Below are 223,466 nucleotides of genomic sequence, written 5' to 3'. Positions count from 1 at the left end.
CTCTGGAGGTAGGTGCCTCAGTCTTTCTCGCAGCAAGTGTTCAAGGGCTGCGCATAAATGAATAACTAGACAAAAAATATAAATTTGGGAGGCATGGGGGAGCCAGAGGAGGCTCCACTTTCTAGTGAAGTGGGCTCCCTGAATGTCCGCACCCACTGCTTTTTATTCACACATTTTGCCCTTTAGTAAAGCAGATATACATATCAAAGGTAAGGCGTGCTAAATAACAAAGGACCATCAGGTTGGGGAATTGCCCTCACCTGTTTGGCAGCAGGTAATAATATGCAGATCTTCAGCCCTGCTGAAGCCCCAAGATCCATCAGCCTTCTGATGAACTTCCTGCATAATTATGAATTTGCTTCCAGCAGGTAGGCCTGATGCTGGCTGGAGGGATCCCTCCCATTCCCTACAACCTCCTCCACCAGCACCCCACCCCATCTCACCTGGGCTCATTTCTTTGGAAGCTTCTCCTCTAGCCTCCCCAGGGTGCCTTTCCCTCCCGTGGTTGCAGCTTGACCTTGAGCAGCCCTTCCACTCTCCATCCTCATTGAGGCAACAGTAGAACTTTCTTTACTGGGGCCTTTAGTCTCTGGCAGGAAATACCCATCAGCTGAAGGGTTTCCCCTTCTGGGCCTGTCCCAGGATGCTGCGGACACATTACCATCCATAAGTCTAGAAAACGATAAAACACTCCCCAAACTGCCACATTCTAGGCAATGGGTAAAGAGAGGATGGAGTCCTCAGCTGGCGTGGCTCAGTGGTTGAGCATTGACCTATGAGCCAGAAAGTCACAGTTTGATTCCAGGTCAGGGCACATGCCCAGGTTGCAGGCTGGATCCCCAGTGTGTGGTGTGCAGGAGGCAGCTGATCAATGATTCTCTCTCATTGTTGATGTTTCTATCTCTCTCCTTCTCCTTTCCTCTCTGAATTCAATAAAAATATATATTTTTTAAAAAGAGAGAGAATGGCATAAATTCTGGGACAGTTCAGGCCTTGGCAAAATTTCTGGGGTGAAAGAAGGGGAGGGGGAACAACATATCAGGATGTAAAGAAAAAGAAAAAGAATGCAGGCATTCTGGGGGTCTGGGCACCTGAGTGTCTGTGACCCACTGTGGGTTCTTGGCTTTGCACAGGAAAGAATTCAAATAAGAGCCAGCATCGAGTTTAAAGTGAAAGAGAGTTTACTAGTGAAGCAGTGGGACAGAGAAGGCTCCTCCACAGGCAGAGCAGCCCCTCCCTAATGGGATTTACTTTTTTTATTGAAGCTCATTGATTCGAGGGGGAGTGAGAGGGCATTCGATAAGAGGGAGGAATATTCAAGATTTTTCTAGGAGCCAAACCGGTTTGGCTCAGTGGATGGAGCGTTGGCCTGCGGACTGAGGGGTCCCAGGTTCGATTCCGGTCAGGGGCATGTACCTTGGTTGCGAGCACATCCCCAGTCGGAGGTGTGCAGGAGGCAGCTGGTCGCTGTTTCTCTCTCATCGATGTTTCTAGCTCTCTATCCCTCTCCCTTCCTCTCTGGAAAATCAATAAAATATATTTTTTTAAAAAAAGATTTTTCTGGGGAAGGGGTGGAGATTTCTCAGAAGGGCCATTTTGTGACCTTTTGTGGGCTTTCTCTTTAGGGTCTTGGTGGACTCTGGGTGTGTCATTTTGTATGCTAATGTATTACAATGAGCATATAATGAGGCTCAGGGTTACCTTTAGGTGCAATTAGTCACCCTGTTGGATTCTGCTGGTTCTAAGACATAAATCCATTGGAGGTTGGTTTTACTATCTCCTTGATAGTCCCTGTAGTCCTTATTGGTTATAGCAGTTTTGTTTAGCCACACACCCTATCTCACTCCAACTCAAGTACGCATCACTTTCTTTATATACTGTAAATCAAGTTCATTTCTATGCTAAGGTCCCCACTTGGCAGGAAAGTCCACATCAGTCATTGCTGAAGCCTTATTTCCTGTCTCCACCCGTGACCCCCTGAACCCAAATGCCTGAAAAGTTAGGGTAGTATATAGTCTTCTATCCATGCAGATATGTCATTTTTCCAAAGCCCAGTGGAAGAAAGAGTAGCTGGGCTCTGTTTTCATCTTAAATATGGGGAGCAGAAATCTTTGCCACGGCTGGAGGAGTCATTGACCTCGGGCTCTCTCTGCTTTGCACCAAGCCCAAATTTCTGAGACAAGAAATTACCAACCGGGCAGCCCACTTGAAATAGAAGAGTGGGCAAAATACTATGAGAAACATACAAATCAATATGTCAAACTATGATTCTGCCACTTATTCATTCTCTAGCACTTTATGAACACCTACTTTGGAGCCAAGCATGCCAGCACTGGGAACACAGATGGAACTAGAGGAAGTTCTTCCACACTTACACTAGTCTGTCCTAGTGGGAAAGACAGATAAGAGGTCATCTAATATTAGGACTATATGACAACATAATGGAAATATGTGCCCAGAGTCATAGGAGCTGAGACAAGGAAGCTGCAAACTTGGCCTGTGCCCCAGGGAGTACTCACCTAGGAGGAGACGTCTGAGCCAAGACCTTGAGAATGAAGAGAATTTTGCAGTAAAGAGAAGACAAGGAAAGGCATTCTAGGCAGACGTCATAGTAGAATCAAAGAGCGAAGCCATTCTCCAGGGAACAGGTGGACTTGGAGGAAGACAGCTCATTTGGGAGTGGTGAGGGCAATAGTAAGAAAGAAGTTTAGGAAAAAAGAACAAAATCCCCAAACCTTCCTTTTCCTTTTTTCTTGCTGGGGTGGGAGTGGAAATGCAATAAATAGCCCTCTCTCTTCCTCTCCTCAAGGTTGGAAACAATTGAGAAATAAGACATAGGAAATAGGTGAACATTTAAATGTCACCTTTGTGGTAGATAAAAGCTAGATTAGAGGACATGATGCAAACATGTCCCCATGAACATGGTGCAGTCCCCATGGACGTCCTAATATGTCATGGGCATTGCAGAGATATTCAGCCAGCTTCAGGTAGACTGGGACAACCTCAGCCCTTCCCCCCCAAAAGCAGGTTTGCTACATTATGAACAGCCCAGAATATCCGCCCCCCCCCCCCAACTACCCCCAGTAGGTAGGCAAATCCTAAAAAGAGTATTGTATTAGTTCTCAAGTCCTGGAGAGTATTGCAGTAGTTTGCTAGGGCTTCCATAACAAAGTACCACAGATTGGATAGTTTAAACAACAGAAATGTATTCTCACATTTCTGGAGGCTAGAAATCCAAGATCCATGTGTCAGCAGGTTTGATTTCTTCTATGGCCTCTCTTCTTGGGCTCACAGATGGCCTCCTTCCCTCTGTGTCTTCATGTGGTCGCCCATCAGTCTGTGTCCTCATCTGCTCTTAAAAGGATACCAGTCATTGTGGATTAGGGTCCACCCCAACAACCCTAGTTTAATGCTATTGCCTCTTTAAAGGCCTTATCTCCAAATAAAGTCGCATTCTGAGATATTGAGGAGAGAGGGGTTCAATCTATACATTTTGGGGAAATACAATTCAGCCCATAGCAAGTACCCAGCAGGTGTTAGCAGAGCACGCTCAGTTCCTTCCCTCAGACTTTCCAATCAGAGAGGTCTTTCTTCCCAGGAGAGAAGACAGAGACTCTAGGACAGTGGTCGGCAAACTCATTGGTCAACAGAGCCAAATATCAACAGTACAACGATTGAAATTTCTTTTGAGAGCCAAATTTTTAAAACTCTATAGGTAGGTACATTGTTATTAACTTAATTAGGGTACTCCTAAGCTGGCCTTTGCTAAAAACGTCCTCAATCTGATTGAGATATGTTCGCTGAGGTCGACCCCTTCCAACTCTCCCATCCACACTCGTCTTGTATACTTGTTTCGTCTATCTCCTTTCGTTCATCCTCTCTATATGTCCACCCCCCACTTCTAACGCCACTTCTTCAAAATAGACTTGACCAGGCCAAAAACCGACTTCTGAGCATGGGCCACGAAGTTTCAATCGCACTGTACGTGCGCGCCCGCGTGGTATTTTGTGGAAGAGCCACACTCAAGGGACCAAAGAGCCGCATGTGGCTCACAAGCCGCGGTTTGCCGACCACTGCTCTAGGAGCATGGCTCAATGGAGCCCCCTCCACATGGAAACACAGGAGTACAATTGGAGGTTCCATGGCACCCCACATCCACTCTGTGTGTACTCACAGTAGTTATTACTGTTTTCGGAAATACAGGGCTATCTTGCACTTATGCACAAATCAAACTTTTCAAAGCACTTTCACATCCATAAAACAAAGCATAGAAAGGAAGATATAAGAGTTTTCAAAAATCACCCAACCTTCCTCCCTCCTCTTACAGATGGGAGAATCCAGTCCTAGAAGTTTAAGAGAGCTGCCGAGGGCCACCTAATTGGTTAGTGGTCACCTGTCTTCCAGAATTACCAAAGGTCACAAGTTCATTTAACTTAAGTTCCCCAACACAAAACTGTCTTCCATCTTTATATCTTCTCTGTAGTGCCTGTCCTAAAGCTCAGCACAACTGTTTGAAAGGTAATTTAAGTAACAGAACTTCTGAGAGCAGCTAACTGCTCTGAATGGATTCAAGTCCCTTGGCCTAAGAAGGGTATTTTTAAGGTCCTGACCAGTTGGTTAGAGTGTCGTCCAGATATACCAAGGTTGTGGGTTCAATCCCCAGTCAGGGCACATACAAGAATCAACCAATGAATGCATAAATAAGTGGAACAATAAATTGATGTTTCTCTCTCTTTCTCCTTTCCTCTCTCTCCCTCTCTAAAATCAATCAATAAAAGATATTTTAAAATTAAAAAAAAGAAATGTCTTTGTTTATATTTGCAGTCCCCAGTGTTCAGCATAGGGTCTGATCCACAGTGGCTACTCAATTCATGTTAGCTGCACGCATATATGCATACACCCATGAATGAATGAATGATTGAAGCATCAGAAGACTGGAGACAAGAAATGCCATGTTTTCAGAAGCGGATGAAGAGGGATTCTTCAAAGGAGCTGTGAACTTGGCATTAATCCTAGGCCACTGCTGGGCTTGTACTCTGGCACCTCTCCACTTTCTCCAGGGATCTTTTAAGGTCATCTTGGGATCTTTCCTCTCCTCCATCTCTATATCAAATTTGTTTCCAAGTTCTTTCCTATCTCCTTCTTTTCCATCTCTATTGCCACGTCCTGGCCTAGGCCCTTAATCATGTCATGCTGGTCTGGACTCATGTGTCTGGGCAGGGCTGGGAGGCAGCTAGGAGGCTAGCTCAGCAGATCAGGCTGCAGTGGATGCTTGTTCTGTCTCCCCTCCCCCTCCACGGCCTGTGTCTCCCTCCTTTATCGGTTCTCCTCATATGGACCCTCTAGCTCCTCCTTTCAACTAGCTCCCAGCTCCTTACTCAGCCAGTCCCACTCCCCACCCTTTCAGGCTTTCTCTACCATCCCACCCAAGCCTCCCCCTCCCCCTAACCCTTACTTCAGGTTTCAGTTAACTCGGTACCCATAGAAAGAGTCTCACAAATTTATTCTCCCTGAAATAGAAGTGACCCATAACAAGACTTAATGAGATCATTCCCCCTAGGAGTTGCATAAAGGACAATCCCTCCAGCCAGTAGATTGTCCTCTGTGTCTTAGGGAGCATTTGAGGGAGGAAGACAGCCATTTGATGCTCCCCCTTTGGGACCCGCTGGTGGTCTGGGACCCCTGCGACAGGCAGAGGGATGTGGAAAGCAGATCCACCAGGTGGGAGACTAAAGAAGCACAACCTTACCTTCTGCAGAAGTTTACCAAGAGCTCACAGGAAACCTGATGCCCTCCCTGACTCAGCTTCCTGCAAATTCCCCAGATCAGTTCTTGTGGTCACCAGCTTTAGGTGTCTCAAGATAAAGACTGCTTAGAATGGGCCCTGCGCCCCCTCCTAAACTGGCAGACATGGGGGCGGGTGCTGAGTGTGATGGAGCTTCTCTTACAGTTTCCCTTACAGAGCAGGGAAAAGAGGACACTTGTTTTTCCTGCTTTGGGAAGCTGATTGTCTCTGCAGCCAGGAGCGGTGCCAGTTGTGGTCAGCATCCAGCCTGGCCGATGGGTCAGTGGGAACGCAGGGTGAGTCCCCAGTGTCTGCACTTTTCTCTGACTGTGCACCATCTGCCTCAATAGCACACCGTCTTGGCACCCCTAACCCCCAGCCCCACCTCTATCCACTCCCTACAGGACCATTCTCCCTTCTCCCAACACCAGAACGCCCAGCATCTGCATCATCCAGTCTCCAAAAGTTAGACTCCTTGGTGCGACCTAGTTCAGCCTTCTCCCCAATTTACAGATGAGCAACTGGAGCCCAGGGAGGGTGAGGAGTGTCTGTAATGTACTAGTTCTCTATACTGTATAACCGATGACCCTAGTCTAGTGGGTTAAAACAACACACACTTATTAGCTCAGTTTCTATGGGTCAGGAGTCTGAGCCTGGCTTAGCTGGGTCCCCATCTCCAGGGTTTTGCCAGGCTGAAGTCAGGGTATCTGCAGGGGCTGCCACCTCATCAGAGGCTCAAGTGGGGAAAGGTCTTCTTCTAATCTTCCTCACGTATTGGCAGAATTCATCTTCTCACAGTTGCAGGACTGAGAGCTCCATTTCCTTGCTGGTGGTTAGCTGGATGCCCTCAGCAACTTGAGGCTACCCACAGTTCCTTGCCAAATAGCTCCCTCCACAGCCCTCTCACAGCATGGCACTTATTCAGTGCCAACAACTGGGAGTCCCTGATCTTAGGGAGGGCCTATTCCCCCCTTTAAAAGCTTTTCCTTGGTGTGTCTACCCAGGACAATCCCCCCATTAAGTAAATAAAATAAAATAAAAATTGAGTTGAGATCTTACATCTTCAATATCTCTTCACCTCTGTCATATTCTGTTAGTTAGAAGCAAGTCACAGGTCCCACTCACATTCCAAGGGATGAATAATGCATGAATCCTAGGGCCATCAAAGGGTCTGTCCATCACATTAATGTCATACAGCTAGGTAGTAGCAGAGATAAGATATGGAACCTAGATTCACATAGAAATAGGTCCCAGGGACCAATTAAGTTTCAGAATTCAGAATGTTCCTGATTTTTGTTGTTGTTAATCCCTACCCAAGGATATTTTTCCATTAATTTTTAGAGCGAATAGAAGGGAGGGAGAGACAGAGACAGAGAGAAATATCAATGTGTGAGAGACACATTGATTGGTTGCCTCCCGCACATGCCCCAAACAGGGCCAGGGATTGAACCTGCAACCTAGGTATATACCTTTGACTGGGAATTGAATCCGAGACCCTTCGGTGCGAGGTGAGGTTTTGCTACCAAATGAATTCAGGTCAGATTAGGTTTTGCCAAATAAATTAGAGAAGACTTTTGGCTTTTTAGAACTCTGGGGGCTTCAGAAATTCCAGGAAGGGATTGTGGATGTGTACCTACCACTTACCGAGTTCTTGCCCTGTGCCAGACTTGGCCTAAGTCTTATGCATTCTCACAAGCTACCAGAAGGGGAATGTTTTTGAGATGTTAACTGTTTTCTTCCCCTTTCCTTCTTCACATTGATGTGAGCTCTGCAGTCATTGATGAGGGGTTGGGAGAGGCTGGGGAATGAAAGAGCCTGAGAGTCTTGTTGACGGGTTCCCAAAGCTGCTCAGACCCCAGCCAGATAGGGGAGGGAATGGGGGGCTTTGACAAACACTCTGGACAAGCACAAATAAGTAAATAAATAAATAACAACAAAATAAAAGCTGGATATACATCCCTCATCCTAGGCCAGGAAGAGGAGAGAAACGGGCTGGGGCCCCTGGAAGCACACCTATGCTGGCCGGATCTCACGGGTCAGGGCTGCACGCTGCATCTAGAGAAGCCGGAGTCTTGGGTGGCCTCTCAGTGGGAAGGGTCAGCCTGACTGGATACTGCTTGGCTTGGGCTGTCCTTACTGCTTTCTCAGAATGTTGTGCAAGCGAGACCTTACTTTGTAGCCAGAACAAACCTGCCTGCTGCCCAATACAGAGCTGGTTGTTGAATGGAGGAGGCAGTACACAATGCATGTGCTCCAACTCTCTTCAGAGAGAACTGGAAGATGGTTCCTGGGCAGCTAACTTCCTCTGAAGTGTTTGGTTTGGGAGACCCTCTGCTCTATTTCACTATGGTCTGGTCAAGTTTCATCACATCCTCCTCCGCTCCAGGTGATGAATTGGTGCAGCAGCCAGGCCTGAAGTAGGAGAGTTTGGCTGGTGTTCACCCCCTGTTGGAGTGAATTCCACCATGTGATTTCACTCTGGCTCTAGAACCCTAGGTATAGCCTTTTACAAACTGGATTTGCCCTTTTTCTTCCCCTTTGAAAGTATTTTTAAAATATGACTGCCCTCTGGTGGCTAAAATTATATATGCAAATGCCCCATGCCCTTCAAACAAGACCCAGGTAAGTGATTTGGTGTCGCAGGAATGAGTTGCTGGATCAGATTACTGAGTTTGTTTGGGATTAGGGTGGGGGAGTGGGAGATAATACTTCTTTTCTGTGTTTGTTGGCACACAAAAAAAACAGACTTTAGGTAGTTAATTGGATCTGGATCTTTCTGGCTATAAGTTTCATGAGGGCTGGGGATCACCTCACTTTGGGCCCCGTGTTGTCTATCTTAGTGCTCAGCAGAGTGTCTGGCACACAGTAAATGCTCAGAAATATGTATTGAATGAATGGATGAACTGCAGGCATGCCTCAGAGGTAGCAACCACAACCTCATTCATTTTTATCTTATTTTGCTGCATCTTCATAGATGCTGAAAAGGCATTTGAAAAATTCACCATCTATTATTTATTAGTTTAAAAAAACTCAATAAAATCAGAACAGAAAGGCTTACTTGACATGATAAATAAAATAAATCTGAACCCAGGCTTAAAGGTAAAGCCCCTTTAGTGGAAGAATTTCCACTCAACTTACACAACAAGCTGTTGTTTTGAGCAGAATGCCATACGAAATTCGTGCACTGGAGGGGCCCTCTCATAGTCCAGGACCCCTTGGGGGATATCGCCTGCCAGATTAGGCCCGATGAGCCCGGCTTCTGGCCGAGTGATGCTCCCCCTGTGGGAGTGCACTGATCACCAGGGGGCAGTGCCTGCATTGAGTGTCTGCCAACTGGTGGTCAGTGCACACCATAGCAACTGGTCGTTATGGTCATTCCTCTGTAATGGTAGCTTAGGCTTTTGTTATATAGTTGTCTGATTGATAGCATGGTTGTTAATGACTTTTGCTTCCTATGAAAGGATGTAAACTAAAGTGGTAATTAATGCATGTGGTACATTAACCCTTTTGCTGATAACAACTAGAAAAGCTAGAAAAATGAAAAAATAAAATTCTGTTTGAAGGCATCAAAGAACTGCCAGGCAGCTAGACTTTGAGGATCCAAGATTCCAGAGGGAAGGGAAACTCTAGAAGCTGAGCAGGGTCTTCCCCCCATGAGGAATGTGCTGAGTCATAAATGGCATAGGATAGAGAAGCTGGAGAGCTGAGTGAAAATTGGTTGCCAATTTGTCTCAATGGGCTGGGAAGAAGAAAAATCTGTGATCAAAACCAGATAAGGGCAAGAAACACTCTGCACATTTTATCTTGTGAAAACCAGTAGCAATTAAACTAACCCTGCTCTGTGGACCCCCTGTCCTTAAATTTGATGTCTTATTTTTATGCAAAGTACTTGTAGGTTTTTTTTTATTTTAAATTAAGGTATATGCATTGCTTATTTTATTTATTTATTTATTTAAATAAATCTTTATTGTTCAGATTATTACAGATGTTCCTCTTTTCCCCCCCATAGCTCCCCTCCACCTGGTTCCCACCCCACCCAAGGCCCTTACCCCCCACCACTGTCCTCATCCATAGGTGTAAGATTTTTGTCCAATCTCTTCCCCCACCCCTCACACCCCCCTCCCTCCAAGAATTGTCAGTCCACTCCCTTTCTATGCCCCTGCTTCTATTTTATTCACCAGTTTATTCTGACTTTTTAGATTCACTTGTTGATAGATATTTATTTGTTGTCACTTTGCTGTTCATAATTTTTATCTTTATCTTTTTCTTCTTCTTCCTCTTCTTAAAGAATATCCTTCAGCATTTCATATAATCCTGGTTTGGTGGTGATGAACTCCTTTAGCTTTTTCTTATCTGTGAAGCTCTTTATCTGACCTTCAATTCTACATGATAGCTTTGCTGGGTAGAGTAATCTTGATTGTAGGTTCTTGCTATTCATCACTTTGAATATTTCTTGCCACTTCCTTCTGGCCTGCATGGTTTCTGTTGAGAAATCAGCTAACAGTCATATGGGTACTCCCTTGTAGGTAACTAACTGTTTTTCTCTTGCTGCTTTTAAGATTCTTTGTCTTTAGCCCTTGGCATTTTAATTATGATGTGTCTTGGTGTGGTCCTCTTTGGATTCCTCTTATTTGGGGTTCTCTTTGTTTCCTGGACTTGTAATTCTATTTCTTTCATCAGGTAGGGGAAGTTTTCTGTCACGATTTCTTCTTATAGGCTTTCAGTATCTTGCTCTCTCTCTTCTTCTGGCACCTCCATAATTTGGATGTTGGTACATTTGAAATTGTCCCAGAGGCTCCTTATACTATCTTCATATTTTTGGATTCTTTTTTATTTTTAGGATGGGTGTTTTTTGCTTTCTTGTATTTAAAATTTTTGACTCGATTCTTGGGATCCTTTAGTCTGCTGTTGGATTTCTGTATATTATTATTAATTTCAGTCAGTGTATGCTTAATTTTTGACATGTTTCCTTGTCTCCGCATTTTGGCTGACTGCGAGGACCAGCTCTGTCTATAGTGGAAGAGCTGCTGTGCTGGAGACACCCTTATGGAGTAGAACTTGCTTCAGTGGGGCTTTGGTGCTCACTGAGTCTGTCTCTTGAGTGTGTCCCTTATGGATATGAGAAGTTGAAATCTGGTATCTGACCACTGGGTACCCTGGCTCCTGGATCTCCAAGTCAACCACTGTGTGAGTCCACCCAGCAGGAGCTACAGCGATATCAGCAGATTTCTCCTCTTTGTTTGGAGTTTGGAAGTTTTGGAGCTCTCTGACCCACCTGCAGTTTGTTAGGCTAGGCTGCAAAAGGGCAGGCGGTTCCTTTGCCCTGCTGCGCACAGCTTGGGTGGAGATGTAACTTGAGTGGGGCAGGGTCTCAGAGAATCACCAGGGCGGAGCAAACAGCAATGGCTGTCTTCAGCTGTCTCTGAGACTCCTCGCATCTCTGCGTCTCTGCATCCCCGAGTCCTGCTCCCCGACAGTAACAATGATCCCTGCAAGCAGCTCTGCGAGAAAGCCATCCTCGCTTTCCGACCCGCTGCAAGACAGTCCAGTTTCTCCCCATAGGAGTCTGGGTCCCCAGAGTCTCACCTTAAACAAGTTCAGTACATTCAGGAGCTTGTATTCCCTTCTGAATGAAAAAAAAAAATGCACACCCAGTTGCAGCCCGCATTTGCACGCACCTCCGTACCTCTGCTCTTGGCGCCTCTGCACCTCCTACCCAGTCTCAACGTGCTTTTTTCTTTCCTTCTAGTTGTAGAACTTCCACTCGGCCAGCTTTCCTGTGGTTCTGGATGATAGCTGTTTTGTCTTTTAGTTGTAGTTTTAATGTGGTTGTGGGGGGCAGCACATACAGGTTTATACCTTATGCCGCCATCTTGGTTCTCCCTTTTTCAGTTTTATTTGTTTGTTTGGTTTTATCTGTCTTATTTCTGAAGCCTTTTAGACCTACAGTATATTACTTAAACATACCTATTACTCACAATGCCACTTCTTTAAGATTCAAAATTCTCTCAGTGGCTTTTCTAATATACTTATTATTTCATCTGTTGTGTTCGAATCTTTGAACCCTACAGAACTTAATTTGCATATATGAATTGTCTGGCCAGAAATTACTGACTTAGTTTCCCCCAGAAGGTAATTCAGTATTCACTACATATTACCTGGTTATACAGTTCTTGCTAGAAGTAGGTTTGACAAGGAAGAGCACAAATGGGCCTAGAAGAAAGTTTGGGATCCTGAATACAGTCTGGTAGACTAAAAGATTAATTTAGCTATTATCTAAGGAACTCCTATAAATTAAAAGACCAAACCATGATACCTAAATGGCTAAAGAATATGGACAGTTTCAAAAAATGAAAATGCAATTTTTTTTGTATTATATTTAGCCACATATTTGTGGAAAAGAAGAAATTTTTAAACATATATATATATTTGTTGATTCCAGAGAGAAGGGAGAGGGAGAGATAGAAACATCAATGATGAGAATCATTAATCAGCTGCCTCCTGCACACCCCCTACTGGGAATTGAGCCCACAACCGGGCATGTGCTCTTGACCAGAATTGAACCCAGGACCCTTCAGTCCACAGGCCAATGCTCTATCCACTGGACCAAACCGGCTAAATTTTGAAGGTCATTTAGATAATTTTCAAAAAACTAATTGCTTCCTAATCACATGGTATGAAATGTTTAAAAATACAAAAAGGTACACAGTGAAAAATTCTCTTCCTTCTTCCCTGAACATTTGTCATATCCATGAAAGATTCTGCCATGCAGGAATTTTAAATATTTCAAAAATTTTATTTATGGTTCCTGGATTTTTGTCATGTTTCTGACTCTATGATTATTTAAAAATCAAAACATTAAAACTCCTCCATGATTTCCTGCACTTTTTAAAATATTTAAATCTCTCATCCTTTGTAACTCTCCTGATATAAGGTGTGACTATGGATTTAACACCATGTGTTCAATTACCCATTTGTCCACCACTGATTTTATTTTTTTTATCACCATTTATCCCCTCTATGCCCTCTTCCACATCCACACACCCTCCTCACCCCCCATAATCACCACTGTTGTCCATGTCCATGAGTTCTTTTTTTCTTTTAGCTCAATCCCTCCATCCCCCCAGAGCTGTCAGACTGTCCTCTATCTATGAGTCTGTCTCTATTTTGCTTGTCTCCATCACTGACTTAAAGGCCAATTTTTCATAAATTAAATTCCTGCATATATTAACATTTGGAGGTAGGCAGGTGAGCTGATCAGAAAGCAAACCCCTGGAGAGGGAAGAAGAACAACGGGAGTCAGAGAACCTTTTCTTTTCGCTTAACTGACCTAATGAGTGACTACATGACAACTGTCATCGTATTCACCTAATAGGGCCACTGAAGGACACTGAACCACCAATAATATAGAAAACCAACATTTTTTATTATGAAAACTATGTATTTGGGCACAAAAATGCAATACATAGCAGAAACCACTATCCCATCAATCGTGACATTATCTCAGCTAAGAACACAGACATTAAGTTATCAAGGAACACCAAGAGGAAACAAAGTCTTTTTAAATATATATTTTTCATTTTATTTTTGCCATCATCATTTATTCCCCTCTATATATTTCATTACTCTTAAGGTGTTTTTAATCTTAAGATTAAAGTCCTATTTAATTTACTTTGTTCGGGAGCACAAAGTTTATTTGGCTCTGGTCACAATTCCATCATGTCTACTTTCTTTGTGAGTTCAGCTTCAATGGTATCCTAAAGGAAGAAAGAAACACCTAAAATACTATAAAGAATGACATAAACCAGGTGCTCTAACTTCTACCCCTATTTAAAATAAGGGAAATAAAAAACCCCCATTAAAACAAATTAAAAAAACAACATTACTATTATAAATATTAAACATGCTTTTAGGCATTCCCTTTTACATCTCTCCCCTTTTCCAAGCCCCAGAAGTTTTCAGATTCTTCATTCTAATCACCATCTAAAGAGGGAAAAAGCCTTAGAGAGATGATTTAGTATATGATACAGGAGTAGATTTTCCTGACCTTTACTCCTTAAACAATGTACTTCCGTAATTGTAACTTCCCGTAACAGCAACTTTCCTGGTCTCCTACAGAACCCACCCTCTTTATACTAAAGGTCCTTTACATCATAAACCAATTGGCCTTCTTCAGTCCTATCTTCCATTGAATACTCCCAGGCAGCTGGGCCTCATCATTTCCCTAAACTTGAAAAAGCCCTCCATTTTTGGCTCTTGAGCATTGGCCAATTCCTTTTGCCTAGAATATTCTATGTCTCACTTGCCCACCCTTTCCACCGAAGACAATCTAAGCAAGAATTTTAAAGACATAAAAGACCACTATGTATTCTTTTTGTGGAAAAGAACACATATACATATGCTAAAAGTATTAAAAGATGCATGAGAATGATACACAGCAACTTTGGTTCTCAACCTTCCTAATGCCGAGACCCTTTAATACAGTTCCTCATGTTGTGGTGACCCCCAACCATAAAATTATTTTCGTTACTACTTCATAATTGTAATTTTGCCACTGTTATGAATCGTAATGTAAATATCTGATATGCAGGATGTATTTTCATTGTTCTTGACCCACAGGTTGAGAACCGCTGGTCTATGGTTTAGCTTTGAGGGGGAAGAAAGAAGGATGAAGGGAACTTTAACTATATCAGCACTTATTTTATTTCTTTTTTAAGAGCTGAAGAAAAAAATGGAACTTACTAATTCTCGCTTTGCTTCTTCAATTTTCACCTGAGCAAGAGATGGATCCTTTTAAAGGAAAACAAAACAAGGAAAGGTTTTATCACCTCATTTAGGGCTCAAGGGGGAAAAAATGCAATGATCCTTTCAAAAGTCAAAAATCTTACAGAGGGTATACCCACTGAAATTCAGCTTGAACTTTAAATCCTTAAGCATGGATTCACTATATTCATGATCATTTAGTGCGTACTAAAAAAGACATCTTCTTTTTTTAATTCATAAAAATGATTACCGGCATTAAATCTAAATAGGACTCCAATTTTTTCTTCAAAGGTATAGTCTGTTGTTTTAGTTCTGCCAGTTTCTGGGGATGAAAAAAACAAACAAACAGAGTCATAGAGTAACAGAGATATTCACAATTAAATACTGCTCATTTCTGAAATAAAACATAGTAAAGCATTAACACTAGGAATTTAAAATAATGGCTCAAAGATAAACAGATAAACTCACTTCCAATGGAAACAGTCTTTATAAGATGCTTAAAATAGAAGAGTTTTACTCCCATTTACTAAAAATAGGATTTAAGTATGCTGTCTAGGAAACCAAAATAATGTGATTAAGAGGAATTGAAATGTAAGGGAACAATTAGAATCTCAAATACATATTTATGAATTGTCAACTTTAGATTCCAAAAATCAAAGTATAAAAAAAATTTTAAGAATAATAAAATATATAGGGGGGGATAAATGGTTATGGAAAACCAATGAAATAATATCTACACTAATAAAAGAGAAACATGGTAATTAGCGTACGACTGCTACCCTTCCCATTGGCTAATCAGCATATCCTTATGCAAATTAACTGTCAGCCAGGATGGTGGTGGCAGCCATGCACTGAAGCAAACAGGGAGGCTTGCTTGCTCCAGTGATGGCAGACTCCAACGTTCCCCGCACTTGCCGGCCTCTCAGCTGCAACTCTAAGCAACTATGTTGCAAATATAGAAGCTAAACAAAACCCCAGAAACCGGCTGGCCTTCAGCCAGCCTGACCGCAACATTGTATCAATGTTTTCAGCAGCGAGGCCTCAGAGCTAAAGCTGGCCCAGAATAAAAAAAAAGAAAGAAAAAAGGAGCGGTTGGGAGCTTCAGTCACCCGCCAGCCGGAAAACAGCCCTCAGCCCCTCAGCCAGCCTGGCCAGGCACCCCAGTGGAGACCCCCACCCTGATCCAGGACACTCTTCAGGGCAAACCAGCCAGCCCCCACCCATGCACCAGGCCTCTATCCTATATAGTAAAAGGGTAATATGCCTCCCGGCACTGGGATCAGTGTGACAGGGGGCAGCGCCCAAACCCCCGATCGCCCTGCGGCTCTGTGTGTGACAGGGGGTGGGGCCACAACCTCCCTATCCGCCCTGCTCTGTTCATGACAGGGGAAGGCACCCCAACCCCCTGATCAGCCCTGCTCTGTGCCTGATAGGGGGGAGCTCCCCCATCCCCCTGATTGCCCTGCAGCTCTGTGTGTGACAGGGTGCGGCGCCCCAACCCGCCCCCCACCATGGGCCCTGCTCTGTGTGTGACAGGGTAGAGCCATAACCTCCCCATCGGCCCTGCCCTGAGTGTGACAGGGTGCAGCGCCCCAACCTCCTGATCTGCCCTGCTCTGTGTGTGACAGGGGCCAGTGCCCCAACTCCCCTATCGGCCCTACTCTGTGAGTGACAGGGGGACCTCCTCAACCCCCTGATCGGCCCTGCTCTGTGCATGACAGGGGGGAGCTCCTCAACCCCCTGATGGGTCCTGCTCTGTGTGTGACAGGGGGGAGCTCCCTAACCCCCTGATCGACCCTGCTCTGTGTGTGACAGGGTACGGAGCCCCAACCCCCCTGATGGGCCCTGCTCTGTGAGTGACAGGGGGCAGCGCCCCAACCCTCTGATCGGCCCTGCTCTGTGAGTGACAGGGGGCAGCACCCCAACCCCCTGATTGGCCCTGCTCTGTGCATGACAGGGGGTGGCACCGCAACCTCCCCATTGACCCTGCCTTGCGTGTGACAGGGGGCCGTGCCCCAACCCCCCAATCGGCCCTACCCTGAGCGTGACTGAGGGTGGCATCGCAACCTCCCGATCCGCCCTGCTCTGTGCATGACAGGGGGCGGCGCCCCAACTCCCCAATCGGCCCTGCTCTGAGCCTGACCAGGGCTGCACCTAGGGATTGGGCATGCCCTCTGCCACCCGGGTGCAGGCCTAAGCCAGCAGGTCGTTATCTCCCGAGGGGTCCCAGACTGCGAGAGGGCACAGGCCGGGCTGGGGGACCTCCCCTCCCCCAGTGCACAAATTTTTGTGCACCGGGCCTCTAGTATATATATATTTAAAGAAGAGCCCTAGACGGTTTTGCTTAGTGGTTAGTGTTGGCTGAGGACTGACAAGTCTCGGGTTCAAGTCTGGTTGAGGGCATGTGCCTCTGTTTAGGCTTGATCCCCAACCACAGTCGGGGCATGTTTGGGAGGCAACCAGTCGATGTGTCTCTCTCACATCAATGTTTCTCTCTCTTCCACTCCCTTCCATTCTCTCTAAAAAAATCAATTGAAAAAAATATCCTCGGTGAGGATTAACAAACAAACAAAACACACAGAGTAATAAAATAACACAAAGTCCCTGTTATTTCCTTTTCCCACCAAAACAGACAAAATCTTTATAAAAACCTAAAAACCTAGAATTATATTCTGTAGGAGTTTTGGGGCCTGCATTTTTACTGTACTTTGACAGAGAAAAGGGAGGAAGACCTAGATGGTTAGCACATAGTTCCTCAATAAATTTGTTTAGTAAATAAATCAATAATGTATAACTGACTCCAGCAAAGAGTTTCTAGCATATAGTAATAAAGAAAACCAAACAAATGTGAGGATATATACAGCTAAACAAGGAACAAAGTTATGAATGCTGATGAACATAAAGTACAGAGGTAAAGGAAAATAAATCAGGTTAATAGTGAATAAAGCTCTACAAAAAGAAACAAGTGAAAAAGCAGATTGTGCACTAAGATTTTAAAGAAAGTTAAACTGGGTTGAATCAAGCTCACCTCTGAAAGTTCTACTAGTGATTGATGAGACAGAGAAGCCTCCATGCCTCGGGCTGAAAGTTTCTCCTACGGTTACAAAAAAGGGGGTTCAGTTAAGAAAATTATTTTCAAAGTGATCATCAGTAAATGTTTTCAACATATACTAAGTGTACCGGTTAATGCAGATTTTTTTCAATAGATGGAGTTACACATTTGTTGATATATATGCGATTTGATATGTATGCTATTTTGTTGTATTGACAACAAGCTTCAAAACTTCATATGTCAAATTTTCTAAAGGTGTTAACATCATAGATATTTTTACACTTAAAAATGTCAAATTTCGTGCCAAAAAAAGAGCATTTGCAGGAAGTTTTAATTCATTATTTTATTTTGAAGAAAAGTGCTGCTGAATACTTCGGGAAGCTTGCTCCATCTCAAGATACTTGTGATTGCTGGTTTTAAACACTTTAAAAGTGATGATTTCAATGTGAAATACAAAGGACGTCCAGGTCAACCGAAAAAGTTTGAAGACCAACAATTACAAGCATGATTGGATGAAGATGCGTGTCAAACTCAAAAACAACTTGCAGAAAGATTAAACATTGCTCAGCAAACAATTACCGATCGTTTACAAGCAATGGCAAAGATTTTAAAGGAAGGAAAATGGGTGCCACATCAACTGAATGAAAGACAAATGAAAAACCGAAAAGTCATCAGTAAAATGTTGCTTCAGCGGCACGAAAGAAACTCTTTTTTGCATCGAATTGTGACTGGTGATGAAAAATGGATTTATTTTGAGAATCCAAACTGCACAAAATCATGGATTGATCCAGGTCAACCATCAACATCGACTGCAAGGCCAAATCGCTTTGGAAAGAAGATAATGCTCTGCGTTGTGGTGTATTATGAGCTTCTAAAACCAGGTGAAACCATTAATACTGATCGATACTGACAACAAATAATCAATTTGAACCACCCTTTGATCGTGAAACGACCAGAATGGGCCAGAAGACATGGCAAAGTAATTTTGCTTCATGATGACACACCATCACACACTTCAAAATCAGTTAAAGACACGTTAAAAGATCTTGCCTGGGAAGTATTAACCCACCCGCTATATTCACCAGACCTTGCTCCTTCAGATTACCACTTGTTCTGATAGATGGCACAAGTACCTTCTGAGCAGCACTTCAAAACGTACGAAGAAGTGGAAAATTGGGTCTCTGAATGGTTTGCCTCAAAACAAGAAAAGTTCTATTGGGACGGTATCTACAAACTACCTGAAAGATGGGGGAAATGTGTAGCTAGTGATGGACATTACTTTGAATAAAGCACCTTTGATGTTTCTCTTGAAATTATCGTGTTTTCTTTGATTACAAAATCTGAATTATTAACTGATACGCCTAGTAATCCAGTAAAGATAAGCTACAAATCACAGATGAAACATGCGTCTAAACACTTTTGTGTTGCATGTCAATCTTTCCAGAGCGACAGATTTGTGATAGGATGGGCACAATGCTTCTTAAGATTCTGAGTCGGGCCTGGCTTCCTGTAAGGGATTCTGGATCTACTATTAAGCAGCTATGAAACCTTGGGCAGTTACCAGTCTTCTCTGCAGTTCCCTTGTCTGTAAAAAAGGATTGGTAATACTGCCTCGTTGTGAAATGAAGGTCAAAAAGAGACCTAACATTATTCAGTCCTTCATACATACCTCTAAAGCTCTGATTCCAAATCTGGATTCTTCTGACTTTGCTTTTAGGAAGTCCATGTTCTGAAGGCGACTGTTAACTTTGGCCCTTTCCGTAGACAGCTGCAACTCTGCCTTCTTGAGATCGCTTTAAAAAGTAAAATTGAAACATTTTTCTCTCCTCAGTGAAATTATTATTAAAAAGAAAAGCTCAATTACTTTTTGGATTCAACTCTGAATTAGACAATAGATAACATAGTTGATGAATTTTCTACCATAAAATTTATATCCCAGACTAATTTACAGGCATTTTTTTTAGGTCATCCTTCCCTCCATGTTGTTATCTGGGGTTTTTCTCAAGAAACATGAAATAATTTTAAGGTTAATTTATGCCAATTATTCTTAAAGTAAATCTGCTGCTTAAAAAAGTGACTAAAAATACCATAAAGCTGCCCAGTTGGCGTGGCTCAGTGGTTGAGCATTGACCTATGAACCAGGATTCACGGTTCGATTCCCGGGTTCAGGACTCGTTGCCTGGGTTTCGGGTTTGATCCCCAGTGGGGATCAATGATCAATGATTCTCTCTCATCATTGATGTTTCTATCTCTCTCTCCCTCTCTTTTCCTCTCTGAAATCAATACAAATATATTTAAAAAAATACTCTAAAGCCAATTTGAATTATGGAGATCCCAAAAGGCCTCTCTCCTGCATGTGACATAACACAGTGCCTTGCATATACACAGTCAATATTTATTGAATAAATTTACACACTGCCAAATTATGTATGCATATACATATTTCTGATCCGTAGCATCTAATCTCTGGGACAACAGGGACCTAAACAAAGACCCAGAGCATCAAGAGAGATAGTAGAGCACTAGCGTAAAAAAAAAAAAAGCTACAAATTATAATGCACTTTAAGTTGCCTTGTAGTGTATAAGTAAAAAAAAAAAAAGAAAATTCACATACATTTAAAAAATGAACAAACCCAGGTTATTTGTAAAAAGAAGGAAAAATTACATTAAGTAAAAGGTGAAAGTCTATACCCAACCTCCATTCAAGTCATTTTCTACTTTAAAAAACATTTTATGGACCCCATTTCTTAAAAACTAAATATGATAAAGTCCTATTATTGCCTTTTAATAAAAATTGTCACCATTTCCAATTCAGTTACTTACTCTCGTAGACATTTTTCTAATACTAAACTTGCAGTTAATTTTTTTTCAAGTTTTGCCAATTCAAGCTTGAGTTCTTCATTTTTGGATTTGGCACGAAAAAGATCAGAGGTCAAATCATTCACTGCAGAGAGAAAACTAAAAAAAAAAAAAAAAAAAAAAAAAAGAATCTGGTCACATAAATGGACATCAAGGACAATAATTGCAATTATTCCTCATTTCTAACAATGATTTGCTCTCTATGTAGATTCTTCCATAACCATGCTGTTTCATAACTCTATGGATGTTGTACCTGCTGTTCTCATTGCCTGCAAAGTCCTTCTTCACCTGGCAAATTTCCTTGTCTTTCAAAACGCAAATAAGATGGACTCCCATCCTGGAATTCACCACCCTTTTCTCTGTGCCCAAGCTACAGCTTGTACACTCTTGTTATGTTACAGCTGTCACACTCTGTGTTATACTTTTACATGCGCCTCCCTTATTTGACCACGACTGCAATTACTATCTTACTTATCGCTGCTTCTCCAGTGCTACATATATGGCATATAACCAGTATTTAGCGTCTGCTAAACTGACTTAAGTCTAGATGTCTGCTGCCATACAATATACATGTTTTTATTCCTGAAACACTACTCTTGTGCATATATATAAATTCCAAGCCCTTACATTGACAATGAAGAAGAATAGCTGCATAGTTCTCTGTTAAGTTATAGTTGTTGTTCTAGCTAAGATATGGCCACTAGTGATATTCATATAGACTTTGGAGTCAGACAGGGTTTGAATCTCAACTCTGCCATTTGCTAGCTCAGAGTTGTTCTTTAACGCCCCTCCTGAACTTCAGTTTCCTCTTAGGGTTAATGGAAGAATAATGTCATTATACAGGTGAAATGCCTGTAACAAAGAATAAAGGTCTTTAAACTACTCTACCCCGTAGGGTAGGAACATAACCAAAATTCAGTATGCTGAACCAGATGATGTAGCCTACGACTTTTCTCATTGTATACTTACAGGAAATAATGTAAGCGATACCCAATACCTTCCCAAATATACATGAGAATCAAACTTCAAAAACCTGATCCTGGAAGGAGAAAACACTAAAATTTAACCAATACCAAGTTTACCTGAAGTAATCATACATACTCACTAACAAAGATAGAGTTAATTAAATTCAGTGTTTTGGCACTTATTGTCCATTTCCCACACAGAATTACACTGAGAAACAGTCTTTTAGGTCAAGACCTTATAACATATATGATTACAGAAATTAAAACTATCATAAAAATTACCTGGTTACTGAGGTATCCTTTATTTCAAGGGCCACTGCACTGTCAACCAAAGCATTCAGATACCTAGAACCAGTGCTAGAGAGATTGGCAGGGGAAAAATTCACACTCTCCATGAGAAGGTCTTGAAGATGCTTGGCTGAAAAGATAAAATAATTCTATGATGATTAAGATGTTTGTTTTGTTTCATTTTAAATTTTTAACAGTTTAACTGAATCTTTCACATATCATACAATTCACCCACCTAAAGTATACATACCTGTAATTCAATGGCTTTTAGTATATTAAGAGTGGCATACCCATCAATACAATCAATTTCAGAACATTTTCATCACCCCAAAAAGAAACCCCACTTCTTAGTAATCATTTTCCAATTCCCAACCCATGAAGCCCCAGCAACCACTAATATGCATTTTGTTTCTACTCATTTGTCTATTATGAACATTTCATGTATATGGTATATCAGCCCTGGCCAGTGTGGAGCATCCTCCCATACACTGAAGTCTCGGGTTTAATTCCCGGTCAGGGCACATGCCCAGGTTGTGGGTCCCATCCCCAGTCAAGGTATGTATGGGAGACAACTAATCGATGTTTCTCTCTCACATAGATGTTTCTTTCTCTCTCCCTCTCCCTTCCTCTCTAAAAACAAACAAGAAAACCCTAAAAACTTTTCTACACTAAATTACTCTTGTACACTTTGGTACTAAAGGGTGTCCCAAAATTCACGCAAGAAGTAATTTTGATAGAAAACACAGGTTTATAATTAAAAATTGTAAATTTTTATTGATTCATAAAGTATACAGTATAGGGTTATGTATGGAATAGCATATCGGGTAAATGGCCTCCACGGCTTTGCTGGCACATACGCACTCTTGACCACGGTGCCGAATTGATGTCCCTGGACTCTCAGCAACACTCTCACGAACTGCTTCGACGTTTTGTGTTGAACGACTTGTTGAAGGACGGCCTGAGTGTTTAAGATCACTAATTGATCCAGTCTCCCTAAATTTTTTAATTAATCTCTTCACAGTTGATGAAGTTAAATCACTATTCCAACCATATTTTGCACGAAAATTGCGAACTGTAGCTGCCAAACCATTATTTTTAAAATATTGCTCAACAATGAAAACGCGTAGTTCTTTCGTGTAGCGCTCCATTTTTAATAACCCTGAACTGTCAGCTGTCACGCTATCTTTTTTTTCCCCCCGTTGGCAACACTTTACGGCACAAATGGCGTAAAATTCAAATCTTGCGTGAATTTTGGGACACCGTTTATAAAATTTGGTTACTTCTGGTTATCTCATTCAAAAACTCTGCAATTAATCTCACCTTCCGATTCATATTCACTTGCTTTCTGCTTCAAGTCCTCTATTACCAGGTGGCCATCCCTGTCCCGGACCCTGTTGCGTTCTGAAAGGTGATGTAAAATCTCTGTGGTCCGGGCATTGACCTCATATTGTGGAATAGGATGATCTCCAAATATCTTTTTCAACCACGCAGCAACCTAATCATGAAAAGGAAGACAAATACTTTAAGTCTTGTTTGTAATGGCACAAAGCAAGTATTACAAATAAGCGATCAGAAGCCAACAAAGTGCTTTCTATGAATACTCTGAAGTCCTTACTTCACATCCTAACTTGTCTTTAAGAAGATACATACCAGATGTCAGGAAATAAGTAAGGAATCACAAGGAACAAAATTACCAGAAAAAAATCCATCCTTTCCCAATGGAACAAAAGCGGTATATAGGCTAATAATTAGCATCACTCAAATAATTTAAAAGACCAATATGCATGTGCTAACTAAAGCATTCGTATCCATGCGAACTCTGAAAAAAAGAGTTGTCCACAATACACAAGCCCCACAGAGGCTCGTAGGGCTGGGATGTGGGACACGGAGGCAGGTCAGGAGTGTGTAAGGACAAAAAAAGACCTTTCCTTTTCTTTGCAATGGACTTCCACGATTTATGAGAAGTACCTGGTGATTAAACCCCAAGATTGTTGGCTCCTCTGATTCAAACAGCTCCTGGGTTCAAACTATGGGACAAGATAAGCTACTCTCAAGGCTACATTCTTGCATCCCCCTTCAGAAATCGAAATCCCATTTTGCCCCATCTGGTTTGGTTCAGTGGATAGAGCGTACGCCTGTGGACTGAAGGGACACGGGTTCGATTCCAGTTGGGGGCACATGCCCGGGTTGCAGGCTCGATCCCCAGTCGGGGGCGTGCAGAAGGCAGTCTATCAACGATTCTCTCTCATCATTGATGTTTCTATCTCTCTCCCTCTCCCTTACTTTCTACAATCAATAAAAATATATTAAAAAGAAGAAGAAGTCCCACTTCAGACTGCTGGGAGGGATTTTGTACCAGGGGGCTCCTCAACTCCGTTTCAAGCCCAAGACTAAGCAGGGGAAGGAAGGGAAAGGCCCTTTCCAGGGCGGTCCAAGTAGAAAGGGGAATCAAAGAGCATGAAGGCGGGACTGAAGATGGGCCCCCGGACTAGGTAAGTGAACCTGGCAGGAGATCCGCCCGGCGGGCGGGTGTGTCAAAGACTCCGCTTCTAGGACGCAGCAAAGGCCCGCTCCCGCCCCATCACCTGCGCCTCTTTCTCCTCCGGCGCTTCCATAACGGCAGCTCCCGCCACTTCTGGAGCAGATCCTCGCGGGAGAATTGCAGGGCTCGCTCTGAAGGCCCCGCCCACACGCCGTGGGTTCGGCCCCTTAGGGCCCGGGACTTCTGGGAGTTGTAGTTTTCACCAGGACTCCAGGCTGCTGCCTGGCTCCAGCACTGCAAGCCTCTCCCTGCTGGCCACCTAGCCTCGCCCTCCGCCCTCCATGGTATAATCTACAGGACGAGAATAGAATCGCATAGAGCCACGCTGTGTTTTCTTACATTTTGATTACTAACTTGAATTGCTTGTTTTAAAAAAAAAATACCTGAAACTTGTTTTTTGGATAGCAGATGTTTGTGGGCACTAGCTTAAACTTTTTATTTTACCCCGGCATTATAAACTGCAGCAACCTTAGTTTTACCCGTTAATCTCCACTGCCAAAGACCTAAATGTGCTGGAGACGTTTAAAATAAATAGCTGACATTCCTGGCCGGTGTGGCTCAGTTGTTTGGAGCGTCCTTCCTTACACTGGAAGGTGGCAGGTTCCATTCGGGTCGGGGCATATACCAGTTCCCGGGCCGGTGGGGCACATATGAAAGGCAGCCAATCGATGTTTCTCTCCCCCTGACCCTCTAGAAAAATCAATGAAAACATGTCCCTGGGTGAGGATTAAAAAATAAATAAGATAAAAATAAAATTGTTGACAGCATTCAACTGCTAGCGCTGCCACTCTTCCATGTCAAGTTCTCTCCTCCCTCCGTGATTGTGGTTAACACTGAGAGTGATTCTTGATACTGCTACTGCAATGTATACTTTTCTATGAGATTTATTATTTTTCTTCATTGTTACAGGAACCCTGTAAATTAGACACACGTTACTTTACATATTTCCACATTAAAACCACACGCACATAGGCCTCCCCTGAGCTTGTCAAGTTTAGTATGTGGCCCCTCTGTCGTCCACAGGGTGCTTGTCAAAATTCAGAGCCCAACATGTTTGACACAGAGGTTCTGGGTTGGGGCCCCATGGATCTGAGAATCACCTCTTTCTGCAGAAAACGGTTTTGTAGCGACAGCCTCAGACTTGACACCTCCAACCCGCCTCACGGTCAGCCTGCCCGCCGCGCCCTCGGACGGGGTGTCAGCACCACCTGTTTCCGGAATCTGGCCAGGGAACCGCTTCACCACTGGTTCCGCTACCCACGTGGTCGCCCCTGGCAGTCACAAGGTCAACTGGAAAGACCAAAGTAAATGTGTCAGCAATGCCCGCGCGGACGCTGGCAAAGGTCTAATCATTCCTTTTGGAATTTACATCCAAAAATAATACCTAAAAAAAACCCAAGTAACTACCCCCACGTCGCCAAAGGCAGATTTGCATCCGGTAGGTGAAAGCGAGGGGCGGTACTTCCGGGTCAGGTGGGCTGGCTGCCTTGACCTTCCTCGCCGCTCAGCCATTTTGTCCCAGTCAGTCCGAGGCTGCGGCTGCAGAACAACTTCGAGGAGCTGCAAAGATGCTGTCCGTGCGCGTCGCCGCGGCCGTAGCCCGCGCCCTCCCTCGGCGGGCCGGGCTGGTGAGCGCAGGGCACCGGCGGGAGGAGGTGGCCCGTGCGGGCGGCAGCGGGTGATGGTGGGGCGCTGGCTCGGGAGCTCTCTCTGCAAGGAGGGTGAGGGGCTGTGGCAGGCGCCGCCATCTTGCACTGCTGGCTGCTCCGGCCGGGCAGGAGGGCGCGGAAAGGCCCTTGTGTTCGCCATCCGTGCGAGATGGTGCAGAGTGGTGCAGGGGGCACAGTGACCTTGATGCCGTCCAGGGATGGGGCCTCAGGAGGATTCCCTTCTTCGGTTGAGAGCGGCTCGCGAGGGGCCTTGGGTGAAGGTCAGGGCCTGGGCGCTCGCTGTCGGAAGCCTGGGCCGAAACGGGGTGGCCGGGCCACGCCGATTCCCCGGGACTCCCTCGCTGAAGGTCAGAGCGAGCGGCGAACCCCGGCCGGTGAAGGTCAGCGGGCCCCGGCATTTCACCCTGCTCGGAGGTCAGTTCAGAGGGGAGCAGCACATGAAGGGCGTGTCCTGAACGCATGGGTGGGCGGCCTCTCAGTGCTGAACCCCGAAAGCATCGCGAAGACCCGGCACGGGTGCGGGTGTGCGTTTCCTGCGGCCGGTACCGCGACCATGGCAGGCCAGCCGCTGCGGAGCGGTCCCGTCCAGCAGGAGAGCGTGCGTGGCGGCACTTTGACAGGTTTTAAGCTTCCGTCCGTGAGGAATTGTTAGACAGTGATGGGGACTCGAGGGAAATAGAGCAGAGGTTGAAAATGCCTGTGGAGGTCAATGCCCTTCATTACTGCCCTCGCTCGCTCGCAGTTAAGAACATAACCTTTACTTAAATCCTGTGTTAGCGCTTTTACATTTACTTACTTTTCCCATCTTAAAGGTAGTCTCAACTTGAAGGGTGAAATAGACATACTGCCCTAACAACCGCTGGCAGCATAGTTTCTAATCACATTTCAACATTGACAGTTTTTTTGTTTTCTTGATTAAAAACAAATATTTCTTCTTACTGATTTCATAGAGGAAGGGAGAGAGAGAGATAGAAACATAAATGATGAGAGAGAAGCATTGATCGACTGCTTCCTGCACGCCCACGCTGGGAACCAAGCCCACAACCCGGGCATGTGCCCTGACCGGGAATCCAACTGTGACCTCCTGGTTCTTAGGTGGATGCACAACCACTAAGCCACGCTGGCTGGGCTCTTGATTGTTTTTTTTTTTTTTTAATATAAATATCTCTAAAGTCAAAATAATAGTGCCTGATACCTTTAAAGGGAAAGATGCTTTGTTAACTGTTACTATACTTCCAGGAACTGCAAATAGGTTTTTACATATCAAAAAAGTGTTTTTTCATCTGTTTAAAGTCTTCCAATTTTAAGCAAAATATTGTGAGTATAATTAATATCTTAACAGATAACTTGATCAAACTAAGCTTGCATTCAAGCTAGCCAGTTTTATAAAGGCCTTTTTAAAAATCAGATTTAAAAAATATATTTTTGCCCTAGGTCTCCAAAAATGCTTTGGGATCATCCTTCATTGCTACAAGGAATCTCCATGCCTCTAACACCCATCTTCAGAAGATTGGTGAGTCATTATTTCTAAATCTACACCACACTTACTACCTTCTCATTAAACGAAAGATAAGTTACATAGTTGTTGCAGGCTTTTTCCCCTTATTTTGTTAATTTTTTCCTCTCAATTTTAGTTACTGCGGAACTCCAGATTTTTTTTTTCTTTTTCTAAATATATTTTTATTGATTTCAGAGAGGAGGGGAGAGAAAGAGAGAAACATCAATGATGAGAGAGAATCATTTATCGGCTGCCTCCTGCACACCCCCTACCGGGGATCGAGCTGAAACCCGTGCATGTGCCCTGACATGGATGGGTTGAACTGTGACCTCCTGGTTCATAGGTCGACACTGAGCCACACCTGCCTGGCAGAACCTCAGATTCTTAACCCACAATGTGCCATTTAGTCCTATGTTGGTAGGTTTGCTTGTTCTAGTAAAATGAAGTACAGTTTTATATATTTCTCTTTTGATGTTAGTACAGCTTCTTTGTTCTGATAATGTCCCGTTGGGTGGAAACAGAATGTTCACATGTCAGGTGGTGGACACACTTTCTGATCTATGAAAGATTTTTTTCCCTCTCCTAAAAAAAATTACAAAAGTAGGCAGTTTTTACCTCTATGTTTTTCAAAGGCATTAGGTGCTAATCTATGAATTTGCCCTTGCAAGTTTATTTTAAGGATATTTTAATTTTATTAGTTTTTTATCCGTCTTATGAAGTTTTCTCTGAATCACTTGGGTTCTTTTTCATAGATCTCATGCTTTTTTGAATAGAACTACATATATTGCTTTTTGGAGTATAATTTGATCATTGTGACCACAAACTATATTATTCATGTTGTTATGCAAATAGGTTTTGAAAAGAAACTGGGGCCAGATTTTTATTTGTAATGGAATTGCTCTCAATAGGCACTGCCGAGATGTCCTCTATTCTTGAAGAGCGAATTCTTGGAGCTGATACCTCTGTTGACCTTGAAGAGACTGGGCGTGTCTTAAGTATTGGTGATGGTATTGCTCGAGTACATGGGCTGAGGAATGTTCAAGCAGAAGAAATGGTAGAGTTTTCTTCAGGCTTAAAGGTAAATTATAAAATAGTATTTTGCTGTTTTAGGGTTGTTGTCTTCATTTAGTTATTCATTTAGTAAATCAGATTATGTCAGGGTTTTTTGTTGTTTTTTTTTTTACTTTAAATCTCAATCTGCCTCAGGGTTTTGTGGTCAGTGTCATAGATTGTGAAAATATATTTAAGGGTTTTCACTCTAGAAACTTATTTACACATAAGTCATAGCCATTAGCTCCTAAGTACATAGTTTGAGTAAATCTTCACCCAAATTCTAAGAAGTTCAAGTCTGTTCTTTGTAGCTGTGAAGATCATCTTGTATAAAAGCATTTGATAACTTTAATTAAACTCATTTAATTAAATTAATAAAATTAATAAATTCATTTCTGGTGGAAAGTTCAAAGTCACTGACTTTGTATTTCTAGTAAGAATAGATCTCTTGGTGAGAGGCGAGTTGCTGGTGTCGCTATTACAAGTTCTCTGATGATTTAAGCCTACTTTTTTCTACTAGGTTGAGCCTAGTTGGCCAGTGGGGTGAGAATTAAAAGTTTTAGGAGTCATAGTTCTCTGAGGAAAGCAGAGCCTGATGTCTAGATGGCCCAGGGGCAGTAGTACACAAATAGGGGAAAGGATCGTCTTGGTTCTCTTGCTAGTATGGAAAAAGAGTCACTTAATGTACAAGGCAAATTGTAGGGCCAAAAGTTTTATCAGTGTCTAAAAAGTTAACCTCTTTTATCTTCAGTGTGTGTGTCTTACATGTCTTTGAAGCTTAGGCTGAAATTAATGAGCTCTCAAGTCTCCTTTTAGCTTTTAAGAGTCTTAGCCCATACTGTCCAATAGAACTTTCTGCAATGTCAGAAATATTCTATGTCTGTGCTGTTTATATGGTAACTAGTGTATGTATGAGACCATTGAGCATGTAAAAGGTAGCTGGTGTGACCTAAAGGACCACATTTATAAATTTGACTGAGTTTAAATTTAAGAAGCCACGTGTGGTTAGTGACCTATATTGAAATCAGATTTAGACTAAAGATTCAGTACCTCCAATAATATTCTACGATATTCCTCTGTATTCTAGGCTCAACCTAGTACAAAGAAGTGGACGTATATCATCAGAGAGCTTATGATAGCTACACCAGATCTTACATCACTGACCAGACTGAGTTCCTGGAATAGCCTTTTTGATTTGATTTAGGGGCTATAAAATCTTAACATTTTGAAATGTTTGTAATGACAGATGACCCAGTACTATTATGAAGATTTGATCTTGATTGGGTAGCTTTTAATTTCACTTTCCTTTAACCAGACAAGTAGAGGTTCTCATTAGATAGTTAAACTGTTTATGGAGCTTCTTATATATCAAAAGATGTAAATCAACTATGTCTTAAAATTTCCAATTGCCCTTGATCACTATTTCATATTGATCACTCAGCTCAAAAGCTATGGTCAAAGGAAATGCAGTGGAAAAATTTACCATGTTCAATTTCTTTCCTTCCATGTGCTCTTTGAGGATGTGATAAGAAGCAAGTCCTTTTTTTAAAATTTTATCTATTGATTTTTAGAGAAACATTAATTTGTTGTTCCACTTATTTATGCATTCATTGGTGGACTCCTGTATATGCCCTGTCCAGGGCTCAAACCTGCAACCTTGGCATATTGGGATGAGGCTCTAACCAACTGAGCTATCTGGCCAAGGCGCTATTTTAAAAGTCTTATCCAAAGAAGATTGTTTATTAGAAAAATACTTAGGAGTAAACCAGATCTAAAGAACAATACTGCCTTTTTTTCTCTATAGCTTCATATCATGTAGTGTTGGTATGTGGGGAGAAGAGCCACTTGGGGTTCATTGGTGTTCACTTGTCTTTTATGTAGGGTATGTCTCTGAACTTGGAACCTGACAATGTGGGTGTTGTCGTGTTTGGAAATGATAAACTAATTAAGGAAGGAGATATTGTGAAGCGAACAGGAGCCATTGTGGATGTTCCTGTTGGCGAGGAGCTGTTGGGTCGTGTAGTAGATGCCCTTGGTAATGCCATTGATGGGAAGGTAGGTTCATCATTCATTAGATGTAGTTCCTTTTTGGTGTGGTTGTAGTTTCTAACAAATATCAAGACTGATTGTTCTGGGGTTCCTTTTTTTAACAGGGTCCAATTGGTTCCAAGACCCGTAGGCGAGTTGGCCTGAAAGCCCCTGGGATCATTCCTCGAATCTCTGTGCGGGAACCAATGCAGACTGGCATTAAGGCTGTGGATAGCTTGGTGCCCATTGGTCGTGGTCAGCGTGAGCTGATTATTGGTGACCGACAGACTGGGTAAAGACTCATAGCTTGTTGAAAGTTCTAACTAAAATTGGCTCTATGAAAAGATTATAGTGTTGGAATGGTAAATGCTTTGGATATAACGGGGAGAATAAAATTTGATGTGTGGGTTAGTTGTAGTAGTGAAATTTTAATTGGGGAATTCTTTGAAACATTTAGTTAAGATTTATGTTTACTTTCGCTTTTTAAAGCAAAACATCAATTGCTATTGACACAATCATTAACCAGAAACGTTTCAATGAGGGAACTGATGAAAAGAAGAAGCTATACTGTATCTATGTTGCTATTGGTCAGAAGAGATCCACTGTTGCCCAGTTGGTGAAGAGACTTACAGATGCAGGTATTAAAGAACTTTAGTCCCATTGCTGTTACCTGGGAGCCCTATAGCTGCCAGTCTTAGGATAACATCTACTTAATGAAGGCTGATTTTAATTACTCTCTAATGAACTCTATACTGATATAGTCAATACATAAAAGAAAAATAAATGTAAAAATTTAGCATAAAACTAAGTTTTAAGGTTTTATCATTTTCTTTAAAGTAGAAGCTGTTTGATTCAGATTAATCTTAGTAGTAAATCACTTAGTAAAGCATTTAGATAATTTTTATTACAGTAGCCTCTACTTTAGAAATCACAATATTAATAACCTTGTAAAACAAATCTGTGTTTTTCTCAGATGCCATGAAGTACACCATTGTGGTTTCAGCTACCGCTTCTGATGCTGCCCCACTTCAGTACCTGGCTCCTTATTCTGGCTGTTCTATGGGAGAATATTTCAGGGATAATGGCAAACATGCTTTGATCATCTATGACGACTTATCCAAACAGGTCAAAATAAATGTATTTTTAGACTCTGTTTGTATGTTTGCACTATTTGGCCAAATGTAGCTTCTGTCTAATAGGTGGATTTCCTAACCCTTTTCTGTACTATAGGCTGTTGCTTATCGTCAGATGTCTTTGCTGCTGCGCCGACCCCCTGGTCGTGAGGCCTATCCTGGTGATGTGTTCTACCTACACTCCCGTCTGCTAGAGAGAGCAGCCAAAATGAACGATTCTTTTGGTGGTGGCTCCTTGACTGCTCTGCCAGTCATAGAAACACAAGCTGGTGATGTATCTGCTTACATTCCAACGAATGTCATTTCCATCACTGACGGACAGGTATTATTCTTATGCTTAATATAAATGTAAAAGCTTAGGGTGATTCCAATGTACTGGTTGAAAATAGTAGTTCTGAACTGATTTTACTTTTTTATTATGGAAAATTTCAAACGTATGCAAAAGTAAAGAGGATAGTATAGCAAAACCCCATATATCAATTTATAGTATGGGGTACTTCTTGCTTCATTTATACCCTTGCTATCCTTCCCCTTGCATAATTTTGAGCAAATCCCAGAAATCATTTCACTTCACCTGCATATCTATAATAATAAAAGCATAATGTGCTAATTAGACTGGACAGCCGAACGACCTTCCGGATGTCCTTCCTGATGAAGCCGCAGCGGTGGGGGCAAGCAGTTAGGGGCGATCAGGCAGGCAGGCAGAGTGGTTAGGGGCGATCAGACAGGTAGGCAGGTGAGTGGTTAGGAGCCAGAGGTCCCGGATTGCGAGAGGCTACAGGCCAGGCTGAGGGTTGTCCTCTTGCCTGCCAAACCCCCCCCCCCCCAGATGTCGTGCACTGGGCTTTTAGTATTTTAATAAAACGTTAACCTTTTTTTTTTTTTCATGTTATGCACATCTCCCAATCTCAGTAGTGAAATATGTAGGTTGATTTGGGTTGTGAAAGATTTGAGGAGCTATTTACCATAAGATACCATTTAGTATTTTCTTCCTCAGTGTTTTTGGGCTTCAGTTTTTCAGCACAGTGTCTTAATTTTGAAATGCTGATTTCTAAGTTTGCTAGCATGTGCATTGTCCTTACATTGTAGATCTTCTTGGAAACAGAATTGTTCTACAAAGGTATTCGCCCTGCCATTAACGTTGGTTTGTCTGTGTCCCGTGTTGGATCTGCTGCCCAAACCAGGGCCATGAAGCAGGTAATTTGAATCACTTTTGGGGAGAGGTATCATTAGGTTAAAACCAAAGTGTATTTGTATAGTGCTCTGTGTCATTGAGTGAAGTATTTTTGTATAGTATGAGTTAACCAATTCTGTATTTCAGGTGGCAGGTACCATGAAGCTGGAATTGGCCCAGTATCGTGAGGTTGCTGCTTTTGCTCAGTTCGGTTCTGATCTTGATGCTGCCACTCAACAGCTCTTGAGTCGTGGTGTACGTCTGACTGAATTGCTGAAGCAAGGACAGTATTGTGAGTTCTCTTTGTTTGGTCAAGTTCCTACTATGTGGGAATATGACATAGCTTCCTACAAGCTGTAATACATGCTGTTATCTCATCAGCGGTACTGCCTTTTGAATGCAGTTGATGCCCTGTTTATTTAATCAAAGTACAGACAGTCTTTATCATTTAAATGTAAATGCTACAGACTTAATAACCAGCAAAACTTACTATGTTTAGTACTTTTTGGAGAATTAAGACTTACTAGATGCTCCTCACGCTCCACTATATGAGTGTAGAATTTGTCCTATTTAAAAGCATGTTATTCACTTACCTTGTTAGAAAAATTCAGCAAATTATTTATAACCAAAATAATTTAAATGCTGCCAGATGATAAACAGTGTTTGTGGAGAATGCCCTAATATTATACCTTAGGACTTGCAAATATAAGAAAATCACTGTTTCCTGGGGAGGAGGTGGGGTGGAGTTTCTCACTGCGAACGTGAGAATAAGTGATATGAAGAAACTTGTTAATGGAGGGAAAAGTAAGTTTCTCTGACTTTGGTAACATGGTATTTATTTGAACAACTCACTGGCATCCTTTTGTTTCTCTTCAGCTCCCATGGCTATTGAAGAGCAAGTGGCTGTTATTTATGCCGGTGTAAGAGGGTATCTTGATAAACTGGAGCCCAGCAAGATCACAAAGTTTGAGAGTGCTTTCTTGTCTCATGTTATCAGCCAACACCAAGCCCTGTTGGGCAATATCAGGTATGAACACAATTGCATGAAGTCTTGCTAAATTTCTTTTGTATTTTGTAGTTAGCCTAGTCATTGAATTTTTGTCCAGGTCAAAACTAATGATCTTCTTTTATTTCCAAACAGGGCTGACGGAAAGATCTCAGAACAGTCAGATGCAAAGCTGAAAGAAATTGTAACAAACTTCTTGGCTGGATTTGAAGCTTAAACTCCTATGGATTCACATCAAATACCAGTTTGGTTTTGTCATTGTTTCTTCTAGTAATCAGTTCCATTTGTAAAAGGTTTACTCTCATGCTCCAGATGTACAGAATCACCTTAAAAATAAAGGTTCCATATTGCTTGGTGGTTTTCTGTAGTTTGAATGGTTCCTTTAAAAGAACTGAGATTGCTTTGAGGAATTGATAAGCATTGCTTCGTTGCTTATTTTATTTGACTGTTATCAATCTAAGTGGGCTTAAATAATTCACAGCTAAGTTCTTTGCAGATTCTAGAGTGCTTTATATTTGGTTAAACAGAAATTCATTGACTTGGCAAATTGAATAACAGCTTTCTCCTGCCCTCTGGTGTTTTCGGACCACAGACTCTGCTTGACCAGGCTCTGGTCCCAGGGTCTCATCTGGCTTTAGCTAGCTGGTCAGAACCCCTGCCAGGTTTACACCTCTTTCCTGGATGGGAGGGATCAGACAATGGGAAATGAAATAAAACATCTTGTTATTGAGGATCAGAGAGAGCTCATTGAATTCTCTGGCTGGCTCCATCATTGTCTCATCAATAAATACATGAGAAAGACCTCTCTTGAGGTGCTTCGAAATCTTGGGGAGGTAAAATATCCAAGAGGAACAGAAATTAGAGAACATAAGGATGTATCATGTTATTAAGGGCTAGTTTGTGATAAAGTTGACAAGTTCTAGAAGTTCAAGAAGTGGGAAGACACTGAGGGCTGGAGAAGGGAGTGGTGATGAGCAGGAGGAAGCATGACCCATAGTCTGCAAAGCATGAGCTAAGATGGGGTGGCAGCACAGAAGAGCCTGACTGGCATGGGGTGGGGAAGCTGGGCAATGAGATGGGAAAGGTCAGGATAGGGATGGACTTGAGAGGATCAGCAACGTAGATACATGTAACTGACTTTCTGCTTTTCTTCCCCTCAAGTTCTGCACCTGTAATTTAAAATTGCAGCCGTTAATGTGATGGCTCCTCTGGGCATGTTCAGATTCGTTTCAGATTCATTGAACACTAATTGAGCAGATACTCTCCGCTTCTGGCTGTGTGGGAGGGAGGGGCCAGGCTGCAGTGTCTGCCATGGACTGGGTGTCATGCTGCCTCTGCCTCCAGCCAGCAGTGTGATCCCAGGCGGGCCACCCCACCTTGCTGATCGTCCATGTCCCCATCTGCTCAGGGGCTGGTAATCCTGATGCCCCACGGTCATGAGGTTTCAGTGAGGTCACTTGTGAAACCCTAGCAATGTGCACTGCACACAGTAGGTATTCAGGAACGCTACCTGCACCTTGTTCTCAGAAGAGGATCACCACAGGGTAGTGCCGTCCTCCAGCTTGCAATAGTCGGCAATCATGGACTGTCTTTAGTTCTAAAAGCTGAGTGGGGGTTGTACCTTTCCCCTAGCCAGGCCATGGGCCTGACCCAAAATATCAGGGTCTGCTTTCAGCTGAAGATCTCTAGCCCAGTGTGGTAACAAGGGTCCTCAGGCTGACCAGAGGCTTGGATATTCATCCTCGTGCCTTAGACTCATTTAAAAAAAGAGAATTGGCCCTGGCTGGTTTGGCTTAGTGGATAGAGTGTCAGCCTGGGGACTGACCAGTCCCAGGTTTGATTCTGGTCAAGGGCACATGCCTGGGTTGCGGGCTCGGTGCAGCCAATCAATGATTATCATTGATGTTTCTCTTTCTCTCCCCCTTCCTCTATGAAATCAATAAAAATATATTTAAAAAAATAAAGAGAATTGGACTAATTTTTGCCTGGTAAGTATGGATGCTCAGAATGTGGGGGAAGGACGGAAAGTGCCATAGCCTAACCCTAACCATAAACAACACTAACCTAACCCTAACCAGGCAGAGGCTTTTAGGACTAAATTCGTTTTCCGTTTTTATTTATTTATTTTTTAATATATTTTATTGATTTTTTTACAGAGAGGAAGGGAGAGGGAGAGGGATAGCGAGTTAGAAACATCGATGAGAGAGAAACATCGATCAGCTGCCTCCTGCACACCCCCCACTGGGGACGTGCCGGCAACCCAGGTACATGCCCTTGACCGGAATCGAACCCGGGACCCTTGAGTCCGCAGGCCGACGCTCTATCCGCTGAGCCAAACCAGCTAGGGCTCGTTTTCCGTTTTTAAATCCTCACTCGAGGCTTGCAACCAGGGCAGCAATTGGCAGCAGCAGTTCCTCCCAGATAAACCCCCTGAACCTGTCCACAAGGCCCCCTTTTCTCTGACTTAGTGAGCCAAAGCAGCCAGCCTAGGCTAATGTCTCCACTTAGTTCCTTCCACGGCCAAATAATTTTAAAAAGATACATCAATATATTGAGGCAATTCCTTTTAAAATTTTTTATTGATTTCAGAGAAGGGAGAAAGAAACATGTGATGAGAGTCATTGATTGGTCGCTTCCTGCATGCCCCACACGGGATCAAACCCACAACCTGGGCATGTGCCCCAACCTGGAAATAAACCGTGATCCCCTGGTTCATAGGTTGATGCTCAACCACTGAGCCATGCCAGCCAGGCGAGGCAATTCTTAATGGATGGATATTTCGTTGCTTTAAATCTTTGCTAGAATAACCATGCTACTATGAATAACTGCATACATATTTCACTTTGCACATGGAATATATTTGGAGGGCAAATTCTTCAACATGGAAATGTTGGGTCAAAAGATAGGTAGGTGCATCTAACATTTGGATGACGTGGGCAAATTTCTCTTTACAAAGATAATCGATTTTACATGCAAGAGTGTGTTTTGGCCAGCACTGTGTGGTATCAAACTGTTAGGAAAGATTTACTTAAGGAATTTAGACAATACTTAGGAAACATTAAGTTAATAAAGCAAGACTCCAAATTTTATGTACAGTAAGAGCTTAACTATGCAAATATATGTTATTGGAAGAGATTACCGTATTTTTCTGTGTATAAGACTTTTTTTCTAAAATCGTTAGACTGAAATTGAGGGAGCCTTGCAGGTGCTTAGCTGCCCATACCTTGTCAAACAGGCTTCCTCCAATCACGAGCCTTATTGTTACTGACGTCAGCTGATGCCCTAATTGGAGGTGGAGGTGGAGAGTGCACAGATGCAACAGGGACCTCAGCATTCTGAGCCCATAAATACCGGTAAGCGATTGTCTTTCAGCTATGCAAAAGAGCATGGAAATAGAGCTGCAGAGAGGGAATTTGGACCTCTTCCCATTGAGTGTATGATCAGACAGTGGAGAAAAGAAGAACAACTTAAGATGCCAAAAAAGAAGAAGGCCTTAAGAGGAAAACCAGCAAAATGTTTAAAATATTGATTTCTTAATTTTGGGTTGGAAAAGTGTGTGTGTGGGGGGGTGTCTTATACACCAAAAAAAAAAAAAAAAAAAATTGCCAAAATAGTGGTTATCTTAAATGTGTTGACTTAAATTTCATGATTTCATAATTGCTGTAGTAGTGTTATTTAACTTTGTTAGTAAAATGTCCCAAATTTGTCATAGACCCTTGTATATAGTACACATTTTGTCTTTTCAATCAATACCTGTTCAGGTGATGAGCATAATAAACGTTTGAGGAATGCAGCTTCGACAAACATTTGCAATTTGCAATATTGCCACCAGGTGGTGGAAGAGCCTTAGAAGTCAGGGATCTTTGAAGCCTGCGTGAGCTTCAAAAATCAAGCACAAAGTACCATAAAAAATTGTAAGACTTAACACTTAAAAAAAAAGTTAGACGTTAAGTTAGACAATTGAAATTGTTTCCTAAATATTTGTTCCAAATCTTCAAAACTTTCAGGAAAAGCCAGACCGGCGTGACTCAGTGGTTGAGCATGGATCTATTAACCAGCAGGTCAGGGTTCTAATCGCAGTTAGGGTACATGCCAGGGTTGTAGGCTCCATCCCGTGTGGGGACGGTGCAGGAGGCAGCTGATCAAAACTTGGTCCTGTCTTTGGCCCTTCAACTTCTTTCATCTTCCCAGTGTGCACTATTTCTTACCCCTCCTGCTAAGGTTTAGCCCAGTGATGGCGAACCTATGACACGCGTGTCAGAGGTGACACGCGAACTCATTTTTTTGGTTGATTTTTCTTTGTTAAATGGCATTTAAATATATAAAATAAATATCAAAAATATAAATCTTTGTTTTACTATGTTTGCAAATATCAAAAAATTTCTATATGTGACACGGCACCAGAGTTAAATTAGGGTTTTTCAAAATGCTGACACGCTGAGCTCAAAAGGTTCACCATCACTGGTTTAGCCTGTTTTCCTGGTGCCCCCCCACCCCCCGTCCTTCCCCTAAGGCAATGGTTCTCAACTTTCCTAATGCCGCGACCCTTTGATACAGTTCCTCATGTTGTGGTGACCCCCAATTTCATTGTTACAAATTGAACATAATTAAAGCATAGTGATGAATCACAAAAACAATATGTAATTATATATGTGTTTTCTGATGGTCTTAGGTGACCCCTGTGAAAGGGTCATTCGACCGCCAAAGGGGTCTCGACCCACAGGTTGAGAACCGATGCCCTAAGGCCTCTGCTGCCTCTTGATGGTGCTGCCCGGCTTCCTTTCCTTCTAGCCCAGTGGTTCTCAACCTTGGCTGCACATTAGAATCACCTGGGAATCTTTTTAAAATCCTGATTTCTGGGCCTCATCCTCCAGAAATTCTGATTCTTTGTTATGGGGTGGGGCCACAACATTAGTAACAAAGAAACAGAATTTCCGGAGGATGAGGCCCAGAAATTAGGATTTCAAAAAGATTCCCAGGCGATTCTAATGTGCAGCCAAGGTTGAGAATCACTGTTCTAGCCTAACTGCTTTCCAAAGAGATGAAGGACCAGATGAACAGGTGCATACCCTTGAAGTCACCCAGGGATGGAGGCCTTCGTTCTGGCTCAGGGCATAGAGTGCCATATTACCACAAAGCAGGGATGGGTCCGACTTGCCCTGGGACTATGCTTTTATGGGGGTGTATGTTCTGTTATGAGAGTGGAGGAAGAGGAGGGAAGCTCTGGGCTCCTACTGCTGGGGTGGGATTGGTGGAGAGGGTCTCAGGTCTTGAGAATGGGAAAGGGTCCGGGAGGAGCTGAGCTCCTGTGCGCCCTGTAAAGACCCCGCTAAGGGACCTAGAGTCAAGGGGGGAGGAAAGTATCCATGACCTCTCCACGACTTTTAGACTAAAACGTGCCCCGGGGGCTGGGTGATTTGCACGGGGCACCTGGGGTCCAGAACACAACTCGCTGAAGCGTCTACACCTCACGAGACCGCGTGGCCAGTGTGGCCCCGCTGACACCCCATCCACGCGGCCACCCTCTGATCTGCGGGGACTCCCCTACCACCTCGCGCCTGGGTTCTCTGCAAGGAATTCGGTCGAGGGAGGAGGGGACTTGTGGGCAGGAACAGAGCCGAATTCGGGCGGGCAGGCCACCGGACCAGTTCCTTCCAATCGCCCGAGGCTTCCTGGAGGAGGCGGCAGTTAGGTGTCGCTCACCGATTGTGGCCTGACGCCGCCGGGTCCGTCTGGGTTCGGGCTTCGGGTCCCGCGTGGCGGGGGGCGGGGCCTCGGTACGGGGCGTGGTCAGACGGGGGCGGGCCTTCAGGCCGGCGGTGCGTGTCCAGAGTTGGGCTGCGGACCGCGGCCGCGAATGTCAGGCCTCTCCGAGCGCCGTCGCCGCTCCGCTCCGCTCCCCTCCGCACCCGCCGCAGCGCCGGCCATGACGGGCTCACTGTTCAAGGGGAACTTCTGGGTAAGTCCCGGGGGGCGCCCCAGCCCCGCACCACCCCGCGACCCTGCACGGCGCCGCGCCGGGGGCGCCGAGGGGCCGGTCTGCTGCTCAGAGGCAGAACCCGAGCGGACGCCCATCCCACCGCGCGCACGCCGGTCCCGGAGTCCGGTCCCGGGGCCCCCAGCAGCGCGTACTCCCACGGACGGGTGCACCCCGAGCCCCGTAGAGTTGGGACACCCACCCCTCATCTTGCAGATGAGGAAACCGAGACCCAAAGGGAGGCCCAACTCGTCGGGGAGAGACACCGATGGCGCCGGGGGCTGCGCCGTGAGCGGACTGGGGGGAACCTGGGGTCGGGGAGCTGGGGTGAGCTTCGCCGGCTGGCAGCGGCACCCCCCGGGGTGGTCTTTTCAGGTCCTTGGAAACACACAGCCTGTAGGAGCCGCATTAGCTCCCATTCCCCTGCGGACCCGAGAGGGTTCTCTTGCAGAAGCTTTGTGCCCTCAGGCAGCCCGTTCCCTGAGCCCCCTCCCAGGCCTTGGCCCCAGCCCAGAGCGAGGCCGAGGCGTGTGAGACCCTGCGAGCTGGTGGGGGCATCCTTGCCCGGTAGGACCAGCTCAAGCAGGAGGCGACAGGTCTGCCTGTCCCCGCCCCCCTCTGTCCACTCTTCTCCTTCCCCAGGGGCCCCTAAGGGTGTGATCCCTGCGCCGAGAGGAACTGCCCTCATCCTGTGAAGGCAGGAGCAGGAAGCCTGCACACCTCGAAGTTGACCTATAGCTGCCAAGTTGCTCCAACTCCTTACTCGGGACCCTGCTTGCCCTCCATTTAGCTTCACAGCTCCCTGTCCCCCATCGAGGGCTGCTGGGTGGAGGAACCTGGCTCTGTGGCCTCAGGGACAGTATACCCTGCCTTGTGAAGTCCCCTTTCCTGGGGGTTTGAGGTTCCCTTGGGATACTGCCCACCTGTGAGCTTCACAGGGAGGGTGAATGACCTCACAGCAGGCGCTGGGAGGAGTCCTGGGAATTTTTTAGGTTGAACACAGATAGGACTTTTGGGTCCCATGACAGGCGTTGTGGGAAAAAAGCAGGGCAGAGAGACCTGCCTCTCTCTCTCACCCAGTTTTTCAGATCTTCACCCAGATGTCACTTCTTCAGGGAAGCCTTTCTTGATTGCACCCAATAAGCTCTGTCACCTGCTCCCCTGGCACACATTTTGGTCTTTCTTGGCATTTGTTAGTTGATAGTTTTGAATTTGGGGGCCTACAAACACGTGAACACCTTGTGGATAGGTGCTGTGCTGGCTTTCAGTGCCCCTGCCCCTTACACAGACTGACCTACAAAGGGTGCTCCCCAAATAGTTGCTGAGTGAGTAAGGTGGGTCTGTAAGGCCGAGAGGGCATGATGGGGTGAGAGCTGCAGCCTCTGTCCTCAGAGCCCTCCCAGGCCACAGTGAAGCAGCCGCCCAGCTGTCCAGATGCAGACTGGCAGGAGTGGTTAGGGAAGGGGACAGAAATGAGGTCTGGGTTGGGACTTAGAGGTTAGGTGATGGTCCGGGGGAGAAAAATTTCTGGGCTTATCCTGTCAGAAGGTATCTGAGATCCTAAGAGATAGTTTGCCAAGTTTATCTTCCCTCTCTAATTTCCTATGACACTTTATATAAAAGGATAAAAACAGTAATAGCTATTATTACTGTGCACAGAGTCTGTGGAAAGCCCGTTCTAAATGCTTCATACACACTACTCATTTGAGCCTCACAACTACCTTGTGGTGGTAGCTTACTTACCATCCCGTTTTACACATGAGCAAACTGAGTGGCAGAGAAATTAACCAACTTCTCAAGGTCCTGTTAAATAGTGGAGCAGGACTGCATGGACCAATGGCGCTCAGCACGCGTGTCTGTCCCAGCATAGCTGTCTGCTTGTCTGTCTTCCATGGCAGTGCCAGAGGAAGTTGGTGGGTTACCATTGGACCTTCATATGAATATATCTTTTTCCTCCAGCTCTAATCTTGAGCTCCGGGGGTGTCACATCAGCTGGGTCCCCAGCACCTGCCGTGGTGCCTTGCATTGGATGCTCGGGAGTCAGGCAGATGGGACAGTCAGCCAGGACTTGGGAAGAGAGGGGCAGAAGGGAAACTACTGGGGACCTCAGGGGTTGCCTAGGAGGCTTTCACACTCTGGGAGGCGGCGGGTAGGGAGGCAAGGAGGCTGAGAGAACTGAGTGGCTGGCAATAGCTTTCTCGAGAGGGTTGTGATTGGATAAGGTAGGAAGCTTTGGAAACGTAAGTGGGGATCAGCTGACTGAATTTATTTCATATTCGTGAAATGCGTTCTCTGTATAAGGGAGTCTAATGGAGGAGGCATTGGCAGGGTAAGACCAACACCTTGGTTAGAAGGTAGACTTCTCATGAGGAATCGAGGTTTTGTCCTTGAGTGCCTGGCCTCAAGAGTGGAGGAGCAAGGGGCAGGGTGTAGGGGGAGTCCAGCAGGAGCCACGGAAGCTGGGCCATGGCTAGAAGGGGTCTGTTCCAGGGTGGAGTCCATAGTAAGGGGTAAGGAAGGAGACAGGTGGGATGAGTCGCAGCAGGTAGAAGAGGTCAGAGCCACAGGACGAGGCCACCAGTTGAAGGTGAGCAGTAGGGAGGAGGAAAGGAGTCCGGCAGATGGGACAGCCAGCCAGGACTTGGGAAGAGAGGGGCAGAAGGAGAACTACTGGGGGCCTCAGGGGCTGCCTAGGAGGCTTTCACACTCCTGGGAGGTAGGGGGGGAAGGCGGTTGAGAGAACTGAGTGGCTGGCAAAAACTCGTGTATGGTGAACTGGAGAATGAGGTGCGGACCCCAGAAATAAGGAAGTTAGAAGGAGGAACTGGTTTGTGGAGAGAGGAGGAGGAGGCGGCAGAAGTGATACTAGCAATATCTGACCACAGGAGTAGTACTGGTGAGGACGCAGGCCGGCAGCATCCTGAAGCCCGCACGCCCCAGCCCTCAGCCCCCAGCACTGAGCCAGGATGTGGGGAGGTCTTGGAGGAGAGATCTAGGAAGGGGACAGGTTGCCAGGTGGCAGGGTTTGGAAGTATTTCAGTGTTTAAACAATCAGGATGGTCAGCATTCTGGGTTTGAGGGGTTGGTAGAGATGGATAGCCCTAGCCCCTTGGAAAGGGTGTCCAGGTGAGAGAGTGCATGGAATTGCGTGAAGTACAGAAGTGTCATCAGTTGCCAGCAGAATCTCCGAGGTGGACTGGCCGGGTTCGAATCCCAGGTCTGCCCTTTACTACCTGGGCACCTCAGGCAGTTCCTTCAACCCCACCCCACCCCACCAAGCCTCAGTTTTCCTGTATATAAAAATGGGGATAGCCCTAGCCGGTTTTGCTCAGTGGTTAGAGCGATGGCCTGCCGACCGAAGGGTACTGGGTTCGATTCCAGTCAAGGGCACGTACCTCGGTTGCAGGCTCCTCCCTGGTCCTGCCCTGGTTGGGATCATGCAGGAGGCAACCAATTGATGTGTTTCTCTCACATCGATGTTTCTCTCTGTCTTTCCCTCTCTCATCCACTCTTTCTGAAACTCAGTGGAAAAATATCCTTGGGTGAAGATGAAAAAAAAAAAATGGGGATAATAGCAGTGTCTACTCCATAGGACTGTTTTGAGGATGAAATCAGAGATTAGTAGTGCAGTGCCTGTCACATAATGAGCACTTGTGTTTATCAGCTGTTATCAGCATCGAGGTGACATTTAAAGGAAGTGGGTGACAGTCAGTCAAATGAGGAGAAAGAATGAAGTCCCCAAAGAAGCAGGAGGAGAGAGGGCAAAGAAAGAGAGGCAGAGACACAGAGCTACAACCAGGAAAGAGCCATCGAAGGCCCAAGAGAAGAACATTCTATGGGAATTGAGAGGCCAGTGTCAAATTAGGGAGATGTTCCTGAAAAGGTATGAGTCAGCACATACTTCCTAAACAATCTTATTCAGATGCTCCATGGAAACGCTTATTTAAAGGAACCCTTTCGTGGATCTGTTTGAGAAGGGAAATACTCTGTGTTTTTTAAAACTGAGGTTGCCTAACAGGAAGCCCGCCTGTATGTCGTTTCTCCCCAGTCCTTCCCTAGTATGCCTTCTTTGTGGCAGTGTGGTTAAGCGGTGCTGGGTAACTTGTCTTGGTTGATGTTGAAGTTACCCCCTCAGAATAAGACAGGCAGGGACCATGGCTGTGCTTTCCAGAGCTCCGGGGAAGTGGCTGGGCCAGAGGAGAGGAAAAATCACCGTCTTTGGCATGATCGGACACAAGTGTCTTTCAGATGCAGACATGCCCGGGTGACATGAGAGCCTGCCCCTGAGGAGGTAGAAGTCCTCCCACCCCAGGAGAGTTCCACGCTCCGTATGTGGGTTTGAGGCCCAACCTGTCCCTGTCTGTCCTCTAGGTCCTATTTTGACCCAGCCTTCCTGAGGCTCAAGGTGCTTGGCTCAGACCAGCTTCCTAGTCCCTGTGTCAGCACTTCCCCCTCCCCCTGCAGCTGCACAGAGCTTAGGGAAGTCTTGGTGCTGTCTGAACTTGCTGGGTGCTCGGGGCTGTCCCTCTGCTCCACACCTTTGACCAGTTTGGAATCCCGTCATTCTAGGGCCTCACCACAGCTTAAGCTGGCTCTGCATCTGGCTTTGCTCTGTGACTCTTCTCTATACAGTGTGGGAGGCTCCAGGTTTTTTTTTTTTTTTCATAAACAAAGAAGAAAACAGGTTATCACATAGACCCTCATGCTGACCCCATATATATTTATACATATATATTATTGATTTCAGAGAGGAACGGAAAGGGGAGAGAGAGAGAGAAACATCAATGATGAGAGAGAATCATCGATCGGCTGCCTCCTGCACGTCCCCCAATGGGGATTAAGCCCCCAACCTGGGCATGTGCCCCTTGATGGGAATCAAACCGGAGACCCTTCAGTCTGCAGGCTGACTCTCTACCCACTGAGCCAAACCAGCTAGGGCACTTTACTTTTTAAAAATACTCTTTCTTGGAAACTGGTTTCTTAGAAACACACCATGAGGGCTATTTTGTATTGTCTGGCCTAGTGGCAAAGTGAAAGGTAAAGTCATTGACGATTGCCCTTCTCCAGTTTACCTTTCCTAGAGCAGCCAGTGGGCTGTATCTTTAAAGTAATTATCAAAATCCCCTTTTCTTGTTTTTTCTTCTTAAAATTTAATGAGAGACATAGGACCTAGCTTTTAAGGAAAATAAAAATTCTTATTGAGACAAATAATATATATAATACAGGGTGGGGCAAAAGTAGATTTACAATTGTGAGTACTCAAAACACAGAGTTGATTCTTGTATTATTATATTAATTACTAGAGGCCTGGTGCACAAAATTCTTGCACTGGGCGGGAGGGTGGTCCCTCAGCCTGGCGTGCACCCTCTCACAGTCCGGGATCCCTCTCGAAGTCTGGGACCCCTCGCTCCTTACCGCCCGCCTGCTTGCTGCTCCTTAGCGCCGATGCAGAGGTGGGAGAGGCTCCTGCCATCGCCATTGCGCTCGCCAGCCAGCTGTGAGCCCAGCTAGCTTCTGGCTGAGTGGCGCTCCCCCCGTGGGAACACACTGACCCCCAGGGGGCAGCTCCTGCATTGAGCGTCTGCCCCCTGGTGGTCAGTGTGCGCCATAGCCACCTGTCGTTCTGGTCGTTCCGTCATAATGGTCGCTTAGGCTTTTATTATATATATTGTATTATTTTTTCATACAAACAACTGTAAAACAACTTTTACATAATACCCTGTATTATGATTAGATCCTCATTCTTGTTTTTCCTATAAATTTTTGTTTTTAACAGAAATTATCATAGCTAAATATTTGTGAAAGTAAAAAGAGAGTATTAGATATTTAAATGCTATATTTATTCACTACTCTTTTTTTTAAGCGGTAATGATCTTAATTTTTTTTTTTCACAGAGAACTTTCATTTTTTAAACCTATTACTGTTTGTTTATGTGGGTAGATTCCAGTTTCAAGTGCTTTTATGTCTCCAAGAATGGTACTAAAAGTTCCACCATTCTCAATGACATCACTGTTTTTTTAATGTATGTTTATTTTTTTTTAATTTTTTTATTTTTTTATTTTTTTAAAAAATATATTTTATTGATTTTTTACAGAGAGGAAGGGAGAGAGATAGATAGTTAGAAACATTGATGGGAGAGAAACATCGATCAGCTGCCTCCTGCACATCTCCCACTGGGGATATGCCCGCAACCCAGGTACATGCCCTTGACCGGAATCGAACCTGGGACCTTTCAGTCCGCAGGCCGACGCTCTATCCACTGAGCCAAACCGGTTTCGGCTAATGTATGTTTATTTATTTCAGAGAGGAAGGGAGAGGGAGAGAAAGATAGAAACATCAATGATGAGAAAGAATCATTGATCTGCTGCCTCCTTCACCCCCCAGGGATGGAGCCCACAACCTGGGCATGTGCCCTGACCGGGAATTGAACTGGGACCTTCTGGTTCATAGGTCAACACTCAACCACTGAGCCATGCTGGCCAGACAACGTCACTGTTTTTTTTAAAAAATATTTTATTGATTCTTTACAGAGAGGAAGGGAGAGAGATAGAGAGTTAGAAATATCGATGAGAGAGAAACATCGATCAGCTGCCTCCCGCACATCTCCTACGGGGGATGTGCCCACAACCCAGGTACATGCCCTTGACCGGAATCGAACCCGGGACCCCTCAGTCCACAGGCCGACGCTCTATCCACTGAGCCAAACCGGTTTTGGCCAACGTCACTGTTTTTACAACTATATTTTACTTTTGTTACCTGTGCCTTTGGTGTTATATCAAGAAATTATTGCCAAATACAATGTTGTGAAGTTTTTGCCCTTTTTTTTTCCCTAAAGTTTTATTGTTTTAGGACTTACATTTAGATCCTTGATCCATTTTGAGTTAGTTTAGTATATGATATTAGATAAGGGTCAAACCTCACTCCTTTGCATGTACATACCCAATTTTCCCAGCATCATTTGTTGAAAAGACTGTTCTTTCCCCATTGAATGATCTTGGCACTGTTTTTATACAGACACTCAGGGAAAAGCCCCAAGACTCAAAATCTCCCTTCGTAAGTGGAGGGCAGAATGAGACGGAAGAAAGAAGCAGGCCACTCCAATCCGGCAGCTAATAGAGTTTATTAAGGGAAATTTATATACGAGGTGTATTTTTCGTGGCTGCAAGATGAAGTGGATATTTCTCTGGGTGCTTAGCAGGTGCCAAGGAATTATATAGGATGAAGTGGGGGGGGGGGCAGATATACCAGTAGGTGAAAGCTATCAGTATGGGGAAACACTTTACCGGTACACGGTTGACCAGGTCAGGACAACAGCCTGTTCCAGGAATCAGCACGTAGCAGGCGGCAAGGGAAAAGTGCTGATTTATGTCAGAATGAACATTGATTGCCATCAGATGGTCTCACACGTTTGCCGAAAGCAACCTCCTTTCTGGCCTGAGTTCAGCTGTGGGACAGACAGTGGCCACGTCATGGAATAGTCTCTCCTCCACAGCACCCTTGTCAAAAATCATGTGAGGCCCTGGCCGGTTTGATTCAGTGATTAGACCGTTGGCTGAAGGGTTATGGGTTCAATTCCCGGTCATGGGCACATACCTCAGTTGCAGGTTCCATCCCCGGCCTAGTCCGGACACATGCAGGAAGCAACCAATTGACGTGCCTCTCTCATGTCCGTTGTTTTTTTTTTTCTCCCCCCCGCCCCCAACTTCCCTCCCTTCCACTCTGTCTGAAAATCAATGGAGAAAATATCCTCAGGTGAGGATTAAAAAAAAAAAAATCACGTGAGGATTTATTTCTGGGCTCTCTATTCATTTCCATTGGTCTGGACTGTTTGTCTTTATGCCAGCACCACACTGTTTTGATGGCTGTAGCTTTGCAAGTTTTGAAGTCAGATAACGTGCGTCCCCCAGTTTTGTTCTTTTTCAAGATTATTGGGCTCTTCGGGGTCCCTTGAGATTCCATATGAATTTTCAGATAGGTCTTTCTAGTTCTGTAAATTATCCACTTTTATCAGAGACACTTTTTTTTAATGCTCCAGCATGCCAGGTATTTTTTAGACTCCTCTCCACGCTGTCCTCCCTGCACACCCTTCTTGGACCCTCTGCCCCATCCCAGTCTTCGCTGGGTATTTTCCAGGCCTGCTGCATGGCCGTCACGTTGAGCTTCCCTTGAGTGCTGTCTTGAGTTGGAGCCACTTTTCTGGATCCTATGATAAGATGATCATTCCCCTGCTCACATTCCTCCAGGGGCCTCCCTTGGAGTCTGAAAGTCTGACCAGGCTCTGCCTGACCCGTCTAGCCAGCCTCCCTGCACTTACCGTCACCATCTCCTGCTCCCTTACTATCCTGCAGCACTCCTAACTCAATTACCAAATAATGAATGATTGTTTCCAGCTAACCAATTAGTGTGCGCCTGCTGCCTGTTCTCCTGGCATCCTGTGCGCAGAAGCCAATCCACGGTTTGGTAATTACCTCTTTACCTTTCTCCCATCAGACTGTTAGGCATGAGGTATGCCTGAGGTGTGTATCTCTCCCACCTAGCACGGTGCCTGCCATTGTAGTAGACACTCAGCAAATATCAAAATGAACAAATGAGGGAACAGTGAGACCCACATGTGGCAGTGAATGGAGGTTACTCAGTCAAGTCGGCACTCTGCCCTTGCTCTCCCTTTAGTCTGAAGTGTCATTCCACGCTTTTAAAGAACCTGCTCCCCCTATGACATCATGGCTGGTCGTCGTGCATGTGGGGAAATATCATCAGGGTTGGGCTCTAGATCCACCAGAAGAAGCCCCAGACCCAGGGAAGAGGCAGGAGGGGCACAGCACCCATGGAAAGAGCGAAAGCCCCACACTTTGTGCTCACCATCTGGTGAGAGACCTGTGACCAACAGAGGGAACACCACAGCTGGTTAAAGAGAGGATGCTCTTCCCCAGTCATGGTGGAACCTCAGGCATTCAACTCCGCGGTCTGTGAGGTGCGTACCAGCCCTGTGGGAGCTGCCACGGGTCACGGAGAGGCACACACATCTCACCTTTTAGAGCTTATTACCTGCTCAGGGAGAGGATCACACATGCTGTGTTAAAAAGAATCGTTTTTAGTATTAAGACAACAAAATTGAGGAAATTTAAAATCTATTATTAGTAATTTGGTACTTCCCCCCATTTTTTCCTCCACGCGCAGTTATAATCATAGTATATGTTTTATTTTATATTCCACTGTTTCAATAGAATAAATGTAAGGATGATAATAAATTATCCTGAAGTTTATTTTATCTGTTGCTATTTACTTTTCCTAACAATTATTTTAAAAAGCTGATGTGATGTAACTATTCTCTTGCTGTTTGGCATTTATGTAATTTCCGAATTTTTTTTTTTTTTTTTTTTTTTACAATAAATAGTGTTGTGATGCACATCTTCATTCATTCAGGGCATTTAAAAATTGGATTCTTTAAGTATCTATTTCTGGAAACTTGTGAAAGAACTTGTCCAGCCATTTTCTGATGTTTCTGTAATAAGATCACACTCTGTTCCCAAATGATAATTTCATACCTTTTCCACTCTGCTCAGCCCTCCACTTCCCTCCCACATTCTCATTCTGTTTTGATGATCTTGCCTCCTGCTCTGTTAAGAAACCAGTCACCAGCTGGAGAAAGTTCATTTACATTCTATATAAATAGGGCTAGGTTCGGGCCACGAGTAACAGAAAACCCCAAAACAACAGTGGGCTAGCCGAGGACAAAGTTTATTTCTCTCTCATGTACACAAAGTCCCCAACAGATCATTCTAGGCCTGCCATGGCCATCCTTGGTGTCAAGACCCACACTGCTGGCTGTTTACTCCAATAGTACCTGGTTCAATGCGTGGCACATAATAGATTCATGGTAATTTCAGTTGAATGACTGAAAATAGCGGTCACTAACAGTAGAACATTATAAAATGTTGGATATATAGAACCAGACTGGTTTCCTAAGGAGGAGGTGTATTCTCAGTGTCCCTAATCATGTCTGAAGATACCAGTTCCACAACATCAGTCATGGCCATTGTGGTTTTCTCCCTTCTCACGAAATCAGCAGCAGTGGGTGCCTCATTCAACTTTCTTTTGTGTCCCCTCTCTCCCCACCATCGGCGCCAGGACCAACGATCAGCTGCCCAGATAGCAAAAAATCATGCTTCCCAAATCTCTTAATGTCAATTCCGCACGTAGAGCAATCAAACTGCCCTACATGTGCCACTCATGACAGAAGCCCCCCTTTTTTCCTGTGTGTTTTTAATCACCAGAGAGAGTGAACATGTTTTTATTTTCTTGTTGTATTTCCTCTTTTACAAATGGTTTTGTTTCCTTTCTCTTGCTTTACTTATATATCTACCTAAACTTTTAAAAATGATAAAGATATTCTTTGTCATGGACTACCCAGTATTTGAATATCTATTCTTGTATATACATGTGTATAAGGTTTATGTGTAATTCACAGATCCTAGCATCCAGTAGGTACAGTGAGTACTGAAGGTTGGTCCTTAGGCACACAATCTTTTCTGTTGGACACACCTGGGCTGAAATGCTGGCTCTGCTCTTTCAAGCTGAGGGATGTGCCCTTTTCAAATCACTCAACCTTCCTGCACTTAGTACCCTCATCTGTAAAATGCTAATTATACTTAAACAGGTATATTTACTTTGAAAACACTTTATTTGTTGGGCTCATCTTTTGTGATGTCATCTATTACACAGCAAAGTTCAAAACTCTTCCCTATGCCAAAAGCTTGATAAACACCAAATTATTATTTTTTTTTGTGCTTTACACTTTTTTTTTGGTTCAAATATTACTCAATATTTAATTGTCTTTGCATCTGAGCCTTTAGGTGTTCTGACATTTGTGGAACAGAGATCTGTGTAGACCAGCGATGGCGAACCTTTTGAGCTCGGCGTGTCACCGTTTTGAAAAACCCTAACTTAACTCTGGTGCCATGTCACATACAGAAATTTTTTTATATTTGCAACGATAGTAAAACAAAGATTTATATTTTTGATATTTATTTTATATATTTAAATGCCATTTAACAAAGAAAAATCAACCAAAAAAATGAGTTCATAGGTTCGCCATCACTGGTGTAGACCTTTAGTCAGGAGAAGCCTGAGCCCTGCCCCCAGGGGGCCCACATTCTTATTAAGGGGCAAACACACATGTGACAGTAATTGGGAATAGGCCGACCTACTCTCCTCACACTAAAAGGAGTGGATTAGCAGGGCTGATTCTGGGGCAGGCCCAGCTGGGAGGGTGCTAAGGGGGACCAGCCCATAAAAAGTGCTAAGATAGCACTGGGCATACGCTCAGATGGGAAACCTGTTTCTAGAACACCTCAAGGGAGGGTATGGCATGGCATGGGGCTGGAATGAATTACCTGAATAAACTGCGTAGGGTACGGTAACCGAGACCCCACCCCTACCTGGAGGTCTTGCTTGAGTGGAAATGGTGGATAGTTTGGCTGCTTTCTGGTTAATTCTTGGTCTCAGTTTTGCTGAGTGTTGGATGCAAGGTGACATGCCAAGAAGACGGTCACCATGGTCTTTCCACTCTTCCCCCCGAGTGCCGAGTCCCTACTCCTATTGTAAGACCACATTTTCTGTTTAAAGAATAGCTGCTTGCCCTAGCCCAGCCGTGGGCAAACTACAGCCCGCGGGCCGGATCCGGCCCGTTTGAAATGAATAAAACTAAAAAAAAAAAAAAAAAGACCGTACCCTTTTATGTAATGATGTTTACTTTGAATTTATATTAGTTCACACAAACACTCCATCCATGCTTTTGTTCCGGCCCTCCGGTCCAGTTTAAGAACCCATTGTGGCCCTCGAGTCAAAAAGTTTGCCCACCCCTGCCCTAGCCCGTGGTCAGCAAACTGTGGCTCGCGAGCCACATGCGGCTCTTTGGCCCCTTGAGTGTGGCTCTTCCACAAAATACCACATGCGGGCGCACACGTACAGTGCGATTGAAACTTCGTGGCCCATGCACAGAAGTCAGTATTTTGTGGAAGAGCTGGTGTTTTGTGGAAGAGCCACACTCAAGGGGCCAAAGAGCCGCATGTGGCTCTTGAGCCGAGGTTTGCCGAGCCGCAGTTTGCCAACCACTGCACCAGTTTGGCTCAGTGGATAGAGTGTCGGCCTGTGGATTGAAGGGTCCCAAGTTCGATTCAGGTCAAGGGCACATGCCTGGGTTGTGGGCTTGATCCCCAGTAGGGGGCATGCAGGAGGCAGCCAATCAATGATTCTTTCTCATCATATGAAATATCATATGTATGATATTTCTCTCTCTCCCTCTCCCTTCCTCTCTGAAATCAATAAAAATATATAAATAAATCCATAAATAAATAATAGCTGCTTGAAGTGACATGTTCACAAGTGGCCACAAATGTCTGAAAACCCTAAAACTACCAACGTCTAAGTTCCTTCACTGCTCCAGGCTGAGGTCGCCCAGCCCCTTGGAATCTGCTCTGGGGATATATCCCTTGTTATCAAACGCAGATACAGCTTCCTTCATCCCCAGAGATCCAGGTTCTGAACTAGGGGCCAAAGAAGACCTGAGCTCTCCAGAATGAAAAGTATTTACTTCAGGCTTGGTCAGTGCTTGTGTGGATGGCCAGATCGGACAGCTGACTGGTCCCGTGGGCTGTCTGTCCCCAGCTCAGGCTCCCAAATTCCCTCTCCTGTGTTAGCACCTACCTGTTTAATCAAGTTTCCCACATAATTCTTGCTCTTGAGAGTGGTTGGCCTTGGTTCTGACTAGCCATGGCCCAGGGTCCCTGTCTTGCCAGCAGGCCTCTCCCTGGCTGACCGAAGCTGGCACTGTGCCTTCCTGGGCAGCGTGGTTGGGGGTCTGCCTATGAAGGACCCTGTGCCCTCTCAGGTGTCCTCAGATCTGACTGATGTGCTGCAGGTTTGGGCACCTGCCTGTGAGTCACGTGGTCTCTTCTGCAGAAACCAAACTGAAAGGCGCCAGGGCCAAAGGGCGGGCCAGCTGCCAGCCCAGGGCCAAAGTCCTGTGGGGAGGGTTTCAGATGGGGAGCTGGAAGCCTGGTGTAAGATCGAAGCTATTCAGACTGAATTGTGATTGGCCAGGAGAGAACTGGATGAGGGGGGGAGAGGTCACCAGCCAAGGGCAGTCGCAACCCTCCTGGCGCTGGCTCCTGTCACTTGGAGTCTCCGCTCCACCTCAGACTATGTGAGTGACTTGCCCACAGCCACACAGCCAACCACTCTGGGCTTGAGCTTCCTGCTGTGCAGGGAGGATAACGATATCTGGACGGCCCAATCCTAGCCTGTGTCCCAGATGATAAAATTGGTTACAGTGGTATTAAGGAGCTGGAATTGGCATACATTAGAATGTCAAAATTGTAGGTTTTATTGCAGTTAAACTAATTTTAGAAATGGTGATAATGAGTGAAAATGATGAGAGGAAACCACTTTCAAAATGTTAAGGAATTTTTCGGACAAGAGAAGTGAAATATGTATAACTTAAAATAAAGAATTAAAAGATTTTCAAAAATTAATTATTCAAAGAATAACTAGTACACATATTCAGACAGTAGAATGAACGTAACAATCCCAGAGGGACGTGGACCAACCTGCAGGGAAGGGGCCTGGCCACCTGCCTGTGTCAGGGCCAACATTTTCCTTTAGGGAGCTGCACCTGGCTAGGGCAGTGATGGCGAACCTATGACACGCGTGTCAGGGGTGACACGTGAACTCATTTTTTTGGTTGATTTTTCTTTGTTAAATGGCATTTAAATATATAAAATAAATATCAAAAATATAAGTCTTTGTTTTACTATGGTTGCAAATATCAAAAAATTTCTATATGTGACACGGCACCAGAGTTAAGTTAGGGTTCTTCAAAATGCTGACACGCCGAGCTCAAAAGGTTCGCCATCACTGGGCTAGGGGATGGGGATTCAAGTCCAGAAAAGACTCCCTACCCCACCCCTCCAGCTCCCACACATGCTGGGGACAAGGCCAACCCGCTCATAGTGACCTGTCCTTACCGCCTGGCCTGTAAGCAGAGAGAACCACCTGTGGATACAATGGGTCACTTGTTTAAAAATTTTATTGGTACTTTTAAAAAGCAGGAATGTAACACATGCTCATTGTACAACAGCAACATGATTCAGATGCATATATAGAATCTGAGAGAGTATAGCATAAAAGGCCCCCCCTCAGCACCTCAATCCCAACCCCCCGGGTAAATTATAGAGTCACCTTCGGGAGGAGTTTCCAGGCGTACCTGATTCTATGCACACATACTTGTATAGCTTGTCTATATAAGCCGTGGAAGAAGCATTTTATGATCCTGGGAAGGAGCAGCAGGGTAGAAAGCCCTCCCTCCCTGCAAATAAACACTTTTGTATTTTTTTTTAAAGCACATAAATGGCAGTTCTCTCTGTTTTTCTAGGTTATGGATGATTTCAATGTTCCTTTTTGCGAAACATTCATCATAGAAGAATCAGATAATCTGTAAATTACAAAAAAGTTTTAAGCACCTCACCATTATTAATATCCTCAATTAGTGTGGTACTTTTGTTACGGTTGCTGCACCAATATGTATACATTATTATTAGCTAAAGCTCACACTTTACATTAAGATTCATGCTATGCTTTCTGCAGGTTTTGATCAAGGCCTAATGTCATGCATCCACCATTACAGTTTCATACAGAATAGTTTCACTGACCCGAAAAATCCCTTATTCGTTCTTCCTTCCCTCCCCTTGAGCCCCTCAGCAACCACTGACCTTGTTATTGTTTCTATAGTTTTGCTTTTTCTAGAATATCATGTAGTTGGAATTAGTATAAAGTATGTAGCCTTTATAGACTGACTCCTTTCATTTAGCAATATGTATTTAAGATTCTCTCATGTCTTCAGGGCTGGAATAGCTCATTTCTTCTTATCGCTGATAGTATTTCATAGTGTGGATGTACCACAGTTTGTTTATTCACCTATTGAAGGACATCTTGGTTGCTTTCAATTTTGAGCAATTATGACTAAAACTGCTATAAACAATCGTGCAGGTTTGTATGGACATAAGTTTTCAACTCCATTTAGTTGAGATTTAATTTCAAGGAATGATATTTATTGATCTAGCTCAGCTGAAATAGAGAGAGAAAGAGAGAGAGAGAGAGAGAGAGAGAGAGAGAAAGAGAGAGAGATTTGGATCTGTTGAATGTTAGATGGGTAAGGTTGAACATTAGCCAACTTTCAGAACATTGACATCTAAATATTATGCACAGGGAGTATCATCTTTCACAAAGCCATGATCTCACCATACATAATATAATTTAATTTCTATTTAGTAAAATGTGAAGTAGTTTATAGTTTTATGCCCAGTTGTATTATAGGAATCCAAACAGTACAGAAATAGAGGTTTGCACTAGCAAATGTTCAATGTGCTTCTTTCCAGACTTCTGACTTTGAAGTTATATACAATGTAGGTATACATTTTTCTTAACAAGTTTCTATGCAACTTTCTTTTTTGTTTGTTAGTTCATTTTGTTCAGTAGATTCCACTTGTAAGTGACATCATATGGTATTTGTCTTTCTCTGACTGGCTTCTTTCACTTAACATAATACTCTCCAGGTCCCTCCATGCTGCTGCAAATGGTAAGAGTTCCCCCTTTTTTTTAAAATTGTCGTTGTAGTATTCCATTGTGTAAATATACCACAGCTTTTTTTATCCACTTATCTGCTGATGGGCACTTGGGCCGCTTCCCAAATCTTGGCTATTGTAAATAAAGCTGCAATGAACATAGGGGTGCATATATTCTTTTGAATTTGTGTTTTGTGTTTCTTTGGATATATTCCCGAAAGTGGAATCACTGGGTCATAAAGCAGTTCCATTTTTAATTGTTTTTTTAATCCTCACCTGAGGATATTTTTTCATTGATTTTTAGGGAGAGTGGAAGAGAGAAGGAAAGACAAAGAGAAACATCGATGTGAGAGAAACACATAGATTGGTTGCACAGCCCTGACCAGGGCCCAGGCTGGGGAGGAGCCTGCAACCAAGGTACATGCCCTTGACCGGAATTGAACCTGGAACCCTTTGGTCGCATGCAGATGCTCTATCCATTGAGCAAAACCAGCCAGGGCCATTTTTAAATTTTTTTTGGCAGTTTATTTATTTTTTATTAGTTAAGGTATTACAAATGTATCCTCATCCCCCCATTAACCCCCAACCCCCCTCCCCCGCACACTCATGCTATTTTTAATTTTTTGAGGTAACTCTATACTGCATTCACAGCAGCTGCTGCACTAATCTGCATTCCCACCAACAGTGCACAAGAGTTCCTTTTTCTCCACATCCTCGCCAACACTTGTTTATTGATTATTGATGATAGCCATTCTGACAGGTATGAGGTGATACTTCATTGTGGTTTTAATTTGCATGTCTCTGATGATTAGTGACATTGAGCATCTTTTTATATGTCTATTGGCCATCTGTATGTCCTCTTTGTAGAAGTTTCTATTCAGGTCCTTTGCCCATTTTTTAAATTAGGTTGTTTGTTTTGTTGGTGTTGAGTTGTATGAATTATTTATAAATTTGGATATTAACCCCTTATCAGATGTATTGTTGGCTAATATGTTCTCCCATTCAGTGGGTTGTCTTTTCATTTTGTTGATGGTTTCCTTTGCTGTGCAAAAACTTTTTAGTTTGATGTAATCCTATTTAATTTTTCTTTTATTTCTTTTGCCCAAGGAGCTATATCAGAAAAAATATTGCTATGAGAAATGTCTGAGATTTAACCGCCTATGTGTTTTTCTAGGATTTTTATAGTATTATGTCATTTGCACATAATAACAGTTTTACTTCTTCCTTTCCAATTTGGATGCTTTTTATTTCTTCTTTCTGATTGCTGTGAATAGGACTTTCAGTACTATCTATATATATAAAAGCCTAAGTGACCATCCAACCATTCGACTGTCTGACCAGTAGCTATGATGCACACTGACCACCAGGGGGCAGATGATCCAACCAGTACCTATGATGCACACTGACCACCAGGGGGAAGATGCTCAATGCAGGAGCTGCTGAGTGACAGCAACTTTGCAGAGTGCCCTCTCGCACTCCCGGACCCCTCGGGGGATGTCAGGCTGCCGGCTTCAGCCTGATCCCCGCAGGCCAGGCTGAGGGACTCCACCTGCCAGAGGGACCCTGTTCACTCTGCAGATGCCCTTTGAGCCCCAGTGCCATTCTAGGTGCAGCCACTGGGGAGGGACTGTGGGAGGTTGGCTCAAGGGCATGTTGGCCTGTCTCGTCCAGTCCCACCCCGCCGGCCACCTTCTAATTAATTTCCTTTCAATGTGCAGGAATCCTTGGACCAGGCCTCTAGTGTTGAATAAGAGTGGTGAAAGCAGACATCCCTGTCTTATTTCTTTTCTTAAGGGAAACGCTTGTCATTTTTGCCCATTGAGTATGATTTAGCTGTAGTTTGTCATATATGGCCTTTATGATGTTGAGGTATGTTTCTTCTATTCCCACTTTGCTGAGAGTTTTTATCATAAATGGGTGCTGGATTTTATCAAACACTTTTTCTACATCTGTTGATATGATCATGTAATTTTATCATTAATTTGGTTACGTAGTGTATCACATTTATTGATTTGCAGATACTGTACCAACTTTGCATCCCAGAAATAAATTTCACTTGATCATGGTGTATCATATTTTTAATGTATTATTGGATCCAGTTTGCTCATATTTTATTGAGGATTTTAGTATTTATGTTCATCAGGGATATTGGCCTATAATTTTTTTCTTTGTAGTGTCTTTATCTGGTTTTGGAATTAAGATAATTGCATTTCTTTGATAATATTAATATTAATAATATTGATTCTCTTTTTAAAAGTGCTTATTGAACATTTATTTTTCTTTTTAAAATTACTACCTGTTCATATCTCTGACCTATTTGAAAAAATTTGCTTGTTCACCTTTACATGATTGATTTTAGGTGTTCATTATGCACATTAATCCTTGATGAAATATTATAGCTCTGTCTTCTCAATTTGTCATGTGTCTTTTTCCTTTGTTTGGAACATCTTTTGTTATGATGAATTTTAATCTTTTTAACTTAAAAAATAATTTTATATTAACAGAAAAGTTTCAAAATAGTGCAAAGAATTCCTATATACTCTTCACTTAGATTCCTCAGATGTTAATGTTCTCTCTCTGTCTACTTTTGCCCCACCCCATATAAATATTACATATACATTTAATTTATTGAACCACTTAAAGGTAAAGTTGCAGGCATGATTTCCCTTTACGAATACTTCATTGTACATTTCCTAAATATAAGGATATTTTCTTACATAATCACGTACTACAAAACTATTAGCTAGTGTGTAGATTCGATTTCAATCTCTTCAATAGTGTCCTTTATAGCAAGAGAAGAAAACATCTGTGATCCATGATTCTGGGTTACCTCTAGCTGTCAGGTCGCTTCAGTTTCCTTTAATCTGAAGGAGTTCCTCAGTCTTTCACTGTATTTATGACTCTGACGTTTTTGAAGAACACAGGACAGTTATTTTGTAGAAGTCCCTTCCTTTGAGCTTGCCTGTTTCCCTAATGATTAGATTCGGGCTATGCATTTCGAACAGGAATTTCACAGAAGTGATGCTGTGTTTTTCTCAATATCAGGGGCCAACACGGTGTTTATTTGTCCTATTCCTGTTGGTTACTTTGGTCCTTTGGTTAAGGTGGTTGTGTTCTTTTCCTGTTGCTGCTGTGTCCAATGACCACAAGTTTAATGGCTTTAAACAACACAAATTTATTATCTTACCGTTCTGGAGGTCAGAAGTCTCACTTGGCTAAACTCAAGGTGTTAGCAAGTTTGGTTCCTTCTAGAGGTTCTAGAAGAAAATCTTTTTTCTTATCTTTCCCAGAGGCTGCTGCCATTCATTGGCTTCTGGACCCTCCCTCCGTTTTCTTTTCTTTTTTTTTTTTATAATATATTTTATTGAATTTTTACAGAGAAGAAGGGAGAGGGATAGAGAGTTAGAAACATCGATGAGAGAGATTGATCAGCTGCCTCCTGCACAGCCCCCAGTAGGGATGTGCCCGCAACCCAGTACATGCCCTTGACCGGAATTGAACCTGGGACCCTTGAGTCCGCAGGCTGACGCTCTATCCACTGAGCCAAACCAGTTCGGCTCCTCCCTCCATTTTCAAGCCAGCAACATAACATCTTCAAGTCTTAGTGTGTGTGTGTCTCTCTCTCTCACCTCTGCACCTATCCATCACATTTCCTACTCTTATTCTCCTGTCTCCTTTTTTTTTTAAAAAAAATATTTTTATTATTGATTTCAGAGAGGGAGAGAAGGAAACATCAATGATGAGAAAGAATCATTGATCGGCTGCCTCCTGCACATTCCCTACTGGGGAATCAAGCCTGCAACCCGGGCATGTGCCCTTCAGTCTGCAGGTGATGCTCTATCCACTGAGCCAAACCAGCTAGGGCCGTCTCTTTCTTATAAGGAACCCTGTGATCACACTGGTTTTACCTGGATAAACCCAGATAATCTCCCCATCTCACGATCTCTAGTTTAAGCCCATCTGTGAAATTGTTTTTGTCAAGCAGGTAAACAAATTCACAGGTTCTGAGAAATAGGTTGAGGGCATGTTCAGGGGCCATTTTTCACTTTAGACCACAGTGTTAGGTGTTAGAAAACACTTAGCGCTTTCAGTGACATTTATAGGTGTTTTCACTGTAAAATTAGTGCTTTCCTGGTTGTAATGAATAAGTAGTTTACTGGAAGATACTTTGAAAGTAGGTAAACATACCACTTTCCTCAAACCTTCATCTATTAATTTTAACATCTATTGATGATTCTTGCCTGAATCAGTTATTACTAGGATGGTTGCTATATGGTGATTAAAAGTTTTTAACAACTTTCTTGAAGAATAACTGACATATAATAAACTGCCCATATTTAAAGTATACTGTTTAATAGGTTTTGACATGTGGATACCATCACAATTAAGGTAGCGAACATATCCATCACCCCAAAAGTTTCTCCTTGCCCCTTGGAAATCCCTCTTACCTCATTAGCCTCTCTCCCTACGCAACCAGTGATGTGCTTTCTGTCACTATAGATTAGCTGCATTTTCTAGAATTTATATAATTGAAGCACAGGAAGTACTTACTTTTTTTTTGGCCTGGCTTCTTTCATTTATCCTAATTATTGTGAGATTTATCCATCTTGTGAGTATTAATAGCTTTTTAATTACCGAATAATATTCCACTTTATGGACATATAGTTCATCCATTGACCTGTTAATGGACATTTTTTAGCTATTGCAAATAAAGGTACTATGAACATTCGTGTACAAGTCTTTGTATAGTGACTTTCTAATTCTGTCTACATAAGTTGGCATTCTACTTAAGAAAGAGCTCCTCCCCCATGCTTAGTAGGATTCGTATTTTTAAAAAAATATATATTTTATTGATTTTTTACAGAGAGGAAGGGAGAGGGATAGAGAGTTAGAAACATCGATGAGAGAGAAACATCAATCAGCTGCCTCCTGCACACTTCCTACTGGGGATGTGCCCGCAACCAAGGTACATGCCCTTGACCGGAATGGAACCTGGGACCCTTCAGTCCGCAGGCCAACGCTCTATCCACTGAGCCAAACCAGCCAGGACGGATTCATATTTTATTTAATGGATTATAATATGTTACCATCATTTTTAATCTTTTTTAAAATGTATATTTTTTTATTTATTTCAGAGAGGAAAGGAGAGAGAGAAACATTGATCGGCTGACTCCTGCATGCTCCACACTGTGGATCGAGCCCACAATCTAGGCATGTGCCCTGACTGGGAATTGAGCTGTGACCTCCTAGTTCATAGGTTGATGCTCAACCACTGTGCCAAGCTGGCTGGGCTTTCTTTTATATCTTCTAAGTTTGAAGTCATACTTAGAAAAATCTCTTAACTCAATTAAAAAAAATATATATTTATATATACATTCTATATCTCTTCTTACATGTTTGTGAATTCCATGTTTAGACACTTAATTCCTCAGAGATATTTTAGAGTATGATGTTAGAAAGGGCTTGACATTTAGCTTTTGGCAAACTGGAGTGATTGTCATAATAAAATTTATTGAATAAGCCATCCTTTTATTTCTTTATTCCCTTTGTTCCCTTTATTATGTATTAAATGTCCATATGTACGTAAGGCCATTTCTGGAATGTTGTTTGTATCTTATTTACTCGATTATCATCAATGTCAGTAATATACTTTAAAAATTTTTGGTTACTTTATATGTTTTTATATGGTAGGGTAAGTCCTCACTCATTATTTATCTTTTAACATTTTATGGGCTATTTTCATTTATCTACTTTTTTAGGTGGGCTGTAAAATGAACTTAGGTAAAAACAACAACCCTTGTTTGTGTTTTGTTTTTTAAATATATATATTTATTGTGATAGTTTTACAGCTATCTCCATTCACCTCCCCCCCTCCCCCTTTACCCTCCTCCAGGTTTAAGTGGTTATTGTTGACATAGAAGAAAGCTATTGCTTTTTAAAAATATTTAATTTAGTTCCTAGATTTTCACTTGATATCCCTGGCTTCCTAAGTAGATGTTTATATCATCTAGAAATAATGACGATTCCTGATATTTTTGCCTGTTTGGAGTGACTCAGTGGGAAAGGTGTTACCCTGGAAGTGCAGGGCGTTTCCAGGGCTTTGCTGTGGAAGCTCTGGTGGTGCCTTGGGTTCTGGTTTTCATGTCCTTGCTGGGAGCCTGCTGAGGGTGGAATCCTTACCAACTGCAGCTTTGGCACAAAGTCAGAATCAGCTGCTCTGTTCCCACTCGGAGCCGGGTAGGGCGCTGGCTGGGTTCCCGGTGTCCTACGGACACCCTCCTGATCTCGGCACGACTGCTTCAGTTTCAATCCCTGCTGGTTTGAGCTTGGGATTTCTAGGGCTCTGTTTGGAAAGTTTGTGCAATTTCTTCTCTGTTTTGTGTGGCTTCCGACTTTTGTCTAGCAGCTAGCCCCATCTACTTTTTCTATCACAGAAATTTCTACACATCTCTAGCTTCCTAATTGGGCACTTCCCTATTTTCTGTTGCTGCTATGGATTGTTTGTTACTTTAGTGGGACCTAGGGACGGATGAGGGAGAAAGGAGAGACTTTAGTTTGCCATCATTAAGAGATGGAGGTAGGGAGAAAGACTTCAGATTATAAAAATACATATTATAGAATATTTAGAAAACAGAAATTTGCTAAGAAGAGAATCGTTTCCAACATTTTGATGCACATCCATCGAGTCATTGGTTTTCCCGTCGGAGTTTTTGCATTGCACAGTTACTTTCTCAGTATCACTCTCATTTAACATATTTTCAGTTGAGTTGTGATGCCTCTTTAATTGACTTGATGGCTTGACAGGAGGGACATTTATTTTTACTTTTATTTTTTAAATATATTTTTATTGATTGCTGAGAGGAGGGGAGAGGAAGAGAGATAGAAACATCAGTGATGAGAGAGAATCATTGATTAACTGCCTCCTGCACACCCCACACTGGGGATCGAGCCCGCAATCCCGGCATGTGCCCTGACCAGGGATCAAACTGATGATGATAGGAGGGACATTTGAACATGTCAAGGTTGGATCCTGGTTAGACAGAGCTGGGGTGTCCGAGTGAGGGCTGTAGGAAGTGAGGAGGCACCTGTGGGCTTGTAGAACAAGACTGGACCTAGGGTGGGGTTTCATTCTTGCCTTCCCAATCCACAACCACTGCAGTGAGTTTGACTTTAGGTTTAGGTAAACATGGCTGAAAGCACTGCTGGCAGTTTCCATATCCCTTCCTGAGGTACCTCTGATACATTTCCAGCTGCTTCCTCAGATGACAACATGCTTATTTTTGAATAGCTAACAGGCTCCATTTATTTCACTGCCTCCAGTGAAGAAATTTACATGGTCTAAACACATAGGTTTTATTTTTTAAAATCCTTTTCTCTAATTGCTACATTTTCTCTTAAATTTATTTTTATTATTTTTTAAATATATTTTATTGATTTTTTACAGAGAGGAAGGGAGAGGGATAGAGAGTTAGAAACATCGATGAGAGAGAAACATCGATCAGCTGCCTCCTGCACACTCCCTACTGGGGATGTGCCCGCAACCAAGGTACATGCCCTTGACCAGAATCGAACCTGGGACCCTTGAGTCCACAGGCTGATGCTCTATCCACTGAGCCAAACGGTTAGGGCAACACATAGGGATTTTTTGTTTGTTTGTTTGTTTTGCTTATGTGGCCTGGCCTTGAAAAATTCTATTGTGTCTTCTTTAATTCCTTTAGTTTGTGAAGCATTTGACCATCTCAAAGCACATGATCTCATTTGATCTTCCCAGTGATCCCTATTTTACAGTCTAGTAAATTAACACTAAGAGAGATTGAGCTAATAGCTCAAAGTCATGTAGCTTGGGCATGGCAGAATTGAGACTCAAACCCAAGTCTGGGGTGAAAGCCTTCTTGAATTGCAGGAAAATGGACTGACAAAAAGTTAGATGTGGTCCTTGTCCTGCAATAAGAGAAGCTGCACAATTGAATGATTTAAGAATACAGATTTTAGTCTGTCTCAGAATACGGATTTTGATCCCCAGTTTCCTGCCCTATAAAATAAAGGTAATAATGATGCTTATTTCAATAGGATTGTTATAAGAATTAAACAGGGGCCCTGGTCAGTTGCTCAGTGGTTAGAGCATTGGCCAGTGCACCAAAGGATCAAGAGTTTGATTCCTGGTCAAGGGCATGTACCTGGGGTACAGGTGTTATTTTTTTTGTTTGTTTGTTTTTTTTTGTTTTTTAATTGCTTTATTGCTTAAAGTATTACAAAGGGTATTACATATGTGTCCTTCCCCCCCACCCCCCGCCCTTGACAATCCCCTGGCCTCCCCTACCCCCCAGTGTCTTATGTCCATTGGTTATGCTTATGTGCATGCATACAAGTCCTTCGGTTGATATCTTACCCCCCTCCCACCTGCCCCCCAACCCTCCCTGGCCTTCCCGCTGCAGTTTGACAATCAGTTTGAGGCAGCTCTGCCTCTGTATCTATTATTGTTCATAAGTTTATAATCGTCTTTATTATCCACGAATGAGTGAGATCATGTGGTATTTTTCCTCCATTGACTGGCTTATTTCACTTAGCGTAATGCTCTCCAGTTCCATCCATGCCGTTGCAAATGGTAAGAGTTCCTTCTTTTTTACAGCAGCATAGTATTCCATCGTGTAGATGTACCACAGTTTTCTAATTCTTTTGTTTTTTTAAGGCCACCAAAAATTTTGGTTGCCTCCCCCCAAAAAAATTGGGAGAGAGAGAGATTTTTATTTTGTTTTTAAAATCTTTATTGAGATTATTACAGATGTCCCTCTTTTTCCCCCCATTGCCTCCCTCCACCCGGTTCCCCCCTGCCCCAGGCCTTCACCTCCCTATTGTCTGTGTCCATAGGTAATACATATATGCATATAAGACCTTTCTTTAATCTCTTTCCCCCTTACCCCCTTCTTTCTGAGAATCATCAGTCTGTTCCATTTCCATGCCTCTGGTTCTATTTTATTCACTAGTTTATTCTGTTCATTAGATTTCTTATTCATTTATTTTGATTTTTAGATTCAATTGTTGATGGGTATGTCTTTGTTGCCATTTTGTTGTTCATATTTTTGATCTTTTTCTTTTTCTTCTTCCTTTTCTTAAAAATTACCCTTCACCATTTCATGTAATACTGGTTTGGTAGTGATGAACTCCTTTAGCTTTTTCTTGTCTGTGAAGCTCTTTATATGACCTTCAATTCTAAATGATAGCTTTGCTGGATGGTTGTAGGTCCTTGCTATTCATCACTTTGAATATTTCTTGCCACTCCCTTCTGGCCTGCATAGTTTCTGTTGAGAAATCAGCTGACAGTCATATGGGCATTCCCTTGTAGGTAACTAACTGCTTTTCTCTTGCTGCTTTTAAGATTCTTTCTTTGTCTTTAGCCCTTGGCATTTTAATTATGATGTGTCCTGGTGTGGTCCTCTTTGGGTTCCTCTTGTTTGGGACTCTCTGTGCTTCCTGGACTTGCAAGTCTATTTCTTTCACCAGGTAGGAAATAGGTTTTCTTTTTTTTGGGTGTGTGTGTGGGGGGGGGACACTCCAATTTGTTTATTTTTAAACAAAAATCTCCAAAACAACAAATGTTGTCAATTGCTTTTTTTCCAGCGAAGGACAAAACAAACTTATTGTTGAAATGCAGCGCTACTGGGAGAAGTGCATTTCTGCATCTAGCTGCTGCTCAGTATGTTCCACATTTTCCCCCCCAGCATTTAAAATCTTTTTTTTCTTTCTTTATTGATTAAGGTATTACATATGTGTCCTTATCCCCCCCCCCCCCCCCCCCCCCACACACACACACACTCATGCCCTCACTCCCCTGGTGTCTGTGTCCTTATATGCATGCATGCAAGTCCTTTGGTTGATCTCCAAATAGGTTTTCAATATCTTGCTCTCTCTCTTCTTCTGGCACCCCCATAATGGGAATGTGCATTCTTTTTTCTTTTTGCTCTTCTGGTTGGGTATTTTTTGCTTCCTCATATTTCAAATTGTTGATTTGATTCTCAGAATCCTCAACTCTACTGTTGAATCCGTGTATATTATTCTTTATTTCACTCAGTGTATGCTTAATTTCTGACTGGTCCTTTTCCATGTGTTTGGCATTCTCACTACTAAAGTCCTTGAAAGTCTCACAAACCCTTGGAGGTTTCTAGAAGATTTTTTAAAAATTGAAACTGAATGTTATAATTTATTCCATCTTCGTGATTACAGATATTATAGGGCAGGGTGGGCAAACAACACAAATAAAGCAAATTCCTTTCTCCCCTAACCAGATACAGTGTTTTAGCATTTTCATGATATACAGGTTGACTTAATTCATTGACTTAGGTTGAAAGCTGGCCACAGCAGCAAATCTTTGCAATTTAGATCTTCCTCCATAGCATACTCCAAGGATCATAATGACTGAGTTAACTATGAACTCTGAAATGGTGTTCGCTCTAACATTCTTGAGGCTTTCACATCTTAATCTGAGATCTGACACCTCTTGTTAAGGCTGGGGACTATTAAAAGCTTCCTGTTGGCTAACCCAGTCCACCATTTAGCATCTTAACAGTTAAGTTACTATAAAAAAATAAAACTGCTCCCAAGCATTGATTGAAACAGCCGTGCTGAGATCCCTTTTCAGAGCATTAGCTCCCTGAGAGAAGAGAGGTCCTAACTAGTTGCTTCCATGAACAATGACTCCAGTATAGTATATCTAATGTTCTTTGAGGCATAACTCAAGAGGTCAGACAACCATGATTATCCTGACAAGTTTATCAGTCTTTAGATACAAGATATATTTAAAGCTGATCCTAGATGAAGTATTGCAACTATAATCCCAAGAAATCATCCAGTTTTAGCACAGCGAGTTCCTGCAAGATGTTAGAGCAAGTGAGGAAATCATCCCAAAGTAAAAAGTGATGATCTTTTGTAAGTGAGAGGAAAACATCTAGGAGGAAAATCAGTCCTCATTAAATTGATGGCTATCGCCGAAACTGGTTTGGCTCAGTGGATAGAGCGTCGGCCTGCGGACTGAAAGGTCCCAGGTTCGATTCCGGTCAAGGGCATGTACCTGGGTTGCGGGCACATCCCCAGTAGGAGATGTGCAGGAGGCAGCTGGTCGGTGTTTCTCTCTCATCGATGTTTCTAACTCTCTATCTCTCTCCCTTCCTCTCTGTGAAAAAATCAATAAAATATATTAAAAAAAAAATTGATGGCTATCTTCACAGCCTTAATTGACAAAATCCAGAGGGCTCACATTTCCTGATTGGAGGAGTCTATTTTTTTCAAGGTTAAAAGAGCTTTCAGGCTTATCTCTGCCATGGCCCATGAACTCCAGTCCTTCAATGGGAGTCTCTTTCTCCTTTATTGCTTTCTGAACACTCTGCTGATAGCACTTGAAGAGGTCGGTGCACAGGTCTCCGGAGCTGTCCCCCTTGAGGAACTTCTCGGCAAACCAGTAATTAAAGCACTGAACATACTTGTGCTTCATGTTGGTGCATCCTTCCCCTATGCCAGGGGTCCTCAAACTATGGCCTGCGGGCCACATGCAAATACAAATATTGTATTTGTTCCCGTTTTGTTTTTTTACTTCAAAATAAGATATGTGCAGTGTGCATAGGAATTTGTTCATAGTTTTTTTTTAAACTATAGTCCGGCCCTCCAACGGTCTGAGGGACAGTGAACTGGCTCCCTGTTTAAAAAGTTTGAGGACCCCTGCCCTATGCTGTTTATGATGGCAGCCTAGAAGATTCTTGAGTAACCTTATAACTGTGGTTTTGAACTCTATGTCCAGTAGTTTGCTTTCTTCCATTTCTTTCACTTGTGACATGTTTCTTTGTCTCTGCATTTTGGCTGCTTCCCTGTGTTTGTTTCTATGTATTGGGTAGAATTGCTATGGCTCCTTGAGTTGATAGAGTGGCCTTGTGTAGTAGGTATTCTATAGGGCCTAGTGGCTCAGCATCCCCAGTCACCTGAACTGGGAACTTTAGGTGTACCCCTTTGTGGGCTGTGAGCACAGTCTTGTAGTTGAGAATTGATTGCTGTTGGTGTCACTGGGAGGAATTGACCTCCAGGTCAATTTTCTGTGGGAGAGCTGCTATGCAGGAGACACCCCTGTGGAGCAGGACTTGATTCAGTGGGGGCTTTGGTGCTCACTGAGTCTGCCCCTTGAGTGTGTTGCTTATGGATATGTAGAGTTGTAATTTGGTATGGTATGACACTGACCACAGGGTACACTGGCTCTTGGGTCTCAGGGAGGTGCAGAGTCAGCCACTGCCGGGGGCCACCCAGCAGGAGCTACAGAGAGATCTGCAGATTCCTCCTCTTTGTATCAGGTTTGGAAGTGCCCGGACGAGGCCCAGCTATGAAGCAAAACATGCTGGTGCTGGTGCTGGTGCTGGTGCCAGGTCTTGGGCCTTTTATTGATAGGTTTGGGGCTCCCTGGCCCAGCTGAAGCTTGTTTGAGATTTTCAGGCTATTCAGATGCAAAAGCCACTGTAGTCAGCTTGGGTGGGATTGTAAATTGGATGAGGCTGAGTATTAGGGAGTCACCAGGATGGAGCAAACAGAAATGGCTGCCAGTCAGCCCTGTGACTGGGGAGGTCCCAGCATAGGAACAATGATCCCTACTAGTACCACCATCTGGGAGAAAGCCACTCCCAATTTCCTGCCCTGATGCCAGACAACTGTGTCTCCCAGAGCCTTGCCCTAATGCTGGAGCTCAGAGGAAGCAGGACCTTGTAAGTTCAGTTTGTGGTGCTGGTCATTTAAGAGGGACAGTGGGTCTCCAGCAGCCTCTGTGTCACTGAGACCCAATCTGCACTGGTTTTCACAGCCCATAGTTCTTACTGCCCCCTACAGGGACTTCTTTCCCCAGCTCTGGGACCCTGGGCTGGGGGTCTGGTGTGGGGCTGGGAACCCTTGCTCCTCCAGGCGGCCTCCACAGAGACGATCTCCCTCCTGATTAAAAAAGTGGCACAGGTGGGTGCCGGACCAGCCATTTCAGTGCCTCCACACCTCCTACCAGTCTCAGTGTGTTTTCTTCTTTACTTCTCTAATTGTAGGGCTTCCATTCAGCCAGCTTTCTGGCGGTTCTGGATGATGGATGTTCTGTAGTTTAGTTGTAACTTTGATGTGGTTGTGGGAGGCGGTACGTATACCGCCATCTTTGCAGAACTCTGGGTTACAGGTTTGATCCCTGGCCCTAGTTGGGGCACATGTGGGAGGCAACCAATCAATGTGTCTCACATTTATGTCTCTCTCTCTCTCTCTTTCTCTCTCTCTCTCTCTCTCTCTCTCCCTCTCCGCCTCCTCCCTACCCTCCCTCCCATCCACTCTCTGGAAAAATATCCTAATACCCTCTGGACAAGATAAATACATTTTTTAAAAAGCAATTAAACAAGGTATTTCATGTAAAATACTTGATATGCTGTTTGGAATGCAGGAAGTATTCAGTGTATATTAGACCTAATTGCTAGTATCAATTAATAATAATTAGTTCATATTTGTGGATTAGGGGAGTTTGATCTATTTGGTTTTATGTCTTTGGGTGAAAGAGGTAGGAAAGTGAATAAGAAAGAAAGATTAAGGTTAGGAGCATAGTGAGGTAAGTGAAGTCCTCAGTCTTTATCCCAAGTCTGTTGTTGCCATACAACATTTGATAAATAATAGATTTGGATAGTATTGTTGGTTGAGGTTTAAGCTCTTTCTTTGTGGGTGGAGGCAGTGATAAGGAGAACTTCTCTTCCTAGAGTCTTATTTTCTTCAGCTGTAAAACCTGGAAATCATTCCTGTCTGACTGTTTTTGGAACATGCTGTGGTCCTTTAATGCAACATGCGACACACTTATGCATCATATGCCCAGGGGTCAAACAAATGCAGCCTTTGTATGAAATGTAAAGTCAGTGGCCTCCTCTCCACTCGTGGGGCTTTGTACTTTCAAAAGGCATCAATGCCAATTTGCATTTTTAAACTCAGAATTGAGGGCTTTAAAATGAAATGCATACCATGGAGTCTTCTCTGGCCTCCTCTCCCTTTGCCCTTTCCTAACAGTCATTCTCTCGGCTCTCTTCTGCTGTGTTCCGTGGTTGCATGTGCATGTACCCTGCTTTCTTCTTGTAGCCAGCTCCTACTCTGGGCAGGAACCACGATTGCTCTTTTGTCTTTTGTAATTTCTGTGGCAGCATTTCTCAAATGGTGTTACAGTCACTTGGGGGGACTGTAAAAAAATGGCTATTTCCCCTCCCCAGGTTCAGAATCAGCAGGTCTGGGTGGGACGTAGAGGGTCTGCATGTTTACCAAGCTGATTCTGGTCCTTGGAGCCCACATCTGGAGAAATTGTGTGTAACAGACATAGTGATGGCATGGCCCTGAGAGGCGGCACAGAACCAGATGTGGGCATGCTCTGAGGCAGCACTTGCAGTTCTGATGGAGGCTTTGGAGGTTGTGGGCACTCTTTCCTTCCCCTTTGCTTCTGCACCTTCTGCCCGGAGGCCCGTGGAAAAGGAGCCCGGAAACAAGTGTTCAGAGGCCTCTGCAGCAGGGGGCTCAGGCTTTAAGGCTGGCCATGAAGGAGGGGTTCATGGGATTTGACTGCGTGAGTGAAACCAGCCTTGAGCATTAGAGCTGACGGGCAGCCCACTTAGACTTCCTCCTTTTCTGAACCCACACCCCACCTGCTTTGGACTGCCCGCTGGCGTGCTCACGACAAGTCTGTTTTTATTATTCTTTGGCTCATACATCTGCTGGATGTGGCACAGATGTGCTCACTGCTGGATCTGCTGAATTTTTTGTCTTAAAAAAAATACTTAAGTGGCATTTTGGTTAAAGTACAAATCCCTTGATTAAAACTTAAGTACTATTTACTTCTTTATAACTTGAGTGTTATTAAACCTTATGTTCTGGGTCTTTTTTTTTTTTTAAAATATATTTTATTGATTTTTCACAGAGAGGAAGGGAGAGAGATAGAGAGAGTTAGAAACATCGATGAGAGAGAAACATCGACCAGCTGCCTCTTGCACACCCCCCCCCCTGGGGATGTGCCCGCAACCCAGGTACATGCCCTTGACCGGAATCGAACCCGGGACCTCTCAGTCCGCAGGCTGACGCTCTATCCACTGAGCCAAACCGGTTTCGGCTGTTCTGGGTCTTAGGAGGTTTGCTGGGTGCTTGGATCTGCTCACCCCTTCTTGTTCATCTCCTGCCTCACCCAGGACTCCAAGACTAGGTCCATTTCCAAGGCTGAGCCTCTCTTATTCCTTCCAGTAACAGCCTCCCTACCATTATGCCTCTCCATCCTATCAGCTTTTTTTTCCCTTTTAATTTTTGAGGTCTAATTTATGTAAGATGAAACACACAGATCAATGCGTTTTAAAAACTGCATATACGTGTACAGTCCACACCTCTATAGAAAGATCTTGATAGGAATGTGGGTCACATACATGTATCCACTTCCAAATCCAGGAATTTCCCAAATGGCCCTTCCCAGTCCACCCTTCCTGACTCAGCCAATCAGTGTTCTTATTTGTTTTTCCATAGAAATAAACCCTACAACTGCTCGCCTGTCCTACAATTTCATATAAATGGGATCAGACAGTAAATACTTTTTGTGTCTAGTATCTTTCACTAGCATAATGTTTTTGTGCTTCATTCATGTTATTTCATGTCAGTAGTTCTTTCCTTTTTATTGCTGAGTAGTATTCCATTGTATAAACAAACCACAAATTGTTTGTCGTTCGTAAATTGTTACACATTTGGGTTGTTTCCAGTTTGGGGCTATTGTGAATGAAACTCCTCAGAACTTTCTTGTGAAAGACTTTTTTGTGGATGTATGCTTTCGTTTCACTGGGGAGATGCTTATTGTTGGGTCCCCACTGAAAGAAACCAGGCCAAGAGACGTTTTGAGAGCTTAAGAAATTTTATTACCTTCTCTCACCCCCGGCTGATACCAGTGTGTGGGTGTCAGCCCAAGGGGATGGCTAGGTTCTCTTACATAGGGTCAGGATGTGGGTACGAGTTGGCCAAGGAGAGGGGAGGGCCTGAGTCACTCAAGCGAGTTAGGGGAGGAGAGTGCACAGGTCAGTCGGGCGAAGAGGAGTTCATCTTGTCTTGCTTCCACAGGGGCCGCCATCCGGCACTGCCATCTGCCCCGAGCGATGGGAAAAAGGTTGTAACAATATATATTACATGCCCAAGCAGGAGAGATTAGGGGTAGTTCATCCTAATACTTATAAGCAGAACTTTGGGGCATAGGGATGTGTATGTTTAGCTTTTTGAGAAACCATCTTCCAAAAATGATCATACCTTTTTTACACTTCCATCAGCAATGCATGAGAGTTATGATAATCCAATCTCCTTGCCTACGTTCAATACTGACTTTAATTTTAGCTGTTCTAGTAGGCATGAAGTAGATATCATTGTGACTTTACTTGAGTTTCCCTGTGATGTTGAACAACTTTTCATGAACTATTTGGCCAAAGGAATATCTTATAGAAAGTATCTTTTTATGAAGTGTTTGTGAAGTTCAAGTATTACTCTCAGTTTTTATTGGGTTCCTTATATTATTATTATTATTTTGTTGGATTGTTTAAATATTCTGGATACAAGTCTTTTGACCGATATATGTATTGTGAATATTTTCTCCCACTTGGTGGCTTGCCATTTGATTTTCTTAACAATTTCTCTGATGAGCAGAGGTTTTTAATTTTGATGAAGTCCAATTTTTCAGTTTTTTCTGTTGGAGTTCATAATTTTTGTGTCTTCTTTAAGAAATACTTCCAATTCTCAAAGGTATTTTCCTACTGGTTCTTCTGGAAACTTTATAATTTAGTTATATATATATTTTATATTTGAATCTATGATCCATCTCAAATTAATTTTATGTCAAGTTTGAGGAATGAGTAGAGGCTCTCTGCTCCCAGAGGTTTACACAGTTGTCCCAGGGCCATTTGCTGAAAAGACTAATTTCCTCACTGAATAGCTTTGGCACCTTTGTTGAAAGTCAGCTGATAGGTGGGTTTCTTGATTCCATGCTGTTCCATTGATCTACTGGTCTATTCTCATATCACTACCAGGCTGTTTTGATTACTGTAATTTCATAGAACATTTTGAAGTCAGATGGTTTGAATTAGAGCCAAATGAGATGACTAGGCATCAAACACTTGAGGCACTCAGAAGAAGGAGAGGAGACCATAGGGCAAATCAGTTGAGGATGACTTCAGAGAGGAAATGGGATTTGAACTAGCTCTGAAGCAGAGGTTGGGTTTAAGTCAGTGGTTCTCAACCTTCTGGCCCTTTAAATACAGTTCCTCATGTTGTGACCCAACCGTAAAATTATGTTCGTTGCTACTTCATAACTGTAATGTTGCTACTGTTATGAATCGTCATGTAAATACCTGATATGCAGGATGGTCTTAGGCGACCCCTGCCAAAGGGGTCGCGACCGACAGGTTGAGAACTGCTGATTTAAGTGAAGAGGAGGAGACGCCATTGCCACTGTGGGGGAAAAGCATTTGCAAAAGTCCTGGGGTGGAAATGGACACTGCCCATTTGGAAGACAGGAAAGAGACCAGTGTGGGGAAAACTGGGGAAGAGAAGTAAGATATAGTGCATAGAGGGCTCTGATTACCAAGCCGAGGGTACTGGGGTTATGGGTTTGGCACACTCACTTCTGATGGCAGATCTGGGATGCTATCTTGGTGCTCATGAAGTACTTTTTCCTACGTGGCCCATGCTCTCTGAGTAACATAAGAAGGAGTTTCCAGGCCATATCCTGCACAGTTTTGAAATTGGCCTTGAGCACTCTTGGTTTTCTGTTGGGGATTTCCTTTCTTGATTGCCTCTGTAGCCCAATCAGTCCTCCAAAGCAGCAATTCTGGGTTTTTTCAGGCTGGTGGCCAGAAGGCCTGGTAACTTGGTTTGTTTGTCGGAAACCCTGGTCTGGCTCCACCCTCCCTGTCCAGATCAGAGAGTCTACACACCCTTAATTTAAAACAAGGAAACCACCTTTTCCAAATGAGTAGCATGAAACAGAAAACCCTCTGTCTACAAAACCAACATTGATATTGAGTATTAGTGCCTATTCATTCACTCAGGAGTCTTGGTTTTCATTATTCTTGTCTAATGCATCTGGCTGGGAACACAATAGGCGGCTTCATCCGCCTACAGAATTTTACTGTTTTTAAGCTGGATTTGTGTGTGTGTGTGTGTGTGTGTGTGTGTGTGTGTAGGAGTGGTTGAAGATGTCGAAGAAGCCACAGGCACTTGTAGTGGAGCTGGGACAGCCAGACTACTCACCAAACAGCGAACTCAGAAGCTGGGTGCTGCCCCCAAACTGGGACCATGGAGCATGCTGAATGCCGGCTTCCCTCCATGCTTCCCACTGGGAAGCCAGATCTTCTCTTTCATTCCTGGGCCTGGCTCCTGGCTCAGGGCTGCTTGCCCTTTGCAGAAATACCCTTGACCCTCAGCAGGGCTCATTGGTTTTATGAGAAAAGATGTTAGGGTCAGGCTCTCCTGCTCCCAGTCCTGGCCTGATTTAGGACGCTGGTAGCAGCCCGGGGCTCCGCCAGTTCCCTCATCCATGTGCCTCGCAGTCCTCAGTCACTTCCTTCCTGTTTTGTGGCCCCTTCAGTTTCATAATTTTAAAAATTCTTCCACAGCTACATGCATTCTTACTTCTTCTATTTTGGTCACATATGCCTTGGAGGTAACGTGTTTCAGCAACTTCCCATTGTGGGCTTCCCCCATCTCTCCAGGCCTCGGGGCTTCCATTTGTGCTGTTCCTGGTCTGACAAGGGTTGTTTCTTTTTCACCAGAGTCCGGACATCCTCAGCACCATTGGCTACGACAGCATCATCCATCATCTGAACAATGGCCGCAAGAATTGCAAAGAGTTCGAAGACTTTTTAAAAGAAAGGTACACGCTGTTTCCTGTCTGAAGACAGAGGGAGGACAGGATGCTGCCACACCAACAAGGAACGATTCACTGCTTCATGGAACTTGCTCCTCTGCAGTGGGGTGCTTATGGGACCCGGGACTCGGTCTGCTGAGTCTGGGCCATAGGCTGATGTTGCTTCATGGTTGTGTTTCATGGTTCACAAGACCCATCTGCAGTAGGTTATGGGATGCTCCCCAAGATGTAAATGATATCTTTGTCCTAAAGTTCTTAGAAACCAGTTGGAGAGATAAGACTTATGAATGAAGCAGCAAACAAAACCTAATAAAACATTAAGTTGTGTGATACCCATGACACTGAGAGACCTCACGGGAGAGGGGATTGTGGAGGACTGGCCAAAAGAGGGGGGCATGGGAGCTTCGTGGAGGAAGAGATCCTTGAGGTGGCCCTCCAAGGGTTTGGTGGATTTGATAGGTGGAGGGGTATCCAGATATATGTGGGGGAATAGCAAGCTTGGAGATGAGCATGAGCATGACCCATGTGGTGAGTGGGAGGGAAGGGAGGGGCAGAGCCTGATTCAGAGACCACTGGGGGTCAGGGAGCAGTGACAAAGATGTGGGGCAGGTCATGACACTCTACCTGGCAGTATGGCTTGGGATACTAGCTTGCTCTATAGGATTATCTTTCCTTTTTTTTATTGTTAAATTTTTTTTTTTTAATTTATTGATTTGAGAGTGACAGCAAGAGTGAGAGAAGAAATATTTCAGTTCGTTGTTCCATTGATTTATGCATTCATTGGTTGCTTCTTATATGTGCCTTGACTGGGGTCAAACCTGCAACCTTGGCATATTGGGACAATGCTCTAACCACCTGAGTTACCTGCCAGGGCTTCTTTTCTTTTTCTTAATGGGTATGATTTTTTTTTTTTTTTTAAATTCTATACTTAATGAAGTGAGTTAGTTTTGTGGAACTTACTCATCTGGAATACTCCATTGTGATTCTGGATGGAGTGCTTTAGGGGGATTTTTGGCCTAAGTTCCAGGCCCCAAACCAATTAACAGTGACTTAGAGAGTCATAACGTGGAGATAAGACATCAAAGTATCTTCAACCAAGTCTCTTTACTTTCTACTCCAGAGAGCATTAGGCATCATAGAGCACACACTGGTAGCCACACTCAGGTGGTGAGGCCTCTCTCCTTGAATGGATTCAAAGGACCACTGCCCCCCTGTGCATCTCAGGAGGGGTGGACAGAGCGAGGTCTATTCACTGGGGGGGTCCATAGAGCTGGTCACTGCCCCTCATCCTTTAAGCGACCAGCCTCCTCTTCTACCCACCCTGGCTGACGATGGTGACACCAAGTTGCAGCCTTCCTTTTTCTGGACAGGCACTGGGGGTGGGCTTCCTCCTGTTTCCAACAGAGCTGACAAAGTAGCAAGCAATCAGGAGTCCTGTGACTATGCAGGAGATAGACTGCAGAACATCCCTTGCTTTTGTGTTCCTCTTCCAATCAAGGCTTTTATACATTTACACATTTTCTCCTGGAGATGAAACAGTTTTGCGACACATCCATGAAGGAGGTGTTGGCTAATAGCTGAAGCTTCCGCTGCCCAGTGGACCATCCAGTGGTGCCCTGACACAGTGGGGTGGTGGTGTAAATGAGGGGTGTCCGTATTTACAAAAATGTAACCCTCAGTAAGGAATACTTGTTACACTGCCACCCAGTACACACACACAGAAAACAAAAGTTTAAGAAAACATCACTACCCTATGATTTTATTCAATTCAATTTCAGTGAGTACATTAAATAGAATTTTATGCTGGTCATAACCCATTGGATTGATTTGTGGTTCCCTAGTGGGTCATGCCCCACAGTTTGAAAAACAGAAGTCCAAATGGAACCCAAAAGCTAAGCTCGCACTTTTAAAATGTTTCACAAAAATATATGGGCAAGTGGGAGAAATATATGCAAATTAAGCATGGTGAAGTATTGATACTGTATTTCTAGTATATGGCCATTTTTCTCCAGGAGTTTCATAATAAAAGACACCAGTCCCATGTGCTCTGATCTTGAGGAAGAATCTGCTGCCATCAGTTCAGAGTGTCAGATATGTACGCATGCCCGAGTGTGGGGACTCGAGGCCCCTGAGCGAGTGGCCTGCCTGGCCTTTGGGCTTCCTTTGCTGGTGGTGTGCTTACCAGAAGGAGGCTGCTGTGACCGAGGAGAGAGCATGGGCTCCCCCATTGCATCCTGTTCAGCGATAATTTATGTGAGGAAGTGCAGTCCTCTTCTGGGTTGGGGGTGTCTAACATTTCCTCTTGCTCTGTTAGGTGTGGGGTGCTTATGGGACGTGGGACTCCGTCTGCTGAGTCTGGGCCAGAGGCTGATGTTGCTGAAACGTCTTCCGAGGCTCTTGAGCATCATTTCACTGAGCTGCTGTAAATTTCATGTGGAACCCTAGCATATTCGTATGGACTAGAGGCACCACACACACAGAGACAGGAGCAAAGATAGCAGCAATCTGTCATATATATATTACTTATTATTTTTAAGTGTATTTTTATTGATTTTAGAGAGGAAGGGAGAGGGAGGGAGGGGGAGGGAAGGAGGGAGAGAGAGAAAGAGAGAGAGAGAGAGAGAGAGAGAGAGAGAAACATAAGTGATGAGAGAGAATCATTGGCTACCTCCTGCATGCCCCCCCCTCTGGGGATCAAGCTGGCAACCCTGGGCATGTGCCCTGACCAGGAATCGAACCATGACCTCCTGGTTCATAGGTCAATGCCTAACCATTGAGCAACATCAGCCAGGCTACTGTTTATTATTTTGAGTTCATCAAGTGTGATACACATACATGTATAAAATTTTTTTGATATGTGGCTAAATATGTCCTATATCCAAGTTTTGTGACACCCAACCCCTCTTGCCAAAGTGTCAAAGTCCTGCCGTGGACCACTCTGGCATTTCTGGCAGCTCAACCTTGGTTATACCCAGGCGGCTTTCAGTAAACACATTTACACTCACTTGGGGACAGACAGAAAGAACAATCACCTAAATGCAAAGCGTAGTGTCAGATGCTGCTCTGGAGTGGGCAAGCATGCTGCCTTTCCTGCATCCGTATGGCTGATCCCTGGGTCATGTCTCAGTATGTGCTCTGTAGTTGATCTGTCCCCAGTAAGTCCTGGATGCCTTATTGTAACACAGCAAGTAAGTAACAAAACGCAGTAACAAACAATCCATCAGTAAATTGCAAATTTGCCCAGTTTAGCCTTCCAACCAGCTGGAAAGGCATAATGATGACATTTATGATGAGCACCACACGGCAGTCTGAGCAGTTCCATACTAACAACCACATGTGGAGTGTTTGCTATGTGCTGTGCTGGGAGATTTGTCTCAGAATCTCTATTACTGTAACACTGAGGTTTATACATGTCTTTGAAATATTCTCCTTTGCCCGGCTGGCATAGCTCAGTGGTTGAGCATCAACCTATGAACCAGGAGGTCACAGTTCAATTCCCGGTTGGGGCACATGCCCGGGTTGTAGGCTCGATCCCCGCTGTGGGGCGTGCAGGAGGCAGCCAATCAATGATTTTCTCTCATCATTGATTTTTTTTTCTCTCCCTTCCTCTCTGAAATCAATAGAAATATATTATTTTAAAAAAGAGTCTCCTTTGACACATATCAACTGCACGAGGTATTATTCTTTCCACTGTCTTTGCATGAAAGTGTAACTTTAAAAAAGTATGTATAATTTTACTGATTTGAGTCATCAAGTGTGATATACATATGTTTATAAAATTTTTGTGACATGTGGCTAAACATGTCCTGACTGGGAATCGAACTGTGACCTCCTGGGTCATAGGTTGATGCTCAACCACTGAGCCACACTGGTCGGGCAAAAGTGTAACTTTTTAAAATATATATATATATTTTATTCATTTTTTACAGAGAGGAAGGGAGAGGAATAGAGAGTTAGAAACATCGATCAGAGAGAAACATCAATCATCCGCCTCCTGCACGCCCCCTACTGGGGATGTGACCGCAACCAAGGTACATGCCCTTGACCGGAATTGAACCTGGGACCCTTCAGTCCTAAGGCCGACGCTCTATCCACCGAGCCAAACCGGTTAGGGCAAAAGTGTAACTTTTGAAATTAAGTTAGTAAGTCATTTACCTTGAGAACTTAGAAAGTGACAGAAACCCAGACACATCTTACATACAGACCCTATGTTTATGACTCATCAACTCTGGACTTTCTGGGAAGATGGCTTGTTCCATGCACAGAGACCTTCTCTATTTGCCTTTTTAAAAATATATATTTTATTGATTTTTTTTTTAACAGGAAGGGTGAGGGATAGAGAATTAGAAACATCGATCAACTGCCTCCTGCACATCCCCCTTGACCAGAATCGAACCAGGGACCCTTCAGTCTGCAGGCCGATGCTCTATCCACTGAGCCAAACAGGCCAGGGTGTCTTTTCTTTTTGTTTCATACAGTCTCACCCAGGACACCACTCTCTATTCCAGTAGACAGGCTTGTTAATGAGCATGCTTTGGATATCTCTGCCTCTACATCTTTACTCAATTATTTCCCACCTTGAACATCCTCCTTTGTCCTCTATGCTTGAGTAAATTCTCCCCATCCTTCAAAATCCAGGTCAAATTTTCCTCCTCTTCTTTTTTTTTTTTTTTTTCTTTAAAGGAAGCATTCTACATAGCACTCCAGTCTGAGGTCTTCCACTGGTTACCAATGAAAATGAACCTATCTTATCACTGGTAGCCCAGATCCATAGACTCTCTGCTCCCTTGAGCCCCTTATGGGGCCATATATTACGAACAGAACTCCTGATATAAGTAGGAAATAAGAAATAGAAAATCGAGGATAATCATACTGCAGAGAGTAGGTGTGACTAAATGAGATTATATTAATAGTTGTCATCTATTGAAGATGTACTCAATATAAGCCAGCTACCATGTATTTTGCATATATTAGGTTATTCAATCATAATCACCCTGTATGGCAAGTTTTATCATCCTTATTTTACAATTGAAAAAACTGAGGTTCAGAGAGGTTATGTAACTTGCCTAAGGTTAGATACGTAATAAGGGATAGATCTGGTTTAAACCTAGGAAAGTTGGCCTCTGGAATCTGTGTTGTTAACCACTTCAGTGTGCCTAGTATAGTACCTGATACACAACAAGTGGTGGGTAAATCGTACCCACTACTAATATCATTATGTTAATCCTAGAAGGTAGGTAGGGTATACATCTTCAGCTCCATTTTACAGATGAGAACTCTGAGGCTTAATGGGGGTTTAAATGACTTGTCCAAGATTATAAAAGCACTAAGTAGTGGAGCCAGGACTTCTATTAACTCCATGTTTAATGGTTTTTCCACTCTACTAATGGTCTCCTATGATGGCTGGGTATATTTTTCTGAAAGGGGTTTCTCCAGGAACTTGGTGGCCAGGTCAGGGCTCTTAATTGTGTATTGCAACACAATACTGAGTAGGGAGGAGGGAAGCGTGTTTGCGGAACCGCTTTATGCATGGAATCCTGCACCACTTGTAGGTTAGCAGCTACACCTATGGACTGGGGGATCCCCAGCCTTAGTGCCCTGGGACTCTGCTCTTCCCATGTGCTCCTGTACATCTCCTGGTTCTTTTCTTTTTTAAAAAATATATTTTTTATTGGGGAGAGAGGGAGAGAGAGAGAGCAACATCAATGAGAAAGAAACACCATGGATCGGCTGCCTCCTGGACACTCCCTACTGGGGATTGAGCCTGCAACCTGGACATGTGCCCTGACCAGAAACCGAAATGGTGACCTTTTGGTGCACAGGATGCTCAACCAACTGAGCCACACCAACCAGGCCCATGGTTCTTTTTTAGGGAGAGGTCAACCTGCCCTGGATACAGCTCTTATTCTGGGATCCTCACTGTCTTTCAGGATGGGCTTAAGAATACAGGCTGCCAGGGTGGCAATAACAGATTCCCTTGACAATAGTGCCCTGTGGTCAAGTTATAGTCAAGCCATAATGTATTGTATGAGTTTCGAGAGCTGCCATAACAAATTGCCACAAACTGGGAATTTACTCTCTCATAGGTTTTGAGGTCAGAAGTTCAAAATCAAGATGTCTGCAGGCCTGCTGGTGTGGCTCAGTGGTTGAGCGTTGACCTATGAACCAGGAGGTCATGGTTTGATTCCTGGTCAAGGCACATGCCCAGATTGTGGGCTCGATCCCCAGTGCAGGGCATGCAGGAGGCAGCCGATCAGTGATTCTCTCTCATCATTGATATTTCTATCTCTCTCTCCCTCTCCTTTCCTCTCTGAAATCAATAAAAATATATTTTAAAAGAAGATGTCTTCAGGATCATGCTCTCATGAAGGCTCAAGGAGAGAATCTGTTCCATGTTTTTTTCTTAGTTTCTAGTGTTGCTGGCAATCCTGGGTGTTCCTTGATTTGTAGCTGCTAACTCCAGTCTCTTTTTCTATCCTCAGAGGGCATTCTTCTCCTGTGTCTTCATATCATCTTTTTATATGGACACTAGTCTCATTGGATTAAGGGTCCATCCTACTCCACTGTAAACCCAACTGATTGTATCTGCAATGACCCACTCTTCAAATAAAGTTCTATTCTGAGATACTGGGGGGTATACAACTTCAACATTTTTGGGCGGGAGAAGGATACAATCCAATTCATAACATGTACCCAATAGAATGTGCTGGAAGCTGAGACCTATAGGGAAGTAGAGTACTGGGGTGAAAGCCCAGATTCCCAGGTCTTTTAATCCCGGCTTCCCAGGGGGCAGCAGTGGTATTAATCAAGGGCCTACCAGTGGTTTTCAACCTTCCTAATGCCGTGACCCTTTAATACAGTTCCTCATAAAATTATTTTTGTTGCTACTTCATAACTGTAATTTGGCTACTGTTATGAATCGTAATGTAAATATCTGGTGTGCTATATGTGTTTTCCAATGGTCGTGACCTATAGGTTGAGAACTGCTGGGGCCCTAGACCTTTCTCTCTGTCAGTTTCCTCCTCTGTAAAATGAAAGGGTTGTGGTTGATGTTCTGTAAAATCCCCTCTGGATCTAACAACATGGTTCTTCTCAAGGAATTTATACTTTGGTCAAGGTGCTGTGATTGGCATATACAGTGGGGCCTTACGAGTTTAATTCGTTCCGTGACAGAGCTCATAACTCAAATCACTCTGACGTTCGCTGCGCCAACTAGCGGTGGGGTATCTGAAGCTGGCTCGTAACCCAAATTTTTTTGAGCTTGCAACTCAAAGCAAAAAATCGGCCGAGAGACGGCTCATATCTCAGAAAAACTCGTTAGTCGGGACACTCGTAAGTCAAGGCCCCACTGTACAGTAAAAATGATGGCAATGGCTCTTATGCCAATAAAAACCCCCAAATATATACATATCCTTGGATCATAGTTTTGACATTTTAATCTGTGCTGGTTGGAGGCCATGCTTGGTTTTGTTGAAATGTTTATGTCAGGGACTTCTAGCCGGAGAAGACCACCTTAGAGATAAAGGCCACTGGTCTTTTATAATTCTTCCCTGGTACGTAGAGGGAATTTTGTATTTTAGAGAGTGATATTATATCTGAGCTACTCTCAAAGGTGCAGTTTTGCCTTCAAGGGGCCTAACTAAGAGTCAGCCCTGAGGAGGACTTATAACCCTCTCTTCTGTTCCACTTAGGGCATCAATTGAAGAGAGATATGGCAAAGATCTGCTCAACCTCTCTAGGAAGAAGCCATGTGGACAGTCTGAGATCAAGTAGGTGCCACACTTCTTTCTGGTTTCCAGGAGGCTCATACTCCCCGTCACTTCAGAAGAAAGAGCTGGCCAGGAGGGCAAAGTGTCTCGGATAATGACAATTTTTAATTTATTTAATTTCAGTTGTGAAAATTTTGGAAAAATAGAAAGAAGGTTAAAATGAACTATGAAGCTACAACTCATTATTAATATTGTCTAAGTTTCCCTTGAAGTCCTTTTCAATGTATACTTTTTCATAGGTGGGGTTACATTACATATAATTTTATACTAGAAATTTAATAGAGAGGCTTACACACACACACACACACACACACACACACTCACCCATGCACGCACACCTATATACACATACATAGTTTGTGATAGCTACAAGAGACTGTTTTTGCACCATTTATAGATCTCACCACCAATGTGAGATTTCTTTACTACAGTTATTTATTCTTCCATCATTCCTGGCTTCATGGGCAGTCAGTTATACAGGAACCAATACTTAGAAAAGCTTCATAATCAGCTTAATGCTCTTTGCTGTCACCATTTTGAAATTCTTAATAGTGTATAAACAAGGGGTCCCAGATTTTCATTTTGCAGCGGACCTCACACATTTTGTGGCCAGTTCTTTGCATATGGAAATTTCTAGATTTTTTTTTCTCCCAAACAAGAATGTTTTTAGGGGGTGTGGGAGCGGGGGTCGGGAGAACTAGTTCAGACTTTGCAGGCCTCTGCAGACCCAGTCACATTACATACTGACCTGCATGCTGCTTTGCTGTGCTATATACAGCTGCGAAGAGGTCTGTGTCCTCTCAGAGGTCTGAATGGGGACAGTCATGATATTGTCCTTCCTCTTCTCTTCTAAAATACATGCACACACACACGCACACATGCACTCCCAGACTGCAAAGTACTAGATTAGTGAAAATGACAAAAATATTGGGAGATAGGTAAAATATTTATAGTTGTCTAAGCCTAAAAATTTGTTACCCACAGACATAGGACATTAGTACAAAGAAAATTTTTTAACTTAATGATTATTTTTTATTTTTGATGTTGTAAATGAAAAATTTAAAAACACACTGAGCTCTGACAGGTGTGGCTTAGTTGGTTGAGCATAGTCCTGTGCACCAAAAGGTTATCAGTTTGATTCCCAGTCAGGGCACATACCCAGGTTACGGGTTTGACCCTGGTTGGGGTATGTGTGGGAGGCAACTGATTGATGTTTCTTTCTCACATTAATGTCTCTCTCTCTCTCTCTCTCTTTCTCTCTCTCTCCCTCTCTCTCTCTCTCTCTCTATTTTTCCCTTCCTCGATCTCTAAAAAAATCAATTAAAAACAATTAAAATAAAAAAATAAAAACACATTAAAACGAAAAAGACAAACATAAGAAACCCATCACCTAGATTTCATAACTATCCACATTTGCTATATTTTGTTAATATGATTTTGTGACTTTAAATTTAAGCCCGGAACAGCTATTTCTCAAAATATACTTAATTCCTTTTAATTATCAACCAGTCGTGTTTAGAGATGAGACTCTTAAGTTCTAGCTTTGGTCATTGTCACAGAGATGTCCCTGCTTCTAGGTCCTTTCAGGGGACAGATTTTAAAAGCATGAATTCATATTAATATTTCCAATTTTGATTTCACTTTAAGGGTTTTACTTAGCTTCCTTAATTTTACATTCATTTCCTCTTAAATGGGAAATCTTAGTTCCTGACAATATTAGCATGATTATTTGCTTTATATGATAATATATATAAAAAAATTTCAAAATAATATCACTATTGTTACTAACAAGAAAACTTGTGAATAAAGTTCACCATTTTGTTGCAGTTCTTTTGATGTCAGGCTATATTTCACTAAGAATCCTGTGTTCTAAGGTCACTCAAAATTTTATTTTCTCTGTGTGATTATGTAACCAATTTTATATTAAGTTCATTTCAGTTTGTTTTAAAATTTAGGGATTCTTTTCTTCTCCCTGTTTCATTTAGTTTTATTTTTTGAATATGTAAAATATTTACATGTTCACAGGTCAAAACTGTGTAGCCTTAGGCAGGTTGCACTGCTATTCCAGCAGGTTTAGATCTTTAAAGGGAGATTAGTGGGTCAGCTGACACCCCCACCTCCCAAAAAACAACCAACAACAACATTTATTTATAAAATATATAAGCTGTTTGGGAAAATATCCAAAACCTTTTGAGATGATGTGATGGGTAATAGCCACATTCTCTCACATAGTTCTTCTTGGAAAATATATTTAGCGGAATGAGTCTGATCCCAAGCGGTGTTTCTTATATTGTTACACAGTTGACTGGTACCTGCGTAAATTCATAGAGAGACTCTGGCCCCGTTCTGTTCTGTTCCGTGAGAAAAGCCAGTCGGTTCCCTTTATGAGTATACGCCTCAGAGAGGAACACCCAGCAGGATATGAGACATGGGGACCTCGCTGCCAGGTTGAAGTGAAAGGCCATCTAGTTGACTTGTGTTTCTGTCACCTCCAGGATTATCTTTAGGAAGGCGCCCTCTGAGAGTGAGTGACTGCTCATTCATGAGCTAGGTAGGATTTGTCACCTCATTGGCTACACTGAGGGACTCTGGCCTCTCATAGACCTAGTTAGGGTTTAAGGCCAAAGTGCTTGTCAAAAGGGTGGGAGAGCCCTGGCCTTTGTTGCTAAGTGGTTAGAGCATCTGCCCATACATCAAAGGGTCTTGGGTTAGATTCCCGGTCAAGGGCATGTACCTGGGTTGCAGGTTCAATCTCTGGCCCAGGTCCAGAATGCAACCAATTGATATGTCTCTCTCATATCAGTGTCTCTCTCTCTCTCTCTCTCTCTCTCTCTCTCTTCCCCCTCCCCTCTCTCCCCCCTCTCTCCCTCCCTCCCACTGTCTAAAAATCAATGGGAAAAAATATTCTCAGGTGAGGAGTAACAAAGAAAAAAAAAGGTTGGTAAACTATTTCCTTGTTGCACATTAATGAAGAACAGCAGGGAGACGAGGAGGTGACATGGCCAGGCTGCCACCCCCAAAGTTAGACTCTGCCCCCTGAAGTCTTGATTTTCTGCTGTCCTCTTAAGCTTGGGGGCTAAGATGAGTCTATAAATTGCGGGCCGAGAGGCTCATGCAGTGGCATTAGAAGGAGATTGTACAGCCAACTTCCAGGACTTGAAATTATATATGTACTTGTTTTTTTTTTAGCACCCTGAAGCGGGCCCTTGAAGTCTTCAAGCAGCGTAAGTGATTCTTTAAAAATGTATTTACTGTTCTTGGCAAGCTCTGTCTGTCATCAAAGGTGGGTTTTCATTTGAACAGAAATCTCACATTGGGTGGAAAAAATGAAAGCAACTCCTAAGGTGAGAAATAGTTCTGCAGAGTTGAAGTGAGCTGGAGAACCTTTCACACCTGCCTGTCGGGCTGTGCATTTGACTTCCTTACAGAAGTGGTTCTCACACTTGAAGTCCAGCTTGAGGCCCTGGTATTTGGGGTCCTGTCCAGTTCTCATATTCCCCAGGCCTGTTACTCAGAAGCTCCTGTCCTATAAACATTTGAAAATATATTCAGCCTTAACACAAAAATGCAAAATTTTAAAACATTGAAATAGCCCTGGCCAGTGTAGCTCAGTTGGTTGGAGCATCATCCTGTGCACTGAAGGGTCACAGGTTCGATCCTTGGTTAGGGCACATGCGGGAAGTAATCGATCGATGTTTCTCTCTCTTCTCTCTCCCTTTTTCTTTCTCTCTCTCTCTCTCAAATCAATAAAAGCATATCCTCAGGTGAGGATTAAAAATAATAATAATAAATTAAATAAAACATAGAAACATAATTTCAAGGCTTTCTGTTCTTCAGAATACTTGGTGCTTCCAAACTAAGGAGTTTACCAAGGCATGGTATGTACATGTGCCTAAAGTGCTTCTGTAGCCAGTTGAGTGATTCTAGAGCTTTGTAAGGTTAACTGAATAAATATTCATCTTAACTTTTCCATTGGTGTCCTCTTCCCTCTTTAACTCATCGATAAATTCATTTCTCAAGATGTGGACAGTGTCTTCATGTTTCTTGCATGCCCACAAGGCCAACCATGGTTAGCTCAGGGGGACTTCAGCATAGGCTGGGTCTCCTAAGCATATTTATTTGCTGTTACTGTACTTGTTTTCTTTTTTCCCAACAAGTAGCTTCATTTTATTACTAAAAAATATATTTATATTAAAAATTCAAATGAGACAACTAACTGTGAAAAAAGATAGCAATCACCCAAGTATTCAGTTCTTAGTGCTAAGCAGTTACAGGTGAATATGCCTCCAACATTTTTATACAATACACACAGTTATGTTTGTATCTATTCATATAAATAAATAGGATCACACCATGGCAATGCATCAGAATCTGTGTGGTGGCACATATGTTTTTAAATTGCTTTTTAAATGAAAAATAGCAATTTTTAAATCATGCAAGCAGTTTGGTATATATTTTTCCAGACCTTTGTCTATTCATTTAAAACTCTCAGTCTCTCTCTCCCTCTCTCTAATTGCAGACACCCAAGTTGCAGACATACCTGTGGTTATACTATGCATACTCTCTATAATTTGGTTTTTCAGTTGATATTATATCATAGACATCTTTCCATTTCAGTTCATGTGGATCTGCCTCATTCTTTTACATTAAATTTTTTTTTGATCCTACAAAATGCTAAATTTCTTCCAGAAAGGTTGTATTGATTTTTTTCCCCCTCCAGCAGTGCTGTTTCCCCTAGGTTCTCCAATACCACAAATTTTCATGCTTAAAAATTTTGCCAAACTGAAAGGTAAAAAATTATGTTTCTATTTAATTTAATTTATTATTATTTTTAATCCTCACCTTAGGATATGTTTTTATTGATTTGAGAGAGAGAGAAAGGAAGAGGGAGGGAGGGAGGGAGGGAGGGAGAGAGAGAGAGAGAGAGAGAGAGAGAAACATCGATCGATTACCTCTCGCATGTGCCCTAACCAGGGATCAAACCTGTGACCCTTCAGTGCACAGGATGATGCTCCAATCAACTGAGCCACACTGACCAGGGCTATTTCAGTGTTTTAAATTTTTGCATTTTTGTGTTAATTCTGAATATATTTTCAAATGTTTATAGGCCATTGAGCTGATCTTTTTTATATTTCAAGTTCTTTAACCAACTTTTTATACTGGAATATATATATATATATTTCTTTTGATTTGTGGATACTTTTAATATAGTTATTTACTAATTGTTATACGAATTGCAAATATCTTTTTATTGTCATGTATCTTCTAACCTTGTTCAAGTTATCTTGACACACATGAATTAAAAAAAATATTTTTAGATCAGATCTCTTAGTCTTTCTAGCTTACGTGCCATACTTCAATTTGTTTTCATAGAACAAGTAAGATTAACATTTTAATTTTTCTATTATAGAGGTAAGCCGTGCTCATTGCAAAGGTTTTACGTAGAAACTAAGGGGGAAAAAATCAACAATAACCTTTCTCTCCAGAGATAACTCTTGGTAGCCAAAATGTTGGCGTATGACTCTCTTAAAAATGCTCAGGCACATGAGATGTTAGAGATCCTTAGAGCTCACCTACTGAAAACTAAGGATGGGATTTGAAACTGTAGTGGGTTTAGGAATGTCTCTTAGCACGTAAGCGCCATGAACTTCTCCCTGGTCCTGGACATACAGTATGTTAGTAACAGCTACTGGTAAAAGGCTAAGCTAAAGACTTGCCAGCCTAGATCTTGGTGGTCAGGGCAATGCTGGGCACATGATTAGTCTCAATAAATGTTGGTGACCAAGTGCAGTTGGTTAATTTAGCCACTTGCTTCAGTATTTTGTATATAATTTTAAATTGTGTACAGTTTTGCATATTTTAATTCAGACATATGTCTATCTGCTTATTGTTTTTTTTAAAAAATATATTTTATTGATTTTTTTACAGAGAGGAAGGGAGAGAGATAGAGGGTTAGAAACATCGATGAGAGAGAAACATCGATCAGCTGCCTCCTGCACATCTCCTACTGGGGATGTGCCCACAACCCAGGTACATGCCCTTGACCGGAATCGAACCTGGGACCTTTCAGTCCGCAGGCCGACGCTCTATCCACTGAGCCAAACCGGTTTCGGCTGCTTATTGTTTTTTTAAAATTCTTTTGCAGAAGTCGACAATGTGGCACAATGTCACATTCAGCTTGCACAGACTCTAAGAGAAGAGGCCAGGAAGCTAGAAGAATTCAGGGAAAAGCAAAAGCTACAACGGAAAAAGGTCGGGCTTGCATATGTGTTAAAACGTTGCCTTTCTTATGGCAGAATACTCCAGGCTTGCTTGTTCATTCAACTCCTTGGCTTGGCTCCCACACTCGTGTAACCATGCTCTTCTTTTAACCTAGGCGATTATTTATTGGCAAACTATGTGGAGACTCATGGGTCTGTGCCCACTTACCCCCCTCCTCCTCCGGCCCCCCAGGCCACTTCGTTTTTATAATTTTTGCTAGATTTAGGGGTAAAGCCTGCTTTCCCTTTCTTTTCATATCTGCTGCCACTATTTGAACGCTGACTGGAAAGGGGAACCCCCTCTTTCTTCAGTAGAGTCTAGCATAACCAAGTTGGAGGGCTTTTAGACCACACTCCTCCTCCTGGACAAGGCAGTAAAGGGAGGGTGAGAGGGAGAGGAGACTCACTCCTTGGAGACCAGAATGTAGTCCAGCTGTTTTACAAGTAGGGTAACTGAGGCCGTGGGAAATCCGAGTTCTTCTTGTCTTCAAAGCAGAGGTGCATAAGCTCTTTTTCATTAGGATTTACTCTGGCCAACTACACGTAAGGAGACGGGAGTGAGCAAGTTAATAAAACTGGCAGACATTTGGGAAGTTATAAAGATCAAGTGTTACTTAGACTAGACCAACCACTATTCTGACTCCTTTCTATTTTTTTTAAAGGTTTTTAAAATTTATTTTTAGACAGTGAGGAAGGGAGAGGAAGAGAGAGAGAGAGAGAGAGAAACATCTATGTGAGAGTGGAACAGTGACCGTCTGTTTCCTGCACATCCCCCACCGGAATTGAGCCTGACCCTCCCTTCTGTTTAATTCCTAAAACATTGCTTTGCCTCTATTATCATTTTGTGAGAAGCTCTGACAGCTGTGCCTCTTACTAGGAAGGAGGAATACCATATTAAGCACTTCCACACAAATGCAAGCTTCAGGTACCAGGTTTCAGGGGTCTATCTGGCCCAAACTATTTTTCAGAGCAGAAATAATATGTAGACCTCATTACACCCATTATTAGATGGGCAAACTTTTTGGGCTGATATTGCCAGCCCTGCCCACCTCTCTAGAGGAATTGCAAACTTCAAGAAGCAAAATGCCTTAGACAACCAAGGTCCATGCACACATGATTTCCACTAAGAGGAGAGGAGGGTCATTCCTCCCCATCTTTCAAGTGCCCTGGGTAGCCCTAGTCATTTCGGAGAAAGTTTTGTTAATTTTGCAAGGCTTCTGAAACTTCCCCTCCTAACAAGTTGCTGAGAGAATTCTCAGAGCTAGAAGCCCATGTTCTGAAGTCTGTTAGGCAATAGAGCAGCTGGCATTCAGCCTACCGTTGTCATCCAAGTTCCCTATACACCCTCGTGTGCCCTCTATAGCAGGACATGCCTCCTTCCCAGCTTTCTGGGAGAAGTCCAAAGTTGATTAATACATTTGTATCACAGTGAACTCTGGGTTGTACCAACTTCCGTATATAAATACTTAAAAAAACCTTTCAAACTTTGGGGGAAAATATGTCATTGCCAACTTCTCATTTCCACTGTTCAAACCCTGCACACTTTGGTTTTTCACTTCTTGGAAATGAAGCCATTTCCACTTATCTAGGAAAGCCATCAGTTGGTTTCTTTTGTTAAACTGGTGCAGGGATGTGCATGTAGAATGACTGGCCGGAAGTTTATGGTGTACTTACACAACTACCCGAGGGTGGTGAACAATATGGATGTGGTCACCGTTCCCTCACTGGGTATAGAGTATGGCCAGAGAGACTGGGGTAACATAGCAATCATGGTAAAGTGTGATGAACCTTAAATGGTAGGGGAGATCCAGGCCACCTGAACATACAGAGGGAACACCTCACCTAATCTATTGGGCTGGGGAGGCTTCCTAGAGGAAGTGACCTTGAATCTAAAACCAGCAGAGTGAAAGGCAATATAGGTGAGGATGGTAAGAGATGAAGCTCTCACTCTTGGTGGTTGGCAGGTAGGGTGGGGTCTTAGGAGCTATTCTCAGGAGTCTTGATGTTTTAGGGTTCTGAGGTTCCTTCCCCAGCCCAGAATGACCTAAGCCTGACAGACAGCACGTGGTCAGTTACTCTCTCCTCTGGTACCCACATTATTTTACCATATCAGCTGAGATCGGAGTGACCATGGCAGAGTTTTGTTCTGCCTATTTGGAGAGCAGTCTCCAAAGAAAAGAACCTCCTTGGTTCCAGAGAGTGATGCTTCCAGCTTTCAGAATACAGTCTGAGTGGGGTAGACAGACAAACAGATCACTAAGTAGTTATTTCCATAATTAGGGCAGGGTCATTTGGGCCATTTATAAATCTGTCTTCCTTTTGCCCTCCTTCTTACTTCTCCCCATCCTATAACAGGGATGATTGTGCTTTTGCACTACTTTGTGTTATTACATTTGGCCTGAGAAGAAAGTCCGAGTCCTCAAAGAAGCGCCTCCCCAAGGAGACCTGAAAGAGAACCCTTGACTTACAGGAGCCACCATGAGTGGGGTCACCCTCTAAGTGAACCATGGACATGAGGACACTTAAATCAAGGTGGTGCAGCAGACAGAGCAGGACTTGCTGTCACCGAGTAGCCTTGAGCAAAGGTCACCAGTGGTGTGACCTCTGGGACTCTGAGTTACACCTGTCAGGTGAGAGAGTAGATTGCTGCTCTCGAGGATCCTACTGATGTACAAATGCCAGGAAACCTTGAAGGCAGAGAGAGGAATGATATGAAGTGAAAAGGTTTGGCTCACAGAACTTTGTAGCCATCTGAGAGGTGCTTGAAGCAGGTGTTATGTAGAACTTGGGCATAAGGAGGCCTGGCGTGGGCCATAAACTATAAAATAGTCGCAGCTTCCAAACTGAAAGAATGGCAGTGTGTATATTCAAACTAGAAAGGATCATGGAACAGACCAACATTGCTAATGGATCTGCTACATGGAGCCAGGGAAAATAGGGAACCGTTATCAAATACATAAACCCAGCTCCTCCTCTTGGCAAATGCACATAGGGGCTAATGTGAACCACACAGCTCCATGCCCGCAATGGCAAGGATCTGCCCATGAATCCTCCATGTGGGGATCATGTTGGAGCCCTGTCTGTTCTCTCTGTCTATTGTATCTTCACCATTAGCAGGTGCATAGCTACTTCTGGTCCCCCCTTTCAGAGAAGATGATGCCTCAGTTCTCTGAGGGCCTCTTGGGGTTCCCCCAAGGGAAGTTCATGTATTCTACAAAGCTCATATTTGAAGTGAGATATTCTCTCCAGATATCTTGAAAATCTGTATTTGTGTGTTATGGTAACAGAGAACAACTTAATATTGCAGAAAAGAAACCACATTTGAGTTTAATTTTCAATATTATTTTGCATTATATCATTTTGCACAAGAGCAATGTCATAGCTCATTTTGAATGATTGCATCTCTTGATCTTCTATCTTCCCAATTGCTTTTATAGAGCTACCATAGAGATAATGGTAGTTTGGGGTCATGATTAGGAACAAGGGCACAAGAGTCAGGTTTCTGGGCTCAAATCTCAATTCTACTTGCTGAGTGTTAACCTTTGGTAAATTAATCCACCTCAGTTTACTGTCAAGAAAATGGGACTAAGAGTACTAGGTTGTTGTGATGCAGGAAAACTGCTTATCACATAATGCTTGATAAATTGGAGTGACTATTATGTCTGAAGTACATTTTTATTATTAGCTGCATTACTTTGACTAATAAATGTATTAATGTCACAGCCACAATAAAGAAATTGCTCCCAAGTGAACACAACAGAGTAGTTTACCTTTTCTGGATTAGATGGAGTGAAGAGTAGGACAACAGCCTGGTTGTTGTGGCTCAGTGGTTGAGCATTGACCTATGAACCAGGAGGCCACAGTTTGATTCCTGATCAGGGCACATGCCCTGATTGCTGACTCGATCCCCACTGGAGGGCATGCAAGAGGCAACTGATCAATGATTCTCTCTCATTATTGGTGTTTCTATCTCCCTCTCCTTCTCCCTTCCTCTCTGAAACCAATAAAAATATATATTTAAAAAAAGAGTGGGAGAACAGCTTTTTTTTTTAGCTGTCCTACAAATATTTCTCCCCTTCATCCTGTCCAGGCTTCTTGCTGGGTAAGGGTGTGTCATTGATGAATGCCACAGAAGTGAATGTTTATAAGTCTAATTATTGTGCCAATATAAGCTTACAGAAAAAAGACCCCTTTTAAAATATAAATGGCACTTTAACAAAAGTGTAAAAAGTCCTTTTGACACCAAAGTTTCTTGATCCCAGATTTGCTTAAGAGACTATTCTAAGGTGATCAATGTTTCCCAGTGGTGGCAGCCCAAGTTCAAAGATGGACCCCCTCCATTCATCAGCCATCAGACCTTGGGCAAAGTGTTCAACCTCTTTGCTGCAGTTTTCTCATCTGTGAAATAATAAATAGTACATCTACCTTCTGGGTTGTGTGAGGACTCAATGAGATAATCCATCTTGAACACATCCCTCAAGATAAGATGGTATTAATAATTTCTGTTTGTATTAATAGTGCTTGTGTTCTCTTCACAGACAGAGCTTATAATGGATGCTGTCCATAAACAAAGGAGCTTACAATTCAAGAAAACCATGGATGTGAGTTTCACTTTATTGCCTTTTCCTGAAATTCTGTGCTGTGTATGAGCATATTCCTGCTCAAATAACATTTCAGTAGTGTTATTTATTAATATAATGACTCTTAGTGATTTCACTTTTCTTCTTTTTAAAGCCTTGGGAATATTGAGGATGAAACTAGATAGTAGGAACATAATATTACCTTTCTAATATGGGAAAGTATAGCAAGTTAATTTAAATATTTTAGGCCAAGACACAAAATTATATATACCATATGATCCCATTTATCTTGTTGGATTTGAGCTCCCCCCACCACCCCGTGACTATTCTGAATCTTGATTTCTTTTTTTAAAAATCTTTTTTTAAATCCTCACCTGAGGATATGTCTTTATTGATATTTATTTATTTTTAAAAAATATATTTTTATTGATTTCAGAGAGGAAGGGAGAGGGAGAGAGAGAAACATCATTGATGAGAGAGAATCATCGATTGGCTGCCTCCCGCATGTCCCTTACTAAGGATCGAGCCCACAACCCAGGCATGTGCCCTGACCAAAAATCGAACCGGGCTCAAACAGAATTCTTTAAATCACAAAGGAACATGACTATTCTTATGCAACAGAAATCATGGGATTGATGCTACTGTCCACGTGCACTGGTGAGGCACAGTAGAATATTGAAGCATAATTATAATTTCCATGACCAAGTGATTCATAAACCTAAGTTCTAAGGATTATGAATGTTGGATTGTGTTTTTTAAAAATTTATATGTTTTTTCCTTCAATCTTTTTTTTTTTTAAGAGAGGGGAAAGGAGAGAGATAGGGAGATAGAAACTTCTATGAGAGAGAAACATCATTGATCGACTGCCTCCTGCATGTCCCCTACAGGGAACTGAGCCCACAACCCGGGCATGTGCTCTGATCGGAAATCGAACTGTGACCTCCCAGTTGATAGTTTAATGCTCAACCACTGAGCCACAGTGGCTGGGCTGGGTTACATATTTTATAGTTACCCTAGAGGCCCGATGCAAGGGGCTTGGCCCTCGCAGCCCCTCGCAGCCCTGGCTTCGTCCGGAAGGTCGTTTGGCTATTCAGTCTAATTAGCATATTAGCTCTTTATTATATAGGATAGGTCTTTTTATTTTTCCCATCTGAAATGCCATCTTTTGTTCTGGTCAGTTTTTAACGCTCATGCACGTGGTTTGCCAAATAAGAGTTTTTATTTCCTTGATCAGGCTGCTATTACATACATCATTGGGAAACAGGCTAGAGAGATGTTGCAGCGATAGACAAGAAAGAGCATCTGCCTTCTGAGCAGCCACGTTCTAATGGTGATCAAAGCCCTGTTCAGGGTGCCCTGTATTCGCTGGGCTTGGCAGGCTAGGATGGCTGCTTTTCAGGGTTATGTTCTGCTCACCTATTTTGGTCCTCTTTTGGCTCATAACAACTAAGGCAAAGAAGATCTATGAGCAGAAATGCCGAGACAAAGATGACGCAGAGCAGGCTGTCCACCGAAGTGCCAACCTGGTAAACCCGAAGCAACAGGAAAAGGTACCTGGGAGGGCTGACCACCTGAAAGATCTGAGATTTACTATCTCAAGCTAAAGCCAATCAATGACCTTAAATAAAAGGGACCTGCTCCCCAAGCTTCTGGCAATATCTTCCTTTAGGCTAATTAGGATCCTCGGAGCCAGAAAAACCCTTCACATTTTGGGGGTTGTGGAAGAGCTAGAGAAAGGAGGCCATGGGGAGGGAGTAGGGTGATAAGTGGGGGAGGGAGTTTTGATTTTTTTTTCCCATCTTTCTTCAAAGCTCAACTCATGTATTCTTTGTAGTCAGGCTGCCTCCTGCTTGGGTATATTATAAATTTAATTTTATAAAATCTGGATAGAAGATTGTCAGTAACCACAGGGCAGGAGTATGGCTTTAGGAAGATGTAGGGCAAGATGCTTGATGGATAGTTTGCAATGGCGAAAGATTAGAGGGCAAGTTGAATGATTTGCTCTTGGGAGGACCCTAGGTAAGACTGGTACTAGCACTTATCTCTTTGCAGCCATTGCTTTTAGATCTGTTATGCCTATAGAATCCTGGCCCAGCATTCCTGATCCCTTGTTCGTTTATGTCCTCACAGCTTTTTGTGAAACTAGCAACCGCGAAGACAGCTGCAGAAGACTCCGGTGAGGGGGCTCCCTGGGGATGGGGGAGGGTTGTGGTGGGGTTCACCTTATCCTAAATCTGTCTGGTATACTTAACAATGAAGAACATATGGATATGCAATGGGCTTTCAGAAACAGGAAGGGGGAAAGGAAGGGAGAAAAGGGTAGGGAAACTGAGGAAGTGAATAGCCAACAGTTTCTGGCCACGGCTTTCCCAGTCTGGCTGCTGTACATATAATAGGATGGAGATGGTAGGGGCATGAGGCAGCCGCTTTGTGATCTGGGGCTCACTCTGATTTTTTTCTGGAACATCTATTTAAAAAGCCCATTTCAGCCCTGATTAACTCATACCTGCTCTGAAAGAAACAGCCATGTCTGGAAGCCTTGTCATCATTGAAATCTAAGCTCCAAGCTTTTAATCCCCAGTGTGTCCTGCAGGAAATAAACCTCTCATCACCACGGTCACTTAAGAAGTCTCTAAACCTAAAGCTAAAGTAACTCGGTGCCCTTTCGGGCTCAAGGTAGTCCTCTGCATCTCTCATTGGATACATTTCCTGAAAATGAAAAGGGGTGGAAACTATTGAGGTGGAATTAGACAAAGGAAACCCTGACCGAGGTTCCCTGGCTGCTCTCACTTCTCCTTCCTTGGATCATTTCTTGCTAATTGCTTGGTTCAGTGCTTATTTCACAAAGATATTATGAGGGTGAGCTCATGGAGCCCGGTGCGCTCACTGCGAGTTTCATTTGCCATCTGGGATGAGCCTGATGGGTGGGTCTGCGAGCTGCCCCTGCCCTTTGCTGAACCCAAGCCCCTCACCTTCATTGCAGACAAGGCGTATATGCTGCACATCAACACGCTGGATAAGATCCGAGAGGAGTGGCAGAGCGAGCACATCAAGGCCTGCGAGGTAGTCCAGCCAGACGCTGCTCAAGAGGGGGCAGGTCTTGCTTCCAGAACTCGGAGAGTCTACTTTTGTAGAAATGTGCCATCCGCTTATTATACCTACCGATTCTGATAGAATTGGTCGAGGGCAGATTGGAAATCAGAAGATGAAGTGGAGGATGGAAGGAACTGGCATGTTTCCCCCTAAACCTCATTTTTCTCTCTCTTCCTACTCTGTCCAACCCTGTTCAAGGCCGCCTTCTATGTTCCGTTAGCACAGGCATGAAACAGATGAAGCAATTAATGGTTAATTAATTACTTAGAGAGCCTCGTGTGCACTTGGTATGTGATAAGGAAAATGCAGACAGCAGGTGAGCAGGCTTCAGAATGTTTTAGCCTCCTTCCACCTTTGATTTCACATTGCCCCCCCTTCATTTTCAGCACATTGTGTTTACAAGAGAAAATAAAATATGACCCAGAAACTTCCTCCATTTTCAGTTACCCTCTCTACACATTTTCTTACCAGTGGTTCTCAAAGTGAGGTGCCAAGACCTGTGGCATCAGCATCACCCGGGAACTTGTTAGACCAACTCCAGACCTCCTGAATCAGAAACTCTGGAAGTGGGCCCAGAAGCCCTGCTGACGATTCTGATGCCAATTCAAACCTGAAAGCTGCTGATCTACACATACCCCTTCCCTCCTTTTCTCCTGATACAGCACAGAAGTGGCTGCTCCCACCATCTGGGCTCAGGATCCCATCCAGCTGCCTGTCCCCGTTGTCTTGTGCACACTTCCCTTTTATGGGGATTTCTTTCATTATCGTTTACGCAAACTCAGCTCCCTCCTGGCTTTAAAACTTAGCAGCTATTGCTTCCCATCTCTACCTTCTCCTCTCCTTACAGCCCGGCTTTTTTTAAAAATATATTTTATTGATTTTTTACAGAGAGGAAGGGAGAGAGATAGAGAGTCAGAAACATCGATGAGAGAGAAACATCGATCAGCTGCCTCCTGCACACCCCCCACTGGGGATATGCCCGCAACCCAGGTACACGCCCCTGACCTGAATCGAACCTGGGACCCTTCAGTCCGCAGGCCGGCCGACGCTCTATTCACTGAGCCAAACCGGTTTCGGCTACAGCCCAGCTTCTTGAAGGAGCTGTCTCCACGTCCTCATTGCCTCTGCCTGCCCCAGCGTGCTCCCTGGGGTTTGCTCCCTGCCCCTGCCCTCTCGGAGGAACCAGTGATCCCCTTGGTGTGAGGTCCAGTGGTCTGCTTTTAATGTTCCGTTAGCACCAGCATGAAACAGAGGAATCAGTTACTAGTAATGGTTAAGAAATTACTTAGCCTCACATGCACTTGGTAAGTGATAAGGAAAATGCAGGGAACTTTGCAGTTTCTAATCTTAGTTGACCTGTCTTTACCATCTTCTAAAATACTCTTTGTTTGTTGTTTGTTTGTTAATCTTCATCGAGGATATTTTTTCCATTGGTTTTTAGAGAGAGTGGAGGGGAGGGGAAGGGGGAAAAGAGAGAGAGAGAGAGAGAGAGAGAGAGAGAGAGAAACATCAATGTGAGAGGGACACATGGATTGGTTGCCTCCTGTACTTGCCCTGACCAGGGCCTAGATCAAACCTGCAACCCATGTATGTGCCCTTGACGGGGAATCGAACTCAAGACCCTTTGGTGGGTGGACTGGTGCTCTAACCATTGGGCACACTGGCCAGGGCTAAAACACTCTTTTTTGCTTTACTTCCTTAACTCCACACTCTCATGGGAAAGACTGGAGTAAAGCCATTTTTATAAGGTTTGAGAACATGTAAAACAATGCATATTATAAAAACATGCACGGGAATGATAAAATTTAGGACAATGGTTATGTCTGGGGAAGGAGGAGGGTGACAGAGATTGGGAAAAGCATACAGGAACTTTAACAGAATCTGAAGCAAAGTTGGTCAAAATTCTTGACAAATCTGGGTGGTTGATACAAGGGAATTCATTATACTATCTCTCTACTCTTGATTATGTTTAAAATTTTACATTGTAAAATGTATAATATTTAAAAATACATTAATATATTACATTAATTGTTGAATAGAATAGCATCCACTTTATAGAATAGCTTGATTTTCCAAAAGTTGTTTATATTTTAAAAAAACTGTTGTTCAGGCAATAACGTAAAAAACCAGAACTTTAGAAGACAAGTGCAAGGACCCCCATGTACTCATCAACTAGCATCAACAATTATGACCAATTGACCAATCTTGCCAATTGAATTCATTCATTGGGGGAGGGGATGTGGGGAAGGGCAAAGTTTGGAATCTGAGGCTCTGGCAGGCTGCCTTGGTGGAGATGCCCCTCAGGCAGTTGGAAATGTGAGCTGGAATTCAGGTTAGAACCAGGGTGCCTGGATTCATCATAGCTGCTTACCTTCAGAATTACACCCCATTGTTTTTGTGTTAATAGCATATTAGAATCCATCTGCATTCTTTGCTTGCTGTAAGAGTTTATGAGCTTCCTTGATGGTGAGGGGAGTACCCTAAATGGACAATAAGCTTGCATACTTGAGGGGTGACACTGTTTCTTAAGTCATAGCCAATCTAGACAAATGGCCCCTTTCTCTGCATATGCATTCACCTGTGGTTATGTTTCTGTAGGCGTTGGAAGCTCAAGAATATGAACGAATAAACTTCTTTCGGAACGCATTGTGGTTACACGTGAATCAACTGTCAAAACAGTGTGTCACCAGCGATGAGGTAAGTCAGCAGCATCCATTAGCATGGAAAGAACTATAGGCATTTATTAGTTCACTCCTCTCAATTGAAACACAGAGAGGTACAGTGACTTACCCAGGGCCACACAATTGGTTGATAGAAGGATCCAGATAAGCACCTAACCTGCCTGCCTCTTGGCCTATTTTACTGCTATGACTTTTTCTTTAAGAAATTCAGAGCAGGAGGGCAGAGAAAGGAGATTTGAATACAGTTTAATCTATGGAAGACAGAGATGTTACACCATGAATGTAAGTCCCAAGAGTCACTCCAGGACAGCACCAAGTACTAGCAGCTGACCAATGCCCCAGCTAATGGTCACTCCAACGTTCAGGATTTACTTCAGGACATTCATGGGCCATTATCCAAGTTTAATTTGTGCATAGTAATCCCCATGGGGAACCAGAATCTCAGAGGGGCCAGAATCAAGTTATCGCAACCTTTGCTAAGAAATAGCCACTCTCACTCAGACGATACATTCACTTTAGAAGAACAATTAAACACAGAAAACCTGTAGGATGGAATGGAAGAACTTTTCTCCAAGTAATTGTCTTTGTGTCTCTGTGTGGCATTGGTCTTGGGACTTGGTATCTGTTTACTTTGCCCCATTAATATTTTTTTTTGAAATCTTTTCAAAATAAAATTTGGAAATGAGTCAGCCATATATCAAAGCCCCTGTTTTAATAAGCCACATCACAAGTTTTATGGAATCCCTCTTCCTTGATGTATCTTTTTGTTAGATGTATGAAGAAGTCCGTAAGAGTTTAGAGATGTGCAGCATCGAGAAGGACATTGAGTACTTTGTGAATCAACGAAAAACTGGACAGATGCCCCCAGGTGAATGGAGCTGCGGGGGCGGGGCTTCATTTCAGCAATTCTGTCAGTCTCTCTTGTCATATGTTGTTGACAGTGGAAGACGCCTGCCTCTTCATGTTTTGTTTCTTGATGCCTCTAGCACCCATCATGTATGAGAATTACTACTGCCCCCAGAAGAATGCAGCCCCACCAGGAAAGGCTACGGGGCCGAACTTAGCAAGGTAATGACCAGCTTCCTTTCACATGAAGAAAAATACTTTTAATAAACATTTTTTGTCATTAGTGTTCTAAGACATTAGCATGGAAACACAGCTACGATTGCATTTGCTAGATTTTTGGAAATAGCAATTTTAGGGCAAATGTGAAATGGATTTCTCCAGTTATAGCTCAAAGAGGACGATATCATGCCCGAGTGTGAATTTTGTTATTCATGCATGAGTCCTATACCTTTCTCATAGCCTGCAGAGAGTAGGAGTCAGCAAACTCTGGCCCTCTGTGAGTCAAATCTGACCTGCCTGTTTTGGTAGTGCCTGTGAGTATTTTATGGTTGAAAAAAATGGAAAGAATACTATCTTGTGACGTGAAAATTATATGAAATTCAAATTTCTGTGTTTGTCTATAAAGTTTTTTTCTTTTACTTTTTCCATCACCATTTATACCTTCTTCTACCTTCCCCTCTCCCCCTTAAGTATATAAAGTTTTTATAAAATATGCATTTATTGATTTTAGAGACAGAGGAAGGGAGAGGGAGAGACAAACATCCATCAGCTTCCTCCTGCATGCAACCAAGCCCCTACTGGGGATCAAGCCTGCAACCCAGGCATGTGCCCTGACCGGGAATTGAACCGGTGACCTCTGGTGCATGAGATGGCATCCAACCAACTGAGCCACACCGGCTAAGGCTATATAAAGTTGTATTATAACATGACCACACTCGTTTATTTACATTCTGTCTACAGCTGCTTTCCCACTAGAGTTGACTAGAGTTGCAGGAGAGGTGACTGTAGCCAGCAAAGCCTAAATCACTTACTAACATCTGGCTCTTGACAGAAAAGTTTGCTGCCCCTGACATAAAACATCCTGAGAGAAGAGGAACTTTTGTTTTATATACTATACAGTCACCTTGACGTCTAAGTTGTTGAATTTTCAATCCAGTTTTTAAAAAGATAATGGGATGGGGTTTTTTTTTGCGGGGGGAGCAGAAGATGACATGATCATCATCATTATTCAAAACAGTTCATAGGAATTAGCTCTTCTAAGCCTCACAGTAAGGTAGGAGCTGTTTGCACTTCCCATTTCACACGCGAAGATGCCAGTGTGCAAGATCAGGAAGTCTTGCCCACACAGCTGAGAAGTTCCTCCTGCCAGTCTGGTTGCGGGGGCGGGGCCCTGTGCGTCTGACCACGGTGCATCTCGCTCCTCAGCGGAGCAGAATGTCTGCATCTTGCATTCCAGTAGTCAGTGCTGCAGGCCTTTGGCTTCATCAGAACTTTTCTTGACCCTCTAAAGCAGAAGCCAGATCTGAGGAGAGTGCAAAATGCTTGTTGTGTGATGTAAAAAACTAGGAAAACAAGAACTTCTCTGAAAGACTTTGATTTTTCATTTCTTACAGGAGAGGACCTCTCCCGATTCCTAGGAGTTTACCAGGTATGCCAGCGAGAAAGACCTTTGGAAATGCTTGTCAGGGTTTCTTTAAGATTGAGTAGCTAGAATTGTGAAATAAAGGGAAAGAAGGGAATGATTAGAATCAAATTTCTGAAACAGTAAGTCTATATTAGAATCTTACTATAATGCTATGTGTCACACAGTGGAATTTGGTAATTGGTGTCTATTTTATAGCTATCCAAGAGAATTTAGCTCCTGGAGTGCCAAAAGGAACTTCTTAGAAGGCAGTATTACTTAAGAGATTATTTTATCTTGGACCATGAGAATGGAAGAGCTGAGTTTCCTTTGGATTATACAGAAATATAATTTACAGAAGGCATAGCTATCTAAAACCATTAATTTAATATTGTATGTTTTATGCATTTCCCATGATTGGAGTTTTCACTAGTCACTGGTCTTCCCCCCATCCCGTCGCCCCAAACTGTTACCATATCTCTGGGAGAAACATGCATTTTAACATTTTTTGTTAGTTATATTCTTTGGATAATGAGGAAATCCTTGAGGGTAGGCACTTTTCTTTTTCCGGTACCACTCACAATACCTAACACAGTACTGGACATATAATAGGTACAGAACAAATATCTATTATTTGAATAAAAGAAAGATATATCTAACTATGTTCAAGGGAATGAGGGGAGAGACAGCTATTGCTGCATGGAACAGCTTAGCAAAAATTTAGTATCTGGGGGAAAAATTAATGGCTGAAATTATATCTTTGAAGAACATAAGGATCTACATTATTTTATTTCTTATTGTCTTATAATTACATGATAATGTGGGACTTATTTTTGTCCATATTTGAAGATGACTTTACTGTAGGGGCAGCTAGCTAGACGTGGGTGAAAAAGGACAAAAAATAATAATAGGAATTTCCAGAATATTCTCTGGTTTGTAGTCATAACTACCATTTGTATGCTTTGTTGCCTTCTTACAAAAGGGCAGTCACTAGAATCTTTGAGTCAAGTGCCTTGATTTGAAAGGACTAAGATCCTATGAAAAAAATGTTGGCTTCATGTTGCTTTGTGTGCTGCTCTTTGCAGATGACCCAGATTATTCTTCGGTTGATGACTACAGTTTGATCTACCAGTAACATCAATGGTAAGAGCCATTAATTTTTACGTCATCAAGTTACATTTAGACTGGTGATAGTATTTTTGAAGGCTTTGATGCTTTTTTTGTTTTTAATCCTCACCAGAGGATACCTTTTTTCCATTAATTTTTTAGAGAGAGGGGAAGGGAGGGAGAGGAGAAGGTGTGGAGGAGGACAGAGAGAGAGAAACATTGATTGGTTTGCCCCCCACACCTGCCTTTGGACCATGCCCTTGGTACATGCCTTTGGCTGGGAATTGACCCCATGACCTTTGGTTCCTGGGCTGACCCCATGACCTGCTGAGCCAAACTGGCCAGGGCTGATGCTTCTTTGTAACACCACTGCGCGCAAGCAAGTTCTTGCGCCAGGCATGCTGGTGGGTGTGGTGTTCCTGCAGGGTGACTTCTTTGGATCCCATCACTGAAAGGGGACTGGAGACCACTCCATATCTATTTGAATGAGGGTAGTTTCCCTTCATTCATTATTCTACAACCCTTTATCTTACTCTCATTAAGCTCTTTTGTGGCTATTACTCACCTACATTAAAAGCAATGCTCACAAGCAAATCACACATGATCTTCACCTTTTCATTCCCTAAAGGGGAAAAATCACTTAAAAAGAAGTCAATAGAAATAAAGCAAATATTAGTACACTCACTAAACACATAAGGGCATCATAGGGGTCATCCTACACCAGATTATTACTGCTCTGGACCAGCAAACCACAAGGATTCCTAGAACAGGACTACTAAGTCAACCGTCGCTGCAAAGATGACTCATATTCTTTGGCATTCAAGTGCTTGCAACATGCCCCAAGTCACTGTCAGTCTTCACAAATGTTTCAAAATGCCTTCGAAGCCAAAATAGCAATATTAGATGGAATTCCTCATAAAGTATAATTCTTTTAACCCAGTGGTTGGCAAACTGCAGCTCAGCAAACTGCGGCTCATGAGCCACATGCGGCTCTTTGGCCCCTTGAGTGTGGTTCTTCCACAAAATACCGACTTCTGCGCATGGGCCATGAAGCTTCAATTGCACTGTACGTGCGCACCCACACGTGGTATTTTGTGGAAGAGCCACACTCAAAGGGGCCAAAGAAGCCGCATGTGGCTCCCGAGCCGCAGTTTGCCGACCACGGTTTTAACACAATCAGCCATATCTTGGGGTATGACGATATATATATATATGTATATGAGCAAAGAAAAGGTCTGAAAGGATATGTTCCCAAACAGGTAATAGTCTCTTTTTATTTGACCAGGTGTTTTAATTTGTCTGCAATGAAAATTTATTACTTCTTTAATTAAAAACTGTTTTTATTTTATTATTTATTATTTATTATTTTAAAAATATATTTTATTGATTTTTTTACAGAGAGGAAGGGAGAGGGATAGAGAGTTAGAAACATCGATGAGAGAGAAACATCAATCAGCTGCCTCCCACACACTCCCCACTGGGGATGTGCCCGCAACCAAGGTACATGCTCTTGACCGGAATCGAACCTGGGACCCTTGAGTCCGCAGGCCGATGCTCTATGCACCTAGCCAAACCGGTTAGGGCTAAAACTGTTTTTAAAGAATTGATCCTCTTTCCCTGGTCAGTGTGGCTCAGTTGGTTGAGCATCATCCCATGCACCAAAAGGTTACCAGTTCGATTCCCAGTCAGGGCACATGCTATGATTGTGGGCTTGATCCCCAGTATGAGGCAGCCAATGGATGTTTCTCCCTCCATTCCTTCCTCTTTCTCTCCCTCCCCCTTCCTCTTTCTCTAAAATCAACAAAAACATATTAGAAAAAGAATTGACCCTCTTGCATAGTTTGTCCTTTTATTTATTTATTTTTATTTGGCCAACACAGATTTATTGCTCATCCCCCAAATATACAATTAACACTGACAGCTTCAAATACTCTTCCTTGTATTTCTTTTGCATATTTCTGATCTTAGTGTGTTCCTGGGAATGAGAGGAGAGGCAGGTAGGATGCAGGAATGGAAGTGGAACAATCTCTCTGCCCCCTTCCTGGTTTTGTGTACAGCATAGTGCAGGGGTGGGCAAACTTTTTGACTCGAGGGCCACAATGGGTTCTTAAACTGGACCGGAGGGCCGGAACAAAAGCATGGATGGAGTGTTTGTGTGAACTAATATAAATTCAAAGTAAACATCATTACATAATTTTTTTTTTAGTTTTATTCATTTCAAACGGGCCGGATCTGGCCCGCGGGCCATAGTTTGCCCACGGCTGGCATAGTGGTTGGACAGTCATATACTTTACATAGTGTTCCCCCTGATATTTCAAGTACCCACCTGACACTGTACATAGTTATTACAATATTGTTGACTATATTCTCTATGCTGTACTTTACATCCCCAAGACAGATGATAACTTTTGAATTAAAAAATGTTTATAAAAAAATATAAATACATGTATTATCCTATATAACAAAAGGGTAATATGCAAATTGACCAAATGGCAGAACGACTGGTCGCTATGACGTGCACTGGTCACCAGGGGGCAGATGCTCAATGCAGGAGCTGCCCCCTGGTGGTTAGTGCACTCCCACAGGGGAAGCGCTGCTCAGCCACAAGCTGGGCTGACGGCTGGCAAGTGCAGCAGCGGTGGCGGGAGCCTGCCTCTGTGGCAGCGATAAGGATGTCTGACTGTGACTTAAGCCTGCTCCCCGGGGGTAGCGGGCCTAAGCCATCAGTCAGAAATCCCCTGAGGGCACCTCCCCGGTCCAGTGCATGAATATTGTGCACTGGGCCTCTAGTTTACCATAAACTGATGGATGCTATTATCATATCTCATTTTTCATTTGGAATACTCATTTCTTACTATTTGTTTTCCTTTATTCATGTTGAGTAAAATCTCAAGGTAGGAGCAGGGTGCTGAGGTGAATGGTTAAGTCAAATGACATTTCTTTGTTATTTTCTTTCAGAAAACAGCTTTTTCTGGCTGGTGCTTCTCTGGCATGGAAGGAGGCACTCAGAGAAGCCGAATCCATAGGAATTACGTCAATCATGAGGACTTTGAAGTGAACCCTGCTGTAATTCTTTGATATTTTAAATTCATGGTAAACATTTAGTTTAACTTAGCTAGTAGAGTTCTGCAGTTTCTAAAAGAAGTCAACAAACTGGCCTAGACTCAAGAATGATCCTTCCCCAATCAGTTACTAAAATTGTGGATGAATTGCATTTCTTGCTTGATCCAGAACAGTCTCTGGATCTGGGGCCTTGACTCTTGGGGGATGGGGAACAGGGATGGCTGGAGAGGTGTCTGAGCATCAGCCTGCACAAGAAGCTCCTAGGGCTTTGGGGCAGTGTGCTATGGCATTTCCACAGTGACACACTCTCAAAGGTGCAAGATTTAAAATCACCTTCCTTTTTGGCTGGAAGACTCTGATCATACTTTCTCATTTTACAGATGAGGAACTGAGACCCAAAAGTGTGAAATCAATTTCCTTACTGTTGTCCCAGCTGGTTCTGACAGAATCAGAACTAGAGTGTGAGCTCAGCCCACATCAGTGTTCTTCTAACCCTTCCTGAGGCGCTGGTGCTCATGTTGAAATGGAAGACGCCAAATGTTTTTGCTGGCATCTTCTCAGTTGGGAAAATCACCAGGGTGTAAATGTCAGATTTATTTTTATGTGACTTACTGTGTCTCCTAAACTACACAGCACCATATTTAATCGAATGAAGAAGCATCTAGCGTAAAATATACTATTATATATACCACTAAGAAAGAAGGGTGGGAGAGAGTTGACAGTTAACTTGTGATAGTTAATTGGCCAAGCCCATTTGAATTTGAGATGCTAAAGTGTGTAAAGAAAAAAGTATATCCTAGAATCAATGAAATGTGATATTTTGACTATCAACTGAAGAGAAATGTAGAGTTACAAAGCCAGCCCTCAGTCCCGGGTCTTCTTTAAAGCATCAACCTTACCCTTTCACAAAAACCCCAGGTCTTCTTTTGTCCCCCACAAGCAACAGGGAGATTATGTTCCGTTTGTACAACACGCGCGCACTGAGAAAGCGGTTCATTTTAGTTCATGACAAGTTAAAATAGCACCGGTACTTATTCAGTATGTCGTAAAATTCCATTCCCACAAGGCAAATGTTGTCCTCCCCTGTGCTGTGCAGTAGCTTTCCCAGAGCTATGGGCAAGTTGATAGAAGAAGCCGGATTCTTTTCCCTCTTTCCATGTAAGGTGCTATTGAAGGTGGCAGCTTCTTGTCATGACAGGAAGCTTGCAGCAGTTGGATATCCTTTTGAGAAATTGAAGTTTGCAAAGGGCCATCGACTTCCCCAAATTGAACGGTCTCAGGACATTTTCCTTTGAACTCAGCACATTCTAAGTGCTTTATTTATTGTGGGCAACTCCTCAGGGATTTCACTTTTCTATTCATAAGTGTGATTGATGTAAAAGTGTTTTATGAATTGACAGTATTTTTATTTTAATTGCTCTTTCAGTTTGATATAAGTGAAATAAAGGTTCTTGGTGATTTGGGACTTACTTTGCACTTTTGTTTTAATCATATGTCTCTCCCAAGTGCTATTTGACCCTTTGCCACACTTGCTCTGGTTAGACTACAGACGGACAAACTGCCGTTGAGGGAGCCCAAGTGGAGACTGGTGCCATGCCACTTCCTACTAATCCTTCAGGTGCCAGCCTCAAGGCCACTTCCTCAGGGACCCCACTGCTGTACCCTTCCTCCTTCCCACATTTTTCTTGTTATTACATGATTCACTCTTGAAATCAGTTGTTCAAGGTTGGGCTTCCCTCCTAGACCTTAACCTCTATGAGAGCAGGGCCCCTTTCTCGCCTTTTTCCAGCTGCATCCTGAGACCGTGACACATATTAGTAAATATGAAAGAATGGTGACCTAGAAGAGAACATGCCAGTGGAGAGAGAAATAAAGAGTGTAAAGGGAACAAAGACAAATACATGTTAAATTTAGTAACTATGAGCTACTCTGCTGACTGTTGGTATCTTTTTCTAAAAAATATATTTTTATTGATTTCAGAGAGGAAGGGAGAGGGAAAGAGAGATAGAAACATCAATGATGAGAAAGAATCATTGATTGGCTGCTTCCTGCATGCCCCACACTGGGGATTCAGCCCACAACCCGGGCATGTGCCCTGACTAAGAATTGAACTGTGACCTCCTGGTTCATAGTTCAATGCTCAACCACTGAGCCACATGGGTTGGGCTGACTGTTGGTATCTTAAATGTGTCTGCAAATAGTGTAGAAGTATATATAATAAAAAGTTAACACTCCTCACTCTAGAGTTAACCATTATTAACAGTGCAGTGTACATCCTTTCACACGTTTTCTACCCATGTACAAATATCTGAAACTAGAGGCCCAGCATGTGAAATTGCACAAGACCCAGACCCGCCCTGCATGAGCTGCAGGCCCCGCCTCTACCGTGGGAACCACAAGCCCCACCTCTGCCACGCCAGCCCTGCCAGCCCCGCATGAGCCCCACCTCGTTGTGCAAGCCGCAAGTCCTGGCCCCGCGAGAGGTGCTACATGCACCTTCTAGTGACCGGTTGTTTGGTCATTCCGCCATTACGGCATCACAGCCACAGGCCTTTTATGATATAGATAGTCAATGTCTATGCATATATTACTGGTGACCTTTTTAAAAAATATATATTTTATTGATTTTTTACAGAGAGGAAGGGAGAGGGATAGAGAGTTAGAAACATCAATGGGAGAGAAACATCGATCAGCTGCCTCCTGCACACCTCCTATTGGGGATGTGCCCGCAACCAAGGTACATGCCCTTGACCGGAATCGAACCTGGGACCTTTCAGTCTGCAGACCGACGCTCTATCCACTGAGCCAAACCAGTTAGGGCACGGGTGACCTTTTCATTTATAAATCTTGGAGATATTTCCTTGTAAGGACAGATAGCTCTACTTGATTTTTCCTTTAATTAAATGTTCCATAACTTTATTTAAACCAACTTCCAATGGTCATTGTTATTTTCAATTTTTCCACTAATAAAAACAATGCTTACAAGTGACCATACTTACATATTTTTGTGCATGTGTGCTTCTATATGGTAGATGCCCTTCTCCTGAATCCTACCCTGATTCACCATAGATGAATAATAATTGTGATCTTTATTTTTTAAAGTATATTTTATTGATTTTTTTATAGAGAGGAAGGGAGAAAGAGAGTGATAGAGAATTAGAAACATTGATGAGAGAGAAACATCGATTCAGCTGCTTCCTGCACACTCCCTACTGGGGTTGTGCCCGCAACCAAGGTACATGCCCTTGACCGGAATCGAACCTGGGACCCTTCAGTCCGAAGGCCGACGCTCTATCCACTGAGCCAAACCGGTCAGGACTAATTGTGATGCTTTAGATTAGAGTTTCTTACCATTCTACTTCCATAAACAGTGAGACCCTTGTTACCATCTTACTGGGAATGAATCTAATTCCAGTATCTGATCCTGACATCTGAGCTCCATTTCTAATACTAACTGTCTTAGTTTGGGTTATCCCAGAAGGAGGCCTAGAGACAAGGACTTGAGATCAAGTTGCTTATCTAGGAAGTGAGTCCAGCGAACACCAGTGTTAAAAATGGGAAGCCAAAAAGGAAAGAGAAGTGAAAAAATAGTTGCCACTGTGGGAAATGAGCTGACTCCACCCCTCCCCCCCCCCCGGGGGACTCTGGGAAACAGGACAGAACACATGCCTCTGTTCTTCCAGCAGGCAGGTGAGGGAGCCGGGTATTTAGTTTGCCAAAGCTGCTGTACCACAAATTAGGTGGCTTAAATGATAGACGTTTATTGCCTCACAGTTGTGAATTCCAAAAATCAAAGTGTCGGCAAGGCTGGCTTCTTCTGCGGGCTGTGAGGGAGGGATCTGCTCTAGGCATCCTTGCCTGGTAGATGGCTGTCTTCCCTCTGTGTGTGTCTCGGTGTCCCAATCCACCCCCCCGCCCCTTTTATAAGGACACCAGCCGTACTGAATGAGAGCCCACCCTTATGACCTCATTTTGATTGATTACTCCTGGAAAAGACCTTGTTTACAAATAAAGCCACATTCTGAAGTGTTGGGGGTTAGTATTTCAACATATACATATTTGGGGATACAATTCAACCTGTAACTATTTATACGCCAGCTCTCATCTGCCACTGGTTGAGTGTTGCTTTCAGTTCAGGGCAGTGCATTATTCCCCTGGCACTTTCAGCCTGCCTTACATTGGCCAAAGAGAGCGCTGAGGCTCAGAGGGGCTAGCTGCTGGAATTTGGGTCTGCCTACTCAGAAATAAGTGCTCAGAGGATACAAGCAGGACACCAGCAGTGTCTGATGTTTTGGGGGTGCAAATAACTGTTTCTATGACTCATTTAAACTTTTTTCTTAGGAAATAAAATAGTGAAAGGGAAAATAATAGGAAAATACAGTTTTATGTTTTTCTTCCTGTAGAAGTAAAAGATTAACAGAAGAGATCCCCTCTATACAAGAGTCTTTTTAAAAAATGTAGGTTGGATATTTTTGTTAATTACTTTCACTGTCAGCTAATTGTTTCAAGAAATGGAAATAATTTAGAAGTAACATGATTTTTAAAAGTAATTTTTAAAATGCATTTAATAACCATGAATGATGAAATAATGCCTCATACAGAATAATGTACAGGAAGTAATTAACTAGAATGAATGACTTCTTGGAAATTGTGTCATAGGAGGTTTCACCAATGGGGAATTGCCACCAGATGGCAACAGAGATCCTTGGAATCTAATTTTCGCGAGCAAGTTTAAGAAAGGTCCGCCCAGGGCTCCTTCCTGGTTCAGCATCTTTCACTGAAGCCCTTATGACAAGCGCTGTTCCAGATGCTGGCTGACTTAGGAATCATGGTCATATTACATTTGGGGATGCCATAATATAATATGTGAATTATACTCCTTTTATGAATGTCTGGTTTTCATTTTTAATTGATTGGAATTTTTTTCTGAGCTTAAAAATTATTTTAAATTATGAAAGGTGCAATAAAATTAATATAACCCATTGGAGGGCATTTTGATATTTACTAAAATTAAAAATGAGAGCTTTCCGACTTGGCCCTGGCAATAATGACTCCCACAAAGAAGGGTGGTGAGAAGAGCAAGGGACATTCTGCCATCAACGAGATAGTGACCAGAGGATACACCATCAACCTTCACAGGCACATCCATGGAGTGGGTTTCAAAAAGTGTGCCCCTCAAGCACTGAGAGAGATCTGGAAATTTGCCATGAAGGAGATGGGAGCTCCAGATATGTGCATTGACACCAGACTCAACTAAGCTGTCTGGGCCAAAGGAATAAGGAATGTCCCATACTGTATCCGGTGCGGTTGTCCAGAACACAATAAGGATGAAGCTTCACCAAACAAGCTCTATATGTTGGTCACCTACATACCTGTCCCTGCTTTCAAAAACCTAGAAACAGTTAATGTGGATGAGAACTAACTGCTAATTGTCGAATAAATTTATAAAACTGCCCAAAATAAAAATAAATGAGAATGTCTCTCTGAGCAGCAATGTAGGCATCTATCTTATAGAAGTACACATGCACAAAAATATGTAAGTATGGTCACTTGTAAGCATTGTTTTTAATTAGTGGAAAAATTGGAAATAACAATGACCATCAGAAGTTGGTTTAAATAAAGTTATGGAACATTTAATTAATTAAAGGAAAAATGAAGTAGAGCTATCTTCCCTGACAAAGAAATATCTCCAAGATTTATAAATTAAAAGGTCACAGGTAATACATGCATAGAGTATTTCAGAATGTGATATTTGTACATGGATAGAAAAAGTGTGAAAGGGTGTATGCTGCACTGTTAATAATGGTTAACTCTAGGGTGAGAAGTGTTAATTTTTTATTATATGTACTTCTACACTGATTGCAGACACATTTAAAAATATTATAGCCCTAGCTGGTTTGCTCAGTGGACTGAAGGGTCCCAGGTTCCATTCGGGTCAAGGGCACATGCCCAGTTGCAGGCTTGATCCCCAGTAGTGGGTGTGCAGGAGGCAGCTAATCAATGATTCTCATCATTGATGTTTCTATCTCTCTCTCCTCCTCCCTTCCTCTCTGAAATCAATAAAAATATATTAAACAAAGAATATTATAATTTAAAACTATTATTAAACAATAAAATAAACTATTATAGAAAAATTTGAAGAAAAAAATAAAGCCAATATCCAATAGTCAACATTGTGACTATTACAAATAATCCAGTGTCTTTTAAACAAAATGTTTCTGATATTCTTCTTGGCCTCAGTGTATAAGTATAGAGTATTGTAAAAATGGAGAGACCTATCCTGGCTTCCTATCTTAAAGTCCATTTATACTACACAACTGCATTGGCTCAAATCCCAGCTCCACCATTTACTAGCTGTATGACCTTAGGCAAATAATTCAGCTTCTCTGAGCCTTAGTCTCTGCCTATAAAATGAGAACGATAAAAATTATTGACTTTGTAGGGTTGTTATGAGAATTAAATTAGTTATGTGAAAAGTACTCAGAACAGTTTCTGGCTGATGGTAAGAGATCAAGAAATGGTAATTATTACCATCTAGAAAACAGCAGTGGCAAAGCCCTCACTGCTAATTAGGCCAGTAATTAACCTTGTTTGCTGTCAAAGTGATTTTGTTTTAGAGTGACTGCAGAAAGCATTTATGTATAGAAGATATTTATCATTATTTTTTAAAGTAACTTTTAAATTAATTCTTTTAAAATGAATCTTCAACGTATTCAAGTCATACACATTTTAAAATTTAGTTTTTCTTAAGTTTTCAAGTCATCTTTATAAATTTTAACATTGTATTTATAAATCTAATACATTTAACTAACCACTTTCAAAGGGGAACTTTAACATTTGGTCAACTCAAATTCAGTAGACCAAACTTTGTTAAACGATCATTCCCATTTACGACTTATACTGGAGGCCTGGTGTATGGATTCATACACTGGTGGGTTCCCTCAACCTGGCCTGCTGCCTCTTGCAATTCAGGACCCCTCAGGGGATGTTGGATAGCTGGTTTCAGCCTTATCCCTGCAGGCCGGATCCAGACAGGAGGAAGCCCAATCCTGTGCACTAAGCATCTGTCCCCTGGTGGTCAGTGCGCATCATAGCAACTGGTCGACCGGTCATTTGGTCACTTAGGCTTTTATATATATAGACTAGAAGACTGGTGCACAAAACTCGTGCACTGGGGGGTGGGGGTCCCTCAGCCCGGCCTGCCCCCTCTCACAGTCTGGGAGCCCTCAGTGGATGTCCTACTGACGGCTTAGGCCTGCTTCCTGTCTGGCAGCAGAGGCTCGGAGCAGGCGCCCCGTGTGTGTGTGTGTGTGTGTGTCCACTGGGTGCCTGCCCCCAGCCACACCATGGAGGCTTGGAGCAGGTGCACCTCTGTGTTGATCTCTCAGGCTCTTGGCCATGCCTGCATGTTGTTCTCTCCCTTGAGCGGCGTCCAGGGCGGGCTGGAAGCTTGGCTTCCTCCATCGCCAGGGGCAACCCAAGCCTCCAGCTCCATGGCCGTCGTCATCTTTGTTGGGTTAATTTGCATAGTCACCCTGATTGGCTGGTAGGTGTAGCGGAGTGACACCAATTTGCATGTTTCTCTTTTATTAGTATAGATTCCTTCAAACATTTTAACTTCAATATGAAATATATTTTGATTTATTCTATTGCCTGAACTGACCAATAAACATAACTTCTTACACAATTCTACTAAGTTCTAACAAATTCCGTTTATAAACACATAATATGCCTGCTTTTCCCCATAGGCTGTCATATATTTATTGCAATTTGTCTATACATTGTGTCTGTTTCCCAACTGAGCTGTAAAGCATGGGGAGTGAAGGTAGAGCCAGTTCTGTTTTGTTAAGTAGTGACAGACACTTAGAGAACTTTGAAGGCCAAAAGGATTTGAATTGGCAGAGGCCAGAGAGAATTTTCTAGACCAGAAGAAATACCAGCAAAAATTGTGGGTAGTAATGGTGGTATAAACATTTTTGTAAATATTGGCCAAGTTTTACCTGTAATAATTTTATATACACTGATACCCCCTCCCCCCCTCTCTCAGGGTATACAAAGTGCCTGCATAGTCTTAGTAGCTTTATTTTATACATTTAATGAGCTCTTCAACAAGACACTATGCAGGTTGCATCTCTGAAGTCCTTTCCACTTTTCATGCCATATTCCTGGATTTTTCATTGGTGGACGAAAGGGGCCACATGCTAATCTGGCAAATTCAGGGAAGGCCTGCATGGCAGTCTTGTAAACTCTAAGACCTAAAGTAACCACAAGGATGGTCTGAAATTAAAACTTTAACTAAAAGCAGTCATGATGGGTAGTCACGTCCAAAGCTGGTATCTTCCCTGACAAGGTCAATCTTTAACTTAACTGAGCCTATTGTCTTTTTGCATCTATGATAACATATCATAGAAATGTTAAGGGTACTTGTAATTTCCCTTTTTTTCTGGACCTCTCAGGGCACAACCAAATGCCCTGGGTGCCAGGACAGATATCACAAATTCCTTCATTGCTATTGTTATCATGTTTATTGTTGACTGTTAACTATCCTGTACCCACCTAAGCAAATGAAGTATGTGTCTATCATTTTACTTTTTATCTAATCCCAGAGGTTAACCCCCACCTCCGCTGCTTTGCTTTCTCCCACCTCCCTAATCTATCACCAATGGATTTCATGTAACCCATTAATGTCTCCTCCTTTGATTGTGAAGTACAAAACTAGGCGAAAAACCGCCATTCTCCGGAGCATTAATCCCAATTTGTTGAGATTCTGCTTCCCAGCAATTGTTGAAAGTTTGGCTCAAATAAACTCACAAAAAATCTTTACAGGTTTGAATGTTTTTATGTTAACACATTCTAGGGTATGCTACCAGTGAGTTCATAGTTGTTTTTCTTTTCCTCCCATACACACCAACTATCTTATCCCACACCAGAAAAAACAACTCACATTCATTCATTTGAATCGTCAGATATTAACTGAGCATCTACTATGTGCTGGCCAGGGGTGTAGCAGCCCTTGGGATGCCTCAAGGAACAAAACGAAGAACACTGCCCTTGAGGATTTTATATTCAACTCAGATTAACAGATACAAACCTTTAAGCAAATTATTTAGTATTTTAAGAGTTACTAAGAGCTTTGGAAAAAAATAAATTGTAGAACTGGAAAAGGGAGATGGGGCCAAAATTTTCACATCTGGAATTTTAAATAAAGAGGGCGCATAAAATCTATATGAAGAAATTTTTGGAGAAATGATGCTCTATTTTAAATTAGGAAAGATATATTGGGTAATGTTTTTCTTCTTGATTAAAAAAAAGTTCCTGGGGGAAAAAAAAGAATATCTTTATGGCCTGGCCAGGCGTGGCTCAGTGGTTGATGAATCCCGAGGTCACTGTCAATTCTTGGTCAGGGCACATGCCGGGGTTGCTGGTTCGATCCCCAGTAGGGGGCGTGCAGGAGGCAGCCGATCAATGATTCTCTCTCATTGATGTTTCTTTCTCTCCCTCTCTGAAATGAATAAAAAATATTTTTAAAAAATAATATTTTTATGGGTCTTTTATTGCTTTTTCCTTTTCCTTCCTCAGGACAAATGTCTCTTTCCCGGGAATTTGTATAGTAATGATAATAACTACTATTTATTGACATGCCTGCCACTACCAAGCACTTTTCACGATTAGTCCATTTAACCTTCATTACACCGGAAAAGGCAAGCACCGTCATTCTCTACAAAAGAGGAAACTGAACTTCGATGGACATCAAGGTGCTTTCCTTAAACGCAAACCAGAGACTGAGGCTAACTGGATCTGGTTATCAAAATAAGATGAACAGGCAAGCACCTTTCCCCGGGCTCCTTTAAGCCCACGTGGCTGACCTGTGCGAGCGCACCGGGCACCCAGACAGTGTGGCTCGGCGGAGCTCGGGAAACTGACGGTTCACGCTCCGCCGTTCCCCGCGGCCCAAAGCAACTCAGAGGAATTAGCGCGCCCCTAGGAGCCTGGCGGCCCAGAGCACCTGGGCCAGGGGGCGGGGCCTGGACGAAAGGGGGCGGGGCCACCACATCCAGTGAGAAGAACTCCCGGAGTGGTTTGTCCTACGCGGCAGCCCGTAGACGCTCCGAGCTGCCGCCCCTGCTCCGGGAGTGGCGGAGATTTGATCATGTGACAGTCCAGGGGGCGGGGCCGGGCAGGTTGTGGGAAGCGCAGGGGGTTGACAAAAACAAACAGCGACGCCCGACGCCGTAGGGTCTATGGCTGAGGCCGTGAGACCCGCACGCCGGGCCAAGGCCAAGGCCAGTCGGACTAAAACCAAGGTGAGGCTATCCCTTCGCCCGCACCCCCGCCCCTGCGAGCCCCCTGGAGGGGCTGTGTGTCTCCCTTTTCCTCTCTTGGGCCTCCCCGGCCAGCTCTTCCCATCCCCTAGCCCTCCGCATCCGCTGCCCCCCGCCTCCCCGTGTTGGATCCCACCGCCTACTGACTCCATCCTGGCCCTCTGTTCCCCCTCCGCGTCCCCCTGCCGGACCGTCAGGAGTCCGCCTTTGCTTTTTGTTTCTCTGACCTCGCTGGGCTCTTCTTGACTTTCCTCCCTGGGTCTGGATTCCTGCCATGCAGCAGCCTTTCTCGTCCCAGCCTCATCTATGAATCTGTCTGTTTTCTCCTTTATAATTGGAGAACCTTTTCAGTGAAGGAACCTTTTTTCCACGCACCGATTGTCCCCTTTGGCTTTATGGATAGCGACAGACAGGAAGTAGACTGTAGTGATGGGCCTCTTCACTTTTAAAATTCAAGGTGGTGGTTGTGGTGCTAGTTATTGATCATTATCCTGGTTGTTTAAGGGGGGAAGGGACACCAACGTCCAGAAGTTAAACTAGGGCGAGACTCACAGGATTAGACTGACACGTGGTATTGGTGTGTTTTCAGGTTGCCTTGTGTTTAGGTGTAGCCCGAGTTTTCATTTTGTTCCTATATATTTTCTGAAATGACATTTATTTTACACTGAACAGATTAAATGCCACCCCTGGATGGCTGTACCTAGATAATTTTGGCTTACCTGAAACTGAATTTACGTTAAGGAAATCATGAGGATGGTATTACAAGTCCAGGACAGTTTCATTTCTTCAAATGGATGATGTTCCAGAGCAGGGGTAACTTAAAAATGAGACCCAGATCTGATTTCCTCGTGGGAACGAGGCTTGAACAGGAGACTAGTGTTCAAAGGTACCATATTTAATAAGCTGTACGTGATTTAGGTGAATCCCTTTCATTATGGTGCCTTTTCAAAAGACTGTAGTGGCGTTATGTGCATCCGTGTACCCAGCTCTGTGAGGAGTTACTCTTTGTGGAGAAAGCCATCATGTTACTTAATTGCAGAAACATTTTCAAGAGAAATACTTTTGCAATTAATTGGGTAAGAACTATCAAAACAGAGGAGAAAGAAAAAAGCCATCTCAGCCCTGCATAAGCTCCCTGAGCCTAGAATATAATAGTGCTTAACATGTAAACATCAGTCTGTAGAGAAGACAACCTTAATTACTTCTTAATCTCTATTTTTTTTAAAAGAACAATTAAACTAAAGCCTAGATAAGTGAAATGGTAAGCCGAAGGCATGCAGTTAGTGCAGTTAGTGGGAAAACTCAAGTTAAAGCACCAACAACCTCCAAGGAAGTTTTTTTTGGGCTAAACTGGCCTCTTCATGTTCATTCTTGCTGCCCATTCTCTGAACTAAAGCTGAATTGATATTTTAAAAAACGGATTACTCTCCTCCTGAAAACCTTTCAAAGCTTTCCTATAGCCCAGAGGCTAGACTAGAGTCTGTAAAGTCCTTAAGCATGGACTCAGGGCCCTCAGTGATCTGGCTTTTTTTTTTTCTTTCTCCTCAGCCTCTTGTCTGTTTCGTGCTCCTCCCTGCCCCCCATCCATCAGTACCACTCTGCATCTTTATGTCATTCATTTATTTCACTTGTAGTTACTTTGTCCACATCTCTATTTTCCCTTAAACTGTGAACTCAGTGAGGGAGGGACCTATCTTGTCTGTCTTGTTCCTATTACCTTTCACAGCTCTTGTAGGCCCTTGGTAATAGTTGTTGGATGAAGGAGTAAATATCAGTATTGAATAATATTTCCAAGCTTTGTCACTCAGAAGAGTTTACTCTGGTGGATTTCCTGAGTGGTGTGAGGAAACAAATAGAAAAAGTGCACAATACCTGTAAGGCCCCCATGCTTGTTAATCTAGAAAGTTAATTCTTCTTTTAGAGTCAGTAGATTCATTTCTTAGCACTGGTTATGGTTTGGCATTGATCATAAAGTCCTGCATTAATGAAACCTTTGCCATCTGTGCTATAATTTGGCAACTATTTACAGAGTCATAAAGTAGTTCCAAGGCTCAGTTCAGGAAGTGAGTAGTGTCATGTGCTATTGTCTCTGAAATACTTTGGGCAGCTTCTGGATTTTACCCAGTAGCTGACCTGCATTCTTCATTGTTAATCACCTGGTAGATGACCTCACATTGTTAGGTTGCGGTTATCACCTGATACCTAAGAGTTAGTCCTAATAACATTTTCATTAAAAAAAAAGTCATCTGCTAAATATATCCCCCACCTCAGAAGACCATGACTTTATTGATCTTGGTAGATTATAGGTTAAGAACAGTAGATTTTTAGATTGGACTTACTTTGTAGAAGCAGTGTATTTTATAGTCATAGAAAGTATTTTATAATTAATTTTAAATTCTGAATGCCAACAACTCATTAATAGTGAGAGTATACGGTGATTGCTAAGGATAGACTGAGATGTGGCCCAGAAGGCTGATAACAAAGACTTTTAAAACCCCTATCCCCTGTTGCTCTTCAGCCTAGGTGATTTGTACCTCTTAGTTCCTCCCTTTCGTTAGTGACTATAGGAATGAAATTGGGGGATACTGTATATTATTATGTAGCTCCTTTTGTGCCCCTGAAGAGTCATTCATTTGTTGAAGAAACACTCATTGATCACCTACTCCTACTATGTCCCAGAAACTGTTCTAGGCATTTGGGACTAATAGAAGGCAAAACAAAGAACCTGACCTTAATGGAGCTTGCATTCTAGAGGGAGAAAACAAACAAACAAAAAACCCTATACAAACAAATAAAATATATCATGTTAGAAGGTGGTAAGTGCTGTGGAAAGAAGCAAAAGAGCCAGGAAAGGAGTATTGGTGAGATATTAGGAAGGGATGGAATTTTAAATAGGTTGTCAAGGTGATCCTTAGTGAAGGTGACATTTATATAAAGACATGAAAGAGATCAGGCAGCTCTGTGAATATTGGGGGAGAATGTCCAGGTAGAGGCAACAGTTAGGGCAAAAACCAAACTTCTAAATGTGCAAGAGCACATGGTAAGTATAAATATTTGTTGGATAATTCAATAATTTCTTCATATTAAGGATGCTGTACCAAGGATGGAGCTCAGCATGTAGTTGGTAGTTAATTTTTGTAAATTATAGGTCATCATCACTATTGTCTCAAGAAAATTTATTGAACACAGTATCGAAAGTCAAAGGCAGATCGGATCCAAAGAAGCATAAGATCCAAAGAGGCATAAAATCAAAGGCAGATCCAGAGCCAAAGAGGCCTAAGAAACAATTATTGAACACAGTGTCAAAAATCAAAGGCAGATCAGACCCTTCAGTCCGAGGGTCAATGCTCTATCCACTAAGCCAAACTGGCTAGGACACTCTCTCCTGATTTTAATTTTAGCTAGCTCGTTACAACGGTAACATTACCATTGTCCCTCCTTCTCTCCCTCTGTCCTTCTCTGATCTGCTAGTCCATTTTTCCAGTTACATCTTCGGCTTCTCCTTTTCCCCTACCTTCTTCCCTGGGATGACTCTCTATTAATTCCTTTTTTTTTTTTTTTTTACCAAACTTTCGTATCTCCACAGGGGGAGAGTTTTCTTTGGTCCCACTTTTGAAACCATGAGAAGCATTAAGTTCTTCTCCCAGGGAAAATAAAATATAAAGGCTTCTGGTTCTTCCCTGGAGGGGCTAGAAGCTTTTAAACATTCTTTAGTTGATTATCTAACCACATTATCTGTTGCTATTATTATGGTTATGATTATTCCTTATAAGGTAGATCTGATGGAAGTGGGCAGCAAGTTTGGGAGTAGCAGCTGGAGACTTTATTTTGTTTAGAGAGGAGGAGAATTTGAAATTGCAAGGGCAATCCTGCAACGGGGAGAGTGGAAGGGTGAGGTGGAGTCGGAGTGGGGCGAGAGTGACAGGAGGAGGTTAAAAACTGCATGAGGGATGGGCTGGAGAGGAAACATGATGTAGCCTATGGTTTGGAGGAGGTGTGGTTGTTTTCTGTGCACTTGATCATGTGGCCTGTCATGCGCCTGCTTCCAGCTTATCTTCTCTTCTAGTTAGCATTTATTCTCCCAGAGGTCTCAGAGTTTCAGAAAAGAGAACTAAAATTTTTCCTTCTATTCCCTAGTCCAGTCTCTACTTGCTTACTTTTCTTTATTTCTCAACTCAGTAAGTGTTTAAAATCTCTTAGGTTTGTTTTTAACAGCTTTATTGAGCTATTATTAATATACTAGTACTATACAATTCACTTATGTAAAGTGTATAATTCACTGGTTTTTAGTATGATCACAGGGTTGTTCAGCTTTCACCACAGTGTATGAGGATTCTAATTTCTCTGCATCCTTGCCACTACTTATTATCTGACTTTAAATAGTCATCCTAGTGGCATCTCATTGTGAGTTTGATTTGCATTTCCCTAATGGCTGATGATATTGAGCATCTTGTTATGTGTCATTTGTATATCTTCTTTGGAGAAATGTGTATTCAGTTCCTTTGCCTATTTTTAAATTGACTTATTTATCTCTTTATTATTGAGTTAGAAGAATTCTCTTAAAGAAATTTAACTAGTAAATTTGAAGATCTAATAGGCTTTATTAAGTGATTCGTGAATTGGGAAGTATTCCATCTAGCAACTAGAAGGGTCCTCTGAGGAGTTGAACAAGATGAAAGGCTTTATAGGCAGAAGGAGGGGGGGGGACTAAGAAATTAAGAGAGAATTATTTCAACTCTGGCCGGTGTGACTCAGTTGGAGCATCATCCTGTAGTAGACCAAAAGGTGGTGGGTTAGATTTCCATTCAGGGCACATACCTAGGTTGTGGGTTTAATCCCAGGTTGGGGTGCATGCAGGAGGCAACTGATCTCTCTCTCTCTCTCAATTTCTCTCTCTATAATCAATTTTTAAAAAGGAGTGGATTGCCCTCGCTGGTTTGGCTCAGTGGATAGAGCCTGCAGACTGAAGGGTCCCAGGTTCAATTCCGGTCAAGGGCACATGCCTGGGTTGCGAGCTTGATTCCCAGTAGAGGGCATGCAGGAGGCAGCCAATCAATGATTCTCTCATCATTGATGTTTCTCTCTTCCTCTCTGAAATCAATAAAAATATATTTAAAAAATAAATAAAAAGGAGTGGATTATTTTAGGCAGGGACACTGTACCTGAGGGGGAAGACTGAGGTCTTATCAAGCAGATTATCTCACAGTATTGAAGAGGAAATTCTAGACTAATTGATTTGAAATTCTACTCCTATGGGAGGATGAAACTGCACGTAGGATAGTTTTTAAGTCTTGATTTGAGATGTGGTTTAGCATTTTGACTGTTTCTTTTTTTTAAATTCTTTTTTCATTTTGGATATAAATCCCTTATAAGATCACTGATTTGCAAAAAATTTTTCCCATTTGGTGGGGTTGTCTTTTCATTTTCCTCCTGGTCTCATTTTCAGCACAAAAATTTTAAATTTTTGTAAAGTTCCGTTTATCTTTAAATTTTTGTCACTTGTGCTTTTTGTGTCTTGTCTAACGAAGATTTTGTCTACCTTAGTCAAGGTCATGAAGACTTATTGCTTTGTTTTATCTCTTATACTAGTGTCCTGGTGCACGGACTTGTGCACATTGAAAGGAAATTAATTAGAAGAAATATTTTAATAGTGCTATTTGCATCTTGCTAATGAAAAAAAAAAAGGATTCTATGGAGTCTCCTATCTACCTACTCTAGGACTTTTGTGAGGATCAAATGAGATGAGGCATGGGAAAACACTTCACAGACATTTAGTTAAACTGTAAAATGTTTGCACCTGGCTATATGGTAGGGGTTCAGTTTCATTTTTTGATATCAGTTGTTCAGTGCCATTTCTCCCCCATTGTCTTGGCATTCTTGCTGAAAATTAATTGACCTTAAAAGGGAGGGCTTATTTCTGGATTCTCAATTTTGTTTCATTGATCTATTTGTCTACTCATGTGTTAGAACCACACTGTAGTAATACTATCGTAGTTGGTTTTGAAATGGAAAAAAAAAAAAAAAGAAAAAGCAAACTGTCAGTTTTCTAACTTTGTTCTTCTTTTCAAGATTGTTTTGTCTGTTTTGGGTCCCTTGTGTTTTCTTACCAGCTTGTTAATTTCTATTAAAAAAAAGGCAGCTTAGAATGAGAAAATTTAGATTTTTATATACAAGTTTAAGATTCCTCATTGAAAACATTGGTTACTATTATAAGTTATTTCACTGTATAAATCTTGTTTTTAGGAAAAGAAGAAATATGAAACTCTTCAGAGGGAAGAGTTTGATGAAGTCTCCCTTGCAAACAGCTCCAGAGAGCTGGAAATCCCTACTCCAGCTTGTGAACTCACAGGAGACCATCCAAAGGTGTTAACTGATTCCAACCTCCAGAATGATGCCCGTGGACAAGACGAAAGTGAAATGTTTGATGTACAACTCTCCTCCTTAACTATAAATAATGAAGGGTCCCTGACATGGAACGCAGAGACCCTAAAAGAAGGAGAGGAGGTTGGAGCCTGTGTTGGGGCTGATGCAGTCAAGCTGAAGGTTGACCCTGGAGACAATGTTGGAACCAAAGTAGGAACCCCCAAGAACTTTACAGACGTAGAGGAAAGTAAATTGGTACACTGTGGACCTTCTGAAAGCACACTGCAATCTAGTTTTTCTTATAATCAGCAGGAAATGGAAAATTTACAAGTCAGAGAAACTCAGCATAGCAAAGAAGACAAGCAAGCCTTGAATCTTTCTTCAGAGGTGCTACAAAATGTTGGCTTGCAGAGTTCTTGTGAAGCTATGGACATTTTTCAGCCACCTAGAGTGAAAAAACTGTATCCCCAGTTGCCAACTGAAATTGCTGAAGTGCCAGCTTTGGTGGCCCCGAAACCCTTGCTCCATAATGAGCGACTCTACCCGGAGCTCCCATCTCAACCAGAAGTAGTACCATTTACTAAAGAACAGCTAAAAATCTTTGAGCCTGGTTCATGGCTGGAAAATGTTGAGTCATATTTAGAAGAATTTGACAGCTCGGCTCATCAAGACAGGCATGAATTTTATGAGTTGCTTTTGAACTATTCACGATGTAGGAAGCAGCTGCTTCTGGCTGAAGCTGAGCTGTTTGCTCTGACATCTGATTGCCAAAATGTTAAAAGTCGACTCTGGCACTTTAAGGAGGAGCAGTTGTCTGTACAGGTATTTTGACTAGTGTTCTGTTAAGCTTTCTGGAGCCTGGGGAACTGCTATTCCTTTGATGCCCTCTAGGTCTGGAGTCTGCTCCCTATTCCCACACTGAGCCTGTCTTAGCTGAGTAGTATACTGCAGGAATCGTAAACTCAGGCACCTGCAAGGGCCATGCAGGTAACTGAAGAAATGACGTAGGCTGAGAGGGGTAGTGGTCACTGAGTGAACCCATGTCTGGTCCAGCAGGGACAGCTGCTCTTAAGTCCTAGCTGATTATTGCTGTGTGGTTGTGTTGATCCAGCATTGCCACATCTTACCATTTTCCAAATGTGAAGGATCTTGATTTGTTATTTGGCAAATAATTGACACACACACACACACACACACACACACACACACCACACACACACACACACAAACACACATGAGTAGAGGCCAAGCAAATCATGTGTCCAAGTCATAGTCAGCCTGTGGACTTTTTAGTTTGTGACCTTGGGCATAATGACAAGAATATTCAATGTGTAGAGAGTATCCAGGAGAGGATGATTCATGGAACAAGGTTAAGAGGAGATGAGGAAACAGGCAAGGCAGTTAGATGTGTCCCAATGGACAGCATGGTGACCATCAGGAAAGCCATTTCATAGTGGCTTGGAAGGAGTGGCAGGGAAGAGAAGGCCACTCTAGACAAGCTTGTTATTGAAGGGAAACGAGGAGATACCAGGGAGAAACCCCTGATTTTCCCTCACCCCTAATCCTCTCGTTCATTGGGATACCTGTGTATCTCTTTGTAGATAGGAAGGAGTCTGTGGAGAGGGAAACATTTGGGGATATTGAAAAGGAGGTTAGAAATAACAACACAGCAGGCAGTGTTAGTATTGGAAAGGAAAGGAGTTTCTTTCTTTTGAGCAGAATCACAATGAATGATGAGGATGAGTACAGAGATATTTTGAGGTCCCTTGCACTTGAGGGGGATATCACATGGACCTTAGTGGATTTGTAAAGTAGAAGTAGATCATCAATCATGAGAGTTTTAGGGACAAGCTCTGTTATTTCTTGTACCTTTCCCCACCTACTCCTTAGGGTTTCTCTTCTCTGAACTTGTGATTTATTGGTGATTGGTCGTATACTTGGCACTATACTCCTTGACATGTGATTCTATACTTTATTGTTCTCTAAGTGGTATTATTGCCCCCTCACCGTGATTTATAAGCATGTTGAAGATGGTACTGAAACCTATGCGTCGTATACCTGCTGCCTGATTATTTAAAGTCTAAAGAGTAACTGGTTTCATATTTTACCCTTTTGTCTACTGCTAGGGTATCTGTGCAGATCAAGTGAAAGTTTCAGGCTATCATCGCTACCAAAGAGTAGAGATGAGTGAAAATGCACTGGGGGAGCTAAAGAAGCTATTTGATGCCAAATCTGAGCACCTCCACCAGACCCTCGCTCTGCACTCCTACACATCTGTGCTCTCAAGGTTGCAAGTGGAGTCTTACATTTATACATTGCTTAATAGTTCAGCTGTTCTGAGATCGTTAGCAGTTCATCAGCAAGGCCGAGGTGTGTAAGTAATGAAAGTCTCACTTTTGTAGTCTGCAATTGAGGGGTACAATCTGGTTGAATTGTTTGTACACTAATTGATATTACAAAGTACCATTGTACATGTGGTTTTACCTTGCCTCCCCAATATAGGATTGTGACTTGCCTTACTAACATTTTTAGGGAGCAATGTGAGGTCTACCTTCCCCATGGCTGTCATCTCCTTCTCCAGGAAGCCAGCAAGCTCACTCTTTATCCTTAATGTCCCGTATTGCCCTAATTTATGTGCTTGGACCAAGTCAGGTCCAAGTAGAGTTTTTGGTTGTAAAACTGATAATCGAGTACTTTTTCATTCTCTGTCTCTTGCACTGTATTTTTGCTTGTCTAGCTTATTGGGTTGTTATCGTATTTAATTTTCATCAGAGGATCTAATGTTCTGAAATTTTCATCTTATTTTGGGTTTTAAGAAATTAGGCTTTACTATAGTGTGTGTAAAGTATTAATTATACTAATTGAATCATGTATTTTTTTATATTGGGAAGTATAATATATTAGAATCTTTTAAAGTAAAAAATCCTCCCCCACCTCATCTTGTTCTCATAACTAATCAAAGAGCTGGGGTCTGGGCCACAGATCTGCTGCATATATATATATTTTTTTTTTTTTTTTTAAATATATTTTATTGATTTTTTACAGAGAGGAAGGGAGAGGGATAGAGAGTTAGAAACATTGATGAGAGAGAAACACCGATCAGCTGCCTCCTGCACACTCCCTACTGGGTATGTGCCTGCAACCAAGGTACATGCCCTTGACCGGAATCGAACCTGGGACCCTTGAGTCCTCCGGCCGACACCCTATCCACTGAGCCAAACCGGTTAGGGCAATATATATTTTTTATTGATTTCAGAGAGGAAGGGAGAGAGAGAGAGAGAGAGAGAGATAGAAACATCAATGATGAGAGAGACTCATTGATTGGCTGCCTCTTGCACACACCCCCCATACTGGGGATTGATCCTGCAACCCGGGCATGTGCCCTTGGCCGGAATCAAACCTGGGACGCTCTATCCATTGAGCCAAACCATCTAGGGCTGCTGCTTTTTAAATAAAAAATAAATTTTAATGAAGTTAATTTTCTCTTGCTTTGAAATAGTTCACAAAGTTAAATACTTTTTTGGTTTACATATTTAGTAGAAATTCAAATATTTTTGATGCAGCTTTTCTTTTTGGATTTTTAACTAAAGTAAATATTTTAAAGAGTACTTTTTAAAAGTGAAGATAATAAATATCCCCCCCCCCAACACCACTTATATGGGATTCATTTAATTCTCTCTTTAATTTATAGCTTCTAAACAGGCAGAGAGCATTCCCTCTGATCTGTGTCAACTGAAGGAGTGCATTAGTGTCTTATTTATGTTCACCAGGAGAGTTAATGAAGATACTCAGTTCCGCGATGATATTCTTCTCTGGCTGCAAAAATTGGTAAAGCAATAGAAATAGATACAATAGTTTTTCCTTTATTTCCCTGATAACTTAATTATTTCTTCTTACATTATAGTTTTTCTCCAACAGTTTCTTTAGCTAATTCATTTAGTTTATTAGTAACATTGTCTTTGATCATGACACATGGAATGAATTTACATTTATCTACTGCATTGTTAAACACAAAGTGCTTTTCTCTCTGATAAACTTTATGTTAAATGATTTCTAGCTTCAACTTAGGAAGAAATAGAAATGTGTGAAGCCTGTTACATTTAAGACTAGATTCATATTTAGAATATAGGTATCTGAACTAAAAATTTTCTATATTTCTTTTTATTATTTTATGTTTAATCTTACACTTAGTCATACTTTAAAATTTTTTAGGGGGAAAAAGAAAGATGTTCAAAAAACATAGGAAAGATGTTAGGTGTGTTATAGGGAAGGTGATTTGCTTATTGGTTATATTTCTTAATGGGGCTGCCTTGGGTGCTTTTTTGTTTTGGAGTTCATACTAAAGTTCTTAAATATGGATGAGGTTCCAAATATACTTATTTGTATTTGAGAAACTATTACAAACTGAGAATAGATTAAAATATTTGACTTCTGTCTATGCAAGGATGGCCAGGAATGTTAGTGATTTGTAATTTGCCAGATGTACAATTTTTACAGAGAAATTATGGAAGATATTTTTATCATAGTACTCATAGCTTCATAGTCCTCTGTGTGCCTCTGTGGTGGAAACTCAACCAGTGAATAAATAGTGTATCTTACGCCTGGTTACTCTTTTGAAAGATCACATATGTATAAACATCAGATAAGTGTTTCACCAGACTGCTAGATACATTCTTCTTCTTTTTTAAATTGTGAAACTGTATGTTCTTTGTTGTTCAGGTATCAGTGTTACAAAGAGCTGGCTGTCTTGGAGATCACCTCTTCCTTCTAAACCATATTCTTCGATGCCCAGCTGGTGTTAGCAAATGGGCTGTTCCTTTCATTCAGGTTTGATGAATATCCTTCTGGTTTTGAGCAGCATGGGAGGGAGATTTTGTTAAACATTATTCCTAAAGAAATTGCTTTTAAAAAAGGCTAGTTAAAAAAATACTGATATTTCAGATAAAATTCTTAAAATACATCCAGAATATATTTATGGGAGTTTTTTATGTTGGAAGTTCTTAGGCCACCCTAAGAACGTAATTGATGAAATGAAGTAGAACTGCCAAAGTTCCGTTGTAGTCTGGCTTGGTAGGTTCAGTAGTATTTAATTCTGTAAAATTTCTATGTGGGAAGGCTCTCTCTGACTTTTTTCTGTAATACTCAACACAGCTCCCTAAATTAATCCACTTCACACCACAGTTGGTACAGGTGAAGCAGAAACTACAAGCATCTCAAAGTTTATTAATACTGGCACATGTCCAGGTCTGTGTGATCAACTCTCATATGATTAACTTAGGCGTGGATTCTATGGTTTATGGACTTTCCTCTCTGCTGATTGCCTTTGGGTTGTTTTGTTTCTAGTAGCAATCACTCAGACGAGTAGAAGCCAGGTGTATGCCAAGTTCAACCTCTTTTAAAAAAAAATGTATTACTTTATTGATTTCAGAGAGGAAGAGAGAAGGAGAGAAAGATAGAAACATCAATGATGAGAGAGAATCATTGATCGGCTGCCTCCTGCACACCCCCTACTGGGGATCGAGCCCGCAACCCAGGCATGTGCCCTTGGCCGGAATTGAATCTGGGACCCTTCAGTCCGCAGGTTGACGCTCTATCCACTGAGCCAAGCCGGCTAGGGCAAAGTTCAACCTCTTGACATTACCTTTCCTTTAGGATTTCTAGTGGCAAGAAGTTTGAATTTTCTAAAAAATAACTTTTATTTATTGATTTTAGAGAGGAAGAGGGAGAGAGAAAGAGAGAGAGAGAGAGAGAGAGAGAGAGAGAGAAACATTGATCTGTTGTTTCACTTATTTATGCATTCATTGGTTGCTTCTTGTATATGCCCTGACCAGGGATTGAACCTATACCCGTGGTGTATTGGGATGACACTCTAATCAACTGAGCTATCCAGCCAGGGCGAAGTTTGAATTGTTTTAGGTAGAAGGAGGATTTTTAAATTTTTGATTAAAATATCAGTATTGTCCTTTGACCCATATTGATATTGTTCAGGTAATTGATGTAAACTGCTCAGCTACCTCTGCTCTTTAAGTACATCTGAATCAGTCCTGCCAGGTAACCCATGAGCTGTGTTTTCACTCTTGTGGGTTAGGTACCAGTTCCATCTTTGCTTTCTTAAAAGCTCCCTTTCTCAGAATTCCTGTGAACTAAGATTATGGATACTTGCATTGTTGGTTTTCTACAGTATGCTTTTTTCTTTTTTGATTTCAGATCAAAGTTTTGAATAACCCCTCAGGGGTCTTTCATTTTATGCAGTCCCTTGCCCTGCTAATGTCTCCTGTCAAGTAAGTGGAAGATCTTTTTGAAGTGGAAATTGAAATGCTCTTTCTGTCAAAGTATTGACTTCCTAAATTGTCCATATCCAAAGAACTATCAAGGCCTGGGTCAGCATCCCAGAATTTAACATTGCAGATTTTCTTTGGGTTTGATGCCCTTTGTCCCAAAGTGACCCCATTAACCCTTTTTGGGTCTCCCTTTTAGTGGGTTTGCCTCTCCTGTCATATATGTCATTGTGATAGATACTGTGGGGAGAGACAAAAAGATGATCTGTTTCCTAGAAGAACAGCTTTAGTGAAAGAGGAAATAAACCCCACAGAGATTTAAGTGCTGAATTGTGAAGCCATGATTGACGTAATAAGAATAAAGAGAGTAGAGTGGAGTTGGCAGAGAGGGTCAGAGTGGAGGAGCTGGGTTTGAGGAATGGAATGGATTTCAGTAGGAGAGAAGGAGTAGAGGGCACTGTAGTGAGAACAGAGAGCAGTGGCCCAAAGTGCAGGTGAGGATAGCTGTGCCAGGGACAGGTGGGAGGACAGCATGGCTGGGATGGTAACAGAGATGAATAGGGTGAGTCGGATTATAAAAGGCCTTGACATTAAGACAGAAGGATCTAGATTTGATATGGTCTGGCCTTTGTGGCAATCGAGGGTTCTTTGAACAATGATAAAAGTTATATTTAAGGAAGTTTAGCTTCAACTGGAGGCAGGAGGAATGCAACTGAATTACAGTATGGACGCCTGGCTCTCCTGGTTCTGGACCCAACCCAGCATCAAAAGGACAGACACATCCTTAACTGGGGAGCAGGCAGAGTCTGTGTCTATGTGACCTTGAACAGTGTTACCACCACTGGCTCTCAGTCTTGGAAAGCTTGTGTGCTTCCAGGCCCGAGCTGGGGTAATGGTAGTGGGAAAGAGAAAGAGGGGAACCTAAAGTCATCTCCTGACAGAAGGATGAGGCAGTTGATAAAAGAAAATCTGGGAAAGGGGTGCTTCAGATATAATGCCATAGACTTCGGAGTTCTAGTGACAGAGAGGGTATTGGCAGCCCTAGTAGGCAGTAGAGACAGAAGGGTGGGCTCTTTTGTAAGGAGGAAAATTTGAGGTCGTTGAGGCATATATACAATTGGATACCCAAGTGACAGATACCAGTGAACATTCGGAGCTTCAGGACTGGAACTTCTCGAGTTGAAAGGCAGCTCTAGAGCTACAGAGCTGGAGATCATAGAAGAAACTTCCTGGTTAAGGGAAGGAATGTATGAATGTTCAGGGTCAGGCCAGAGAGGAAGGAACAGAGGACTGAGAACCAGGTTGTGGTCTCAGAGAAGAAACTTCTCTGGCTGCACCTACTCACTAATCCACCCAACACCGTGTGAATATCTGGCTGGCAGGAACTCTTCCTGATTCCTCTTTCACTTCCTAGATACAAGGTACATGTGATTTGTCTTAAAAATGTTTTTGCAGTTAGATGTATTTGTGTGTGTGTGTGTGTGTGCCTTAAACAAGCTTCTGCATTACCTGCGGATTATCCTTTTTTATTCAATAAAGCATGATTTTTTAAAGTCATCTCTCTGGCAACACTCTGTAAGCCTGGTTAGAGTTAAGGTACTGCAGCAGTCCATGTGTATTGAGGTCCTACTGTGTGCAGGACTGGTACAGTTTAACTGCTTTTATGTAATTACTCTCATCTTTAGCGGTCTCTGCACTGAAATTAATGAGATTTTGGTCTCCTTGAGTTTTAGTCAGTTCTTATTTCTTATTTACTAATTTAAACCATTTGAAGATTGGGTCAATATCTGACGCTTCTTCAGAGTCAGTAGCTGATCCAGAATGCACGCGTGTGGGCTGTCCGTGTTTGTGATGGATTGATGTCACTTGTCCTTTAGAAATCGAGCAGAGTTCCTGTGTCACATGAAGCCCAGTGAGGAGAAGCCATCCACCTCGGGGCCTGCGTCTGGGTCGTGGACACTAGTAGATGAAGGAGGAGAAGAGGTAACCCATCATGTCTGCATTATTTTGATTAACCATTTTTGAGCTCTTTTTATGTGCCAAGTATTGTTCTAAGCACTTTCCACATATTATCTCACTTAATGCACCCAACAACCTCATGAGGCAAGTACTGTTGTGGTCCCATTTACAGATGAGTAAACTGAAGTGCAGAGGGGTGAAAGAATTTGTTCCAAATCATACAGTTATTAAGTGGCGGGGCCTCTAGGGCCTGTGCTCTGATCTGGTGTGCTATGCTGACACTTTTAGAATACATCCCTGTTGAGCTGAGAGAATAGAACCTGGAAATATTTACAGATTATGTAAACTTTATGTTAGGATTGTATTTTTTGTAGAAACAATTTTCTGGGCTTGAGATCTCACCCACAGATTATGTGAGGCTGTGTCATAAAGAACTGGAGCTTACCAGGGTTCTGCCTTGCCTCTTACAAACTTACTCAGTTCTTCTCTTTTGAAAGTAGAAGATGGTTTTCTATTTTTGATGAGACTTTAATGATCAAAATCCATTTTCTCAAGATAACCCTCATTGATTTTTCTTTCTACTATACACATGGTTAGTGGATCTGTAAAGAATTTTTTTTTTCCAATTAGTTATTACTGAATGGACATGACCCAGATACACGTAAATTGTACTCACAATTTCAGGGGATTTACAGCCCATCCATAGAACTTATGCCATAAATCTCTGTCCCGGAAAAGAATCTGATGAAGGCTCATGAGAATACCACACACGTACCATCGAGACCTGTGATAATTTAGCTTCTGTAACTCTAGACCATAGTATGATCTGATCAAATCAGTGGACATGCTTTTTGCATCTTTTCCTTTAGGATGAAGACCCTGAGACTGGTTGGATTCTCCTTAATGAAGATGACTTGGTTATCCTTTTCTCACAGTTTCCATTTCATGAACTCTTTCAACATCTTCTTGGGTTTAAGGCAAAAGGTAGACTAATTCTTTGGTCATATGTAAAATGTGGTAGTGCCAAGTTCAAACACAGGAACTCAGCATCAAGTCTTACCCTCGTGCAGGTTCCTGATTCAGGTTCCCCTGTGTCCCGCCACGCTCTATGGAGGTGATTGCATCATACCTTGATGAGGCTTCCTTCCTTTCTCTTGTGCTTGTAATTTCCTACCGAGTGTTTAACTGCAAAAAGGGTGACTAGCGCACACATTACCCAGCTTAAATAAATTGTTTTAACTTTATACCTTGTTTCAAGTTTCCCATTTCACATTAACACAGGAGCCAGAGAAATGGGAATTGTTAATTCTATTGGCTTTGTTTCCTTATTGAGGTATCTATACCTGTATCTTTCAGTGTTTCTTCATAGTAATTTTAATTTTTTTTTCTTTTCTTTGATTTTAACTTCCAGGTGATTATTTACCTGAAACAACAAGACCTCAAGAGATGATGAAAATTTTTGCTTTTGCCAACTCACTAGTGGAACTTCTGGCTGTAGGGTTAGAAACCTTTAATAGAGCACGCTATAGGCAGTTTGTGAAGCGGATTGGTTATATGATCAGGTAATACTGCTGTTGCTACATCTTGTCTATTTGCTTTGGTCAGACACAGATACTGCATAATTTGGATTATGGACATTGTTGTGTATACTTCAGGTCTTATTTATCATAAAAATAAGAATTGGTTTTTTTTCAGCAACTATTAGATGGAAATTTATAAAGGCTTCTAGTCAGAATATGTGGTTAATTGTCTCAAATTTAACTGTTGCTTGATAATTGCTCTTGGAGTCAAGATCCTCAAAGCAACTGCTGGGTTGAACTTAGCCAGAGAAACTGAACTTGGTCAAGGAAAATGTAGGCTCTTTCCCCTTCCCTTGCCCTCTATTTTCTTCTCTCTCCTAGCTTCTGCCTGGGGATTGTCACTTAGCTATGGGAAATCAGCAATTGCTCTTTTGTGTCATTGTTTTCATTTTCTTTTTTATTTATTCTTATCCTCATTCCTGTTAAATATCATTTAAAGAAAATTCTAAAGACTTCAGCAGTGGCTACTCTTTTGATCTGGGAAAGCATATGATTTATTTGAGTGAAAATTTGGTTTATGTTTTTATTATCAAGCAAGAAGAAATTTTTGAGAATAAGTACTACTTTTCATAGATTTAATTTTATATATTTTCTGCATCATCAATTTTTCTATCTGGGTCATTTCCTACAGCATATGAATATACTTTTATTTCTTCCAACCTTCCCCTTCCCCCAAAAAACCCTCCAAAAAACTTCAAAACTTTCCCTCCCCTCATTTGTTTCTAAAACAACATTGATTTTAATTAATTAATTTTAGATGTGTTATGTATTCCTCAATCCATCAGCTTTATAAAGCCAGCTAAATGATTATAAGATGTCCTGCAAAGGCCAGGGTTCACTTTTAAGGTCTAGAGAAAACCTTCAGTAGAAGGTTTAGAAATGAGATGGTGGGAGGAGGGAGAGTTGTTGACTTAATAATTTCTTAGAAGCTAAAAACTTACTTATTATCAGAAGTCCTACTATACCTTTTCTGATTCTGTTCGATAAATCAGGTAAAATTCGCCCTTGGGCTCACACACATGCTGTAGGATTGAATGATTACCATGTGCCAGGACTATGCCTTCTCATTTTATTCTTGTAATAACTCTATAGGAAAGACATTGTTGTTATTGTTTAAAGATCAGTATTCTGTCTTTGTATTATTTCTATGTAAATGTTTATAGCTGATTATTATAGCATATTATGTTTATTCTTTTTGTTTTGTTTTCCATCTGCTTACTTTTCTTTATCACAGATTCTTTGCATACTTTCCATTGTAGAACAATTTTCCACAAGCCCCCTCTCCTCAGGTCATCTTTGGGACCCAGTTTTCCCACCATTCTTGTTGGAACTCTCCACAGTCAGGCTTTCCTCAGCCAACACCACACAAGAATGAAGGTCACTAGTGAACTTTGTGCTACGAACCCAGTGGCCATTTCTAAGTCTTCATTCTGCTTTACAGCTCTCACATAGTTCATTAGTGGCCTTTCTCATAGTTGATCACTTTCTCCTTAAAACATTTTCTTTGCTTGGCTTCCAGGATACTGCATTCTCCTGGTTTCTCCTCCATTTCAAGGGCTCTTTGTCTTCTGCCTCCTTGATTTTTTTATTTCTTACCTCCCAAACTTCTTGTTGGAGGGCCTCAGGGCTTAGTCCCTGGACCTGTTCTCTTTACTCGAACTTGCTGCTTGGGATTGCATCCATTCTGATGTTTGTAAATATCATCTAAATACTGTTATAGTTCTCATAATTATGTTTTCACCCGGTACCTCTGTCATATGCTTGTATATCTAGCTGCCAACTCAGCACATCCACTTAGATGACTCTTGAACACCGTAATTTAATATTTCCAAAGCAAACTCACTCTTCCCACCTTCCAAACCTTGCCACAGCCTTCCCAGTTTCACTCATTTCTGGCCCAAGCAGCTTTATTCTTCTGGTTGCTTGGGCCAGAACACCTGGTGTCATTCCTGACTTTTCTCTTTTATACCCACATCCCATCTAATAGCCAATTCTATCATCTCTACCTTCAAAACATCATTCACTTTTTAATCAAATTTAAGATGCCACCAATTCTGAAGATGTATTTTGTGTGCCACTAAGAAAGAAAAAATGCTACCAAATTATGGCATGTTTATGGCCACCGGTTTTAGTGTACATTCCAGTAGCAGAGATTAAAGTATAAAAGGTGTACATTGTTTTGAATCAACAAAACAGGCCATTTCCAGAATCTAGCATCTCACCACCTTCACGGCTACCACCCAAGTTCATTCTTAGTTTTTCTCCCCGATTATCACAGTGGCCTCTTTACTTGTCTTCCTGCTTTTGCCCTTCCTCCCCCGTCACCCGCCCCCAGCTTATTCTCACAGCAGCCAGTGTCCTCTTTAAATGGTGAGTCAGCTCATGTCACTCCTCTGCTCAAGTCTTTACTGCTCCCAATCTCTCATTCAGAGTAAAAGCCAGTCTTCACAGTGGTCCATAGGACCCTTCATGCTCTGGTTTCTTGTCACTTTTCTGATTTCCTCTCCCGCCAGTCCCCCTCTCACTTACTTAGCTTTATTTTATTTTTTTTGTTAATCCTCATCATGGAAATTCTTCCATGACTTTTCAGAGAGTGACAGGGAGGAAACAGGGAAGAGAGAGAGAGAAAGAGAGAAACATCGATGTGAGAGGGACTGGTTGCTCCCCACACACTCCCTAATGGGGCAGGGAGAGAACCTGCAACCCAGGTACATGCCCTTAACTGGAGTCAAATGCGGACACTTCGGTGCTCCAACTGATATTCTAATCACTGAACTCCTTAGGCCAGGGCTCACTCACTTTGCCTTAGCACACTGGCTGCCTTGCTGTTTCTCCAGCATACGGAACACACCTTACGGCCTTCACACTGGTTGTTTCTTCTCCCTGGATGCGCTTCCCTTAGGTATCTCTGTGACTTCTTCCTGTCTTCACGCTCACGCCCCTCCTTCTTCAGTGAGGCCTTTCCTGCTCCCAACCTACTCCAGAGAAACTTGATTCTCCTCTCCTACTTATTTTTCTCAGTGTCACTTACAGCCATGTGACAGACTATATATTTTACTTTATTTTGTTTATTGTCTGTTTTCCCTACACTAAATGTAAGCTCCATGAGTGTATGGGTTCCCTCCCCCCATTGAGTTCCCTTCAGAACATAGAAGATAGTAGGTGTTCAGTAATGCTTCAGATAGAATTAAAGCTGTCGACAGTGAGGACATTAATGAAGAGTGCTGTCTTGTCCTTCCTCATGCTCAGGATGACTCTTGGTTATGTGAGTGACCATTGGGCACAGTATGTGAGCCACAACCAGGGCGTGGGGTTGGCCCTGGAGCCCTACTCCATGGAGAAACTACAGGTTGAATTTGATGAGCTGTTTTTGAGAGCTGTCCTCCATGTGCTGAAAGCCAAAAGGTAAGAAGTATGACGTTAAGTGTTGAGAAATGGCTCCCTGGCTAGTGAGAAAGATTGACATGAAAGTATTGACTGAAGTAGATTCCTTGTAATGTCTTAGTGTGTTTCCTCTAGTCCTTATCTTGAGCAAATTCATGGGCTTTAGTTTTCTTATCTATAGTGCTGACTGAAATGATCTCTCTTTCAAGTTTCTCTTAGCCTTAAAATAACTGGATTCTGAGATCTAGTTTTGATGCCCCTGAACTTGTGGGGTAGCTTTGAGCAGGGGATGACCTTTACTTCACACCCACCTGGTGCCCACAGTGAGGCAGAGTAGGTGCTCAGTGCATGGTCCAGATGATTTTCTGACTTCTTGTTCAAGTTGTGAGAAGTCACTGGAGGGTTTTTGACTCCCCGCTCACCCACTCCCCGTGAACCTGCATGCTTGCTCAGGCACATGCATCCACACCTCTGCAGCCTGTTGGTCACTCAGCTCTTAAAAGAATCTTTGGTTCAAAATCCATTTCTGCCCCTTATTACCATCCTCTCTGTGCCCCAGTAGCCTCATAATGTGTGAATTGGGGATAATATCAATAGCAGTGCTTGCCTTGGTTTTAGTGAGGATGGAATGAGTTGATATAAGCATGAAGCAGTGATTACAACAGTGCCTGGCACAGACTGAGTCCTTTGTGCGGATTTCCTGTGACCGTGATCTGTCCTCAAGGTGTTGATGACGGAGACATGTTAGAAAAATTACTGTAGTACGATTTAAGATTTTTTTCCCTGTCAGAGCTGAAGGTTTGTCTACTTTCTCAGTGTGGTGAGGTTGACTGATAATATAAAATGCTTCCTGCTCTTTTTGAAACACGCAGACTTGGCATTTGGCTGTTTATGTCGGAAATGCCTTTTGGAACACTGTCGGTCCAGATGCTCTGGAAACTCTTCTACCTCATGCACCAGGCAGAGAGCGGGACCCTGGAGACCCTCTGCACTGCCCTCCCACCCACGGAGTGCAAGAAGCAGCTCCAAGGTATAGCCCCCCGGAACAGACATTCTCTTTCCCCACCTGTGCGCCTCTCTGCTGCATTGCTTTCTTCTCTTCACTCTTAGAAGGTCTAAGGGAATGTTTTACTTTGCGTATTTGGGTGATAATTTTGAAATTCGAGTTTTTGTGTTTTTTGACTTACTAGAATGTAGTTTCAGATTTCATTATTCTAGAATGCTCTGGATAGTAATTTCTGTGGTAAACCCAATTTGGGGATGGGAAATGAAAATGGGGTTGGTAAATGCCCCTTGGAGTTATTATTATTTTTTAAAATTATTATTATTATTTTATTGATTTCAGAGAAGAAGGGAGAGGGAGAGAGAGAGAGAGAAATATCAATGAGAGAGAATCATTGATTGGCTGCCTCCTGCATACCACCTACTGGGGATTGCCACCTATTGGGAATCGAGCCTGCAACCCCGGGCTTGTGCCCTTGACAGGAATTGAACCTGGGACCCTTCAGTCCGCAGGCTGATGCCCTATCCACTGAGCCAAACCAGCTAGGGCCCCATGGAGTTATTTTGAAGATACAGGAAATTTGATGTACTACCTTAGATATCTCAAATGTGTGAGCATATGAAAAGCACTGTTGGCTTGTTGCCTTCTTACTGTGGAAAGGTCTATCAGGGGAATGTGTTTTCTAAACATTATTTTTCTTAACTCTGTACAACTTGCCTTTGCAGCATTTAGTTTTCTGTCATGCATTGCAAAGCTATCGACTAATACTGCCCCCTATTGGCAAAATGTAATGTTGCTTACATGGCATCCTCTGAGAAATAGGCAAAACTTATATGGGGGGTAGCAAAAGTAAGTTTATAGTTGTGAGTACGTGAAAGGTTTTATTATTTATTAATTATTGTATTATTTTCCATATGAACAGCTGTAAGCCTACTTTTACCCCACCCTGTATACTGTGTGTCACATTCATCAGTATTTTAGTCATTGTTATAATCGGTTTCTTGCCCCAAATTTTCATTTATAATCAAATCTCTTTAGTTTGGAATGCCACACTTGTGCTGAGTAGTTTGCCAGTCTTAGCGGTTTTTGTTAGCAGGGTTGCCATTCATTTGCCAGGCAATTTTCAAGTAGCTTCAAGTTTGCCTTTGAAGATGTCTCACCTAGTGACAGTGCTAGTGCTTTGCAGTTGACAGAGCGCTTTACCAGTGACATGTCATTTAATCTTAAATAAACTTTGGAAGCAGATGAGGAAACTGAGGCTTGAAGATGTTAAGTGTCAACTCTGAGGCTACATTATCGTTAGAGTAGGAAATTTATCTGGCCCAGCCTTCTTCTTGGTACCTGTAGAAATCCATTCTGGAACAAAGAAAGAGAGTTTTTGTTGTCTTGTTTTAGCAGGAAAGAAATGAAAGTTTAACCACATGTATACCTCCTGTATACACAGGAGAGACCCAGGCACATTGAGTAACTTCAAGAAAGAACTTTTGTATCTTTACATATTTCTGAATATCTTTTAAATTTGATATCTTCTTTCTCTCTGGAAGAGTAATTAAAGTGATATATATTTATTCTTTCCCCATTTTATTTTTTTTGATTTGAACTTGCAGACCCAGAACATTTTGTGAACTTTGAGAAGTGTCTTTCTTCCATGAATAGCTCAGACGAGATTTGCCTTCTGACTACATTTGCTCAGATGGCTCAGGCCCGGAGAACCGATGTGGATGAAGACTTCGTAAAAATTATTGTTCTGGAGATATATGAGGTTAGAATATTAAGTTTTAGAAGTCTGCCAAAAAAGTATTTTCTTTTGGATTATCCCCTCATTGATTCTTTTGGAATTGCTTTAAAAAGTAAAAGTGACTGTTGTGTACTGTCCGCTCTCATGGGAGCTGGTAATCAAAGGAACATCATCCTATATAATAAAAGTCTAATATGCTGTGTCCGGTCGTTCGGTCATCTGTTCAACCAATCAAAGTGTAATATGCTAATGATATGCTAAGGCCACTCAACCACTCGCTATGATGTGCACTGACCACGAGGGGACAGATGCTCCGACCAGTAGGTTAGCTTGCTGCTGGGGTCCAGCCGATAAGGATGGGCCAAACACTCCCTAGAGCCCTCCCCGGTTCCTTCCCAGCTGGTCAACCTCCCGAGTCCCTCCCCGGCCCCGATTGTGCACTGGTGGGGTCCCTCGGCTTCACCTGTGCTCTCTTGCAATCTAGGACCCCTTGGGGGATGTTGGAGAGCTGGTTTTGGCCTGATCTCACAGGCCAGGCTGAGGGACCCCACTGGTGCATGAATTCGTGCACCGGGCCTCTAGTTTTACTAAAAGGAGAGTGTTGAAAATATGAATCATTCCCATTCCATTTCCCCCTATTATTTTTTGACATTTGATGCAATAGTTTTGATGAGGAATAGACAATCTGATAAGCCTGATGCTCATAATTTTTTTCTTTTTTAAATATTTTTTTATTGTCTTCAGAGAGGAAGAGAGAAGGGGGGAGAGAGAGAGAGAAACATCAATGATAAGAGAGAATCATTGATTGGCTGCCTCCTATATGCCCCACACCAGGAATCGAGCCTGCAACCTGGGCATGTGCCCTGACCGAGAATTGAACTGCGAACTCCTGATTCATAGGTTGACGCTCAACCACTGAGCCACGCCAGCCAGGCGATACTCATAGTTTCTTTTTTTTAAAAATATATTTCATTGATTTTTTTTTACAGAGAGGAAGAGAGGGGGATAGAAAGTTAGAAACATTGATGAGAGAGAAACATCGATCAGCCGCCTCTTGCACACTCCTCATGGGATGTACCCACAACCAAGGTACATGCCCTTGACCGGAATTGAACCTGGGACTCTTCAGTCTGCAGGCCGACGCTCTATCCACTGAGCTAAATCAGTTAGGTCTCATAGTTTCTATACTGTCTGTTCTCTCCACCCTCCCTCTCCATCCCTGCCAATAATATGGAAATCTGGCTTTTAAGTCAGTTTAAAGGAGATGATGAAGAGAATACTGAACCTGGAGTTAGAAGGCCTGGATTTCTTTTCAATTTTCTATTAATTGCCCATCTCATATCAGAAAAGATACCACTCTTTTTTTTAATATATATTTTATTGATTTTTTACAGAGAGGAAGGGAGAGGGATAGAGAGTTCGAAACATCAATGGGAGAGAAACATCGATCAGCTGCCTCTTGCACACTCCTCATGGGATGTGCCTGCAACCAAGGTACATGCCCTTGACCGAAATCGAACCTGGGACCTTTCAGTCCACGGGCCGACGCTCTATCCACTGAGCCAAACCAGCTAGGGCTACTTTACCACTCTTGGCCTCAGTTTCCTCATCTATAAAATGACTAGCTGGGCCCTGGCCAATGTGGCTCAGTTGGTTGGGTATTGTCCTGTGCACTGAAATGTTACTGGTTCGATTCTGGTCAGGGCACATGTCTGGGTTGTGGGCTCGATCCCCAGTGGGGGGCATGTAGGAGGCAGGCTATTGATGTTATTAGGCTCTCACATTAATGTTTCTCCCTCTCCTATCCCCTTTCTCTCTAAAAATCAATAAAAAATATTTAAAAAATAAAATAAAGATGAGATTCTCGTTTTCTTCACTTTTTTACTGAGCCATCCCTGACAATGGAGGAGAGTGAACTTTGGACCCTTGAATGTCTAAGGACATAACCCTAAGTGGTTATTAAAACTTTCATTGGAGTTTTGTGTATATTAAAAGTATATTTAATTTAGGCTGTCATCTATCTGTTTATCTTCATAAGAAGTATTTGCTCCAGCCCTAGTCAGTTTTGCTCAGTGGTGAGAGCATCGGCCCTTGGACTGAAAGGTCGCAGGTTCGATTCTGGTCAAGGGCATGTACCTCTGTTGCAAGCTAGATCCCCAGCCCCAGTAGGGATGTATGCAGGAGGCAACTGATCGATGTGTCTCTTTGACATCGAAGTTTCTCTGTTTCTTCCTCTTCCTTCCACTCTCTCTAAAAATCAATGGAAAAAATAATCTCAGGTGAGGATTAAGAACAACAACAAAAGTATTTCCTCCAAACTATTCAAGTAAACTCCAGTAAAATTATGTTTCAAGAAGAGTCTCTGAGGTTATTTTCCTTAACCTAGTACTCCAGTTTGAGAATGGCCAAGAGGATGAATTCTTTTCCAGGATCAAATAAGCTATTAAGCTGTACTTATGCTTGTATGTCGTAACCATGCATGAGGCTAAGGCCTGGATGCATCTGCAATTCCAAACTATCCCCATGTTGTGAAAAACTTGGGGTAGAGGTATGTTTTCACATGCATTAAAATTGCCTTAGCCGTGGATCGCAGCATTCTCCAAATCCTAAAGTAACATTTATGCCCTTGAATAATGTTTCAAGTGTTTTGACCAGTACTCACAGTAAAAATTACATTCTGTATTACATTCTGATGCTGTGTGTGTACATATGTAAATTCTTATAAGAAATTAAACCAATACTTAATTTTAAGTGGATGCACTCTCACATTTTTCTATTCTATTTTACTTTACTCTTATTTTTCTGTTCGATTCCATTGTATTTAAAAGGTAAATGCTGGCACCACTGGATTGTGGCCTGTAGTTTGGAAGACATTGTTCAAGAGGAATTGGTAAACATTAATGTTTTAGGAGCTCTTGTAGTTGGGGATCTTATTTTGTGGGAGAGAATATGTATTTCCATGAAGTACATTCTGAATTTTATCATTTTAGTGATTTCCTCAAGTTTAGAAAAGTTTTACATGGAAGGGACTATTTTATTGCTACTTTAGGGTTTACTTTCTGAATCCAGCACATGAAATCATTGTTACATGTTACCTTTCCCCTCTATTCTCTCTCCTTCCACCTCCCAGCTTCAGAGAACACACTTTGTTCTCTGAAGGTCTGACATGTTTTTGAACCTTGTATGAGTTGAGGCTGTTTTTTCACTTTACTTGAAAACATCTCTAAGTAAATTATGGAAATGTGTTTTGACAGATAATTGGTATTAAAAGTGCCATCTCCACTCTCTCCCACTTTTAGGTATCATATGTTACCCTGTCCACCAGAGAGACTTTTTCAAAGGTTGGCCGAGAGCTTTTAGGGGCCATCACAGCTGTTCACCCGGAGATAATTTCTATCCTTTTGGATAGAGTTCAAGATACCATTGACCAGGTTGGAATGGTAAGAGCGCTGCTTTTGTTTATTTGTTTGTTTCTTTTAAATCCTGGAGTAATGGAGCAATGGGCAAAATAGTAAGGCTGTTGGGAATGAGTGAGTCATGGACACAACAGGACGAAGAGAGCATTTAGTGTCCTGGGCTCTGTGCCATTCACATGCCTACTTGGGATCAGCTGCTGCTTATAGAAAGCTGTGATTGTTTTTCTTTAATCTCCTCAAAGTGACCTTTCTACCTCCCTCAGTAACAGGTTTTTACTTTAAATAATTAGCTATAAAGCCTAATTAGCTATAATTTTGTTTGGCTTTCATAATTTTATATTTTACCCTTGGAAGAAACAACTCTGATTCAGAAACAAGGCACTACTTAAATCAGTCAAAATTAAAAGCAGTAGTTTGAGTTGAGCAAGACACATATAGTTTATATCTTTATTTTTCACAATCACTTTTGTAATCTTTATGTAGTTTTTTGTTTGTTAATCCTCGCCAGAAGATATTTTTCCATTGATTTTTTAGGGAGAGTGCAAGAGAGAGGGAAAGATAGAAAGAAACATTGATGTGAGAGAAACACATCGATTGGTTGCTTCCTACACGAGCCTTGACCAGGGCCTGGGCCAGGGAGGAGCCTGCCACTAAGGTACGTGCTCTTGACCAGACTCGAACCCGGGACCCTTCGGTCTGCAGGCCAACAGTCTATCCACTGAGCAAAATCGGCCAGGGTTTTATATAGTTTTTAATAACAGCTTTATTGAGATATAATTCATATACCATACATTCTATCTAGAATGTAGAAGTCAATGTATTTTAGTATTTTCACTGAAATGTACAAACATCACCGCTGTCAATTTTAGGACATTTTATCATCTCAGAAAGCAACCACGTGCTCGTTAGCTATCATCGCTCTATCCTTCCATCCCCTCCAGCCCTAAGCAACCACTAATCTACTCTCTCTATATAGTTTTGACTATTCTGCACATGTCATATAAATGGAATTATGTACACAGGTCTTTTGTGACTAGCATCTTTCATTAGCATGTTTTCCAGGATCATCCATGTTATAGCAGGTGCTAAATATTCATTTTTAATATTAACATTTTTAATATTCATTTGATTTGGTTGTCCATTTCACATCTTTAAAAATCAAACAAAATCCATTTTCCTTTGGAGAAAAAATTTTGCAAGCAGTTTAATGATGTAGTATTATATATAGGATTGTCTCTAAGTTTTGATTTTAATTATTATCATTTTCTTCTTAATAAGGTGTCTTTATACTTGTTTAAAGAACTGCCTTTGTATCTTTGGCGACCTTCTGCATCCGAGATAGCTGTGATTCGGGATTGGTTATTGAATTATGACCTGACAATGGTGAAGAACAAGTTGGCCTGTGTCATTCTAGAAGGACTGAATTGGGGATTTGGTGAACAGGTATGTGTTGAAACCATTCCTAGGGCAGTGATTTCCAACCTTTTCCATCTCATGTCACACATAAGCTAATTACTAAAATTCTGCAGCTCACCACAAAATACACTTTTTGCTGATCTGACAAAAAATAAGTATAATTTTTTTTCATTCACACCAGCTGGCTGTTGTGTTGGCTGTTGTCATTATTTTATTGGACAATCTAAGGAAAAAGGTCCGTGCCCCTGACTAAATAGGTATTGCATGTTTAAGATTTCTTGTGGCACACTGGTTGAAAATTGCTGCTGTAAACTGCAGGTTCTACACACATCCATTTCAGAGAAACATTTTCTCAAAACATTAACCTTTCCGAGTATCATTTGCAAGATCTGCAGATTCTTTTATCTGTGTCAGAGTTTAGGATCTTCTCTTTCATTCTGTTTTTGCAGAGTGAGCATCCTCTGAATGAAGATAAATTGTTCCACATTGAAAGTTCTTTCCTTTTTTTAAAGACAATTTGTATCTGTTGTTTTATCTTTGGCTATTTACTGTAGTTCCTCCTAATTGCCTCTCCTGCCTCTAGTCCTTCCTCTTCCTGCATTTTGTCTTGCATGTCATTGTCAGATTTGTCTTCTGAAACGCTCTGGGCTGATTGAGAGCCTGAGCCAGCTTGGGTTCTATTCCCACTCTGCCACCTCCTGGCTCTGTGACTCTGGGCAAGCTCTTATACTCTCTGGGCCTCAGTTGCTCATCTCTAAGCATCAATATTAATAAGCTTACTTCATAGGGTTTTTGTAAGGATTCAGTAGCTTAGGACATGGTAAAATACGACAGTTCCTGGCACCCGCCAAGTACTCAGTGGTGGTAGTTTTTATTAATGGTTTGTTATTCTTAAGGCCTTGCTACCTATCAAATGTCTCCAAGATGCCAGGTCAAGTGATTTAAAAAATTTTTTTTTATTTTTTAGTCCTCACCCGAGGATATTTTTTCCATTGATTTTTAGAGAGAGTGAACGAGTCAGGGAGAGACAGGGAGAAATACTGATGTGTTTGTTTGCCTCCTGTATGAGCTCCGACCAGGGCTGGGGCCTGGTCGGGGAAAGATCCTGCAACCGAGGTATGTGCCCTTGACTGGAATTGAACCTGGAACCCTTTGGTCTGCAGACCTACGCTCTATGCAGTGAGCCAAATGGCTAGGGCTCAAGTGATTTTTGACTGTTAAACCCTTCCTGTCTCTTTACCCTAGGTCAGTAGTCGACAAACTGCGACTCGGCAAACCGCGGCTCGAGAGCCACATGAGGCTCTTGACCCCTTGAGTGTGGCTCTTCCACAAAATACTGACTTCTGCGCATGGGCCACGAAGTTTCAATTGCACTGTACATGCGTGCCCCCACATGGTATTTTGTGGAAGAGCCACACTCAAGGGGCCAAAGAACCGCATGTGGTTCGAGAGCCGAGGTTAGCCGACCACGGCCCTAGGTCTTAGTAGTGGACTCCTTGATCAAAATATTTAAACGTTTTTAAGGGAAAATGGGAGAGAACTTAGCCCTCTCCAGTTGCCTGCCAGCTTTTGTTCCGAGCAAGTCATTTAGTCCTCACGGTCATGGTCAGTGGTTTGCCTGAACATGACTCCTGTTGTCCAGATGAGAACACTGAGGCCTGGGAGCTCTTCCCCTAGGGCTGTGGTCGGCAAACCTAGACAGATCTAAACCTATCTAGGTACAGTGTAATGTTTCTTTAAAATGAGATTTAAATTTTCCCCCCATTGTCATTTTATAACTTAATCATTAGGGAACATGGTTTTTAGAAAATTTAGCTTCTGCATCCAAGATTCTTTTTCACTATTCAACCTAGTCTTTTGGTTTAAAGGTATATTAAAAAATATCGAGATTGCATATTTGTGCTTAATATTCTCTTTAATAGGGTACCCTTCATCTGGATCAAGCAGTCCATGCTGAAGTGGCTTTAATGATTCTTGAAGCGTACCAGAAGTACCTCGCACAGAAGCCATATGCTGGGCTTCTTTCTGAAAGTATGAAGCAGGTATTGCCTTCTCTTATGTATTGAGAACATACATCTCTATCATAAATAGCCTGGATGGATAAAGTTACCGTATTTACCCTATGATTGGGTAGAAATTTTCCTTTAAGAAGTAGCCCACACCTGACCATTTTAATATCGTGGAATTTGAGTTGAGCTACAGAGGTGTGCTGGAGCTGGCCTGTGCTGGCTCAGGAGAACTGATTGAGACATTTTCAGGAACTCTGCAAGCCAGGTTAACCTATTAGTAGCTTGAAATTGACCATGGTGGGAATGTTTTTAAACCACCTAAATTGGCAAATGCATGAATGTGTTTCCTCAGCTCCAACTGGTTGTTAAACTTATTTACCAGCACACTAGTTTTTTTGCATAATAACTTTTATATTATTATTGTTTTGCTTGGCCTGACTCAGATCAAGTTCACAAAATGACTAGCAAGTAAGCCGAAGTGGTCACTTTGAGAAATTGCTTTAATTTAGTGTCACAAACATGAATACCAGTAAGTGATATGTTCTCTCTTTCAACAGCATTATTGATCACAAAGGAGATGGATGGGTTAGCTTACTGATTTAATGTGCACATGACTAATCTGGTTTAAAATAAATCATTGTTTTAGGTTTCATATTTGGCCAGTATTGTTCGATATGGAGAGACACCTGAGACCTCATTTAACCAATGGGCCTGGAACTTGATCTTGAGGTTAAAACTGCACAAAAATGATTACGGAATGCAGCAGAATTGTCCAACTGTTCCTTTCTCCAGCACTGTGCCTGACATGACAGAGTCTCCCACGTTCCATCCCCTCCTGAAGGCTGTTAAAGCGGGCGTACCCATTGGCTGTTATCTGGCCTTAGCTATGACGACGGTGGGCCACAGGTACAGTGTTGGGGCTGAAATCTTATAGTCAGTGATACTAGAATCTCCTCTTTCACATCCCAAGGTCTGAGGCCTCAATTAAACCTATCTAGAGTAATCAAGGCCAAAGCATAAGCCTTAATTAATAGCCTATCAAGGGGAAATGCTGCCCAAACTCATATGATACATTTTAAGTTACCTTGTAAGACACAGACAGTTACCTTGTTGCATTATGAAGTGTTGTATGTGTCACTCAGTGTGTAATGTTTATTTCAGCAGTGGATGTATTTATTCTTTTCCTCAGAATAATGATCAAATAAAAACAATTGCTCACTTGTACAGAATTTTAAAGTGATGGCAGCACTGGTTCCTCAGCTAAGGAGCTAACCCTGCTCAGGGGGATGAAATGCTTGATGAGTCACAGGCTTCTCTGGGAGGAGCTCATAGCTGTCGGTATCTTCCCCTGGAGCATGTATTCTGCTGTATTGTAGTTGTCTGCCTAATTTTATCAGGGGTCTTCTCTGAGGTTAGAACTCGGGAACTGTGTTTGTCTTGTGTTACCAGAAACAATGAATGAATGAATTCTTAGTTGGTTAAAAATCCTTTAAAGATCATTTTCCTACAAGGTATTAATTTTTTTCTAGCCTACCCATTTTTCTAAAAACCTCTCTGACCTATGCTTTCTGGTTCTTGCATTTCATACTCATTGTAACACTTTTTATTATTCTGATTTCGACGTCATGTTCCACATTGAGTGTATTTTCAGTGGGATGCCCGTTGTCCTATCAGCTGTTTGTGGTCAGCCTTGTGCTATAGAGCAGGAGAGATATGGAGCTGTTAGACAGCTGCCCTCAGGTTGTTGACAGTTTGGTGGAGATGGTAGACAGAAAACAATGGTCAAGTACTAAAGACATACTCATGGGCTGCGTGATACGTATAAAGCAGAGGTTCTCAACGGAGTTGTTCTTTAAATCACTTTTGGATGATTCTAAAAATACCAGTGCAGGGGAGAAGGTGAGAATAATCCTGATTTAACTGGTCTGAGGGGCCAGGTATCTAGATTATTCTAATATAGAGCATGGATTGAGAACCACCAGTATGAGCAGGAATAATTTAAAGAAATGGAAGTCATTAGAGCAGATTACCTTCAATGAGGAGCTAAGCTTTGGAGAGGAGTCTTAATTAGAGAAGACGTCCAAGGAGCAGAGTGGTGACTCACCTCCTCTAGGTGATCAGCACCCAGTGTTGAAGATTCAGCCCAAGGTCACCCCTCCACCCTGCAGCACCTGTGCATTCTGAGCCACACACTCACTGTGCTGTAGTGTAAAAGTTTATCTCTCCCTCTCCTTCAAGGTCAGGGCATTGTCTCATTCACCTTTGTACATCCAGAACTTGTACTTAGTAGGTATTGATCGAATGAATGTGAGAAGGAGCACCAGGTGTCTGAGAGGTTAGGAGGAAGAGGTGGGGAGAAGTGATGAAGAAATACTTCTGACTGAAGCCTGTGATTCCTGTTGGAGAATGGAGGTGATCAGATAGGCCAGTAGGGCCAACTTATTGACAAATTTGAAGGTCAGGTTAAAGGGTAGAATTGATCTACCAGGAAGAGGGGGATGTTATATAGGCCTTTTGGAAGGTACTCTGCATTGTTTCCAGTAGCTCTAGTGTCATTCACAGTTTACTATATCTCTTGTTCCTTCTCTTTAAAATGGAAATAATAATAGTTTTGGATTTTATGAGGCCTTAGTGAGTAGTATACATTTAACATGCATAGAACAGTGTCTGGCACGTGAATTCTTTGAATGGTGTTCTGAACTTAATTGTTTCATGATTTCTTTAATTTTTTGTAATCCTTTTGGGACTATAGCTTCTTATTGATCCTGCTACAGGTCCTCTAAAGATAAATACTTGTTTACTACTAATTACTGGATTCTGAATGAGAGTAAGGGTAAGGATAAGGGGTTTTTTTGAGGGGCTGAACTCTAGTGTAAAAGTCCACCATGATCATCTGGGATGTATACTGGTATATACTAGAACTAAAGCCAATTTTATGAGTGGGCTTGAGGTTTGGGGTAGAGTATGCAAGGAGGTAAGTTGTACTTCAATATAACATCACAGACAGTTCAGAGACAGCAGTCAAAAAAATTACCCAGAATCTTTCTCACCCTAATACAACATTGTTGGGTTTTATTGTTACTGTTTTGATTATTTTTATGCAATATTTTTCTTTTGCTCTTTTTTAGAGTTATAAATATACTAGAGTCCTGGTGCACGAATTTGTGCACCAGTGGGGTCCCTTGGCCTGGCCTGTGGGATCGGGCCGAAACCGGCTCTCTGACTTCCCCTGAGGAGTCCCGGATTGCGAGTGGGTGCAGGCCAGGTCGAGAGACCCCACCTGTGCATGATTGGGGCCAGGGAGAGATGTGGGAGGTTGGCCAGCTGGGGAGGGACCACGGGAGGGCTCCAGGGCATGTCCAGCCTGGATCGCTCAGTCCCTATTGGCCTGCTCCCTGGTGGTCAGTGCACGTCATAGCAACTGGTCAACTTTTCCACTGTCTGCCCCCTGATGGTCAGTGCACATCATAGCTAGCAGTTGAGTGGCCTTTAGCAGATCATTAGCATATTATGCTTTGATTGGTTGAACGGACCACCGGACACAGCATATTAGGCTTTTATTATATAGGATGCCACTGTAACACAATGAGCATTTTGGTGTGATATCATCCCTGTTTTACCCCTCTATATAACTTCTTTACTAGTAGTTGTAGTCAGAAGTATAACATTTTATGTTTTTCCTCCCTCTATTGTTATAGCAGAAGTATTTTTTCATGTTGCCCATGGCCATCAAATGCATTATCTAAAAATTGTGTAATAATATTCTCATTGAATGGGTTTTCTCAATATTTACATGTCATTTTGGCCTCCGAGTTTGCAATTATAAATAATTCTGAGAAGCACATTTTTACATGGGTTATCTCTCTCTTTTTCTATCTTTGAGATTATTTCTTAACACTCCGGTGTGGGGTGAATTTCCCGCCAAAATATAAGATGGCGCGGGCAATTATTTAGGTTTCCCGCGCAAAATCAGGGATTTTTATGATACCTATTACCCCAATGGGTATGAAACGGTTCGCATACGCAGGTAGGTATCTTTGTGAACGGCAAACAAACAAATATTTGGTAATACGCAGTTACAATCGGCCCGAGTTTACACGTTTCCCGCACTCCACCGCAAATCTATATGAACCGAGTTAAGACGGCTCCCGCGGAGTACGCGCAATTCACGCGAGCCGACTTAACTCGTTTCCCCCACTCCAAGTGTTAAGGATAGATTCTCTGGAGTAAATTTTGATGCCAAAGTGGTTTCAGAAGAACTTTGCCAGAGTGTACTGTCAGATTGAGCTCACCTTTGAGTCTTCTCTTTGCTGTGACTACCTTGTAGGAGTAGCAAACAATGAGAGCCCCTCAACGCTTAGCAGAAGCACCATTTGGGAAACAAAATAGGGTCGCAGCAAGCGCTCTGGACTAGAAATTTGCCAACCTGGGTTCTCATTTTGACCCTACACTAGGAAATTATGTGAATTTGGGCACATACTTCACCTTTCTCATCTATACAATGAAAATATAGATGAACTTTTAAGTTCCTTTGTACTTCCAGAGTTCTGATTCTAATATTTCTGTGTGAAGTTTGTGTATGCAAGAATGTGCTGGAGACCTAAGATAATCTTGGTATCATGTAGGCTGACAGCTCATTGGAAGAACATCAGTTTATGAACTGGCTGCCTTGTATGCTCATTGCCTTTTTCTTTTTCCATAGCATTGAGAAATTCTGTGCAGAAGGCATCCCACTGTTGGGAATTCTGGTCCAGTCGAGGCATTTGAGAACAGTGGTCCATGTCCTAGACAAGATTCTACCTTTGTTTTACCCTTGCCAGTATTACCTTCTGAAGAATGAGCAGTAAGTAGAGAACAGCTCAGCAGGTACAGATGACTTCGTCTCTGGTTTCTGTGTGCTGCTACCATCTGTACAGTGGTGAGCAAAGCAGGCCGGGCATTGCTGTTAGACACAGGAAGTTATCACATCCTCAGGATGCAGTTACTGGTTTTAAGGACCATGAAGGAAAACAACAGGGTGCTATGAGAGAGGTTAATGGGTTAGATGCATTTTAGATAAGTGCCCTATATGTGACCTGTGTGAAGTTGACACCCAAGAAAATACTGTGGAATGATTTTGTTAACATTTCTGCTTTTGTTAGTGAAGTGGGGAGTGTAGAAGGGATATTGGGGCACTTTGGAGTGTTTTTCCTCAGGTTCTCTTTAATTTGCATGTGTTTGTGTGTCTTGGGCCTGTTCATATCCTTCTCCAGGTAAATACAATTCCTTTTAACCCACATGAAATTGGAAAACTTGATTCTTTTGAGATTCTTGAATGTTTATCAGAATCCCTAAATAAAGCTGGTCTAAAAATGGGACCACTTTAATATTTACTTCTTTTTTGTAAGTAATTACCCACTGGAAATTCTGTTGACTTTGTTTGGAAGATAAAGTGTGTCATTGTATGTGTTGGCAGGTTTTTGTCACACCTCCTGCTGTTCCTGCACTTGGACAGTGGCGTCCCTCAGGGTGTAACGCAGCAGGTCACCCACAAGGTGGCACAGCATCTGACTGGAGCCAGCCATGGGGACAATGTGAAGCTTCTCAACAGCATGATCCAGGTCAGGGCCCTTCCCAAGCACCCCTAGTGCCAGCGCATCTCCATGTTGGTCATTCCAGAGCTCTTGGCACAGTCCTTTTGGCCAAGAAAGTCAGTAGATTGGGGTTTGGGAGTGGAGATAGATATTATTTTGTTGGTGTTTTAAAAAATGGGAGGTTTGTTATTACCTTTCACCTCACCTGAGCCCTTTCTCCATAGGCCCACATATCTATAAGCACTCAGCCCAATGAGGTGGGCCCCATTGCCGTATTGGAGTTTTGGGTTCAGGCTCTAATAAGCCAACATCTTTGGTTCCGAGAACAACCCATCCTCTTCCTTATGGACCACTTGTGTAAAACAGCTTTTCAGCTCATGCAGGAGGACTGTGTGCAGAAATTACTCTACCAGCAACATAAGGTAAACCTATTAGAGAATTTATCTTTCAGGCCCTTGCTAGGTAGTAGCCTTCTAAGAAGCTTCCCCTCAAAACACCATTCTCAGCACTACTCTGTGGCTAAAAAAGCTTGTCTTACTGGAGTCTTATCTCAGTAACCGCAGTCCATTGGCTGACATCCCCATAAAGCCAAAGAAATATCCCTGAGCCCCCATTACATTTGGCTGTAATACACTGCCTGGGTCTGTGATTGCTGGTGGACTAATGAATTATTGAAATCCGTGTCTTACCAGAATCTTACATTATAGTAAGATAATTGCTGATATTCCTGAAAAGGTCATTGATAAGTTTTTTTTTAAAGCCTCTCTCTCTGTTCCAATCCTCTCCCCGGTGTAGAATGCTTTGGGTTACCACTGTGACCGGAGTCTGCTCTCTTCCTTGGTGAGCTGGATCGTGGCCGGCAACATCACTCCTTCCTTTGTGGAGGGCTTGGCCACGCCCAGTCAGGTAGGAAACTTTCGAGAGCATTTGTTACCTCAGTGAACTTTAATATCGTTACCATCCTTACTAGTACATTATTACTAGCTTACCATAACTAGCATTGACATAGCACTCACTAGGAGAGTACGTCTTCATCTCATCCTCACAGTAGCCTCTGCTGAGTTTCACTGTCGCTGTTTCTGTTTCATAGAGGGGTTAACTGAGGTTTGATGGCGTTCGTGGCTGGCTCAGGTTCAGACAGCTCGAGACCAGAACCGGTCTGCCTGACTGCACAGCCTGGCCAGCCGCATGGCAGAGTGGTTAACAGTGGACACTGGAGCCAGAGGATGCTGCCATTTGCTGGCGCTGTGCCCTGGGCAGCTTGCTTACCTCTCTGTCCTCAGTTTCCTCAACTGTCAAAAGGACATAACGATTGCACCAACATGCAAAGCATTAGAACAGTGCTTAGCATGTAGTGCTCACTGGATAGGTGTTGGCTGTTATTATTGCTGTCATCATTATCACCAGCACATTATTTTCATCATGATTATCACCTCTTAGACTTTTTGTGTTGTTTGTGTTGAATTACGCCTGTTTCATCACTTAAGCCAGTAATAACATCCTTCACCTCCTATCAGTCTTACCTCCTGCTTATACTTCTTGAGATCTAGCTGAAGTCAACTCCTTGCTGTTACCTGCTCACATCTTTGCCTTTGCCTAGCTCTGTGGTCGGCAAACTGCGGCTTGCGAGCCACATGCGGCTGTTTGGCCCCTTGAGTGTGGCTCTTCCTAAGCCTTAGGAGTACCCTAATTAAGTTAATAACAATGTACCTACCTATATAGTTTAAGTTTAAAAAATTTGGCTCTCAAAAGAAATTTCAATTGTTGTACTGTTGATATTTGGCTCTGTTGACTAATGACTTTGCCGACCACTGGCCTAGCTGATTGTTTTACTAAGCAAGCCTTTTCCTCCAGTCTCTACGTAGAGCCTTCTCTGAACATGCCCTCCCTCCTCTGGCTTCCCATAGCACATTATTCCTGACTCAGTAGTCACCACTACACACTTCCACATTTGGTTACTTACATATTAGTCTTGTCTCCTGTTAGAAGGAAAACTTCTTTAAAAAAAAATTTTTCATTGATTTCAGAGAAAGGAAGGGAGAGGGAGAAAGAGATAGAAACATCAATGATGAGAAAGAATCATCAATCAGCTGCCTCCTGTACACCCCTTATCGGGGATGGAGTCTGCAACCTGGGCATGTGCCCTGACCGGGAATCGAACTGTGACCTCCTGGTTCATGGGTCTATGCTCAATAACTGAGCCACACCGGCTGGGCTAGATGGAAAACTTCTTAAGAGCAGAGCTTGTGTCTACCTCTCTTTCCTGTCTTCCATGCATATAGAAACTGCCTGCTAAATATTTTTGAGTAAACAAACATCCTGTTTTAGTATAAAGGAATTTGACATTTTTAAGTGAACTGTTTTATCTGAATTTATATCTGTGATAAGTGTATAGATAGGTATGAAAACTATTAATTTTAGAAACTCTAAGTATTTGTTGATTGAGATCTATGATAGGAAAGATACTAGTTTGTGGATTATCAGGATGTATTTTGTTTGCCAAGTGAGCTGCTGATTGCTCTATTGTTACCTGTTGTCATCATAGGTGTGGTTTGCATGGACCGTCCTGAACATGGAGTCCATCTTTGAAGAAGATTCTCAGCTCAGAAGAGTTGTTGAAGGGGAATTGGTTATAAACCCTTCTTTCACTCCTGACCAAGCTTTGAAGGTGCAAATACCAGTTCTGCATTTGAGTAGGAGAAGGTGGTTTATACTTTGATGCTGATGGATTCACCTGTAGCTTTTGAACACCTATGTTTTCATTTGTGGTGAATGTTTGGAAAGCACATAACTAGACCGATGTAGAAAATGTTATACTTGAAATGTATGCGTCTTTCCCTGGGTTCATTTCACATTGAGAGTCACACTGATTATTGAAGGCCGTGCTCATTGCATGTGAAGGAGATCACCAGTGTTTTAAAGCAATTTCCAGTGTGTCCCACGTGCATCAGAATCTCCTGGAGATTCTTGGACTCCCAACTTCTGAAATTCTGAGTTTGGAGTAGGATCAGGAATTTATTTTTAAGAACTCCCTAGCTGATCCTCAGGCTCACTAAAGGATGAGAAAGACTGGAACAAGGCTTTAGAACTAACTAAGTGCCTTCTCTTTTAGGGTCCCCCAAGCGTGTCAGACTTGTGGCCGGTAGGCCGCGTGCCTCATTTAAATGCCGGCTGCAAGTTTGACATGCTTGGACTATTGACTTTGCTTTGGAGTTTCAGAGCCTATCAAATAATTTATCACTCTTGAAAGTCCTTTTAAAAATCTAATTTTCAAGAGATTGATAAAGTTTGACAGTAAACTTTACTTTTGGTTTTCATCTACTTTCTTTTTTTTTTTAATAAACATTTGGTGTTTTATTTTTATTTATTTATTATTATTCACTAGAGGCCTGGTGTACGACATTCGTGCACTCGGTGGGAAGGGGTCCCTCAGTCCGGCTTGCGCTCTCTCGCAGTCTGGGACCCTCATTCCTTACCACCTGCTTGTAGCAGAGGTGGGAGAGGCTCCCGCCACCACTGCTGCACTCACCAGCCGTGAGCCTGGCTTCTGGCTGAGTGGTGCTTCCCCTGCCCTGTGGGAGCGCACTGACCACCAGGGGGAAGCTCCTGCATTGAGCATCTGCCCCCTGGTGGTCAGTGCACATCATAGCGACAGGTTGTTCTGCAGTTCGGTGAATTTGCATATTAGGGTTTTATTATATAGGATTTTAAAAAATATTTTTATTTCAGATAGGAAGGGAGAGGGAGAGAGAGAGAGAGAGAAACATCAGTGATGAGAGAGAATCATTGATCAGCCTGCCTCCTACACAATCCCCCCCCCCCACCCCCCCCACCCCCCCTCCCCGCTGGGGATAGAGACCGCAACCAGGCATGTGCCCTTGACCAGACTCGAACCCGAGACCCTTCAGTCCATAGGCTGGTGCTCTGTCCACTGAGCCAAACCTGCCAGGGCCATCTCCTGCTTTCTTGCATTGTAGTGTTTTATATGCAAAGACATAAAGGCGTGTCAAGGCATGGACATGAGGTTAGGGTGACAGTTGAGACGCTTTTCAATTCTAGGGTCTGTGAAATGTTTTGACAGAAGAAAAGCTACCCCTTATCTCCTGCTAACAAGGAGGTTAAAGTGTTAGCTAGTGGGTTGAAGAAGTAAGTTCTGGATTATTTAGAAAGAGCAAACTTTGCTCTTGTGTTCATTTCATGGCTGCTCATAGCTCTGCCTCTTCTGTAGAAAGCCCAGGCCCAGCTGAAGCTCCCCCTCGTCCCGTCGCTGCAGAGGCTGCTGGTCTATCGCTGGGCCCACCAGGCTCTTGTCACTCCATCTGATCACCCTCTTCTGCCGCTCATCTGGCAGAAGTTCTTCCTGCTGTACCTGCACCGCCCAGGACCGCAATACGGGTAGGTAGCCAGTACCATCGTCTGTTTCTGTGAATCCTTCCTGCCTTAGCACTGCTCTGCTGCGCTGAGTTCTCACACTGAGGTGGGTGAGTTAGAGTCTCAGCTAGGAGTCTCCCTCCCTTCCTACTTTACAATTGTTCAGGGTATATTGTGGCAGCTCTCTCTTTACCATCTCCCATACCCAATGTGGGGAAGACAACACCCTGGAACCTCTGAAATGCAAAGGGAGAGAAATTGCCAAAATAGGCTGCTTGTGTGACTGTCATGGGGCTCGTTGGAGGAGATCTGTGATGAATTGAGCATGTGTGGACAAAGGCCAAGCTGTGTCTGGCAGCCTTTGGGCTGGGCCTGGGGGCGTCCAACATTTCCACTGGATATGAAGGGACTGACCAGCTGGAACTGCCCACTGATATTGACCATTGATCTTTAGCTCCAATTCAATTCCTAGCTCATCTTTCACTACCTTAACTTGCTCCCTGGAAACATAAATGTTAATTCTTTGAAACATCTGTTTTCTACCAGATTGCAAGTTCTTCAAGAGCAGAGACTATTTAAAAAATATATGTATATTTTTATTGATTTCAGAGAGGAAGGGAGAGGAAGAGAGAGATAGAAACATCAATGAAAGAGAATCATTGATTTGCTGCCTCCTGCATGCCCCCCCCCCCCAGGGGGTCGAGCCCGTAACCAGGGCATGTGCCATTGACCAGAATCGAACCTGGGACCCTTCAGTTTGCAGGCTGATGCTCTGTCCACTGAGCCAAACCGTCTAGGGTGAGGAGAGACTATTTTTAATCTCTTCCATACCAGTCTAAGTGGTGATAATATCTTGAATTTGCATAGCATTTCATTTTTAAAAAAACTTTTCATATAAACCATTTTGTTGGAGCCTCATAATAACTGTTATGGTAGAACTAGTATGTATTAATTTAACGCAGTATATATACAGCTATAGTAAATTGACTTGTTATTGTGATTTTGTGGTCACATAGGAGGTACATCGTGTATTGCTCTTGTTGTGATCCATGCTTGTATTTCTTAAGGCTACCCATAGATGGTTGTATTGGAAGAAGATTTTTCCAAAGCCCTGCACATACTAATTTGTTGAAAGAAATGAAGAGGCGCCTGACTGAGGTAGCTGATTTCCACCACGCAGCGAGCAAGGCCCTCCGTGTTCCAGCAGAGGGCAGTGAAGGGCCACCCGAGAGCCAGGCTGGCACCCCTGCTTACCTGACTTCCCCCGAGCTGCACACGGAGCTAGTGAGGTAACACGTGGTTGTTTAGCCGTTTACGTGTTGTTGGCAGCACAGTACTGTGCTGGGGCAGTTACTCGTTCCTTAACTACTGGATGTTATTCTCTTGTTAGATTCACTAGGGACGGCAGCTTTGACTATAGGTTTACGTCTTGTAATGTTTCTCTTCTTATGTTTCTTGTGGGAAATGAATCAGCAGTTTGTGAGTACGTGGAGTCTTTCACCTGGAGTGAAAGATCTTAAACCAGAGGCTTATGTCATTTTTTTAATGTAAAAACAGAAATAAACCTAAACAATTGGCTGTGGCAGGTGAACAACAGGTGAAGCCTGCTTGGTAGTTTTGTAAAAGAAATAAATGAGCATGGCAGAGCTCTGTAAGTGGGAGTTCATAGCCTCTTAGGGGATTTCAGGCCCCACCTTGGGTGGGATCTAGTGGGATCTAGTAATCTCCCAAAACTGCTTCTAAAATTGCCACAATATTGGCATCCCCAAAAGGTTAAGAACTTTCAAATAAGTTTGGGTCCCTATCCCATTTTCCTTCACCTTTCATTTATTTTTTAAATTTATTTTAAAAATATGTTTTTATTGATTTCAGAGAGGAAAGGAGAAGGATAGAGAGATAGAAACATCAATGATGAGAGAGAATCATTGATCGGCTGCCTCCTGCACGTCCCCTACTGGGGATCGAGCCCACAACCTGGGCATGTGCCCTTGACCACAATCAAACCTGGGACCCTTCAATCTGCAGGCCGACACTCTATCTACTTAACCAAACTAGCTAGGGCCCTTCACCTTTCATTTATAAGTTTGCTGTAAACCAGATTTTAGTCTTATAAGTAAGACATTAAAAATGGCTCTTTATGTTAGTCCTGGGAACAAAATGTCTTGGTGTGGACGCCTTGTGCTTGGAGCCAGCAGTGAGGCTCGGGCTGGACATCAGAGCCTAGGGCTGTCTCAGCCTCCAGATGATTTCTCCCTGTTTTACTTGCTCGAGGGAAAACTGATTGTTAACCAGGCTTAACCAGTGGGAAGACTTTATCTTTGAACATTTAGATCAGCGAAGAAAGTCTCTGCTGTTCCCTCTGCCTCTCTTAAATCCCCTTTCCTTGCCTAAGACCATCGGAAAACACATATATAATTACATATTGTTTTTGTAATTAATCACTATGCTTTAATTATGTTCAATTTGTAACAATGAAAATACATCCTGCATATCAGATACTTACATTACGATTCATAACAGTAGCAAAATTACAGTTATGAAGTAGCAACGAAAATAATTTTATGGTTGGGGGTCACCACAACAGGAGGACCCCCACTAAAGGGTCGCGGCATTAGGAAGGTTGAGAACCACTGACCTAATCGAATCAGAGGCTGGAAGAGAGATCCATACCAGCCTCTCCCCTGCAGGAGCGCAAACCCCAGTCTCGGCTCTCTTCCTACACAGACCACCCCAGAGATAAAGGAGGTAATTTTCCACTTCATTGAGCAACGCCAAGTCATGCCACCTCCGCCCAGTTCCTCACCCAGTCACTGTGTGCTGGAGACTACTCTGGTAACTTTTGCTGCAAACAGCTGCTTACAGCACAAGTGATTTTAGCTAAATGGACTGTGTTCCTTATTAAAACAAAAAATAAAAACAAAGGAAACATCATTAAAATTTATAAAATGTTTTTACTGGAAAGTTCAGATTGTTTTTCTTTCTCTTTATAGCTTGGCTTTGTTTTATTTCTTCTTAATGGGTCTAGGACAGTGATGGCGAACCTATGACACGCGTGTTAGAGGTGACACGCGAACTCATTTTTTTGGTTGATTTTTCTTTGTTAAATGGCATTTAAATATATAAAATAAATATCAAAAATATAAATCTTTGTTTTACTATGGTTGCAAATATCAAAAAATTTCTATATGTGACACAGCACCAGAGTTAAGTTAGGGTTTTTCAAAATGCTGACACGCCGAGCTCAAAAGGTTCGCCATCACTGGTCTAGGATCACACATGCTGTGGGTTCTATCTGTGACTCCTGTGGCAGGAGATGCCATTGAGTCTACCGCTGGCAGGTGCTGCCAATGCATAAGTTGAAAATGGCTTTTACTGTTTCTCAGGAAGATAGGAGGTATATTTATTTGGATGTTGTTTAAATTTTTCAAAGCACTAAGGCTCATTGACTGGGTTGCTCAGGAAAGAGCAGCTCCAAATTCATTCCTAGGTTTGTGATAAAATCACCTCTCCAGGTTTTTTTTTTGTTTACTGTATTTAATAATGGAATCCCCAGAGTCCTTTCTTCACACCTTGTCTTTTAGCAATTATTGCATTATATTTTACTTGTCTGTAACCTGTTTCTCCCCAGCTGGCTCATGAGCTTTATGGGAGAGTGATGGTTGTTGGGAACATTTTCTGTATCATGTGCCTTCTTTACTTTTATGTTGTGGTGCCATTGTTTCTAGAGATGTAAGAAACTTCATCTGTGTGCACATCTTTTTATATTTTATATAATTATGTTCTTTTCTTTTAGGCTCTTCAACGTATATATATTATGGCTAGAAGATGAGAATTTTCAAAAAGGAGATACTTATATCCCTACTCTACCAAAGCATTATGACACTCACAGGCTAGCCAAAGTGATGCAGAATCAGCAGGTGAGACTATGGCTGTGTCTCTTTTAGCATCTCTGACTGTACTCTGAATTGGTCACATTCATAATCGAAGGGTAAAACCACTTATAGATATGGAAATCACTTGCTCGAATGGTCAGTGTTTTTGTGGATTTTGTCAGTATACTAGTGATTGTTGTATTAAAGGGATAGTCCCTCTTGAATTTCCGGCCCCACCATGACCTCACTTGAATGCCTGAAACTCAGTCTAAGACTTTCTACCATCTCATAAACATAGCCTTCCTCAAACTGCTTGTATACTTTCTTAATTTAAATTGTTGGAAGCTGAACCCTGTTAGCTGTCCTCTCCACTCCCATAAAAAGCACCGTGTAAGAATTTATTAGGATTCATACATTATATACGAAGTTACGTGGACTAGATGGGAGCTCACCTTTATGTGGCTTTGGAGATGACTGGGAGGTGTCAACAGTTTTGGTTTCCCTTCTGGAAGTACTCAGTTCTGTACATATTCTAAGCTGTTCTCTCCCTAGTGCCCAGGGATGTCTGTGGTCCTTTTTCAGGCCAAAACTTGTCAGTTTTCTCTTACCTTCTGTGTGTGTGTGTGTGTGTGTGTGTACACATTTCTCCTATTCCAGTTCCATTTTCCTAGGTGCTGTACTCTAGTGGGCATTGACCTTGACACTGGGATGGGATTTAGGAACCTGTAAGACTTGAGAGACTTTAATTTGGATTTTTAAACTTATCTGCTTCCATATTATATGTAGTATTTCATTTCTAGTAGGTGTCTTTGATTTCTTTCCTTCTTCCTTTTTCGCTCTCTTTCTTTCCTCCCTCCATTTTTCTTCTTTCCTTCTCTTTCTTCCATGAGTACTTATTTAGTGGTTTTAAGGTGTCAGATATCAAATGCCAAATATACAAAAAGAGACCTGGCACAGTCCCTGCCTTCAAGGAGCTTACTGTCAAATGAGGGACTAAACAATGATTACATCTGGTGAGAAAGATTGTGGGAGTAGAATGTACACGGTGCTGTGGGGACACAGAGGAGCAGCACCCAGTTCAGACTGGGGCAGGAGTGGTGATCTTTGAGTTGAGACCTGAAATAGGGAAAATAAATGTGATCTCAGTGTCGTGAAATCCTGAGTGAGGTTCCATACCCATTTCTTCTTTACATGCCACACACCAAGGCCTTAACGTGTAGGTACTTGGTGTTGTAAAAAATTAATCAGAGCTCTTTTGGTTCTTCGATATTTATCTTGGCTCTCCAGCATCTACTGAATTAATTGCTTTGTTTTTCTTAAGTCTATTTTTCCTTTGCTTTTATAGCTCCTATTTTTAAAAAATATATTTTTATTGAGAGGGAGATAGAAATGTCAATGATGAGAGAGAATCATTGATCGTCTGCCTCCTGCATGCTCCCTGCTGAGGATCGAGCCTGCAAACCAGGCATGTGCCCTTGACTGGAATCGAACCCGGGACCCTTCAGTCTGCAGGCCAATGCTCTAGCCACTGAGCCAAACCAGCTAGGACTGTAGCTCCCGTTTTTTATCTGTAATCCAAGTTCTAGGTTTTTCTGTCCTTTGTGTTTTCTGAGGATCTCTGCTTAATCCATCACTGATTCTCAGGAATCTTCTCCAATTGTTAGCCTCTGTCAGCAGTTACTTAGCACAGAGGCAGAGAAGGTAACAGTGGCCCCACTTAAAGGAGATGTTTATGTGTATGCACAGCAGGAGGGCCTGGTATGGCCCCTTGAACAGTCGGGTGCATTTAGGAACCATCCTGTGGTCGGGATGACTTGGAAGTTCCTTCTCTGAGTCTGGAGTGCCTTGTGCCGTGGTTAGTTTGGAAATAATGACTTAGGACTTAATGGCAGTGTGCTAATTTGAAGCCAGGGACATTTTCAGGTCCAGAAGGATCCTTTAGACCACTTAAAATCAGAAAAAAAAGGGAATTACGGTGCACAAAACCATAGTCTATAATTGATCATCTAATATTACTATTTGAAGTAGTTTGTAGTGTTCAGTGATGGTTGACTCTTTTTTCTCATTAAAGTGAGTCCACCATTCTAATTTGTAGTGATCCCCAAAGTGAAGTACATAGAGAAATACAAGAATGTGCAAGACAAAAAAGAATATGCAAGACAGCTCACTGGAGTTTGGGAAAAGAATGCTGGAAGTTCTATTTTTTCTAATTTTTTATTTCATCTTTTACTATGAAAAGATTCAATTGTACAGGAAATAGAATCTATACTAATAATAGCCTAGGGCCATCAAGATCTAAAAGACCAGAAGGACGACCAGTCACCAGAAAGTGCATGGAGCACTTCTCGTCCCTCCCCTGCAGCCCACAGGCTCCTATCACAGCAAGGCTGGTGGCAGGTGGGCAGGCGGGGCAGGGCGGTGGGGTGGGCGGGGCGAGGCAGGCATGGCAGCTGTGGATCAGGCCCAGATAGAGGCTTGGAGAGAGAGGCAGGGCCTGATCAGCAGCCACTGCAGAGGATTTCCCAGAAGAGCCAATGGCTGCCTAGGAGGCAGAGCTTTTGATGCTGACTGGCATAGAAACCGATCAGTCAGAACCAAGTGTAGGTGAACTCTGAGGAGCCAATGGCTGCCTAGGAGGCAGAGCTTTTGATGCTGACTGCCATAGGAGCCAATCAGAACCTAATCTGGGTGAACTGCGAAGGCAGAACCTAAGGTGGGGGCTGAGGCGGGTTTTCAGGGCAATAGCTGTTTGGTGTAAGGTGTAAGAAAGCAGTTCACTTTTTTAATGATTGATTTGGCAGTATAGTGCATATGGCTGGCAGGGGAGGGTCGTTGGGAGCGATCAGGCCGGCAGGGGAGGGCAGTTGGGGGTGATCAGGCTGGCAGGGAAGAGCAGTTAGGGGCGATCAGGCTGGCAGGGGAGGAGTTAGGGCCGATCAGGCCAGCAGGGGAGAGCAGTTATCGGCAACCAGGCCAGTGGGGGGCGGGGCAGTTGGAGGAAACCAGGCTGGTGGGGGGCAATTGGAGGCGACCAGGCTGGGGGGTGGGGGGGAGTTAGGGGCAATCAGGCAGGCAGGGGAGAGCAGTTAGGGGCAATCAGGCTGGCAGGGGAGAGCAGTTGGGGGCAATCAGGCTGGCAGGAGAGCAGTTAGGGGTGATCAGGAAGGCAGGCGAGCAGTTAGGGGTGATCAGGCAGGCAGGCAGAGGGGTTAGAGGCGATCAGGCAGGCAGGCAGGTGCTAGGTTAGGAGCCAGCGGCCCCACATTTCGAGAGGGATGTCCAATTGGAGAGGGTGCAGGCTGGGCTGAGGGACCCTCCCCTCCCCCCCCGTGCATGAATTTTGTGCACCAGGCCTCTAGTAGTATATAATAGACATGTGCATTCTCCCCCTCCCCGCTTTGTGTACCATGTGTGTAGTTTCATCTGTAGTTCACTTCCACCATGTTATCTTGGAGCTAATCCTAGAGAGCACTTGATAAATAAAGATATTAAAAGATGAGGATTAAAAGTGCACATGGCTTACCATGCTTGCATGCACTTTCTTTTTCCCTGAATCCTTTTTGATGATAGAAAAAAAAGATGAAGATTAAAAGATAACATAATCCAATAGCATTTACATTTGAAAAACAATAATAGGTTATTAAAATCAAGCATCTAATCAGTGTTCAAATTTCTCATTGTCTCATAAATGTCGTAAAAGTTTTGTTGTGCTGTATTTGTACGGTTTGTTTGAATCAGGATCTGAATTTTGTGATTGGTTTATAGCTCTTAAGTCCTTTTAATCTGTGGATCCTCCCCTTAGTCCTTTTCTCCCTTGCAATTTATTTGTTGAAGAAACTGGGTAGCTTGTCCATAGAGTTTCCCCACAGTCTACATTTGTTTACTGCATCTTTGTGGTGAAATTTAATATGTTTTTCTGTTCCCTGAAAATTGTTAGTGGGACATAGGGTTTGAGCTAATCCAGATTCAATTATTTTCAATATATTTAAATTTATCTCTGTACAATTTCTGTTATTTACCTATGTCTTATAATTTCTTAGCTCAGTAATATGTATGTATGATTTATAAATATACATTTAGTGGGGCTATAAAATTAGTTTTTCTGATCAATGGTAAATATCAAAAAAGTTTTGAGATTCTTGCTAAGATTGTTAGAGTATCAGTTTTAAATGCGATTCTTCCTAATGCTGGAGAACTTGGAATAGACCAAACTTATTGGTTCACTTTATAGTTAAATATATAGGTTTATATGTGAGTATATCTGGGAAAGTTAAGGTTCTGTGTTTTCATTCTAGGATCTGTGGATGGAATATCTGAACATGGAGCGCATACATTACGAGTTTCAGGAAACCATTGGTCTGTGGACGCAGGCCAAACTTGAGTCCCATTCCACATCCTGCAGTTTGTCAGTTCAGCTAGACTTCACTGATCCTTTTTTGGGTGAGTCATACAAGCATCAGCCCCTTTGAATGTATGAAGGATGGAATGGATGAGTGAATCAGAGCCTTTGAGGGTTAAGGTGTACAATAGCGTATTCCTCCAGTAAGCATTGATTTTTTAAGGAGTTCATAGTTAACTTGTCTACCACTTAGGATTAGGTTAGGCTGTGAGTGAGAGAAAATTCAAAAATAGTAATGGCTTAAATAAGATAGAGATTTAATTTGATTTTTCTCATGTAAAAGGAGTCTGGATGCAGGCATTTCAGAATGGTATGTAGCTTCATGATCTATAAGCCTTCAAGGACCCCTGCTCCTCCTATGTGGCTGCCCCACTGTTTTCACACACGACATCCACTTGTGGTCCAAGGTTAAGATTATAGTCACATTCATGTTTTACTCAACAGGAAGGGGAAACTCCTTCTTTAAGGACTCTTTTGAGAAGCTGCTTACAGACTATCCAATTATAGCTCATTGGCTCAAATTGAGACACATGGTTCTACCTACCTGAAAAGGAGACTGAAAAGTGACTTTAAAAAGACATTTTAATTGACATCAATGTGTAAAGTGCAACTTTAAATTTCATTATTTTGGATTTGCAGTTTTACAGTTCAGAAGTCTTTTTTAATAAACTTTTCTTTGTATCTGGAACTCTTCCCATACAATACACATGGATCATATTCCTAAAGTTTCTAAGTTGGTTGTTTTCTCACAGTGCATTTTTCTAAAGAAACAGTTTTATAAATTGTCAGTTTTCTATGCCAGGCCACAAAAACTCATTTAACCTGGAAAGTTGATGACATATCTTACAACAAAAATAACATAAAACAATATTTAGGTTCACTTGCTGGTTTTAATTACTGAATATATTTTTTAAATGTAGGGCATATAATACAATTATGAACATAACTTTTGAATAAAATATTGTAATATGTAGTGTAATAGAGCACTGAAGTGATTCAGAGAAAGGCAAAAATATCTTCTTGTTCCAGCCCTGCCACTAACCAACTAGTTAGCTGTGTGATCAGAGCTGTGTGATCAGTCCACTCATCTGTAAAAGGAAGGTGCTAGACAGTTTCATCTAAGGCTTTAAAATTTTTCCCTCCAACATCTTTCTCCCCACTTTTCCCCTGAAATAATAATAGTTTTTCACCACAACTATAAAAGTTATATGTGTTCACTGAAGAAAATTAAACAGTATAGAGAAGTATATAGGGGAAGGTCTAAAAGTTGCCCTCAACCTAGCCACATCGAGTCTCATTTTCTATTCTTTAAAGTCTGTTAAGGAGAAAAAGAAATATGTTTGTAGGTCTGGAAGCTGGTGAATACTGCTCTGTTAATGTCCTCCCATCTGTAATGCTTTCACATGGCCTTCACACTGCCCCCAAAGGCGGATTGTTTTCTCTGGACTAAAATGAGCAATTTGTTCAGCCTTCAGTTTGTTCCAGGCTCTGTCCCAATACTTTACATGCGTTAATTCCGTCCTCCCAACAACCCTATGAGGTTTATCCCCACTGAGCAGATAGTGAACCTGAGAGGTATAATAAGGTGGTTAGTGTGCACATGGCTTGGACCAGTTTTAAATGTAGGGCATATAATAGAATTATAGATTTAGTCACTTTTGGTCCAGAGTGGTGATTATAGTTAAAAATGCTCTGAATTTATTTTTGCCTGTCTTTTATTTTACACTTAAAATATCCTTGATTTTTCTTTTCTTGTTTTTATGATAAGTGATACTGATTTTGAAAAAGAGCTTTCAGTTTTCTTTAGAGTCATGTCCTAAAATGTTGCTGGAAAGAAACCTGAACATACTCAGCAGTCTTATCCAGTGGTGAATATCCAACTTTGTTACATTCTGTGCGGGGCGTGGTAGTTCTAGTGGAAAAACCCCGGCTATAAGGGACGATCCTGTACTTGACCTGTTTGGAATGTTAAATTCCATCTGTTTGGGGTACAAATAGTACAAGTCTTCTTATGCCAAGTAAAGTCACGTCTATTAAACTTAGTTTTTCTTAACAAGAATAGAAAATTGAATGCTACATTTGGAGTGAAATCAGAAATTCATAGTAGTCCCTTAAGTACTTGTTGACTTGACACTCCCGTGACCTCTCATCCCCTGTTATCTTACTGTGGAAAAGAAACAGGGATGTGGCAGCTTTTCTTCATGTTCTTCAGTACCTGCCTGCACTATGGTATGTGTATAGTGTAGTAAAGAGAGAGGGAGGGAAGGTAGGATATATTGGATATCTACTGTGTTGTGTTCAGCTATGTACTAGGTGTAGAAATGTAAACATTTAACTTGGACTCAGCAATGAGAACATGTGCAATTTACTGCAAGGTTAACAGTACAGATTTACCTTTATTTTTCTTATATGCCACCTTATTTCTTATTTGGGCTCCATAGATTATTTGTTGAGTGAATGAATAGTAAATGAATGAATGAATGAATGACTATATGACTATGTAAACATAAGTTCTGTAGGAGTTTGTGCCCATGTTCTTACTCATTTTAACTCGACTACTTTCAGCCCTCTTGTCTAAACCATGGCCTATTTAAGATTTTTCACTTAGCTGTATTCCATGATGCTCATTTCTTTTTCTCCCATTCCTGTGAAGTTTATCTGGGTGATTGCATTAAACTTTTAACTGGGCTACCTGCCCCATCCCCCAGTCCATTGTCTGACGGTAGCTACCATCTTTCTCAAGCTTACTTAGAGCTGTTCACTAGATCCCCTTTGTTGTTTTTTTGTTTTGTTTGTTTTTTTAATTTATTTTTATTGATTTCAGAGAGGAAGGGAGAAGGAGAGACAGAAACATCAATAATAAGAGAGAATTATTGATCAGCTAGCTGCCTCCTGTATGCCCCACAATGGGGATCGAGCACGCAACCCGGGCATGTGCTCTTGACCAGAATCGAATCTGGGACCCTTCAATCTGCAGGCCAACACTTTATCCACTGAGCCATGCCGGCTAGGGCCACTAGATCCCCTTTGTACTAGCATAAGTCCAAACACCTTAGTGCATCATGCAAGGCTATCTAGAGTAATAATTTTAGATTGTGAGCTTTAACTCTTTAACTATCATTAAGACTTTTTGAGGTAGGAATTCTATTCAATCACACCCTGTGCTCCTGATCTCCCAGCTCCTGGAAGAGTATTAGTAGGCCTGTGGGTGCTCCCTCAGAGCTTATAAATGATAAAAGATTTAGGCCTCTGAAGTATCTATTCTGTATATCTCAGCATTTTTTTTTTTTTTTTTTTTTAAATATATTTTATTGATTTTTTACAGAGAGGAAGGGAGAGAGATAGAGAGTTAGAAACATCGATGAGAGAGAAACATCGACCAGCTGCCTCCCGCACATCTCCCACTGGGGATGTGCCCGCAACCCAGGTACATGCCCTTGACCGGAATCGAACCCGGGACCCTTCAGTCCGCAGGCCGACGCTCTATCCACTGAGCCAAACCGGTTTCGGCTATCTCAGCATTTTTTATGATGGTAGCAGGCCAGGGCTTTGTACCCTCTTAGTAAGTTACTACCTAATTGTAGCCATTACTCAGTAAATATAACTTTATTTTCTTTCAGCTAAAGAGAGGGTCTTAAGTAACTTGCGGAAGCATGACGCTCCCCAGCCTCCCCTTGCTCTGCACCCAGTAAGGCCTCCTGTGCCGGTTATTTCCTCTGATGTGCTCCTGAGTCAGAAGGACACCACCCAGCTGGTGCGCACAGACCTGAATCTGTTGCGACAGCAGGCCAGGTAAGCCCAGGAGACCCCCAGGTCACGCCTCCCTGCTTGCTGCCTTGACAGCTGGGTGGGTCCTTATCAGCGTTCTGGCCATGCGGGTAATTGGTGGAGACGGACCCAAACGGTTACTTTAGTTAACCAAGTTGTGACAAGTCTTTTAATTTCCCATGGAAATTATGTGGTGCTTTCATGGACTATAAATTTGTACATGTTTCCTGTGGTGGCATTTCTGAGTGTCAGCAGTGCCAGCTAAGTGTTTCCTATTCTTCTCCTGAGGAACCTTCTGATAATGGAAAGGTTGTGTTTAAAGGGGATGAATTGAGGTTTACTTTCTTTTGTCATCGCTTTGTTCTCTCACTCTCCATACTCTTAAAAATCGGCACAGGCATCGATCGACGTGCGGGAAAGGCATTTAGTGTTCTGTGTTCATGAGAGAGACAGAATGATCAACTCTTTAAGGTTCTAGCTTGCCATCTTGTGAGAAGGAGCGTGTGTGTAGCAAGTCTGTTTTATAAAGTAAAAGAGTCTATTTGGCAAATACCACAGGAATCAACCTCTCCTTTTTTAAAAATTTATCTTTATTGTTGAAAGTATTACAGATCACCCCCCCCCCCCCCCCCCCCCCATTGACCCACTCCACACCGCTCCTGCCCCTGGGAATCAATCTCTTATTGGCCTTTGTTTCCTTTGCTGTGTTTGGTAGAATTCTGTATTTGCATGTGCACACAACTCATCTACATATGCACACACATACTGGTCTGCACGAGAAAGTAATCATAACTACACTTAGAACAGTATTGACACCATGTAAGAATTAACTTTCTCCATTTAAAAAATATATATATTTTTTATTGATTTCAGAGAGGAAGGGAGAGGGAGAGAGAAACATCAATGATGATAGAGAATCATCGATTGGCTGCCTCCTGCATGCTCCTCTCTAGGGATGAGCCTGCAACCTGGGCATGTGCCCTTGACTGGAATTGAACCTGGGACCCTTAAGTCTGCAGGCTGACATTCTTATCCACTGAGCCAAACCAGCTAGGGCAACTTTCTCCATTTTTGAAAATTTAGTTTGAGTTACTAATACCTAAGAAATCAGTGATACTTACAAGTAAGGGCACCCCTTTAGGATAGTTAAATTAGGATGAAATTCTCATTTGTTCTTGTATATTTAAGGGTTCATTTAAAAAGCATTGCTAATATAACACAGATTCTAAGTGGAGTTTTATTTCTGGCTAAAAAGTTGTCCCACTTTTTCTTGGTTTCTTAATTTTCTGGTTAGCATGACTGCCAGGGTGAGAATTTGGGTGAGTCTTGGCACACACACCTTTGGCCTTTTTACTGTGGAATCCTTGTATCTTGCTCTAATGCAGGCTTGGGTAACTGTAAGCCTTTATCACTTACTATGAAATCTTTCTAAGACTTTCTTTGACCTCCTGATGATGTTTTTTTTTTGTTTTTTTTCCAGAACGGCTGCTCTTCGGGAATCTCAGCAAGTTGCCCTGGACAGTGAGCTGTTGGACACAATGCCCAAACAGTATGTTAATCGAGAAGAACAGACCACACTACATTTGGAGTGTAGAGGCATTAGTGGTAAGAAATGCCAAGGAGCAGCAGTTGTAACAGTTCAGGTAAGATTGTTTAAATTCCTTTGTAGTTCAGAGAATTTTAATTGAGCCCCTAATTGGCATATCATTGAGAAAGACTGAAAGAAGTATATAGCAGGCGAGCCATGTCTCAAAACATGTAGCAGTTTTTAGGGGAGTGAAGACACACACAGCTAATCACCTATTTCCATAAGTGCTGACAAGTGATATAAAACAGATAGAAATTCAAAGAAAAGCAGAATCATCGAGGAAATTGTGAGAGTGGGGGCCTTAAACTGATCCTTAAGAGATTTTGATAGTGATAGTTTGGATTCAGTAAAAAGCAGTGTGGGAATGGAGTCAGCATGACTTCATCTAGGGGTCAGAGGCTGGCTGTGTCAGTGTGTTTCAAGTTGTTGTTGGAAGTGGTGGTAGGAATCCACAGTGGGGAGGTTGGAGTTCACGTCGGAAAGGATGCGCACTGGGAGCGCTGGCTGTGTGCTGTGGACAGTTGGGGGGCACTGAAGACAAACATGGGAGGGACCTGTGGAAGGCAGATTAGCTGGGTAGCACCTGCCAACAGGCAAATGGAGAGTTGTGCAACAATGTGTATAAAAATTAAACTACCTCAAGAGTCACCTTCTTGAATTGGAAAAATAAAATTAAGTTGGATGTGACTTTGGAAGGACTTCCAAATGGAAGTTTAGCTTTAGCCTATCATAGCATTTGCTTCATGCCAGCCACTGTCTGAGCACTTTACAGAACTGATTGTTATCTTCACCACAGCCCAATAAGAGGGTAATTTTATTATCTGCGTTTCCAGATGAAGAAATAGAGGCATAGAGAGGTTAAGTTACATATCCAAGGTGACACAGCCAATCAGTGGCTAAGCCAGGAAGTCCCAGGCAGTCTGGTTAGAGCACATGCCCCTTAATCACCTCACCTCACTCCGTCTGCACATGAATTCAAGATTCCCTGAGCTGGGGAAGAAATGCTTAGAGAGAGGCCTACTTCCTGACTACATTTGCACAAAATAGCTCTCCTATTTGGTTAGCTTTTAGAAATTGGGGACATTTTATTTACTGACCCTTGGTTGTCTTTCAATAATTTCTCTTTTGTGTGTGTGCCAATCCCCATTTTTACCAGTCCAAATGTATTCTTTTTTTTTTTTCAAATTTTCTTCTGGTATTCTAATGTATTCTTTTTAAAAAATATATTTTCATTGATTTTTAGAGAGAGAGGAAGGGAGAGGGAGAGAGAGAGAGAAATATTAACATGAAAGGGAGACATCAATCTGCTGCCTCCTGCATGCCCTAACTGGGGATCGAGCCCACAACCCAGGCGTGTGCCCTGACTGAGAATTGAACTGGCAACCTTTTGGTGCAAGGGACGATGCCCAATCAACTGAGCCACACTGGCCAGGGCTCTAATGTAGTCTTTATCTCCTTGGGTGACTGTTTTATCTAAAATGTCTTCTCAAAAATAACTTTTATATTTGTATTTTTCATTACTTTCAAAGTTTATTTCTGACAAAGTAACATATTTGTATGCATCTAAAGTTAGAAAATTCAATCTGGAATGTGATTATTGATTAGAGAATTCATGGATCAGATCATTTTTTAAAATCAGCTTCATGGAAAATGATTTCATATTTAAAATATAAATTTTAAAATTAAAAAACATAAATGTGTTTTAATATAATTTTAATGGCTCATTTATGAAGATTTCAAATTATATCATGAAAATATTTTATTGCTTGATAAAACTTTTCTGGGAGGGAACGCCTTGGAAATTTCCAGCCATCTGCAAGTGTTTGAACTATGTATAGCTTGTTGGGGGTATACAAAAGCCAAATATATTTTATGGGAATTGAGACGTGCTTCTTCTGTGGTTGCCTCTGCTAATAGAAGCCTCTAATAATTCAGTGACATTCCCTGAGGACATGGGGTGATTTATAATAGGGTTCCTTGTGTTGTACTTTGTTATTGTGGGGCATGTTTGCGGGACTCAGAATTGATTTATTGTCATGTGAAAAATTTGTTCATTCCTAGAAATGAAAGATGGAAAAGACCCACCGAGGGCCTCAGGTTATTGTGAAAGCTTACTGGAGGACCAGCTGTGTCCTACTTTTAAATTTCTTTGTCTACTTCAAGTGACTCAGGAGGGGCTTCCATCAGGCTGCTTTGTTCTATTGTCTACAACTTCTTGTAATTATGAGCTGGTGGTCATTCAGTCTCTCTCACCCCGTTCTAGGAAGAAAATTTTCAACAGTGGTGGGAACAGTAAACAAAATAAGTAGACTAGGAAATAATGAGCATTTTGGAAAAGTGGCAAAACTTTCCTACACTAGTTGGTTTTCTTTTATTCTTCAGTATTAGTAGTTTCTCCGACATGGATGGAGGTTTTAAAGTTCAAGTTATGAAGTGGACTTAGTCTCGTTTCTACATTTCCCAGTGAAGTGAACCTCTGTTCTTTCTTTCTTGTCCTTAAGTCTTTCCACTGTCCTTCATCCTCACTGTCTTCCTTCTCTCACATTCTCTTTCGCTCTCTGTTTGGCTGTTTCTCTCCAGGCCAGCCCAGCACTGTGGCCCTCAAAGACCAGCTCTAATTGTAATTGCTGACATATTGGGCAAAAGAGCTGACTGCACATCATATTCCTAATCACATCTTAAGCTATTAAATTTTGGCCTGTTGTTTGAAAGTTTTGAAATTTAATATTTGTATTGGTTCAGTAAGTGGTTTAATGGAAGTTATTTAATTTTTTATCTTTCATTTCTCTAGTAGTAAAAACTAAAGTAATTATTGTTAACATATATTCTTGGATAGTCTCTTTCGTGGCTTTTGATCCATACTAACAGCCTATGTTTTTCTTTGACACAAGAAGTTTTGCAAAGATCTTTACCACAATGGGTGCATGTTATAGAAGAAAGTTATCATTATGATCATAAAAAGTAGGTGTTGAGTATATTGTCAGAGCTGTGCTGTGCTGGGTGCTGTGTAAAGCAAAATAGGACCATTGCCCTTCAGGAGCTTTTGATTTGGAATTTATGTCCCCTGACGTGAATAAGTCTCGATTAAATAAGTTTGTGAATTAAATGTTGACATTATTCACAGACAAAGGATACCTGTAACCATTATAGTGGTGGCTGAAGACTGGGTTTGGGCAGGTGCATATAAAGGAAAATGTAGACCCTACTGCTCACCCAGGTGATTGTGGAAAACCATCTAAGGAGAATGTAGGATTTAAAACTCTTGCCTCCTAGATGTTCTGGTCTTTTCAGCATTCTCCACCGTGCCTGCAAAATAAGTCCAAGTTCCCCAGTTTGCTTGAAAGGCCTCTCCTGCTCCCCAGTCTCATTGCACTGCACTCTTCAGCCCAATCCCTTGGCCCCAATCAGCCTGGCCAGCCTCCTCCTCAATGTCCTGTCCTCCTGTCCCCCACATCTGCCACATTGGTTCTGTCTTTGTGTTGCAGCCTGGGCCAAGGATCTTTCTGCATCAATCCACATCCAGAAAAGGACATTAAAAAATGCAGAAACAAAGCAGTTATTATATAGGTCACCATCAGTTAATTAGAAAAAGGGTTGTTAACAGCCCCGCAACTAGGAAAAACATAATCTTAAATAAAGGATAGTCTTTTAAATTTAAATGAGATAAATTTAGTTGTGTTTTTTTTGAAGCTTACTAAATTCTCCTTATTTTTTATATCTTTACTGAAATCCAATAAAAATTTAATCAAAGATAAGCTTTCAGGAACCATTGAATTAGTCAATTGCTCTTTCCAAGGCAGCAACTGATTTGGGCACGTCCCATATTTATCTTATTTTATTGTTTGCTTTATAAGCATATGCCATTTTTTTCCCTTTCAAAATAGCAAATGTTTTATTAACAGCATCCATCTCCTTTGTTTATGCTGGGCACACGTGAGATGTGCAGCCTCGGTCTCGAGTTGAATTGTATGTGCTGCTGGGTGGGAGAGCAGAGGGGTTAAGGCTTTGTGGACAGATGATCAACAGAGGAGGGCCTCGTGGAGGAAGACATTGAGTCATCTTTTTATGAGGATTGCGGCATCAAAACATAAGTGCCATAGAGCATATCTTACAGAAGACTTTGAACCAGCGAAAATTAATTCAAGTCTGCTTAATTCAAGTCAAAACTAATTTCCCCTTATGAAAAATTTGGAGATTCTTGAATATTTTTTTTGACATTTTCCACCATCCTTGTCAGGTTCAACTGAGAGTCTTGAGCTATCATATTAATTGTAATAATGATCTTTTATCATATGCCAGTATGTATGTAATAACATATCTGCTCTAGAAACATTATGGGCAAAAATATCTGTTGACAATTTTAATTTTTGTTAGTTTGAAGGTATGCACAAGAACGAAGCAGTAAGCCAACAGCTTCATGCTTTGTGGAAAGAAGTGAAGCAGTTACAAGCAGAAGCTACTAAACCACCACCGCTTAATATTGTGGAGGCGGCTGTGCATGCAGAAAACTTGATTACGTAAGTTGTAAGGACATTCTACTTTAAAATACTCTTTTGCTATTGTCGATAGTAATAGTCTACTACACTCCCCCAGGCATCCACTAATTAAATTAGCATAGGGATTGGCATACTATGGCCTTTGGACCAAATCTGCCCTACCACCTATTTTTATTTTTTTAAAAATATTTTTATTGATTTCAGAGAGGGAAGGAGAGGGAGAGAGAATCCAGAATCAAACCCTGGACCCTTCCGTCCACAGGCCAATGCTCTATCCACTGAGTCAAACCGGCGAGGGTGCCACCTATTTTCCTAAAGTTTTACTGGAATACAGCCATGCCCATTTATTTATTTTTTAAAAATATATTTTTATTGATTTCAGAGAGGAAGGGAGAGAGAGGTAGAAACATCAGTGATGAGAGAGAATCATTGATCAGCTGACTTCTGCACGCCTCACACTGGGGATTGAGCATAAATAATTTTTATGTACTGAAAGTAAGATGTTGGGTCAAGTTGGAAGATAACCATGAGATATTTCTAAAGTGACATTTGTATGGGATTTGAGCACTCTTAGGAATATTGCCTGAGAAATGTAGAGTATCAGAAACTTGAGTAAGTTTGGATTCCCATACTGCAGACCACTTCTTACCTGTTTTCCTACAGAACCTTAGTGAATGCCTATAAGTTGCAGCCGACGCCTGGGCTTCAGAAGGTTGGCATTAGCCTCTTCTTTACTGTTGTGGATTATGTCAGCGATGAGACTCAACGTCACCCTCCCACAAGGCAGTTCTTTACTTCCTGCATTGAAATTTTGGGACAGGTAAGGTTAATCTGTGTTGCTAGCCTTTTTCAGATATAATGAAATACACCCTATTGTATTTTTATTAGATATGTGACTTCAGACTTATATTGCAGGTTCAGAAACCCTTTTATTTATTTATTTATTTATTTATTTATTTAAAATATGTTTTTATTGCTTTCGGAGAGGAAGGGAAAGGGAGACAGGGATAGAAACATCAATGATGAGAGAAAATCATTGATTGGTTGCCTCCTGCATGCTCTCTACTGGGGATCAAGCCCGTAGCCTGGGCATGTGCCCTGACCAGGAATAGAATTGTGACTGGATTCATAGGTCGAAGCTCAACCACTGAGCCATGCCAGCTGGGCTTAAGTCATATTTCTTTAAGTATTTGTTAAGTGGCGTAATTTTTCATGTTTTGGCCATTTATATCTTTTTGTGATTTGCTGGTTATTGTCCTTTGCACATTTTCTGTTGGAGTTTCTTTTTTTATTGCTTTTCAAAGAGCAACTCGGACTATTAACCCGGTATCTGGAATTCGTTATAAATTAATTTTTCTATTTCATCATTCTTTAATTTTATACACTTTGCTTTATGGAAATTATCAATTCAAATCTGTCAGTCTTGTCCTTTATTATTGCTGCCTGTGGTCAAGTTTATCAGAACTTTCCTGACCCTGAGATTATTTAAATATTCACATACATTCTAGTACTCTTAAACATTAGAACCAAGTTAAAGCAATGTGAAGTTTTCCTGATTATACTTTAATTGTAAAAAGTTAGCTTTTTTAAAAGTATTAAAATCTATAACCTAAAAGTTTTGTTTTCTTGACATAATGCAGGGTCACTTTGGGTACTTAGTAATCATGGTAGGTACATTGCAGATTGTTAATACTATCTACAGTGGAAGTGATATGTTCATTTTAGGTTTCTTTTGATGGTTTTATATTTTCATTTAGAAAGAACTCCTGTTTGCCTTATATACTACCCCTTAAAACTTTGTTGCTTAAATAACGGTTGGGGAGTGGAGAATTAATGGCATTTTCCTCTTTTATTCATTCAAGGTGTTCATCAGTGGCACTAAATCAGAATGCAGAAGAGTGCTGGAGACCATTCTGAAGAACAGGAGGCTCTGCTCTCTTTTGTCTCCTTTCTTTACTCCCAATGCTGCGCCTGCGGAGTTCATACAGCTGTACGAGAAAGTGGTGAGGTTCCTTAGTGAGGACAACAGTGACATGATTTTCATGCTGCTGACCAAGGTGAGATGTGATCCCATCCGATGTCATCATTGAAATGTAGAAACTATGGTGTTTCCCACTCCACAGACATGAAAGGCCCTCCGGAGTCCTGCTTCCAGGTGGACTGTAGGCTCACAGGCCTTTTCCAATTTTGTGTGGTCTTTAAGCAGCCCAATTCCACAGCTTCCTCTTTTGGGGTGTCATTTGTATTGTGTGGGACAGTCTAATTTCACTAGAAAAAGGACCTAGCTCCCAAACTCTCTTTTAAAAACTTAGTACAGTTTTGAAATATTCATTATAGTAATTTAGTACATCCTTCTTTTGAATTTATCCTGAATTAATGCCTAAATTGTGTTTGATAAATGGGTTGTACTGTATCCAAGTCTCTCATATTTAGAACAAGCCAGATCTAAGCAAATTGCCTTTGTCGTCATTCCAAATAGGATGTTATTTAACTCAGACCCAGGCAATGCATTTACTTAACGAGTTGGGAAATTTAGAGCCTCAGCTATTTTGCCTTCAATTGTATTTCTCTGACATCTGTGAGTCATAAAACCTGGTGATTTTTTAGGGTCTAGGACTGATCTCAGTTGTAATGGGAGAGAACATGTGGTATAGTGTGGGATTCTGGAAGGTGACCTCAGCACCCTGAATTTTTATTAACTGAGGTAGCTAACTGATGCAGATTCAGAAACATGGCTGTTCGAGGGAGACAGTTCCATTAAGAGCTGCTTGTTTGCAGCACTGTGGCCAGTGAAAGAGAACTACGGATCCTTATAGGGAAAACTTACCCACAAGCTTTTATTTTAAATATTTTTTTAAATTGATTTCAGAGAGGAAGGGAGAGGGAGAGAGAGATAGAAACATTAATGAGAGAGAATCATTGATTGGCTGCCCCTGCATGCCCCCCACTGGGGATCTAGCCCACAACCCGGGCATGGGCCCTTGACTGGAATTGAACCCAGGACCCTTCAGTCCGCAGGCCAACTCTCTATCCACTGAGCCAAACCACCCAAGACCCCACAAGCTTTTTAAATTGCAAAAAAGCATGCGGAGCTGAGAAAACTCTACCTTTGCAGGCTTTGGAGATGGAGGCATAGCAGCACCCATCAATCATTGAGCTGCCCAGATTCTTTTAGGTGCTTGTATATAAACTTGAGTTTGTTTAAGTCTTTATGAAAATCTAAATGCTAGGTAATCTTTGATTTTTAAATTAAATCATACAGACTTTAGTCTACTTCAGTTAACTTTCTAGTGTCAATAAAATTGTTTCTTGTGTCTTTTCCGTTTTAGTTCCATGTGAAGCAATGGTTAAACGCCGCCAAGCCTCCTCTGTCTGAGCGCACCAGGCTTCTGGAGTCCATTCACCTGGCACTCACTGCCTGGGGCCTAGAGCCAGATGAAGACATTTTGATGCCATTTAACCTTTTCTGCAAGCACTGGACTTACCTTCTTCTCTACCAGTTCCCTGACCAGTACAGTGACATTCTCAGGCTGCTGATGCAAAGTAAGTGACAGGTTAGATTGCAGTGAATAATAGGACGCCATCCCACAGACGTCAGCCACAAACGTGAAAGTAACACAAGTGCGCAGGGTAGGAGTGACTGACTTTTACCTGAAGAACTCGATAAACAATGCCCAGGAGATGGCTACTTGTAAAAACGGTCATTTATTGTCTGAAATGCTGGAAAGGGCCCTAATTGGGCAAGGCAGCACTTAGCCTTTGGTGTTGGAGTCCACAGTTGTGCACCCATCTCTCTCCCTTGACTTGGCAGCTGTCTTGAATGCGGTAGAAGTGAGCTTGATTACTCTGCTGACTACAGATTTGGTCAGAGAAGGAAGTTGCTCCTTATTTGACAGTTGGTTTCTCTGTAGTTCAAAATAGTGAATAGATTTTAGGTTTTTTTCCCCCTCAATTTTTTAATTTAATTTTTTTGCAACTGCATTTTATCCCTACATAATGACAGACTGTACTTATATTTGTTAAGGAGAGGAGCAGCATTAAATTTTCCCCATTCCCACCGTTTCTGTCCCCCTCCAACAATTTCCCATTGGAGTGTTGGAGACTAGAGGAGAAATAAGGAATGTAGGCTTTTATTTTTGGAATTTCACTGGGCAGGATTTTTATTTGAAAAATGAGATAGTATTTATTTTTCATACAAACTTTATACTATTTACAGATGTAATGGAAAACTAAATTTTGCTTTATGCCAAATCTTTGTGTTACTTATCAGAGATTATTTAATGAATAAGTTAATGATCTTATGTATTGGACTGCCAGAAGAATACTGAAATCTGTGGCCTCATTTTTAAAGCCCTTCGGCTTTCATTGTTTCCTACAGAGGGAAGTTGCAGGGCAAGTGGAGAATACTGATAGGGAAATGTATTTGTATAATTTTGATGCATATTTACATAGCTAATTTTTGTTCTAAATTTTCAAAATTTGATCAAGTATATGTTGTCGTCCCCCCCCCCCCCCCCGCCCCGAAACCTTTTAAAGAGATTGTACTCTGTTTATGTAGACAACCATAGACTTGCATATAGCAGAAAATGTATACTTCCCAGGGGAAGTAACTCAATGAAAGGTTTAGGAATAACGGTACACCCCTGTCAGATTCCATGACCTCCAGCTTCCTGGCTTCCCATCCCTCCCTGGCCACCATGTCAGTTCCTAGCATTCCATTCTTTGCTCATCTGCTCTTTTCCTTCAACCTGGGGGAGCCTGTTTGATTTTTCCTGGCTTCACTGCTCTCTTGTAGGTGTGAATGACTCCCACACCTATAGCGTGGCTCTAGACCTCTGTCCTAAGATCAGACCACAGGTAGCAGTTGGACACAAACCCTTTCAATATAGAGCAGCTGACCCAACATCCTTCCCTCAGACCTGCACCTGTGAGCCTCTGTTACTCTGTTTGACCCTCATGCCATCTCCCGGGAAAAGGCCTGAGGAGTTATTCCTGTCCTCTGGGATGTGAGCTGTGCAAGGAGTAGGCTGTTGGTTGGTGGTCCCTACTTTTGCATGATGTCTGTGTTGCTTTAGGTTTTCCCATTGTAGGAGTGGAGTTTTAAGGGAACTTATGACACCTTTTGAAGACAGCCCAGACTCTGCTGTTGCTTCTGCACCCAGTCTTCCTTGCCCTGTCACCATTATTTGTCTCACATCATCCAGCCAGGAGAATGGCACCTTACCACTCCCCAGTCAGGTCTGAAGGTGTGATTTCCCTCCTGGACTCCAGCTCAGATGGCTCTGGCTGTCTTACTCCTAGCAGGGTAGTCAGGAACAGGAAAGTCAAGTGTTCAGGTGGATAGTTTAGTTCTTCTAATAGGTTCACTTCACTTTAGTCTCTTCACCACAGATCTTTATGAATTTGTTTTGGATTTTTATTTAATATTTATTCCTTGATAAAATTCTTGTGTTCTTTGATTCATATTTTTGTTTGTGAAAGATGCTGACTTGCTGTCCTCTGTCCTTACCCCATAAGGCTCTGCTGAGCAGCTGCTGAGCCCTGAGTGTTGGAAAGCCACTCTGAGAGCCCTGGGCTGCTGCGCCCCAAACAGCCAGCAGGGGGCAGCTCTTGCCGAGAGCACGGTGCTTCAAAGCTCTCCGGATGTCCTCTTGTCAGACAAGCAGGTGTGTAGCTTTTGGTGTCCGACTTTTTTTTTTCTTTTTAGTCTGTGCATTTCTTTTCCATTTCCTTTGCTATTTAAACAATTGGAACACATTTTACATTTATAGCTAAAAAGTTTCTTTTTCCCTAGCTGGTTTGGCTCAGTGGATAGAGCATTGGGCTGTGGACTAAAGGGTCCCAGGTTCAATTCTGGTTAAGGGCACCTAGCTTGGTTACAAGCTTGATCCCTGGCCCTGGTCGGGGCACATGTGGGAGGCAACCAATCAATGTGTGTTTTTCACACCAATGTTTCTCTCGCTCTCTCTCTCTCCCCCTCCCCCTCCGCCCTTCCACTCTCTCTTAAAAAAAGGAAAAATATCCTTGCGTGAGGATTAACAAAAAAAAAATTATTTTTTATTTAAATTTAGAAAGTTCCTTTTTGTGCATTATCTTTTAAGAGCTCTGAGCTTTTCTTTGTCATTCACTTGCTTCCCCCCAGACCCCCTCTATTGGATCACCTTTCTCTCACACCTCGGTGATTCTTGCCTATCTGATCAAGAGCAGCCTGGGCCTACTCCCTCCCCACCTTAACCCACCTATTTCTTAACTTTATACCACTGGCTCCCTCGGCCAGGATTTCAGGTAATGTTCCACAGAGCTCTCATTTGGACACATTTTCTATATACCGTCCACATGAAAATGTATTTGAAGTAAATGGTTCCTCCTATTATAGAAACAGTTTCAAGTATGATGATTTACTTTCACGTGCTATATAACTTTGCAGCAGTCTTACAAAGTCAGTTACAGCTACTGTGAGACTCTTGTGCAGGCAGCATCAGTGAGCAGTTTTTAACCAGTCATTCTCTTCCAGGTAATGGAGACTATACAGTGGCTCTCAAACTTTTTTTATAAGCTTCGCTTATCCACATTGGACTTTAAAAGTTTCGGGTTATTCTCAAAATGGAGTCCTTACATGGGAGATATGCAGATACTCTTGGGCTATCTTGTGAAAAGGCTGCTTGACTCAGAAATGGAATGCTTGGCCCAGGACCCATCTGCCAGCAGCAAAACAGGTAATGTGCTCGAGTGTAACATGGAGGTGGGTGTTTTGACCTTCCATTAGGAAGCGGCTTGAATAGACACATTAAGAGATTTAAATCTTTGAGATAAAACTATCAAAGTGTCAAGCAGGGAAATATATAGCAGAGGTGTGAACCCATGGGCTGTATGTGTCATATCTGCACCTATATTCAGTTAGACAGTAGGTGCTTGCTTCAGCTTGTCTCTGCCCCTCCTTTGTAGGGTGGGGTCCGAAGAAACAGTTTCAGTCTCCATCTTTCTTCCTATTACTTATATCGCTAAGAAAATGGTCCTGAATATTTAAGCTTATATCTTTACACAAATGTATTGTTACAAAGTTATTCATAACATTTTGTAATAAAAATTCAATTCAGGAAATTACGCTGTAGTAAATGAAAATGTACTTGGTTACGTTAAACTTTTGTTTTTATATCAACATAAGTTTATGAGTATACAGATATTAAGTAAATTATTATTATTATTTTTGTTAATCCTCACCCGAGGATATCTTTTCCATTGATTTTTCGAGAGAGTGGAAGGGAGGGGGAGAGACAGAGAGAGAGAAACATTGATGTGAGAGAGACACATGGGTTGGTTGCCTCCCCCGCGCCCACCCCGACCTCAAGCCTGCAACCAAGGTATGTGCCCTTGACTAAACCCAGGACCCTTCAGTCTACGGGCTGATGCTCCAACCACTGAGCCAAACTGGGCAGGCAGAAGTAGATTCTTTTATATAGTGTTATCAGTGATATTGACAAAGGATTCGCTTGTTTCTTGTCACTAAAAGTTTTTGTTTGTTTCAGTGCTGAGATCCCTGCACTCAGTGATCATCCAGCTGTTTAAGCCATGGATCCTGGTTTTAGAGGACAGTGAAAGGTACATCATTTTTTGGATATTCAAGTTCTTTTGAAATTTATGGACTTAAAGTTCTGATGGTGTTTTGGCACAAGTGATGCAATGACAGATTTAATTTTTTTAAGTTAGGGCCATATTTAAATTTAGAAAAAGCTTCTTTATGAGAGAAACTTAAGACATTTTCTGTTTGTAGAGTTGGGTTAGTCAGGTTGATCAGAGCTGTTATCTTGATATTTTGAAGCAAAACTGGACACTCATTTCCAGTTTTCCGTGATAAAGTTGAATGAGTTTTGATACTTAATTTCAGAAAAACAGATGCAGCTCTCCTTAATTAGATTTGGATAATATAACACTAAAAGATGAGACTAACTTGATCTTACTCAGTGCCTCAGTTATTTTTGGAACTAAGTTGGCTTTCAGATTAGTGGGTGGGAATTACCCTTTTAACATGAACTCTGCACTAGAATGAAAGCATTATTTTGTGAGCACTTAAGAGAGAGAAGTGTAAAGCTGTTCAAATACCTCTTATAAGTCTTTTTCCCCCTAAAAGCATACAGACAAAAACTAGGTGAACTTGACAGGAGTTTTGTAAAAATTACAACAGTGGTAGACGTCATAGTATTTAAGGGGTTTTCACAAATACTGATCAATCTGATTCTTAGACTCAGAAAAATTACATGTCTTGCTCCTGTCCCACAGCCTGGGAAGTGGTCTAAATGTGTTTTAGGCTACAGAACACAGTGTTTTCTGTGACTCAGGCAAGCCCTAAACTCTGGGACCTGGAGTAATTTTAATCATGGCGTTTCGTTTCTCTGTGCATTTCCTCTGTTTAAAGCAGCCAGCGCCATTACCCCTGGCTGGAGAGCGATGCCGTGGTGGCCTCAGGCACCGTGCAGCTGTTCACTGACTGCATCGGCTCGCTGCACGAGATATTTAAAGGTAGGAAGATGTTCTGTTATGTCTGTTATGTCCCTTTGTCCCTAAGTCATTCAGGTAATCTTTTGCCTCTGCTTTCCTACTTTTTTGGATTTTATTTTAATTAGCATGCAGTCCTCTTTGCCTAAAGGAAGTCACTCATACAGTATTTAGTGTAGTTTGTAGCCTCTTGTTTGTGAGTAGCTCTTAGTTTCATCAGCTGTGGAAACTATACGGCCTCTTTCTTTCAAATATTGTCCGTCCCCCTTCTGTCTTCAAGGACTTTGACTTCTTTTTCATGTTTTCCTATTTTTCTGTATTTCATTTTGGGAAAATTCTGGAAGTTTATTTTTCAACTTACTCAGTGTCTCTAACTATAGCTATGTTCAGTTTTTTAAAATACCTATTGAATTCCTCATTTCAGTTTCTAGAATTTTTATTTTTCAAATCTACCCTGATAACTTTAAAAAAATATATTTTTATTGGTTTCAGAGAGGAAGAGAGAGGGGGAGAGAGAGAGAGAAACATCCATGATGAGAGTAAATCATTGATTGGCTGCCTCCTGCACGCCCCCCGACTGAGGATCAAGCCTGCAATCCTGGCATGTGCCCTTGACCGGAATCGAACCCCAGACTCTTGAGTCTGCAGGCTGATACTCTATCCACTAAGCCAAACTGGCTAGGGTTACCCTGCTCATTTTTGACGGGATCTTCTTTCTTTTTTTAAAATTCTAGTTTTCACTTCTTTAAAATGTTTAAACATGCCTCTTTCCTTTATGATCTCTATGCAACGATTGCATTATCTGAAGTTCCCATTGCAGGGTGGATTATGCTGCTATTGGATGTTCTTTCAAATTCTTATTTTGTAATTTTGTATTCTAAGCCCATGTTTAGAGAGATTTTATCTAGGGAGATTCTGTAAAGGCTAGGATGGGATGTGCCTCCGGAGAAAATCTGCATTTGGCCAATTGTAACTATGTACTTTCTTGGCTTGGGGTTTCTCACATCACGCACTTCCGTGAAATCCAGGTCCAAACTAAACTTGCAGGCAGTCCTCAGCTATCACAGTAAACCTTTTTTTCTCTCTAAGTCCCAGTCCAGGCTCAGATAGGGAAGGTGCCTTCCCCTGAATCAATGACAGTCTAGTTCTCGGAAGATCTTGTCTTCTGTCTACTGTGCTGTTAAAACCAACCATAAGCAAAAAGTCCAGGCATCTGTGGCCTCAGTATCACTTTATCCCCCTGGTTTCCTGGCCTCTCCTTGCTTTGGCTCCTGGCGTTTTCTTCCATTGAGTGTACTACGCATTTTCAAAGATATTAATATTTTCTTAGTGTATCGAAATGATTTATATTAGGAGGTTTATGAGGCCATTAGGACCACCCAACTCAGATTCTTGCAGTAGCCACCTATTTTCCTGTCCAGTTTCTATTCCTGTCTATTTATTCTGTTCTTGTCCAAAATACTGTTTATGTCCTACTCTTATTCAGAAACTTTTAAGTGTAATGTTATAGCTCATCATTCAAATATGTCTTTCCCAGTGCATTTCAACAATTATGTGATGGTTTTTAAAGGGAGACACTCTACTCCAGTCATACTGCTCTGCTCATTATTCTCTAAAGTCCTTGGACCTTCCTTCTGCCCTCACTTGTGAGGTCACAGAACTTACTGTGTTTGGGCTGGGACTAGCTCACTCTTAACCTAAGGGATTTCCTCCCAGAGTCTTCTACCTACATGTCCATCCTTATCTAAACAAAACTATCTTTTATCCATATTTAAACAGTGCCACCCTTCACCCTGTCTTAAAAGGTTAAACCACGGGTTAATGATTCATGCTGTGGAGTAAGGACTGGGAATCTAGCACAGGATTATTAGGAATGATAAATGGATGGGTACCATGTGTTATGCTCATGTTTTTCAAAAGTGAGTGTTGAGAAACACTGTCAGGTTTCTGCCCTCATTGTGGCGCTCTCTCCTGTGACCAACTATGCTGCATTCCTATGCATAGAACCTGAAGGCTGAAACCATTTGTTTTAGACTAAATGCTCCTTATGTTGACATTAGCTCTGGAGGCACTAAAGCAGTCGATTCTTGTGAGAATAATACTGAGTGATCCAGGTTGCAGAATAATGTGAGATTTCTTTTAGAATGACTTACCTGAATGACAGTTGATAGTCTGGTTACATTTCTCTTTGAAGAATATTGGATTCCTTCAAGGTTCCAAAGGACCAAAGTGCCTAGGCAAGAGCCTGAATCCATGCTGAGGGCCACAGACTAAAGGGACATCTGGAAGTGTAAAAAGCCATCTATTTAGAAGTTTTGAAGGAAAACTGATCACCCCCGCTAGCAACCACACACCAGCTGCTCATTTCAGCTACCCAAGTAATTAAAGTACCATTCTTTTTTTTAAAATATATTTTTATTGATTTTTTTACAGAGAGGAAGGGAGAGGGATAAAGAGTTAGAAACATCTATCAGCTGCCTCCTGCACACCTCCCACTGGGGATGTGCCCGCAACTAAGGTACATGCCCTTGACTGGAATCGAACCTGGGACCCTTGAGTCCGCAGGCCGATGCTCTATCCACTGAGCCAAACCAGTTAGGGCTTAAAGTACCATTCTTTATTGTTAAACTGTCTCCAGGATTTTTCCCCTGGCATGTGAAAATCTTTGATTAAAAAAAAAAATGAATCACATATGAGCATTTATGCTAATAATGCTGGCTGAAAATCTTTGAAAATGGGTAATTATTTAGGTTTTAGACTTTTAGTTCAGATTGGTATTTTGTATCATTATTATTTTAAAAGGTAAGTCAAGAGGTCTTGAGCTGTATTTTCTTTTTCGGTTTTAGGCATTCTGTTGCCGGGTGATGCAGGGGCCCTTCGGTTACACCTGATGCATTATTGTGAAGCATGTACAGCGCCCAAAATGCCAGAGTTCATCCTGTACGCTCTTCACAGTGCCTACCAGAAGCTCCCGTGGAAGGACCTGCACCCCGACCAGATGCTCATGGAGGCCTTCTTCAAAGTAAGCCCTTCACTCCATGGCCTGGAGAGCATGGCTTCCAGGCGCAGCCTGTGCCCCTTCACTGGGTTTTCTGCACAGTTGCCAGGTGTGCCAAAGTGTACTGTGCCCGTATTCTGTGTGGCCCGAATAGTATTTGTGTAAAGCATCTTCCCATGGAAACCATTTTATGCTGTTTGTACATGATTGGAAACATTTATGGGACCATGTTTAAAACCCAGAGACAGACTTTGTCTGTCATATGGCAGTTGTCTCCTAGACTTTAGTAATATTGTCGTGTGACTACACAGCTTAATGACAGTGTCACACTCTTTTTGGTGCTTTCTGTGTATGTATGTTTTTCTGGGATAGTATTACTACTGACTGGCAAATGTTCTGTTAAAGCAAAATGTAAATTGTTGGTACTCAAGCCATTAGTTTCTTTAAGCAGTTATGCAGGGATAACTAGGCTGGAGGAGAGAGAAGTGTCTTCTAACACCGGTCGGTGATGCAGCATAATTATGTGAAGCCTGGGATGACCTGGAAGAGCGCCCTCGGTGTGTGTGAGCCTGTGGCAGGAGCCGTAGTTACAGAGACCAGGCACAGGGTGCCACTCACAGACCGGTCGGGTGGTTTTGTTGTTAAGTTTCTATTTTTAAAAACCGTTTATAATCTTAGCTTTATATGATTGTTTCAGTCTATTTGTCCATAGTCATCAGTTCGTTTGTGTTTACTCTTCATGTCACATTTATTATTGGAGCATCTTACATGCTTTAATGACCGTAGGCCCAGTTATTTATGGCAGTTAGTAAAGTGTCCTGCAGTCTCTTAGTGCTCTAGATGGAAACCCGCCCAGAGCTGCTCTTGTCAGCCACTCCCCGTAGCTCTGGCGGAAGCTGAGGACAGTTGTCTGGGTTCAGAGTGAACTCACAGGGAGGTTGAGCAGGAGAGACAGGCACGAAGTAGATATTCATTATCATTAGGATATGGAAGGGCATGTTTGTTTAAAGAGCTGTGAGGTAGCATCTGCGGGAGAGAGCAGCCTTGGCTGTATGAGAGATTAAGTAGCAGAGTGGTCTGAAGGGATGATGCTGTAGACTCCCTGTCTCCAGGAGTTTTAGTCTGGTGATGACCCTGACCTGCCAGAAACTGGGAACCTTTTAGTTCTATGTTCCTTGTTGAGGGGGTTGAGGGTGAGGATAGAGAGCAGGTTATAAAGGAGGATTATGAATTATTTTCCAAAAGGAAAAGGAATAAGTAGTGAGCATGGTATAATGATGGTGGGAATGGGAGGACGTGACTCATCACCAAATCCCATTGATTGTGACTTTATAGGGTAGAGCTTCTTAATCTTCATTGGGAAAGGAAAAGTGTATAGCTAGCCATGTTTTATTTTAAACAGACTGGAAATAGGCTTATAAGATAACTCTGAAATTGATAATATACTTTATAATACATTTGCCGCTCCCCTAATCCCTAATAATTTTATTTTTTTGGTCCTGGACATCTTTTCTTTGGGGGAAGAGAATGGGAAGGGTTTTTGTTTGTTTGTTTTAAAAATATATTTTTATTAATATCAGAGAGGGAGAGATGGAAACATCAATCAATGATGGGAGAGAATCATTGATTGGCTGCCTCCTACATGCTCCCTACTGGGGATTGAGCCCACAACCCTGGTATGTGCCTATTCTAATAATTTTAAATAAGATTTAATTAAATATTATACCATCATTAAAAATTATAAAGACTAATGGAGACATTTTTGAAACAATGCTTTAAAAAAGGAGTTTAGTGTAGATACACTAGTATAGTGGTTCTCAGTGTGGTTCCAGGACCAGCAGCATCAGTACCGCCTGGGGACTTGTTAGCAATGCAGATTTCTGCACGGCCCCTGACGTAGGAAATGAATGATTCCAGGGGTGGGACCCCGCAGTCTGTGTGTTAGCAGGTCCTCCAGATGCTTCTGACACATGCTCGGCTGTGGGGGATATTGACTGGTAGATCTCACCCTTGTCTGACCCAGCGCATGTGAGGACTGAGATGGGCCCTCAGCACCAGTGGCCCTGGCAGGGATTCCCGCCGAGTGAGAGCTGGGGACGTGCTTTCCTCTCCTGCTGAGAAGCAGTAGAAGCAGCAGTGAGCTCCAAACAAACTGCAGACTGTACACTCACTACACGTGGAAGGAAAGATTGTCAACGCTAAATCTCGGGGGTGGGGGGGTGGGGGCAGGATTATGGGTGACTTCTATAATTTGGAAAAATATGTTATTTTTAAAAATATAATTGAGTAAACATCGATTTATATACATTTCCAAGATACATAGATAGCTTAAAGCAAAACAGTGGTTTTAATTTGTTTTCTTTTAGGTGGAACGTGGAAGCCCCAAGAGCTGCTTCTTATTTTTGGGGTCTGTCCTCTGTGAAGTCAACTGGGTCAGTGTGCTCTCTGATGCCTGGAGTCCCAGTCCCCTCCCCGAGACCCGGAGCATGGTTGTCTGCCTCCTTTTCATGATGATTTTATTGGCAAAGGAAGACCAGCTGGTTGACCAGCCGGTAAGTTTGGAGACCTGGGATACAGCTTGGCAGCCCCCGGGTCCTGACTCGCGACGAAGCTGTCTTTTGTCAGTTGTTGCCCTGATGCCTTCCTTCCTGTGACTGTGCTTGGCACGTGGGATGCCCGATTTTCTTGGATAATTCATAATCCAATAGATTATGAAGGGAACTGCACCGAGTCAGAATATAAAAAGTAGTGCTATTTTACATCTCATTAATTGCTAGTTCTAACACCAGATCAGAGAATCCCTTTGAAAATTGGGTTCTGAATGCTTACAGATCTTGTATTTTTGCCCCGACTTTGGCTGGTACTTTCACTAGTGCTCCTAACTTGAGTAGATACTTATTTGACTTCTAAACTGTTCTGTGTTTTCAAATAGGCCATCTTAGTGGTCACTTCCGCGACTAATTAGAAACACATGTTTCTGGAAAGTGGTAGCTCTGGAAATAAAGAACTGTGTGTTTCGTTTTTAGGACTCGCCTCTACTTAGTCTCCTTGGGCAAACGAGCTCCCTTTCGTGGCATCTTGTGGATTTGGTGTCGTATCAGAGTGTCCTAGGTTATTTCAGCAGCCACTACCAGCCCTCCATCCTCCTGGCTAAGGAATCTTCTGCTGAATTAATCGTGAAGCTCTTAAAAGTGGCTGCAGGCCTCTCCATTCCGACTGACAGCCAGAAACATCTTGTAAGTTGAGGGGGTGCTTTAAAAGGCAGAGTGTTCTTCAGGGCTGGCGATGGCATGAGTGAGGCTGAGGGCAGCCTTGAGCTCTGTGACAGCCCATCTGAGAAAGTGGGAGGGTGCCGAGTACGTGTGCTCATATTTTGGCCTTTTGCATCTTTTCGTTTTGGTAAACCTTTACTTTCTAGCAGTGTCATATGCTCACAAGATGCCAAAAGGATTATGGTTTAGTGGTCTGAATGTCATTGGCAGCAGAATGTCAGAGAAGTGATGAGTTTGGTCCCCAACTCATTGTCATTCTGATCTTGGTTTTCTCATCTGAATTGGAAATAATACCTTGCCTCAAAGTGTGGTTGTGAGGATTAAATTAAATAACGAACATAAAAATTTTTGGAAAAGCTCCTGGCCAGTAATTAGTGTGTAGTTAATGTTTTAATGTAATAAAAAAGGAAGAGTGATCTACAGGAATTTGAGGGAATATAGGCCCTAGTCTAAGTGTTACCACAGATTTGCATGTCCCTTGACACAGGGCCCTTAGACACCCCTGCTGCATGGCTTCCTGCTGTCTTCCATTCACACAGCTTACATGGATTCATTTGAATGATTCTTTGTTTTATTGTCAGGATGCAGTTCCAAAATGCCAAGCCTTCATTCATCAGATGGTTCAATTCCTCAGCTCCCTGGAACAAAATGGAAAAATCACCCTAGCCACCCTAGAACAGGAAATGTCTAAGCTCTTAGATGATATCATTGTCTTTAACCTGCCTGGTAAGTGATCACCGGAAGGTTGTGTATTTATTCAGTAAATGAATTCCTGTTGTCTATAAGGCATTGTGACATCAGAAAGATGGACAAGATACCGTCATTTCTGTTTCCAGAGAATCAGAGGCAAACGCATGAAGTGAAAATTGACAGAACTGGGAAGAGAAATGTCATATTCACTTATAGTGAGAGATTTTGACACATGCCTCACAGTAATTGATAGGTCAAATAGACAATCAGTAAGACTATAAGAAGTCTGGATGTGCTGGCATGTAGTGAATGATGTACCTGTTTCATATACCAAGTGTACCGGTTAATAATGCGGATTTTGTGATCAAAGAAAACATGACAATTTCAAGAGAAACATCTAAAGTGCTTTATTCAAAGTAATGTCTATCGCTAGCTACACATTTCCCCCATCTTTCAGGTAATTTGTGGATACCGTCCCAATAGAACTTTTCTTGTTTTGAGGCATACCATTCAGAGACCCAATTTTCTACTTCTTCGTATGTTTTGAAGTGCTGCTCAGAAAGTACGTGTGCCATCGATCGGAACAAGTGGTAATCTGAAGGAGCAAGGTCTGGTGAATACGGCGGGTGGGTTAATACTTCCCAGACAAGATCTTTTAATGTATCTTTAACTGGTTTTGAAGTGTGTGATGGTGCGTCATCATGAAGCAAAATTACTTTGCCATGTCTTCTGGCACATTCTGGTCATTTTGCAATCAAAGCGTGGTTCAATTTCATTATCTGTTGTCGGTAGCTATCAGTATTAACTGTTTCACCTGGTTTTAGATGCTCATACTACACCACACTTTCCTGATCCCACCAAACGCAGAGCACTGTCGTCTTTCCGAAAAGATTTGGCCTTGCAGTCGATGTTGATGGTTGACCTGGATCAACCCATGATTTTGTGCATTTGGGATCCTCAAAATAAATCCACTTTTCATCGCCAGTCACAATTCGATGCAAAAAAGACTTCCTTTCGTGCCTCTGAAGCAACATTTTACTGATGACTTTTCGGTTTTTCATTTGTCTTTTGTTCAGTTAATGTGGCACCCATTTTCCTTTCTTTAAAATCTTTCCCATTGCTTGTAAACGATTGGAAATTGTTTACCGAGCAACGTTTATCTTTCTGCAAGTTGTTTTTGAGTTTGACACGCATCTTCATCCAGTCATGCTTGTAATTGTTGGTCTTCAAACTTTTTTGGTTGACCTGGATGTTCTTTGTTTTTCACATCGAAATCATCACTTTTAAAGCGTTTAAACCAGTGTTCACAAGTATCTTGAGATGGAGCATGTTCACCATAAGCTTCCCGAAGTATACAATAACTTTCTTTCAGCAGCACTTTTCTTCAAAATAAAGTAATGAATTAAAACTTCCCGCAAATGCTCTTTTTTTGGCACGAAATTTGACATTTTTAAGTGTAAAAATATCTATGATGTTAACACCTTCAGAAAACTTGACATATGAAGTTTTGAAGCTTGTTGTCAATACAACAAAATAGCATACATATCAAATCGCATATATTTCAACATATGTGTAACTCCATCTACTGAAAAAATCCGCATTATTAACCAGTAAACCTGGTAGATCCTGTAGGTATGGAATAAGATGATGCACCTAGCATTTAACACCAACTTGCAAGCCACAACATTCAGAGAATGTTAAAGGAAAGAAAGGGAATTTAGAAAGCAGTACTGGAGAAGCTGTTTTAGAGGTGATCCTGTGATTGGGCCATGAAGTTTGAATAACAGCTTACCAGGCAAAGGAGAGAAAGGTATTCCAGAAAGATCTTAATCAGAAGAATGATGGGATCAAATCTCATTTTTACGAAAGTGTTTGTTGGCTCAGTTGATGACTAATAAGAGGGGAGAGGCTGAGATCTGTTAGGAGGCTTATTGCAGTCATTTTTTATTCCCATGAGTCATAATTAAAAGGTAAATTAAAATTGTTGTTCAGATGAAATTCAGAGATAAGCCTTTAAAGTCCTTGCTTGATGATAAGTAGGTCTTATAGTGACATTAAATTAGGGTTTATTTAATGTTGTGCAAGTGGGTGAATTTGGTCGGATGGGTGTGGTGAGTAAGATCTCCCTACTCCCATTGACATAAACACTGAAGCCGTGGTGTGAGAAAGCCACAAGTCTATCCAGTACAAAAGTGGGTACCCAACTCCAGGAGCTAGAAATGGCAAAGACTGTACCTAATGAATATTTTCTCCATCTGTTCTTTAATGTAAAAAAGAAATCTACCTTAGTAACCGCCTCATTGGCAGTTATCTTGTAAAATGAATTTGCTCTTTTTCTTGTGTACTATTCTCTTTTTGCATCTTAATTTTTTTGAGAGCCATTTATATTACCAACCTATTTTTATTCAAAAAAGCAAATAAATAGAAGATCTGCTATTAGGAGGTTATTTTTTTAAAGGTTTTTCCTCCTTTTGTATTTCATTTTAAACAACAACTACTCTGTGTAAATCCCTGTAGAAATGACAGCTTTGGCATTGCAGGTGGTACTGTTTCTAATTAGTTTACCTAGTGAGAGCTGAGATCTATGCATTCGGTTTTCCAAATAAGTAAAGTTGGGGAAATAATGGCTAATTAAACATGTGCTGATAAGTGAGTTACTCTTTCACACCAGCTTGATGTCTGTTTATTAAAGTATTGCTTGGCCACGCTGCTTAACCAGGGACCTTGCAGCAGTTCCTGCCCTTACAAAGCACTCATGTGCTACATTCTGTCCTTAAAAGCTAAGTCCCGTCCACAGTCTTCTTTCTGCTCTGAGGTCAGCCACAGAACCGTAGAACCTGCCTGGAGAGCAGCTTAGATGAAAGCACTGTTTCCCTGGGTCACATTCATACGCCTTCCAGCCGCCTTTCTCAGTGTGTGTCTCTGTCCCCCTCAGACGTGGACAGCCAGACCCGCCACATGGCCCTCAGCAGCCTCTTCATGGAAGTCCTGATGATGATGAACAATGCGACTATTCCGACTGCGGAGTTCCTCCGGGGCAGTGTCCGGACCTGGATTGAGCAAAAGGTGCACGGGCTGGTGGTCCTGCCCCTTTTAACTGCCACCTGCCAGAGCCTGGCTTCTGTCCGCCACATGGCCGAGATGACGGAAGCCTGCATCACTGCCTACTTCAGGGAAGGTGAGGAGCCATCTCCTGCTCTCTGTAAAGGTGTTGATGTTTCAGAATGCTTTTGGTCTTTCTCATAAAGATCTGCACTTAGCATGAGAACCTGTGACCAATGTCTGTTGGTACAGGCGCATTTCAGGGGAGGGAACCTCTCTACTCCATTTTACTGGTGGAGTATCAGGCCAGCCTTTCATGGTAGACACATCATGTGTGTCACAGGCCCAAACATAGTCCTCCAAGAAAGTGCTATAAACCAGAATCTATATAATAATGACCCACCATATTAATTTCCTCTATTTTGTCACTTGTTAAAATGAGTTTTCATAGGACTCTTTCTATTGTTTTTTTGTTGCATCTCTTAAACTATTATGAAGAGGTCACCCTCCCTTCTCCCCACACCACCGCCACCTTCCTTTTACCTTTGTCATTCTCTATCTCTGTCACATTCTGGAAACACCCTGGTCTGGTTAAGAAGAGTTGCAGAGAGCACCTCTCCACTCACACCCAGATGCACACCGTGGTGTGCACATAGGTGAGATAGGAGGGAACTGAAGGGAGAATGCCAGGAAGAGCTGTATTCTGCCCTTTTTGACAACCTGTGAACCTCCATGGGAGGTGTTATGCACATCACCATGTCACCCCGTGCTAATTCCCCCCAAAGAATTGACAACCATTAGGATGCCACCCCTGCTCCAAATCATTTGTGTGCTAAAATAAAAATGCTTTTTTTTTTCATTTTTGAAACATTTTGAAGGATTTCTATTGAGATATGAGTCAAACTAAGCATGAGTAAAAAATATGATGGATAGAATAGTAATAATCTCTCTTGGAAAATGTAAGTATTTATAACATAAACGGTTCTACAGTTAGAACTTCTAGATGACTGGGCCAGGCAGTGTCTACATGTGATTTTAATGCTCACAATAAGATGAGAAAGGTGGTTTATAAAAATGCAGCCCCGGATTCTGATTTCTTGGCCCTCTCTGGTGACTGGCCAGGCACGGGCATTTAGCAGGCCGGCTCTCCAGTCTTAGCTCAGGCCCGTTTCGCTGTTGTGGCTCTAGCGCCACAGTGGGCAGTATCTTCTTGACGTGAAGCTTAAAGGGAAGAGACTCACTAGAGTAGTTCCGTCATTTGAATCTGGCGTTGACCTGCACTCTCCTCTTGGTGTTCTTTTTGTAGGCTCCCTGCATCAGATTGTAGGATGGGGCCCCATCCTGGTGTCCCTTCAAGTTCCTGAGCTCACCATAGAAGAGTTTCTGCAGGAGTGCCTGTCCCTCGGCAGTTACTTGACCCTCTATGTCTACCTGCTGCAGTGTCTCAATAGCGAGCAGACGCTGAGGAACGAAATGAAAGTGCTGCTGCTCCTAAGCAAGTGGTTGGAACAGGTGTATCCCAGGTGGGTTGGCCCTCTGGCTGCTGGTCAGACTCGCTGGGTTTGGTCACTTGGAATGTAGGGTTGAAGTCAGTGTTCATTTAAGTTCACAGAACCAAGTGAAACAGAAACAAGCAAGGCTATGAGGTATAGGAACACTTGTTTTAGAAAGATTTTTACTTGCCTGGGCTAATTTTCTGAGCAGGATTTTTATGTCCTAAAACAGGCATGTTGAAGCACCAGCCTTTAGCTTCCTCATCAGTTCAGTAGGGAGAACAGTGTTTACCTAATAGGGTTGTGAGGATTCAGTGAAGGAACAGAAAGCTCACGCACAGTGTCTGGCATGTGGCAAGTATTTAATAAATGGTAGCTGTTATGGTCCCCTGACTTTGTTAGCATTGTCACCGGTTAGCGTAAGCTTTAGAGGTACTAAATGCCCCTTGCACTTAAAACTCACAGGTGGACTTTCAGTTAAGTGGGAGTAGAAAAAAATCCCCTTCTGATGTTCTTTCCTCCTGGCCTCCCTCCAGGTCTGCGCAGGAAGAGGCAAAGCTGTTTCTGTGGTGGCACCAAGTCCTGCAGCTGTCCCTGATTCAGACGGAGCAGAACGACTCGGTCCTGACCGAATCGGTCATTCGGATCCTGCTCCTGCTGCAGAGCAGGCAGAGCCTGTTGGCCGAGGAGAGGCTCAGCTCGGGGATCCTGGGGGCGATTGGCTTTGGCCGGAAGTCGCCCCTGTCTAGCAGGTGAGGAAGCGCCTGCGCTGCTCTCTGAGTGGCCTCGGCGTCGCACCCACCCAGGGTTGTGAGACATGAGTAGGTTTTTCACTTAAGGGACTAGGTTTCCCTCAAAGACTAAGGAAAAATGATCAAGGCCTGGTCACATCTCCTGATTTTAAAATCATGTTTATATTTTTCTCATTTTAAAACAATTTTGGTTTTATGTTCAAAGATTTTTTTTTTTTTTTTTTTTTTAGTAATGTCTCTTGTTGTATTTTGACTTTGTAACCTGACCACACTGCTGATTTCTTCTTGCCTTGGAGCCCGTGATAGTGTGTGGGATTAGGTTAAAATGCCCTGTCAGCTGCCTCACTGAGTGTACTTTCTCAGGGTAATCCTGGTCCCAGCAGGGACCCCTCTGCTAGGGCTGTTAAGTCAAGATGAGTTAAAGTTAACTGAGAAGAAGGATAAGCAGTGAGAAACAAATCTAGATTTTTGCTGCTAAAAAGTCCAAGGTCTGAAAGAATTTGCATTAGCCTCCCATTTTATCTCCCAATACGTACCTCATGCTGGTTTTTCTTTAAAGCCCTTATCGGTGCTGGGAAGAGTTCTCATCCCATTCTGACGTCAGCATTCTTGCGGACTAGCTCATCCTGTTGTTGCAACTTTGGGGACCACTTAATCCAAACCAGTTAGCATCCTGTTTCTTTGCTTGTGATAGAATTTATCAGACCGTGTGATTCTGATTCGCTTAAATTCTGGTGAAATACACATAACATAAAATTTATCACGGTAACCATTTTAAAATGTATGATTCAGTGACATTTAGTATATTCACAATGTTGTTGCAACCATCACTGCTAATCTAGTTTCAGAATATTTTCATCACCCCAAATGTCAGTCCATTAAGCAATCACTCCCTATTAGTCTCTGTGTGTATCCTATTCTGCGCATCTCATGTAAATGGAATCGTATAGTACATGGCCTCGTGTCTAGCTTCTCTCCCTTAACATAACATTCAAGGCTCATCCATAGTTTAGCATGTATCACTGCTTCATTCCTTTTTGGGACTGAATAATATTCCATTGTATGGATATACACCACCAGGTTTTGTTTATCCATTCATCAGTTGATAGGCATTTGGGTTTTTCTATCTTTTGGCTATCGTGAATAATGCTGCTCTGAAATTTGTTTACAAGTTTTTGTTAGAACAAGCACCCCTTTTAGGTTCATTTGGGTGTATGTTCCCAGGAGTGGAATTGCTGGGCCATATCGGTACTCTGTGTTTAAGTTATTGAGGACCCACCAAACTTTCCCACAGCACCTGCACTATTCTTTACATCCCCACCGGCCCTGTCAGAGAGTTCCAGCTCTTCTACATCTTGCCAACACTTTCATTTCTGGTCTGAATTATGCCTACATTGTCTGGGCAGTGATAGTGGAAGGGAAGACTAAGGCTCCTTCTTAATCATATTTAAGAGTTTCCTGAAGAGGCTAAAAACAACAGTAGGTCCAGAAATGTGTTAGTCTTGATTTTTAATAGAAAATAGGTTATTTGTTTTTAAATGGTTACTTCAATAGTCATTGACTTCTGACCTCTCCCTCCGCCCAAGGTTCCGCGTGGTTGCCCGAGGCATGGCCGCCTTCCTTTCTGTTCAGGTTCCTGCCGAGGATCAGATCCGGTTGAGGCCTGGCTCTGAATTATACCTCACCCTAAAAGCTCAGCAGGTCAGTGAAAGCAGCTTTCAATGAAGGGGCAGGTGTTTTCCGCCAGGCGGGGAGGTGGGGAGGTGGCGCTGTGGCCTTTGCAGCGCTGGTGTGATGGCTGCAGGAACCCAGCACGCCCTTAGTGCTCTACCTATTGGAAAAGGGGTGCACGTGTGCTGCCCCAGATTTTCTACCACGTTCTGTAAAGGTTCCTGCCTGGAGCACTGTTACCACCATGTGGAAGAAGCAAGGCATAGGCAGGCCGGTCTGGGATAGAACTTGGGGGCTGAGGACTGGCACCGAGGAGGGGCCACAGCTGAGAGTGATGGAGGTTAGCTGAGCTGTCACTTGAACCAAGAAAGTGGTTCCTGTTCTGTGAGTCTGGAGGTTGACCACTGTTGGAATAGCCCAACACGGAGAGAATGGTAGCTGTGAGAAGTTATAGTGTGTTCTAAAATGTGGAAGGTCCCATTCCTGTCACTGTTGTCACCTGTCACCAGGCTGGCCAGGTACAAAGGTGTGCAGTGTAAAATGGTGCGCATTCTTGAGTGCCTACTGCATGCCAGGCTCTGGCTGGTCTACGTCGGAATCCCTGGATGCTGATCCTCATAACCAACCTGGTAGCATAGAAACTTTTATTATCCTTATTTTTATGGATGAGGAAATGGAGAGAAAGAGAAGCTAAGTAATTTGCTGCAAATCTTCACAGCTAATGAGTGCTGGAGCCAGGATTGGGGTTCACTCGCCAGGCCAGCTCGGGGCCCACGCTCCGGCACTCTGCAGTAGTGTCTCTATTCGTGGTATGTGTCACTCTGTGGTTAGCTTTGTGGTGTCTCAGGCAACCACGTTCAGGATGGTATCTTGGTTCTTAAGAGCGAAGATTAAGCAGTACATCCAGCAGGTTTTTCACCAGCATCTCTGCCTGGCTTGTGTCACTGACTAGACAACTGCTGTTGACACAACTGGCTTGTGTCAACTGACTAGACAACTGCTGCTTGAACCCCTGTGTCATGTATGAACTGTCACAAGTCAGCAGATGAGTCTCTGGTTGTGAAGTCAGTGTCCCCTGCCACTGCTGGCACTGGAGGGTGGGGGACAGGCAGCAGGCCAAGTGGCTGCGGCCATGGCTTTCTGTGGGGAAGGCTGTGCAGCAGTGCAGGCCAGGAAGAGGGGAGGCTGTGTGTAGACATGGCAAAAGCCCAGAAGCTGGAGCAGCCGGCCTCCTTTTGTATGTGGTTAATCAGTGCCTGTGTTGGGACTTCTGATTCCAGTTCTGTAGCTTCCCCAGAGGTCCATGGTTGTACGAGATGACAACGGTAGGTGTGCCATACCTGCTGGACTCACCGTACAAGCATCCAGGTGGTTAACCCTCTTGCCTTCCTATCTTTTAGGCTCTGAGCACGCTTGAATCTTTGACAATAAGTAAGCAGTATGTTGAATACCAGGAGCAGATCTCTCAAGCGGCACAATTCATAAAGCACCCTGGCCATTGCCTCCATGACGGGAAAAGCTTCCTGGCTCTTCTGGTGAACCACCTCTATCCGGAAGTGCATTATCTGGACAACATACGATAGAGACACCGACTCCTCAAACACCGCTGCTGTTTATGTTTACATTTACCTTTGCTGTTGCACAAGTGACTGCTCAGCTTCACTGTGGAGCTCAGTGTGGCCAATGAAGTAGTTGACTGAGATGCAAGTCAGAGGCACTAGAGAATGCTTTTGTGCATGTGCACGTGTGTGTGTGTGTGTGTGTGTGTGTGTGTGTGTGTGTGTTAGCTCTTAAAACTTCCCTGGACTTTTTAGTTTTTATGTTCATCCAATGAGATAAACTTACCCAGTTCCACTTGGGGACAGGGCTACTCTCAGTTGCCGAACATCCAGGCCATCTCACAAGGACTCTCCTGTTTTCTTTGAATGTCGAGGCTCCTGTGCCAGATCTAACCACTTTGGGAATCATGTAGAACCCTCACTTTTGAACCCCATTCATGTTTTTTCAAAGTAAAACAAGCTTTGGAAATTTCTGCATTTCTCAACCGTGGGAAAGTACATCAGCTTAAAAGTGTTGTTTATTTCTCTCAGAAGGGAGAGAAGATGCTGAATTAAAGTAAGTCATTGTCCAAGATGTGATCACTTGATCCTGGTTCTAGTGGACAGCAGTGATGGTGACCAGTACACTTCATCCAGCGCGTGTCCACATGGAGAGAGGCCATCCGTCTAAGTCGGGGTGGCACGCTGGCAGTTTTCGCTGAGCCTGCTGGGCACGGGTGTGTTTGTTTGGTCCACATGTGGAGAGAGTGAAACGGCTTCCTCTCTTCAGTCCAGTATAGGTATACATTCTCTTCATCCTATCCCAGCCCTCCCCCCGTTCACATCACTTACTTGGCCTCTGTAGACATCTAAATTAGCAACTCTTTATAGACACCAAGTTAGAAATCTGAGTGCCCTATTGGAGAGAGAGGGTGGGCTTGGTTTCTGTTCCTGCATAGTTCTTCACTCCATTTTGAAACTGAAATGAAGTTAGCAAACCTATTGAAACACTGGTCCGTGGAAACTGGGTCAGGTCAGGTCAGGTCAGGAGACAACTGAAGATGGGCTTTTTTTCAGTAGCCACGTGCCTTCTGTTGTTACAGTTCATGCATTACCAAAGCCCGTTGTACATCAACTTGTTCTCTTGTCATCTTTTTGCTTTAGTCATTTCCCCCAGGAATTGGCCATTTGACTCCTTCATAGTCATAATCCCGTAGGCTCCAAATTGATTTTGGTTGTCCACTTGCATAATGTGTCTTTTGTTTATGGGTTATCTGTAGCCTAAGGAAATTTACCTGAAAATGTCTAACCGTCCCTGGGCGCTTTTAGCAGGGGATGGGGACATGGCTTAACAGAGATACTTTCTGTTCAGACATCCTCCTGCAGTGCTTCCCCGAACATGTGCAAGCCTACGGCGGTTCTTCTTTAAGGGGACAGAGCATTCTGCCTCACAGACGTGGCCTGAAGAAGATCACCCCTGAGCAGCCTGCAGGTCTGTAGGCCACCCATGGCCTTCTCAGACGGCCACCACTCAGAGCTGTCCTTGCTTCTGCTCCTCTCATTTTCAAAACCGGTCATCTTCCCATGCTGTGGATGAGAAACTTTTAGAAGCTGTGGACAGTGTAGGGGCTGATTAGGCAACAGACTTTTTTTGACAGGAAACATTTTGTGTGCTATTTTCTTTGAGGAGGATGTAATTATTGATATCCTAGACTGTGAAATTTTTGTGTGACAGTATGTACATTTTAAAGAAAATTATGACTAATCTGTTAATTTTTGAAGGTTTATAATATTTATAATGTATTTGATCTCTAAAAATTATAAAAAATAAAATCATTCTTTAATTGTAGCTGGTGAGAATCTGTCTTTATGCTGTCGAACTCTCTTGTAAAATTTTTCATTTGTTAAGGTTGATGCCGATTTTTATGCCTGATGTCATCTAATTTATTTGACAGTGTGCCTTGAATATCAGAGATGTTTGGTCAAAGTGCTTCCTCTTTAACTCCCTCGTGCTTAACAGAGGGTCTACTCACGGCATAGGGTCATCTGAGAGGCTCTGGACAGTGCTTTAAAGACAAAGAGTGAAATAAGCGGTCAGAGAAAGACAGGTATCACATGGTCTCACTCATATGTAGAATCTAATGAATAGACACAGCTGATTCTCACAGCCAGTCGGCCTGGTGGTCAAATCCCTCTAGTATTAACTACAACAATCAAGACTTAACTAGAACAAGACTGCGCACAAAGACCACAAGGGGGTGCACCAAGAAAGCATAAAAAATGCGGAGACAAAAAAAATGACAGAAATGGAGGATATAGAGTTAAAAAACGCAATTTTGAGGGCTTGCAATAAACTTGAGGAGAGCCTCACGAAAACTAATGAGACCCTCGATGCTATGATAAAGAAACAACTAGAAATTAAGCATACACTGACTGAAATAAAGAATATTATACCCAATAGCAGGCCAGAGGAGCGCAAGAATCAAGCCAAAGATTTGAAATGCGAAGAAGCAAAAAACACCCAACCGGAAAAGCAAAATGAAAAAAGAATCCGAAAATACGAAGATAGTGTAAGGAGCCTCTGGGACAGCTTCAAACGCACTAATATCAGAATTATAGGGGTGCCAGAAGATGAGAGACAGCAAGATATTGAAAACCTATTTGAAGAAATAATGGCAGAAAACTTCCCCCACCTGGTGAAAGAAATGGACTTACAGGTCCAAGAAGCGCAGAGAACCCCAAACAAAAGGAATCCAAAGAGGACCACACCAAGACACATCATAATTAAAATGCCAAGAGCAAAAGACAAAGAATCTTAAAGCAGCAAGAGAAAGAGACTCAGTTACCTACAACGGAATACCCATACGACTGTCAGCTGATTTCTCAACAGAAACTTTGCAGGCCAGAAGGGAGTGGCAAGAAATATTCAAAGTGCTGAATACCAAGAACCTACAACCAAGATTACTTTATCCAGCAAAGCTATCATTCAGAATTGAAGGTCAGATAAAGAGCTTCACAGATAAGGAAAAGCTAAAGAAGTTCATCACCACTAAACCAGTATTATACGAAATGCTGAAAGGTATCCTTTAAGAAGAGGAAGAAGAAAAAGGTAAAGATACAAATTGTGAACAACAAACATGCATCTATCAACAAGTGAATCTAAGAATCAAGTGAATAAATAACCTGATGTACAGAAGAAAAAAAAAAGAATCTAATGAACAACATAAACTGGTGAACAAAATAGATCCAGAGACACAGAGCATGGAGCAGAGGGACAAATCTTAGAGGGAAGGTGGGGGGTGGGTGGGTGGGGAGAGATTAACTGGGGAATTTATATGCATACTAGAGGCCCAGCACACTCAAAATCGTGCGGGAGTAGCTCGCTTCCCCTTGCCTCAGCTGGCCGACCCACCCATGACCGCTAGTAGCTCGTGCCCCGCCCTGCCTGCCGTGAGAGCTGCTGCTCGTTTGGTCGTGATGGTGTGACAGCTATGGGCCTTTTATATAAGAGACTAGGGGCCCAGTGCACGAATTTGTGCACCTTGAAAGAAACTGTGGGCTGCAAGGCTGCGCTGGGCACAGGGGTGGGTCTCAGCCCATCCTCTGTGCCCCTGCCTGGCCCCTCCTGCCGGCAGCCCTGCTCCTGCTGCCACCACTCCCATGCTCTGACAGCGCCAGTCCCACTTGCACTTGCTGATGGCGCCAGAACCGCCGCTTGTACCCATCGCTGGCGCTGGCCCCGCTCACACCTACACCTGGTGCTGGAGCTGCCGCTTCCACCCGCTGCTGCACCTGGCGCTGGTCCTGATTGCTCAGCGCCGTCAGTAGGTGCAAGCGGTGGCTGCTGCACCAATTGCCTCTCAGGAACCGGGGGGGGTGGGGGGTGGGGGGGGTGGAGAAGCCATCAGGGGCGATTGGGGCCAGCAGCCACTGCTCGCACCTACTGACGGTGCTTAGCAATCGGGACCGGTGCCAGGTGCCGGCAGTGGGTGTGAGCAGTGGCTCCGGCACCAGCTGCAGGTGTGAGCAGAGCCGGCGCTGGCAGTGGGTGCGAGAGCCAGGCAGGACCATGATGCGCAGGAGCAGAGAATTTTCAGTAACCACCAGAGACTCTCCCCGATGACAGCAGCTGGCACCCTGCCTTGGTCTGGCATCCCCACGTACCTGCTTTACCATCCCACTGTGGCCAACGCCCGCCATGTTCCGTGCACGCCCCCTGGTGGTCAGCGCACGTCATAGCGACCGGTTGTTTGGTTGTTCCAGTTGTTCTGCCATTAGGTTGATTTGCATATTAGCCTTTTATTATATAGGAGGATATGCATAGTCCATGGACACAGACAATAGTGTGGTGAAGGCCTGGGAGGGGCAGGTGTGGGGTGAGGTCAATGGGGGGTGGTGGTGGTAAGGAGGGCATCTGTAATACTTTCAACAATAAAGACTAAAAATAAAAAAAGACCCTGAAATAGCTAGAAGGTGGCAATGCTGCTGTGGCCTAGGAATGAAGAGACCCAGCGTGGCTAGTGGCTTTCGGGAATAAGGAGCCATTGCTGGCAAAAACAGTTGCAGGGCCAGTCCCGGAGACAGTCCTGGTGCTGCATGTGGAGGCCTGGACCAGGCAAGGCCAAGCCCCTCCATCCCCAGCAGTGTTGAGGGTGACCTGGTGCAGACTTCTCCCCACACGTGGCCATCAGTTGAGTCTGGTGCAGATATGCTTTGTGCAAATGTGTCCAGCAGCTTTTTGGTCTTGTGAAAAGCACCTCTGCATCTCCACTCATCTCCCCACTCCACCCCACAGTGCAGAGGACGGTGAGCTGGGAGGCACGGAGGCTAAGGCCGGGAGGGCCTGCTGATGTGTCTGCTCAGCCTGATGGGGGCAGGACCCACCCCTACATGTGTCCCCAAGTTACCTGGGGCTCAAATTTAAGCATCACTCACCTGCAGATGCCAAGAGTGTGCCTCCTACATTCTGTGCCCTTGCCTGGTCCCTTCCCTGGAGGGTGGTCACACCAGTGTGGACCAAGCAGCCAAGTTCACTCCCCTGGACTCTCTGGTGACATCGGTCCTCAGCAGCTGTGCCCTGGGGTTGGCACATTCAGTTAGTGCTGAGTGCAAACTCCAGGCCTCAGTTCCACATCAGTTGCTGCCAAAGACTGGCCTCCTTAGCCATCCGCATGACGGGTCCAACAATGAGGCGCTTTGTGCTTCACCTTTAAAGCTGCCCGCTCTTCGTTTGGGGCCAACATGACAGCTTATTTTGAGGCAGTAGTTGCTTTTTTCCTGCTCAGTTAACTTTGTCTTCTTAAGCAAAATGTTGGAAATAGGTGTTTTGCTTTTTAAAGAAGTTCCTCTGCTGTGATCTTCCATGTGCCAAGCTGCGTGAAGTTCTTGGCTTACAACTGGCTCAACCTTGTTCTGGTCCAAGATGGTCCTCACTCACTATAGAGGCATCCACATCCTGTAGAAGCTGGAGTTGAAGTTTCCGTCAGTCTGACTGGATTCCTCATTGCTGATGACAATTACTTGAAAAAAATGAACTACTGACCCTATTTGAGGATAATGTCATTTATTATATAACTTTTATTTTTTAATGAGAGATGTAATATCTCTCATAAGCACTGAGGGTTAGAATTTATTTTTCTTTCAATGGCTTAAAATCACCTGTGTTTTCAACTCTTTTTTTCCTTCCCACATTTCTAGTGTGGCCTTTAAAAACCCAACTTAATGCCTGGCTGGCGTGTCTGAGTGGTTGAGCATTGACCTATGAGCCAGGAAGTCACAATTGATTCCCAGTCAGGGCACATGCCTGGGTTGGGGGCTCGGTCCTCAGTGGGAAGTGGGGAGGACATGCAGGAGGCAGTCGATCAATGATTCTCTCTCATCATTGATGTTTCTCTCACTCTCCTCTCTGAAATCAATAAAAATATATATATTTTAAAAACCCAACTTATTTTGGTCATTAAATGTGCAATATTCACTTCTTCATTGTTCAGCATTTTACACACTTGTACAAAGGACATGTTTTTATATAATGACTAGAGGCCCAGTGCACATTATTGTGCGGCCCCACCCACCTGTGTGTGTGCCCCCCTCTCCCCGCCCCCCGCCAGCCCGCCCGCCAATCTCGAAGCAACGTTTGCAGCAGTGCTCATAGCTGCCCACCGCCTCGCCACCCTGCCAGCCCGCAGGCCACCAGCCTTGCTGCGATTGGACCCTGTGGGCTGCAGGGGAGGGCCCGAGAGGTGCTCCATGCGACTGGTTGTTTGGTTGTTTTGGTTGTGATGCCTCTTGTGCATTTTATTGTTATGATGAGAAACAAGAAAAAATGAGAATTGGTTAAGTAAACTGCAAATAAACTAGACTCAAATTTAATGTATACATGGTGGACATGGCTTGTTTTTGGCAAGTTGGTTGGCAGGTCTTTTCTTCCAGAAATCACACTAAGGAAAAATGGGAAAATAGAAAGCTTGTAGTGGGTGGAATCTGTGTTCTGTGACATTTCACTACAATGGGCGAGGCCTCTAGTTTCAAAGAGAAATTAAACCTTGGGGGTTTAAGAACTGGCATTGACAGGAGGCCACCTGGTGATTCCAGAGACTCAGGAGCACCTGGAGGGTCCATCACATGGTTGGGACTGTGGCAGGAGGGACATGAAACTGCACGAAGGCTCTCACGGCCTGAGTTCCTGGGTGGGGTCAGGGGAGGGCGCCTCTGGGAGGGCAGAGCTGCCAGGGGAGGGTGGTGTAACCCGCTTGGTCATGATTTGTCAGGAAATCACTTCAGCTTTGGAAAGTTCTTCCTTGGTGTTCCTTTTCATTAACATTTGTAGGACACACTCTGAATGGGCCAAGGATGGTGGGAGGGCAAACATGTGATGCTGGCCAGTTCACTTTCCTACCTGGAACTTTCCCCCCACATTAAAGTGAGAATTATTGAAGCCTTACCTGTCTCCTGGGTTTTTAGTGAGAACTACCCGAGATCACAGAGGCGAAGGGGCTTTGAGGACACAGGGGCCCAGAAATACAGGAGCTGTTCCTATGGAGGGGGTGGGGCTGAACCTAAGTGGCCAGGGATGGAGGTGGGTCAAGCCCAGGACCCCTAACCCTTGGTCTCAAGGGTCCCTCTAGCCCGAAGGTAGACACCTGTCTCTCATCCACTCTGGGCGTGAGATATGTGTGAACACTCTGCTCCTCACTCCCACCCCAGTGTCATTTCCATCCGAAGGCACGGGGACTGCCTCCAGTGTAGATTATACCGTGTCGTCTCATGTAGCCACATCTTGATTTAAAATCTAGGCTATTGGCTAGCTCTTTGAGGGCAGGGAAAGTGTGTTGGGCTCTTGGTGCATCTGGGCGGGCACCCGGGCAGTTGTTGCCTCTTCCATCTGCTGCCCATGTCCAGCCCCCTGTGCATTGTGAGCGAGTTGTTGGAGCACCAGAGGGAGCCTCCACTGTCCCTCCTCTAAGTGTGCCCTGGCCTATCACTGTGTCTGGAACCACGTGGTCAGGGGCACATTCCTTTGAGGAATGCTGCTGCTTCCGTTTCAAAGTGCAAAGACACAGGAAGGACCACCATCAGGGAACTGTGAATGTGGGTTGTAAGACCATATTATTGAATTATCAATTTTCTCAAATGTGGTAATGGCATTGAGGTTATGGGGGAGGATGCTCTTGTTCTCAGAAGACACAGTATTTAGGGGTGACATACTGTGATGCCTGCAGCTTACTCACAAATGGCTCACCTCCCCCCACCCCCCCTACACACACATGCACTGTTGAATGTAGGTAGTAGGTACCTGGAGGACCATCTTACTTTTTCAGCTTTGCTGTGCATTTGAAAATGATCATAGTACAAAGTTAGGGGTAAAATCACCTGGAGAATTTGTGTAAAATTCCAGCCCTGCATTCAGAGCCTGTGATTCGGGAAGTCCAGGTGTGCTCAGAATGGGGACCGGAGCAAGCTCCCCAGGGGTCCCTGATGCAGGTGCCCTTGGAACGCACTGGGGAGACACTGCTCTGAGTGCCAGGGTTCCAGGGTGGAAACCCAGCCCCAGAGCATTGTGGGGCTGGAGCAGGTGCAGTGGTCAGACAGGTGAGAGTAGTCAAGCTAAGCGGTACAGGGAGCTTAGCCTCTTGGGTTCACTGACTCCCTTCCCCTACTTGGAGCCTCCCCTGCAGCCTCTGCTAGGCCCCACCCTGCCCCACCCCCACACTCCAGAACTTTCAATTGTTTAAACATCATGCTGTGTCTAACTTCCTGGCCTTTGCTCAGACTGTCCCCTCTGCTTAAAATGCCCTTCTTTCCTACCTCCCAACCTGCGTTCTCCTCCATTTTCATGGCTAATGTGTACTCTCTCCACGTCCCCCCTCTAGGAATCCTTCCCAAGTCTGGGCCAGTCATCCCTTTTGATGGGCTCCCACAGCACCCACAGCATACTGTTGCCCTTAATAATTTCCCATTCACTATGGAGTCCTCAGGGCTGTCCCCAATGCACTGCCCAGCCCTTGAGGGTGATTGGGACATGTAGTTATTTATGGCCAATGGGAGACCCTCTAGAGCAAACATGTCAAACGCAAAGGCTAACATGGGCCAAATAAATGAGGCCTGTGTCCCACGGGCCGAGAGTTTGACATGCTTGCTCTAGAGCTTTCTTTTTACCTCCAACCCAGAAACCCACAACATTAGAGATGGTGGGTCCCTAAGTAAGAACAATGAGCAATCCACCCCCCACCCTGCCCACCGCCAATCTGTGATGGGCATGTAGCTTTGGTGAGAATAAACCCTAACTATTTTCAGCCATTGTGATTTGGGGGTTTGTTTGTTACCACAGCCTGCCTGATACACATACCTTATTCGTTTTTGTATCCCCCAAACATTTGGCCCAACTCCTAGCACAAAGCAGATACATAAGAAATAATTCCTGTCACTATAGTTCTTGGCTGTGAGACTGGCCTCAAAGACCAGGCAGAGGTTCCAACACCAGCATCCTGTGTCCTTCATTTCTTCCCTGGTGATACAGGACCCTCCCTTGAGGTGCCCCAAAGCATCCCCATTCAGGGAGGTACAAATGCCAACTCCTCTCACCCTTTAACAGCTCGGACAGGCTCCTGGATGGATCCCAGTTAACCATGAGCCTCCCTCACCCACTTGCCCTGCCGAAGGCTCTGGGGAGGAGGGGACCTCATACCACTGCCCTGCTCATTAACTTGTAAAATCCCTCAGCCTTCAGGCCATCTCCTCAGGGAAGCATGAGAGGGGACCTGTGCTTACTCTGGGTCACCATTTGAGCATTTGAAAAAGTCCTGAAGGAACGAAAGTTTGTTCCCTTTGCCTCTTCAGTCCCCTGTGGGGGTAATCTCTGTGGCCCTTTCCTCTTGCCCGCTCACCCGCACCCGGGCCGCAAGTCCACCTCCTCTCCTCTGCCTGACCCCAAGGAAGTGATCAACAAGTTCACACAGACGTGTGAATGTGGAAGGCGGGACCCTGCAAGTCAGCCTGGCAAACGGGTTGAAACTGCTGGTGCCTTTGTGCATCCTGGGAGGATGCAGGTGGTAGAAAGGTCAGAGCTGTAGCTGCTTTATCCTCGGGGTCCTGCAGCCCAGTTCCTGTGAGGTTTCCCAGCCTGAGGACAGTGGATTCCAGATGCTCTGAGATGATGGGTGTTGGTTTCCTTTTCCCAGGAGTCCCAGCTGGAGGCAGTGCAGAGGAGCTGATGGGGTAAGAGGTGGGCAAAGCGGGTGGGGCACCCCCAGAGGAGACACCAGGGGGCAGGGACACCAGGCTCCTCCTCACCGCTGACTCGCTCTTCCTGGGACCACCGCTTTGCACAGCCCCAGCCCCACAGCCCGGGCCTCAGGCTTGCTCTCCGGAACTTGCATCCTCAGCGAGGCCGCACTTGTCTGAGAACTAACTCTGCAAGTCCCAAGGTCGCGCTCACATGTGTAGACAGCTTGGCACTTGCCCAAGTCCCTTCACATCCTCAGACCTTCAGAGTCCTCCCAGCCAGGAGGGAAAAATGTTACTGTCCATGTTCAACAGTAGAAAAAAGTGCCTGGTCCACACAGCGAGTGAGTGACAGTCAGGGTGGAGTCTGGGCCTCGGGGCCCTATGGCCAGTGTCCTGTCTGCTCTACTGTGGTGTTCTAGGTAAGAAAAGGGCTTTTCCAGACGTTTCACATGGAGCTCACACATGCACAGACTTATACACACTCTTTCAAAATGCTGGTCCCACTGACGTAATATTACTGGGGCTCCGAGACATATGTCCATGTAGGAGACCACTGAGCCCCTGTGTGGGGTCTTGACTCCCAGGGGGTGCCCAGCTGGGGCTGCCAAGGTGCCTGAGAGCCAGGAAGGGCCGCCCCAGCCAAGCCTCACGCCGGCCTTTGCAGCTCATGGTGCACAAGTGGATGCCTGTGTCTGAGAGGCTCCCCGTGGTGGACACGTGGCTGCGGGTGGACTCCGTGGGCTCCTCTGGCTCAAATTCTCATAATTGGACTCCTGAGCCTGAGGCCTGTGGGCAAGAGAAAGTTGGCTGATCACCCAATACAGGAAGTAGGGGTCCCTGACTTCCCAAACCACAGCCCAGCCAGGGGCAGGAAGGAGGGATGAGGTGAGTGTTGGGGCCCTGATCCAGAGCCTGGACACTAACTGAAGGTTGGAGTCAGGGCAGCGCAGAACTGGTGGGGGTGGGTAGCTCACTTACCGTGGTGGGGTGTCCTGGTTGACTGGATCCTCTGTGTGAGGGATAGGGAGAAAGAGAGAGAGGGCATGAATCTACAGGGTGGCCTCCAGACTATAGGCCTGGCCGTCCACGCCCCCCCCCCCCCCCCCCCACAGTGGACAAGGTCTGAAGGAAAGCTGGCAGGGTGTGAAGGGTCACGTGAAGGGTGAGCAGGAGTTACCGAGGAGAAGGGTGGAGTGAGGGGCGGTCCAATAGAAAAACCTGCCCTCCTGAGGACCTGGAGTACAGAATCCTGGGTGAGTTTGAAGAACCAGCAAGAGAGACAGTGTGGTCACGGCAAAATGGCAGCTGGGGCAACGGTGACCAGTTTTGGATTTCATCTCAGGAGAGTGTGAGGCTGGTGCTATTGGCCTGGGTGGTCTGAGTGGCTCTGGGAAGCCCCCCCCTTTGGGGCACAGAAGCAAATTTCCCCTCCAGCCCAGGAGCAATGTGGGGCCCACTGCAGCTCCCCATTTACCCTCCCACACTTCTGTGCGTGCTGTTCCCTCCGCTGGGAACACTCTAGGCCTGGGATGGGCAAACTTTTTGACTCGAGGGCCACAATGGGTTCTTAAACTGGACCAGAGGGCCGGAACAAAAGCATGGATGGAGTGTTTGTGTGAACTAATATAAATTCAAAGTAAACATCATTACATAAAAGGGTACGGTCTTCTTTTTTTTTTTTTAGTTTTATTCATTTCAAACGGGCCGGATCCAGCCCGCGGGCCGTTATTTGCCCACGGCTGCTCTAGCCCCTTGTCTTCCTAGCTCATGCCTCCTTAAAGTTCACCTCCCTCTGGCCTCACTTGTATAATCCTTCCTTCCTGGCCCCACCCAGATGTGCCCCAGAGTGATGCATGTAAGCCCAGAGCTCCCACAGTGCCCCGACTCTAGGACACACTTCTGAGATTGCAAGCATCTCCTCACTCCTCACCCCCTCCAAGGGCCGGGAACCGCGTTTTGTTCACCCCTATTGTGAGAACCACACAGCGCCAGTAGGTCCTCCGATGCTGCTGTAACTATCGGAATGGTGCTATTCGCCAAGCCTACCTGTGACCAGAGAGCTCAGGGAGGAATCCTTTATGGGGGTGGTAAAGGGGAGGGCTGCAGAACTGCACTGACTGGTGTCTCTCTCTGCGACTGGAGGCTAGAGGTGAGTCCCTTGGCCTTGCTGGCCTCAGCTTCCTGATTGTAAAGTGGGTTCATGCTGGTTCCCAGCTCCTGGGTTTGATGCAGGTAGCGGAAATGGAGGGGGTAAATAGGCGCAAAAATAAGGTTTTGGTTGTGTCATGCCAGGTGGTCAGCCTGATGGTCTTATCTTAAAGGACAGCCCCCGCCCCGCCGCTCCCCTAGCACCCACTTGGGCCCAGGCGCACCCACCGAGGCGGCGGCGGCGGCTGGTGCAGGCGGCCAGCGTGCCCAGCAGCAGCAGCGCCTTGAGGCCGAGCGCGCCGAGCAGGAGGGCGATAGTGGAGGCCCCGGAGGCGCCGTGGAAACGGAACAGGTAGACGCTGGCCTCGGCGCGGCCCAGGCTGTTGGAGGCCGTGCACGTGTAGCGACCGTCTTGGGCCAGCGCGGGCAGCTCGGCGGTCACCTGGTGGCCAACACCCTGCCCCGGGCCCGGCGCGGCGGTGGAGCGGTTGCCCAGGGCCGGGCCGGACCAGGTGAGGGCGGGCGGCGGCTCCCCCTCGGCCGTGCAGAGAGCGCGGAAGGCGTGCGTCGGCCCCGGCAGCACCGATATATTGATGATCCGCGGGGCAGCTGCGGGCGGCAGTCAGCGGGGCGGGGAAGAAAGCGAACCGCGGTCAGAGGGTGCGGCCCGGCAAGGAGCAAAGGTACCCTCCTGTGTCTTCTTTTCTCGCCCAGAAGTAGGAAGAGGTGGGAGCAACGCGGAACAGAGGGAGGGAGTGGGCATTTGGGCACCAGCCTGCCTGGGTGCCGGGGCCCTGGTCCCACTCTCCCGCCGCGCTGTGCCTCCGTTTCTCCAGGTGTAAATGCGGCTCACTTACCTGATGGGGTCGGTGGGAAGATCTGGCCAGTTAATACGTGCAGGGCGCTTGGACTAGGGCCCGGCCCACAGTAAGTGCTCACTACATAGTCCTTGTTATGGTGGTGGCGCAGGGTGGGGGGGTAGCCTGCCGGTGTGATCTCAAGGTCACCTCCCAGCACCAGGCAACCTCACCAAGAGCTAGAGTGGAGACTGATGCTCGGAGTCCCCGGCCTGTGTTAGGCAGGTCCCCCCCCCCCCCCCCCCCACTCCCCGGGAGAAACTGAAATGCTCTCAGAGGGGCGCGCAGCCAGCCCGAGGCGCAGGCTAAGTTCTTGGGAGGGTCAGACTCCAACCCCAAACTCCTGGACGACCCCGCCCAGGACCATAGCAGGTCCCGGCTTTTTAAAGCTCTACAGGTCATCCCAAAGCGCAACCAGGGCGAACCGCTGCTCTAGGGACGGGGACGCTGGTTCCCACATCTTTATACCCCAGCGTCGAGCCAGCGCGCCTCCTCCGGGACGCGGTGCCCTTCAGAGCACACAGCGCTCACCCCATGGCAGCCCTGTTGCCATATTTAGGGGTATCGTTCACTAGTTCTTCGCTCCCCTGGACTTGGAGCTACTGGGGACTTAACTCTCCAAGGGCTTCTCTACAATGCCCATTCCCGGGCCCACCTAGCCCTTCGGGGCCGCGATGTGCACGTTTGACAAAGTCCCAGGTGGCCCCATAACCACTGCCAAGTGTGAGGCCCCGCCCTGGAGAAAGGAGGGTGTATGGCTCCCCTTCCTATCCCAGAGGCGCGGCACCTAGTAAACCCCCCGAGAGGGGCGGGGGGGGGGGGCGGGAGGGAGGAAGGCTGCCGCCTCGCCCGCAGCCCCGCCCCGCGCTCACCGGTCACGTGCAGCCGGACGCCGTGGCGGCTCTCGTAGCGGTCGTGGATGTCGCCCGCGAACTCCACGCGGCAGAAGTAGCGGCCCTCGTCGGCCAGGGCGAGGCGCTCCACGCGCAGCGAGAGGTCGTTGCGGCGCGGGTTGCCCAGCAGGCGGAAGCGGCCGTGCAGGCTGAGCGCCGTCTGGCAGAGCTCGCTGCCCCGCGCCGCCGCGCAGCGGAACACCTGCGGGCCCGCGAAGGGCTCGCCCGCGCGCCAGATGGCCGTCAGCGGCCCGTCGTAGTGGCGGTGCGGGTGCGTGAAGGTGCAGGGCAGCACGGCCGCCTCGCCCGCCGCCGCGCTCACCTCGGCCGGCAGCTGCATGGACCAGCGCTGCGTCGGGGCACCTGGGGGTGCGGGGGGGGGGGGGGGCGGGAGCGGCCCGGGGTGTCAGCCTTACCGGCCCCTGGCCTGGCTGCGGCCCCCGCCCCCATTCCCAGGATTCCAGAGGGAGCCCTTGGAAACCCATGATTCAGGAAGCACCCTCCTCCCCCGCCTGAAAACCCCAGGACTTTAGAAGCGCTCCCCTCTGGAAACCCATAACTCAGGAAGCACCCCTCCCCCGGAAGAAGGGTCTGCAAACCCACCGGGTGCCTAGAGACATCTCCTGGAACCCTGACCCTCTTGACCCTCCTGGACCCTCCCCCACTTCCCTGGGACTATTTCCTCTCTTTCTCCCCGCGGTCCCCCCCCCCCCCCCCCAACAGGCCCAGTGACTCCAGCACCTGCCCTGCTGCAGAGAAGTCCTGGATTCTGTGGTTACTAGAGTCCCAACCCCCTCCAAGATGGTGAGGATAATCAAAGCACTTACTGTGCACGTCTGTGTTGAGCAAGTTCCCGGTGGTATCTCTCTTAGTTCTCACAAATGATCCTAGAGGTAAGCATAGTTATCCCCTGTTAGGCACAGAGGGTGAAGTAATTGCCTGCGGTCACACAACCAGCATGTGGCAAAACCAGCATTCAAACTCAGTCCCGCCTGCCTCCACAGCAGCACTCTGCTGCACTAAAGGCATGGGGCCTCGGTCTCATCCAAGGACACCAACACTCCCATTCATAGAGGCCTGCGAGGGGTGCTATGTTTTGAAGCGAAAGTGTTAAGTTGGTGGATAAGATTCCTCTAGAATCCAGGCCAACCCAAGTGGGCTTCCCAAGAGGCTGGTGCCCAGACAGGGAGCTGAGAGGCCCTGCGTGGTGGGCAGTCATGCTGCCCCCTTGCTGTGTGCAAGCACCCCTGTCTGGACTCCGTGTCCTCACCTCCTGCGTTGTGAGCCTCTGAAGTATGGCCAAGCGAGAGCCAGAGGCTTCACTCTGCCTCCAGCTCACTGAGGGCTAGTGAGTTACTCCTGTGCAATTGAACATGTGCTTTGAGAGAGGGGTGGGTTGGGTGGGTGGGTGGCTGTCAGTGTGGGTCCTCAGAGGATCAAACCAAGGATTGTGCCTCCCCAAGGAGGGAGGGCAGGCTTCGAAGCTAGTGCCCAGCTGCAGTTCACGAAAAAAAATATTTAGAGAGAATAATATAGCAGCCCTGTATTTGCAAAGGGCTTTGCAATCTACATAGTTCTTTCACACACATCATGTCACATGACCCTCAAGACACCCAGGGGAGAAAAGCAGGGCCAACATTGTTATAGATGAGAAAATGAAGGCCCAGAGGCACACAGGCAGAAAGGGGGAAAAACCCGGCTTTTCTGATGCCAAGTCCAGTGCTCTTTGCTCTTCAAGGTAGCCTGACAGAATCATCTCTGTGAACCATCCATAGGTTAGAGCAGTGGTCGGCAAACTCATTAGTCAACAGAGCCAAATATCAACAGTACAATGATTGAAATTTCTTTTGAGAGCCAAATTGTTTAAACTTAAACTATATAGGTAGGTACATTGTTATTAACTTAATTCGGGTACTCCTAAGGCTTAGGAAGAGCCACACTCAAGGGGCCAAAGAGCCGCATGTGGCTCACGAGCCGCAGTTTGCCGACCACGGGGTTAGAGCATTCCTCCTGCGCAGAATCCCTGTCTATACCACCACGTGACTCCCACTAATGTGTGGAGCATTGCGCATCCCCTCCCCGTGATAGCCCTTCCAGAAGCGCATCATGGCTACCGGACCCAGTAAGCCTTCTCTTTTCTGGTGAAGGTCCCAGTTCCCCCACTGTCCTGACCCACTGCCACTGCCTGCTCAGTACTTTCCTGCAGTGTAGTGCCCTGACCCGGGCTACAGCTGTGGGCTCCAGGTGCACTGGGCCTGCAGAGTGGGGTCCGAATCGGGTTCTGTGAGTTGGGCCTCATATACAACCTCACTTTGCCCTTGTGCTGAGCTTGCGATCAAATAAAACCACAAGTTCTTTTTTTCCACATAATCTGCTAAGCCAAATCTCTTTTCTTCCGGACAAGTGGAATTACGCTTTTGAACCCAAATGGAGGACTTGACAATTATCCTGAGTAAGAGCTTGTTTGCTCAGTCGTTAATAATCAAATTTGAGAAAACTTCTGAGGTTTTTTTTTTTTTTTTTTTTTTTTTAAATATATTTTATTGATTTTTTACAGAGAGGAAGAGAGAGGGATAGAGAGTTAGAAACATCGATGAGAGAGAAACATCGACCAGCTGCCTCCTGCACATCCCCTACCGGGGGTGTGCCCGCAACCAACGCACATGCCCCTGACCGGAATCGAACCTGGGACCTTTCAGTTCGCAGGCCGACGCTCTATCCACTGAGCCAAACCGGTTTCGGCAAACTTCTGAGGTTTTGCTGGTTCACTCGGTACTCCCAGCTGCAGAAAGCATCTTCCCGTTCTTGAGACTTAGCACCTGCCTCAGTTTCCCTGCATTTCCCACCCTCCGTAACTTCAGCCTCCTCTGACCCCCTGCATCTCACAGGCAACCCAGATTCCCCAGGTATTGTTTGTTTTTGTCCATTTATCAGTTAGCAAACGTTTATCGGACACGTCCCCACTCTAAGCCAGGCACCGGGATTGGAGAGGGGGTTACAAAGATCAACAGAAAGATTGACCAGCCTGCTGGAGCTCACAGCTCAGAAAGGGAGGCGGATCTGAGAACACATAATTACCCCACTGCCTGCCAGGTGCTCTAATGAGAGACAGTGTTCCCTTTGTCTGAGCGTGGTTCTGGGCCCTTTCACTCACCAGCTCCCTCCTCACCGCCCCCAGGTCTCCTCTGAGTCTGCCGACAGTGGGAGGCCTTCCTTGAGGCCCAAGCCTGGGTATGGCACCCCTACCCTGTGCCCCAGGGCTGGCAGAGGTACCTCCTCTGCATGGGCATTGCCTGTTCACTGTGTGTCTCGCCCAGGTACCCAGAAGCTCTGGGAGGGCAGGGCCCACGTGTGTGTGGTCATACTTGTGTTGTTACTGCCCAGCACAGTGCCATGTCACATAGTAAGTAATGCAATTGCCATGACAGTGGGAGGGGGATCCGACTGGCAGGAATGGCTGGGCACATCGTGGGGGAGAGGCATCGTGCAGATAGTAGGCAGGCAGGGAGTGGAGGACCCATGAGAGAGGAGACACCATTTCAGCAGAGGCTGGAGAAAGGAGTGGGATGTTACTAAGCCTCGAGGTGGGTTGAAGGCAGTCTAGACAAAGGGGACAACAAGAAAATGCAGAAGGCAGGGACATCAACAGAGAGGTTGCAGGACATGTGGGGTTTAGGGGGCCAGAGTTCACAGTACTTTGGGGGCTCCTTGAGGGACATACCTCATCTCATTTCATATGCACAACAACCCCGTGAGGGACTGTCATTAGCCCCTTGTTATTATTTATTTTTTAAAATATATTTTTATTGATTTCAGAGAGGAAGAGAGAGGGAGAGAGAGAAAGATCAATGATGAGAGAGAATCATTGATCGGCTGCCTCCTGCATGCCTCACATTGGAGATCAAGCCAGGCATGTGCCCTGACTAAGAATTGAACCATGACCTTCTGGTTCATAGGTCAACGCTCAACTACTGAGCCACACCAGCCGGGCTAGCTCCTTTTTAGAGACAGGGACGGGGGTTAGGGGAGGGTGGGGATTGGGGCTTAGAAAGCACAAGGGATATGACCAGGTCAGCTGACTAACCAGAAGCAGAGAGAAGCAGAGCCTGAGGCTTTGCCCTCAGGGGTTCAGATTCACCCTGAAGTGTGACACAGATGGGGGGTGCTTCCCTCGCAAGGGTTCTGCTGTAAGAGCAGAGAGGGCACACAGAGGCCTTTACCAAGTGTTACCCTCTTGGCTCCGGGTAGGGCTGGAGGCCGGAATCTGGGTTTCCTGTTTACCTGCTATAAGACTCCCTCTCATATGGAGACCTTTGGATGAATCCCCCTACGGAACTCAAAGTTGGCAGGAATCGCCCAGGGTGCAGTTGCATTTGCTTTGGCAGGAATCCAAGCTCCCAGCATCCTGTGACATTTAGCATTCTCTCTGGCAGCTCGGACACAGTCTCCTGTCTCTTAGGACAGGGGAGGGAAGACACCACCCTTTCTTATAGGATCTCTAATTTCCTTATCTCGGTTTTGTCAACGTCTGGGGTCAACAGGAGGCCCATATTCTTCTGGTGGGCCACAAGGCATGGTGGAAAGTATTTCAGCTTTGGCACAGCTAAGCCTAGGGGGACAATCTTACTTGGGGGTCATTCTCTCTTCGGACGTGTATCAAGCACCCCGTCTGTACCTGGCACTGTTCTAGGCTCATTCACGTAGTAAGAGATGTTTGGGCAAGATTCTTACTAAATGGCCCAGGTCTCACTCAGGCTTTTCTGTGGCAGAAAGGGGAACACAATACCTTTCTCATAGGATTGAGGATTGAATGGAATCTCTGTAGATCACAGTGCCTGACACTCAGAAAAGACTCAATGGCTGTCAGCTCCCTCGATTCACTAGCCCTGCAAAGGGGTAGGGTTGAAGGGGGTAGGGTGGAGAGTGCTGACCAGCGGAGGAGTGTGTGGGCATATAACGCAGGGTGAGGTGGGGTGGGGGTGGGGGGTTAAGACACATTGATATCCTAACATTGCACCATTTGCGACTGGATTTGGCATCTTAGACCACAGGAAATTCGATAGCCTCGTCCTTGCCCGTAACTCACCTGGTAGCCAGTCATTTCTTTGTGTATTTATTCACTCAATAGCTACTCATTGAGGGCCTATTGTGTGCTAGACATTATGTTGAGGATGCAATTACTGCAACAATTAGCAGCCCTCCTCGGTATGTTTATAGTTTGGCCATTGCTCAGCCACCTTTTGTTTTTCATTTATACACAGGTCTAACAGGTCTATTTGATTAGCACCCCCGCCTAGGGAACTACAAAGTGAAAAGCTGGAAAGTGGATTCTGTTTGCAGGCGCATTGAAAGCAGCAAGAAAAGACAGCTGACATCCTGGGAGGAAGGAGCCAGTGAACATGATGAAAAGACGGCTCAGGACCCGGGACCGAAACGCCAAAAGTTCAGCACAGAAGAGACCTTTAAAAAGGAGTGAGGCAGCAGGCTGTGTGACAGACGCTTGCAGCTGTGACCTGAGTCACCTTGGGAAGGTTCATTACTATGAGAGGTGTGCCCCCAGGTGGGGGATCAGGCATCTGTTTTGGGCTCTAGCCCAGGCAAGACTGACCCTGACTTTGTGACTTTAGGCAAGTCCCCACAGCTCTCTGGCCTCAGTGGGCTCATCCGTGAAAAGATGTCTCGGTGTTTACTAAGGTGACTTTCCGGTCTAAAAGTCTATTCTGAAAATAACATTTGGATAAAAGTGATAAGGAAGTCAAGTATTTTAGAAATATGTCTATTTAATTAAAAGACTATACCTAATGGGTATGCAGAAAACTTAGCTATTGACAGTTGCATCTGGGTCTTGATGCTCCCGAACCATCATTTACCAAACTCTCCACATCGTTCCTCATGGTTACTGGTGCTCAGCTGGGAAAGGCTGGGCTGCAATATTGGGCACCAGCTCCTGCGTCACCATAACCACGACTCAACTAAGGGGTAGTCGAGTCACCCTGGACTTGTTATCCCAAAGCCCCATGCATATCTGCAGAACCTGGATGGGCAGAAGGGGTATCTGGATGGATCAGAAATAGAAACCTTGGTTTTGGCTGCCTTTGACCAAGAATTCTGCCAGTTCCTTGGTGAGGAGGGAGCAGGAATGTGCCTGGGGCCTCTCTGGAGGTCACTGGCAGTGGGCTCTGTGCTAGTCTGCTCATGTGAACTATAGAGAAAACCGCTTATCGGTCTCATCACAGAGTGTGGGCCAGTTGCTGTCTGTGGACCACAGACAGGAAAGTGATCCCGAGGTGGTCCTGGTGGGACAATGGCCAGTGGGGTAAGCACCCTCACAGAATGGGGCTTTAACAAGAATAGGTCTGCTGGCTGGGTTTTATGTGACATTTTTAGAGGAAACAAGTTATGGACTTGGGAGGGGGAAGGATGACACCATGTGGGCAGTCAGCATGGACCTCGGAGGGATAGCCTTGCGGCACTCAGAGGAACTCAGTGGTACTGCTCCCATGGTGGCTGGTCAATCTGATGAGTCAGCTGTGTGTGCAGGGCTACTCTCCCCGGGGACACCTGGGCATGTCAACAAGGGTGTTCTCAGGGAATGACTCTAACGGTGGCCTCTCAGGCACGGTGACACCTGGTGGGGCAGGAGAGGGCGTTTTGGGAGCAAGGAGGGATGTTCATCGTGGCCACCAACCTCACCAGTTAGGTGTGTGGGTTGAGCCGGGGAACGCTGCCTTTCTTCCAATTCCCTCCTGCCCCTCGGTTTGCTGCCACAGTTCTTTCTGAGCCTGCACGCTGTCCAGATAGGTTATCAGTGGAGAAAAGATGAGAAAGGGGTGGAGTCCAGAGGGGAGAGGAGGGAGTGGAAACAGGAATTCCATCCTTCAGTGAGAACCAGATCCAGAAGGGTCTAGGGAAGGGGTGAGGTACACTGATGTGTGAGTACAGGGCCTGTGGGTCTCCAGCTGCCCTCAGGTTATCCTGGCTTCCCCCTATACCCTGGTCTCTTTGGCTGCTCACCTGAGCTGAGTGAGATGCAGAGCCACTGTCCTGGGGCCCGTGTCCACCACAGGACACTGCTCTTCAGAGTTCTGATTCAGCCTGTTCCTGTCCGCACTCCTCGCCTCCTCTAGGGCCCTGTTCTCCTTCACTCCTCCTCCTCCCCGGGTAGGACTTCTCCATCCAGCTGCTGACCACCAGCAGCAGAAGCATCCTGGCTCCCTAACCCTTCCCATTCCTCCTGGACCCATGATGCAGCCACCTCCTCCCTGACTCTACCTGCATCCCGCATGGGCACCCCACAGCCTGGGTGAGTCTGCGATGGCCTGGCCTTTGCAGTTGGTTTTTCTTCAGTGATTCAGAGCTTGTCAACTGCATTCCTCAGAGCACCACGCTTTGGCCCAGGCTCACCACCACTGCACACAGGCGACTCCAGTTCACATCCAGCCTGTGACATCCCAGAGTCACCTGACCTCCCTAAATCAGGGACAAGGGTCCTCACTCTGCAGGGTTGTGGGGAAGAGTAAATGAGCTGCTCGTCAAAGGTCCAGCACAGGACTCCCTGAGGATGACAGCTGCTGAGATTGCGAAACCCGCTTATCAGAGATTTGTGGACTGACTGGGGACTTTTACAAGGCCACCCGAGTGGTCAGAGCCCAGACCAGTGTCCACCTCCCCCATTCCTTGGCATCTCCCACTTTCCAAAAGCAGATGTGTGGGGAGAACTTGGGGAAAGACAAGGGAGAGAGTGTGGGGACCGCCTGGAGATGAGGGCCTGCCCAGAGCACTGGGTGCTGAGTGGGTGACGTGAGGAGGGAGAAGGGCGGGGAAGTGGAGGGGGGGTTGGGGAGCAGCTTCATCCACTTCACTTCTGCCAGCGGCTTGCCCTGGGCCCCACGCTCAGAGTGTGGACAGGATGTGACTGTGACCCTGGTCATTCGGCCCTTTGGGCTCTCACATCGCACCAGGCCCAGCCTGGTCCAGGAGCCTCCTGCCCAGTCCTGCTGCCACCTGGAGGGGCTCACCGGTGACCGTCACCAGAGGAGTTTCAGAAAGTGGGGCCCCGCTCACCTCAGCTACGGACCTTTGGGTTTTAGCAGTGAGGCAGCTGCCACCGTGAGAACAACAGGGTCCCTCCCCATGAGGCTCACACATGTGGCTCAGCCTTCTGCGCAATCTTGACACACAGCTGGAGCACTGGTGCGGGTTGGGCTTGTTCTGGAACATGTGACCACGCATGCTTCCTCTTGTGTTTAACTGACTCATAGCAGCTGACCTTCAGCAGGAGGGAAACAATCCCAAAGCAAAACACAAATACCCCCACACCGCACTTCTCTCCAAGCTGTGTGCCTTCCGCAACCTTTCATGCCATGTATTGCATAACCACCGAGGGCCAGGATCTAACTGTCCTTCACATCACCACTGTGAGGTGGCAGGGACCCCGCTTTATCGGGGCTCAGAGAAGTTAGGAAGCCTGCCCAGGGCCACACAGCCAATAAATAGCAGAGTCAGGATTCAAAGCCACAACTGACATCAAACACTCAGGGCCCGCACTGCTGCTGTCCTATATGGCCCGGGTCTGGGCAGGGCCTCCTCTTCCAGCCTCTACCCTCTATGTGGGACCCAACCTTAAAGCACCCCAGAAAGATGGCTGAGTTCAGCCAACTTGGGAGAAAGTCTCCTTCCCCATTAGCCCCTGCCATAGGGCCCTGTGCAGGGGACGGCGGGCAGTGTGTGTGTGTGGTCTAGTCCATGGTTCTAACCTCAGCTCCACCCCTGGTCACTCACCAAAGTTCTCTGAGCACCAGTTTCCAGTCTGTGAAAAGGGAATAGAATAGCTCCTTCCCCAATGGGTTCTGAGGCTCACATGAGTTATTAATTAAAGTGCCAGCACTAAGAGTTGTGTGGGCACTTCCTGTTCCTGTTCCTGTTCCACCCAGACCTGCCTGGGCTCTGCTAGAGAGGAAGGGAAGGAGCCGAAGGGGTTCGAGTTTATTATCCAGTCCTGGCGGCAGGACCCCGCACAAGGAATGTTGTTGAACAGCTGAGAACATCATGATGTCAGCGAAGTTGCCAGCAGCTCGTGGCAGCAGGGACCGGGCTCACAGACACGGATGCAGAGTCCAGGGGTCACGGGAAGGACCTCCCAGGCTGGGATCGAGGAGAGAGCTGGGGCCCAGACAGAGGGCCACAGAGGATGGCCTCTGTCATTTATCCCAGTTCGCTCAATGGCCCTGGCCATCAGAATCACTCAAGGTGATGTGGAAGAATGCATATTCCTGGGCCCTGCTGCCTGATCATGTGATTCCATAGGTCTGGGGTGGAGCTGAAGTATCTGCATTTTAGTGTGTGTGTGTGTGTGTGTGTGTGTGTATGTGTGTGTGTGTGTGTGTGTTTAAGCCTCACCCAAGGATATTTTTCCCCATTGATTTTTAGAGAGAGTGGAAGGGGGAGAGGGGGGACAAAGAAGGAGAGAAAGAGAGAGGGAAATATTGAAGTGAGAGAGACACATCGATTGGTTGCCTCCTGCACAAGCCCTGATCAGAGCTGGGATCAAACCTGCAACCTAAGTATGTGCCCTTGACTGGGAATCAAACCCACAACCCTTTGGTGCGTGGGCCTATGTTCTAACTACTGAAAAACCTGGGCTAGCAGTATCTGCATTTTAACAAGCATCCCACTCCTCTGGGATTGTGATGCAGATGGTCCGTGATCAACCTGTGAGGCACACTGTTCCCAGGGACACTAACTCACTGAGCTCAAGGACCCAGATGTCACTGTTACTTGAGCTGCCACAGAGAGTTCCCGCTCACCCAGGAGTTCCTGCTGGGAGGCCAGGGCGCCTTCTCTCACTTGCTCTATTTCCCACGTGAAATCATCTGCATCCTTACCCCAAACCTCAGTGTGCTCTCCTCCGCTCCCCTTGGGGCGTGCAAGTGCCCATCACAACGTAAAACACTGTGTGGGGCGGGGCTGGCTTTCCCACCTAAGAGAGTGAGAAGTTACAACACCCAAAATCTGTTCGGAGCCTGGCTCTCCTCCCCATCCCTTGTCCATTATCTCCGTGGATCCTCACAGCACTGGGTGGGCCAGGCAGCCTTTCTACAGGTGGGGACACAGGCCCAGAGCAGTCAGGGGCTGCCTCAATCACTTGGAACCCAAGGCAAAGCCCAGACTTGAACTTGTGGCTTCCGTCACCCCAGCCTCCCAGAGTGCAGCTCTTCCTCTTCCACCGACCTGGAGGCTCTGGGTAATTAATACCAGCTTCACTGCATTTAAGGCGAGAAGACTGTACCGAGGGTTTTGTGAGCACCTGTTCTGTTCCCAGCGTGGGCCAGAGAGAAGAGTGGGAAACTCACCCATCGGGAGGATGCACACCAAGCAGGCCAGGAGTCGGACGGACCCTTCCATGTTGTGAGCGCCTCGAGACCAGCCCCCACATTCGGCCAGGCCACCACGGAGAACGCTCCCTGGCGTGGGTGTGAGGGAAGAAAGGTGTGAGGAGGGGTGGGCGGCGTGCCCAGGTCTGCGCCGTGCAGGGCTCTGTGGGTGCTGGAGGAACTGGGGAGAGGCGGCCAGGCAGTCCGAGGTATGATCAGATGAGACCCGTGGGGTTTAGTCATGTGGAAAACTAAGAGGGGAACCACTCCAATGATTTTTCAGGACAGGAAACAGAGAAGTGGATGGGGAAGATTGCAGGGCCCTTTCTGTAGCCTGGTCCCTTTAACAAATGACTGTGCTTATGCTTCCTTCCGTCCCTCCCTCCCCTCCCTCTTTCTTCCCTTCCCTCTCCCTTTCCCTTCCTACATTTTTAGTGTCAGGATGGGTTTCCTCTCCCTCCAGTCCCTTCTTTTCTCCCCTTCCCCACCCGCTTTGGAAAGGAGTTGTGACAAGATGATGAAAGAGATGTTGGGGAGGAGCCTGCCAACATAACTCATCCAAGTGCAGCCAGAAGGCTGTCAGTACCTCCAAGGAAAAGACTGTTCACAGATGATCCACCTCCATGACCAGAGCCCTCCAGAGGGCCTGGGGTCCTAAATCTGCACCCCAGATTTGATGGTCATAAGGATCACCTGAGGATCTTATTAAAATTTAGGTTCTGACCTGGGTTGTCTAACGAGTCCCTAGTGCTGCTGCTGGTCCATAAGCCATACATGTAGTACATCCAGTATGGAGAGCTGAGACCCCCAACCCCATCCCTGGGCCACTGGGTAGAATATCAGATGGAAATGTGGACCCTGGGGGAGAAGGGAAGCTCTTGGAAGCTTACTTGGTAGACTCTTGTGAGATGACAATGGGAGCTAGAGGTCTGTTTGCTCCATCGAATGGACAGTGTTGGATTTGGACTGTCTGGTGGTAGGATCTCTTTTCTGCTAATGCACTGGACTTGAGTGCCCTGCACAGAGGTAACATTAGCAATGCCACTCTTCCCATTCAGGTGGCGGAGGAAATGCTGTCGGCCAAGTCCAGTTTGTGCCTTGCCTATCATCTGCTCCTCCCCTAGTAACCTCTCACTCTCTCAGGTGAGAAAGCCAGTCCCGTCCCACCCTGGAGGCTCCACCCTGCCTCAAGGTGAGTTCTCTCTGGTGGCCTGGCCATCTTGGAGAAGAGGAGGGTCAAGTTCTGGGGGTCCCAGAATCCCCAGAAAATGAGGAAGGATCTTCTATTCTTGACTGGACTGCTTCCCCAGCTCCTGGCAGAGCAGGGTCCCAGCTCAGTTCCAACTGCTTGGGACTCCTTCTAGAGCTCCACTGAACTCCAACTTGCTTCTTTCTTCTAAGTAGTGAACCAGGGGCATCCTTTCAGGAGATGCGGACCTACCCCATTCTTTCAAATAGCTCCATAGAATCCCACAGAATATATTTTAAATCACATAATTTGTTTAACCACTCCCTACTAATGGGTGTTAAAATTATAAGCAAAGCTGCAGGAGGAATTTGTGCATGTGTCTTTACATACTAGTACTTATATTTTATTAATAATCCCAGAAGTGGGATCTCTGGGTCATAGGGTATGAACATTTTGCATTTTTTTGTTGTTGTTGTTAATCCTCACCTGAGGATATTTTTTCCATTGATTTTTTTAGGGAGAGTGGAAGAGAGAGAGAAACATTGATGTGAGAGAAACACATTGATTTGTTGTCTTCTGCATGAGCCTCCTAACCAGGGCCCGGGCCAGGGAGGAGCCTGCAACCAAGGCCCTTGACCAGAATCAAGCCCAGGACCCTTTGGTCCTGGACCAGCGCTCTATCCACTGAGCCAAACCGGCTAGGGCAGACATTTTGCATTTTAATTATTATGCCTAGATTATGCTCCTAAGAGTTTGCAGTTGTTGTGGTGTTTTACATCTTATTGTATACATTACAATCAAAGGAGGAGGCTTAAGGGAGTTACATGAAATCCACTGGTGACACATTAGGGACTTGGAAGAAAGCAAATGGGTGTGGGGTGGGATAAGGTGGGGGAAGGAGGAGAGGGTGGGGAGGGATCTCTGGGATGGAAGTCAAGGCCAAATTTTTCTCAAAAGTGAAAAGCAGGTAAATGGGAGGCAGTCAGGTTTTAGGTCCTTCATTAAGAAAAACACTCTGGATCATTTCTAACCTATAAGCTATCATAATGTAGGTTTTTCTGTCTGTTTCACTTCTTTGTATTTTGCACCAAGTATAGCATTTACTTACTAGTGGCCCAGTGCACGAATTCATGCACATTGAAAGGATATTAATTAGAAGAAATATTTTAATATCGCTATTTGCCCTTTCTCTATAATAGAAGTGTCAACCAAATTCACGATTGACAATGACAGATCGAACAGCGAGAGCTTTATATGTATCGCACATGTGCAAATCAACTTAGCTATATATATATAATTAAGCAAGTTTAATTAGACCTGCTTTCTGATATAGCTAAACTTTTTCCAGCCTAGTGAAGCATTCCAACTTCTCTCTCAGGTAATTGTCAGCAACACAGCAGTAAATATGAACACGAAGCAGATTATTATTGTAGATCACGCAGGGAGAACAAATGGTAAAATATTT

At 43.6% G+C, this 223,466-nt stretch overlaps 5 protein-coding genes, 1 non-coding gene and 1 pseudogene across 9 annotated transcripts; 4 read left to right on the top strand and 3 right to left on the bottom strand.

Annotated features, from left to right (window-relative positions):
- Positions 1-13,265: 13,265 nt before the first annotated feature.
- Positions 13,266-24,441, bottom strand: HAUS1 (HAUS augmin like complex subunit 1). 2 transcript variants are annotated; one of them, XM_070421623.1, is made up of 9 exons: positions 24,298-24,437; positions 23,033-23,207; positions 21,707-21,842; positions 20,424-20,558; positions 19,270-19,393; positions 17,577-17,642; positions 14,799-14,870; positions 14,528-14,575; positions 13,266-13,542 (listed from the first exon to the last, which is right to left on the bottom strand). In XM_070421623.1, the coding sequence occupies exons 1-9, from the start codon at positions 24,325-24,327 to the stop codon at positions 13,492-13,494; spliced, it is 837 nt and encodes a 278-aa protein (XP_070277724.1). In that variant the 5' UTR covers positions 24,328-24,437; the 3' UTR covers positions 13,266-13,491. The 2 variants fall into 2 exon arrangements, with proteins under 2 accessions (XP_070277724.1, XP_070277723.1); XM_070421622.1 differs by lacking the exon at positions 13,266-13,542 and adding an exon at positions 13,581-13,768 and having other exon boundaries at positions 24,298-24,441.
- Positions 24,442-25,768: 1,327 nt separating this feature from the next.
- Positions 25,769-34,170, top strand: ATP5F1A (ATP synthase F1 subunit alpha). Its single transcript, XM_070421090.1, has 12 exons — positions 25,769-25,882; positions 27,359-27,437; positions 28,331-28,500; positions 30,354-30,527; positions 30,626-30,792; positions 30,990-31,138; positions 31,474-31,625; positions 31,731-31,955; positions 32,723-32,830; positions 32,955-33,099; positions 33,684-33,834; positions 33,949-34,170. Exons 1-12 carry the CDS (start codon positions 25,823-25,825, stop codon positions 34,028-34,030), a joined length of 1,662 nt encoding a protein of 553 aa, XP_070277191.1. The 5' UTR covers positions 25,769-25,822; the 3' UTR covers positions 34,031-34,170.
- A 5,508-nt stretch (positions 34,171-39,678) lies between these two features.
- On the top strand, positions 39,679-106,794 carry PSTPIP2 (proline-serine-threonine phosphatase interacting protein 2). Of its 2 annotated transcripts, XM_070421088.1 has the most exons (15): positions 39,679-39,772; positions 74,220-74,320; positions 82,006-82,083; positions 85,273-85,307; positions 88,229-88,335; positions 92,882-92,944; positions 94,375-94,473; positions 95,054-95,099; positions 95,907-95,986; positions 98,615-98,713; positions 99,469-99,565; positions 99,684-99,765; positions 101,157-101,191; positions 102,250-102,307; positions 105,230-106,794. In XM_070421088.1, exons 1-14 carry the CDS (start codon positions 39,740-39,742, stop codon positions 102,297-102,299), a joined length of 1,005 nt encoding a protein of 334 aa, XP_070277189.1. In that variant the 5' UTR covers positions 39,679-39,739; the 3' UTR covers positions 102,300-102,307; positions 105,230-106,794. The 2 variants fall into 2 exon arrangements, with proteins under 2 accessions (XP_070277189.1, XP_070277190.1); XM_070421089.1 differs by lacking the exon at positions 94,375-94,473.
- Positions 49,908-50,041, bottom strand: LOC139014781 (U11 spliceosomal RNA). The gene has a single exon (XR_011472331.1). It is a non-coding gene; the product is annotated as a U11 spliceosomal RNA (small nuclear RNA).
- Positions 106,795-110,381: 3,587 nt separating the features above from the next.
- LOC139014677 (large ribosomal subunit protein eL31-like) lies at positions 110,382-110,756 on the top strand (annotated as a pseudogene).
- A 4,783-nt stretch (positions 110,757-115,539) lies between these two features.
- EPG5 (ectopic P-granules 5 autophagy tethering factor) lies at positions 115,540-198,667 on the top strand. 2 transcript variants are annotated; one of them, XM_070421087.1, is made up of 44 exons: positions 115,540-115,638; positions 121,900-122,841; positions 124,146-124,389; positions 125,711-125,847; positions 126,739-126,846; positions 128,227-128,300; positions 130,175-130,280; positions 131,126-131,240; positions 131,668-131,818; positions 135,086-135,241; positions 136,093-136,250; positions 137,831-137,985; positions 141,261-141,401; positions 142,656-142,820; positions 144,716-144,835; positions 145,449-145,708; positions 149,505-149,645; positions 150,258-150,402; positions 150,600-150,797; positions 151,171-151,281; positions 152,921-153,043; positions 154,604-154,770; positions 155,814-156,035; positions 158,540-158,663; positions 162,914-163,058; positions 166,638-166,809; positions 168,266-168,428; positions 172,748-172,890; positions 173,533-173,689; positions 174,732-174,926; positions 176,199-176,412; positions 178,387-178,535; positions 179,384-179,585; positions 180,396-180,468; positions 181,286-181,386; positions 184,209-184,384; positions 186,727-186,912; positions 187,387-187,596; positions 188,214-188,358; positions 191,258-191,500; positions 192,671-192,887; positions 193,394-193,609; positions 195,196-195,310; positions 196,681-198,667. In XM_070421087.1, the coding sequence occupies exons 1-44, from the start codon at positions 115,576-115,578 to the stop codon at positions 196,861-196,863; spliced, it is 7,731 nt and encodes a 2,576-aa protein (XP_070277188.1). In that variant the 5' UTR covers positions 115,540-115,575; the 3' UTR covers positions 196,864-198,667. The 2 variants fall into 2 exon arrangements, with proteins under 2 accessions (XP_070277188.1, XP_070277187.1); XM_070421086.1 differs by having other exon boundaries at positions 181,283-181,386.
- Positions 198,668-207,206: 8,539 nt separating this feature from the next.
- On the bottom strand, positions 207,207-220,843 carry SIGLEC15 (sialic acid binding Ig like lectin 15). Its single transcript, XM_070421621.1, has 6 exons — positions 220,792-220,843; positions 211,267-211,326; positions 210,419-210,802; positions 208,918-209,298; positions 207,520-207,550; positions 207,207-207,327 (listed from the first exon to the last, which is right to left on the bottom strand). Exons 1-6 carry the CDS (start codon positions 220,841-220,843, stop codon positions 207,207-207,209), a joined length of 1,029 nt encoding a protein of 342 aa, XP_070277722.1.
- Positions 220,844-223,466: the final 2,623 nt, after the last annotated feature.

Source organism: Myotis yumanensis, unplaced genomic scaffold, assembly GCF_028538775.1.
Source record: "Myotis yumanensis isolate MYYU_CA2020_CCGP unplaced genomic scaffold, mMyoYum1.0.hap1 SCAF_7, whole genome shotgun sequence".
Taxonomy (NCBI): domain Eukaryota; kingdom Metazoa; phylum Chordata; class Mammalia; order Chiroptera; family Vespertilionidae; genus Myotis; species Myotis yumanensis.
The sequence above is the reverse complement of the archived record's forward strand: the minus strand, read 5'-3'. Positions and strand labels throughout refer to the sequence as shown.

Coding starts and splice junctions, on each gene's coding strand:
- EPG5 (XM_070421086.1), top strand. CDS start 115,576: ATGGCTGAGGCCGTGAGACCCGCACGCCGGGCCAAGGCCAAGGCCAGT. Junction 135,242..136,092: donor CATGTGCTGAAAGCCAAAAG/GTAAGAAGTATG, acceptor TGAAACACGCAG/ACTTGGCATTTGGCTGTTTA. Junction 154,771..155,813: donor CGCCCAGGACCGCAATACGG/GTAGGTAGCCAG, acceptor GTATTTCTTAAG/GCTACCCATAGATGGTTGTA.
- SIGLEC15 (XM_070421621.1), bottom strand. CDS start 220,843: ATGGAAGGGTCCGTCCGACTCCTGGCCTGCTTGGTGTGCATCCTCCCG. Junction 211,327..220,791: donor GGTGTGCATCCTCCCGATGG/GTGAGTTTCCCA, acceptor GCTTACCTCTAG/GATCATTTGTGAGAACTAAG. Junction 207,551..208,917: donor CAGCCGCCGCCGCCGCCTCG/GTGGGTGCGCCT, acceptor TCCCTCACACAG/AGGATCCAGTCAACCAGGAC.
- PSTPIP2 (XM_070421088.1), top strand. CDS start 39,740: ATGACGGGCTCACTGTTCAAGGGGAACTTCTGG. Junction 39,773..74,219: donor TGTTCAAGGGGAACTTCTGG/GTAAGTCCCGGG, acceptor CTTTTTCACCAG/AGTCCGGACATCCTCAGCAC. Junction 85,308..88,228: donor CCTTGAAGTCTTCAAGCAGC/GTAAGTGATTCT, acceptor ATTCTTTTGCAG/AAGTCGACAATGTGGCACAA.
- HAUS1 (XM_070421622.1), bottom strand. CDS start 24,327: ATGGAAGCGCCGGAGGAGAAAGAGGCGCAG. Junction 21,843..23,032: donor AAGTGAATATGAATCGGAAG/GTGAGATTAATT, acceptor TTATCTTTTCAG/CCAAGCATCTTCAAGACCTT. Junction 13,769..14,527: donor AAGAAGCAAAGCGAGAATTA/GTAAGTTCCATT, acceptor TTCCCTCTTTAG/ATGGTGATTAGAATGAAGAA.
- ATP5F1A (XM_070421090.1), top strand. CDS start 25,823: ATGCTGTCCGTGCGCGTCGCCGCGGCCGTAGCCCGCGCCCTCCCTCGG. Junction 27,438..28,330: donor CACCCATCTTCAGAAGATTG/GTGAGTCATTAT, acceptor TGCTCTCAATAG/GCACTGCCGAGATGTCCTCT. Junction 30,793..30,989: donor ATTGGTGACCGACAGACTGG/GTAAAGACTCAT, acceptor CGCTTTTTAAAG/CAAAACATCAATTGCTATTG.